Source organism: Ochotona princeps, chromosome Y (genome assembly GCF_030435755.1).
Source record: "Ochotona princeps isolate mOchPri1 chromosome Y, mOchPri1.hap1, whole genome shotgun sequence".
In the NCBI taxonomy this organism is placed as follows: Eukaryota; Metazoa; Chordata; class Mammalia; order Lagomorpha; family Ochotonidae; genus Ochotona; species Ochotona princeps.
Genome location: NC_080866.1, coordinates 1,187,910 through 1,394,611, shown reverse-complemented (window position 1 = coordinate 1,394,611; position 206,702 = coordinate 1,187,910). Strand labels below are relative to the sequence as shown.

The following is a 206,702-nucleotide window of genomic DNA, read 5'->3' as shown; positions in this document are numbered from 1 at the left end:
AGGCTTCAAATGTCGTCATAAATATAATATATTCGAGTCAAGGTACAATACTAAATTATGATAGTAGGATAACACTAAGTTTATATTGAACTACCCCAGATGAAAGCTAATGTGATTAGGTGGTTTCCATTATTTAGTAAATGTTTGCACAATCATTATCCTATACCTTCTTTTAATTCTCCTGCTAAAAGCAAGGTAATACAGTGTAAAACTAACTACAACACTACTTTTTTCCTAGTGCTCCTGAGTCATTTCCTTTGTCTTAGATTATAGAGATCTAAGAGGATTCACCAAATACATTTTCTCTGCTGATGTTCCTCAGAGCCTCAGACAGAAGAGTGGACAACATGTCCAGGTGTACATGGAGGACATGGCATTCCATCGGAACCTGTAGAGGACACCCAGTACCACAACAGAAGATGAAGGACAGACAAGTTGACCATATACCCCACCCCCATGTTGGCAGTGAAAATCTGGGCAAATGGAGACGCTAAGGTGGACTATGTCAGCCAGTGGATTCTGGAGAGATTTCATCGTGCTTGGAATGGCGAGATTGGCAGTAAATCAGAACAGCTGAACTCATAAAAACAATTGAATAGTGCCCTCAGAGCATGCCCCACATTAGCGACCCTGGGATGGTTGGGAGGCTGGGTGTGGCTTCTCCTCTGTCTCTCCCCTTCTCCATAGATACAGGAAGGAAAAGAAAAGAAAATGTGGAAACAATGGTCTTACCTACCTTCATGTAGCCTTTGACCCTTTCAGACACAATCAACTACGTAAATATCATCAAAAGAGAAAAATTTTAATTAAAAAGTAAAAAGACCCAATCAGAGATTAAAGGAGATGTTATAATTGATACTACAGAAATAGTAGAGCACCAGTAATTATTACAAGGAGCTATCTGCCAACATTGTGGAAACTATAAAAGAAATGGATACATTTCTGGACACCTGCAATCTACCTAAGTTGTGTCATGAGGACTAGAAAATCTATAAAGTCCAATATATGATGGAAATTATTTAAGTAATAAAGACCTGCGCCCATATGGGATCCCAGTTCATTCAAGGCAAGGACTTTAGCCACTAGGCCACTATGCTGTGCCCTTGGTATGTTTTATTGGAATGTTTTAAATATTAAAAAACTATTTAGGATATTGCTTGAGTTTAATTTTTCAACCTGAATTGAAATGCTGTTCAGGTTTAACTTATTGCTTTATTAAGTTGGATACTAATTCTCTCATCTAATTTTGACTAGTACTGCATTTTTTGCTTCAGAAGATGTCTAAAGCCTTTAATAAAAAGCCTAGGTATCGGGCCAGGCGGCGTGGCCTATCGGCTAAAGTCCTTGCCTTGAACACGCCAGGATCCCATATGGGCGCCGGTTCTAATCCCGGCAGCTCCACTTCCCATCCAGCTCCCTGCTTGTGGCCTGGGAAAGCAGTCGAGGACGGCCCAAAGCCTTGGGACCCTGCACCTGCACGGGAGACCCAGCAGAGTTCCTGGCTCCTGGCTTTGGATTAGCACAGCATCAGCCGGGAGTGAGTAATCGGACGGAAGATCTTCCTCTCTGTCTTTGCTCCTCTCTGTATATCTGAGTTTCTGCATAAATAAAGTAAATCTTTTTTTTAAAAAATGAAAAGCCTAGGTATGCATAAACATAATGTCCTTCTCTTCTGAATTTTTGAAAATGTTTCCTGAGGTCATATTTGTGATTTTGGTCATATTTGTGATTTTTTCGCTAGTATAGTTGTTCTTTTTCTTCTTTCACAATATATTGCCTTTGAAAAGTACCACAGAAAGCATTTAAAACTTAAGGAAAATTTTATGTGGTTGAGGACAATATGTGGAATATGTCCGGATGTTTATTTGTCTTGTTAATAAGGGTGCAGGATTTTTGGCAAGAGTAGTGTGGGTACAGGTACACTAGTAGTGTACAGATAATCAGAGAAGTTTCCTGAAGAATATTTGTTTTTCCACAAAGTCTTTTTTGAAACACTATACTTAGGAGATGGTAAGATAAATGAACACAGAGCTGCAACCAAGTCATTTAGAAGTTAGAAACCAGACCCTTTTTTTTTATTGATTACATTGCATTATGTGACACACTTACATATGCACTAGAATTCCTCCCCTCCCTAAACCCTCCTCCCTCGAAACCAGACTCTTAACACATTATTCGTAAGTAGGAAAGGTTTACTAAGCTCTTTTGTATATTTTGAACACTTCCCTAATACTTCCCACTATCTTGAAGGAATGAAAGCTTTTACTTGGGGAATTTTTGCCTCCTGGTGATGATTCCGCCACGCTGCTGCAGGGGACACCAATATCCGGTAATATTATCCTATCAAGTAACTAGCCTCTGACAGACGTGTCGCCAACCAACCAGCGGTCAGACTTAAGCAGGACCGGTTATTTACGATCTTGATGGGCCGGTCCTACGGAATTAGCAAGTTTAGCTGTGGTATGGCTGACGTAAATCAACAACAGTCACGTGACACGAATTTGTTGCTTCAATTGGCTAGAGCTATGGGGATGTTGGGGAGGCCGTAGTGGCTGTGTCTGTTTCGTCCAGTGACACAGTTACAGCGAGTTTTGTGATGGAGTCAGTGAAGTTTATTTGAAATTATCTCCGGCTGTCCAAGAACACACCAGTTTCGGTTTTTCCTGTACTGATGCTTTGCGGCACCATGTAAACAGATAATCAAGTTCCACAGTCATAGCTGTTGCTACTCCACCGGTGGTTTGGGGTTTTGTCCCTGGTGTTCGTAACGGAGATTTAATTGGTCAGGCTCGAGCGGCGATTGTATCACTTCAAGTGTTGGACTGGGTTGTCGACGTGGGAGCTGCAGATTTTTGCGGTTTTCATGAAATCCTGCGGAGTGTCGATTGCTACCCCTACTGGTGCTACGGATAATGACGCTGAGGCAAAGAAAATGGCGGCTGATGCAGCGACTGGGGAAAGTGAAGATAGCTCAGTTACTCTGACAGAGGAAGAAAGGGAGGCGCTCCGTGGTTTAGACAGGTATGCATTGGTACTACTCACGTACAGATCTGTCCCCACGCTTTAATTGTATCACTTGGAAGAACTAAGCGTGGCTTGCTTCAAGGCAACGGGGAATACCGCCTTTATGCTCACGGAATCGTTCTTCAGACTTCAGCATCGGGTTCTGGTTAGGAATTGTCGGGTAGCTTCCCCGGACATTAGCAAGCTGCCTGTTTCTGTCTTTTAGCTGTCTGTTCGGGTTCGTGAGCCTTCACGAAGATGGCGAGGGTGCCAAGACGAGGACCCTGCTAGACAAGGTAAGGCAACTGCGCGTTGGCCCTTTCTCCCTTGCTCCCTCATAATCCCTGGACCAGGATTCCGGGTTCAACCCAGCCCTCTTTGTGGAAGCCTACCGTGGCCGACGGTAACTCGAGAAACTGTGTATTGTCTTTGGTTTAATTTTTCTTTTGTATATCTTATTTGACATATCTAATTGCCTCGTATAACTAAATCAACCAGACTGCAAATTTAGGACGTGGGTCCATAGCGCTGCGTAATTCTACCTCTTTTGAGTTGAGTCTGACCGGCCTACAGATTTAATGCTGCACATGTATTTTCGCACTGGGCTGTCGTATTGGAGACGACAGTAGGCTTGCAATGTCTAATTGAAGCACACATCTTCGCCGCCTTATATATCTTTGGTCATTATAATTGGCAAGAGAATCTGCAGCAGATATTTGCCCTGTGTACTAATTGGTGTGTTTGAGCCGAACTGATACCATTGCCTTCAGCAGTCATGGATAATAATACCGCTAATATGTTTTCTTAAAATATAACTTATGCTGTTTTCCTGTTAGTTTATATTGGAGAGAATTCCCTGTTTGTGTAAAAAGTTGGCACTTTCTCTTACTTCGTGGCTGGTCACACAAGCCAAGATGGCGGGAAGAAATGGGAGGAGACATGAAGAAGGGATTAGGGAGGATCTGGAAATGGGAATATTGCAGGGATCTTCAATTTAGCTCTAACATATATAGCCAGTTCACTATTATTTAGAATAGAATATATTAAAATACATCTATTCTTGTATCTTACAAGATGAAAAACATTCTTAAGCTAGTTTATGCTTATTTATGTTTACATTTAGTTATCCTTGCCTAAACAAATATTTGAAAATCATAGAATGATTTGTCGGGGGGTGGGAGTTTGGGGGGAATCCCAACTAAAATTTTTTAATTGAAAAAAATTATAGAATAAATCTTTTTCATTACTTTAGGAAAAACTTAGGATGTTTGTATAGTGCCACTTGGTATATCGAAAAACAGGATTGTGCAACAAATTGTTCACCCTTTAGGTTCTTTCTGGTTAGTCAGTATTCAAAAATTAGGCAGTTTTTGAGAGAAAAGTATTAGTTTTGGATTTGAGAGGCAAGTATTAAATTTGCATTTGAGAGGAAAGTATTAATTTTATTGTGACAGTGAAATTGTGTTCACCATATAATTGAGTCACTAAATAATGTTTGTCATTTTATTGGCATTAAACATTAATTTTTGTAATTGTTCTCATGCAGTAATACAAATTACACCTCCAAGCGTGAAAATGTGAACACTAAAATACAATTAAAAATTTAAGTAAATTGTCTATTTTGATAAGCATTGTTTAAACTTAACATTGAAAATAGCCTTGGGCCAGGCACGGTTGCCTAGCAGCTGAAGTCCTTGTCTAGCATGTGCCAGGATCCCATATGGGTGCCGGTTCTGGTCCCGGCAGCTCCACTTCCCATCCAGCTCCCTGCTTGTGGCCTGGGAAAGCAGTCGAGGACGGCCCAAAGCTTTGGGACCCTGCACCCGCGTGGGAGACCCGTAAGAAGTTCCTAGTTCCTGGCTTCAGCTCAGCTCAGCTCCAGCTATTGTGGTCCGTTGAGGAGTGAATCATTGGATAGAAGATGTTGCTCTCTGTCTCTCCTCTCTGTATATATTTGATTTTGCAATAAAAATAAGTCGTTAAAGAGAAGAAAACAGCCTCTTGCCACCCAAAAATCACTGCCAAAAGACTTCATGAAAAACAAGTCACTGAAAATTGCTTTGTTATTCATCTTTGATGTTTAAACACACTGACGGAATGCCTTAAAAATTAAATTTGAAGGGATTTTATGTTGAATTGTTGGTTTAACCTGGGATTAGTACAGGTTCTTGTCTTGATAATGTTTCTGTTATGGGTAAATTTATGTATTACTTTAGTTATAGTTTAAAGAAATAATCTGATGTTTTATCTGAATATTCTGCGAAAACACTGCTTACTAATTTCAAATGTCCAAAGTGCTACAATTTAGAGCAATTTGCAATGGATTGATTATTAGTGGATTTAACTTTGAGATTAACATAACAGAACCTATGTAATATTAAGTTTAGGTTGTAAGAAATTATGCTAAATAAGGAATATGCGCTGTTATTTTCAACTTTCATTTCAGTGACATTTTAAAGATGGTAAAGTGAGTTTTTATTGGCTTGGGAAGAATTATAGCTCTGTTAAACACTGAATAATGTATATTGCTAAACTGAATTATTTTGAGATTAATTTCGCTTAATTTTTTTATTCCTTAGAAATTCATTACTAAGGTTAAATCTCATTTATATTTTCTTATTAATACTTTCATTGGAAAGGCACATTTACATATGGAGGGAGAGACTGAAAGGTCTTCCATGTGCTGGTTTATTCCTTAAGTGAGCACAATGAGTGGATCTCAGCTGATCTGAAACCAGGTGGGTGCAGGGTTGCAAGCTTTGGGTCATCCTTTTCAACGTCACAAGCAGGAAGCTGAATGGGAAGTGGGACAACTGGCACACGAATTGGTAGAACATTCTTGGAGGTGGAGGATTAGCGATTGAGCCATCACATTGCGCCGAAATCTCATTCATTTTAACATTAAATCACTTAATATAATTTTCTGTTACAATTATACTAGGTTAACTGTATGCTTATAACTTATGGATTCCTGCCCTGCCCTCAGTTTTATTGGTTGATATGTGATAAAGCTATATTTAATTTAAGCGCTTTTATTATATTTTACATTTGCTTGTTTGTTCCCTTAAAAATGTCAGTGTAGTACTTTTTTGTACCTTTTAACTCTGAGAATCTTCATCTTTGCTCTGTCTGATTTTTTTTTTATCACGTCAGTTTATATATTTAGAGTTTTATATGAATGACATTTTTCAATGTTCAATTTTGGGGTATATGACTTTTTTTTAACTTAACCTGTAGTGTATATAAATACTTTTTTCTTTTTGACTGCCACTCCTTGCTGTTAAACTACATAAGCACACTGCAGTGGGGGACAGTACTTTGATTGATGATACTTTAGAGACCCAAATATGGCAGACTGTCTCTAGGGTGTTACTTCAGTGTTTTGGTATTTTTAAGAGACTCTTAGTTTGTTGCTTCTGAGTTAAGAAAATCTTTCCAAGGTTTATTGGTTGACAAAGTCTCCCTTAGTGCATCCACACACACAGGAGCATGTTGCAAAGCTTGGCCAGGATAATTGTCTAACCTATTCTGCTTTCCATCCCCTGATGAAGCACTTGACATCCAATCATGAGCTGGTTGTCATGACCCCCGTGTGCAACTGGACATGCTGCCAACTGCACAGGCATCAAAAACTCAGGAGGCCTAGCTGTTGCATGCAATCCATGCTTGAACCACATATATTGTGGCTTTTTCCTGTGCCTGGGGTCTGAGAGCAGAGTTTTAGTTAGGGTTCCCACAAGATACCTTATCTGGGGTGACCTCAGACCTGACTCATGTGTGCGCCAGCCAGTACAGGTCAACTTTGGTTTGTCACCTATGCTACCCAACACACATACCAACGGACACAGCTTCATCAGTTCGACATGAGAACTGATAAGTGCCGTGGTTCAGCGAACCTGGCAGTCCACCATAGACCCAATCCTTACATATACCACTGAATGCTGTGGCCTTGTCAGGGCCACCCCGAAGAACCGTCACCAGGTCTATACCCAACCCCTGTTTTCTGCCAATTCCAGCCTCTGCTGCATCTTAGCTTAGCCCAGCCTGTATCCCATCTAGATCTCATGTACACCCAAAGGTGCTGAAGCTTAGCTCAGCAGAACTTACCCCAGATCGGGTCTTTCTGTATGCTAATAGGTACTGTTGTCTTGTCCAACCCGACCCACCCCCCAAGACCCTGGTACAGTATAGTTGGGGAGTGTTCACAGTTCCCCAACAGTCATGTTCCCACTCTAAGATCTTGTACCTGTCAGGGCATATTGTGTTTCAGCCTGGCATGACTTGTACCTAGTCCTGGCACTTCCTAGCTGATGCAGCAGCCTGCCCTGGGTGACCCTCACCCATTTTGACTCTTGTGCATGCCAGCAGGTGCAGCAGGCCCAGCTTGGCCTGCCCTCAGATTGGTTCACTACCCAGGATGGTGGAAGTAGCAATCTTCCAGGGAAGCAAGGGAGTCCCTGAAATTCTCCTGCCAAGTTCATTCCTAGCTCCAGGTTCTGTGTGTGCCAGAATGTGCAATTGTAAATCTGAGACAGCTCACCTCCAGTGTTGGCATTTACCAGCAGGTGTTACAGCTAGGCTCAACTCCCAGACCTGATACTCCTTTGACAAAATTGCTGCAGCCCAGCCCAGCCTGTCCTTCACCCATTCTAGTTCTCATTAGCACCACTTGTTCTTTAGCCTTGCTCAGTCTGACTGCCTCCAGTTGCAGGCCACAAGAGTAGTAATGGCTGCTGCAGCCTTGCTTAGCCTCATCCACCACATCCTTGCCTAGCCTTGTCCACACCCATAGCCATGATTCTTACATTCACCAGTGGGAGCTGTAGCCCAGTACGAGTTCCTAGTTACCCTAGCAGGCCTATCCCAGCCCCTGTATTTGCATGTCCTGGCAGGTGCTTTGACCCAGCCTGGCATGACCCATCTGCAGTCTCACTTCCTATGGGTAACTATTGCAGCCTAGCCCAGCTAGGCATGGGCCATACCCTGTCTTCCATTTCTTGTGTGCTAGCAGATGCTAAGGTGTGGCCCAGCCAGCCTGGCCCCACAACTGGCCCACAACTGGCCCACACAAATGCTGAGGAGCACTACAGCCTTGCTTGGCATGGCCAATTTCCAGCACTGACTGAAATGCTTCCCAAACTGAGCTGGGTGAACTAGTAGGAAAGTTCCCAAGTCTCCCAAGTTCCCCCACAGCCTATTCCCAGCCAAAGATCCCCTGAGAGTAGATGTGTATATTGGGCCTGCTTGGCATTATTTGCCCTCAACCCTGGCCTTTATAAGTGCCATGGGTCTTGAAGCCTTGCCTCGCCTTGCCTTATTACAGCCACAGCTACCAGGAGTGTCAGGTAATTTTCTCTCATAGATTTCTGTGGCTTAGACTAATTCAGCCTGTCACTCCCAGTTCTCCTTATAAATTGGTGGGTGCTGCAGACTTACAGAGGAAGGCAAAAAATCCTCTACAGAATCTGCCCCCAGATCTGATAGTCTCATATTCTAGTGGTTGCTGTGTCTCGGTGTGACATGTTTCACTCAATATTCTGACAGTTGTGACTGTGTGCTGTAGTCAAGCATTCCCCACACAGCATAATATTTGCTTGCATCAGGGGCTAGTAGGTGATGCTATTTAAACTCAGCTAGGTCTACCACGTGGGTGGGTGCCTTAGCCTGCCGCAGAATAACATCCACTTTACCTCCTTTAAAGCCCTCATCTCAACCTTTTCACCTACATATGAATCCAGGAGCTGGGGTCTGTGGAAGTCATTCATTTCATGTTAAATGTGTATAGCCACTGGCATTCATAATACATTCCCAGACCCCCTTCTTGGGGAAATCTGTAACAACCTGTCTTGGGAGGTTGGGGTGGCATGTCCCAGCTTGTAAATTCCTGCCTTCCTCACTTACCTTTAAAAAGAAAGTAAGAGGGCCCGGCGGCGTGGCCTAGCGGCTAAAAGTCCTCGCCTTGAATGCCCCGGGATCCCATATGGGCGCCGGTTCTGGTCCTGGCAGCTCCACTTCCCATCCAGCTCCCTGCTTGTGGCCTGGGAAAGCGGCAGAGGATGGTCCAAAGCCTTGGGACCCTGCACCCGTGTGGGAGACCCGGAAGAGGTTCCTGGCTCCCGGCATCGGATAGGCACAGCACCGGCCATTGCGGCTCACCTGGGGAGAGAATCATTGGACGGAAGATCTTCCTCTCTGTCTCTCCCCCTCTTTGTATATCCGGCTTTCCAATAATAATAATAATAAATCTTAAAAAAAAAAAGAAAGTAAGAAAAAAAGAAGGGGGGGGAATAAGCGACAGTGCTGGCACACTGGTATCATTATACACAAATTTGACATTAATCAGGCTCATAATGCCTGCCAGGTATTGGTTGCTTTTCTCCTAGCAGTGTAACACTTGCCTAGGCTCAGGGTGACCTAGGCAGTTGCTACAGCTGAGGGAAAATTTTTCTAAATGTTTTTTCTCTTGTTGTTTCCTACGTTTGATATTAATGGAGATGGATAGTTAGAGATGCTTTCAATACACATGGCTATCCTCTGAACTTTGTGGTGTTAGCATCAGTAGATTATTGCAATCTAGGGTTGTCTCCACTTTCTTACTAGAATGCTGATCATTGTTATCCATCAGCTCTCTGGACTTTCGGACTTTCTTCCTTCCTTCCTTCTTCTTCCCTTCCTTCTTCTCCCCTTCCTTCTTTCCTTCTTTTCTTTCCTCCTTCCTTCCTTTCTTTCTTTCAATTCTTTTTTTTCTTCAAATATGTATTTATTTTTATTGGAAAGGCAGATATATACTACAACTGCCGGTGCTGGGCCAATCCGAAGCCGGGAACCAGAAACTTTTCCAGGTCTCCCAAGTGGGTGCAGGGTCCCAAGGCTTTGGGCCGTGCTCGACTGCTTTCCCAGGCCACAAGCAGGGAGCTGGATGGGAAGCGGTGCTGCCGGGATTAGAACCGGCGACCATATGGGATCCTGGCACGTACATGGCGAGGACTTTAGCTGCACCAGGCTCTGGACTACTCTCTTTTTAAAAAAAACATTCATCCGTTTCTATTGGAAAGTCAGACACACAGAGGGTAGGAGAGACAGAGAGGAAGATCCTCCCTCTGCTGATTCATTCCCCAAGTGGCCACAATGGTCAGTGCTGAGCTGATCTAAAGCTAGGAGTCAGGAGCTTCTTCCAGGTCTCCCATGCGGATGCAGGGTTCCAACACTTCTGGACTGTACTGTGCTGCTTTTGCAGGCCACAAGGATGGAGGTAGATGGGAAGAGGGGCCGCCAGGATTAAAACTAGTGCTCAAACAGGATCCCAGAGGGTGCAAGGCAAGGACTTCAGCCACTGGACTACTGTGTTTGGGCCAAGCTCTCCAAACTTTTAAACAACTGTGTAATAGTGCAATAAATGGTATAATCTGCACCGATGGCTTTGCTGGTTCTGGATGTGTACCTATGTAATGAAAAAAGAGCTGTTTCTATTTTTTGGTGTTTTGTATCATGCACAACATTGTCCCATTACATACTGATAAAGTGTATTCTTGATGTTGAAGGAAGGACTCAAAAACATGTATGTAACAACAGAATTTGCCTCAGTTTCAATGTTAGCTGGAGCACAGTTGAAGACCATTGTGCATTTGAAGGTACTGATTTCTGGTTATTCCTCAGGGTATCACCAATCCCATCAGTGCCATAGGCATCCTAGAGCAGCAACAGATTTGGATGGATGGGTGATATAATGCATGTGCAGACAGCTTCATGCATTGCAGTTCTACCAATATTAATAAACTTACAGGTGACTTCTCCAGTCTGAAGCTAGCTTCGGTTCAGGCATTTTATAATATTCAAAACAGAATTGGGCAAAATGCTGCTGTGTCAGGGTTTAGCCAGTTTTCATGATGTAGATGCTAACTTCCTTTAACTTTTTCTCATTTATCGTAACTGTTGCCATTTAAGGCTGGCTTGCTGAATTCTAGTTTTTTTTTTTTTTTCTGAAAGATAATATTTACTGGAAAGGCAGATTTACAGAAAGAATGAGAGACAGAGAGAAAGATCTTCCATCTGCTGGTTCACTCCACAGATGACCGCAACAGCCAAAGCTGAGTCAATCTGAAGCCAGTAACCAGAAACTTCCTTTGGGTCTCCTTCATGGATGCAAGGTCCCAAGGCTTTGGGTTGTTTTTTACTACTTTCCCAACTAGAAGCAGGGAGCTGGATGGGAAGTGAAGCAACTTGGACAGGAATAGGTCCCAAATGAGATCCTGGTTCTTGCAGATGGAGGATTGTAGATTTAAGTTTAGTAAGATGTCTTGTTTTGTACTCAGTGTGTAACAGAGCATGAAAAGAGTCTGGGTTCAAACTAATCAACATCATAAGCATTATTAAGGACAATCACGGTCAGCCTGAAAAGTGTCTGTGCTCATTTTTATTTTGCTGTATAAATTTTATTTTTGATAATTTTCACAAATCTGAGTTGTACATATGTAATTAAGGTGCAGAGGGCCAAGGGCTAGAGGAAAGTGGGTGAGACCATTGCTTTCACATTCATTCTTTGCTTCCTGTATCTGGAGGGAGGGGAGAGATACGAGAAGCCACACCCAGCCTCCCAACCATCTCAGGGTCTCTGAAGTGCAGCATGCTCCGAGAGTCCTGCTCAAGTGGTTTAGATGGTTCAACAGTTCTGTATTGCTGCTGATCTTGCCACTCCAATCACGATGAAATGTCTGCTGACTCCACTGGCTGACATAGTCCACTGGCTGACATAGCCCATCTCACCCTGGCATTTGCCGGTGGGTACTGTAGCCTGGCCTGGCCTGGCCCGTCCCCAGTTCCAGCTCACGCTGGTGGGTACTACAGCCAACTCAACCAGCCGACCCCCCATTCTGGCCCTAGTGTGAACTGACTGGTATTGTAGCCTGACCTGTCATGACCCACACACCATTCTGGCTCTCAGATTTGCCAGTAGGTGATATGAACTTATCCAGTCTGGCTCGCCCCCGACCTGAGTCAGAGGTAAGCCTGTAGGTACTGTCACCTAGTCTGGTCAGGGCTGCTCCCTTTCTTGCTTCTTGTACTCACCTGCAGAGACTGTCCCAACAGAGGAGTTGCTAAGCTCCTCCATCAAAACTCTCCTGATGCCAGAACCCACACATACCAATGGGTCCATGGACTAGTGCTGCTTAGTCCACCTCCTAACCTAGCAGAAATAGTTAGCCTTTCCTGACTGGCCCTCAGCCTATTCCGGTTCTGTTCTGTTGGGTGCTACAGCCCAGCCAAGCCTATTCCATACCCAGACACAGGCTCACACATGCCTCATCAGGGTCAGAAACCTAGCCCACCCATCCTACACCATCCTGGTTCTTACAAGCTCCAGTTGGTGCTGGAGTCTAGACCAACCATGCATGTCCCAGACCCAGTCCACACTTGTGCTGAGGGAGACTGCAGTCACATCCAGAGCCCCCCACTCTGGTGCTCACCACTGGGACGCACAACCCAGCCAGGGCATCCCCTGAGTTCCCCTACGAGGCCTGATCCTGATCGCAGCCATAGATCATACACGTGCCAGGGATTGCTCTGACCCAGCTTGGCACAGCCCTTCCTCTGTCTTCTTGGCCTTTGCTTTTGGATGCTGCAGCCTGGCCTGGCCCGGCTGGCCCCCAGTCCCAACTCTTACTGGCGGATGCTGCAAACTGGCCCTGCCCAGTCTGCTTTCATCCCTGGCTCATGCAAACCAGTAGGTATGACAGCCTATCTGAGTATGGCCTACACTCCGTCCTGGATTCTGCTGTAGCCAGTGTGCAAGTTTGTTGCTCCTCCCCACCCAATTCGTCACCTTCCAAAACTGGTTTAGACTCTTGCCAACTTATGGGCCTACTCTGCCCTGCCTACCCAACAGCCATGCGTGTACTAAGTGGTTATCAACGGAGTGATGATCCACTCTGGATTTTTCCCTGGTTCCTCGTTCAGACCATTCCCAGATCCCGCTGTTACACCACTGTGTGCTTGGGCCTTACCCTACGTGGCCCGTCCTATATGTCCTGGCTTTTGTATGAGCTGGAGCAGCCCACGTTGCCCCACAGCCTATTATATTGTGCTCATGTAGGTGGTCCATCCTGGACTTGTCCCACTTGTTTCCAGCCTCAGGAGTGGTGAGCATCAGTGAGTCATATGCACCTCAGCTTAGCACCATCCCAACTCTAAGCTAACCAGCGGGATTTATAGTTTCATTGAGTGTGCCTACACATCCTCCATAGAATCTGTCCCCCAGACTTGGTTTTCTTACTTGCTGGTTGTGTCATTGCCCAGTCTAATGTGTCTTATTCCCTGATCTGCCACTCAGTCAAATACTGGGATTTTGCCTTGCCAGACAGATCCTCAGTTTGCTTTCACATGGACTGCCATGTGGTAGTCACCATTGTTCAGTGGTAACAAGTCCTACCCAGGACTCACATGTGGGTGATGTATGTCTGAACCATAAAGTCTTCTGGTCTCTTCCCTCCAAACCATTTTGTCTCAGTCCCCTCACTTACCTACAAATATAGTGTCTTTGTCTTTGGGTGTCCCTTAGGATTCATTCCTCACCTATACGTACAGTGATCTTATCCATAGTTGACCATGAACAGTAATTTTATATCCAGAAAAATAGCAAAATTAAAAAAAAATAGAACGAATTAGTTGACTATGTTGGTACACTGTTATGGTTAACACAGGTTTGACATTAACCCGACTCATGATGCCTACCAGTTATTAGCTGCTTTTTTGTCAGCTGTGTACCACTTGGCTCAGTACATGACACCCTAGGTTTGGTCCATTATTGTTTCATACAGTAATTTTTTATTCTAATCACCAAAACCTAATCATTTTATTTTATTTTATTGTATCTTATTTGGTAAGATGTTAATTTTTTCTTGTTCTTATAACACCTAGATTTCAGAGATTTGATCTATTAAGCATTTTTATTTTAAAAAATATTTCCTTATTTTTTTGAATTGTGAAGTTACAGAGAGGAGAGGTACAGAGTTTGCATCTGCTGGTTAACTCAGATGAGTACAGTTGTGACATGAAGTAGCAGAGGGCATGAGGATTTAGGGACAGACCAGGGTAACACTGGGCCACGCCAAAGGGAGGGAGTAGCCTCTCCAACTGGGTCTACCTCTGTGCATAGCAGCAGTGAGCTAGATTTGGAATATAGCTCTTGGGACAGGAATTTGCCCCATATGGTCCTGAGATTGCAAGGCCAGTACCGGAACTCTCAATTCAGGTGTGTATTTTTCTTATAAAAATTTGAGTCTGAAGTGACCAGTGTAGTAGTCTAGTGGATGAACTCGTTGTCTTGAATGAACTGAGCTCCTGTAAGGGCACCAGTTCGTGTTACAGCAGTCTTGCTTCCCACCCTGCTCCTTCTTTGTGGTCTGGGAAAGTAGTCTAAAACGGCCCAAAACCTTTGGATCTTGCAACCACATGGGAAACCCAGAAGAGGCTCTGGCTCCTGGCTTCAGATCAGCACAGTTCTGGTCATTGTGGCTGCTTGGGGAATGAGTAAGAGGATGTAATATCTTACTTTCTGTTTTTCTTCCTGTCTCTGACACTTAGAAATAGAATAAATCTTTTTTAAAAAATGTGCCTGTGTATTAGCATAGATAGTATAATGTGTTAAAGTATGGGAAGACTTAGAGTAAAGGATTAAGCATTTGGAAGACGTCAATTTAGTAGCTAATACAGTTTCTAGGAAGCAATAATTGATTATCACCAATCACAGGATTATTTTTACACAGTCAATTTTGTTTAGTGGAAATTTATTGTGAATTATAATTCATTTATATGATTTAAAATTTTATGGAAACCAATAAAGATATCTGGAATTGGTTGTTGTAATAGTATCTTTTTTTTTTAAGATTTATTTTATTTGTATTACAAAGTCAGATATACTGAGAGGAGGAGAGATAGAGAGGAAGTGGAGCTGCCGGGATTAGAACCAGCGGCCATATGGGATCAAGGCGAGAACCTTAGCCACTAGGCCACGCTGCCGAGCCCTGTAATAATATCTTGCTTAATACTATGATCAGATAATATTTGGATAACAATAAAATATATTTACAATTATTAACAAAAATTTTACACTGATTCTGAATGAAATCTTTGAGATCTGTTATATAATTTTACTGATACATATCTTGATTTGGGCATACCATAATTTCAGGTTTGCAGGTATAACTGTGGTTGTAATGATTCCATAATTTCATAAATTTCTTGTGATAATTTCTTAAAAGATTAGTTTTATTTATTTGTTTATTTATTTATTTATTTATTTATATGTACAGAGAATCTTCATTCACTACATTATTTCCCTTATGTCCTGGGCTGAGCCACATTGAAGCCAATAGCTCAGACCTTCTTATGTTGGAGCAGAGACCCAAGTGCTTTGGTTATTCTTTATTGCTTTCCCAGGTCATTAATATGGAATGGAATTGGATTGGAAATGGAGTCTATGGAATTCTCTTTTATTTCTTTTTTTTTTTTAAGATTTATATATATATTTTTAAAGATTTATTTATTTTTATTGGAAAGGCGGGATATACAGAGAGGAGGAGAGACAGAGAGGAAGATCTTCTGTCCGATGATTCACCCCCCAAGTGAGCGCAACAGCCAGTGCTGCGCCAATCTGAAGCCACGAGCCAGGAACCTCTTCCGGGTCTCCCATGCAGCCACAGGGTCCCAATGCATTGGGCCGTCCTCGACTGCTTTCCCAGGCCACAAGCAGGGAGCTGGATGGGAAGTGGAGCTGCCGGGATTAGAACTGGCGCCCATATGGGATCCCGGGGCTTTCAAGGCGAGGACTTCAGCCGCTAGGCCACGCCGCCGGGCCCAGATTTATTTATTTTTATTGGAAAGTGAGATATACAGAGAGGAGAGGAGACAGAGAGCAAGGTCTTCTGTCCATGAATTTACTCCCCAAGTGACCACAACAGCCTGAACGGAGCCGATCTGAAGACAGGACCCAGGAGCTTCTGGGTCTCCCATGCGAGTGCAAGGTCCAAAGGTTTTGGGCCGTCCTCAATTGCTTTCCGAGGCCACAAGTTGGGAGCTGGATGGGGTGGCCAGGATTAGAACCAGAGCATTGCTGTCATGTTGAAACACTAGCTACTGTTTTTTTTTTTTTTTCATCTTTTTGGATTTTATGGTACAATTTCGGAGAGAATGGAATTTCTCTCCCTCCCCTAAATCCCACCCCCTGACTGATTCTCCCCACATTGCTACAGTAGTATAATCCTTCATAAGGAGTCATAATTCCATCAGTCTGCTATTTAAGTTTGCCTTGACTTTGTTGAACCTGATTACTCTTGTGCTCATTTGAATGAATAACAATTTAGATTTGAAACTTTTTGTAAACAAGATTGTTTAGGAATTTCCTGAATTTTTTTATTGGAAAGAAATTATTCCATTTTTTAAGAATGGGAAATACTAGGGCCCGGCACTGTGGCCTAGCAGCTAAAGTCCTCACCCTTAATGTAACGGGATCTCTTTAGGGCACTGGTTCTAATCCCGGCGGCTCCAGTTCCCACCCAGCTCCCTGCTTGTGGCCTGGGAAAGCAGTCAAGGACAGTACAAAGCCTTGGGATCCTGCACCCGCGTGGGAGACCCTGAAGAGGTTCCTGGTTCCTGGCTTCGGATTGGCGCGCACCGGCCTGTTGCGGTCACTTGGGGAGTGAATCATCGGACATCGGACGGAAGATCTTCCTCTGTCTCTCCTCTTCTCTATTTATCTGACTTTGCAATAAAAATAAATAATAAATCTTTTATAAAATATGGGGAATACTGGATATTGACTCTTGGCTCCATTAATACATAGAGAAACTTTCCTCAGAATATCAATCAGTATTGAATCTTATTTGTAGCAAATGATTTATTGATTTGATTTCTTTAATAGATTATATGCATCCTGTCAGTAATGAAGTGTAATTTAGAGTTTTATCTTATCTCAATGTTTACTTATTTTTTTTCTATTTTCTAGGCTATACACTGCTATGAATCTTTAATTTTAAAAGCTGAAGGAAAAATAGAGTCTGATTTCTTTTGTCAGTTAGGCCACTTCAACCTTTTATTGGAAGACTATTCAAAAGGTAATTAAAAAATTTTAGTGCTTCATTGGTGTTTATATTTTATAATTGTAAGGATTTAAAATATTGCTACTATTTTTAAGATTTGTTATAGATTATAAATATACATAAGCAATGAGAAAGAGTAGATAGAAGTACAGAGGTGTTGTGCAGTGAGTGAAGTAAATGTTTAGTAAATTTGATCAGTTATTTATAAGACTATCAGTGACAGTCTGCTTATATTTTTTAGAAACCATGTTTTTTTAAATAAATGTTTTTAAATTTAAATTTTATTTTTAATAATCTTTACATAGTAGAAAAGTATGCATGCACATAGGGTTAAGGCATGCAGCAAGTAGGGTAGAACAGAGACCTCAACTTTTCTTCGGTTTGCATGGAGAGAAGTAGGGGGCCATTCCTTGCTATCTTACATCAAACCTGGGAATGGAAGATAGTCATTTGATGAAGCCTTAAAGAACCTGTTGTGAGATGGTGTTCTGACCTTGTTACTTGAGTGATTTTGGTAGTTCTGAGACGTCAGCCTTGATGTAGCAGGATTAAGTATTGGCTGATCAAATGCATGTTAGTGCATACACAGACCCAGGAACATGTTGCAAAACTTGTCCAGAATTGTTCAACGTGTTCTACTTTCCATCTTCTGTATACACAGTCAATGTCCCTGGTTGGCTAAAGATGAGCTGGCCTTTATGTGCCCCATGTGCATCTGCACATGCTGTCCACTGCACAAGAATCAGCAGCTGAGGAGGCCCAACCTATGTACATATACTCCAAGGTTGGACTACATACATGTCTTGTGAGTTTTCCTGGGGCTAGGGTTTGACTCCAGTGATCAAGTTGGGGAGTGCTCCAAGAATATATGTTCTTTTTTTTCTTCAAATATTTATTTATTTTTATTGGAAAGGCAGATACACAGAGAACAGGAGAGACAGAGAGGAGATCTTCTGTCTGATGGGTCACTACCCAAGTGGCCACAGCGGCTGGAGCTGATCCAATCCGAAGCCAGAAGCCAGGAGTTCTTCCAGCTCACCCGTCTCCCACACGGATGCAGGGTCCCAAGGCTTTGGGCCGTCCTCGACTGCTTTCCCAGGCCACAAGCAGGGAGCTGGATGGGAAGTGGAGCTGCCGGGATTAGAACCGGTGCCCATATGGGATCCCAGTATGTGGAAGGCGAGGACTTTAACCACTACGCTATCCCACTGGGCCCAGAGTACATGTTCTAATCACAACAGAAAGAAAGCAAATTTGATAATTTTTCTATACATACAAATATAGACAGGAAAATTAATTTTTTCCTAATGTTTTATTTACAATTTCATTTATTTCAAGTAAGTAGAGAGAGAGAGAGATAAATCACTTGACCTAAGAGATATGTGTTTTCATAGTACTGGTAAGCAACTGACTGTGGGCTTTACTTATTTAGAAAATAATGACTGCTTCAGTTGCTTTGTTATCACACATATATTTCTGTACTGAAGATTAGCTGTTTTGCAAACAATATTGTTTTCTAGTTCACTGAAGGAAGTAATCATCTTGACAGGTAGTAAATGTGTAAATTATTAAGATTGATTCCTTTTTAAGTGAAAGGTTGTGTTATTGATAGAGAACCCAGAAAGAAAGAGATCCTGTGTCCTCTGACTTAAACTCTCCAAAAGATGGCCATGGCCAGCGCTGGACTGATACGGAATTTGGAGCCAGGAACTCATTCTAGGTGCAGATGGTCCAAGACCAAACTCTGCTGCTTTCCCAGGCACATTAGCAAGGAAATGGATGGGAAATAGAGAAGCTGGAATCTGAACTGGTTGACATGCTGGCTTCTCAGGTGGAGATTAGTCTGCTATGACACAACACTGGCACCAGATGTTAAGATTTTTAGCAAAGGGAGTTAATCGAGCTATTCACTATTTTAAGATTAGAGTAAGAGCTTTGACATGTTACTTTGGTGCCATACCCGTAACATTTATTACTTCCTAATTCTATCAGTTTAAGCCAGTCTTTACTAACAAAATATAAGGTGTAACATTCTCTGCAGTGTTTTTTAGTAGCTTGTGCCTGGTGACCTGGTATTTAAAGCAGGTTTACGTTAGAAAATTTTTTAACCGTCTTGAATCTGTGCTCTTAATTTGTAAATTGGGAAATAGTATTTAGGAATTATGTGAATGCTAAGTGTAATTCTTATTGCTTACTAAAATGAATTTATAGCTTCATTATTTAAACTTTAATATTGCTTACATAGTTGAGAGGAATGCACTTCTATTTGAGCTTCTGATTAGAGTAGGGATGGTTGGGGTATGCAGAGAGGTGAGTGGGACAAATGGTTTAGACTGGTTTTTTTTGTCCTGTGCTCACAGGGGAGGAAAGAGAAGAGGGCTACCCCCTGCTGTCAAACTGCATCAGCACTCAGGGATGACAGTGCACTAATGACATGTTAGATACCCTGATGTAGGGAAGAGTGTTTCAAGTGTGTTGCTTGAGTGGAATTGGTAGTTGCTCCAGGGTTGAGAAAATCTTTCAGAGGTCTACTAGCTAAAGTAAAAGGAACTTATTTCTTTTTTTTAAATATGCATACATATAAATTTTGATTATATTTACATCCCTGACCAGTATGGGAAGGGTCGAGGACTAGGGAAAATTGAGTGAGACCATTGGTTCCAAGTTTTCTCTTCTTCCTGTGTCTGGAAGAAGGGGAGTTAGATGTGGAGGAGGCTGCACCTAGCCTCCTGATTGCATAATCAACTGGGAATGAGGACTGGCCACCTGATGAAATGGACTTTTTTTTAAACATTTGTTTGTTTTTATTGGAAAGTCAGATACACAGAGAAGAAGAAACACAGAGAAGAAGATCTTCTGCCCAAGTGGCTACAATGGCCAGAGCCAAGTCGATCTGAAGCCAGGAGCCAAGAGTCTCTTTGGGTCTCCCATGCAGGTCTCACGTCTTTTTTGTTGTTGTTGTTGCAGGAAAGCTTTTAAAAGTCTTCCTGTTATTTATTTCAAAGAAAGAATAAAAGGTACAGATAGATAAAGACATCAAGAGGTAGCTATCTATTTTTTGGTTCATTCTGTAAATGTCTACAATGGCTGAAGCTGAGCTCGGCCAGATTGAAGGCTGGTGGCAGAGTTTCAGGTATTTAAACCATCTTTTTTGTTTTGTTTTGTTTTTAAATAAATTTTATTTCTTAATAATGATTACATAGTTGATCATGGAGTTTGAAAGGATTAAAGTTTAGGTAAATTGGGTGAATTCATTGCTACTAAATTTGCTATTTCTTACTGTTCCTGGGGAAGGCGAGACACAAAGGGAGAAACCGCTCACAACTTTCGACTTGTCCCATTACCCAGGGATGAGCACCACCACCTCAATATAAACCCAGAGTCTCAATTCCAATGGCTCTGTTGAAGTGGATTGGATAGTTCTGAAATGCTGACAACTATCCCAAACAAATGATGACAACAAAAAATCTTGGTAAATGGAGCCAATGGACATTGGGAAGGTGACATCATCCTCAGCTCAGTGAAATAAATCGTTATTTTCTCTCTCCTAGGCGTGTTAGGAAAAAGGATTGGCAGTGGAGGCAGGAGTTATTCTAGGGTTTCTGTTGCACGTTGTGGATATACTGGGGATGGCTGACCTTGTTGTACCTGGTATTCACTTCTTGGTAAACACATATTCGCTTTTGATAGGTTAAATGTTATGCCAGAAGTGATTAATGATTCATGTTTACATTTCATGAAAGAGGAGGAGAGACAGAAAAATCTTTCATCTACTGGTTCACTCTCCAAGAGGCTACAATGGCCAGGGCTAGGCTAATCTGAAGCCAGGAGCCAGGAACTTCTGTGTCTCCCGTGTGGGTAGAGGCTCACAAGGCTTTGGGCCATGTTAAATGTGTATAGCCACTGGCATTCATAATACATTCCCAGACCCCCTTCTTGGGGAAATCTGTAACAACCTGTCTTGGGAGGTTGGGGTGGCATGTCCCAGCTTGTAAATTCCTGCCTTCCTCACTTACCTTTAAAAAGAAAGTAAGAGGGCCCGGCGGTGTGGCCTAGCGGCTAAAAGTCCTCGCCTTGAATGCCCCGGGATCCCATATGGGCGCCGGTTCTGGTCCCGGCAGCTCCACTTCCCATCCAGCTCCCTGCTTGTGGCCTGGGAAAGCAGTCGAGGACGGCTCAAAGCCTTGGGACCCTGCACCCGTGTGGGAGACCCGGAAGAGGTTCCTGGCTCCCGGCATCGGATAGGCACAGCACCGGCCATTGCGGCTCACCTGGGGGGTGAATCATCGGACGGAAGATCTTCCTCTCTGTCTCTCCCCCTCTTTGTATATCCGGCTTTCCAATAATAATAATAATAAATCTTTAAAAAAAAAAGAAAGTAAGAAAAAAAGAAGGGGGGGAATAAGCGACAGTGCTGGCACACTGGTATCATTATACACAAATTTGACATTAATCAGGCTCATAATGCCTGCCAGGTATTGGTTGCTTTTCTCCTAGCAGTGTAACACTTGCCTAGGCTCAGGGTGACCTAGGCAGTTGCTACAGCTGAGGGAAAATTTTTCTAAATGTTTTTTCTCTTGTTGTTTCCTACGTTTGATATTAATGGAGATGGATAGTTAGAGATGCTTTCAATACACATGGCTATCCTCTGAACTTTGTGGTGTTAGCATCAGTAGATTATTGCAATCTAGGGTTGTCTCCACTTTCTTACTAGAATGCTGATCATTGTTATCCATCAGCTCTCTGGACTTTCGGACTTTCTTCCTTCCTTCCTTCTTCTTCCCTTCCTTCTTCTCCCCTTCCTTCTTTCCTTCTTTTCTTTCCTCCTTCCTTCCTTTCTTTCTTTCAATTCTTTTTTTTCTTCAAATATGTATTTATTTTTATTGGAAAGGCAGATATATACTACAACTGCCGGTGCTGGGCCAATCCGAAGCCGGGAACCAGAAACTTTTCCAGGTCTCCCAAGTGGGTGCAGGGTCCCAAGGCTTTGGGCCGTGCTCGACTGCTTTCCCAGGCCACAAGCAGGGAGCTGGATGGGAAGCGGTGCTGCCGGGATTAGAACCGGCGACCATATGGGATCCTGGCACGTACATGGCGAGGACTTTAGCTGCACCAGGCTCTGGACTACTCTCTTTTTAAAAAAAACATTCATCCGTTTCTATTGGAAAGTCAGACACACAGAGGGTAGGAGAGACAGAGAGGAAGATCCTCCCTCTGCTGATTCATTCCCCAAGTGGCCACAATGGTCAGTGCTGAGCTGATCTAAAGCTAGGAGTCAGGAGCTTCTTCCAGGTCTCCCATGCGGATGCAGGGTTCCAACACTTCTGGACTGTACTGTGCTGCTTTTGCAGGCCACAAGGATGGAGGTAGATGGGAAGAGGGGCCGCCAGGATTAAAACTAGTGCTCAAACAGGATCCCAGAGGGTGCAAGGCAAGGACTTCAGCCACTGGACTACTGTGTTTGGGCCAAGCTCTCCAAACTTTTAAACAACTGTGTAATAGTGCAATAAATGGTATAATCTGCACCGATGGCTTTGCTGGTTCTGGATGTGTACCTATGTAATGAAAAAAGAGCTGTTTCTATTTTTTGGTGTTTTGTATCATGCACAACATTGTCCCATTACATACTGATAAAGTGTATTCTTGATGTTGAAGGAAGGACTCAAAAACATGTATGTAACAACAGAATTTGCCTCAGTTTCAATGTTAGCTGGAGCACAGTTGAAGACCATTGTGCATTTGAAGGTACTGATTTCTGGTTATTCCTCAGGGTATCACCAATCCCATCAGTGCCATAGGCATCCTAGAGCAGCAACAGATTTGGATGGATGGGTGATATAATGCATGTGCAGACAGCTTCATGCATTGCAGTTCTACCAATATTAATAAACTTACAGGTGACTTCTCCAGTCTGAAGCTAGCTTCGGTTCAGGCATTTTATAATATTCAAAACAGAATTGGGCAAAATGCTGCTGTGTCAGGGTTTAGCCAGTTTTCATGATGTAGATGCTAACTTCCTTTAACTTTTTCTCATTTATCGTAACTGTTGCCATTTAAGGCTGGCTTGCTGAATTCTAGTTTTTTTTTTTTTTTCTGAAAGATAATATTTACTGGAAAGGCAGATTTACAGAAAGAATGAGAGACAGAGAGAAAGATCTTCCATCTGCTGGTTCACTCCACAGATGACCGCAACAGCCAAAGCTGAGTCAATCTGAAGCCAGTAACCAGAAACTTCCTTTGGGTCTCCTTCATGGATGCAAGGTCCCAAGGCTTTGGGTTGTTTTTTACTACTTTCCCAACTAGAAGCAGGGAGCTGGATGGGAAGTGAAGCAACTTGGACAGGAATAGGTCCCAAATGAGATCCTGGTTCTTGCAGATGGAGGATTGTAGATTTAAGTTTAGTAAGATGTCTTGTTTTGTACTCAGTGTGTAACAGAGCATGAAAAGAGTCTGGGTTCAAACTAATCAACATCATAAGCATTATTAAGGACAATCACGGTCAGCCTGAAAAGTGTCTGTGCTCATTTTTATTTTGCTGTATAAATTTTATTTTTGATAATTTTCACAAATCTGAGTTGTACATATGTAATTAAGGTGCAGAGGGCCAAGGGCTAGAGGAAAGTGGGTGAGACCATTGCTTTCACATTCATTCTTTGCTTCCTGTATCTGGAGGGAGGGGAGAGATACGAGAAGCCACACCCAGCCTCCCAACCATCTCAGGGTCTCTGAAGTGCAGCATGCTCCGAGAGTCCTGCTCAAGTGGTTTAGATGGTTCAACAGTTCTGTATTGCTGCTGATCTTGCCACTCCAATCACGATGAAATGTCTGCTGACTCCACTGGCTGACATAGTCCACTGGCTGACATAGCCCATCTCACCCTGGCATTTGCCGGTGGGTACTGTAGCCTGGCCTGGCCTGGCCCGTCCCCAGTTCCAGCTCACGCTGGTGGGTACTACAGCCAACTCAACCAGCCGACCCCCCATTCTGGCCCTAGTGTGAACTGACTGGTATTGTAGCCTGACCTGTCATGACCCACACACCATTCTGGCTCTCAGATTTGCCAGTAGGTGATATGAACTTATCCAGTCTGGCTCGCCCCCGACCTGAGTCAGAGGTAAGCCTGTAGGTACTGTCACCTAGTCTGGTCAGGGCTGCTCCCTTTCTTGCTTCTTGTACTCACCTGCAGAGACTGTCCCAACAGAGGAGTTGCTAAGCTCCTCCATCAAAACTCTCCTGATGCCAGAACCCACACATACCAATGGGTCCATGGACTAGTGCTGCTTAGTCCACCTCCTAACCTAGCAGAAATAGTTAGCCTTTCCTGACTGGCCCTCAGCCTATTCCGGTTCTGTTCTGTTGGGTGCTACAGCCCAGCCAAGCCTATTCCATACCCAGACACAGGCTCACACATGCCTCATCAGGGTCAGAAACCTAGCCCACCCATCCTACACCATCCTGGTTCTTACAAGCTCCAGTTGGTGCTGGAGTCTAGACCAACCATGCATGTCCCAGACCCAGTCCACACTTGTGCTGAGGGAGACTGCAGTCACATCCAGAGCCCCCCACTCTGGTGCTCACCACTGGGACGCACAACCCAGCCAGGGCATCCCCTGAGTTCCCCTACGAGGCCTGATCCTGATCGCAGCCATAGATCATACACGTGCCAGGGATTGCTCTGACCCAGCTTGGCACAGCCCTTCCTCTGTCTTCTTGGCCTTTGCTTTTGGATGCTGCAGCCTGGCCTGGCCCGGCTGGCCCCCAGTCCCAACTCTTACTGGCGGATGCTGCAAACTGGCCCTGCCCAGTCTGCTTTCATCCCTGGCTCATGCAAACCAGTAGGTATGACAGCCTATCTGAGTATGGCCTACACTCCGTCCTGGATTCTGCTGTAGCCAGTGTGCAAGTTTGTTGCTCCTCCCCACCCAATTCGTCACCTTCCAAAACTGGTTTAGACTCTTGCCAACTTATGGGCCTACTCTGCCCTGCCTACCCAACAGCCATGCGTGTACTAAGTGGTTATCAACGGAGTGATGATCCACTCTGGATTTTTCCCTGGTTCCTCGTTCAGACCATTCCCAGATCCCGCTGTTACACCACTGTGTGCTTGGGCCTTACCCTACGTGGCCCGTCCTACATGTCCTGGCTTTTGTATGAGCTGGAGCAGCCCACGTTGCCCCACAGCCTATTATATTGTGCTCATGTAGGTGGTCCATCCTGGACTTGTCCCACTTGTTTCCAGCCTCAGGAGTGGTGAGCATCAGTGAGTCATATGCACCTCAGCTTAGCACCATCCCAACTCTAAGCTAACCAGCGGGATTTATAGTTTCATTGAGTGTGCCTACACATCCTCCATAGAATCTGTCCCCCAGACTTGGTTTTCTTACTTGCTGGTTGTGTCATTGCCCAGTCTAATGTGTCTTATTCCCTGATCTGCCACTCAGTCAAATACTGGGATTTTGCCTTGCCAGACAGATCCTCAGTTTGCTTTCACATGGACTGCCATGTGGTAGTCACCATTGTTCAGTGGTAACAAGTCCTACCCAGGACTCACATGTGGGTGATGTATGTCTGAACCATAAAGTCTTCTGGTCTCTTCCCTCCAAACCATTTTGTCTCAGTCCCCTCACTTACCTACAAATATAGTGTCTTTGTCTTTGGGTGTCCCTTAGGATTCATTCCTCACCTATACGTACAGTGATCTTATCCATAGTTGACCATGAACAGTAATTTTATATCCACAAGACCCCAGAATTCTCCAGTGTTGGCCAGTGGGTGAAGACTGTTTCATGTCAGTGGTTGAGAACCTGTGATACCCTGCAAGGAGACTGGCCGGCACAAGTTTACAACCACATGGCTGTGACTGGGATATTAGACACCTGGGCTGCTTCTCAGTTTACCTGGACTCAACCAAGAAACATCGACATTTTTTAAGTTTAGATTGAACTTATTAAAGTTTTTATTTGCAATTTCATCTGTTAGAAATGCATAGGGGGATTATGAATCATATAGATTACTGCTCTACTAGATAAATTTTTTTTAAGATTATTTTATTTTCATTACACAATCAGAGAGGAGGAGAGACAAAGAGAAAGATCTTCCATCTGTTGATTCACTCCCCAAGTGACCGCAACAGCTGGTGCTGTGCCAATCCAAAGTCAGGAGCCAGGAGCCTCTTCCAGGTCTCCCACACGGGTGTGGGGTGCCAAGGCTTTGGGCCGTCCTCCACTGCTTTCCCAGGCCACAAGCAGGGAGCTGGATGGGAAGTGGAGCTGCCGGGATTAGAACCCGCTCCCATATGGGATCCTGGTATGTGCAAGGTGAGGACCTTAATAGCTACGGTATTGTGCTTGGCCCTATAGGCATTATTCCAAAAGGGAATATAGTTTTTAGCTGGTTCATACGTAATTTCATTTTATGAGTATTTTTTCTTAAATGTGTGTTATTTTAGGGTGTCTGGGGCTTAGTCACTAAGTTACTGCTTGGAATACCTCCATCCTTATGTATTGTGTAATTTTGATGCAGTGTAGGAAAAAATTGTCAAAATCTCTATATCTCTCTGTTTGCCTTTGAAATATATAACAGCAATATTGTTATATGGGCAGTTGCTTGCTCTTCATGCAGATCTCTCAATAGTACCTGGATTTGAATGCTGATTCTGATTCCAGCTTTCTGCTTAGTTGCTCCCAAGGAGGCAGCAGATAGTGACTCAAATAATTGTGTCACTCCCTCATGTAGGACAATCAAACTGAGTTCCTGGCTTTTGGGTTTGACCAAACTAAACCTAGGCTATTGCTGTTATTTAGTGATTGAATCTGAATATCTGTTTATTTCTGTACATTTAAAATTAATGAGTAAGCATTTTAAGAAATGGTTGATAACTTTTCATAAGTAGTAAAAGAATCAACTGTGATCTTGCCTAAAAGAATGTAAGATTACATAGTAGAATGAACGAGGGTCAGTAAAAACTCAAGAAGCTCAGAGCAGGAATAATTGGATTTTAGTTTATTAAGCAAATAATTGGGCATTTGCAAATCACTATGAAACAGGCATGTGTATTATAAGGAAAGCTAATTATCCTTAGCCTCCACCTTCCGTATCTTGTAGTTATGACCTCAGACTTCACGTTGCAGTAATATTACAATAATAAAATATGGATAGCATATTGAACAAGATGATTTTGCCATAAACTGGAATGATCAAGATTAGTAACAACCATTTACTATTTTCCATCATAATTGAGAATAGAAGACTGTTTAGACTGATAGACTTTTGTTTTAAATTTTTAATTTACTTACTGATTTTCCTTGTTTTAAAAAATATTTATTTTATTGGAAAGTCATATATACAGAGAGGAGGAGAGACCATCTTCCAATGATTCACTCCCCAAGCAGTTGCAATGGCTGGAACTGAACTGATCTGAAGACAGGGGCCAGGAGCTTCTTCCAGGTCTCCCACGAGGGTGCAGGGTCCCAAGGCTCTGGGCCGTCCTCCACTGCTTTCCCAGGCCACAAGTAGGGAGGTGGATGGGAAGTGGGGCTGCTGGGGGTTAGAACCGGCATCCAGGGACTGGCTTGATAGCATAGCATTTAAAATCCTTGCCTTTAAGGCACTAGGCACCAGGGCTGTTTCCTTTTAGTGCTTCAGGTTCATGTTGATTGACTGATATCCTGTTTTTAGAATCAACCATTTCTTCAGGAAATCTGAAGATAATCCTTATAGTAGAGAATTATATAAAAGTGTCTATGATTTGGGTATGCTGTTTGTACCTGGGTCCCAACCTTTTAGGCTGGCGCCAGATAAAGGGGGAAAGATTTATATGAACAGCACCTATGTATATGTACATAGCCTATAAATACTAGTTGCATGTGCTTGTGTATGTGAATATATTGATATGTATATTATACTGATATTTTTATACATTAATCATCTTTGGTTAAATTGAATGTGAGTTATACTGTTGTCTCTATAATTTATTAACACATATATGTTTTTTTTTAATAGTTTTTCCTTTATTTTTGACAATCTTACATAGTTAATTAGGCACGAATGTTCAAGGGCTACAGGAAAGTGGGTAAGATTATTATTTCCATATTGTTTTTCCTGTATCTGGGGTAAAGAGGGGAGGCAAGAATTTAGCCACTAGGCTATTGCACTGGGCCTGTATTTTACTAATTTAAAATTTATTTTTACTATTTTTTTCACATATATGAGTTCATGTGTTTACTTTCGAAAGACTTTGTTATACAAATGATTTATGTTTTGTGTGATTTTCAAGTGGCTAATAGTAATCAATCATTTTGCCTAATTCTCAGTTTAGTTTCTGATTAATCAGATAATCTAGTATGTGAATTTTAAAGAGTTTGTCTTTTGTTCAGTCATCTTTTTTCGAATTACATTTTTTTCTTTCTCTTTGAAATATTTTTGGCCTTTTTTCAAATTTTTTAAAAAATTTCCTGTCTCAGCACTAAAGTAAAATTAGTGGTTCATGCTATGTAACAACCTTTGTGGCTTCCCAAGTCTTGATATTTGTTTTTTTGTGTTTATAGTTTTGGTTTTATGACCTTCATTTAAAAATTTATTCATGTGTATTGAACAGGAGACAAAGATACAGAGAATATAATATCTTCTGAGGTCCCACATAGTCTACCTTAGTGCATCAGTAGAAGGATAGACTGAAAATGGAGCTGCTGGAATTTCTACTGGCTTGTTTGAATGTTTAGAATATTAACTTTTGGGCCTCAATCTTAGTCTCACCACATACAAACACACACATAGGTTTTTACCCTTGCGACTAAGTTAATAATCCAAATTTTAAAGTGTACATTCCCCAGTGGCTACAATTACCAGATCTGAGTTGATCTGACTGTGCAGATTTTATGTTTAGACAGTTATAAAATTGGAGATCTTTTTATACTAAAGTTCAGAACAAGACCTGGTATATTATACAGAAAGTTATCTGAGATAAACTCTGAAGGACTCATCCTAACTAGCAGATGGGACAAAGAAGCATATAGTTAGATCAAGTGCACTGTACAAGCAGAATTAATTTTAATTTCTGAAGAACTTAAATGTCAGTAGGCTATATTTAGAAGAAGGAAAGAATTTTGGATATTTTTGTGGGATATTCATAGGCTGTGGTGATATTGATATTAGTGATGTAGGGCACAAAACCATACTCATTGGAAAACACACAAGAGACTTGACTGTCAGAGTGAAAGAGAGCAGCAGCCTGCTGATAGATGGTGAAAGTGATAGGAACTCAATTGAGAAAAGAGAGTGAGTCTTTTTAGTTTAGGTAAAGGGTTTTTATTAATCAGGCAAGAGAGGCTGATGGACTGCTCCTTGACAGCCCAAGACCATTTCCACATGGTAGGGTGATTGTGTGAGGGAGATGGCCACCCAGGGTATACAGCACTGGGCTTTTAGACATTTTTTTCTTTAGTTTTGACAATCTTTACATAGTTGATTAGAGCGCAAATGTTCAAGGGCTACAGGAAAGTGGGTAAGACTATCATTGTTTTTTTCCTGTATCTGGGGTAAAGGGGGAGGAAAAGGGAAAAGCCCCACCCAGTCTCCCCCCGATCCCAGGTCCATGATGTGGGGCATGCTCCAAGGGTCTTGCTCAAGTGGTTTTCATAGTTGAACTGGTATGAATCGCTGCCAATCTTGCTACTCGGAGCATGATCTGGTCTTCGAAGAATCCACTGATTGACATAGTCCATCTTGGACTCTCTGTTTACCCAGTATTTCACTGCCAACATAGGCTGGGGTAGTTGATTGATTTGTTCTGTCCTCTGTTGTGGTGCCAGGTGTCCTCTGCAGATTCTGATGGACTGCCATATCCTCCATGTGCAGCTGGATATGCTGTCCACTGCTCCGTCTGAGCTTCTTAGAAGGCTCAGGTGTGGCACTTGCACTCCATGGCAGACCATGGAATCAGCACTTCTATTCATGGTTAGGGTTCTGAGACCAGCAGATCCCCAAAGAAAGTCTGTCTGAGGTGTTCCCAGACCAGATTCTTGTATGTTCTAGCAAGCACAGGGCCCAGCACAGTCCATCGCCACGATCAGCTGGTGGTTACAATTGCTGGGTTAGTTCTGTTTTCAGCCCCGACTTCCACTGGAACCAATGGGTGTTGCAGTCCAGCCTGGTTCTGCCCAGCACACACTCGGCCCTCACATAAACCAGTGGGAGCTGCAGCCTAGTCAGAGCGACCCACAATAACCCCCACCAGGCCTGCCCCCTGCCCTGGTTTGCCAGTATGTGTAGCAGACTAGTCCAGTCTGTCCCACATCCCATTTGGCTCTCGTACATGTCAGTGGGTATTAAAGCTTAGTTCCATCTAACCAGCTCAACCATCCAGCCCTCACGGATGTTGTTGAGTGCCTCTCTATCTAGCCACCCCAGCCCCTGTCCTAGTTTTCGTGCCCTCCTGTGGGAGTGGTAACCCAAGAAGGAGGAGCCCACTGTTTCCCTCCCAGGCCTCTCCCACTCCTGGATTATGCACTCTCCAGGTGGTTCTGTGGTTTGATTTGACAGAATTAGCTCCCAGGGCCAGCTTCTGCCAGTTGATGCTGCAGTAAACCCAAACATCCCTCACCCACTCTAATTTTTGTTTGCACCAGTAGGAACAATCAACCCAGCCTGGCTTTTCCCTGATCTAGTCCACATGCAGCGCACAGGTGTTGCAGCCCTGCTTAGTCTGGTCTGTCCCCATCCCAGCCCATGCTCTCCAGTGGGAGTAGCTGTCCGGCGAGGGACCAGCCCCTTAATCCCCCTGCCGGCTCTGTCCCCTCCTTTCCTGGTTCTCACATGTGCTGGTTGGGCGCTGCAGTCACATGCGGTACAGGCAACCTCACCTTGGCATTCCATAATGTGCACTGGTTTTTGTCGCAACCAAACCCGGCTCGACCCACACTCTGTTCTGGTGCTTGGATTTGCCAGTGGATGACATGAACTGATTCAGCCTGGTCTGCCCCTGACCCGTGCCAAATATGTGCCCGTGGGAAACTTTCCATGGCCTATTCTGGGTGAGTGCATTGTTTTTAATTTTTTTCTTTGTATATCTGAGCAAAGAGGAGGAGAAGGAAAGAACCCGTACCCAGCATCTTAACTGGATCAGTCCGCAGCAGTGGACTGGCTGCCTGATGTCAATCTGGGGTCCTTGATATGAAGTTTCTTTCAAGGGTACTACTTTAGCTGTTTCAATAGTTCTTTTTTTTTTTTTTTTTTTAAGATTTATTTTTATTGAAAAGGCGGATATATAAAGAGGAGGAGAGACAGGAAGATTTTTCATCCGATGATTCACTCCCCAAGTGAGCTGCAGAGGCCGGTGCTGTGCCAATCCAAAGCCAGGAGCCAGGAACCTCTTCCAGGTCTCCCACGAGGGTACAGGGTCCCAAGGCTTTGGGCCGTCCTGGACTGCTTTCCCAGGCCACAAGCAGGGAGCTGGATGGGAAGTGGAGCTGCCGGGATTAGAACCGGCGCCCATATGGGATCCCAGTGTGTTCAAGGCGAGGACCTTAAGACTACAGTATCATGCCGGACCCCCTCTACTATTTTAAAGGGGACTGTACTTACAATTTTTTTTTCCAAGGCAGGATTATTTGTGTATTCTATTGCTATCGATTTGTGTTCATTTATTTTGTATCCTGCTACGCTGTTAAAGTCTTTTATGACTTCCAGTAGTCTCTTGACTGTGTTTCAATTCTCCTACATGGAGAATCATGTCATCTGCAAAGCAGAGCTTTGCAAGATGTTATTCTGGGCTAAAAGTATTTCCCTTTTAGAAACTGGAATATGTTACTTCATTCTCTCCTGGCCTGAGTTGTCCTCTGAGAGGTCACCTGTGAGTTTGATTGGGGTTCTTACGTAGTTCACTTGATTTTTCTCAAATGCACATGTAAGGATTTTTTCCTAGTATTCAACCGAGGACAGCTTGATTATCATGTGTCATCATGAAGCTCGCTTTTCATTAACTCTGGTGGAATTGTGTGATCTTCTTGTATATTGTTTCCAATTCTTTCTCCAGATTAGGGAGTTTTTATGTGTTATTTCATTGAATACAACTTGAATCTCAGTTTCTCTTTCTGCGCTTTAGGGACTCCCATAATTCTTATGTTGGATCTTATAATCATGTATTTTAATTCTTGAAAACTTTTTTTGACCCGCTGCAACTCTGGTTTCTGCTATTTGCTTGTTTCCCTGTGGTGACAGAAAATATCTTCCAATTCTGGGATTCATTCTTCTGCTTCATTCCTTCTGTTTTTGAGACTCTCCACTGTACTTCCAATTTACTCCAATGTATCCTTTACTTCTGAAATGTCAGCTTTCATTTGATTAATTTCCTGTGTGACATATTCCTTAAATTCATTGAACTGCTGTATTATGTGCTTCTCATTGTTCATCAGAAGCTTTAGAATGAATTTTCTGAATTCTGTGTCTCCCATTTTCTCAATGTCTTTCTCAGTTAACTCTGAGGGTGTTAGAGGCTTTTGTTGCTTTACCTTGGAGTCTACAGTAATATTCATTGTATGTGTCTCTTCTTTTAACTTTTGACATTGCAGTCCTCTTTGGCAGATTCGTCTCCTTGCTCAGGTTTCTAAGATGTATTAGCTACAGGTCTATAAGTTGATTTTTAAGTTCCAACTCTCCTGGATTAGGAAGATGTTAACTGTCCTAAATAACTGGTTTGTTGATGGGACTAATCCTGTCCAGACCCACAAGATGGTGACCTGCTTGGCACTGCTGGAGAGCCAGGCCTATTGGCCTTCAGATCTAGGGTTCACACAGATCCTGCAGAATGTGAACCTGATAGTGTCCTACCTGTGGGATCAGCAGTACATGACCAACTAGAAACACACCCACCTCAACATTCAACCCCTGTACTGTGAGCTCTGTCTTGCCATCCATCTGCCCCATGGGGTACGCCCATCCCTCTCTATTCATTGCTGGACCCAACAATTCGGCAGAATTGGCCAGTCCCAGCCTGTCTTCACCTGCCAAGAACCCTGTGTGTGTAAAATCTCCCACCTAGCTGCTGTAAGAACCGATCCATGACCACCACCGCTGGCTCCCTGGTTGCTGTATGAATCTGGATTGCTGCTCACTGGTGTTTGGTGTGTTTTCTGTTCCCTATAACACTGCTGTGCTGTCACCACATCTTCTCTGTATCCATGGGTTCTCCCTGTAACCTCCGGTTCATTGCAAGACCCCTATCTTTTTCTGTCAATTGCTCACTGTATTTCACCCTGTTAAATGATTCTCTGTCATCCAAAATGTGTCTGCATCGTATGCCACCAACTTTATTCTCTGTTTTAGCTTTCTGACAGCTGATAAGAAATAGAATTAGATTTTATTTTTTTAATTTCTTAACTTTTTAAATTTAATTATTTTATTTTGACAATCTTTATATAGTTGACTAGAGCACAAGGGCTACAGGAAAGTGGGTAAGACCATTGTTGCCACGTTATTATTGTTTTTTTCTTTTTTTCTGTAACTGGGTAAGGAAAGAAAGAGAATTCCCACCCAGCATTCCACACATCCCAGGTCCCTGACACGTGGCATGCTCTGGGGGCATTTCTCCAGTGGTTTGAGAGTTCAACAGCTCTGCATTGCTGCCAATCTTGCCATTCCAAGCACAATGAAATGTCTTCAGAATCCATTGGCTGACATAGTCCACCTTAGAGTCACAGTTTGCTCAAAATTTCACTGGCAACACATGGTTAGTTGTTTCATTTGCTCGGTTCACCCTACTCTGTTGTGGTACCAGGTGTTCTCTGCAGGTTTGGATGGACTGTCCTATATTCCATGTGCAGCTGAATATGCTGTACATTGCTGCATCTTTTTTCTTATTAATTATTTTGCATTATGTGACAGTTTCATAGCCTCTGGGAATCCCCCCACCCCACCCCCTCCCCTCCCCCCTGGTGGATTCCTCCACCTTGATGCAGTATTACAGTTCAAATTCAATCAAGATTCTTTCCTTGCAAACATATACCAAGCATAGAGTCCAGCTACTTATTGTCCAGATGGGTTGAACAGTTTCTTGGGGAGACCATTTCTGGTCCGAAGTTAGAGCTGGTATAATATCATCCCAGTCAATTAAGAGTCCCAATATAACATCAACAGCAATTTGCAACATTATGGAATTGACATGGTTGTGAGTAACCAGTATGTTAAAAAAAAAAAAAAAAAAAGCAAGTCCTAATCACAACCTCTGATTAGCTCATTGACATTTCAATTTTAGTTTATATACAGGACCGGACCGGCTGCTATATACCTTAAAATGGCTATAAGGTACCATTCAGCTTTCTCGTGTCTATTTCATTTTAGTATTTAGCCATTTGTTGTGTTGAAGTATAATTTTGCTGATCTTGGCAGATTTTAGGATAATCTAGACTGGCTTGTAACTCTAACAAGACATTTGTCAACAGTTAAGGTGCAGAACATTTTTTTGGGGGGGGGTGTGCAGGAAAATCCTCAACACCATGGTGAGGAGTGACTAATCTTTGTGTCCCACCCAGCGAAGCATGAGCCAATCCACGCCAGCTCTTTCCTGTCAGATTTCAAGCTCTACTTTCTGTTGTTTGTCTATTTATTTTAGGTTTTTTTAGTTTGTATGATTGCTTGTTTGCTGTGAGGGGTTTTCGAAGCGATCCTGATGGTCACTGCCAGGGAGGGCGGGGGTCCAGAGGTGGAGCCAGGCTCGGACCAGAGAAAGCTCTCCTCCCTGGTCCCGAAGGACATTTATTGTTCTTCTGTTTCTGCGGACCGCTCAGGGCTTCTGGTTGTCTTTCCGATGAAGTTGGTTTCTGCGCGGTAGTGTTTGAACTTCTTCCATCCCCTGCGGAAGCTCCGGTTGGGGTTGGGTGACCTCAGAGTACTCAGCCTCCGAGGGCATCCAATTCCCTGTGGCCTCCTTGGCAGTTGGGGTATAGTCCTTGTTGCTTGTATTAATAGTTTGTGGTGAAGGTCTGGGAGCATTGCTGCATCTTAGCCTCTGGGGAGGCTCAGCTCTGACACTTGCACAACATGATCAGACCATGGAACCTGTACTTCTCTTCATGGTTGCGATTCTGAGATCAGCAGTTCAGTTGGAAGGATCCCCAAAGAAACTTCATCTGAGGTGATCCCAGACCTGATTCTTATGTGTGCTTGCCAGTACAAGATCCTGCACAGTCCGTCGCCCCAATCAACTTATGCATATGCTGGTTGGTTGCAATTGCTGTGTCAGTTCTGTTTCCAGCCCTGTTTTCTATGTGAAACTATGGGTATGTGATCCAGCCCAACCATAACCATCACACACTCAGCCCTCAACACAAACCTGTGGTAGCTTCAACCTAGTCGGAGCAACCTGCAATAACCCCCACCAGGCCTGCTTCCTACCCTGGTTCCTGTGCTTGCCACTATGTACTTCAGACTGACCTGTGCCGCATCCCATTCAGCTATCATACGTGTCAACAAGCATTGAAGCCTAGTTCAACCTAACCAGCACCACTGTCCAGCCCACACACATACTGGTGGGTGACTTTCTGTCAAACCACCACTTCTCCAGTCCTGGTGTTCATGCTCTCCAGTGAGAATGGTAGCCCAAGAGGGAGGTGCCCACTATTTCCCTACTAGGCAACTCCCAGTTGTGGATTATGCACTGTCCAGGTGGTTCTGCAGTTTAACTTGACAGAATTAGCCCTCAGTTCCAGCATCTGCCAGCTGATGCTACCTCAAAGCCCAGCCATCCCTCACCCACTTTGGATTATGCTTGCACCAGTAGGAACAGTCAGCACAGTCTGGCTTCTCCCTGATCTAACTCAAATGGGGTCCACAGATGTAGCTCTGCCCAGTCTGGTTTACCCCCTTCCAAACTCACACACACTCTCCAGTGGGAGTGGTGATCCAGCAGGGGAACCCTAACATTCCTCTTACCTGCTTTCCCCCCTCTCTCCCTGGTTCTCATATGTGCTGCTTGGGTTCTGCAGCTCAGTCTGGCATGGCCACTCTGCCTTGGCATTTGCAGTGCATGCTGTAGCCTGGTCAGCCACAACCCATTCCCAATTCCTGCTTCCACAGGTGAGGGTTACAGTCTATCCCAGCCCAGCAGGCACCCAGTCCAAGCCATAATGTGTGCTGTTTTGTGTTACGACTAAACATGGCTCCACCCACATTCAGTTTTGGTGCTTGGATTTGCATAGTGGGTGATGTGAATTGGGTCAGCCTGGTCTGCCCCTGACCTATGCTAAATGTGTACTTCTGGCCTGTTCTCTCCTTGGCCTGGTCTGGGCTGCTCGCTATTGTGGTTCTTGTGCTCGCCTGCAGGGACTGTGTCCCAGTAGAGGAGTTTCCATAGCTCCTCCATCAGAACCATTCCCTGTGCCAGATCTTGCTCATACCAGTGGGTCCATGGGCCAGCCTTACTCAGTGCATCTCCTGCCCTGCAGGAATAGTGGCCTTCCCTGACTGGCCTTCAACCCATTCTGGTTCTTACTGTTGGATGTTTCAGCCCAACCAAGGCTTGTGTATAACCAGACACAGCTCACACATGGCTCAGTATGGTCAGAGACCTAGTACAGTCCATCATATTTCTACCCTTGTCCTCCAGAGCACCAGATGCTGGAGTCTAGCCCAGCTTGGTGCACCCAGTCACAGTTGACACTTGTACCAATGCAGACTCAGCCATATCCAGACCAGAACACAGTCCCCACTCTGGCCCCCACACTGAAACCTACTGGTTTACAGTGTGTACAGCAGACTTGTTCCCTGGGTTGGGATCCCCAACCCGGCAAGGGTGTCCTCTTAGCTCCTCAGTCCGGCCTGTTCCCAGCCATAGACTGCTTGTGCCAGTAGTTGCTATGACCCTGCATGTCATGGCCCCTCATTGACCATTGCCTCAGATGCTGTGGCCTAGCATCCCTGGCTTATGCTGACCAGCTGGTGCAAGAGCCTAGCTTGGCATGACCTGTGCTCTAGCCTGATTTCTGTTCTTGCTGGTGACTAAGGTTTGCTCAGTCCTGCCCAGTCCACCCTGTTCCATTACTGACCCCACATTAGCCAGCCATTGGAGCTCATTAGAACTCTTCCCAGCTTGTCCAACTACCAGGCCTAGACCATGTGTTTACCAGTGCGAGCTGTGACCTATTAGGGGAGTTTCCCAGGTTCTCCCACTTGACCCACTCCCAGACCCAGTTCTCATACATTCCAGTGGATGTTTGGCCATTGCCTAGCATAGTCTTGGCCTTGTATGAGCTGGTGAATGTTGCAGTCCAGCCCACCCCACCCTGCTTTAGGATGCACATTCAGGTGGTGCTGCCTTGACCTGCCAGAACTGTTGTCAGTTCCTTTACCCACGAGTGATAGCAGGGTCCATGAATCATCACCCCAACTCCCAAGCTAACCAGAGGGACCTTATTTCCACATTGTTGAGCCCATTGATCCACCCTGCCCCCCGAGAATCTACCCTCAAACCTGGTTCTCAAGCATGCTGGTTGGTGTCATACCATTCTTAATGTGAGACCTGTCCTCTGTTCTGATAATGTCAGGTCCTGAGATCTAGCCCTGCGAGAGATGCCCACAGCAATAGCTTTTGTGTGGGTTGGCATGTGCCAGTCAACATTGTTCAGTGGCAACAAGTCCTACCCAGGATTAATATGTAAGCTGGTATGTCTGACCCATACAGATCATATGGACTCTCCCCTCCAGACCACCAGGTCTCAGTTTCCATGCTTGCGAGCAAGTTCAGTGACCTCTTCGCTGGGAGTCACACAGGATTCATCCCTCACTTGGCAGCAATTACATACTCCAAACCCTAGATTTTCTGCCAAGCACCCATCAGGTGGAGCCTGGCACCACTTAGCATGCTGGCCTCCCAAAGCCCAGGATTCATTCACTGTGTGTTGATGATGTCTTTGGCCAGAGTCCCATGCATTGGATTTTTTTTTTTTTTTAGATTTATTTTTATTTTTATTACAAAGTCAGATATACTGAGAGGAGGAGAGACAGAGAGGAAGTGGAGCTGCCAGGATTCGAACCAGCGGCCCTATGGGATCAAGGCGAGGACCTTCGCCACTAGGCCACGCTGCCGAGCCCCCATGCATTGGATTTTACCTAGCCCAGGTTCCCTCTGCAACCACTACACTCTTGAAGGCTCTTTCACTGGGGCCCCACTGTCAAACACCAACTTTTTTATTTTGAAAGGGTTATATATATGTGGCCATTGTCAGCAACTTAATCTGGGTCTACCAATGGGAGGGCAGGAAGCTGTATTTGAAGTGGAGTAATCATGGGGCTCATACATGCTGCTAGTGTCCTAGGTAGTGATTTAACTTGCTATACCACATCCTGGCTCCCTTAAGTGAGCCTTTATTCTCATATGAGGGATCCTGGTTTATGCCAGACAGGGCTTTGTTTCTTTCTTCTTCTTTTTTTTAATCCTATTCATTTATTTGAAAATGGAAAGAGTTTTTAGCTTAATTCCACACTTGGATCGCCATTATCTATTTTGGCCACAACTCTTACACTGTGTCTCTTCAGGTTGAATCAGGTTTCTTTTCTTTCTTTTTTTTTTTTTTTTTATTATATTTTTGACAATCTTTACTACATAGTAAATTAGGGTAAAAAGGGTCAAGGGCGATAGGAAAGTGGGTAAGACTATTATATTATTTCCATATTGTTTCCTTCATGTTTAAAGGGGGATATTGAGGGAGAAAGCCCGCCCAGTTTCCCACCCACCCCAGGTCCCGGATGTGGGGCATGCTCTGAGATACTTGCTCAAGTTGTTTTGATAGTTCACCAGTTATGAATCGCTGCCGATCACTCCAAGCACAATGTGGTCTTTGAAGAATCCACTGATTGACATAGTCCATCATAGAGCCTCCATTTGCCCCATATTTCGCTGCCAACATATAGCTGAGGTGGTTGATTGACTTGTTCTGTCTTATGTCTTTTCTTGGTTAGGGTTCTGAGTCCAACAGTTCTATTGGGGAGATCTCCAAAGAAACTTTGAGGTATTCCTAGACCAGATTCTTGTATGTTCTAGCAAGCACAGGGCCCAGCACAGTCCATCCCCCAATCAGCTGGTGGTGGCAATTGCTGGGTTGGTTCTGTTTTCAGCCCCGACTTCCACTGGAACCAATGGGTGTTGCAGTCCAGCCTGGTTCTGCCCAGCACACACTCGGCCCTCACATAAACCAGTGGGAGCCGCAGCCTAGTTGGAGAGACCCACAATAACCCCCACCAGGCCCGCCCCCTACCCTGGTTTGCCAGTCTGTGTAGCAGTAGACCAGTCTGTCCCACATCCCATTTGACTCCTGTACATGTCAATGGGTATTAAAACCTTGTTCCATCTAACCAGCTCAACCATCCAGCCCTCACGGGTGTTGTTGAGTGCCTCTCTGTCTAGCCACCCCAGCCCCTGTCCTAGTTTTTGTGCCCTCTGTGGGAGTGGTAACCCAAGAGGGAGGAACCCACTGTTTCCCTCCCAGGCCTCTCCCACTCCTGGATTATGCACTCTCCAGGTGGTTCTGTGGTTTGATTTGACAGAATTAGCTCCCAGGGCCAGCTTCTGCCAGTTGATGCTGTGGATAAGCCCAAACATCCCTCACCCACTCTAATTTTTGTTTGCACCAGTAGGAACAATCAGCCCAGCCTGGCTTTTCCCTGATCTAGTCCACATGCAGCGCATAGGTGTTGTAGCCCTGCCTGGTCTGTTCTGCCCCCATCCCAGCTCATACTCTCCAGTGGGAGTAGCTGAGACAGGGTTTTCTTCTTTTAAATATTTATTTATCTTAGTTGGAAAGTCTGATTTAGAAAGAGGAAAGGCAGAGAGTGAAGCATTTTCCGTCTGCTGGTTCACCCCCACTAGATGGCTGCAGTAGCTGGTGCTGAGCTCATCTGAAGCCAGGAAATTCTTCCAGATCTCCTATTCAGGCATGTACATGGTATCTAGGCCATCCTCTATTGTTTTCTCAGTCCAAAAGGAGAAAGCTGGATGGGAAGTGTGTGTGCAACTGGTATTTGAAGCAACAGCATTTGCGATGTTGGATTTACAAGCCCACTGTCCACAGTAGCTCAACTTCTAACAGCTAGTAATGAGTCAACAATTTGAACTATTGCACCTGCCTTCCCAAGCCCCACCCCCTTTTTTTTTTTTAAATTCTGAAAGAAACTATGTGGTTTGAAACTGTTTTTTATATGGGTTATTGACTAAAGAAGTACTTTGGAATTAAATTGACAATGTGTATGATGTGAAAGGAAGCATTACAGAAAAGAGTTAACTCTTTTATTTGGCTTAGTTTTCATGTTTCAGTAAAGGGAATTTCATATTTAGCATAACTTATTTAGTAGTGAGAAGATGTATTGAGTTGATTCAAGTATTGGAATTTTTAAATCCCTTTGGCATTGCTGACAGATGTACAATATTGATTAATTATATTGAAATATTTAATATTTTTGTCTATTTTAAGTGGAATATAATGTATTTATATGTTTTCCTTTTCCAGCATTATCTGCATATCAGAAATATTACAATTTACAAAAGGACTATTGGAAGGTTAGTATGAATTTGGATGCAATTTTGTTTCATTTTATAATCTGATTTTATAAATAATAAGCTACTATAAAAAATTATAAGAAATTATAAGAACGAGATATGGAAAAGGTAATTTATGCTCGAGTATTTTGTTTCCAATGTCTTATCTTTTTAAGTGATTCATTTTATTTGTTTGAAACAGAGGTAAAAATAGAAATTTTTTTTTAAAGATTTATTTATTTTTATTGGACAGGCGGGATACGCAGAGAGGAGAGTCAGAGAGGAAGATCTCCCATCTGATGATTCACTCCCCAAGCAGCTGCAGTGGCTGGAGCTGAGCCAATCCGAAGCCAGGAACCAGGAGCCTCTTCTGGGTCTCCCACACGGGTGCAGGGTCCCAAAGCTTTGGGCCGTCCTCGACTGCTTTCCCAGGCCACAGGCAGGGAGCTGGATGGGAAGTGGAGCTGCCGGGCTTAGAACCGGCGCCCATATGGGATCCCGGGGCGTGCAAGGCAAGGACTTAGGCACTACACTATTGTGCCAGGCCCTAAAAATGGAAATTTTTTTTGCTGTTTACTCATTGCTAGCTGTTTGAAGTTGAGCTACTGTGGACTATGGGTATACTTATTTTCTACCCTGGTGGAAAGGGATCACTTCTCTTTTAATGAACTTAATGAACTGGTGGATGGTTCTCAATCACATATGCACTTAGGATAGGGTGTTAGCTTTCATCCAGGTGAAACAATTACATCCTGAGAAGATGTTCATATGAAACAAAGATAGATGTTAACTTTACAGGGTCAATAATTCCACTTCTTAGTACCATTCTGACTACCTACTCAAGCACACATCTGTGTTATTTTTAATAACTAGAATTATTGTATTATTGGAATTGAGAATCTAATATTTCATATGCGGACAAAATTACAGTTGCAATACACAACAACAAAATAAAGGCTCATTCATATTTCATTTCATAAAAATTTGTAGTGAGGGGCCTGGCACGATGGCGTAGTGGTTAGTCTTCGCCTTGCATGTGCCAGATCCCATATGGGCGCCGGTTCTAATCCTGGCAGCTCCACTTCCCATCCAGCTCCCTGCTTGTGGCCTGGGAAAGCAGTCGAGGACGGCCCAAAGCCTTGGGACCCTGCACCCGCGTGGGAGACCTGGAAGAGGTTCCTGGCTTCGGATTGGCTCAGCTCCTGCTGTTGCGGCCGCCTGGGGAGTGAATGATTGGATGAAAAATCTTCCTCCTTGTGTCTCCTCCTCTTTGTATATCTGCCTTTCCAATAAAAATAAATAAATCTTAAAAAAATTGTAGTGAGGTAAAATGAAAAATAATGTGGTAACCATGAGGATGAGAAGTCGAAGGCAGATGAATTCTTGTTGTAATTCTTTCATGATCAGATTCAAATGCTCCTGCACTCATATCGGGTCTAAGAAGACCCTGACTCCCAGATTTGGACAAGCTTATCTCTAGCTGATACAGAATTTTGTGTGCTATTAGTTTTTAATGATGGTGAATCATCATTTTGGGAGGTTGTGTGCCTGTTATTACTGAAACCATTATTTTATTAAGGAAACAGATTTTTTTAGATCAATTTAAGCTACAGAGAGTCATTGAGAGATCATTATCTACAGGTTCAGTTTCCTGATACTCAGTGTAGTGTCAGAGGCTATGACAAAGCTTGCAATCAGTACTTCACCCACTCTTCCTTGTGGATTGCAGGGATCGGCATACTTGAGTAACAATTTCCTGTTTCATCAGTAATCATTGGCCTGGCATTATCCACAAGCTAGTATAGCAAGCATTAATTAAATTAATTAATTAATTAACTCCATTATTTAGGGAAATGGTATGATCAGAGAGTTGGATTTTTTGGATTTATTTTCCACATATTTACATATTGATAACATGTAATAAGATTATGTAAAATAAATGGGGGTATTTTTTGTTTTTAATTATTATTATGTGTAACAACAGGCTTTTATACATAAACTTTATCTTATATGTTGATCTGTGATAAGTCAGGGTCAGATTTAGTTTGTCACCTTCCAGCTAGTACAATACTACATTCTGGTGGATACAGCTGCCTGAAGAGATCTACTCCCAGTCTTTTCTCTCATGTGAATCAACAGATGCTGCATCCTAGTGCAGCCCAGTGTGCCAGAGGCCTGATTCTTATGCATACCAATAGGTGTCAAGGCCTAGCTGGAACAACCATTAGTAACCCCCACCTGCCCTGGTATCTGTACGTGCTGACATATGCTAAATACAGACAGGCATGGCTCGCATTCCTTCTGGCTTTTATGCACACCAACAGGTGCTAGAGCTTTGCTCAGCATGACCATCCCCCAGTTCTGGCCAACATATATGCCTACAGGTGCCGTCACCTTGTCCAGCTTGGTCCACCCCCTGTCCTGTCTCCTGTGCTCACTAGTGGGAGCTTCAGCCTAGCAGGTGAGTTCCCACAATTGCCCTGTAAGGCCTGATCCCAGCTCTGGATTCTGTGTTTGCAGTGGGTACAGAAGACCAGTCATGGCATTTGCCTTTAGGTGCTACAGGTTAACCCTACTTGCCTGTGCTGATTCTGGCTCTCATTTACAACAGATGTGACAGCTTAGCAGCCTGGCTTGCTATCAGACTAAGTCCACATGCTGGGCAACAAGTGATACAGTTCCTTGGGCTACCCTTCCACCAGTCCCAGCTCTCACATTCACCAGTGGAAAGGGAGTCTTTGAATTTTGCCTACGAAACCTGTTCCCAGCTCTGAGTCTTGCATGTGCCAGGAGGTGTTGTAGCCCAGTGTGATGTTGGTTCCCCCTACTAGTCTAAGCATTTGCTGGGAGATATTTCAATTTGCCACAGCCTGGCCAGCCTCCCTGTCCCGGATCTTGCTGGTATGTACAGCAATCTAGCCTAACACAGCCCACCCCCTGACCTGGCTCTTTCATGAACCAGCAGGTGTTATGGCCTGTCCCAGCCAGTCCTATACCCACCACCAGTGAGTACGAGTGCCTAACCCAATCTGACTTGCTCCAGACTCAGATCATATGCATGTTGGTGGGTGCTATAGGCTTGCTCATGCCAGTCCCAGCTCTCAAGCTTATCATGGAAGCATTAGCTCTGCAACGGAGTCCCTTAAGTTGCCTACCAAAGCTTCCTCCCATCCCTGGATCTTGTATGTGTTGGTGGGTGCCTCCATGCATTCTGGCATGGCTAAATTCCATTCTCAGCTCTTGTTTCCTGTTGTAGCCTGGTGCAACCCAACATTCCATCATGTCTCTCACATGTCAGTGAGTGATACAGCCTGACCCAGACTTCCCCGACCCTAGATCCAGTTCCAAAAGGAGTCCAGTGCCTGGATCAGCCCATCAGCACTCTTAGCTCTCCCCACAAGCCATCAGATCCTGCAGTCCAACAGAGGGGAGCCCAAAAATTTCCTGCATTATCTGCCTTAAAACCCTGATTTCTGCCATTGTGGTGGGTGCTCTGGCCTAGCCTGATGTGGCTCCACTCCCTGCTCCAGTACTAGCAGGGATACTGCAGTCTAGCCTAGCCAGACATGCTCCCAGCCACATCTTCTGTGTGTGTGAGTGGGCAGTGGGTGATGCGTTAGGCCAGGCCAGGTCTCCCATGTAGAGGGTTCCCTAGTCTGACCCAGAATTGCCCTCTGATTTCCTCCTTCTAAACCATTTTCTCTCTGCTCCCTTGCCTACTTGAGAGTGCAGTGGCCCAGTCCATGGAAGCCCCCAGTAATCAGTTCTTACCTGTTAAACCTGCCCTCAGCAGCCACTATTCCAACAAGCCTTCAGGAGTCGTTCTCTGAGCATGAGCTTGTCTGGGGTCCTACGTGATATGTGCTGGCCTGGTGTTCCCTACTCTCCTCTTGCAGTAATTCTCAAAAGAGAGTGAGAGACAGAGAGAGAACCGAAACAGGCAGCTGTGCTGGCACACTGCTAATCACATATTTGGCATTAACAGGCCTAGAATGTCCACCAGTTATTGGCTACTTCAAGCAGGTAAAGCTTGCTTAGATCCAAGGTAACCTAGGCAGTGGCCTTAAGCTGGGGACTTTGTTACTTTGCTGGTCAAAAATCCTCACAAACAGTGATGACGTGTTTTCTAGCATTGATACCTGCTATTCCTTCACTAGTAATGTTTTTGGTTACAACTTCTGTTACAATAGAAATATTAAGTGCAAGCATCCTTCTATTTTTTTATTTAAGGGGAAAATATTAAGTTATGGGATTTTCGTATGCAGGGACCAATAAGCAGAACTCAATGGGCAGAGATAAGGTACTGTGGTTACCTTGTATGGGCCTGATGATTTTAAAATTAGTTTTTAACAGTTTGAAAAAGAACTCTTTATGTGACTTCTGTATTTTGGGAGGAACATATTTATTGATGTATAATTTCACATAACATAAAATTCAGTGAGTGTTCCAGTAAGTCTGTGTCAGTTTTATAAATTGATACTGAGTTTACCAAGTTGTATAAAAGTAGCTTCTTTTTTTTTTTTATAATCCCATAAAGGAGTAAAAGGTCTTAATTTTTTAAATCTTTTAAATTTTCTTTTAAATATTGTTTACATGACTGAGAAGGATGCACACCCATGTTGGCCTCCAGTTGGGTTGGGGAGGGTCAGGTATGAAGGAAGATGAGCGGGGCACATATTAGTCTTTTTTTTTCCTTTCCTTTCCTCCTGTGTCTCTAGGGAAGAAGGGAGAGGTGTGGTTTGCTGTCAGCATCAGACCTGGGGATGTGCATTAATTTTTGGTTGTTGCCTTAGCAACCCCAATGTAGGGAAGTGTTCCTGAAGGCGTTACTTTTGTGATTTTTATACTCCTGAGATTTTGTCAGCTTTGTTACTTCAGGGTTATCAAAAACGTTTGCAAGGTCTACTGGCTGACCACATCCACCTTAGTTCATTTACATACCCAGAAACATGCTGCAAAGCTTACGCAGAATTGTCCAATACTTCTGCTTTCTGTCCTCTGACAAGGCATTTATATCCTATGCTGGCCTAGATGAACTGTTTGTCATGTCCCCCATGTACAACTGGGCATGAGGTTCACTGCATAGACATCAGCAACTGAGAAGCCCAATGCTGATACTTAGAACTCACATATCCTGTGAATTTCCCTAGGACCAGGGTCTGATTGCAGGCCAGTCAAGAAGTCCCCTAAGAAACCTTATCTAGATAACTTCAGATTGACCCTTGTGTTTGCCAGTCAGTGCAGCTCATTTTGTCACCTGTACAAGCCAGTGGATGCAGCTGCCTGGTAGATACTCTTGCCTCAGCTCTATACAACTGACAGGTGTATAGTCTAATAAGATAGTTCCCTAAGTTCCCTTTCCAAGCTCACTCCCACAACTGGTTCACATGCTCACCAGTGGGAGCTGTGCCTAATAGGGTGGCTCTTTGAGTTCCCCAGCTAGGCCTGTTCTCATTCCCAGATCCTTACTGTGTTCACTGGATGCTACTATCATGACATGGCCATCCCACAGTACTGGCGCTTACCATAGAGAGGTTATTTTACTGTGGCATAGAGAGGTTATTTTACAGTCATTTTGGTTCTCACCAGTGAGTGCTACAGGCTAGCTCAGCTTTGTGCACTTCTAGACCCAGCTTTTATATGACCTGGTGGGTGCTATGCGGTAACCTGGCCTATTGCAACCATTCTGGCTCTTGTGATCACCAGTGGTGCTAGAGCCCATCCTAGTCTGTGTTGTGCCCAGACAACATCCTTAAAGGTGCTGCTGCCTAACATGGCCTGGTGTGCCCACAGCCCGAGCCATTGCATTCACCAATCGGACATGCAGTCCAAAGGGGAGTCTGCAAGTCTCCCTTAACAGGCCTGTTCCCTGCCCAGGTCTTCTGCCTGCTGGCAGGTGGTCTGTGGTATCATGGACCTTCTGAATTCTCACCTCTTGCTGAGTTCAGCTTGCTTAGCCAGGTTGGGTGTGGACCACATCTTGTCCTGGTTTCTTGTGTGAGCTTGCAGGTACTGGGCCTGGACTGGTCTGGCCTGCTGCAATACCTGGCCAGCACATCAACAAGCGCTACAGCCCCTAGACCACGCTGTCATGCATGCCACTAGGTGCTACAGTCTTGCCCAACCTGTTCTCCCACAGCCTCTGCTCTTGCATTCACCAGCAGGGGAGTCCCCAGTGTTTCCCCACCAGTCTCATTGCCAGGTCTGGGTCTTGCATGTGCTGGTGTGAGTTTCGCACCATCCTGACATGAACCACCCACAGTGTCAGTTCTTGATGATGGGTATTGTAGCTAAGTCCAGTGGGCGTGGACCTCACCCTGTCCTGGGTTTGTGTGTGCCAATGGGTGTTGAGGCCTGGTCAATCCTGTCCTATCCCCAGACCTGGCCCACACATCAACAAGTGCTGCAGTCTTACCTGTCCTGGCTCTTGTTCTTCCCAGCAGGAGCTGTGGACTAGCAGGGCAGTTCCCCAAGTTCGCCTACCATGCCTACTCCCAACTCTGGTTCTCATGTGTGCCAGTGGGTACAGCAGCCCTCTTTGGCATGGTCTGCCCTCAGTGCCAGTGTTTGCCCCATGCACCAATGCTTTTCTCAGCCTGGACTCCACTTTGTCTTCTGGCTTCAGCCCCCCATAACCACAAGTGTCAGGTGAGTTTGGTGGTCCAACCTGGTTCATCTTCTCACCGCCCATAATTCTCCTGGGAAAATGGTGGGTGCTACAGTCCCACAGAGGTGAGCTCACAATTGCCCTGCAGAATCTGCCAAAGATTCAGACCTCTCAAATTCTGGTAGGTGCTGTGGCCCAGCCTGATGTTGCCCTCTCCCTTGTCTGACTCTCATGGTCAGGTTCTGCAGCCTAGCCCAGCCAGCCGTGCCGCCCAGTCTCTAGGTTTGGCAAGTACCAGTGTGTGGTTGATAGGAACAGTCTGATTATAAGTGTTTACTTACTCCCATCTCCATCTACACTGCTCCATCAATACATACCTGAATGGGTATAGACAAAAATGAATCCATGGGAAATATGAGTAGTAATATTATCAATAATCTTATTTGTATTCTTAATATTACTACACTTTTATCTGAGATTGATGATCTAGAAATAGCTACAACAATAGACCTTTTATGTAAACTATGCTGTGACTTAATAAGGGATATAGTATGTATGTTGGAACTATTGAACAGAAGTGACTCCATCTTCCTAGACTACTGGTGAAATGGAGTCACCTCTCATATCACTCCTGTCAAGAAGCTCTTATGCAAGTAAACAGGTTAAAAAAACAAGTTCTGGTAAAAATTATAAAAGAAGAAAAATATGTTTTGACAAAAATGTAAAAAAACATGTTTTGCAGAATTAAGAAAAAGCCAAGAGTGTTATTGATAGATAAGTTATAACCAATTAAAAATAAGTAAACATGTTTGTGAAGTGAAAGTAACCAATGGAAATACGTTGTAAACAAGTAATAACCAACCAAAAACATTGTAAGCAACTAATGGCTTGACCCCCTGAATTGTATATAAATGCTTTGGTCCCAGTCACCTGAAGCCTGTAGGCTCCCACTAGATCGGAGCCAAACCCCCTTTGGCTTCCACCCAAAGCCAACAAGCTCCCACCAGACCAGAGCCAACCTGTTGGGCTTCACAGAAGCTAGCAGGCTCTCACCAGACCGGAGCCAACGCCCAGCGGGCTTCCATGACAGATAAGCTAAGAAGCGCTCTTGGTGGCTTCCCTCATCCTGTTGGTGTGTGCAGGCCTGAATAAAGCTCTGATCGCAAGCATACATTCTCTTGACTGGTCGCGTTGTTTGAGTGACTGGGCTCGGTGTTCGCGACAGTGGTGTTGATGTTATTTTAGCCCAGCACAGTTATCCCATGTGGACTAGCACATTAGCCTGACCCAGACATACTGTTGGCTTCCCCCTCTAAACCACCTCATCTCAGCTCTCTCACCTTCCTGCAAATGTAGTAGCCCACTCCATCGAAGATTCCAGAAGTCATTCCTCCCCTATCAAATATTCCCTTATCTGCTCCTCCCAGTATGTTCCCCGATCCCTCCACAAGCATCTGCAGCAACCCAACCCATGGCCTGTGTGGCATGTCTCAATCTAGTGTTCCTAGCTTCTCCACTTACCTTAAAAAAAAAAAAAAAGACAGCAAGTATACTTATATATTTGGCATTTACCAGACCCAGAATGCCCAGCAGCTGTTGGCTACTTTTATTTCAATGGTGTGACACTTGCTTACATTTAAGGCATCCTAGGCAGTTGCCTACATCTAGGAATTCAATGATTTTTATAATGCTTTAATGTTTTGTCATTGGGTTTAAGATTCAACATGCACATTTTGGAGTAACAACGAAGCATGTTCACAATAAAACATGTATGTGCAATTATTCTTACTTGTATTTTTATTAATTTCTTTTCAGCCTTTTGATTCAGTCTGATGATTATTTGCCTTGCTTTATAGAAATTTTTTTACATTTTTTTTCTTTTGGAGTAATCAATAAGAAACTGTAAGGACTGGCATTGTTTGTTATACTGGATTAGTTGCTTCCTGTGGCCCGATGTTTCACATTAGTGCTTGTGATTTTTCTTTTTTAGCTCCTGCTACTGTGCCTAGCAAAACACAGGAGCTTTTTACATGGGAGACATGTGGAATTCTTAACTGCAGTCTGAGCTAACCCTGGACATTGTGGTTATATGGATAGTGAACTAGTGGATGAAAAATTCTTTTTCTCTGTAGTGCTTCCTTTAAAATAAATGAGTAAATCCTAAAATACAGAAGCTTCTTACGTCCTGTCTTGTAAGTTTTTTTTCTACTGCATCTGCTTTTCATTTATTTGGTGGTTGGTAATTAGAGAATTTCTTAAAAGATTTATTTTGTTGATTTGAAGGTAGTCGAAAAGGACAGAATCTTACATTTGCTCGTTCACTTCTCCAGTCATTTCAGTGGTCTATGACCCTGACCTTTGTTCTTGCTGTTAATAATTAGTCCTTTTCAATTTGGGAACAGAAACAAGAGTGTATGAAGATGGGTCTGCAAGTTTGACCTTTATCTTCAACATCATAACATACATTTCACCACCATCCCACTTCTGTTTCACCAAAATTTGATGCTTGTTTTTCAATTTTAGTATAATGCATGTGGCTGTTAAGAAGTTCTTTTTAAAGTGAAATCTTTATTCCTGTTGTTTTTAAAATAATTTTTTAAAGATTTATTTTATTTTCACTGAAAAGACAGATATACAGAGAGGAGGAGAGACAGAGAGGAAGATCTTCCCTCCGATGTTTCACTCCCCAAGTGAGTCGCAATGGCCGGTGCGCGCCGATCCGATGCCGGGAACCTGGAACCTCTTCCGGGTCTCCCACGTGGGTGCAGGGTCCCAAAGCTTTGGGCCGTCCTCGACTGCTTTCCCAGGCCACAAGCAGGGAGCTGGATGGGAAGTGGAGCTGCCGGGATTAGAACCGGCGCCCATATGGGAGGTGGAGGATTAGCCAGTAGAACTAATGTACCAACCGCAGATTTTTTTTATTATTTTATTTTCTTCCATTTTTTAAAATTATTGTGAAAATATTTACATAGTTAATTAGGGTAAAAGGTTCAAGGGCTACAGGAAAATGGGTAAAACTATTAATTCCACATTGTTTGTTTCATGTATCTGAGGTAAAGGGGGATATTGAGGGAGAAGCCCCACCCGGTTTCCCGCCCACCCCAGGTCCCGGATGTGGGGCATGCTATGAGGTTCTTGCTCAAGTGGTCTGATATCTCACCACTCCAAGCACAATGTGGTCTTTGAAGAATCCACTGATTGACATAGTCCATCATAGAGCCTCCATTTGCCCCATATTTCGCTGCCAACATATAGCTGAGATGGTTGATTGACTTGTTCTGTCTTATGTCTTTTCTTGGTTAGGGTTCTGAGTCTAGCAGTTCGATTGGGGAGATCTCCAAAGAAACTTTGAGGTATTCCTAGACCAGATTCTTATATGTTCTAGCAAGCACAGGGCCCGGCACAGTCCATCGCCCCAATCAGCTGGTGGTTGCAATTGCTGGGTTGGTTCTGTTTTCAGTCCTGACTTCCACTGGAACCAATGGGTGTTGCAGTCCAGCCTGGTTCTGCCCAGCACACACTCGGCCCTCACATAAACCAGTGGGAACTGCAGCCTAGTTGGAGAGACCCACAATAACCCCCACCAGGCCCGCCCCCTACCCTGGTTTGCCAGTCTGTGTAGCAGTAGACCAGTCTGTCCCACATCCCATTCGGCTCTCGTACATGTCAATGGGTATTAAAACCTTGTTCCATCTAACCAGCTCCACTATCCAGCCTTCACGGATGTTGTTGAGTGTCTCTGTGTCTAGCCACCCCAGCCCCTGTCCCAGTTTTCATGCCCTCCTGTGGGAGTGGTAACCCAAGAGGGAGGATCCCACATTTTCCCTCCAGGCCTCTCCCACTCCCGGATTTTGCACTCTCCAGGTGGTTCTGTGGTTTGACTTGACAGAATTAGCTCCCAGGGCCAGCTTCTGCCAGTTGATGCTGTGGATAAGCCCAAACATCCCTCACCCACTCTAATTTATGCTTGCACCAGTAGGAACAATCAACCCAGCCTGGCTTTTCCCTGATCTAGTCCACATGCAGCGCATAGGTGTTGTAGCCCTGCTTAGTCTGGTCTGTCCCCATCCCAGCCCACGCTCTCCAGTGGGAGTAGCTGTCCGGCGAGGGACAAGCCCCTTAATCCCCCTGCCGGCTCTGTCCCTCCCTTCCTGGTTCTCACGTGTGCTGGTTGGGTGCTGCAGTCACATCCGGTACAGGCAACCTCACCCTGGCAATCCATAATGTGCACTGGTTTTTGTCGCGACCAAACCCAGCTCAACCCACACTCTGTTCTGGTGTTTGGATTTGCTGGTGGATGACGTGAACTGATTCAGCCTGGTCTTCCCCCGACCCATGCCAAATGTATGCCAGTGGGAAACTTTCCATGGCCTGTTCTGGGCTGTTCTGCGCTTAGCTGCAAGAACAGCTTCTGCCAGAGTAGCTCTCCATCTTTCAATGAGCAAAATAAAATGGCTAAGATACTTTACAAATTTTTGGTCTCCTTGTTAGCTATTTTACGTATTTGAGAATTCAAGATATCTATGTGATTGACTTATTGTATGTAATGATATTTAAAGTTTTTACTAAAAATCTTTTTTTCTTTTTTTGCTTTCTTCTTTTTAAAATAAAAACAGAATGCTGCATTTTTGTATGGACTTGGTCTGGTCTATTTCTACTACAATGCTTTTCATTGGTAAGTTGGTTTATGCCAGGTATTTCTACTAAGTTATATTTGTGGTGATTACACACAAACATGGATGTACATTATTTGTAATCTATCATAAGTTCATAGTTTCCCTTATAGGAATAATGGATAGTTTTTAGCATTGAGAGAGTAATTGTGGTGGTAAGCTGCAAGATGAGGCAGTGTGTATAGATACTTCATGATTCTGTGTATAGAGACTCCTGATATGTTCAAAGACATATAGAGGACAATTACACCTAGTTTTGTTACTGTTATGTATAAACTGTCCTGAATGTTTATTACCAAAATAAATTTGTAGTTATCATTATCTAAAGGTGAATTCTTAACTTGCATAGTTTTCCCTTGTGATTATTTCTTCCTCATCTGTTTTTGAGCTAATTTACTCAGTACAGAGTGAGTTTTATTAGTCTACAGATAGACATTTATAATATCTGCAGCTCTCCCATGCCATCAATTAAACATTGCTTTAAATAATCCTTAAGCATGTCACTAATTGTGTGGTGAATTGTGGGTAAAACTGGTAACAGAATGGGACTAATCTGCTTCTGTGTAAAGTTTTTGAAGAGTCAGAATATTCAGAAATTTGAATTTAGTAACCTAATTCTATTGATATAGAAAATAGGATTTTGTGTTTTTATTTATTGTATTTATATACTGATGCAAATAACTAATAATTTAATGCATAATGTTTACACAGAGAAAATAGTGGTTTTTTAGCATATAATTGTGAGTTGAAATCACAAGACCTTTCTGATCATTTACAGTTGGGAAGAGCCTCAGAGTTCTTAAGTTAATCATACAAGGTATATTTATGAATAAGACTTGATTTTCTTCACTGATGATCAAGTTCTGTTAGAAAGATAATACAGATAATGTAGGGGCCCAGTGCCGTGGCCTAGCAGCTAAAGTCCTTGTCTTGAATGCGCTGGGATCCCATATTGGATTTGGGACCCTGCACCTGTGTGGGAAACCCGGAAGAGGTTCCAGGTTACCAGCTTCAGATTGGCTGTTGCGCTCACTTGGGGAGTGAATCATCGGACGGAAGATCTTCCTCTCTGTCTCTCCTCTCTGTATATCTGACTTTGTGATAAAAATAAGTAAATCGTAAAAAAAAAAATATAGTGTAGAACTAAGATTAAAGGTAGGGACCCGATATGGTAGCCTATGGACAAAGTTCACACCTTACATATACCAGGATCCCATATGGGCACCAGTTCTAATCCCGGCAGCTCCACTTCCCATCCAGCTCCCTGCTTGTGGCCTGGGAAAGCAGTCGAGGACGGCCCAAAGCCTTGGGACACTGCACCCGTGTGGGAGACCTGGAAGAGGTTCCTGGTTCCCGGCTTTGGATCAACACATCTGTAGCCATTGTGGTCACTTGGGGAGTGAATCATCAGAGAAAAGATCTTCCTCTCTGTCTCTCCTCCTCTGTGTATATCTGACTTTCCAGTAAAAATAAAATAAATATTAAAAAAGATTAAAGGTAAATTGATAAGTCAGCTAAGATTGAATTAAATTCCACCTCTTAGAAACAGTATCAGTTGAGCTGGCGTCTTTGCTGTGGAATCATGAATGATCTTACTTTCACATGTTATACTAGAATTAGGAAATTCACAAAGAAACAAATATGAGATGACCCCTGTATGTGCCATATTTGCTTATAATGATTTCTAATCATGAAAAGCGAAAATAAAGCCTCTGTTGGTAGACTTTAGTAGAAAATAATGGAATCAGCACAACATCTTCACTTCAACTTCTCAGAAACCTTGTTACTGCTTGTTCTTTGAATTGTTTCAGGAAAATTTAAAGCAGTTATTTAGACTGAAGTCATTTTGAAACCTTAAGTATTGTCAAATAAGTGACAAAATTGAGAAGACATTGTACCAAACTTTCTTCCCTGGGTCTATTCCTTTTTGCTATTTATGTATATTTTGCTTTTTATTAGCAATTATATTAAAACACAGTAGTTACAGTGAAATAAATAAGTCAATCCCAAAAGGACAAATATAATGTTTTCCCTGATATGACGCAAAACTTCATGCGACACATAAAACAGTAGCTATATAGGTAATCCATGTAGTCGTCTAGAGGAGCTCTATAATAGAGATTGTCATATCCAGCTGTGAGGATACAACACAGTATGCTTCCTATACTTCCAAATCAAAGAGGGACCCCCAATGAAACTGTTAAATATCTTGACAATAGGATGCTGGACTCTGTCATTGTCCGTACCTACAATGTCAAGATATACTTAAATAGCAGATGATGAACTTATGAGTGTTCTGTTGTATAATATAGGAGCAATTAGTAGAACGAAGGATATTAGGGAGGAGAATAGTGAAAATGTTAGTGGAACTGTTTCATAAAATAAATTAAAACATGAGAAACAAGAACAAAAAAAGGTAGCCACGTTCTTTCTGTATTATCAAGCAAACTACATGTAATTATTAGAAACATAACAGTGTCCTTTGCTATGTTTTCTCAGGGCAATTAAAGCATTTCAAGATGTGCTTTATGTTGACCCCAGCTTTTGTCGAGCCAAGGAAATTCACTTACGACTTGGACTAATGTTTAAAGTGAACACAGACTATGAATCTAGTTTAAAGGTACGTGGATAACATTTTTCACAGGAGCATGCAAATATGCATGCATGTATGCTATTGTTATTGAAATTTAATTAGTCTCTAATTAGAAGATGTAAACACATGAGGTTGGTTTCATAGTGCAAAAGTGATGATGCTGACTGTTGTAGTACCTTGTATAAATATTAAGATATTTTCTTAAGTAATATTATTTAATTATTAACAAAATTTAAAATATTCAGGGCCATTGTTGGAGCTACTTTGCCCAGCTTGCCTGACCCCCAGGCCTGGCCCATGTGATCAGCAGTGAGAGTTGTAACTCATTAGGGGAGTTTCCCAAGTTCCTCCAGTTGACCCACTCCCAGACCCGTTCTCATACATGCCATTGGGTTTTACCAGTGCCCGGCCCAGTCTGGCCTTCCATTTGGCCTTGTACAAGCTGGTGAATGTTGCAGCCTGGCCCACCAAACACCCTATTCAGGATGCACATTCGGGTGCTGCTGCCTGACCAGTCCAGACTGTTGTGAGTTCCTTTACCTGTGATTAATGGCAGGCTCCTTGGTCACACCTAGCTTAGTCCAAAACCACCTCAACTCTTGAGCTAACCAGTGGGACTAGAATTTGCACAGGGTTTGGCCCACATGTCCCTCACAGGATCTACCCCCGGATATGGTTATTTCATGTGTTGGTTAATGTCATGGATCTTTCTTATCCATCATTCTGTCATGTACTAGGCTATCGTCCTGCTAGACCAGCCTCCAACCTTAGCTTTTGCATAGACTGGTGTTTGGTGGTCATTATTGTTCAGTGGTAACAAGTTCTACACAGGACTTGAAGGAGGCTGGTTTATCAGTCTGACCCATGAAGATCATATGTACCCTTTCCTCCAAACCACTAGGTCTCAGGACCCTCACTTACTTTCAAAGGAAAAGTTACTCTGTTGTTGAGAGTCTTCAGGATTGATTCGCAACCCATAAGCACAGTGGGCTGAACACGAAGGTACCTAGGCAGTAATTCATAGCCCCAAACCCCAGAGCTCCCAGCTGGGCGGCCAGTAGGTATAATCTGGCGCCAAATGGTGAACTGGCTGTCCAGGGAGAGTTCACCACGTGTACACAGTGGCTGGACTCAGTACTGCAAGCATGGAGATGGACCTATCCTGGAACCTGCTGGAAGTTTTAACCCTGAGAACCCAAGGTTGTTCCCTCCCAAACCAATCCCCTCCACCACACGATGTTGGCGGCAGGTGTTATTCATTTTTAATTCTTCTGGGCTGCTCCCTATTGTGGTTTTTTGAACTCACCTTCTGAGACCTTGTCCTGCCAGAGAAGTTTCCCAGGCCCCTCCATCAGAGACTCTCCCAGTGTCAGCTCTCGTCCACACAGCTGGGTCCCTGGCTCGGCCCTACTAAGTCCACCTCCTGACATAGTAGAAGCAATCGCCTTTTCTGAATAGGCTTCAATCCATTCTGCTTAATGATACAGATACAGCCCACACCTAGCTCAGCAAATGCAAAAACCTAACCTAACCCATCCTACACCTATCCTAATTCTGTCAAGCTCCAATGGTTGCTGGGGTGTAGCCCAGTCCGGTGTGCTCAACTCCAGGCCACACTTGTTCTTAGATATGCTGCAGCCATGTACAGACCAGAACACAGCTCCCATTCCAGCCCATATGCCTACAATGGCAACCACAACCTATCCAAGATGTCCCCTAAGCTCCCAACTAGGTCTGTTTCCAGTTGTAGATCTTGCATGTGGCAATGGTTGCTTTGACCAAGCTTGGCATCATCCCTTACCTGTCATGGCGTTTGCCTTTGGATGCTGTAGTATGTCATGACCTGGCCTGACTCAAGTTCCAACACTCACTGATTGGTGCTGCAACCTGGTCCTATTACCATCCCAGGTTCACACAAACTTGTAGGTGTGACAGCCTAGCCCAGCTTGACCTGAGCTCCACCCTGGCTTTTGCTCTTGTGTATGAGCCAAGTTTTGCTTGGCCTGACCTGGTCTACCTGCTCTCCCTCAAAAACCAGCCCACACATCAGCCATCAGTTGGAGTTACCCTGCCCAGGCTGCTCAACTCCTAGGCCTAGAACATGTGCTCACCATCAGGAACTATGATCCCAATCGGGGAGTTTCCCAAGTTCCCCCACTCAGCCCACTTCCTGACCCAGATCTCACATGCTCCAACAGATGCTAGGTCCTTGTCTGGCATAGCCTACCACTGTGTCTCAGCCTTTGTATGAGCTGGAGGTGTTGCAGTCCAGCTCTTACCCACTACCTGTGCTTCAGCCTGGACCTGCCTAGCCTGCTTCCAGCCCCAGCACCTGTAAACGTCAGCGGGTTCCATGATTACTCCTAGTTCAGATATCCACCACCCCAACTCTGAACCTAACCAATGGGACTTGTATTTCCACAGGGTTGGGCTCATTTATCACTCCCAAGAATCTACCCTGGACATGGTTCTCTTGCACGCTGGTTAGTGTCATGACCCAGCCTAACGTGACCCATCCCCTGTTCTGACACTCAATCAGGTACTGGCATCTAGCCCTGGCATACATGCCGCAGGCACTGTTTTTCTGTAAGCTGGCTTGTGGCAGTGATGTTGTGCACTAACAGCCCACATCAGGACTCCCATGAGGGCTGGTGAATCAGTCTGGCCCACACAGATCTTTTGGAATCTCCCCTGCAAACCACCAGGTCTGTCCCCTTGCTCACCTGCAAGTTTAGTGACCCCTTAGCTGGGAGTCACACTGGATTCATTCCTCACCTACATGCACAGTTACATACTCCAAAGACTCTAGAGCTCACCATCTATTGGACAGCTGGGCAAGCCAAGTGCCGCTCAGCACACTGGCCATCCAAAGCACAGAACTCACTCCCCGGGTGGCAGTGGTGGCTGTGGGTAGGGCCTCAATCATTGAGTCCTTCTTGGCTAAGGTACCCACAGTAGTCTCCATGTTGCTGGAGGCTCCCTCCACTCAAGCCCCATGGCCAAACTCCTCCTAGACACCTCTTGCTGCAAGATGGTGGCAGCAGGGCATAGCCAGGGATTTAGTCTAGTTCCCTAGATATTCCCTTGTGGCATACTTAGTATAAGGGGAGAAACATCTCAAGACTGGGCAAGCCCTGGACTTGCTCACCACTTGGCAGGTGAGCCCCTGCCCCAAACATTGAGTCTAACATGGCTCAGGCTCTGTTAGCAGCCACCACACTCCTGGAAGGTCCGTTCTGCCCATTTCTTAACTGGACTGTTTTTGTTGCTGCTGATAAGTTTTTGGAGTTTCTAGTAAATCCTAGGTATTAGCTCTTTTTCTGTTGTGCAGTTTGCAATATTTCTTTTTCAATATGTTGGCTGTCTCTTTCCAGTTATGTTGGTTGCAATACAGAAGCGGTTTAGCATGATGTAATCCATTTTATTTATTTTTGCTTTAATTGCCTATGGCATTTTCTAAGAAATCTTTACCAAAGTTGTTCCTTGTAGAGTGTCCAAGCATTTTCCTCAGGAAATTTGTTGTCAAGGTTATAGGTTTAGATCTTTATGCATTTAGATATGTTTATATAAGGCAGCTGCTAGCAGTTTTTCTTTTTCTTATTTTAATATTTAGTAATTCTCTCTTTTTTAAAAAGATTTATTTATTTTTATTGGAAAGGTGGATATACAGAGAAGAAGAGAGACAGGAACATCTTCTGTCTAATGGTTCTCTCCCCAAGTGATCGCAACGGCTGGAGCTGAGCCAATCCGAAGTCAGGAGCTCTTCCAGGTCTCCCACGCAGGTGCAGGGTTCCAAGGCATTGGGCCGTCCTCGACTGCTTTCCCAGGCCACAAGCAGGGAGCTGGATGGGAAGTGGAGCTGCCGGATTAGAACCGGCGCCCCTATGGGATCCCAGTGCACTAAGGCGAGAACTTTAACCACTGTGTTATTGCGCCAGGCCCAAGAGTTTGTTTTCTGTTTGTTTGTTTTTTTGTGTGTGTTTTTTTTTTATTTTTTTTTTTAAGTTAGATATACAGAGAGCAAAAGAAATAAAGAGGAAGATCTTCTGTGTGCTAAATCACTCCCCAAGTGGCCGTAACAGTTGAAGCTGAGCTGTTCTGGAGACAGGAGCCAGTAGCTTTTTCTGCATCTTCCATGTGGATGCAGGGTCCCAAGGTTTGGGGCTGTCCTCAAATGACTTCCCAGGGCACTTCCCAGGGAGCTGGATTGGAAGTGGAGTAACTTGGATACAAAATGGTTCCCAATATGGGATCCTGGTACAAGCAATGTGAGGACTTAGGCACTAGGTCACCACACTGGATCCTTGTTTCATTTATTGAAGACTGTCCTTTTTCCTTTGGGTGATTTCTGTTCCTTTTCATCAAAATTAATGGAGTATAAATATGTGAGTTCTTTTCTGGGAATTATGTTGTTGCTGTTTCATTGATCTTATTTGCTTTAGTGCCAGCACCAAGTTTTTTTTTTTTTTTTTAACCATATCCCCGAAGTTCATGTTGAAGTCTTGTATGTGATACTTGCGGCTTCCTGAAAATAATGTTGATGGCGTTTTGGTATATTTGGTTGACTTTTGGTAATATGCACTTTCTGATTTTATCAGTCCTAGTGGTTTAAGAAAATGGCACATTTTTATGTGTTTTTCTATTTTTCTATTGTATTTTTTTTATTTTTTTTAATGTTTTATAGTTTCTTCACTTAGATCCCTTACATTCTTGGTTTTATTTCAAGTTTTTTCCTCCTATGCTTGTGAGTGGTTCTGATCTTATAAGTTATCTCTCATAGAATTGATTGTGCATACTTAAATAGATTCATGTTGTATCTAAACTTTCTTGAAAGTTTCAGTTCTCTATGTAGAGCCATTGGTTCTTCTATATAGAGAATGATGCCATCTACAAGCAAGAATAATTTGAAGTCCTTTTTTTAAAATTATATTTCTGATGATCTTTACATAGTTAATTAGGGTAGAAAATGCAAGTTCTTTTTTCCCCATGTTTTAAATTATATTTTTGATCATCTTTACATAACTAATTAGGGCACAAAGGTTCAAGGGCACAGGAAAGTGGCTAAGACTATCATTTCCACACATATTTTATTTTTTGTATCTGGGGTAAAGCGGGAGGTAAAGGGAGAAGTCCCAGCAATCCTCCCATCCATTCCAGGTCCCCGATGTAGGGCATGCTCTGAAGGTCTTGCTCAAGTAGTTTTGATAGTTCAACAGTTATGAATTGCTGCCAATCTCACCAGAAAATGCAATTATATTTTATACACAACTGCCTGCTATACACCTTAAAACGGCTACAGGGTACTATTCAGCTGTCTCGTGTCTATTTTCATTTTAGTATTTAGCAGTTTATAGTGTTGAAACATAATTTTTACAGAACTTGGCAAATTTTAGGATAGACCAAACAAGCTTTTAACTCCAACAAGGCATATATCAACAACTGAGGAGCAGAAGAGTTTTAGGAGGGGTGTGCAGAGAAATCTTCAGTACCTTAGTGAGGAGTAACTAACCTTTGTGTCCTACCTAGTAAGGTATGTGTGAGTAAAAGCTGACCATTTCCTGTCTGGTTCTAAGATTTCCTTATTGGTCTCTCTATCTGATCTATTTTTTTTTGATGGGGCGTCCAGAGTGACTGCAATGGTCATTGCAAGAGAGGGTGGGGACCCAAAGTTGGAACCAGGCAAGGACCAGAGAAAGCTCCTCTCCCGTGTCCCGAAGGAAGTTTACTGTTCTTCTGTTTCTGCAGACCGCTCAGGGCTCCTGGCTATCATTCCTATGACCTTGGATCCCGGGAGGAAAGATTTGGGCTTCTTCCATCCCGTGTGGAAGATTCAAATGGGAGTGGGTGACCTCAGAGTTCTCGGCCTCCGAGGGCACTCCAATTCCCCGTGGTCTCCTTGGCAGTTGGGATGTAGTCCTTGGTGCCCGTGCTGATAGTCCTTGGTGAGGATCCGAGAGTCTCCAGGGTTGGGATACAAGCCTCCTCCTGTCCGCCTGCTCTGCTCTGGGGTCCCCTCCTCCTCTGTGCATATGACCTCCTGTTAAGAGGCTGTCAGGATCACTCTTGGATCTCAATGTATGTCTTCATGGTTTTTGCTAATGTTTAATGCAGATTCAGTCTGCTGTCTGTGAGTTACCTGTTATGTTCTTGATAGGTTATACTTTACATCTTGCTCACACATTCTAAAGAGATGGAAGATTTCTCTGCTCTCCCGACCCATTACAGAATAGCATACACCCTAGCATAATCTTGACTATCAGCACCTTGAAGAGCTAAACAGTGGTATGAGCAAATGTGACCTTTCCTGAATTCTTTCCCCATATTTGAGTAATGATCAGAGCACATACTACCAGTACATAGTACACTGTGTTGTTACATGTGGTGTTAAACAAGTGATACAATGTGGTGTTACACAAATAGCACGAATGATGAAGAGAACATAAAAGGAGCATATAGTAATTTTAATCTTTAAATTTGAAAACAAACACATTGAGAGACAGCTTAATAAAGAATTCTTTAAAAATTGCAAAGCTTTTTATAAATAGTGAAAATCAAAAGCAGAATCAAGAAGATTCATACAAGAAATTAAGAAACTTTTCTCACATGAGATAAGAACTAATTTAAAATGCAAAAACTCATTAATGAGGAATGATTCAATACCACAAATTAAAATACAATGAAACTCTTTAACAATGTCCAGGATGCTAGTCCCTCTTTGTAAATTATTACTTTGTTTACTTGAAGGTCCAGATGAATATTTTTCATGTAGTAAATTCATGTGCTTATTTCATAAAATTGATTCTTCCCTCCCATCAGTGTTTTCTTATGGGAGTTCACTAATAATATTTCAGTGTTCAAGAGTAAAACTATCATTTAGTTGTATAATATGTTTTATTTAATAGCAGGCCTAAAAGAAGCTAATATGGAAATATTTCTTACAGCTCTAAATGCTGTGCATTAATATGTTTTTTCTTTATTACAGCATTTTCAGTTAGCTTTGATTGATCGCAATCCTTGTACTTTGTCCAGCTCTGAAAGTAAGTGTTTTTTCTTCACATGTTTTTTAACTCATTAAATTTTTTTTTGTGAATTGCCATGAATGCACTTTTCACATGTGTTGTTTGTATCAGCTTATGCTGAAAGTCATTGTTTCCTGGTAGTGTGCCTCTTTTTAAATGGAAGGTTTAAAAAATATGTGTTTTGCACATTCTGTGCACTTTGACAATTCAAAATCTTTTCTGTGTGTTGTGATCAGCCATTTTCCAAACCTTAAACTAACCGCCCCAAAAACCAGGTAAATCCTTAAGAAAAAATATTATTATTACATGAGTAAGATACAAATATGAATGTATTTTTTTAGAGTCATGTTAGCTGGGAGAATAATATTCAAAGGAGGACAATAAGTTTTGGGAAAAAATGTTTGCATTGGTATTTACTTTTGGGTAGATTAAGTGTAAGATTTTTTATGGCATTTTTGTTGGTTTAAATCTGTAGGGGAAATTTTATTTTTAAGTATTTCTTAGTTTTATAATTATGCCCTGGAAGTGTGTTTAACTGAGGGGACCGGCACGATAGTGTAGTGGTTAAAGTCCTCGCCATATGGTGCCAGTTCAAATTCCTGTGGCTGCGTTTCGCATCCAGCTCCCTGCTTATGGCCTGGGAAATCAGTCGAAGAGGTTCCTGGCTTGGGATTGGCTCAGCTCTAGCTGTTGCGGCTCACTTGGGGCGTGAATCATTGGACGGAAGATCTTCCTCTCTGTCTCTCCTCCTCTATGTATATCTGACTTTGAAATAAAATAAATAAATCCTTTTTAAAAAGTGTGCTTAATTGAAATATGGAGACTTTTCTTAGTAGACACTGATTTTTATGGGTTGATAAGGTCAGAAATACAATACTTGAGACTGCATTTATAATTAATTGAACAGAACCAGGAATATAGGTATGTTTGCACTTTACTTCTTTACTCAATAATGTAGGATGATGTATTGTTAGGTAAAATGGACTGTCCATTTTTTTTTTGCTTAACTTATAAACAGACTTCTTGCAATCAGTGTGTTGAGTTTTTGTCAATTTGCTTAGTGCGATTTAAAAAAACCTAGGAAATCATAGTGAGGAAGATCTCTTAACTTGCAAAGGGCAAACAAATACAAACAATATATAAGTCTTTGCTTTTGTACAATACTAGGAGCCTGGTAAATATATGTAAGGGAGATGCTTTACACATATATGCTCACTGAATTACAAGATTTTCATTACTTGAATGCAGGAATTGGCAATTTTATCAAGCTTTTTAGGTACAATTTTATCTTTGTCAGGGATATGAGTCTTTAAAAAGCCAGATATAGAAATGTATGATCTGTTATTTTGGAAGATATTTAAAAGCAAAAATTAAGAATTTTAGAAAAAGAAAAAATGTAATTTAAATACTGAAGACTTTAGTCATCTTTGTTAGAGATGTTGAGGAATTCAAGCTATAGCAATGGAAATAGGAATAAAGGAGAGCTATGAAAGAAGCTGTAATATGCAGGCTATATTTAATATATTTCATATTTTTAAGCACTTGTGATATAATCTCACTTTTTAATGTTTGATTTTTCTCTTTCAACAGAAAAGTGATATAATCAAGGGACTGAAATAAAACTTATTTCTCCTATTTTTATTTGAACTATATACTTGTTATAATCCATAACAGTTTTTAGAACTACAAAGCAGCATATTGGATAAATGTATATCATTTTATTAAAAGCTCAATTTATCTACTTATTTGATTTTGCCATTTTAAGCACATTTATTTACTTAGTGTTTTTATGTCATTTCCACATTTGTTTTATTTTTTTAAATTGTGCTACATTGAAATTGATGATTTTCTATGGGTCCTTTTGCAGTTCAGTTTCACATTGCCCAGCTGTATGAAACTCAGGTAAGGAATAACAGCTAATAACGTCTTTACATATAACCAAAGTAAAGTAAAAATGTACTAATGTGGCAGTGCTGGTTTTTTGTCAGATTTTTACACTATCACCCTGAATGATTTTTATACATTAAGAATTTTGAGACTCAGTAAATAAATATTTAACAGGTTTTGTACTTGCCGTAAACTTTGTGATTTAGTTTCTTCCTTATGTATAATATTTAAAACTTAGTTTGACTTGCACTTACAAAATCTTTTACTATTTTATGTATAATGGCCTATTTTCTCAAAGTTCTGTGAATGCTTGTAATTACAAAGTGTCATAGAAGTGTATTTCTCTAACATAGATGGACACTTTGAAATGGACTATTTAAAGGTTATTTTTGAAGTAACTTCTATTTAACTTTAAGATTTATTTATTTTGATTTTTAAGTAAGATGTATAGAGAGGAGGAGAGACAGAGAGGAAGATCTTCGGCCAAATGATTCACTCTCCAAGTGATCACAATGGCCAGTGCTGCAATGATCTGAAGCCAGGAACCAGGAACCTCTTCAGGGTCTCCCACGCGGGTGCAGGATCCCAAGGCTTTGGGCCGTCCTCAACTGCTTTCCCAGGCCACAAGCAGGGGCTGGATGGGAAGCGAGCTGCCGGGATTGAACCATGTCCATATGGGATCCTGGTGCATTCAAGGTGGGAACTCTAGGGGCTAGGCCACTGTGCTGGTCCCATGGCTAAAAATTCTTAATGAGCCTTGCCTGGAGCAATGATTTAAAGATTAAATATTCCCCCTACATGGGCACCAGTGGGAGACCCAGAAAAAGCTCTTGGCTCCTGACAGGTTGGCTCAGCTGTGGTTGTTGCAGTCACTTGTGAAGTGAACCAGCAGAAAGAATATCTTTCTATTTCTTCTTCTTTCAGTAAATCTGCCTTCTCAATAAGCATAAAATAAATGTCTGAAAAATGATCAGCCAATTCCAATATTTCTTGTTGCTTAGAGCTTTACACTTTTTGGTTGTTAATCCTTTGAAATGCAGTATATGGGGGTGTTTCCTATAGTATGAAAATTTTTATTTTACTGTAATTTTTTTTTAGGAAAGAAAGATAATGTTATCATTTACTGATTGTTAGCATTACAGAATTTTTCCTGTGTCTTTCAAAAATAGACATAACTCATTTGTGATCAATTCCAAATGGCCTAATGGAGTATGAACTCTAAATTTAGGGAGACTTACAGAGGGAAAGGAGAGACAAAGAGCTCATGTGCTGGTTCACTCCCAAATGGTTACAATGGCTGGAGTTGGGCCAGTCCAAAGCCAGGAGCTTCCTGTGGGTCTCCCACGTGGGTGCAGTGTCCCAAGGCTTTGGGCCATCCTCGACTGCTTTCCCAGGCCACAAGCAGGGAGCTGGATGGGAAGTGGAGCTGCCGGGATTAGAACCGGCGCCCATATGGGATACAGCAGATGCAAGGCAAGGACTTTGCTCTGGTCCTGTTCTTAGCTTTTCCTTTCATGCTTATTGGTGATTTGTTTTTAGTTTCTGCAGGCCTTTGAGTATTTTTCCTTGTTTTTCTATTTTGTGAAAGGAGTACTAACTACTTGAATTAAATACCATATGTTACAATACTTCAGTCTATTTACCATTTTTCCTAGTCTTGTGTGCTCAGTATGTACTAAATTTGAAAGGAATTTCTTTAAGTAACATTAAGTAAAACTTTGTGTTCTATTTTGGTATCATCATTTTTTGTTCATGTTTTTAACTGTTCAGTCTTGGTTCTCATGAGACTTCATGCACTAACAGGGATGTCCAAGGCAAAGTATTGGTTTGGTTCGCACCCCTTCACAATATAGTTCAGCAGCATTTGAATGGAAGCTCCTTTGTAAGAAAATCAAAATCCACTATTCCAAATCACTTTTCTAGAAACTTTTAAACTTTTTTGTAAATACTTCTATTTACTAATTTACGCATAGATAATTCACAGTATCAGTTGCTGGTTTAATGACATGTTATATAGAATGTTAGTTTTAGTAACTTACGTCTAATAACAAATAGCACCTTTATTTTGGATTTTTTAAGAGTCATTTTATAGAAATTCTTTTACATTAGCTAGTTTTGGAAACAAGGCCACTTTGATAGAGAATAGTGATTGCTTTATTTACTTTTAGTTCTGCCTATCATTCAAAATGCTTGAGCAAGTATTGAGGATCAAGAGTGATTCTGTTTTATCATGTTTCTCTATTAATTTTTTTCTCCATATTCATCAGAAAAAGTATCACTCTGCTAAAGAAGCCTATGAACAACTTTTACAGAAAGAAAACCTTCCTGTACGAGTAAAAGCAACTGTGCTACAACAATTAGGTACATAAAAAAATAACTTTTATTATGCATTTCTTTCACTTTTTTTTTTTTCATTTGGGAAAACAGTGTTTTTCCTTTCAGTTGTAAGTCCACATTCATTTAGAAAAATGAGATATTTTGAGATTAATACTTTGATTAATTAACTTAGAGGAATATTTGTTGTATGTTATATGTATTCCTTTTTCTTCATTAAATAACTATTTTCATGTTTTTGAAAGGTACAGTAGTAAACAGGAAGAGAGAGTGGCAAGGGTCCCTTTTAGGTTAAATTAATGGGAAGCTGGATCAGAAACACAGTGGCTAGTACTTTAAAGGCAATGTGATATGGAACCTGGGAATCCCAACTGGGGACTTAACCTACTGCCAAGTTACCACTCTTGCCCCTTCTTTTCATTTATCTGGAATGAATATATTTATACTTTTTTCTTTTCAGTTTATTCACATAGCTAGTGATATAGGATACTTAGCATTTTTTACTAGTATGGTGAGTTGAAATATTTCATCTTAAAATTATAGATAAGCATCTGATTTTCAGTTTTTCTAGCAAGTTAACGATTGTATGATTAAGGAATCTAAAAAAAAATAGGTAACCATACTGTTGTACTTTGGATGATACCATACTTTCTAAAAAAACTGAGTTTTGTTGTCTTTTCATCTATACTATATCATTTGAAAATTTAGTTGGGTTTGGCTGATTTCCCGTTCAATATTTGTTTGCAATGATGAAATATGTACCAATATGAAATATTTGGGGGACTAGTGTTTGGATAGAGCAGGGAAACACACTACCTACAAAGTCTGGATTCTCTTGATTTTAGTCCTTGCAGCTGCTAAGATAATTTTATAAATTTGAATTTAATACAACTGTGAAGCAGTTATTCTGGCTTGATTGCATAGCACACAGAATCCTATAAATGTATTATACTTATTTAGTCATATTTTTCACGTAATACTTCCCATATATATGTAGCTGAAAATTTATGTTGGTTTTATTGTTTATTGTTTTTCATTAAGTAGTTAATTTGGCATGATATTGTAAGCAGGTGTTGGGAGTTTCTAATGTCCAAGAAAAATGTACTTGACAATTTATTTATATAACATTTTATCTAATTTACATAAGTGCATTTATATAAGTCTTATTCTTTGCAAATAAGCACCAGACTAATGGATTATAAGATTCTCATAGTGCATGGGTAAGTTTTTAAGGAAAAGCAAATATTTCATTTAATTACGGGATTGTTCTGAAATCAGAGGGAGCTGTATCATTTATTCTTTGGTAGTCCCCAAGTCGTTGGAATTTTTTTAGTTATCTGAAACAGCTTGACAACCTTGATTTAATATTTTGTGAAACAAGTTTTATTTTTGCCATATTTTGCAATTTTTCTTTTGGGAAATAAGCAATTTAAGGGTACATGAATTACTAGAAAACTCATTTGTTTGTTTCCTTCATGGTATTCTTGAAAGTATGAAAGAAATTGATACATACATTTTGTTTTTTCTTATAGGCTGGATGCATCATAACATGGATCTGGTAGAAGATAAAGCCACCAAGGAAAGTCATGCTATTCAGTATCTTCAGAAGTCATTGGAGGCAGATCCAAATTCTGGCCAATCCTGGTACTTCCTTGGAAGGTGAGATGAGACTCCTTTATATACTTAAGTATGTGTATGATGGTCCTGGCAAAGTAGTCTGCTGGCTAAAGTTGTCATCTTTCACATGCTGGAATCTGGTATGGACTCCAGTTTATTTCCAGCAGCTCCACTTCCCATCCAGCTCCCTGCTTGTGGCCTGGGAAAGCAGTGGAAGATGGCCCAAGGCCTTGGGACCCTGTACCCGCGTGGGAGACCTGGAGGAGGTTCCTGGCTCCTGGCTTTGAAATCAGCTCAGCTCCAGCTGTTGCAATAATTTGAGGAGTGAATCATCAGATAGAGGATCTTCCTCTCTGTCTCTCTTCTCTGTAATTCTGACTCCAGTGAAAATAACTTTTTTTTTTTTAAATCTAAAAAAGAAGGAAAGAAAATAAAAAATAAATAAATAAGGGTATTTGACCCTCAATATTATAAATTGAGCATCAAGTATTTAATAAAATACAGAGTAATCATTTACATAATGCTCACTGATAAGTGCTAGTTTATCAGTATATTATAGAAGATATCTGTCTACTCATGCATTTATAAAATCCATGTGTGTAAAAATGTGTATATTAGATTTTCTTTCTTGATTTATAGTGTATTTGATGTAACAAATTTCATTTATATGAATAGAATTACATATAAATATTTTTCACCTTTTAGGTGTTACTCAAGTATGGGAAAAGTTCAGGATGCCTTTATATCTTACAGACAATCTATTGATAAATCAGAAGCAAGTGCAGATACTTGGTGTTCAATAGGGTAAGGCTGACTGTGTTTATGTAAATGTTTTATTTGATACATAGAATAACTTCAATATACTTATACTTTTTTGTATTATTCATTAATTACATTGTATTAGTTTCATAGGTACTGGGATTTCCCCCACCCCTCCCCACACCCTGAATATACTTATACTTTGAAATATTTTCGTAAATACTGAGTAGTCAGCTTTGACAATTTTTTTTGTTTGTTTCTAGTGTGCTTTATCAACAGCAAAATCAACCTATGGATGCTTTACAGGCATATATTTGTGCTGTACAGTTGGACCATGGGCATGCAGCAGCTTGGATGGACCTAGGCACTCTGTATGAATCCTGCAATCAACCTCAAGACGCCATTAAATGCTACTTAAATGCAGCTAGAAGCAAAAGTTGTATTAATACCACTTCACTTGCAGCAAGAATTGAATTTTTGCAGGTAAAATGTTTGAAGTAGCATATCTTGAATGAATAACTGCCAGGATAAAAACGGCTCCATAGTTTGCATTTTTCTGTTTTTAAGTTTGACTTGTTTCCATATCTTCTCATATTTTGTGAAAATAGTTTACATTTCATTTTATGTAAGAGATTGTGCTTAAAATGTTCTTTACACATTTATTTTGTTGGTGCATACTAATTTGTAAGTGTTGCATGAATGTGCATGAACATTTTTGATTGAGATATCTGTTTTAAGTTGTTATCATATTTAAAAAGTAAAAAGATTTTCATTTTTGCTTGCAAGTTTATGAAAAGATTTCACTAAGTACCCAAACAAAGCTTTGCAGAGGCCCCGAAGCTTTAATTTATTGTATGAAATGTAGATTCCTATAACCTTGAGAAGGATTTAGTGGACTTGCTTTTACTCAAGTAGGTTTGTGTGAAATTTACTTTTTACATAATTTTTCCTAGGCTCAGTTGTGTAACCTTCCACAAGGTAGTCTACAGAATAAAACTAAATTACTTCCTAGTATTGAGGAGGCATGGAGCCTACCAATTCCCGCAGAGCTAACCTCCAGGCAGGGTGCCATGAACACAGCATTGCAGGTGAGAAGTTGGGTTATGTTCTGTAGATGCCCAGCTTTAAAGGTTCTTTCCATAGTTATCAAACTAATTACAGTAAATGTAGGATTACCTTTTAAACATATAAAACTCCTTTGAATTTAATTAAAGTTGCTGTATATTTAACTGCAAAAATATTTTAGAACAAAATAAAACTTCTGATAAGGGGAAAACCTGGGATATTGATTTTTAAATTAAAATTCATATAATTGAAAGAAACATCAAAACTTCTTAAGAGACTTTCGCAGTAGTTTATTAAATTCAAAATTCTACACAAGCTGTGTATTGCTATTGAAAATCATTTGATTTTGATTTTTGATAATTGCAGTCAGTGATGTCCACAAAGCTATGAGAGTGTACAGCTTAACAAATTATGTAATACAAAGGAATTAATTAGGTGAAATAGAAACTTACCTTTGTCTTAATTTTCTGATCATTTTGCTTGTAATTGTCATAATTCAAGCAGTGGACTTAGACCTCCTTCAAGCACCAATTACTTAGCAGTTTTGTCACTAAACATAACTTAATAGCAAAGTAGAATTTCTATCCAGTTCTGTAAAGAGGAATAAATATCTACTCTAACAAAACAAATTTTATATTTTAGAGAAAATATTCTAGCTGAGTAAACTAAATAAGTCTTCTAAAATCATTCCTATCTATATGAAATGCTGTGGACATCAATAGTTTAAGCAGTGTTGCAAGCCCATTAAGCACATCATTTTAAGTATAAAAGGTATAGATAGAATAGGATTTATGCTGTCAGACCATTTTGCTCTTATTTCTGCTTTCACTTCAGCACTGAAATTGAGTGATGCAAGTAGTAGGCAATCTTTCAAAAGGTTTGAGGCATATGTGAAATATTGCCCATTCCCAAACTTTTTTTCACTCAAATTTTGTAGGTGTTCATTGCAGTGTATTTTTTAGGTGTTATAAAAATTATTGGGGAGGTATAAACCCTATCCTGTAAACCTGTGTCATGGGAAATAAAGTAATTAAGAAACAAAAACAAACAAAATATTAATGTAAAAGCTTAAATCCTGCCATCTTCAAGTTTCCCAGTTACTAGTTATTTATCTGTCTCGTCTTATGTTGATGGTATGGTTTAACAACTGTTCCTAATTTTTCAAAACAAAATTTTCTCAGAATGGTTATGATAACTGGCATGGTGACCAGCCTATTTCACATTCAGGACAGCAACAAGTTCACTCTTGGCATTTGACACCACAGAAATTGCAGGTATGAAATATTCTTTTGACAAATTCTTGCTAAGTTTTTGGGTGTTGGGACAGCCTTTTAGCTTGGCACCTGCAACACCAATATTCCTTATGAATACTGTTTGTTGTAGTATTGGCTACCCTGCTTGCAATCTAGCTCTTTGCTGATGTACGTGGGTAAACAGAAGAAAAAGTCACAATTGCTTGGGTCTCTGCATGTACTTTTTTTTTTTTTAAGATTTATTTATTTTATTACAGTCAGATATACAGAGAGGAGGAGAGACAGAGAGGAAGATCTTCCGTCCGATGATTCAATCCCCAAGTGAGCCGCAACGGTCGGTGCGCACCAGTCCGAAGCCGGGACCAGGAACCTCTTCCGGGTCTCCCACACGGGTGCAGGGTCCCAAGGCCTTGGGCCGTCCTCGACTGCTTTCCCAGGCCACAAGCAGGGAGCTGGATGGGAAGTGGAGCTGCTGGGCCCTTGTACTCTTGACTTTAATCTGGTCCAGTGCCAGCCATTTTGTTCATTCGGGGCATAAAAGCAACAAACAATTGTTTTTCCTGTCTTTTCCTATATTCAAATAACTAGCATTTTCCAAGTCTTTTAGGGTATTAAATCTTTAAAATGGAATGGTGGTCAACTCTCTGTGTGTGTATACCTTTTTAGATTGAGATTTACTGAGAATGAGTGAAATATATGTCATCTTGTCATTTAGCTTTTCTCCACAAATTTTGTGGTGCTCAGTCTGATAGTTTACTTTTAAAATGTCTCTTAAATATGTCCCACTTAATAATGTCTGTTTATTATGTTCCTATGTCTATTATTGCTAATTATTTATTTACTATGTATTTCTTATATTTATTTATTATTATGTATAGGTGCTAATGGCACATTTATTATTTAATTTGACCTCTGTTGAGGTATTGAGGCCACTTGACTGTTAGAATCAGTGAAATTGTACACATGTTTGTACTAATACATATTAAATTAATATACCTCTTTTCCTGAAATTTAATTCCTTCATGGTATAGCTAACTCAAAAAATTATTTTTTTGAAATGGGTATTAAAAATTTTCATTTTGAGATTGATCACATAAACTTATTCTACATTTTGAGATTAAACTTGAATATATTCTTTTCGCTAGCACTTGGAACAACTGCGTGCAAATAAAGATCACCTGAATCAAGCACAGAAATTGATGCTGGAACAGTTGGAAAGTCAGTTTGCCTTAATACAGCAGCAAGTATGTGCAATGTTTTCTCCAAAGATTAACTGCTGTTGAATAGAGTCTCATTTGGATACAATATTTCTTGGATACGCTTCAGAGAATTGTTTGTGTTCATTTCTGGCCTTCTGCGCAATTAATGTGATTTTTATGTTTGAACTTTAAATATAAGTTATGAGCAGATTTTTAAAAAAGCATTCTAATTGTATTTGAGAGGCAGAGAGAAAGAACTCGGTTACTGATTTCTTCCCACATACCTACTAAAGCTTACATTTAGGAAAGGCTACATTAAGATTGTAGAATTTGACTGAATTCTCTCCTGAATTGGCCAGAAGTAGAAAACTGTAGTTATCAGTAGTTTTCAAAATGGAGTGGAAACAATTCAAACTGCTTGTTTTTACGGGATACAGGTGTTCCAGGAGAATCAGTTACTACTATGCCAAATGCCTGCTGTTGAGCTACTGTTCATGAAGGATAGCCATGATTAACTTTGAATAAAACACGACATTTTTAAAGTATCTTTGTAGGATGCTCAGTTTTATTTAAGTAAGTTTATTCTGAATTGACTTGGATGAATTGTAATAGTTTTGACTGGGAAGCTTTGATATAAAAGATATCAAAGATATAAAGGATATCTATCTAGTTTATGATACAGATTTGATAAATGGTAATTTTCAGCTTGTTTCTTTTGCATTTAATGAGACATTTGCAAATTATAAATCTTAATAAGGAATATCTTCACGTACTAATCATATCTATGAGTTAGATATGAATATATATTATCTATATTATGTATAGATTATATATTATGTATAGATATTATGTATATATATATACATATATAATATCTATAAGTTAGAACACTATTCTTTGCTTTCTAACCTGATGAAATCTAATGTTACAATAAATTTAGACGTGCATCAGTTACACATTTTTGCAATCACACAGAAAGGCTTTTTTTGTTTGTATTTGAAGATAAGACAGACAAGACTTGCTCAAGTACAAACTGCTGGAATTCCTAATGGACCAATAGCTGATTGATCACTGCCTACAAACTCTGTCTCTAGTCAGCAACCATATGCTGCTGCTCTGACCACAGTACCTACTGTCTCTCAGCATACAGTCCACCCTACTTTTCTTAAAAAGCATGTGTCCAATGCATCTTTTCCTACAGATTATTTCCATTTTCACACATCAGAAACTCTAGGGAGTACTGACACTAGTTTGATAGGCAATAATTCTATAACAGAAAGTGGAAGTAATGGAAATATGCCTTACCTACTGCAAAACATGTTAATCCTACCTCATAAGCACATAAATCTTACAACATGGAGAAAACTATCCAACTCTGCTAAGGTAAAAAATGATCAGCAACTTTGTGGGCCATGATGTAATAGTGACCTTTATTTGACTTAAGCTATTTTCAGCACAAGAAATTATTTTTAGAACTACTTTTGAATAATTACTGGAAATGGGATGGGATTACAATATAATAATAATCCATCCACTTATGTATGTTGACATGGCAATTATAAAGCTAGTGAATATGCAAGTAATTTTACTCTGGGAAATAAAAGGAAAAACAAATTGCTAAGTCTCAAAATTCTATTGCTCATTAAGTAAAGCTTTCTGGTCACGTAAAACTTTATTGCTTACTACAGACATTCTTTGACTTATGATGGTTAAATGTTAAATTTCCTGCTTTGTGATGATATAAAGGTGTTATTACATTCAGGGGATAATGTATGTTAGTTTAGTATTTGCTGTTTCTTCTAGATTAATGATTTGCAGTACCAGCCTCCCATAGTGGGCAGAAATGGCATTATTATAATGACAGGAAACGGCCTACTCCATTGTACTTGATTGACACAGCTTGGGAGAGTTTCAGATTTTGTGGAACTAACTGGTTTTCCTAATTGGTTTTCTGGTTTTCACTTTCAGTATTCTATGCAATAAGTTGTTGAGATATTGAACACTTTATTATAAACTAGGCTTAAGTTAGGTGATGTCTAATTTCATATTTAAGGTGATATAGATTATCTGTTTAATAGCATAGATGCACTGAATGCATTTTAACTTTCAATTTAAACTGTTGAATTTCTCTAAATTATTATGAAATGTTTTTTTCATTAACATCTTTAGTGTGGACTGATTGTCACATTTGCTGATGAAATGCATTTGTCTTTACAGTATCAAAGAAAATAATTTCTCTTTTCTAAAAATACCTTGTAGTTTATTTATCCATGATGAATGTGACAAAACTTCTGACACTATTTTATTTTCTGTTGCTTTTTTTGTAATGTTCAGCAGTTGGAAACTTGAGGTTTATATGTTTTTCGATAGACTTTTGCACTTTAAGATCTTCTCCATGTCATTCAGTGCTATAATATTCCAATGTATACATCTTCCAAAGTGATTTATTTATCTCTTTACCTACTGATGTTCTTCAAGGTTAATTCTGGAAATCAGAAGTTATACAGAAAACAAACAAATGTTCATGTGCATTTGTTTTAATAGGAATATTTTCAATTGATTTAACCCCTATTGTTCTACTGTGCTTTACATAGAAAAGCGTTGAAAGCTTAAATTGAGCAACAAATATATCACTGTCACAAACTTTAGGAAAACTATTAAACTATGTGCATAATTGAAAATTTGAGGGCCTGGCATGGTAGCATAGTGGTTTTAGTCCTCGCCCTGAAAGCCCCGGGATCCCATATGGGCGCCGGTTCTAATCCCGGCAGCTCCACTTCCCGTCCAGCTCCCTGCTTGTGGCCTGGGAAAGCAGTCGAGGACGGCCCAAAGCCTTGGGACCCTGCACCCGCGTGGGAGACCTGGAAGAGGTTCAGGGCTCCTGGCTTTGGATCAGCGTAACACTGGCAATTGTAGCCACTTAAGGAGAGAACCAGCAGGTGGAAAAAATCTTTCTTTCTGTCTCCCTTCTCATCTGTATGTCTGACCATCCAATAAAAATAAATTTAATCTTTAAAAAGAGTTGGCTTTAAAAGTTAGCACTTCAGAGACATTTAGACATTCAGGATGATGTGCAAATACCATTTCATTTTTAAAAAAAGGAAGAAATATTCTTACAGTGGTTAAGTTTATATATGCTTATGATTGATGGTTTTTTAACAAATTACTAGTTTTCTAAACTGGCTATACCATTTTGAGTATCATTCTGTAATGAGTGAGATTGATTTTTTTTCTACATTCTCACCAATACCTGATGTTGTCCATTTTTTGATCTTGAGCAAAGAAGTCTTATTCTATACAGTTTATTTTTATTTTTTTTAAAGATTTATTTAGTTTACCAGAAAAGTAAATTTTACAAACAGGAGACACAAAGAGAAAGATCTTCTGTCTCTTGATTCAGTTGGAGCCTAGCTAATCTGAAGCCAGAATGCAGCATTTTCTTTCTAACCTCCCATACATCCCCCAAGCGGGTGCAGGTTCCCAAGGCTTTGGGCCGTCCTCGACTGCTTTCCCAGGCCACAAGCAGGGAGCTGGATGGGAAGTGGAGCTGCCGGGATTAGAACCGGTGTCCACATGGTGTTGTGGTGCATGCAAGGTGAGAATCTTAACCATTACACTATCATGCTGGGCCCGTACTGTGCAAATTTCAAAACCAGATATGCTAAACATAAACTGCTTTAATGTTCATCTCAGTGATCGGATCACTTAAAGATAGCTAAAGGTGACAGATTTTGTAAATAAAAACACCACACAACTTCCTTCTTGTTGTAAGTATGTATCCTAAGGCCTGTTGTTGTGCATGACTGTTGAAGAGAGAATGTCCACACACTTGGGTACTTGCTGTATCAATTAGTCTGAAGAGTAGGCCAGTTATGTAAAACAGTAGCCAGGTTTTAAAAATTAGCTTCTTCTTCCCAATACAGTATTTAATAGAAGAGATAAGGAGTTCTGCCAGTAGGATCAAAAGATGAGCTGGAGAAAAAGACACATATGCCTCACAGAGGAACAGTGTAATATAGCAAAAACAAAAGCATTATGTATGTTTTTTGCCCCATAAAGATGTTATTTAAGGTATGTTGTTTGATCACAATAATCGGGCAGATTATGCTCGTGTGCATCTGGATATGTTCGTCTCCGTTACATTGGTGTCAGCATTGAGTGAAGGTTCTGATGCGTCTGAAGCCAACAGGATCCACTTAAAGAGTCCTGTACACAACCTAGCACATGTACACTGCAGGTGTACGGCCTAGGGAACCAAATCAATTTCCCACTTTGCATGGAACTTGTGCAGTGTTACTTAGTTGACCACATTAATGTAAGATTTAATATTTTGACATTGAATGACATTAGAGAAACAGAACTCTTGTATCACCTGATTCACTCTAGCAAAGGGGAAAAGCCAGTGTTGCACCAGAGTGAAGCCTTGAACTTAGTGTAGGTCTCACCTGGGTGGCAACGGCAGTAAACAGACACATAATCATAGAGCGAGATCAGAAACATAGCAACCAGACCTCCAACTGCTACTTCTATCAGTGTTGGTTCATTGCCTGTTTGCTGTATTGTCCTTACCTTTCCACCGGCTTCCAGTTTTCATGAGTAGTTTCTTGTTGCCTTTTTCTTTTTAATATAATATAGGTATTAAAATACATATTAAATGTGTTTGGACTCTTTAATGTACTGATTCAAGCTATAGTGTTAGTATTCACTGAACTTCTTCAATCTATAACATAAAAAGTTTCTTTGGAAAAATCAATGTTGGATTTATTCTGCCTTAATTTCTTTAAATGTTTTTTCACTAGGTGTGTCTATGTCTGTGGCTTTTGAGATCATTAAAGATTAGATTTGGTAATTCCTCACTGGTTTTAAAGTTATTTATTTTACTACTTTTCTCTAATATTGGCCCTTTTTTTCTTTTTCACATGATACTCCAACTAGAGAAGTTACGATAGTGTTAATATTTTACATTTCTGCTTATTTTCTAAAGAAATCACTTGCTGTCATAGTCATATCCTTTTTTTGAGTTCTAGAACAAGAATCTTAACTACTATTACATATTTTCTTTTTATCATTTGATAGCAAATTTCATTCATTGAATTATACTTTGTATGATTTTTCATGTTTGTAATTTGAAAATAGATAAAAAATACATGCTATTTTCAACTAGGAACATTACGGTAGGTTCATAGTGTTTTCAAATGTTTGAAAATAATTTCAGCAAACTTTAAAGGACTAGAAATTACAGCTAAATTATAAATTCAAATTTTATCAAAATATAACTTACTGTAGTCAAATTGTATTTTTCCCAAAATCAGACTTACCTTTACTATACCATAAATTACCTAATCATAAAAAGTAGTTAATTCTAGTATGTTTTCCAGTGTCCTAAAATTCCTCAAAAATGTCATGTTGAAAGTTAGGAATATAGTCATAGAATTATTTTACTTTTTTGTTTGTCTTTATTCCATATTTTGTATTTTCTTATTTTGAAGTATTTTAACTTTTCATATCAAAAAGTAAGTTAGTTGTTGGCTTAGTATTTACTTATTTTTGTAAATAATGCTAAGAAATTAGTTTATAAAGTTTTTATCAGTAAAATAAGATGACAATCTTCTTACAGCAGTTTGCAATACCAGGGACAAAGTAAAAAAATTACTTAGTTTTCCATATACTTTCATTCTTTAGCTCTAATAAATTACTGTCTTAATTCTTCAATATATTGTTTGTACATACATATAGAGTACCTATTTTCAAGATAGTTACCTTATATTTAGAGTACAGTTCTTCTATTATGAGACTTTTCTGTACAGAAACATTTCTGGCTCATTAGTAAGTAGAATTGTACCATGTAGCTTGTTTTAACTATTTCAGTTTGTTGATTCTGAGAACATTTTTTAGTAATTGTGGCATTTGGGTTCAATGACAAGTTTTTCGCCATACTTTTATTTACCATGTTAACACTCAGTATTTTCTGTATATTTATTCTGAGTTGCATTATGTTAAACTTAGATCAATGTTATGTCTTCGTTTTCTTTTTTGGAGGGGATTTGTAAAGGCCACAATTCAAATTTGGCAATACTTAATAATGATCAACCTCTGTTTTCTACTCAGCATGCCCAAGATGTGCAGGTGGCTAGCTCTGGCATTCAGACTCAGAATGGACATTACATTCTGCCCAGAAATTCAGTTCAACAGGGCAAAGCTCTCAAGCACCTTTCGTCTCATATTGCTACCTCAAGCGCACAGTCAGGCATTGCACTTACCAAAGAGAAAAAGTCTTCAACAAATATATTCTTGAGCCCTGAAGCAAGCAGGCATGTTGGAGTCACGTCTATTGGCTGTGCTGGTGTCAAGAGACTTTCTAATGATTTGCATCAGATGGCAGCAGTTGCTGTTTCCAATCCCACCCATGGAGATTCTGTAGCATCTAACTTACTCATTGAAGACAGTCCTCAGGCCTCTGCCCTGTTGATTAGGAAAGCAATTGGACATTTGAATATTGGGACTTGTGAGAAAGTCAACAGTACTCACCCTGCTTTTCATACAATGACGGATGATTCTGTTGCCTCTTCACCTTCTTCAGCTATTTCAACATCATCAACTCCAAAATCCACTCAACAGCCAAGCACACAAACTACTACCAACCTTAACAGCCCTCACAGTGGATCGCATACAGTTAGCGTAGAAGGACCAGAGAACATCCAGAGTTCTATGAAAGCTGATATTTCTCTAGATAGTCAAAAATCTGCTCAAAAAATACCATCAATGTCTGTATCCATATATTCCAGTTCAACTGACATTCTAAAGACATGCAGGTAAGTATGGGAAGCTGAATCAAAGAGTGAAATATTAATTACTGAACGTATTATAAAACATGAGATTTTCAATATTTTTAGTGAAAGGAAGGTTACAGTTATCCAAGATAGCAATTTCAAAAGTTGTTTTCATGCATTGTTTGCATATAACGACAATAATGTCTCAGATGTGAAAGCCTATTGTATAAACAGTTTTACCTCAGAGTTTACTACTTTTTCTGATGCTAATGAAGTTAATAGGTTGTTGACAAGGTTTTGTTTTGCAGGGGGGATTACCGTATTCTAGGATTGAAATTCCTAGATGCTCCTACTAATCTGTTTTCTTCTTTTTTCAGCAATATGAAGTGCTAGAAAAATAGTCCCCTGTTTCACTAAGATTATTATTTTTTTTGCTTAAATTTGACAAGACATTTTGTCATATTGTAGAACTGTGCACAAGAGAGTCAAATGCTGTGAACATTTAGGCATGTTATAAACTATTATACATTCTGATAAAGACAATCATATTCTGATAATTGAGTAATCTCATAGATTTAAAAATTGGTTTTGATCTCTTATCCCAAGATTCAGAGATTAAAAATACTTTTGTTTTTGGAAAACTTTTTTTATGCTATCATTCACTTGCCATATAATATATTTACTCAGTGTTTTTAATTCTTGGAATATTTCTTAAAGAATTAGAGCCTATTCCAGGTTTTTTTTTTTTCAGTTGAGAGCACAGACAATATATCTGGTTCATTGCCAATATGTGTGTAACAACCAGAACCAATTGAAGCATAACCTGGAGTTGTTAATATGATTAAGGTTTTGTATGAATGACCTGAGCTATTACAGCCAAATTCTGTTATACATTTATGAAATTCTGGAATCAGGAGTCATAATTAACAATCAAATCAACTCACTCTGTGACATATCTTAACTACACAGCCAAATGACCGCTTTACTCATTAGCATTGTAGCAGTTTTCTCACATAATAAATTAATACTGTACAGATTAAACACAAAAGAATTAAAATCTTCAATTCAATAAATAATCTGAGTCATAAATATTTCATATAGAAAAGCAAAAGTGAGTTGATCACAAAGCTTTCTATAACATTTAAAAATAAATAAAATGATACATAATTTAATTGAATTTTTGAAGATATTTTTCTGGATTTAAATTAAAACGTAAAAGCAAATAGTCTTCAGTCACACAGTCTAAAGATTATTCTTGACATATTTGTACCGTTCATTTAATAACTTTGGATTTCAACTTAGAAAGTTGACTACAAACTATAAAGTCTGTTACTGAGATTTCATGGTTATCTTTCTTGTTATTGCTGAAATTTTTGTACAAAATTTTACACAAGTGAAATTAGCAGCTTTCCTACTTCTTAATAGTTTAAGAGTTTTAATATTTGGTTTCATTTTGAGGTAATTTGAAATAAAGAAAGCATTTAGCCAGGTTTGGCAAGATAGTGTAGTGGTTAAGTTCCTCGCCTTGAAAGCCCCGGGATCCCATATGGGCGCCGGTTCTGGTCCCGGCAGCTCCACTTCCCATCCAGCTCCCTGCTTGTGGCCTGGGAAAGCAGTCGAGGGTGGCCTGGGAAAGCAGTCGAGGACGGCCCAAAGCCTTGGGACCCTGCACCCGCGTGGGAGACCACGAAGAGGCTCCTGGTTCCTGGCTTCAGACTGGCTCAGTTGCAGCCATTGCAACCACCTGGGAAGTAAACCAGCAGGTGGAAGATCTTTCCCTCTGTCTCTGCTAGCTATAACACTACTTTCTCACAGGAAGTTAATAAACACAAAATTTTAAGAAGATAGAAATATTTTGTAACTGCCTTTGTCCAAGATACTTGTTTTTTATCTGTTTAGAAGGCAAGGAGATACACACAGACATGTCTCCTGATTATTAGTTCACTCCGCAAACGCTCACAACAGATAGTAATGGCACAAAGTGAATACCCTGGAATACTTGGTTTTTCTCAGGCTGCATATTTGAAGAAACCTAGACTCAGAAATAAAGAAACTAGTTAGGCCTTGAGAAAGACCTGGCATGAAACTGAGCTTTCAAACAGCAGTTTATACTATCTTATAATAAAATATCCACAGAAGAACTATAAACAATTTACAACATATTAAGTAACATCTAAGGAAAATATTTAATACAGTTACTTATAAATAACAACTATGTACAGTGTAAGAAAGTATTACAATTGCACTTATGCCTATAAAGTGAATCACTTTACTTTGTGAAGTTTGCAATCTTGGGTAATGCAAATAAACTGTCCATTGTCTAAGATGTCATATAGAAGTCTTTGTTTTGAATATAAATTTACAGATGTTGTTTTTCTTCTGCCTTTTGAAAAAGAAATCTAGGTAAAAATGGCTTGTCTAATAATCACATTTTGTTGGATAAATGTCCACCTCCAAGACCACCAACTTCACCTTATCCTCCCTTGCCTAAAGAGAAGTTGAATCCACCCACACCTAGTATTTATGTGAGTCTCAACAAACTAGAAATAAATATGTGAACTTAGTCTTGTCGTAATTCATGAGACAGATACATTTTTAAATTAATGCAGATGCCCTTTAAAAAACATAAAATTTCCTTTCACAGGCAAATGTTTCAAAAAATAATGTTTATATTTACCATTAGAAATGATTATTATGTTAAAGTGGGACTTCACCAGTTTGTTTATATTTAACCAGATGTTGCAAGAGTACTTCAATGTGTATTCACATGGTGCATTTACAATTGCATTTACCTTCCTAAAGTAAAGTAATTGCAAAACACACAAAATAGCCCAACTAATCAAATGCATCTTATTTCTTGGCCTTTGAAAGCCTTTGTTATCAATATTTTCAAAAAATATTGTGTAGAACAATTTAACATGTTGTGAAGTAAATAGGACAAGGTGTTTGTTCTGACATTACTTTTAAAAAAACTTCAAGAAGATGAGTTTATTTCAGTAAAGCTCTATCAATTAGGGTCAAAATAACTATTTTGTGTGTCTTCATTAATTTTATTCGATTTCTTAAGTTTATTTTTTTAAATTTAATTTTTTGATTTTATAATATAATTTCATAGGCCAATATTAGCTTTTTGCAAAGAAGGTTGTAATTATACATGCTGCTACTTGTTGTTAATACCTTAAATTTCATTTAGTTTTCTGCCCCCATGAGAAAAGGTTGTGAATATCAAAATAATAGACTTATATGAGAAGAAGTTTAAAATCCACTTAACTAAATACTTTTAAATTGCAAATTGAAAATAAGCATTATTTTTACTTTTAGCAATGTGTTTTGATGAAAGACATGATACCTTGTTTTTCTCTTGAACAGTTTATGCCACCATTTTTTCCCTGCCTTCAAATATATATAACCTTAAAAACGAGAAAAAGCAAAAGAGGCAGTATTGTAATATGCTGTCATTTGGACAGGATTTGGAGATTTGACTTTGATGGGCAAGAAGTTTTATTAATACCTTAGTCATTTGTTTTAAAACATCTATAGTTAATATTTAGTCATTTTCCTGAGACCTAACGAAACATTTTAATTTTTCCAGCTAGAAAATAAGCGAGATGCTTTTTTCCCTCCGTTACATCAATTCTGTACCAACCCAAAAAATCCTGTTACAGTAATACGTGGCCTTGCTGGAGCTCTTAAGTTAGGTAAGGTTTTAAAAGCTTTCATTGTTTCCTTTACTGTATTTCTGTTTACTAAAGAATTGTGAGAGGATGCTAGTAGAATATTATGTTTGGTATTTTTATTCTGTCTTTGAAAAATATGTACATTTTCATTACAGGAATCTTACTTCGATATAGTATCAGACTTTCTCTCACTTTTTGTCTTATAAATCATATGACATACCGAGTGTGTTTGTAGGTGGTACAGTGTGCTGTTTGGATTTATGAGTGTTTTTTTTTTTTTTTGATAATATGAAATTGATAAGAATATCTTTTCAGACAATGAATACTTTTATATGGTAAAAGAATTTACAGCTTATTCTAGTTTTTATTAAAATACAATGTATTTTAAGTTCCACCATCTGTAAATTACAACATCCTGCTCCTGCTTAAATGCTGCCTGTTAACTTTTTGCATCACAAACATATTGCTATGCTCAGTCTGTGATAACTACCGTTCTCAAAATCTATCAAAACAATTGTTTGGCATTGTACATATGAATCACACAATGAGCAGGTAATTGTCTCTTCGTGCTTGTCTTGGTTCACTAAATGACTAATAGCCTCATCCATGTTGCTGGAAACCACAAGATTTCATCATTTTTGTAGTTGAGTGACATTTAGTTGTACACAAACACCTTTTGCTAGACTCTATGATTATTTGTGTATCTCCCTCTAAAAATTTTACTTTTAAACATATACACTATACATTTCTATCACGTCATATATCATGTCTAATTATATCACATTGCATATAATATGTCTTATATATTATGTAATATATTTAATGCATATATGTGTGATATGTAATATGTGATATATAATGTGATATTGTGCGTATTTTATATTAATGTTTAAAAGTTTTAACTATCTGTGGGACCTGGCACAATGGTAAAAGTCCTCGCCTTGAACGCCCCGGGATCCCATAGGGTCGCCGGTTCTAATCCCGGCAGCTCCACTTCCCATCCAGCTCCCTGCTTGTGGCCTGGGAAAGCAGTCGAGGACGGCCCAATGCATTGGGACTCTGCACCCACGTGGGAGACCTGGAAGAGGTTCCTGGCTCCTGGCTTTGGATCGGCTCAGCTCTGGCCTTTGCCATTTGGGGAGTGAATCAGAGGACAAAGAATTTTCTTCCTCTCTGACTCTATCTTTGCATATCTGACTTTCCAATAAAAATAAAAATTAAAAAAATATATCTGTGTAGTTCTGTTTCCTATTGTTTAGTAAATTACTTCTGGGTTTTTTGTTTTATTTTTGCTTCATTTGCCTTACTTTTGCTATTGAATTAATTGGATTCTATAAAATTCTGTTATTAATTAGTTCTAAGTTGTCTATAAGTTGTCTCTGAGTTGTGCTTAGTTCTCTTTCTGTTAAGCAGCATGCTTGAGTTAAATAATTAAAATTTGAACAGGAAAAATTTAGCTTTTTTTCTAAGTGCTACCACTCTTTTTTGTAATTTTTGTTTGTTTGTTTTTATTGGAAACTCACATATACAGAGATTAGGAGAAACAGAGAGAAAGATGTTCCATATGCTAATCCCCACCCCACCCCCCCCCCCCCCGCTAAGTGAGTGCAATGGCCAGAGTTGAGCTGATCTGATGTCAGGAACCTCTTCCGGGTCTCCCACACGGGTGCAGGGTCCTAAGGCCTTGGGCCGTCCTCGACTGCTTTCCCAGGCCACAGGCAGGGAGCTGGAAGGGAAGTGGAGCTGCCGGGATTAGAACCGGCGCCCACATGGGATTTCAGTGGGTGCAAGGTTAGGTCTTTAGCCTCTAGGCTACCAAGCATATGAACCAGATGTGGTGCTTAAAGTGGGAGGATTAGTCGATTGAGCAATTGCTCCAGACTCACTACAACTTTTTTTTCATTAATAGATAATGTATGAATTTCTTACCATAATTAGCTTTATTAAATTTAAGGAGTAGATAATAGTGCAAATATAGTACCAGCTGTCTTTGATCATATGTGTTTGTTTTTCTTTTGGAACACTAAATTTTAATTGTACCACATACAATTGTAATTCCTGAAATGACTTACTTTTTTTTTTTAAGATCTTGGCCTCTTTTCCACCAAAACTTTGGTAGAAGCTAACGATGAACATATGGTAGAAGTAAGAACACAGTTGCTGCAGCCAGCAGATGAAAACTGGGATCCCACTGGAACAAAAAAAATTTGGCGCTGTGAAAATAATAGATCTCAAACTACAATAGCTAAATACGCACAGTACCAAGCTTCTTCTTTTCAGGAATCACTGAGGGTAAGTTCTTAATATTTGTTTTTTCTTCCTTTTGGTGGTTTTAATTGTTCACACTACTTAACTGTATTTATTGCTTTCTGTTCTATTTCATAGATTATTATCAAGCTCTAAAAATTTAAGCAAACGTAGTTTATAGTGGACATAAACTTTTGTTTTGTTCATTTGAAAAGCTAAATGAAAATAAAACTGCCAAAGAAAGAAAAAAAATAAAAAATGATGGATAGATGAGTAGATAGATAAGATGATAGATAGATGCATCAATCTATTTTTACCTTTTAAAACTATTATCATTTTGTGATACAGTTCCATAGGCTCCTGGTATTTCCCTTATCCCCTCCCCAATTTTCCTCCACCCCCACCTAGTTCCCCTATATTATTACTATAGTATACTTCTTCATACAGTCCTGTGTCCATCATTGCGGGCATGGACACTGGCAGAGAGTCCAGCATCCTATTGTCAAGATATAGTGAACAGTTTCATTGTAAGTCCATCTTTGTCTGGAAGTAGAAATGCATACTGCATTGTATCCTCACATCTGGATGTTAGACCCCACTTCACAGCTACTGTACATCCCTCAAATGAAAAGTCATAATACAAAGTCAACAATAGAAAGAAAAATAGAAATTTACAATGCCATGAAGTTAAATAACATATTACTAGACATGACAGTCTCCATTACACAGCTACTATACATCCCCTTAAATGAAAAGCCACAAAACAAAATCAGCATCAGGAAGAAAAAAGAAAATAACAACACCATGAAGTTAAATAACATGCTACTGAATGTATCACTGAGCAAATGAAAAAGAAAACAAAGAATCTTTTTTTTCTTTTGGTTCAAATTTTTTTTTGTTTTTCTGAAATATTTAATGGAAAATGTTAGCAGTATGACCATTGTAACTCAGTCAAATCAACAATTACAGTCAATACAATTGATATTTATCAAAAACACAACTTGGCCTAAAATGCAAGCCAATATGTAAGTTTTTTTTTGGAAGGATCAATGTTAACACCCATCATATATATAACAACTGAGTACAAACTTAACATGAACGTTTCTGTGCAGTTACATCTTGTTTAGCATTAACAGTCATAAATTGATAAATTCTTTTCATGAGACAATTAAACCACAATTTTAACTTTGCAGCATATAGTGATTAAGCATGGTTTTACAGAACTTTGCATTTTAACAATTGAAGGATAGGAAAGTTTTAGGCAGGAGAGCAGGGAAATCCCAAACAACCCAGTGAGTGAGGAAGAATTTAACTCTACATCCTGCCTGGTAAAATCCAGGAGGAGCAAATAGGGAGCCTGACCAGTAAGTACAGGCTGAGCAATTATAGGTTAGTTGGCCTTTTCCCTGGCTGTTCCAGACTTTCTATATCAGTGTCTCTCTCTGTCTATCTGAACAGCCAAATGGGAAGCCTGGCCAGTAAGGTACAAGCTGAGTGATTATCAGCTAGCTGACCTTTGCTAGTCTCTGTCTATCTGAACTAATTTGGGGGCTCACAAGCAACCCTGATGGTCGGTGTAAGAGAGGGCTGGTAGCCAAGGCTGGAACTGGATAAGGACCTGAGAAAGCCCCTCTGCTAATGCAGAAGGAAATTTACAATCTTTCCTCTCTCTGGGTGCCACCTGGTTCTCCTGGCTGTAGTTCCAGTGTCACCAGACCATATGAGAGTGTTTGGGGCTGCTACCATCCCGTGTGGGAAATCCCATAGGAAATGACTGACCTCAGAGTTCTCAGCCTGCAAGGGCATTCATATTCCTTGTGATCTCCTAAGCAGCTGGGATGCGGTTCTCGGTGTCCATACTGACAATCCTCGATGGAGTATCCATTGCTTCTGTGGCAAAAGCACTTGGGAGGCCTCCGGGAGTCTCCGGGACTAGGATACAGACCTCCTCTTATCCTCCTGTTCCACCCTGAGATCCGCTCCTGCTCTGTGCAGGCAAGTTCCTTCTAAGAGGGTGCCAGGTTTGTTCTTGGATCCCACCACAAATGCCTATGGTTTTTCTAATGTCTAAGGCTCTTAAGAATTTGTTATCTATAAATAATAAGTTACACTTACAGTCTTCCTCAAACATTCTAAGAAGGTGGAGAATTTCTCTGTGCTCCTGACCTGTAGTGGAACAAGAGGAGTATTAAACAAATTTAGTTGCTCAGTTCTTAGAGGCAGTTCCACTGGGGTTCCATCTTCTCTAGGGGCAGCATTGTATTCAAAGGAGCTGCTGCACTTCTGAGGCCAGATGAACCACAGGGAAACCCAGAGTTTTGAGGATCCATCAGGAAATCCTAGGGGCAAGAGCATAGCCTTTCCCATGGATTATCGTGTTCCAGAATATCAATCATTCAGGTATTTTATCAAATACATACAAAAGTCTCTTGGGAAAGGAGCCTCCTACAGCATGACTACTGCATGGGATGCCCCTGCCAGACCAGACCCAATGCTGAAGACTTGGGAGTGGTTGTCAAGACCTAGGTGAGCTCTCAGGTGTTTAGAGTATATAATTGCTGCCGAGGTACATCCAGAGATAAGCCCAGTGTGAGTGTAGGTGAGGGATGAATTCTGTGTGATTCCTAGCAATGGGGCCACAGAACTTTCTGGCAAGCATGGGGACTGAGATCTGAGGGTTTGGAGGGGAGAGTCCATAAGATCTATTTGGGCCAGACTGATTCACCAGCCCACATGGGAATCCTGAGATGGGCTGTTAGTGTAGAGCATCACTGACTGCCTCACACCAGTCCACATGAAAGCTATGAATCAGGGCCTGTCTGGTAAGGCTAGGTACCAGTACCTGACTGAGTGGTGGAACAGTGACGGGTCACACTTGGCAGGGTCAAAACACTAACCAACATGCAAGAGAACCAGATCCGAGGGTAGATTCTGTGGGGGAAGTGTGGGCCCAACACTGTGGAGATACAAGTCCCGCTGGTTAGCTCGCAAGCTGGGGTGGCGATGGACTAAATTAGGAGTGACCATGGCACCTGCCATCACTTATGGGTAAAGAAAAAAAAAAACCAATGGCAATCTGGGCAGGTCAAGGCAGCAGCACCCAAAGGTGCATCCTAAAATAGGATGTGGGGTGGGCTGAGCTGTAACTGGAAGGGGGCGGTCTGAGCAAGGCCAAAAAACCTCAACTCACAGGGAAGAACAGAAATCAGGATGGAACACAGGTCATGCTGAGCTAGGCTCTTACCCTAACTGGTCTGCATGAGCCAGGGATACTACATCACTGCATCGAAGGCGAAGGCTGACAGGTGAGAGGCTAAACCAACTGGGTCAGAAGAACCAGTGGCACTCACATGACCTATAACTGGGAATAGACCCCATTCAGGAGTTGTGAAAGTGCACCCTAGCCGGGTTGGGGTTCACACTGAGGATCGCAGGGCCTGGAGTGGGGACTGTGTTCTGGTCTAAATATGGCTGCAGTATCCCTTGGTACAAGTGTGACATGGGTCTGGGTACACCTAGCTAAGGTAGGTACCAACACCGTCTGGTGTCCTGGAGGACCAAGGGTAGATGTGGGATAGACTAGGCAAGGTCTCAACCCCTACTGAGCCATGTGTGAGCCCTATGTGGGTATGGACGAGCCATGGCTGGGCTGAAACATCCAACAGCAAGGACCAGTTTGGGTTGAAGGCCAGTCAGGAAAAAGTCACTGTTCCTGCAAGGACAGGAGGTGAACTGACTAGGGCTGGCCCATGGACCCCGTGGTATGTGCAAAATCTGGCATTGGGAGGGGTTCTGATGGAGGAGCCTGGGCAGCTCCTCTGGCAGGACACAGACCCTGCAGGTAAGCGCAAGAAGCATGATAGGAAACAGCCCAGAATAGGCCATGGAAAGTTTCCCACTGGCACACATTCAGCATGGGTCAGGGGCAGACCAGGCTGAATCAGTTCACGTCATCCACTGGCAAATCCGAACACCAGAACAGAGTGTGGGATGAGCCGGTTTTGGTTGCGACACATACCAGCGCCTTACAGAATGCCAAAGCGATCAGGGCTGTACCAGATGTGACTGCAGCACATGTGAGAACCAAGGAAGAAGCGTCAAGGGCAAGGGAAATGTGTGAGTTTGGAAGGGGGTAAACCAGACTGGGCAGAGCTACATCTGTGGACCCCATTTGAGTTAGATCAGGGAGAAGCCAGACTGTGCTGACTGTTCCTACTGGTGCAAGCATAATCCAAAGTGGGTGAGGGATGGCTGGGCTTTGAGGTAGCATCAGCTGGCAGATGCTGGAACTGAGGGCTAATTCTGTCAAGTTAAACTGCAGAACCACCTGGACAGTGCATAATCCACAACTGGGAGTTGCCTAGTAGGGAAATAGTGGGCACCTCCCTCTTGGGCTACCATTCTCACTGGAGAGCATGAACACCAGGACTGGAGAAGTGGTGGTTTGACAGAAAGTCACCCACCAGTATGTGTGTGGGCTGGACAGTGGTGCTGGTTAGGTTGAACTAGGCTTCAATGCTTGTTGACACGTATGATAGCTGAATGGGATGCGGGACAGGTCAGTCTGAAGTACATAGTGGCAAGCACAGGAACCAGGGTAGGAAGCAGGCCTGGTGGGGGTTATTGCAGGTTGCTCCGACTAGGTTGAAGCTACCACAGGTTTGTGTTGAGGGCTGAGTGTGTGATGGTTATGGTTGGGCTGGATCACATACCCATAGTTTCACATAGAAAACAGGGCTGGAAACAGAACTGACACAGCAATTGCAACCAACCAGCATATGCATAAGTTGATTGGGGCGACGGACTGTGCAGGATCTTGTACTGGCAAGCACACACAAGAATCAGGTCTGGGATCACCTCAGATGAAATTTCTTTGGAGATCCCTCCAACTGAACTGCTGATCTCAGAACCCCAACCATGAAGAGACTGTGTCAGCCAGTGGATTCTGAATAGGTTTCATCGTGATTGGAACGGTGAGATTGGCAGCAGTTCAGACCTGTTGAACTACCAAAACTGCTTGAACAGGATCCTCGGAGCGTGTCCCACCTAGGGGACCGCGGATGGGTGGGTGGATGGGTGGGGCTTTTCCCTTTGTTTCTCCCCTGACCCCAGATAAGGGAAAAAATGATATTAGTGTGGAAACAATGGTTTTTACCCACTTTCTTGTAGCCCTTGACCCTTTGTACCATAATCAACTGTGTAACATTATCAAAATTAAAAAATATTTTTCTTTAATGTACAAATTTCACCAATTTTGAAGTCCAACTACTTTTTTTTTTTAATCTTAATATCTAAATAATCACTTGCGAATTACATATCCTATTTTTTTTATGGTTCCAGCACTTTGATATAACTCTGATCTGTTTTGGTCACATGTAGTCCAAAATAAAAGACCAGTTTCTTTCTTTCCCACTTCTAAAAGAAACTAGGTTTTTTGTTTTGTTTTTAAAATTTATGAACTTGAATGGCAGATTAAAGAGAGACACTTTTCATTCACTTGTTCAGCTCCTATCTACCCTTTCTAAGAGGCCAAGAACTTGATCCAAGTCTCCCAACGTGGGACTAGTGATGATCAACTACTGCTCCTTTGTATACTAAACATTTTGTTTTTTCATTATCTTATTTGAGTACAAATTAATTGTAATTAAGCTTTTAACTTTTCTAAAATATTTGTTGATATTCTGGTAAAAATGGCTTTTTTTTCAAAGATTTATTTATTTTATTACAAAGTCATATACACAGAGAGGAGGAGAGACAGAGAGGAAGATCTTCCATCCGATGATTCACTCCCCAAGTGAGCCACAAAGGGCCGGTGCTGTGCAAATCCGGAGCCAGGAACCAGGAACCTCTTCCGGGTCTCCCACACGGGTGCAGGGTCCCAATGCATTGGGCCATCCTTGACTGCTTTCCCAGGCCACAAGCAGGGAGCTGGATGGGAAGGGGAGCTGCCGGGATTAGAACCAGCGCCCATATGGGATCCCGGGGCGTTCAAGGCGAGGACTTTAGCCGCCAGGGGCCACCACACCGTGCCGGGCCCAAATATGGCTTTAATGTTTAGGTTTCTTTGCTAGTATTCATATCATACCTTCTTCCTCTTCCTCTTCTTCCTGCTTCTTTGCATCCTTTTCGTACTCCTCCTTCTCCCTTTCCCTCCTCACCTTCTTTTTCCTTTTCTCAGTGCTTAACTTCCCTTACCCACCTCAACCTAGAGAAATTTTTTGAAAGAGACAGATATATCTGCCAGTTCAGTCCCCAAATGTGTACAACAGTTGAAACTATACCTGTCCAAACCCATGAAGCACGAGCTTCTTCGATTCTCCCACATAAATGAACTTCTCTTGCTTTCCTTGGCACCTCGTATGGAATTTCCCAAATGCTGAAAGAATTTGCTTTTCCTACTATGCCACAGTACCAGCTCTGATGTTGTGCTCATCATAATAATTTTTGTGACTTCTAGAACAGGTGGAGGGCTGTGCCTTCGTCTTCACTGAAGCTACATTCTGTGAAATGTACCTACAGAAATTGATTTCTCAAACAAAACTATTCATATAAATAAATGCATATAAATAAAATAAAAAAGCAATGCATTATTCATCTTTATTATGAGAATTATAGTTCCATTAGATACTGAGAAAAACCGTTTCTGCTGATATTATAGGAAGAAAATGAGAAGAGAATACAGCATAAAGACGTTTCAGATACTGAATCATCATTTTCAAACAAGTAAGTAACTTTTAGCATCTACTCCATACTTTTGTGTTTAATACCTGGACTTAATAATTTCTCTTTCTTCAAGTTCTGGAAAAAGAAGGAAAGGACCTTTTAAAACCATTAAATTTGGGACCAAGATTGACCTCTCTGATAATAAAAAGTAAGTCCTCCTGTACCAATCCTGTATCCATGAACTGAAGCAATGATTCCTTTTCTTTTCCACGCTCCGTTTCTTCTCTCTCTTTTTTTTTTTTTTGCTTTCATTTCCTTTTTAATATAAAAGCTTTGAGTACAGTCTCTTGTCTCGGTGAAATTAATTTACAAGATTTTATAATTAAATTTTTATTACTGAATAAAATAATATTTTCTAAGTACGAAAAGTAAAAACACTTTGTTAAGGTTATTGTTTGTGGTTATATTCATGAGTTCATTTGAATTAAGTTTTTTGTTGGGAAGTGTTAAACAGAATGGTGTTTATTCTCTTTGAAGGTTGAAAAAACATTTAATTGCCTTTTTGTTTTGGTCAAATTATTGAGAAATATTAATTGCCAACAATGTTTACAGCTTACACAATGTAAAAAAATATTCACAGCTTTTTTAAAAGTTTTGACTTTTACTTTACTTTAGGTGGAAGATGCAGTTACATGAGCTAACTAAACTTCCTGCTTTTGTGCGTGTGGTGTCAGCGGGAAATCTTTTAAGCCATGTTGGTCATACCATACTGGGCATGAATACAGTTCAGCTATATATGAAAGTTCCAGGCAGTCGAACACCAGGTGATTTTTATGAACCAATATCTTCCATTGCTGGAAAACATAGTTAAAGCAAATATGTGATAAATATATAGAGTCAGTTTTTTCACATCTCAAAGTTAGTAATTAGTCAGAATTTGTAATTACTCAGAATTCAACTAAGAGTATTGCTTAATGTTACAAGAATATTGCTTCATGTTATTTTTCCTAGGATGTTTTAATGATTTTTGAATAAGTATGCTTTCAAAAGTTGGTGGAAAACTTAACGAAAATGTTTTGTTTTTCTGTAAAAGTTATGAAGTTCAAACATACAGGATCTTCACAAATTTTATGATGAGGCCAGAGTTGGAATAAATCAAGGGTTATGTACGTGTTGAATGCTGGCATCCAAAATCAGAATGGCTGCTTGAAGTCTGACTACTTTGCTCCAAATCTAGCTCCCTGCTGAAGGCAATACATAATTGTTGAAGTTTGTGCGTTGAGATATCCATGTAAAAAACTAATGTGGCTCATGCCTTCAACCTGGCCCATGACAGGCTGTTTCAGGACTCCAGCAAATGGAAAATCTCTCTCATGTTCACTGTGTATGTCTCGCTGTCAGTCAACTTTGAATAAATAATTGTTTTATTTTGTTTAGGATTTATTTGTTTCTCTTGGAATGGCAGATTTCCAGAGATTCAGAGAGACAAAGGTCTTCCATCCACTGGCTCACTCCCCAAGTGACTGTAACAGCCAGAGCTGAGTCAATCCCAAGCGAGGAGCCTCTTCAGGTCTCCCACATGTGTGCAGGGTACCAAGACTTTGTGTCACGCTCTCTGCTTTCCCTATCTCGGCATAACCTGTGCTCCATGCTGGTTTCTAGTTTTGCTTGTGGGCTAAGGTTTGCTCAGTGCTGCCCAGTACATCCCGTTCCATTACCAATTTACAATAGCCAACTGTTGGAGCTACTTTGCCCAGCTTGTTGGACCCCCAGGTCTGGACCACATGTTCACCAGCGGGAGCTATGACTCACCAGGGGAGTTTCCCAAGTTCCTCCACTTGATCCACTCCCAGACCCAGTTCTCATACATGCCAATGGGTTTTACCAGTGCCAGGCTCAGACTGGCCTCCCATTTGGCCTTGTATGAGCTGGTGAACGTTGCAGCCCAGGCCACCCCACACCCTATCCAGGTTGCACTTTCGGGTGCTGCTGCCTGACCAGTCCAGACTGTTGTAGGTTCTTTTACCTGTGATTGATGACAGGCTCCTTGGTCATACCTAGCTTAGTCCATCACCACCTCAACTCTTGAGCTAACCAGTGGGGCTAGAATTTCCACAGGGTGTGGCCCACACATCCCGCACAGAATCTACCCCCAGATATGGTTCTCGGGTGCTAGTTAATGTCAGCCCCCAGAGCCCAGGCAGGCCCAGGGACAGCTCGTCACGTGCACGCGGTGGCTGGAGTTGGGGCTAAGCAAGACACCCTGTCCTGAGACCCATCAGCAGCTGGCAGGCTGCAGGATGTTTAAACCCCCAGGCCCAAGGTCCTTGCACTAAAATTTGAATTATGCCACTGGAACTGTACATCTATCACCAAAGCAATTACATATTGCAATTATTGGAAGTGGCTGTTCAGTTTCTCAACTATTTTTCATAACAAGATACAGTGTCTAAGAGCTTGCTTTTAGTTATCATTCAAAAATTGTCCTTGCCTTTAAAATGATCCTACTATATTTTTAGTTTCACATCTAAGAAAATTTTGTTTGCTGTTTATTTGCTTCAGTTTATTGAAACTGTTTTAAATCCTGTACCGAAATTTCCATGACAAGTCATTATTTACTAAATGTGGTTCTCCTGATTTTTTATCACAGCTCAATTCTAAAAATAGCATTGTCAGAGTGTTGACATTGTTCTATTGATGAAGATACACTGCATTTTTTGCAAATGTTCATAAAACAAATGTACACAAAGTCTCTGAGAATAGCATGTTGCAATATTTTCTTGAGAACTTGCAAATGAATACTATACTAAATAATATGTATTTATAAGCAACTTAGGTTTTACACAATTTTTTGTCCTTAAAATGTACTGCTTTTCCATAATTTTAATTGTTAAAATACTGTGCCAGGGGCACTGCCATTCATGTATCTATGATGGAGGAATTACAAATATGTATTATGCAAAAACATCCAATTATATTGCTATATTAATTTTCCAGATTGCTGAGTATAAGAGGAAGTAGTAATAGTGTTAATTTCATGTATCTTTTCATGAATGTCATTTTGTTTTATGCATCTATTTTTAACTATTCATAAGTACATGTGCTATAACTTCCCTTTCCTTTTACTTACCAGGTCACCAAGAAAATAACAATTTCTGCTCTGTTAATATAAATATTGGTCCAGGTGATTGTGAATGGTTTGTTGTACCTGAAGATTACTGGGGTGTTCTAAATGAGTTTTGTGAAAAGTATGTATCTGAACTTCATTTAACACAGCTACAAAACAATTATGGCAAAGATTAAACCCAGAGAGTTGGATAATGTCATGGTCAGCTTTTATGCAACAGAATTTTTAGTTTCTGCAATTTGATTTCTTATTTCTCATGTTTTTTGGAGGTATAGTGGAAGATATGATGCCAGTAAGCAGCCGGTTAAGACATTGTCAGGAATCAACCTGACGTTTTTGCTTGCGAGATCAGACGAGATCAGGCGTGTTCAGAGTGGTACGGCCGTAGACACAACCTGATATTTGCAACAGTGAGAGCTGACCCGGGACAAGGAGGGTGGGGCCTGACAGGCTGGGCTGGGCTGCAGCAATTTTGTTGAAAAGGTTGATTTGTGGGGTTGAAGGCAAACAAATTTTACGTAGTAAAAGCTTCATTCAAAAGGAAGAATTGGACGTGGTGCAGTACCTAGGGGCTAAATTCCTCACATAACACCTGCCAGGATCCCCACATGGGCACCAGTTCTAATCCCAACAGCCCCCCAATTTCCATCTAAATCCCTGGTTGTGGACTGGAAAAGCACTAGAAGATGGCCCAAAACCTAAGGACCCTGCAGCCACAAGGGAGACCTAGAAGACACTTCTGGCTTTGGATCAGCTCTGCACTGGAAGATACAGCCACTTGCAGGGTGAACAAGCAGATGGAAGATCTTTCTTTCTCTTTTCATCACTGTACATTTGCCTTTCCATAAATATAAGTAAATCTTTACCAAAAAAAAAGAAAAAATAGGAGAGCCCGGCGGCGTGGCCTAGCGGCTAAAGTCCTCGCCTTGCAAGTGCCAGGATCCCATATGGGCGCCGGTTCTAATCCCGGCAGCTCCACTTCCCATCCAGCTCCCTGCTTGTGGCCTGGGAAAGCAGTCAAGGATGGCCCAGAGCACTGGGACCCTGCACCTGTGTGGGAGACCCAGAAGAGGCTCCTGGTTCCCGGCATCGGATGGGCGTGCATAGACCCGTTGCGGCTCACTTGGGGAGTGGATCATTGGACAGAAGATCTTTCTGACCTCTCTCTATGACTGACTTTGCAAAAAAAAAAAATAATAAATCTTTAAAAAACGAAAAATGGATCAAAGCATCCTTTATTGAAACTGAATCAATGATAAGTGTGTTTAGGCTTTAAATGACTTTTTGGTGAATCGACAATGCTCATTTGAAATTATTTTCAAAATTTCATCTTACATATTGAAACTTCTTTACGATGAAGTTTTCATTGAATTAACTGGGGAGATATCTATTTTTTAATATATATGCTTTTTATTTCTTTTATTGGAAAGGCAGATCTACAGAAAGAATGAGAGAAAAGAGGAAGAAAGATACTTTGTGCTGGCTCACTCCCTAAGCAGCCGCAAGGGCTGGTGCTGTGTTGATCTGAAGCCAAGAGCCAGGAGCTTCTTCCGGGTCTCCCATGCGGGTACAGGGTCCCAAAGCTTTGGGCCGTCCTCCACTGCTTTCCCAGGCCACAAGCAGGGAGCTGGATGGGAAGTGGAGCTGCCGGGATCAGAACCGGCGCCCATATGGGATCCTGGGGCATTTAAGGTGGGAACTCTAGTGGCTAGGCTATTCCAGGCTTCACTGGGAATATTTTAATAGACCAAGTACAGGGAATATTTTTTAGACATTTTGAATTATCTTTTCATCTCATGAGACAGACGAAATTGCATGAAAATATTATATTTCTTTTTTTATCTTTTGTTCAGGAATAATTTGAATTTTCTCATGAGTTCATGGTGGCCGAACCTTGAAGATCTTTATGAAGCAAACGTTCCTGTTTATAGATTTATTCAGAGGCCTGGAGATTTAGTATGGATTAACGCAGGCACTGTATACTGGGTTCAGGCTATTGGCTGGTGTAACAACATTTCTTGGAATGTTGGTCCTGTAACAGGTATTAATACCAATTTTATTCCTAAAGTATGATTCCTAGTGAGTTTATTTTTATCAGGAAATTGTTCTTTGAATGTGTCAAGAGAAACATTTCATCTGTTAGTACACTGATTAAATTCACATTTAAAAATATGATCTTGCAGAACAAAATTTAAACAAAAAAAACACATGATTTCTTTTAGTTTAGAAGATACATCTTTGTATTTTAGAGTTCAGTGTTTTGTTTTAAAGGTTTTTTATGGGGAACTGATGCATGTGATATGTGGCTCTGTTATATTAACCCTGTTACATTATGTGTAAAGAATATGTTCAGTGCAGCCAGAAAGTCATGACTTAAAAAATGGCTAAACATCATTACTGTTTGACTTGGATTAAAGTGTTTTATACTCTCAGCCCCTCAGTTTCTGCATTTGCAAAATGGGGTTTAGAAAAGCAAGAGAGCTTTGAGGAATGAAATTACAGAAGGAAAAAGAACCTCATACGACAATCTCATGTATTTATATCATGTTCCTGGTTTAATCGCATGTATTTATAGCATTTTCATGATTTTTTAATTGGAATTGTCATAGACCAATGTTGTGTTTTTCAGAACTGAAAACATATACCTCGTATGGTTATCATCATATCTTTGTGTTATTTTATAACTTTTTTTCCCAGCCTGCCAGTATAGATTGGCTGTGGAAAGGTATGAGTGGAACAAACTACAAAATGTGAAGTCAGTAGTACCCATGGTTCATCTCTCCTGGAACATAGCAAGGAATATCAAAGTCTCAGATCCAAAGCTTTTTGAAATGATTAAGTAAGTGTTGTTTAAAACTGCCATACTCTCTTTTTGATGAGGTGGGAAGGTAACTCTGTTATTGCATAATATAATTCTGTTGAAATTGACATGATAATGCAAGAGACTTACCAAATGTAACCACAAGGTACTAAAATGTCTTCCTTAACAGGCAGTCACCCATGATCTTTACGTTACAGGAAGGCATTGATGTTAAACCACTTGTTCACAAATTTGTTTTTGCCCTTACATTTTTCCAAGAGTCGTTTCCAATAACAGTTCATGTTGTCTTCCCTTGAAATTATTTTTAGTTGCGTAACTTTTCCCAACCCTCATAAGCACTGGTTATCATTAGAAGCTTACATATTTAAACTAGACGATTTGGCATCATGTCTCTATTATGTATCAAACACTCATCCAGACGATGGCAGTGATGTTTGTGTTTATGTGTCTTTGGCCCGGGATCCCATATGGGCGCCGGTTCTAATCCCGGCAGCTCCACTTCCCATCCAGCTCCCTGCTTGTGGCCTGGGAAAGCAGTCGAGGACGGCCCAAAGCCTTGGGACCCTGCACCCTCGTGGGAGACCTGGAGGAGGTTCCTGGTTCCCGGCTTTGGATCAGCTCAGCTTGTGGTTATTATGGTTATCTTAAAAAAAATTTATTTTTATCGGAAAGCAGGTTTACAGAGAGAAGGAGAGACAGAGAGGAAGATCTTCCATCAGGTCTTTCATTCTTCAAGGAGCTATAACAACTGGAGCTGCACCAATACGAAGCCTGGAACCTGGAACCTCTTCCAGGTCTCCCACACGGGTGCAGGGTCCCAAGGCTTTGGGCCGTCCTCGACTGCTTTCCCAGGCCACAAGCAGGGAGCTGGATGGGAAGTGGAGCTGCCGGGATTAGAACCAGCGATTCTATGGGATCCCGGGGCGTTCAAGCGGAGGATTTAGCCACTGAGCCATTGCACGGGAACCTATTTGCTCACAATATCCTATCTAGTTTAACATATTTAGTGTCTGAGTTTGTTTTTGTTACTTTCTTTTTTTATTTTCTTGATTTTATCTTGCTTCTGTTTCTGCTAGGGATTTCATTGTGGTTCCCATTCATAAAATATCTTGAACTTAATCTTTGCTGTTTGAGTATTGTGAAGCTAGTACACTCTTTCTTGATATTTTCATACTCACATTTTTCATCTTTTTAAGTTGTGCATTTTTTAAAAAAAATTTGTAATCTTTGTAATAATATTATAATGTGCACCATCATTAATTACAGTGAAACATAATGTATGTTCATATGCTTATATTCATGAGAGTAATTTATGCATTTGTTTTATGGTTGACTGAGCTTTCATTTCAATTTGATGACTCTTTAAGGAAAAAAATGAAAAAAGCTTTCTGCTTTTTATTAAGAATGGCTAGCGGTGATATTTGGAAGGGCAACTGCTTTCTTTTTGTTCTTATAAATATTAACAGAATAGATTTATTTCCTTGATGTAGTTCCTTATCCTGCCAACACTCTCCCGAAGTCTGTGTCCATTACCTACCTTCTTTTCATCAACTTTTATGTACTCTGTAATGACAGGCTTAATTCACCACAGCCATAATAATCACCACACCAGGAAGACCACAGAACCACAAAAGTATGAACAATAGGTAAAATGATAATTATTTCACAAGATATCTGTTTCATTCCTTTAGTTTTTCTGTATTCTAAATTAATTACTACGTATCAGGGAAAACATGATATTTATCTTTTTGAAAAAAAGGCAATGTTTCATTGTTTTTCACGGCTGAGTATTAGTCCATGAAGTATACATGGCATATTTTCATTTGTACTCACCACCTGTTGGAGAAACGGGATCATTTCCTATCTTGTCTCGTGTACATTGATTTTTGGACATTCATTTGAAAGCACAATTACATAGAGAAAGGGCAGGAAAGATCTTCTACCATCATTTTACCCTTCAAATGCCTGGAGCAGAGAGAATCTGAAGCATGAGTTAAAGGTTCAGAAGTTTGCTATGTGGGCACAGGACCCTAATAATGTGGTCCTCTTCACTGCTTTTCCAGGCACGTTAGCAGAAAGTTGGATTCCCACTGCAGCATCCCGAACTGGCACCTGTTTTACCTGTTTTGCCACAGTGGCAGTACCTGGTTTAATATTTGTTTTCAGTCTACACTAGAGTTCTTAGTCTCTTTTCCTTTTTTTTTTTTTTTTTTTTTTTTTTTTTTTTTTTCTATTGTTATCTATAACCTCTGTAAACTTGTACATTTATTTTTGCCCCCATTCTCCCAGCATGGGATTTTTTTTTCAGGATTTATGTCTTTTGGGGTCTGCCCTGGTACTTGGGGAGTGAATCAGCGGATGAAAGGTCTTCCTCTGCTCTTCCCAGTATATCTGACTTTCCCGCAAAAAGAAATAAAAAGTTTTACTTTTTTGTTTGTGTATTTTTGTTGGAAGGGCTGATTCACAGAGAGCAAGAGATACTGAGGGAAATATCATCTATCCACTGATTCACTTCCCAAGTGGCCAGAACTGAGCCAATCCGAAGCCAGGGAGCTGGATGGTAAGCGGGGCCACTGGGATACAAAATGGTGCCCATATGGGATTCTCATGGATGGAAGGTGAAGATTCTAATGTAGTAAATAATTTAGAATACTTCTACACATGCAGATCCAATTTTCCCAGCACAATTTATTGGAGATTATCCTTTATCTGGGTATTAATTTGAGCTTTGTTATCAAAGATTATTAGTTGGTTGCAAATGAATTGGCATATGGGATTTATAGCCTGTTCTATTGGTGTAGCAGTATCAGACAGACTGTGAATAAAAAGTGCCTTGTTGTGTATTTTGAAATCTTGATAGTGAGGTGCCACTCTCTTTTTTCTGTTCAAGATTCCTTTGCCCATTCAGTGTCTTTTATACTAATTTTTTCCAGATTTGAGCAAAATGTTCTTGATGTCTTGATTGTGATTACATTCATTCAGCAATCAGCTTTGTTTAGTTTGCACACTGTAATACTAGTTCTTCCCTTTTTTGTGTGTCTTCTATTTCTTTAATCTTTGTAATTTTGATTGTTTTTGTGTCTGTGGTGAACTGTAGTGATCTTACAAGTTACATCTCAGCCATGGAATTATTTGTGTGGACAGAAGTTGTTAACATTTGCAGCCTGAGTTTGTATCCTCTAACTTCACGAAGTTCTTGTGAATTCTAGCAGTTTGTTAGTGGAGCCTGTAGGTTTTCCTCTGTCTAAATCATAGCAGCTACAATAATAATTTGATTTCCTTATGTCCAAATTCATTACTTTTGTTTTTCATACCACATGGGTCAGTGTGAAATTCCCGCTACTGTGTTGTGCTTGTCCATTGTGAATCTTAGTTTCAATGCTTTCAACTTTTCCCCATTCCGTATAATGCCGACTGTGAGTTTATCACATACTGCCTTGTTTGTTGCTGTCCCTTCGATACCCAATTTCCTAAAGTGTTTTTTTTATCATGAAGTACTTGATGTGCTGTCTCAGCTTCAGTCAAGTCTTCCACATTGGTGCAGAAATACAAGCTGACACAGATTAGCAGGTATTGAATCAGAAGTGCACCAAGCTCAACATGAATTAATACCCACTCTGAATATCATTGTTGCAGGTGGGTGCTTTAAGCTGCTTCTCCACAGTGCTGACCTGTTTCTTTTTCTACACATAAAATGTCAGCTCAGTTTTTCAGAATGCTGGAATCATGAGGCGTCATCGTTCTTTGATCCTCCATGAAGCCAAAAGCAAAAAGATTTGACTGTCTCAAACTGTTTTTGCCCTTTAAAAAAATTATTTAATTAATTAAATTTATTCAATTATGTTTTAATTATTTTATTTTATTTTATTTTTAAAAATTATTATGGCTTGCTTTGAATGAACCTGTTCTACTTCACGTTAAGCATCGTTTGATTGCACTTTGTCTTCAGATTTTTTGGGTAAAGCATGTTTTTTTTTTTCTCTTGCTTTAATGTTTGTAAGAAAGCCTTCAGGTTCTTAATTTGACTCTTTTAGGTTGATCGATATGCAATACATATTGGACATTCAGCTTGAGTTTCTGGCTCCTGACCTCAGCCCGACCCAATGTGACAGTCCAAGACTTTTGGGCAGTCGACCAGCTGTCTCTTTCTGCCACTGTAACTTTCCAATGAATGAATGTTCCAGTCCACCTTCTAGGAAAATGAAAATAGTGGAAGAAAAAACAGGAAAAATCTTTATTTTTTGTAACATTTATTTATTTTTATTACTAAGTTAAATATAGACACAGAGGAGGAGAGACAGAGAGGAAGATCTTCCGTCCGATGATTCACTCCCCAAGTGACTGCAATGGCCAGTACTGCGCCAGTCTGAAGCCAGGAGCCAGGAACCTCTTCCAGGTCTCCCACACAGGTGCAGGGTGCCAAGGCTTTGGGCCGTCCTCCACTGCTTTCCCAGGCCACAAGCAGGGAGCTGGATGGGAAGTGGAGCTGCCGGGATTAGAACCAGTGCCCATATGGGATCCCGGGGCTCGTAGGCAGTGGTCCAACCAATTGACACTTTATGCTAATTCCAAGTTATTGCTCTCTGTTAAAAAAGAAAATAATGGCTGTTTATGTTAAGGATAGACTTAAAAAGAGGGACGAACAAACAAAGAGGTAATGCATTTACTTGTTCACTTTGTAAACGGTGACAATGGCCGAGGTTGAAGTCAGGACCTTGAACTTTATCACAGTTTCCTGACGTACTATGCAAGGATGCCAGGACACGAGCTGCTCTCCACTTCCTTTCAGGTGCCTGGATGGAAAGTGAGGCACCAATGGCTCAAGATTATATCGGGGAAACTGAGGCAGCAATTATATCGCATGTTCACCTTTCAGGCTGCAATTGAACTGTACTGAGAATATGGCCCTCAGTCGTCATTATATATATCTCATGTTTAGAATGTCTAATTATCAATGTCTAATTAATGTCGAGTTTAATTAGTTCTCCCACCTCTCCCCAACAGATACTGTCTGCTGAAAGTTTTAAAGCAATGTCAGGTGTTGAGAGAAGCTCTCACTGCAGCAGGAAAGGAGGTTAAATGGCAGGGCCGGATGGACGACGAACCCGCTCATTACTGCAGCACCTGTGAGGCAAGTAACTCTTAGTACTGAGAGGCAGTTAAAATGTTTAATTTTATTTTTGATTTTATGTTTAATTTTAGGTGAATAAAATTTTTCACGTATGCGCAAATGCCAGCATGCTTTATTTAGCTTATTGGAGGCCAGCTGGATCCGTATGTTAAATAGTTTAATTTCATAATGTGCTGTTGCGTGTATCTTCTCTGAATCTAGTATGTTTAAATCTAACTGAGCAGCTACATTGTGTCACAACTGGAGAACTCCACAGGATTATTAATTATTTTTTTTCAAAAATTTATTCATTTTATTACAAAGTCAGATATGCAGAGAGGAGGAGAGACAGAGAGGAAAATCTTCCGTCCGATGATTCACTCCCCAAGTGAGCGCAATGGCCAGTGCTGCACTGATCCGAAGCCAGGAGCCAGGAGCCTCTTCCAGGTCTCCCACACGGGTGCAGGGTCCCAAGGCCTCAGGCCGTCCTCGACTGCTTTCCCAGGCCACAAGCAGGGAGCTGGGTGGGAAGTGGAGCTGCCGGGATTAGAACCGGCGCCCATATGGGATCCCGGGGCTTTCAAGGCGAGGACTTTAGCCGCTAGGCCACGCCGCCGGGTCTAGGATTATTAATTATTAATTCCACTCCTAGATGGTAGTCAAAGCAACACTGGTTTAAATTGTTTAAAATGATAGGTCATTTACATAAAATAAACGTGAATCTCATGTGTAAATTTGGGTCTTTCCCCCAGCATTTCTCATTACATATATTTAAATATCTCCAAATTCTGAATGCTTAAAAACCAAAAACACTTATGGCTTTAAAGAAAGAGAAAGAGATTTATCTAAATTAGTGATGGGAGTGAAAAATTAGACTTAGATGTTACTCAAATAGTCTTCAAAGATTTTAATTAAACACTACACTAGCGAGTACTAATCAACTCCTTAGCCCACAACAGAAAACTCCTAATTGTTTTTTGTTCACTATAATATTATTGAAAACCTTATAAAGTCTGTAGTTCAATGACACTGTTCACAGATAACTTCAGATAGTTATATTGAAAAAAATAAAAACTTGCTAGATAATGTTAACTGAGAGATTAAATGCTAATCATAAATTGTGAAATTCACTGTTTTGATATTATATGAACTCAAGAGAATGGTTTACTATCAGATCAAATAGATTTTGATTAGGTTATGGTGCTATAAAGAAGTGTGTGTATATTTGAAAGTACCTAGGATATTCCACAATTGTGTCTACAATCCTGCATGAATTTTGCAATTCTTCAATCTCTCTGCTTATAGGAGGTGCCTACTGCTTGTCACTATGTTAATGTTCATAAATATATTTACATTTTTTTTTTTGTTCCTGAAATAGGACAGTTTCCTTATTTCATATCAGTTTCCAGATTTTTTTTTAAGCAGTCACACTACATTTATTCAAACTTTTCTTTCACGGTGGTGTGAAGTCAGCCATTTATGGTCACTGCTTTTTCTCTTGTAAAATAGGTGGAAGTGTTTAATCTGCTTTTTGTCACCGATGAGAACCATGCTCAAAAGACCCATGTTGTACATTGCCAAGATTGTGCACGAAAAATAAGTGGAAATCTGGAAAACTTTGTGGTGCTAGAACAGTACAAAATGGAGGACCTGATGCAAGTCTATGACCAGTTTACACTAGTAAGTCACATCTGTGAGCACAATATCGGTTAGAATCCCTACATTTTTAACATCACAGTTCACTTTTAAAATGTTGTCATAACATTTATGACGTTTGACCTCACCAATAAATTTTATAAAAGTGAACTTATTTTGATTCTGCAGTAATTACTGGGAGAAATAAATGTTTTTGTAACGTGTTGTTTCTAGAGCTGATTGTATTTGTTAAATGCAGTTTTGCCTCAAGTTAATCTCATGTAATGTTAACGTATACAATATTCATGCATGAAAATTCATGGACATTGGCATTTAGAGACACATTGTAATGCTTTCAACGAATCTCTATATTAGCACAGACAATGATTTTAATAGATGATGAATCACAAAAAAAATTAAGATAACATTAGGAATCTTAGGAAACTGGCTAAAGTTATTTAGTTTTGTGTTTCCTTTGAAATTAATGCATAAGTGTTTTGAGTCATGAACAACAAAAAGTTCTTTAGGATTTATATCATTAAAAAAATAATCTGCCCCTTTTTTTAGGTGCCTCCGTTATCATCCTCATCTTGATAGACTTCTACGAATATGGTGTGACATTTTTCTGCTTTTCAGGAAAAACCTGTGCCACTGATTTTGTCACTATTTCGTCAAAACTGTCGACTTAAAGCTATTCTATGCAACCTTCCAAGAACAGAGTGTCAAGCAACTGGAAAAACTGTATATTTCAGAAAAGAAAAAATATTGATCTTATGTTTATCCAGCAAATCGTCACTATTGCAGATGATTGACTTAAAGAGAAGTTTTCTTAATGCCTATTTCTAGACCTGTGGCTCAATTTGCTTCTATATTTTACATCTGCAGAATTTCCTTAAGGGGGAATGAATGACAACACTGTCCTTGTCTTTGTAGGGTAGTGACAAAGTATAAATGTTTGACCAACTTTTGTGTGTGGTTTTTGTTGCTGATGTGGTAAAATATTAAGTGTGAAAGTTTTTCCTTTTGTTGTGTTGCTGTATATTGATTTAAGGCCATAAGAATTACATTAGTTGTTCTGAAATAAAATTTTAAAAACTAATTACGAGGTTAACAAATTGATCACCAAATGAATCACCGATTTAGCAATCCATTAACAAAGTTACCAAAGTTAATAGATTGCATAAAAACTATAGAATAAGCTTCAGATTTATAAATTTATTTATTAATACGTATTTCTTACTTGAAAATATTGGTGAATGGATTGTTAATTTTTTCTGATTGTATTGCCCATAAGATTACTAAGGAGTTGTGTATTTTTAAATAGTACTCCTACATTTTCTGCATGTAAATAAAATCATTTATCCTTGTTTAGAAACTTCTATTAATTTTGAAGAGTTTTCCACTGGTTTTAGTCTTAAAAAGACTTCTTGTAAAGACCTGGTTTTTGTTCACTTTCCAGTTTTATATTATATATTAACACTCATGTATAGTATATACACATTTCAATATGTAATTATGTAACTGTAAAACAATTCTAATTTTTTACATTTGTGATAGTTTTTTGGGATGCCTATTGCAAAGCATTGCTTAATACAAAAGAGTGCTATTTTTTGAACTAATTGTCTTTTCGTCTGACTTATTGACATGAGTTATTGCACAAAAAGCCAAGCGATAAATATTAAAAATTACCACCGCAAATGCAGCCTAAGCCAGCCTGGCCTCCTCCTGGCTCCAGCGCCAGCAAGTGTCAGGTGAGCGCCTCTCCTTGAGTTCTGTGTTCCAGCCTGGCTGGGCCTGTCAGAGCGCTCCCAACTTTTTGCACAAACTGGCAGGTGCTGCAGTCTCACAGAGGTGAGCTCACAGTTCTGCTACAGAATTTGCCCCAGATCTGTTTCTCTCGTGTTCTGGTATGTATTGCAGTCCAGCCTGACATGGCCTGCCCCTGCTCCAACACTTGCAGGCAGGTGCTGTAGCCTAGCCCAGCTAGGCATGCCTCTCTACCCCAGCTTTTACGTGTGCCAGTGGGCAGCAGGAGATGCTATTCAACCTAGTTCAGGTCTCCTATGTGGGCAGGTGCCTTGGCGTGACCCAGACATGCCCTCCTGTTTCCCCCTCCAAATCACTCCATCTCAGCTCCCGTGTCTACCTGCAAGTGCAGTGGCCCAGCCTGTGGAAGTCACTAGAAGTCATTCCTCCTTGGTCAACATGCTCTCAGCCCCTCCCATTCCAACACATTCCCCAGACTCCCTTCCAAGTGCAATCTTCAGCCACCATGTGGAGGCCAGGTTGACGTGGCCTGGCCTAGCATTCCCCACCTTCCCCACATATCTTTTTTTTTTTTGAATTTACTTATTATTTTTAATTCATTAATTACATTGTATTATGTGACACAGTTTCATAGGTACTTGGGTTCTCCCCACCCCTCCCCAAACCCTCCCACCATGGTGGATTCCTCCACCTTGTTGCATAACCACAGCTCAAGTTCAGTTGAGATTCCCCCATTGCAAGCATATACCAAACATAGAGTCCAGCATCTTATTGTCCACATATCTTTTTTAAAAGAAAAATTGAACAGAATAGGCAACTATGCTGGCACATGGCAGCGTTAACACAAATTTGGTATTAACCAGGCCAGAAAATGCCCATCATCCTTGGCTGAGTTTCTCCCAGAAGTCTGACAATTGCCTAGAGATAAGTCAACCTTGGCAGTTGCCTATAGCTGGGGGACAGATTTCATCTAACATAACATTTTTTAGTATATCCATGCTAGTGACAATCACAGAATTTTGATCTTTATGCATGGATAATCTTTCATTATGTATATATGCCACTTTTCCTTTGTCCATTCATGGATATCTAGGTTGATGGACACCTAGGTTGATTCCGTATCTTGACTAGTATGAGCAGTACTGCAGTAAACATGCAAGACCTGGTGTGTTTGTAAACTGGACTGTTCCGTGTGGTGTGGCACCTCTCTTTCTATGAGCTGTGACAAGGAAAATATGAACTCCTGAAGAATCTCCACAAATCTTGGAGAAGGTATAGGATATCCCAAAAGACATAGAAGAAAGTTCAATTCAATCCTCCCCAAATATTAAAGGGCAGAATCATCTCAGATGGTTTTTACAGTTCAATATGTATAGAGTTCTCTTACTAATTCAATAAAGGAATAATATAGGTTCAATAGAAATATTTGTAAGGGGAATGAATAGAAAATTTCTCAAAACTGACATCCAAATAAATAGCCATAAGAAAAAATATGGCCCAGTACAATGGCTCAATGGCTCGATCCTCCCCTTGCAAGTGCCGGGATCACATATGGGCACTTGTTTGTGTTTCAGCTGCTCTATTTCCCATCCAGCTTCCTGCTTATGGCCTGGGAAAGCAGCAAAGGAAGGCCCGGGTCTTTGGGACCCTGTACCTGCCTGAAAGATCCAGAAGAAGCTCCTGGCTCCTGATTCCTCACTTTGGTTGTTGCAGCCATTTAGGGAGTGAACCAGTAAGGTGGAAGATCTTTGTCTCTATCTCCCCTTCTCTCTGTAAATCTGCCTTTCCAATAAATATCCTTTTTTAAAAAGAAGTTAAAGATGAAAAATTGTTTTGGAGAAAGGATTGAATTGAAACCATATAGGAGCCATTTGAGCTGTTAGTAATAATGAAACGCCAAGGAGGGAAGAGTGGAGAGGCTCCTATGAGAGAACATTCGGGCTTGAATGAAGTGCTCCTGAGTATGTTCTCTTTGGGCAACTGTGATCTTGCTGAATGTCTGAGCTCTGTGTTAAGAATATTCAAACTGTGACTTGAGGGAACATCAATGCTCTGAAACTGTGCAACATGGATCCCTTAAATCATTTCTATACCTCCCAATTAAATGGTGTGTGTGTGTGTGTGTGTGTGTGTGTGTGTGTGTACGCATGTGCTGGGGGTGGGGGAAGCCAAACCCTGACCTGGTTCCTAGGACACCATTCATCAGAATTAAGCTGATGGTCCAGATCTTGAGCATTGCAGTGGGCTGGTGATGTCTTATGATTTCTGCATGAAGTACTCTATTAGGCACAAGCCAATCTCTAAATTCCTGTCCAGTCCTACCTTCACTGAAGTCATATTTAGACCTTCAGACTAATCATCTGCTTTTTATGAGATTGTTTCATTTGAAGTTTGGGACTCTTAACTACTAACTCAAGTAACTTCGTTTTTACTCAATCTAGGATATCTTACTCCCCCGATAGTATAATTTTTATAATGTATGTCATATTTGATGCACTCTTAGATGACCACTCAATTGATTCAACACGTTTTTTACTCATCTTCCATGATGTGCAAGCACTGTGGAAGTGTGAGAGACAGCCAAGATGCGTGTGCTTGTAACATTCAAGTGTTGGTGGGGGCAATGAGAAATAATCAATACATAAATAAATAAGGGGCCTACAAGTAGAAAAGCATAATTAAACGGCAAGTTTCTTTTGGTGCAAAAATTTTAGAAATTCATTCATCATTTTTTCATAATATGTATTTTGGACTAACTCTTTGAAGGGATAAGAAGAAAGATTAAGAGGTTTAGGGTAAGAACTGATGGTGGAAAGCTACTACTTTAGAATAGCTGGTTAGGCAACGTTCCTGGCAAGGCACCTCAATATTAAGATAAATATCTGTGGATGAATATAATGTTTGTTAGTAAATTTTTACTGTTTAGGCTTTAGTGGTTTCTTTTGGTGTAATTTTAGTATTATCATGTGCATTTTATCTGTCTTTCCCACATAGATGCTCTATTATAAAAGTATATGTGATGCCCACTTTCCCTAAAAACCCCATTTTAATGATTTTCTAAGTTTTTTTTCTTATGTATTTTATTTTTTTGGATTACATTGCATTATGTGACACACTTTTATGGGCACTGTGATTCCACCCCCCAATGGTGGATTCCTCCACCTTGTTGCATTACCACAGTTCAAATTCAGTTGAGATTCTTTCAATGCAAGCATATACCAGGCAAAAAGTCCGGCATCTTATTGTCCAGATAAGTTCATCAGTTTCTTGGGTAGACCATCTCTGGTCTGAAGGTAGAGCCGGCAGGGTGGTTTTGATAGTTCCACAGAACTGTATTATTGCCACTCTCACCACTCCAAGCACGATGCGGTCATTGGAGAATCCACTGATTGACATAGTCCATCATAGAGTCTCCAGTTGCCCAGTCTTTTCATTGCCAACATATAGCTGAGGTGGTTGATTGACTTGTTCTGCCCTCTGTCTTTTGATGTTTAGCGTTCAGAGACCGAAAGCTCGATTGGGGGGATCCCAGAAGAAACTTTGTGTGAGGTGTTCCCAAACCAGATTCTTGTATGTACTAGTAAGCACAGGGCCCGGCACAGTCCATTGCCCCGATCAGCTGGTGGTTGCAGTTGCTGGGTTGGTTCTGTTTCCATCCCTGTTTTCCACTGGAACCAATGAGTGTTTGCATCCAGCCTGGTTCTGCCCAGCACATACTTGGCCCTCACATCAACCAGTGGGGGCTGCAGCCCAGCCTAGTCAGAGCGACCCACAATAACCCCAACCAGGCGTGCCCCCTACCCTGGTTTGCCAGTATGTGTAGCACACTGGTCCAGTCTGTCCCATATCCCCTTCTGCTCTCATACATGTCAATGGGTATTAAAACCTTGTCCCATTGGCATGGATCGGGGGCAGACCAGGCTGAACCAGTTCACGTCATCCACTGGCAAATCCGAACACCGGAACAGAGTGTGGGTCGAGCCAGGTTTGGTCGCAACAAAACCAGTGCACAATATGGAATGCCAAGGTGAGGTTGCCTGTGCCAGATGTGACTGCAGCACCCAACCAGCACACGTGAGAACCAGGAAGGGAGGGGGCAGAACCGGTAGGGGAAGAAGGGGTGGTTCCCTTGCTGGACAGCTACTCCCACTGGAGAGCCTGAGCTGGGATGGGGGCAGACCCTACCAGGCAGGGCTACAACACCTGTGGGCCTCATGTGGACCAGATCAGGGAAAAGCCAGGCTGGACTGATTGTTCCTACTGGTGCAATCTACAATTAGAGTGGGTGAGGGTTGTTGGGGCTTAGCCACAGCAGAAGCTGGCAGAAGCTGACACTGGAGGGCCAGTTCTGTCCAATTAAACCACAGAACCACCTGAAGAGTGCATAATCTGGGAGTGGAAGTGGCCTGGGAGGGAAATAGGGGACTCTTCCCTCTTGGGTTACCACCCCCACGGTAGGGTGTGATTTTCTAAGTTTTAAACCTTTCGAGACTCACCTTTCAAATAGTTCTATCGTATTCCTTAACTATTTTCACATTGTTAGATACTTAGATTATTTCTCATTTCTTGCTATGATGGTGAACTCTGATATTAAAAATGTTGGAAGTACTTCTTAGAAGACTTGAAGAAGTATGTTATACATACTTAAAAAGCTATTTAAAGATAAAAATTTAAAATATTTATACAATGAATCATTTTAAGGGAAAAGTATTTCCATACCCAAAAAATACTACCTGCTTATATACCATCGGTCTGTATGTATTCATAATATAATTGAGTATGCATAGATATTCTCACACACCTAATATGTTTATATACCAGCTGTCTTCCTTCTAGCATCTATCAATCACCTATCTTTTATCTGTCTATACCAACATATAATCCACTCTGACTCCTTAAAATAAGTGAACTTGTCTGTGCACCTTGGATATTTAAGCCTCAATGCTTTTAACATTCCCTAAATTCTTTAAAAGTTTGGGATTTTCAGCGCACATCTAGTCTTTTCTTGGCTTACATTTTATTTTTTTTTTTAAAGATTTATTTATTTTATTACAAAGTCAGATATACAGAGGAGGAGGAGACAGAGAGGAAGATCTTCCATCCGATGATTCACTCCCCAAGTGAGCCGCAACAGCTGATGCTGCGCCGATCCGAAGCCGGGAACCAGGAACCTCTTCCGGGTCTCCCACGCGGGTGCAGGGTCCCAATGCATTGGGCCGTCCTCCACTGCTTTCCCAGGCCACAAGCAGGGAGCTGGATGGGAAGTGGAGCTGCCGGGATTAGAACCGGCGCCCATATGGGATCCCGGGGCTTTCAAGGCGAGGACTTTAGCCGCTAGGCCACGCCACCGGGCCCTTGGCTTACATTTTATTAAAGAACAGTTTTTCCCAAAGTGGTACTCCTCGCTGCTGTTCCTAACATTGCCATGTTCAAGAAACACAGGTTGTAGAGGAATCTCTTCTCGGCAACAGTGCTTGCGGCTGAGAAGATTCCGCGCACTGAAGACAGAATAGCTGACCCACTGGACACATTGCCTGAAGCTGCCCTGGCGAGGGCTGGGCCGCCGGATGGCCACGGCCTGTCAGGCAGGATGCTGTCCACAATGAGGAGCTCACGTTTTCTTCAAGGAAAATCAGCGCCTCGATCGACTTGCGTGTTAGTATATCTCCTGCTGCCCTCAGCAAAGTCCGTACCAGGTTCACACTCAACAACAGTTTCCTATTTTAATGAAATTAGCCTGTGAAAGTGTATGCCATTTTTATATCCATTTAGTCATTTTTATTCCTGCATTATGAGTACAGCTTGATAATTTGCCAGCTTACAGAAAAGTTGCATCACCTTAATATGTTGGTTGATTTGCCACATTAGCTTCTCTGTGTGTAAGCATAAACACTCCCCCCGCCTCCCCATGCACATGTCTGCGGGCATGCATTTCCTTCTTGACCTGGGGATCCCCTATCTAAATGCTTCCTGGTATGTGACTACACATGGAAAGTTAGACCCAGACACACGACCTCTGTCCAGTATAGGTCCAGATTAGTTTCCACAGTGGTGGCTTTGAGGTATTTGCCGTCTGTTGCACCATTTGGGATCCAATCTAGGGTCATGCAGTGCATGCTGGTACCAACTCTCTTGTTTCCTTTTCAGCTAGAAAGTCTGCCCTTCTCATTTGTGTCTTTCACATCACTGGTATTTTGAAGAGTCCAGTCCCACTCATTTGCTGACTGCCTCTCAATTTTCACTCATTGTTTTCTCAAGAATATTGCATTATGCTAGGATTTTAACAGCAAGTCCTTGTCTGAATCTTATTGTACAAAGATACTTCAAAAGACTCATGAGAAAATGGAATTACAAGATGTTTATTGGGGTGCAAACAATTTGAAACACGGGTATACTTTGTGATAGTACACATTTTCTGCAGAATTTTTAAAGATTCCTCTTATGCACAGATTTCAAAAAGCTTAAAAGATAAACGTATCTCTTCATGGTGTTTTGCATGAACTATTGGAAGTGCCCTCACACAGCCTGACGAAGTAGGCGTGTCAGATGGCTCAGCGAGCAGAACCAGTTACACAACAGCCACAACAGATAGGCTTTCTGCCTGAGAAGTGGAGATTCCAAGCTATTACAGATATGCTAGAAAAAGCACCAGTTGGAATGCCAGGCGATCTCAGCCACTGAGCTGACTTGGACGGATTGAGACCTCAGAAGGTGGGCCTGGGGCATTGGGTGGGGGGCAGGCTCTGACCCAGAACTGTGCCTGTGGCAAGGAATGACCTGCTTCAAGTGGCCATTTTATTTTCTTACCTAACCTGGGCCAAGTTCATGAACTATCCAGAGACACATAACAATGCTCACAAGGCTGATTAGAAGTTGAGACAATTTTTCCTCTCTGGGTCATGCTGTGCCCACACACGTCTACATAATCACCAGCCATGTGGTTTAATGTCATCCTTATACTAAAGAGCCATGAATTCCTCTGTTAACTGTTGTTAAACATTCAGAAATATTTAGCTCCCACTCTCATATTCACTAGTGTCCATCAATATTGTAAATATAATAACAAGACTAAACGCTAATGAATTCCATCCCAGGTATGATGGTAACAGCCTGGACGTAGTTCCTGTAATGTTGGCATTTAAACTTGAATATAGAAAAAAAAAATCTCAGCTTGGAATTTAATTACAAGAAAATAGAGGCGATTTTGCTGCGATTAAAAGGCAAGCGTTTGCAGCTTCCGCAGCGTGTGCTTCAGTTAAACTGCTTCTATTCCGGTGTGTCTTGAGAACAAGTTTCCCACTCTCGGTGAAACACAGATTTCTTGTTCTTCAGCTCCTTCCCATTGGGGTAGTAAGGAAGCTGAGTGGTCTTCTTGGTTAACCCTGCAAGTGGAGAAGGCGGGCGATTGGCAGTGGCTCTCCTGACTTCAGCAGAGCCACCTCCTTCGGAACCCTGAAATTTCTATTCAGAACACAGATTCACAAGCAGTTGTCCAAAGTGAGAGCGAACTCTTCCAGGTTCTTTGTCAGCTTTGCTCAGGGGTAACTTCTTGCCAAAGTACAATGTAATTTCACAACCAGCACATCACCATAGATACATCCTTCCAGTCTTGTTCAGAATCCCGCAGTTTGCTTGTACACAACCCTTGGTGTGTGTGTGTGTCTGCTGTTCTATAAACTAATATCTTGACTGTATGAACATACTCTTATTTAAAAATATTTATTTCATTTTCATTGGAAAGGCAGATATACAGAGAGGAAGAGAGACAGAGAGGAAGATCTTCCATCCGATGATTCACTCCCCAAGTGAATGCAATGGCCGGAGCTGAGCCGATCCAAAGCCAGGAGCCACAAGCAGGGAGCTGGATGGGAGGTGGGGCTGCCGGGATTAGAATCTGCGCCCATATGGGATCCCGGTGTGTGCAAGGTGGGGACTTTACCCACTAGGCTACTGCATACTCTTGACTTACCATTTCCACACTTAGGAATCTCGTCTCCAAAACTGCGGATGTTCACAAAGCCATGGATCTAAAACATGGATCTCAGCACTTTGTGCTAGTGAAGTACATGGTCACACAGTGATTGCACCATTGTGGCAATAACCAGATACTTCAGACAGAAATGGAATGCTATGCAGCGATGAACAAAGAAAGAGCCAAGCTATGATACTGGAATGGTAAGCTCTCCCAGACAGAAACAGTGTAAAAGGCATAGGAAAAATATAGGTTGCTACAAAACATTTCCCAGAAACTAGGGGGCAATAAATGTGCAGACCCATGTGCATATTGTTGCGGGGTGTGAGCGAGATCACACCTGACAAGTCTAGGGTTTATTAAGGAGTCTTTATTAACCAAGCTTGGTGATAACAGGGCCCACTAGAAATTGCAAATCACAAGTCCCCATGGCAACACAGTCTGAATCAAAACCCTGAGAGGAATAAATGGTCATTACCCTGAAGTCCATCCATTAAGCTAAACACCTATGTCCCAGCTTCCCCAACAACATAAGTTATCCTAAGAGACATGCAGCGAGTAACCTGGGCATACTTACAAAGCTGCAGACACTCACCTTTCCCTGGCTTCTCTGCCCACATTCCATCACTGCCAGGCCTCACCCCTCCTGGAACTCCTGATAGCACACACATTAGAAACAAACATCTTAACGTTGCTATCTGCACTGTCCCGCCCAAGCAGAGAACTGAGGGTGAGGAATACAGACACACAGGGGCCATGCTCAGGGGACACCTGTCCGCAGAGTCTGTCCGTGGGAAGCCAGACAGCAAGCAGGTACTGGGGAGGCCAAGAGTCGGAGTGCCAGAGCGAGGGAAGCACACGACCAATAAGCCAGCCTCTCCTGAGCCTTTACAGGGCTTGTGAGGGGGCGTGGTTACACAGTAATGCAATACTCCCCCCTCTCAGGTTCCAGATGACCACAGGTGAGCACCACAGGTGGGCAGGAGGGAACGCCTAGGTGGTGGGAGAGTGGCTTCCAAGCTCGTGACCCTGAACTAGCTGCTTACCTCACCGCACACACAGGCATTTAAGACTCTTTCAATTGCTGACAGTGGTTACAAATGTTCCAAGACCCATAAATGGAAGATCTTTGGCATTAAAATAGATCTACGACCATTGCACAGCCAGAGTGTTCGAGTCTAACTCAGAGCCCTTCTCCAAGGCGGCCGTGGAAACAGGGTTTATCTGAAGACACAGATGCAGGGAGCTGTCAAGCAAGCTGACCCCCTTAATGAAACAAAACTATCCGTCTGAAAGAGTAACAGCGGAGAAAGAACAGGCTCCTTCCGCACCCCCACAACACCCAGCAAACCATGTTTCCAATTGCAAGGCTTCATTATCTACCCAGAAGTTAAAGCCAGTTATGTGGAGGGAGGCTGAGGTAGGACATTCAACGAAATCCTTGCAGGTAAAAGGAAGAAGACAGAAATATTTTTGCAAACGTGCGGTTTTGTAACATAAAGACACATTTTCCACTAAGGGACTCCCAGCAAAATTGAAACCACATGTGCAGATGGCCAGTGCGTGTTACCACACACGCAGTGCAGCCGGGCTGCTGCAAAACCAGCTTGCTTAGCTCCTGGGTGCTGGGCTTGTCTCAACAACAAGCAAGCCCCACGTAACAAACGGGATCTCGGCGGGGGGCGGGGGGCCACGTTGCCTCCCGCCAGAGAGCTGTTTGCTTCACCCCACGCGGCTCCCCCGGCTCGCCCAAAAGTTACAAAGTCTGAGTTTCCTTCCTGATAAACTCCAAGGCTTTCTCACTGATTGGCCTCGGTTTTGGAAAGGACGTGACATCAGCAACTTTGCAGACCTGGGGCTGGAGGGCTGTTGTGGCCTCTGGCTGGCATGCAGCCAGCGAGGTGGATCGTGTGTGGGCGTGCTTGCCTGTCTTCCTGACCACAGGTAGCCCTCCGCTTGTCATGTCCGGGAGTCAGAGCAGAACGCGTGCAACTTAGCTAGCCACAGAACTGCGCGTTCCCCGGAGTAGGGGGAACATGGAATTTAGACTTTACTGAGCAACCGGAGCGTGGACCTTGCTGGCCCAGGAAAACAGCATGGACGAGGAGCAAGCGGGCAGCCGCAGCAGCAAGCCTCTGGGGCAAGAAGACATTCCGGACCCTAGGCTTCTTTCAAACCCACTGATGGGGGGTGAGTTACTGGGGTCGGGAATGGGGGTGTGGGAGGTTTGGAGAGAAGAAAGAGCTGGGCCGCTTCAGTAGCTCAGGCCAAAATGTGTCTGCGGGGCCGTTACTGGACAGATGCGTGTGTCCGCTGCTCTGTGCCCTTGATACTGTTGTTCCGACGTGCTCTCTACCTCTCTCTGCAGAGTTTTGTAAGGACGCAGATGGCTTCGTTCGGAGCTTTTCTCCAGTAAACATTTAAACTCCACAGAATCATTCCCTGTGAGCCAAGGGGGTGATTTATTAAGTTGGAGGTTTACATTTACTTATAAATAGGAAAGTGTTAATATTCAATGGTTTCGTGTCGCATTAACAAGTCTTCAGGCATTTGGTATTTAGATGGAGCTGGCCTTAAAAATGATGGACAGACATTGATTTTATCACATTGGGCGGGGGAGACTTAAACCTTTGGAGAAGCGTCTTACAGGTATGGTTCTCACCTGCTAGATACCCTTGCTAATGTCTAGAACCCCACACCTAAAGGTGAGCACTTAGCAGGTGCCTGCTGGCTGGCTGCTCCAGGCGACAGGGGGAAGAGGTTAAACACCGTGGTAGACCGCCTACCACACTTGTTGATCAGAGGGATAATCAAAAAGAGAGGCCTTTTTAATCTCTTACTGTACATATACTTGAAAGCAAAAAACCGGAAGAAATAGACGTGTATTCCCTGTGGTGGAGGCCACGACCCGGGCCCTGTGTGCATTTCTCTCTATGACGTGAGCAGAGCACACATTGCGAAGCAGGCTTTGGAGCCACAGGGAAGAACTGCACTGACCAGCAGGTGTATCAGCACCAGGAAAGAGGGGCAGTGTCACAAAGTGTTTCTTAAAACAAATTTAATAAGTGTATTTTAAAATCAGCAAACCAATTATTATGAAAAGAATCGGTAGTTATGCTTGTTTTATTTTCCACATAGGAGAAAGTGCCAGTTTTTCACTGGATTTCCTTGTTTAAAAGAGTTGTTTTTTTAAACTAGTATCTGGCTCCCCAGCAATAAGAGAAATAAAAATAAAAACCACACTGAGGTCCAACCTAACCCAAATTAGAATAGTCAAAATACAGAAATCTAATAACACCTGCTGGCAAAAATGTGGAGAAAATGGTACCCTACTCCACTGCTGGTAGAATTGCAGACGTGTGCGGCCACTGTGGATGTCAGTATAGAGAGTGCTCAGAAAACTGACAATGGATCTATCGTATGACCCAGCAGTCCCACTCCTGGCAACATAGTCAAAGGAAGTGTCACCTACATGCAAGAAAACACCCTGCATCCCTATATTCGTAGCAGCACAGTCCACAACTGCAAAGACATGGAAACAACCTAGATGCCCATTGAAAGAGGCATGGATAAAGAAACTGTGGCACATCTAATCTGCTCAATGGAATATTACTCAGCCATTAAAATAATGACATTCTACCATTTGCAGCAAGATGGTCCCAGCTAGAGACCATTATGCTCAATGAAATAAGCCAATCCCCAAACAAGAAATATTATATGTTCTCTCTGATATAAAGCAACTTCCATGCAAAACACAAGACGAACCACAAAAATAGACAAGTGTACACTTATATTCTCAAAAACGAGTGTTGTAATGGAGACCTGAGCACCAGGAAGCAAAGAACTCCAGTCTCATATGCTAGCAGAATGCTAAAGGGGGAAGGAGAAGGGAGGGATGGGGGAAGCCGTATACCCACAAACCGTATCATGGAAAATAATGACAATAATACAGGTTTCTTTTTGACTTATTTGAAAAGCAGAGTGAGAGCAAGAGAATGTCCATCAACTGTTTACTTCCTAGATGACCACAGTGGAATGAGTTGAGCCAACCAAAGTCAGGGACCAGGAGCTTCTGCAGGTCTCCCACGTGGCTGCATGCACTCAAGGCCTTGGGTGATCCTTGGTTGCTTTCCCAGGCTACAAGCTGGAAGGAAGTGGGGTGGCAGGGACTACAATCGCTGTGTATATGGGTTGTTGGTGCTACAGGCCTTGTCTTAAGCTGCTACTCCACAGTGCCAGTCCCTTCACTGGGTTTTCTTTCCTTCTTTTCTTTTCTTTTCTTTTCTTTTCTTTTCTTTTCTTTCTTCAGAAACAGCTAAGATGGTAAACTTTATTATGTATGTGGGTTTTTTTTACCGTAATTTTTTAAATTAATAATCCTACTTAGTTGATTAGCGTACAAAAGGTCAAGGGCTACAGGAAAGTGGGTAATACGATTGTTTCCACACTAATATCATCATTTTTTCCCTGTATCTGGGGTCAGGGAAGAAACAAAGGGAAAAGCCTCACCCAGCCTCCCACCCATCCCAGGTCTCCGATGTGGGGCACGCTCCAAGGGTCCTGCTCAAGCAGTTTTGATAGTTCTTTCTTTGTTTAAAAAAATATTTTTGGGGGGCCCAGCGGCGTGGCCTAGCGGCTAAAGTCCTCGCCTTGAAAGCGCTGGGATCCCATATGGGCGCCGGTTCTAATCCCGGCAGCTCCACTTCCCATCCAGCTCCCTGCTTGTGGCCTGGGAAAGCAGTCGAGGACGGCCCAAAGCATTGGGACCCTGCACCCGCGTGGGAGACCCGGAAGAGGTTCCTGGTTCCCGGCTTCGGATTGGCACGCACCGGCCCGTTGCGGCTCACTTGGGAAGTGAATCATCGGACGGAAGATCTTCCTCTCTGTCTCTCCTCCTCTCTGTATATCCGGCTTTCCAATGTAATAAATCTTTAAAAAAAATATTTTTTTGTTTATCTTCAGGGCTGGTGTGATGGCTCAACTGCTGAATCCTTACCTTGCAAGCTGTGGGATCCCATATGGGCTCCAGTTTGTATCCCGACTGCTCTGTTTCCCATTCAGCTCCCTGTTTGTGGCCTGGGAAAACAGTGGCAGATGGCCCAAAGCCTTGGGACTGTGCCCCCACATGGGAGACTCGTAGGAAGCTCCTGGCTTTGGATCAGCTCAGCTCCAACTTCTTCCGGGTCTCCCAAGTGGGTGCAGGGTCCCAAAGACTTGGACCATCTTCTATTGCTTTCTCAGTGCCTTAGCAGGAAGCTTGGATGGAAAGAGGAGCAGCCAGGACATGAACAAGCGCCCACGTGGGATATTCATGCTGAGGAGAGCGAACAGTAACCAAGTCACAGTAAAGTGTTAAGCTGCAGTGCCAGCCACTTTAGTGGATTTTTTTTCTTTTGCTTTTGTGAGTTTTGAAATTCTTGTTTCCATTGTGCATTTTTGCAAGCATAGGACTTCCTCCCTTTCCTCCCCCCCCCCCGTTGTCCCCTGTATTTTAGAATGACACAGTCTTTCAGCTGTAGTTATGACTCCAACATTCTACTCTGCACATGGGTCATGGTACAAAATGGCCCAGAATCTAGTATCTTGTTGTCAGGGTATATTAACAGTTTTATGAGGGGGGTCTTGTTTTTTTCATACAAATTACGAAATAAACAAGTATTTGGACAAATTCACACATGTCTTTTTAGTATTCTCTTATTTTGATCTTTACATAGTTGATTAGGGCACATCTTTTGTTAGTTTTTAAAAGATTTATTTATTTATTATTTGGAAGGCAGATTTCTAGAGAGAAGGAGAGGGAGAATCTTCCGTTTGTTGCTTCACTCCCCTAATGGTCACAAAGGCCAGAGCTGGGCTTAACCTACTATGTCGGGGCCCTGCACCCTGCACTGTGTTTTCTGAGGGTCCCAAGCCAACCCTAATGGGGCTAGGCCTGGTGGGTGGAGTTGGGTGAGTGAGCGCACTGTTTCCGCCAGCATGTGGGGCCCTAGGGAGTGAGGACGTGGGCGGAGATCTGCGCATGGCTGGCTGGGGAAGCTGGACAGCTTCCAGGAGGCGGGGGCTGCTGCTTGGGGTACACTTGGTGATGGTGAGAGCTCTAAGTAAATCTGCTAGCCATGGGGTGCATGGCAGTGGGGTCCTAGGAGATTGTGGCACCCACTCCCTGGTTCTCAGGCTCCCACACGCCCAACCTTCCCCACCCGTGCCGCAGCCCCTGCAGGGTGTGCAGTGCTAATGGCACTGGGCACTGAGGATGCTGAATGCTGCTGCCGCAGGCAGTGATGGGAGTGGCCCTGCCCTGGCCCATGCTGAAATCCTTTTAAATCCTGCCCTGATTACGCTATGAGGCTTTGGTTTGGATTAAACTCTGCAGATAACACAGAATAGGTGAGAAGTTCTCAGGAAAGAAAAGTCAGACCGGGCCTTGATTAAAGGGTTAAAGGAGGGCAAGCAGCGCAAAGGATCATGTTTTCTAGCATCAGAGAGCACTCCATTGGCAGGAGGTGGCAGAGGGGAGCCTTGAGAGTGCAGAGAGGAAAGGAGAGTGTGGAGCTTCTGGTGGAACAGTGGAGCAGGTGAGTGCCTCGGGCCTGCTGGTACTTAGCACAAGGCTGTGACAGTCTGAAGCTTGGGAGCCGTGCAGGCTGGGCGTGGCAGACGTCACAATGATCTGCCCAGGAAGGGTGATGGAAGCTCAGGCAGGAAAAAGGGTTGGAAGTCCAGGAGCGCTGGGGCGGGCCTCCGGCCAGGACACCGGGGCAATGCGTTGCCCAGGGAAGCTGAAACAACTCTGATGTTGTGACACAGGGCCAAGGAAAGAGAAGCTCTGGAGGAGTGCGGAGGCGTGGCTACCTGGGGCTCTCTCAGCTCCTCCTTGCCTGCCTGGCAAATTCCCACTCAGTGGAAATGCTGTGTGACGACAAAGGCAGACGTGGTGTGGAGCGTCTGTGGGCCAAGGAACACCAAGAATTGCTGGCCACTGGCAGAGGCCAGCAGTGATGACCAAGGATTCCCTCTGGAGCCTTCTGGCCCTCTGGCAGCTTGACTGTGGACTTCCGTCAGACTTCCAGCCCAGCTTCGAAAACTGAGACAATCACTTTCCGTTGTTTGGAGCCACCCAGCTTGGTTATGGCATGCTTAGGAAGCCAGCTCATATCTACTGCAAGAAACTTTGGGGAAATTCACTGTGGGATCCAGTATCTGCGGGAACCGCAGCCCCGACGGAGCCGTCGTGGATGTGGCCAACGCCTCTGCTGTGGTTCTCACCTGCACGCTTGTACAAGATCGTCCTTTCCTCACAAAACTGACCGCACACTCAGAGCATCACATTTACACAAGGAGGCAGGCAAGAACATCACTGAAAAGAAACAATTTCGTCCTCTCGTGGTGAATTTTAGACATTAGGTCCCTCAGCAGGGCTGTTTTCTGGAGGGAAACTGCCTGTTTCGCTAGAATGGGTACTAATGAGATCCCTGTGGAGAGAGTCACCCTGCAGACAGAGCTGGGAGGGGCAAGGTGGGGAAGAGGAGGGGACAGGAGCGGCTGTTGATGGAATCCAAGAATTACCAGGGGCAGGATAAACTTGCCTGGAAGCTGCTTCAGTAGACCTTCCTGTTTGCCTCTTTCTGACCGTGAGCCCATCTCTCTCTCCTCCTTTTGTTTGTCCTGGAATTGAGGCAAAGTCTCCTTTGAGTGTAAACACAGCACCCAGATCCTTGGTAGTGTTGCTTCATGCCACTGTGTCTGTTCTTTATCATGTCCCAAAGAGTAGAAGCAAATCATCTAGTCCCCTCGGAGTCCCTCAGTGTGAATTCTGTCTTTTTGACTTTGCAAAATGTTGCCCAAGATGGATTTGTCTTGTTGCCCAGCATTCACTGGGACTCTCAGAGCTTTGTTAATAGCCTTTTTTTTTTTCAGAGTGAAGCAATTAGTGCATTTCAAATCTCTTCCGAAATAATGGACATTGGAAAAATAATTCCAGAAATTGCAGTAAAAATGAGATGGCAACCTTGCTGATGTACCACAGGTTGATAGAAACAAAATTTATTTTTTCTTTCTTTTTTTAAGATTTACTTATTTTTATTGGAAAGACAGATTTGCAGAGAGAAGGAGAGACAGGGAGAAAGATCTTCCTCTTCGGATCCACTCCCCAAGTGGCCACAACAGCTGGAGCTGAGCTGACCCAAAGCCAGAGGCTTTTTCCAGGTCTCCCACGCAGGTGCAGGGTCCCAAGGCTTCAGGCCATCCTCTATTGCTTTCCCAGGTCATAAGCAGGGAGCTAGAAGGGAAGTGGGGCCGTCGGGACCTGAACCAGCACCCTTATGGGATCCTGGTACGTGCAAGGTGAGGACTTTAGCCACTAGGCTACTGCTCCGGGTCCAGAGACACAGTTTCAAAGAAAGGCAAGCTTAATAGCACCAATTGGAGGATTTGTGGAGTGGTCTCACAAAAGGGACTCCCTGTCTTGTTTTAAATGAGAGCTACACTGTTGGATCCAAGGTATTTATTGCCAGGGATCTCATTTGGCATCCATTTTTTCCCTCTTTTTTGGCAACAAAATAAATAGACCATAGCTGAACAAGCAGTGAGAAAGAATCCTTAATACCTGTCAAGTGTCTTTGATTGTGTGTTGGTATCTAGAGATAATGACCCTTGAATTTCAAAGACTTTGCAATGGGAAAGAGTATTGTGTCCTTGAGCCTCTGCCTCATCCATCAGTCACGGCTGCTGAGAGTCATCCGTGTGGCCCCGGAGGCGCGCAGGTCCCGGTTCCTGTTGATTCTGCACTTTCTAGCTGCCAGGAGGTAGGAGAGGCGGTTGAAGTGACTTCTGCGTTTTAATAGGTACAGGCTGAGCTTGTACCTCAATGACTGGGCAGACCCGCCTTTGCACAAGGTTACGTCTCAGCTATCTCTTCAGGATTTTTCCAGAATTGAAGAGAGAGTGTGGACTAATCCTTGTCCCAAACTATGATGTTTGCTAAGTTGTACATATGGAGAGACTTCGAAAGGTTCATGCAAAATGCTCATTATTCTTCAGTTCCATTTTCTTCTAATATTTTGTGCTTTCTCTGTGTGTGTGTTAACTCAGTCTATTCCCTGAATATTAGGAAAAAGTTAATTTATTCGATATCACTATTTAAATTTTTTTGCGCAACCGTTACATTGCTCAGAGACCTGCTGAGGTTGAAATCTTTGTTGCCGTTTAACATGGAGGTAGCCTGAAAGATTCTGTATGTCTTCATCTAGGCTGCTTCATGCATTGTTGGTGGGAGTCTAAAGTGGTACAGCCACTTTGGAAAATAGTCTGAAAAGTTTATGCATTATATTTAATGCCCAGAATGTGTGCATCCAAACAGTAAGGAGATTGGTGGTTGTCAAGTGCTGGAGAGGGTGAACCTAAGGAGTGAATGCTAATCGGGATTTGAGGTGAAAGAATTATTTTAAAATTGATTGTGATGTTGGTTGTTCAACTCTGTGACTATATTGGAAACCATTGCATTACAGATTTTAAACGAGCCAGTTGCATGCATCTGAATATCTCAATGATGTGTTAGCATCACAGCGTCCTACTCCGCATACCACAGCAATGTTTGACTTCCATAAGAGGCTGGGGGTTTGTGCATTGCATGGGGATGCCAAGCCTCAGGCAGACTGTATTCTGTGGTTGGAAAATTTCATTTCTTGCCCTGAATAAAGGAAGTAATTGTTGCATAGTGAATGAGTAGAGAGTAAGCACCATTTTTTTCTGTACTTGATAATGTAATTGCATCTTTGCGTGTGTGTGTGAAATCTGAACAGAGCTACACTTTAAATAATCTAGGCAGCTAATTGGGGTCCTAAACTGTCAACTTCAATAATCTCAGGATGCTTAAAGAAAGGTTGGGGAATGTGGCAGCTGAATTTTTTAGACATTAAGCACTTGGAAGAAGAATTGGCTTAATCATCACACATATGGTGATCCATTAAGGTACATTTACACATTTATTTCACACTGGTTTTCGAAAGCTTTCTCCATTCGTGGCTCCTTCTTGTCACTACCGATTTGGTGTGAGTTGTATTTTGCATTATCAGTACCAACAGAGTGGAACTAGTTGTTCTTTCAATTCTGACTGGGAGGTGAACCTTGCCATATTTGTAGGCTGCATTATAAAGTGCATTCTCTGGGAGCAGCAGTATTTTACTTTGTTTCTGAGAGCAGTGGGAAGCGTGAGGACACTGAGGAGTATTGGACGTCAGGTTTGGCTAGTGGCCAAAAACCATGTTGCTCAAGGTGCCTTGCCTTGAGGCCTCAGCATGAAGTGTGCCATGTGTGCTGTGGGCGGGCTCATCCCACTTCGTGCTTTGTACTCAACGTTTCTGGAGTGCATCTGGAAGGATGTGCATTTATTCACTAGGACACTACTGCAGGGCACTGGTGGCTTAGGGTGGCAGGCAGGCATTAAACACACGGCCTTTTGGTGACAGTGGTAGTGGTCGCCCTGCTGCTCCAGGGCTGTCCAGCTTTTAGGAGTGCTCAGTGCTCTTGGCTGGCTTGGCTGGTTTCGGGTCAGGCTGCCTTGTTTGTACTTGTATGTTCTGTCTCTACCAAAGTGGTGGAGTGAGCGTTGAGGCGGGACCAGGCAAGCCTGCTCACACTCCGACTTCCGTATCTATCTGTATAGGAATTTAGACGGAGTGTGAGATAAGAAAAAAATCAAGTCTATGATGCGTTTGGTTACATCCACACCCAATGAGAGAGAGAGAGAGAGAGACAGAGCGCACGAGCTTAATGTGTGAAGATAGGGTTACAGGGCTCTTTGCTGAGAATTTGTATTCCTTCCATACGGCTGTAGCACAGCTTTACAATTTGAAATAGCAATGATTATGAACTCCATTCAAGACTAGTTGAATTAGAGCTGAATGATGGTAGTAGCTAGCTTGTATTGCGCCATGGGTAAGTATATCACTGTTCTCGTTATACAGAGGAGGTAAGTGAGAACCAGGGCTTTCTTAAAAGTCAGCTCAGTCTCCTAACCATATGGCATGCTGCCTTTGGGGGTAGATAATACCCTGCCTCAAGGTCAGAATGAACTCTGATTTGCACTTCATGTTAGGACAGGAAGTAATCTATAAATAGATATGGTTCTTTTATTATCTGTCTTTTTAAAAGACATATTAAATGCATTTATTTTATTGTTTTATAAATAGATATGGTTCTGTTTAGGGTTGATTCCAGACCTAATGATTTATGTAATTACATGATGACTACTTACTGGTGTACGGTACTGATTACTGAGAATGCCAAAGTGTGTTTCATTCAGGAAATCAGACTGGCAACCACAGCCAAATGCATTCATGCCAATAATTGGTGACACACTCAATTACATGGCTCATTTGCCTTTGAAACCAGCATGTACGTAGTTTAGTCATCTGTCGTACCATTCCACCTCTTTTGTCCTCAGTTCGGGGTTGTTGTTTCTTGAGTATCCATACACGGCTAGTGAAGTGCACGACAGTGTGGCAGAGGGGAGAGATGCTGGGGCTCTGATGGGGATTCTGGCTGATTGACTCCAGGTGTCCTGCTGGGACCCAGCAGGAGCTCAGGACGGGACAGGGGCTAGCTGCATTAGGATGTAACCATGCCTCCGCTTGCCTGCAGATGCGGTGTCTGACTGGTCTCCTATGCATGAAGCTGCTGTTCACGGACGTGTGCTCTCTCTGAGGAACCTCATCAGCCAGGTAGCTTTTTGTTTCCCTCTTTTCTTTCCCTTTTCTGTAACTCTGCCTTTTAAGTGAATAATTTAAAAAAAAAGTAGACTAGGATGATACTCTACCAGCTCTAACTTCGGACCAGAAATGGTCTCCCCAAGAAACTGTTCAACCCATCCGGACAATAAGTAGCTGGACTCCATGCTTAATATATGTTTGCAAGGAAAGAATCTTGATTGAATTTGAACTGTAATACTGCATCAAGGTGGAGGAATCCACCAGGGGGGAGGGGAGGGGGAGGGGTGGGGGGATTCCCAGAGCCTATGAAACTGTCACATAATGCAAAATATTAATAAAGATTAAAAAAAATAAGTAAGTCTCTAGAATGAACAGGTGAAGTAACAGAGTTGGAAATGAGAAAGAATTCAAGATTGGTGGAGAGAATCATGGTGTTTCCATTAAAGAGTCACTATATGAATAATTAAAATGGATAAAAAATTAAAAAAAAATACAGTGATTGCCACAGAACACGTTCTATACCAGTTGAATCAATGGCCTGTAAGTCAGTGCATTCATGTTGCCACTGTTTTATTCAACAGACTGTGTCTTTAAAAATAGCTGTGCGACAATGACTCTGCTGGCGTTTGCCAGATGTCTGCAGATGCGTTTGGTTGTTGCGCTGGGAGGTGCGTGGCAGTGGCTTGGCTTCTTGTGGGGAGAGCCTGGGGCCGTCGCAGCTGCAGCGCGTTGGACAGCTCCCCGCATTGAAAATATTTCAGTTCCAAATGTCAGCAGTGCTGAGTTTAAAAACCTCTCATGTAAAAGAAATACATGGAAATGTCTTTTTTAAAATTTAGTCATAATTTCAAAGCCATTTGTGGTCGTGCTGGGTCCCTAGTTGGCAGTAGCTCTGAACAGTTCCATTTTCATTTCGTTGCTCCTTGGGTATAAAAGCGCACATTGATTGGAGTTATGCTGGTTTTTAATTACTGGAGACCTGAACCAAGGTATTTTTAAGGGAACAGTTTAAATCACCAATCAAAATCCTAATAAAGTTTTTCGCCACGTAACTCTGCTCTCTGAAAAGACAGTGGTTTTTAAAGCCAGGGCCGTCTGGCCGTTTGTGTGTCAGAATCCCTTTACGGCTCTGGAGGTGCCCCTGAGCCTCTCCTAGAGTCAAGTTTTAATGTATAAAATACAATGTGGATGAAACCTATCCATCCACTATAACACATGTGTGGCATCATAATATGTGGACTTTAAAAGTAGTTCCTTAAGTAAGATCGTGTAGCAATGATTCTAGTATAACATGAGCAGTCTAACACCTCCGTGCTTCGCTTCACCTCCAAACTTGGGAGCCAGATCACCTCAAAACTCAGTGATGTGACATGCCATTATTGCTTGCTAATGAGTGTTTGGGTCAGTGGAGGGAGGCTGAACATTACTCCATGATGCATACACACCCTGTGTGGGATGCTGGCACCTAAGGAAGTTTCCCGTCCTGCACAAAGACTGAAATATAGCAGGGCAAGCCTAACCCTGCAAGAATGCTTTCACACTGTGCCTCGTTCACATCTGCTAATGACCCACTGATCAAAGCAAAGTTGTGATGAAATCCGGAGTCAAGGATCAAAGCCATGTATTTGGCCAACTCTTAGGTCATAGAATGTATTGCATTACTATAGGAGAGTAAGGAATTGTAACTGAAGTGACAACATCTGTAAATTACTTAGCTATTGTCATCATAAATGGCATTTAATGTTTTTCTAATTTATCTGGCATTTTCGATAATGAAAGAATACTGAGAAACACTTAGTAAATGAAATATGCACATTTTAGTAAGAGGAGAGAGATAAAATATCCAAATGTGATTAAGTCCAGAAAGGGAGAAGCTGGATTTAGAAGTATTCTTTTGGTTCACAGCCATGCTTTCAGGGATAAGTGCTAGTTCATTGCGGCTTTGATTTGTATTTTCCTAAAGGCTCCTAATAGCATGGTTTCAGGTATTTGGGGGGCATTAGTATTTTTTCTTTTGAGAACTTTCTGTTCAGGTCTTTTACCCTTTTCTCACCTGGATTGGCTGTGTGTGTGTGTGTGTGTGTGCGCGCGCGCACGCGCGCGTGTTTGTGCATTTCAGCACACCACACTTGCTTTGATTGAATTTTTGGAGTGATAATGTATTGTGCATATCAACCTTTGGTCAGAAAAGTCTGTCCCTCTGTTGGTTGCATATCATGACATAATGCTTTTTAAAAGTAACAATATTGGGACCTCCCAGATACCCTTGTTTGGCCAAGAAGGTCTCATGCATTGATATTTGAAAAGCTCCCTCGGAATCAGTGTGTTCAGTTTTAACAAAAGCCCATCTTAAACGTTCTGGGAGCTATTGGGGCATTGGATGCAAAAGGAATACTACAAGAAAAGGACTGAAAGGTTAAGTAAAATGAACTTGTTCAAGAAAAATATTTCAAAAAGTGGAAAAACAAGCCACAGACTAGGAGGAAAAAATTGCAATAATTGAATCCTATATATACGTATGTGTGGGTGTAGGACATTTTTTGCAGCAAAATAAACTTACCTTTCAAAATCTCTTTTCCACAAACTTTTTGAAGTAATTTCATATGAGACTCATACTCCTAGTCTACAGTTAGTACAGCCAACTCAACAGACAAATGAGCAAGATACTTAAACTAGCACTTTTTTAAAATTAAATTTATTCATTAATTACATTGTGTTGTAATTACATAGAATCTGGGATTCTCCCCCCCACCCTCCCACCATGGTGGGTTCCTCCACCTTGTTGCATAACCATAGTTCAAGTTCAGTTGAGATTCCCTCTCAGCAAGTATATGCCAAGCATAGAGTCCAACATCTTATAGTCCAGTCAAGTCCAACTACTTATTGGGTAGACCCTCTCTGGTCTGAGGGCAGAGACAGCAGAGTATCATCCCGGTCAAATAAAAGCACTAATATACCATCTGCAACAATTAACATCGTTTTGGAATTAATTGACATGGTATTGAGCAGTCAACATGTTAAAAATAAATGCGATTTCTTAACCACTTTCTGTGACCCCCCATTCACAGTTCAATTTTAGTTTATATACTACAAATGACATAATATCCATAACATAACATGTTATGCTTAACATCATATCATCTTAAATTAAGGCAAACATGTGGTATTTAACCTTTTGGGATTGGCTCATTTCCCTTAGCATTATGGTTTCCAGTTTGGCCCATTTGGCCACAAAGAACTGCATTTTGTTTTTTTTAATAGCTGAGTAGTATTCCATGGAGTAGATGAACCATAGCTTTCTTATCCAGTCCTCTGTTGATGGGCATTTTGGTTGCTTCCATGTTTTTGCAATTACTGATTGTGCTGCTATGATCATAGGAGTGCATGTTGGTTTCTCATAGAACAAGTGTTCTGGATATATTCCTAGGAGTGCTATTGCTGGATCATACGGTATGTTGAATTTGAGTTGTTTGAATATTCTCCATACTGATTTCCATAGAGGCTGTACCAGCCTGCAGCCCCACCAGCAGTGGAGTAGGGTTCCCTTTTCCCCGCAACCTCGCCAACAAGTGTTGTTGGTGCTTTTATTCATGTGGGCCAGTCTTACTGGCGTTAGGTGGTACCTCATTGATGTTTTAATTTGGATTTCCCTTATTGCCAGGGAACTTGAGCATTTTTTCATATGTTTATTTGCCATTTGGGTTTGTTCCTTTGTGAAGTGTCTGCCCATTTCCCGTGCCCATTTCTTGAGTGGCTTGTTTATTTTGGTGTTTTGGTTGTTTGTAATTCTTTGTATACTCTGGAGATTAGCCCTCTATCACCTACGTAAAAACTAGTACTTCTTAAGAGGGGAGATCGGGCCCAGTGCAGAAGCCTAGTGGCTAAAGTCTTCACCTTGCATGTGCTGGGATCCCATATGGGCACTGGTTTGTGTCCTGGTGGCCCTGCTTCCCTTCCAGCTCCCTGCCTAAGGTCTAGAAAAGCAGTGGAGAACAGCCCAAATCCTTGGGACCCTGCAGCCATGTGGGAGACCCAGAAGAAGCTCCTGGTTCCTGGCTTTGGATTGGCTCAGCTCCAGCTGTTGTAGCAGCTTGGTGAATGAACCAGCAGATGGAAGATCTTCCTCTCTGTCTCTCTTTCTCTCTGCATCTCTGACTTCCCAATAAAAAAAAATAAATCTTATAGGGGAGAGCCACATGTTCATTAACTGCCAAGATGTGCTTAGTAGTGATTGGGGCAATACAAGATACAAGTCTGAGCTATTGTAGCCCTTTGTGCTGCTGGCAAGGTTGTGTTTAGAAAGATTGCTTCTACACAAGTGTTAGTAAGGATGCAGTGCGACTGCAGTTCTCACGTTGGAAATTATGCAAATCAGTTTGAGAAATTCGTGTTTGAAAGGGTTTATTTATTTTACTTAAACAAAGTACAGAGAGAGAGGGAGAGAGGCCATAGTTGGGCTGTTGTGAAGCTGGGTGCCAGGAACTTCTTCCAGGTCACCCATGTGGGTACAGGGTCCCAGGGTCTTGGACCATCCTTTGCTGCCTTCCTAGGCCTTTAGGGGAGAGCTAGATTGGAGCAGCTGGGACTCAAACTAGCACCTATATAGGATGCTGGCACTGCAGGTGGAGGATTAGCTTGCTATGCCACTACACCAGTTCCTTGGGAAATTATTAAACTACATCTACTAAAGCTTAAAATGAAAACAAAAACAGAAACCATGGCTGGCCCAATGGCATAGTGGACTAAGCCTCTGTCTGCCATGTCAGCATCACAATGGACCTGATAAAAATAAATATATATTTTTAAAGATTTATTTTTATTGGAAAGTTAGATTTGCAGAGAGGAGAGGCGAGAGAGAAATACCTTCTGTCTGCATGTTCACTCCCCAAGTAGACGCAGTGCCCAGAGCTGAGTCGATCCAAAGCCAGGAGCCTCTTTCAGGTTTCCCATGCAGGTGCAGGGTCCCAAGGCTTCAGGCTGTCTTCAGCTGCTTTCTCAGACCACAAACAGGGAGCTGGATGGGAGATGGAGCAGTTGGGATACGAACCAGTACCCCTATGAGATCCTTGGAGCATGCATGGTAAGGACTTTAGCCATTAGGCCACTGCGCCAAGCCCCCAAATTACTATTTTTAAAAAGCTAACAAATACAAAAACATAACTCTAATTCAGTGATTTTGTTTCCAAGCTTATATACAATAGCTTTATGTACTTATGGTTTTTTTTTTTTAAGATTTCATTTTTGTTTGAAAGGTATATTTGCAGTGAAAAGGAGAAACAGAAAAGTTTTTCCACTGGTTCCCTCCCCAAATGGCGTAATAGCTGGAGTTGAACCAATCCGAAGCAGGAGACCAGAGGGCAGGAGCTTACCTGGGTGCAGGGCTCGAGCACTCGAACCATCGTCCACTGCTTTTCCAAGCCATTAACGGGGGATGCATCAGTTGTGACATGAATTGATGCCTGTATGGGATGTCAGCATTGCAGATAGAGGATTATTGTGTTACGCCACTGTGTCACCTTACACCTATGTACACATATTTTGATAAATGTATGGATACATATGTAATACAAATGATAGACCTGGGTACATACACAGTTGTAAGAAAATAACAGCAACACAAATGTCCACTGAAAGTAACATGGATAAGTACGTTATTTCATAAAAAAAAAACTATGCAGCAATGAAAATGGATGTATAGAAGTAGCCAAGCACAGACACAATAGCCTGTACGTTTTGCTTCAATTAACATAATGCTCAAAACCAGAGAAGATGAATATCTGGTGTTAGAAGTCAGTTAGTGGGGCCTGGCATGGTAGCCTCGCGGCTAAAGTCCTTGTCTTGAATGCGCCGGGAACCCATACAGGTGCCGGTTCTAATCCCAGCGGCTCCACTTCCCATCCAGCTCCCTGCTTGTGGCCTGGGAAAGCAGTGGAGGACGGCCCAATGCATTGGGACCTGCACCTGCGTGGGAGACCCGGAAGAAGCTCCTGGCTCTTGGATTCGAACCAGCACAGCTCTGGCTGTTGCGGCCACTTGGGAAGTGAGTCAGTGGACTGAAGATCTTTCTTCTCTGTCTCTCCTTGTTTCTGTATATCAGACTTTCCAATAAAAGTAAAATAAATCTTAAAAAAAGAAGAAGTTAGTGAACACCACTGGGAACCAGATGGGTCGTGATGGATGGAACACAACCCGTTCGCTTGGTAGCATTTTATTCTTTATCTGTAGAGTAATTTCACAGGTGCATTTCTTTGTGATACTGAGATGTCTCAGGTCAGCAGAAAGCCGGTGGGCCACCACCTGAGCACACTGCCATCTTAGCTTGGTGGGTCTCCTCAAGACTTGGAAGCCCGAGACGTCCTGTGCCTAAGTTCTGCCTCCTTTATTACATTGCATTTGCTCTGGGAAACAGCCTGGGTACCTGGACTTTAACAGTTCCCCAGGCAGTTCCAATGCATAGCCAAGACTAGGAAGTTTCTCAGTAAATTCTTCACGCTGAGTGAATTGTGAGAACTGTTTTTTTAGTAACTTGACGAAGAATCCTTGGGTGGAAGCCAGGAAAGATTCTAGGATTCTGACCTCTCAGGGTTTAAGAACATGGAAACCGAGAGAAGGCTAACTGAGGTAGAAGGAGCCAGAGGCAGAGCAAGGTGGGTGGGATTCGACAAGGAGGAGTTCACTGGTGATCTTTAAACACAGTTTGGCAGGCTTGTATGGGTGTATGAGGAGAGAGTGGGTGAAAGGAGACACCATGGGTTTAGGCAATTTCTTTTTTTGAGAAGAAAGGCCAATGAAAGGAAGAAAAGATAGTGAATTGTGCCTGAAGAGAAGTGTGGGGCACCAACACATGGGAGCATGGGTTACAGAAGAGCATGGGGAGGAGGAGAGACTGCGGGGAAGGGGGGCTGGGAAGGCTCATCCTCATGCATTTCTCCTTCAAAGTAATGAGAAAAAATAATGAGAACAGAAAAAGAAGATTGGGGAAAATATGAAGGGATTTTGCAGGTGAAGCTAAGGAAAACAGCAATGGGACATCAAACGGCTCGAATCTTGGTCAAGTGGAAAGAGTGGGACCGTCTGAAGAATGTGAGTGAGAAGCTGCCCAGAAACTTCCTCTCTAGTGAGAGTTCCAGAAGGAAGTAGCAGCTGTGGACTGGGAAAAGGGCAAAGCCTGATCTTGCTCGTGGTCAGCTGGTCCAGTCTGGGTGGTTGTGGAATCTTAGGTTGGGAAAGAAAGGGGCCGTGGAATGAGCACTATATTACCCATGGTGCTCCGATACTTCCCAGCCCCAGCGACCCATCCAAGAGAGTTGCTGGCCATTGGATGAGATTAGATAAGCTGTCAATCAACATTGCTTTTAACGGAGAACCCTCTGCGGACTGGATGCTGTGTGAAGCTATGGATTAAAGAGTACCTTATGATTATTTAGATTTGTCAATAATTTAGACAAATCACCAAAGTTCATTTAAAGTACAGCTATAAAAAAGTAGAGCTGTAGCTTGATGGGAACTATAAATAAGGCCCTGCATTTTTAGAAGGAGCTTGAAAAGAGCCTCATTGTAACGGGAATATGTAATGTGAGGTGAACATGATATCTGTTGTGAATAATTTCTTTATTGTGTTTCATTCATCTGCATTTATATATATATAAACATCTAAATGTTGGTTCACACATGGCGGCCATGACTGGAGGACACATCTCACAGTAGAATAACAACAAAAATTGCTCCTTAAAGGACATTTTCCTTTGTACAGAGAAAAAAATGCAGTTACCATTTCGTGTGTGAATTTTGTGTGTATTCTAGCAGTGAGGGGAAGAGATTGGATGAGCACAGAGCAGTGAGGGGGATGAAAAAGACTTGAGAACAAATCTTGCAGGGTCTGTCTCTGGTGAAACCATAAAATAATAGTGCCTAGAATAAAATAAGATAGCAGATGCCACATTGCGGATTCCATGGGTGTAGTGCTCGGGAAGGGATGAGTGCAGTCACCCAGGGGGCCAGGCAGCATTTGTCGACTGCTCATCAGGTATACATGGGATCTGGGGCAATGGAGGTGGAGAAGAGTCTCTTCCCTCCCTGTGGATAGCACTGGAATTTGCTTCACAAGCTGGATATGGCGAGGCTCCCAGAACCCTGGACAGGCTATGCATTGGAGCACCTATAGATTCAGGTGTGAGGGGCCAGAATGACTGGGTGTCTCAAACTGTGTGAACTTGCCAATCATGGCAAAAGCCAAAGGATGATTAGGGGTCTGAGTCATAAATGCTCACAAAAGTACAATAATGTGTGTCAGGGATAATGGTGCGTGAGGCAATGTATTGGAAGGGTTTTAGACAACTTTTAAATACTCTGGAGAGAAAAGGTGCGATATATTACTGAATTATTAATTAAACTAACCATGCAATTAAAGTTCCAGGGAAAAGTACTGTTATTGCACAAGTGTCCTGCAGCGAAGGAGAATGTGTTCCAAGGGCTTTCATGTGTTGCTGGGGTTGAGCTATGAGCTGTCCCCTGGAGAGCGCATTATCCTCAGAAGTTGATCCCAGGGTTAGGTGGGGGAGCAGTGGGGGGACTGTGAATTTAAGACGACAGGAATCACCTGGATCTCCCAGGTCAGAGACATGCAAGGCAGGCCATTGAAGCTCATTTTCTTCTCTCCCGCATCATCTATGTCACTATCAGACAAGGCCCAATGTTCGATGAGCTGGCTGGGCTGGGGAGAGCTGGGAGGAATCTTGGCAGAAATTGCCACCCTGAGATGGGTGGGGAAGCTGTGCACTTCTGGAGGTGATGTGCCCCTCCCCAGCTGTGGCTGCCACTCACTTGCTTTGCCTCACTGACCAATTGTGCATGTGGTTGTCTTTTGCCCAACATCCAAACCCAGACATGGCTCCCAACCACCTGTCTGATGCATTTACATAATTTTTAAAGGTTTATTTTATTTTGTTGGAAAGTTGGATATACAGAGGAGGAGAGACAGAGAGGAAGATATTCCATCCATTGATTCATTCTCCAAGCGGCTGCAATGACTAGAGCTGAACCAATCTGAAGCCAGGAGCCCAGAACCTCTTCCGGGTCTCCCACACGGGTGCAGCATCTCAAGGCTTTGGGCCGTCCTCGACTGCTTTCCCAGGCCACAAGCAGGGAGCTGGATGGGAAGTGGAGCTGCCGGGATTAGAACTGGCGCCCATATGGGATCCTGGCATGTTCAAGGCGATGACCTTAGCCACTATGCTACTGCACCAGGCCCTCCATGAATATCTTGTATAGAAAGGTGACTCAGAAAATTCATTCAATTGATATTTTACTAGAAAATTTTTTGAAATGCACACATTGTGATTTTTTTAAAGATTTATTTATTTTTATTGGGAAGGAAGATTTACAGATAGGAGACAGAGAGAAAGATCTTTTATATATACACAAAATTGCTTTGTTGCTTGGAAAAGAGAGAAAGATCTTACATCTGCTGGTTCACTCCACAGCTGAGCCAGTCGTAAACCAGAAGCCAAGAGCTCTTCCAGGTCTCCCACGCGGGTGCAGGGTCCCAAAGCCTTGGGCCGTCCTCGACTGCTTTCCCAGGCCACAATCAGGGAGCTGGATGGGAAGTGGAGCAGCTGGGACATGGAATTCTGCTTGGAAGTGCAGGATTAGCCATTTGAGCCATCATGCTGGACCCTAGGGTTTTTCGTATCACATATTTTCCATAAATGTTTTGAAGCTCTCTTACATTTTTAAAGTACTTATTGAATGCCTATACTGATGAGCCAGTTTTTCAGTTTGTAGGCATCCACATGGTCCTGTTGATGCATCCTTAATCCCAAATGCTGCCAAATTGGAGATGTTTTGAGTGCCAACACAATGCCCATCCATGGAAAGCTGCACCTTGGGAAACTTTGGTTCATGCACATAATTATAAAAACAATGCATAAAAGTACCTTCAGGCTATAGGAATAAGGCATGCATAAGCATAAATGAATTTCATGTTTAGACTTGCACCGCGTCCCCTAGGTAACTCACTATGTATACGCCAATATTCCAGAATCTGGTCCAAGCATTTTGAAAAGGGATCTACAATGTGTCCTGCCAAGCTGTGTGTCTGACAGGTCCTTTGTTTTTTTTCTTTCATTGCGCTCCCTGAGCCTACTGTCAGACTTGGAGCTAGGTTAGATGTGATTGTGACGGAAGAGCACGCAGTTGCAGGGCACTGTTGCTTCGCACCCCTCATTCTAGTCATTCCCCCTCTCAGGGCTGGCCTGTGAACCTCATCACCGCAGATCGCGTGTCGCCCCTCCACGAAGCCTGCCTGGGAGGCCATCTCCTGTGTGCAAACCTTTTATTGAAGCATGGAGCCCAGGTAAGTATCCCAGGGATAAGATGAAATACTGAGTTTTGAGCTAGAAAGAAATTTCTATTGGGCACTTACTACTAAATAGCTGGTAGACTTGTGCCTTCACTGTTATGACTGGAAAAGAATTAAAATACTGCGGAAAGCATGTGACACGTGGCTGGGATGCCTGGAATGTCTGGGAAAACAAAATCCTTGTGTGGTCTTTCATCTGTGAGTAGGCAGCCTAGGCTTGTTCACATGAAAGTTGAGATTGCAAGAGCAGCCAAAAGGGACGAGCGCTCTGCTTGCATCACATTTGTCACTGCTTGGCCACAGCAAGTCATGTGGGCATGCCCAGATTCGAGGATTGGCAGGCGATGGGAGGAGGCGCACAGTGTGCTGCTAAGGGATATGTTTCCTGGGGTAGAAGAACCACTGTCTAGGCTGAGGCTTAAAGAACCTGTTGAAGTTGGTGTGCTGAATGGTGGTTCCGGGGCAATTGTGGGCTGCCTGCCTACTGTGAACAGCAAATGAAAATACTTTGAAGTGCAAGTGAGCAAATTCCAACTCCTCCCTTATGGTAGGAGAGTAGAGTGGGTTAGATGGGTCAGAGCACCAGCGGCCTCATGCACACTGAGGAAACGGGCCTTGTTCTGAGGTCACAAGAGAGCCTTCATAGTGCCACCAAAGAATTAAAGACGTTAAAGAATACACCTTTATTCTGCTTTGCTGGTTAGGGTTTGACGATAGACCTAAGGCTGTGAGGCCAGATGTTGGCTTACAAGTGTTGAGGATTTCCAGCTTAGGAGAAATGGCCCCAAACATGGCTGTTTGGTCCTAGGATATTAACCATTCTGCATCTATGAAGGCACTTCAAGAAGTTCGTGGAGAAACAGATTTATTTGATAAGTTTACTTTTGGCTGAAGAAATGAAACCTAGTCACAGATTTTAATAAACACATTTCCATCGACTTCTTGAAAACGTCTCATATTTGAAAATGGACTTCAGTGCCTAGACATTTTACCAGCTCCTTCCATTAAAGGATGAGTTGAATAAAATCTTTCACAAGTATAAACTCCACAGCTGTATCTAAGCAATGTCTTTAAAAGTTACAATTGTTAGCAGTTTTGGATGATTCTGGCTGTGCTGACGATACTGCATTGATGTGGGATAGGTCTAGGATGGAAATTAGAAATAAAGACATTGGTTTATATGCTATTAAAATGATCCTAACTAATTTCAGAGTCTTGATCCCAGGAAGGATAAAGAAAAAACAGTATGTGGTGATGCTTTGGACACCTTGCAGTCTATATGTCATTTGGTTAAGGCCCAGAGATGCTACCTAATAGCTCCTAGGCGAGGGAACTGAGGGTTGAAGGCAGGACCCCTTGCAGCCTGTCTTCCTCCTGGAGCTTTTCTTTGCAGGTGAATGGCATCACCACGGACTGGCACACTCCCTTGTTTAATGCTTGTGTCAGTGGCAGTCTGGCTTGTGTGAATTTGCTGTTGCAACATGGAGCCAGCCCCCAGCCCAAGAGTGATCTGGCATCCCCGATCCACGAAGCTGCTAAGAGAGGTGAGTCTTGCCTTCCAGGGACACCTACCAGGGACAGGAGGGCTGGGAGACAGCACACGTATTTTAGAGAAGTCAGTGGACTACTTCAGTAGACCAGCAGTTTCAACACGACCTGGGTTGCAAATGCACACGTCTCGACCCCACTCAAGCTGCAGTGAGTCAGTCACCATGGCAGGTCACCTGGGTTGGATTTAGCAACCTCCAGGTGACTAGGACACACAGTATATTTGAGAATCTTCCTTTGAGAATACTGGTCCTGGGCCAAGCCATAACAGAGCAGACTGTCCACCAGTACTTGTGGAACATATTGAAGAACCTAGGAGTCCAGTAAAATCAAGTTGTTTTTTTCCAAAACAAATTATATTCTTCTGTTTTCAGGCCTTAAGTAGCATTGTTGAAGGGCCATGGTAAGTTTGCCAAGTGAAACAAACCTTCAGCTTTTGGAACCATTAGATATTGTGTACACTTTCAGATCATTCTTTTCATAAAGCCACCATTTTATATATATATATTCTTAGTTTGGAGATGAAAAACAAAATTGCAAATTTTGCGTTTCTCTGATGTTTAGCATCCTCCTTGTCCTCCCCATGCCTTGCCAGAGGGTTTTCACAGAAAGGTCTCCTCTCTCACTGGCCCAATGCAGGTGGTGACGAACTCCCACAGCATTGATAGCTATTGATTAGGAGCCATGCTAACTCCACTGATTCGCTGGGCACCTAGAAATGATGGAAGAATTCTAAAAGAACTCTGGAAGCAGTGATGGTCTGGATTAAAAAGAGTGAGTCAGCCTTTACTGAGCCTGACTGGGTAAACTGGGCTCTACTTGTGGTGGGCTTAGCAGGCCCTTCTAAGGCTGGCTTGTGTCCATTTCCCCAGGCCTGCCCTTGGTGTGGAGTCACCAGCCCCCTTGTCCCCCCAGGTCTTCAGCAAGTGTACCTTCAGGCCCTTTTCTTCCAGTCCTCTGCGACTCCCTCTTCCATTTCTGTACTTGGTACCAGTTGCAAAGCCCAACAACTGATAAAGGGCAGTGGTTGCTGGCTCTTTGCTGAGGCTAGCAAGCTCAAATGTACTCTGAAGTCATTCCCTGTTCTAAGTAAAGAAAATGGCCTTTGTCCCTGGAAAAGTTGCTAACAAATTTAAGCACACAAAACCTAGGGATGATGATTTGCTTTTCAAGAGAATTTGGATGGTGACTATTTTTCTCTTGTCTGGGGCTGCAGGTCATGTGGAGTGCATCGAGTCCCTCGTAGCTCATGGGGGCAACATTGACCACAACATCAGTCACTTGGGAACTCCTCTCTATTTGGCTTGTGAAAACCAGCAGCTAGCCTGTGCCAAGAAACTCCTGGAGTCAGGTAAAACACACACACACACACACACACACACCCCAAGGATAGCAAATAACTAAATTAAATATATTTGAAGTTTATTTGCATGGTAGTGGAGCAAAGAGAGGGGGGTGACAGAGTTGGGCAGAATTAGGGTTCACGTTCTTGTGTTCCCACGGGGCCCTGTTTTACACTGTTTGAACTTCTGTTCTCACATTTGAAACTAGATGATGGTGATGATGACTAGTTTCTTCATCCTGCTCTGTTTGTCTTTCACTGAGCACGCACAGTATTACGACCTGCATAACTTGTAGACTTGCTTGATTTGGGCTGAGTCTTCTGCTCTCGGGCCTGTTTTAGTTCTCTGATTTGGAAATTGAACTCATCCCATTTTTAGTGCATTGTAAATATTACATTTTCTTGGGAAAGATCTGTGTGCCACTATTCTTATTCCCTTCCTTGCTACTGTCCAGCTGCCTTCTCAACACCTGGGACACCACTGCATCACTGCTTTCATTATTTGAGTCCTGTCCGCTCTTAAGACTCAAGGCATTGCTCCTGCCACTGAATGCTGTTGTTGTCCTTATTCCGTCTACTCATTTAGAAGCCATTGCTATGAATTAGGAGATTCATTCCTCAAACACTCAGTCTCTCTCTCTCTCTCTCTCTCTCACACACACACACACAGCACTATCTAAACTCCTACCCAGGCAAGTTCAATGTTTGTCATCTTTCATGGAGTGGAGCGCTTGGAAGACTGATCCAGTTTATATTTATGTGCACACAGATTCTTATTTCCCTAGAGGGACAGTGTGCAAGGTGAAGAACACATACCTGCAGATGCCACGGAGAGCCAGGATGTGGGCTGGGAGGAGAATTTGTTGAGTGTGTTGGTACAGTTAGGTGGGGATGCTGATGAGCAGAAGCCCACTTGCTTTGTGACATTGGGATCAGCCGCCTACTATAGGAGCTGCCCCTTGAGTCGTTTGCTTTTCAGAGTGCAGAGCACAGAATCCCAAGTGCCAAGTTGTAAATGCTGTGGCAACTGCTCAGCGTGGGAACTTGGCTGCTCTCATAGATGAGTTTTACCATCAAGTCTCACTCTGGGTTCTGTCTCATTGTTGGTTCCATTAAATGTTCAGCTTTCATGTCACCACAACTTTGCTTGTATTTGTCATGTCTATGTATATAGTGCTCAAAGGTGCATTTAATAATATGGGGAAAATACCACTGGATTGGATGTGTAGCCTAAGCCCACATTATTAAATGGAATCAAGTTATCTCCATTTTTCTGCAGGGACCCCCTTGACTCAGGGACTTTGGGAAGGTACATGGTTAGACTCTGCTTCTCGCTGACTCATTTAATTCCTGTGCCTGTTTAGGAGCAAATGTGAACCAGGGCCGAGGTCTGGAGTCTCCTCTTCATGCAGCGTCCGTGGCATCCAGTGTGGAGCTAGTCAGATTGCTCCTGGACTTCGGGGCAAACCCCCAGGCCAAGAACGCTGAGGGCAAGCGACCTGCAGAGCTGGCGCCTCCGGGGAGTCCAGTGATGCAGCTCTTCTTGCAGAGAGAAGGTGCCTCTCCCTTGTCTGAACCTTAAGTCCCAACCCTAGATGCCTATGGACTTTAGTAGGAGGCAGGTACTTTTTGAGTTCTAACTTCCAGTTCTCTGTTAGCACCAAATATGGGGCAGTTGAGCTAATTGAGTAAAGAGATACAACACAAATGCAACAACAACAACAAAAAGAGATACAACACTAGTTATGTAGTAAATGACTGTCCTGATGTTTAGCCTGTTGGAGACAGGCTGTTTGGAATGATCTAATATTCCTACCTGGGGTAGATCAGTTTTCCAAGAATTGAGAAGCCTCTCGGGGGCTATGTGAAACCCCTGGATGTTAACAGATGGGCCAAACTTTTGGGCATTTGGTTTCTGAGATTAAAGTGCAGCCAATTAAGAGTGTAAGACATTTCTTTGAGGAATCACACCAATCCAAAGAAATGTATGATTCTTGCTTAACCAACAGTAACTCTTTCATCTGTAAAAAATGGCTGTTCTTCACAGAAGCCACTAGAAATTCTTTGGGTGTTGAGGGTTCAGCTCAGGTTGAAGAAAAATTCACTTGCTGTCTTAATTGCCCATAGAGGCGCATGAGCAGCCAGCTCCACACCTGCTTTCTTTCCAGCCTGTAGGCTGCACTAACTGGTAGGGCTGCTAGGATGCTTGGAGCAGGCTGCTCTATGGCAAGGATTCCACTGTCTTGTAATCTGCCTATTTTCTCCCTATTTGCTGAGAAGTGCAGCTGGCTGGAGGCAAAAACTGTCAGCTGGGCTTTTCTGTGATCCCCCACTGCCCCAGAGTGTTTGTGGGTGGCCATCTGCCTTGAAGCATTGCCAGGCAAGGCTTATGTTCCCCTGTGAGGCCATGGGAGAGTACAGGGAAGACTGGCCCGGACCCAACAAGCTGACCGGTTGGGTCCTTTTCTATCCAGCAGTGGAATAATCACTGGGCAATTGTACATTTTGATGATCTCCTGTTTTCAAAAACTGCTCTATGTATACAGGGTTGATTTCTCTTTCAGGCACAGATGGCACAGTGCCTTGGGGCTCACAAGAAATGTCTTCATTTCTTGTAAAATTGGAAGCAGAAAGTAACTAAAGCTCAACCTATATTATATCCATCTTTCTTCCAACACCACTGTAAAATACAATTTTCATTTTTTTTGAATTGGGAAAGGGATCTACAAAGGAAGAAGACCCCGAGGCCCCCTCAAATTGTCACACGGGCTGCCTCTTTTCCCTTCTTCAGCACACAGTCCTCCGATTTGCACGTTGTCTACACTGGCTTTTGCCTTGCATGTGAATTCCCAAGAGTTACTTTGCATTTCTTCAGGTTACACTGGCACAGGGTAGATAAGGATTCCTGATGTTTTATTAAGTGCCACTTCTGTTGCCTCCACGAGTGGCATTTCGAGTTTGGGTGTGGTTACCTCTCTACAGGCTGCACACCCACCCATGGAAATGGGCACAGGCAGGTGCACAAAGCCCAACTTGTGGATTTAACACAGCAATTTCTGCTGCTGAGTGCTCCTGGCAATTCACTTCATCTGTTTCTTTGTGCTCAAGGAAGGGACTTAAGATTAAATGACAGAACATTGGGTGAGACCCAACCACAGTGTGTGTTGGCTTTTGCATGGGCATTAGGAAGGGCAGGGTTTTTTCTGCTTTAGAGGAAAGGAGAAAGGATTTTAGTATTACCACCCCACCCTTCTTTATAAAATCTAAAGCAATGTTTTACATAATGAGGAGTGAAAAATGTCTTAGCCCAGCACAGCAGGATTGTCTTAAATACACTTTGACCTTCAGACACTGTGAGTGTGTAGGGGCCAAAAAGAAACTGAGACCCAGAGGAATATGTGAGTTTATAAATATGCAGTTCGATGATTTAATTATTGGTCCGAGCTGCCAAATGTTTGTGGGTGCCTGCAAAGCTGGGGTTTGCTTTGTGCTCGGGTTCCATGGCTGCTGTATGTCATCCTGATTGCAGTAAACAGTAGCTAGCCTGCCGGCCGGCCAGTGACAGTGGCCTCGCAAGGATGGCCTGCTTCCTGTCATGCTTGATCCCACTTGCTGTGAGGTCTTGCTCCCCACGTGTTTCATCAGCCCCTGCCTCTTCACATTTGCGCTTGGCTAGATGGAGCATCGGTGGTGAGTCACTCCTTTCAGTGTTCCTTAATGAGATCAGATGAAGTTCAGTCTCCCCATGGAGTACCTTAGGTCGGTAGGTTAGTACATGGCTTGAGTACATTGAGAAGCAGTCCACTACTACAGGCTTTGAGAACCCTGAACACCATCCGGAAGGGGTCCTAAACACTGACGAGGGCCCTTCTGCGCATACTATTATGGCCTGAAAGAAATTGTGCATTTCTGTCTTTGATTGTATTCCTTTGTATTTCCACCTTTCCTTATACCTCAGCCCCTTAAGAAATATGCAACTCAGTTTCACCTGTCACCTGCGGTGATGTTATAGAGAATCGAGGCCATGAGAGCTTTTCAGTTGTATCCTTGGCCCTGGCTGCACAATATGACAGACGGCACATGCCTTGCAAAAATTCAGGTTCTCAGGCGCCAGCCAGCAGTAATGGAAGCAGCATCCCTGGGGTGGGGACTGATACGGTGCCATCTAAGGGGACCCTTCCCCTGGTGGTTCTGAAGTATGACCTGACCAAGGGCTGCTGCCTTGTGGAATTTTTGAAGGATAGAATTTTGCTGCTGCTATTGTCTGAAATAATCCAAAGGGAACTTCTATTACAGTCCCATTCAGAGGGTGGTGGGAACAGGAACCTCCCCCCATCCTTTCACCCGAACACAGTGTTGCAGTCGGGCCACTCTCCGTGTTTGCAGCTGTTGGAGTCTGTTTTGCAGGTGCCCCTGATCTTTGCCGCTGCTCAGCAGATGCACCACCTCCTCAAAAGGGCCCCCAGGCAGGGCTGAATATCCCCTAGGGAGCAAAATACCCTGGCCTCCTTCCCTTCCCCGCCAGAGCCCCTTATTTAGAACAATGGTCTTCTGATGTGAACTCGTGGGTGTAGCCGCTTGCACAAAGCCTGTATGTGCTGGTTGCTTTTCACCAGAGAGTAGACACACGGTATAGCTCTGAATCCAGGATGGAAACTCTACTAGGATTCACTGAGAGCTCTTCGTGTTTCTTAAGATTGTTCTAATTATGAAGTCAAAAGATCAAAAAAGCTGCACCTAGAACTAGGCCCTTGGTTTTTTTTTTTTAAGAATAAATGCAAGAAATACCATTAAACATGAATTTTTTTCATTGTTGAAATTTTTGTTTGGCTGTGAAATTCCCAGGTTTACTTCCTTAGGCCTTTGTTAGGGCGGCCAGAGTTTACATGTCTTTCTCCTTGTTACAAATTAAAACACAACAGTTTCATTTCAACAAGTCCCAGAAAAGAGAACATGGCCTAAAAATTCCTCCAACTGACCAACTAACCAAAATATAGCAGAAGTTCTTAAGCAGTACCATATTATCTCCTGTTTAAAAAAAAAAAAAGAAAAAGATTATTTAGGGCCTAGTGCGATGCCGTAGTGGCTAAATCCTTGCCTTGCGTGCAGCAGGGTCCCATGTGGGCCTGGTTTGTGTCCCGGCTGCTCCACTTCCTGTCCAGCTCCCTGCTTGTGGTCTAGGAAGGCAGTGTATGATGACCCAAAGCCTTGGGACCTGTATCTGTGTGGGAGACCTGGGAGGGCTCCTGGATCTTGGCTTCAGATTGACTCAGCTTCAGCCATTGCTGCCACTTGGGGAGTAAACCAGTACATGGAAGATTATTCTCTCTGTATCTCCTTCTTTCTGGGGGTCTGTCTTTGCAATAAAAATAAATAAATTTTAAAAATTATTTATTTGAAAGGCAGTGTTAGAGAGAAGGAGAGACAAAGAAAGTGGGAGAGATCTTCCACCTGCTGGTTCACTTCCCGGATGGCCACAGTGTGCAGTGCTCGGCCAGATGTAAGCCAGGATTCAGGAGTTTCACGTGAGTTTCCCACTTGGCAGGGGATCAAGGACTTGGGCCATCCTCTGCTGCTTCTGCAGGGTGCATTAGCAGGGAGCTGGACTAGAAGTGGAGCAGCCGGGACATGAACTATTGCCCATGCAGGATGCTGGCACTGCAGGTGGTAGTTATACCACAACATGCACCATCCCTTCTTTCTGCCCACCCCCTCCCCCTGGTAAAACAAAATTCTGCCTTGTATGCTCCCCCCACCCCCCCAAAGGAAAAGCAAAGCAGCAGCAAAGCAGTGTGAGCGAGGCGAAAGCCAACTGTGACTTGCCTCCGGGTCTCCCTGCAGGGCCGCCCTCGCTGGTGCAGTTGTGCCGCCTGCGGATCCGCAGGTGCTTCCGCGCTGGGCAGCATCACGGCATCAGCACGCTCCTCTTGCCAGCGCATCTGAAACGGTTTCTCCTTCACCTCTGAGTGCATCAGAGCTGGGGAGAGTGATAGCCACTGCAGTTGAAAAATAAAGTTGAGTTGTACAAGCCTGGTTGTTTTTTTCAATGAGCTGTTAATTTTTAATAGACCCACGGTGGCTACTGTGGAATTACTGGGTAGAAGGCAGAAAGACTTTGCGTCTTGCACGGAAGAGAGTCCACAGTCACAACTCTTGTTTGGAACATGTGTGCATCCAGAACTGCATGAGGATTCTGTCCCTTTTCCACCATGTAGGCCCTACCCACTGTCCTCCAGACGTGACATGGGCATACAGGGAGATCAATATAGCCGATTATCCTGCGCAAAGACAGAAGCGTAGATTGGAATATTGACTTTCTGAGGCCCACCTGGGGAGTTTCCACTATGGGAGGCTCTGCTGTCACTGGCGTGGATCTATCTCTGCTGCACGAGAAGGAAAGATAAAGATGTCTCTTTGTTGTCTAGTTGCTTAGCCCCTCCTTGTGTCTCAGAAGCACCCCTGCTGTGGTGAAGGGGCAGGCTCTTTGCCTCCCACAGAAGGCTGCGTGCCTGAAGCAGCAGCTACTGGTGCACCACTTCCCAACCGGATGTGACTGTGGCCCCCAGGGGACACTTGACAATGGCTGTGGACACGTTGATTGTCATGACCTGGGAGGGCGTCTAGTGGCTGCTTGTGGGTAGAGGCCGGGATTGTATACAATGTTCTGCGGTGCACAGGGTGGCCTCCACACCTGAGAAGCCCTGCACTAGTGCATCGGGGCTGCTTAGGAAAATCTAAGTGCACTGAGATTAAGCCATTTTACCAAGCCTGTTCTGCTAGGTCAGTTGCCACATTTCCGGTGTTAAACAACCACATGTGGCTGGTGAGCACGAGCAGCAGAGATCATTGCAGAAAGTTGTGTCGGACAGTGCACTGTAGATGCTCAATGAAGGGCTCTGAACTGCTTTTTGGGTTTCACATTTACAGGAAGCTGATAGAATCTAGCATTGCTGGCTGCTGCTGGGGTTATCTACTGAGGGATGAATTTGCAGCACCATCCCGTCAATAGAAAGAGAATATTGTAACTACTTAAGGCAAATCTTTAACTGCAAAATGACATATGGCCTAGATGATCTTTGAAGATATTTCCAATGTCATTTTTCTGTGATTCTCAAGTTAATTTACTATAGAAAAAAAGACTTTGGGCCATTGCTCTAAAATGCTCAAGCTGTGCCCCAGCAGGTGGCACTGTTGCCACTTAGTCACATAAGCAGAAGTGTCGTTCCTCTAATAAATGACCTGTCACAAAATGGTTTACAATGGAGGCTCTGGAAATTTCCATTCAGGAATGAAAACTTGGGCGTGATAGATTTCACTGACATCGGCTCTCCTCACTCTTCCAGTGTACCCGATAACTCACAAAGGACTGCACCCAATCCCCCTCTTGTTCCTGTTGGATTTTTTTTTTTCCTTCTCTCTTGTAACCTGATCATTTTAAATGTACTGTGCAGAGCTTAGCCAGCTAGTGAACCCCAGCAGCCTGTTGTTGGTCCGCTTCACTCACCGAATTCACTTGTAACACTTGGTGCATGCCTGTGTCTGCGCATGGAGGGTTGGCAGACACCACTTCCCGCACCTTCTGCTCTGCACACAGAACCATTTGCTAAGAGCTCAAGAGCTGCAGGCATTTTCCTTTGGTTGTCTTTGCACAGCCACAAATTTAGCAAAAATAGACTGTTTTCTTACCTGTAAGATACCTTGCTTACAATCATCATCTGTCCTCCAGATCCAAGGGGTTTAACCCAAGATTACACTAGAGTTTATTAGAACTACAGTTTTATTCTTGAATATTCCAGGCAATTAACCAATTTGCCTGGAACATCATGTAATAGATGTTCAATCCACAAACGGGAAAAGTATCACCACAACCTCTCATTGCAAATGACAGAAATTTCAGATTACCTCCCTGAGCAAGTCTCAGAAAAAAAGTCTTTTAAATAGCTGTTTCAATGAGTTTAGGTGTGGTTATATTTGCAAACAGCAAAACTCCTTTGGCCGCTTTATCAGTGTGGTACAATCTTGTAAATACTACCATCAAAGTTGTTTAATGACAGCCTATGTTCATCTATGGCTTATGGATGTAAACTTAGCTTCATGAGACTATTTTTTTTTAAAGATTTTAAAATTTTTATTGGAAACACCAATTTACAGAGAAGGAGAGACAGAGAAAAAGCTGGGAACCAGGAGCCTCTTCGTGGTCTCCCATGCGGGTGCAGGGTCCCAAGGCTCTGGGCCGTCCTCGACTGCTTTCCCAGGCCACAAGCAGGGAGCTGGATGGGAAGGGGAGCTGCCGGGATCAGTGTGGGAAGCCTCTAAAATAAAAGTCCAGTTGCTGGTTGACAGCCAGCAATGAAAAGAGGACCTCAGTGCTATAGCCTCAAGGAACTGAGCAATTTGAACAAATCTGAAAACTAATGTTCCGCAGAGCTTACCTTTCGCATCGTAGAGCTATTTGTTTACATGCATGTTTGTTTGCAGTTCCTAGGCTGTAGTCATAGCTTATTCATCTGTATCCTTAGCACACATCGCACATAGTCAAGCAAATGTTTGTTCAATCAATGGATGTTAGCAGCAGTGATATTCCCCTGGCTTTCAGCGTCTTCAGGTGTTAGCTAAACTGAAAATGCATGAAGTACTTTATCCACCATGCGTACAAAGCTTTTAGAAATAGGAGAAACGCTGAGATGAGGTTTCAGTTTTGTAATTAGATTTATGGTAGACTAAAGGCATCATAAAATAGTTGTCTTAAACTCTCCTGAATAACTGTACCCCTGTAGAGATCAGGTAAAGGCACCATTATGTAAATTGGCACAAGGGGAGGATATCCTAGCATATAATGTTGCACGTTAGTTACTCACACTTGATCAGCTTCGTTATTACAAAATGGCAGTCCTTGAGAGTCTCCCTGCTACTGAAGAAAGGGAGTTCATTATATTTCCTAGCGCCACACTTACCCACACTCCTTACAGTTATTCTTTATCTCTCCCCTTCACATCATTCTTATTCGCATATCTTCCTAAAAAGGAAACAACAAAGCTACAACACGGAAAATGAAGTGGTGAAATTGTTAAATTTTTCTAAAAAGGCCAAACTTACAGGAGGAAGCAGTGACACATTCTTATTTAATAACACATTCTTATGGTTTGAAATTGACAAGATGGCTGGGATTGTTAGTTGCTACATCTGCAGCCTTCCTGGCATTGCCAATGTGCTAACTTATTAATTCATTTATCCAGATTTATCAGACATCAGGGGTAAAGCTTTGCTCTGGGCGTCATGGTTGATTTACAAGCGGCCTTAATAAACCAGAATTAGTTCTTGACACAATTTGTCTCTTGATGAACCAGTCTTGTTATTCAAAATTTTGCATTCTAACTTAGACAAAAAGGGCCAATCTCTCTATTGATTGCACACTTTTAAAAGGACCCAACCAACTTACAGGCAGATATTTAAATGTATGTGTTAAGGCTGCTTGGGAGTCAGCCAGGGCGACTTAGGTTGCTTCATTCTCAAAACAAAATGAAAACAAAAACAAAAAAAAACCCCTTTTTAAAAATTGTGATCTCAATTATTTCACTTCCTCAAAGGACTGTACCCAAGCAGAAACCCTATATATGACAGTAAAGCAATTTTGTGATTCTTAATCCTACATATTTCAATATATCCTGTTTATATTTCCACTCTGGAAAATGTTTCTTTTTTTTTTTTTTTCTTTCTTCAAGTAGAAACAAATACTGGTCTTTTCCACTCTTTAAATTTTTTTTAAGAATTTTTATTGGAAAAGCGGATTTACAGAGAGGAGAAACAGAAAAATCATCCATTCGATGACTCACTCCCCAAGTGGCCACAATGGCCAGAGCTGACCTGATCTGAAGCCAGGAGCCAGGAGCTTCTTCTGGATCTCCCTTGTGGATGCAGGGTCCCAAGGCTTTGGACCATCCTTGACTACTTTCCCAGGCCACAAGTAGGAAGCTGGATGGGAAGCAGGGCTGTCAGGATTAGAAGTGGCACCCATATGGGATCTCAACGGTTGCAAGGAACCATTGAGACATCATGCTGAGCCCTGAAAATATATTTAAGAATTCAGGAATAGGATGTCTTTTCATACATCTTTGCTATTTAATGTTTTGAGATTTATAAGTAGTGGCCTAATTGGAAACATTCAACATTAGTAAAAATAAGAGCAATTTAATTTCTTCTAGATGTTTTAACTTTATTTTTCACAGAAGTTGCCTCAAAACTTTCTTAAAGATCTGCATTAATTATTTATGGAAACCTCTTACTCTCTGTATTCTGGATTTTAAAATAAAACTAACTGATCCTTAAGCAGATGTCAAGAATATCTAAAGAATATTGGGAATTCTTTTGAATGTGTTTCCTTTCATTAATCTCTTTTATTCTCAGTTTCCTTTAAACTATCAGTGATTTCATTAGAAAGCTCATCTTAAATGTAGAAATCATATGTGTGCTAATAGTAAATAAATTCCATTCCCCCAAACTAAGGCCAGGTTTTATCATCTTACGATACGCCGCAGTCAGTGCCTGTGGGGCTGCATCAGTTCTACAAGTCTGCACTGAAGTGTATGACTACAGATGTTTCCAGAGGGCAGAAAATCAAGGTTGCCATGGGGCTCGGCATGGTAGCCTAGTGGGTAAAGTCCTCACTTAGCATGCTTCAAGTTCCCATATGGGCGCCGGTTCTAATCCCGGCAGCTCCACTTCCCATCCAGCTCCCTGCTTGTGGCCTGGGAAAGCAGTCGAGGACGGCCCAAAGCCTTGGGACCCTGCACCCGCGTGGGAGACCTGGAAGAGGTTCCTGGTTCCCGGCATCGGATCGGTGCAGCACCGGCCGTTGCGGCTCACTTGGGGAGTGAATCATCGGAGGGAAGATCTTCCTCTCTGTCTCTCCCCCCTCTGTATATCTGACTTTGTAATAAAATAAAAATAAATCTTAAGAAAAGGGAGAGGTGCGATGTTGAGATTTAGTGTGTGCAAGAGATCAGCTTTCTGTGAGTCTGTCAAGTTTATCTTGACCTTCACATGAGTTCCACATTGTACCAGGCCTGGTGACAAAGTAGGGTCTCACAATAATGCTTATCATGCAGTATCTCTTCATCTCACACCTGAGACAGAAAAAAACAAAGAATAAAACTCTTCTTTCACGTCTTTCCTGCTACTCCTGGAAAAACTCAGAATTCTTGTATATTTATTAGGTGCTGACAAACATAGCACTTGCAGCAACTTTCCCTTTTGCTCTTTCCAATAATGGCTGCTTGGGCTCCATCACTGACGGCTGCTGTTGGATGACCTTCAATCTGGAGCAATTGTAACCCGACAACTCTTCACCAACAGATAGGCCACTTAATAGCTCTGCAGTCATTTAATTTGCTTTGTAAGTGACCTAACCTTTCTGAACCTAGTCTTTTTATGTGAAATCAGAGCTGACAATGTTACTCGCTAGGTCACTGTAAGGTTGAGACAGGATAATATACAGTGGATCCTCACTCTTTGTGGTTCTGTATTTGTGAATTCATCTACTTGCTAAAATTTCTTTGTAACCCAAAACCAATACTTGTGACTCTTCCACAATTACTCACACAGATGAGCAGTCTGCAATGCGATTTTACTTACTGTGTTTGGTACACAACTGTTTGCTTTCAGCCACTTGTGCCACAACCTCCAGCGAGTTCCAGGTCTGGGTTCTTATGTCAGATTTCCACCGTGGTCTCCACAGCCCCAGCTCTTGGCTCACCACTCTCCACCTCCTGTGATACCGTGCTGAGGCTGCACCGTTGTCTCTGCAGCCTTTCTCCCACTTCCGGTTGGAGCAGGTCCCAGGATTAGAGAGACACCAGGTGTTCTATCTATATAGGTTGTTGGTGGCACTGATCTTGTCAGAACCTGTTGGACGTTAGGTCTGGGCGCCTCACAGACCTATTTTGACTGGTACGATGCCACAGTCAGTATTATTTTCCTGCGGGATCAGTGCAATCCAGTGAACTCAGCAAGTTCTCGCAAGCTCAGCACATGCGCAGTTCACTGTTGTCCCCTGCAGTCCCAAAGCTATTGCCACAGTGCCCTAAATGGTGCCTGCCGTACCACCACTACAGTTCTTGATTTGCTGGCCGTCAGATCCGAGGGCTACCCAGACCTGCCCTGGGTGGAACCCGTAGAATGGAACGTCGTTGCAGTTCACTGGGTCAGAAATGAGCTCACTCCCAGCTCAGCGCATGCTCCGTCCTCTCCCTTGTCCTTTCCTCTTTACACAAAATGGTACCCAGTTCGGCTCTAGGGGGCTGACTGGGCTGTGAAATCCACTCTGTTCTCACACTGCCCGTCTGAGATCTGCTGCTCCGTCTCTGCTCCTGGTCAAATCAAACGGACCAGCAGGACAGACAGTTCTGAGCTCCCAGTGAAAGTACCTTCCCATCTGGTTGCTGGTGGAGTTTCGGCTGCTGTGGAGTTCAGATCGCCGTGCTGGAGTATCAGTCACTGCAACACCACACCGTTGTGTCCATGGCTTTCCTGTGTCTGTCAGTCTCCAGGTACCCCTCTGCTGTTGTTCTGTCCTCTCCTACAACCTGAAATATGTCCTCTCTGCTTCATCCTGGTTAAATGTTTCTTTGTCCATTAGAAACAATAAAAAAGAATGTTCTGATGATTTACAAGGTGTCTGATATTCCTAATTGTTGATTGAGAATGATGTCAGCACAAGTAGAAAGTTTGTTTAAACTCTAAATTTCATGAAATGATTCTCACTTTTTGGTTCCAGTTATGAACTACATGCTTGAGTTTTCTAGAAAATGCATATATCCCATCATGTAAGACAAAAACCAATTCAAGACTCCATTGACTGATCTTGTTGACAGTTTTGAAGAACCATTTCATGAAAGGATGCTGCAAGGTTATGCTTGCTTCCACACTCATCAGTCCATCACCTTTTCCGTATGTACTTTTCCTGGAAGTGTTGCAGTCAGTGACCCAGCACACTTCTTCCTCTAGGCAGGGCTTCCCTATCACTCTTTGTTATTGAGGGGACTGTTTTGTGTGCATTGTTGTATGCTTATAGAGTTGTCCTCAACTCTATAAATACCAGCAGTATCTTCCCTATCCAGCTGTGGCAATTGGAAATTCTGCTGACATTGCCAGATGTGCAAAGAGAAAAAAAAAAAAAATGACTGTTGCAAACCTTGCATTACCAAGAGAAGATATGTTTTGCATTAAGTGGGGGTTTTCCAGTGCTTTCTGTCTCTCAGATACAAAGTGAACAAAATTACTAGGCCAGCAATGGAAGATCCTCAGTCCTGACACCAAAGAAGACACATGGCTGCTGTACAACAAATGCTCAGACCAATCTTTCAGGCTACCCCAAGTTGCCAGCATCTTAGGAATAACACTTGATCTTTGTCTTGCTTTTCTTGTGCACACCCACCCACACACACACACACAAACTGCATCACACATAAGCTCTTTTATTTTGCTTTTTTTTCTTCTGTTCCTAGATGACAAGCATAATCACTTCTGAAAGATAAGAACAACCTGAATGGGTGAATTTCACCCTTTTTCTGTTCTCCAGAGCCCTTTGATCTTAACAGTTGTGAAAGTCCCCTTTTTTAATTGTTCCTTTCTCAAAACCTTTGTACAATCCAGCTAATGAGCATACCATGGAGAGACAGGAGAGAATAGTGCTCGACAGTGTGGACCTTGTCCAAAGCCTAGCCCTGTTGCTCATCTTGTGTGATTTTCAATGACTCAGTTAACTTCTGGGTGCTTCTGCTTTTCTTCTTTACAAAATGCTGCTGCTAATACCACCATTCTCAGATCATTATGAGGAGTATTCAATGAAGAGTATTCACTGGTGGAAGGAAAAATTGCTATGTCCAGTAAAAAACTGTATATCTGCTTCAGATTTTATGGAAGTTATTTCCAACTCCAATTTGTAAATAATTGATAGTAACAAAATAATCTTGTCTACAGACATGACAATGTCCAGCAATTCATGTTGCAGTCATGTAGCTCCTTTTGTTTCAATGTTTCTCTGCACAAGATCAATGGGCAGCAGATATCTTTGCCTGTTCTTCCTCTCAGTATCTACCTAATAAATAACCTGCATTACAAAAGGATCATGTTTCTTTACTAGCTGAATCTGTCAGGCCTTAGCCTTACCTTGTGCTTCACAACTAGAGTTTGGTATTGGGTTTACCTGACTGTCAAAAGACCACCTGCTTGTTGTGGTATATTTTTATCTCTCTGGATATTATTTTTCTTAATAGCCTGCCATATTTACCCATACTTTTTTTTTGCAGGAGGATTTACGATTTCCTGTTAGTACCCATGTGAAACTGAGCTCCCAGACACTTGTGGGCTTCATTCCAGCCTGTATTAGATATCTATTGCCACACATAATATATTATCTCAAAACCCTACAACTTAAAACAATGCTCAGTTTATATGTATCATAAAACTATTAGACATAGCTTAGGAGTGTAGTTCTTCTAACCTGGAATTCTTTTTTTTTTTTAATTACATTGTATTATGTGACACAGTTTCATAGGTACTTGGGTTCTCCCCACCCCTCCCCAAACCCTCCCACCATGGTGGATTCCTCCACCTTGTTGCATAACCACAGTTCAAGTTCAGTTGTGGTTCCCTCATTGCAAGCATCTACCAAACATAGAGTCCAGCATCTTGTTGTCCAGTCAAGTTCAACGGCTTCTTAGGTATACACTCTCTGGTCTGAAGGCAGAGCTGACAGAGTATCATCCCAGTCAATTGAAAGCCCCGACATTACATCAGTAACAATTTATAATGTTATGGAATTAATTGACGTAGTATTGAGTAACCAACATGTTTAGAAAAAGAAAAATGCAAGTTCTTAATCACATCCTGTGACTTCTTCATTGACATTTCAATTTTAGTTTATACAATCGGTTTCTATACACCTTAAAATGGCTATAGATTGCTATTCAGCTGTCTTGTGTCTATTTTCATTGTAGTATTTAGCTTTTTATAGCGTTGGAGCATAATTTTGTTGAACCTGGCTTTTTTTTGGGAGGGGGAAGGCTAGACTGGCTTATAACTAACAAGACATATGTCAGCAGTTTAGGTGCAGAACAGTTTTAGGAGGAGTGTGCAGAGAAATCTTCAATACCCCAGTGAGGAGTAACTAATCTTTGTGTCCCACCTAGTGAAGTATAAGTGAGTCCATGTTGACCATTTCCTGTCTGATTCCAAGCTTTCCTTGTTGTTCTCTATCTATTCTAGATTTTTTGTTTGTTTGTTTGATTATTTGTTTTGAGGGGTTTCTGGAGCGATCTTGATGGTCATTACCAGAGAGGGTGGGGACCCAAAGTTGGAACCAAGCGAGAACCAGCGAGAGCTCCCCTCCCTAGTCCCAAAGGAAGTTTACTGTTCTGTTTCTGCGGACTGCTCAGGGCTCTTGGCTGTTGTTCTGATGCTCTTGGGTCCTGTGAGGGAGGATTTGGGCTTCTTCCATCCCATGTGGTAGATCCAAACGGGGCTGGGTGACCTCAGAGTTCTCGGCCTCCGAAGGTACTCCATCTCCCCGTGGTCTCCTTGGCAGTTGGGATGTAGTCCTTGGTGCCCGTGCTGATAGTCCTAGGTGAGGATCCGAGAGTCTCCAGGGTTGGGATACAAGCCTCCTCCTGTCCCCCTGCTCTGCTCTGGGCACCCCCCTGCTCTGTGCACATGACCTCCTGTTAAGAGGTTGTCAGGATCACTCCTGATTCCCCCTATATGACTCCTCCTGCCTGATTTCCCCATATTATCACAACAGTACATTCCTTCATAACTGCAGCCTCCTTCTTAGCAAGCTCCCAGGACTACCCAACTGCTGGGATTCCTCGACTCTGCCAGATTCCTGGGCCACTCAGCTCAAGCTTGATTCCTGATTAATAGGGTCAAACTACAGACACATACAAAACCATCACTTGTGGTCTGTTCTAGACCCTGAAACGTCATGCTACAATAAATAAGAAAATGGAAGGAGGCAGACAGCTTGGTGACCATGTTAATCTCTCCTTTTGCTTTTGCCATTTGAAAATGAGCACATGAGCAGTATTTGTGAACAGACTTTTTCTTAAGAATAATTGATGCAACGTGTGTAATCATTTGTTAAAGTGATGACATATTAAACTCTTGATAGAGTCATCATCATACCCATCACTCCTTCCTTGTCCCCTTGTTTAATGAGGCTGCTTGGACAGCTTGTGAACTTGTCTTTTCACTCTTGTCATTCTTAAAACCAAGACAAATAGACCCAAGAAACCTGCTCGTCTTTTCTGCTTTGTTGGATCACAGTGTCCCCCTCTTCTCAGATTTCTCCCAAAGCCCTTAGCAATAGTCCAGCAGCAGAGAGAAATGCATCAAATCAGCATAGATGAAAGTGCTTGGAATATTACATGGGGAGAGTTTTATGTGCCACGTATACACGTGGTCCACAGTTCTGCTCACTGTGTTCCATTGGCTAAAACACAGTGACATGACTACAACTAGCAACAAATGAGGCTGGGATAGGTAGGCTCATTAGGAAGGTACTTATGGGATCTGATACACAGCTCCTACAACAGGGCAACCGTCACACAATAATGGGCATTTGGTCTCAAAGACACATTTGGCTGAGTTACAGCACTGGGACTGACATGGTGATGTGGCCTTCTTCCAGGCCAGGCCTAAGCCAGTACTCCAGATGAGGGTTGGCCATTCATGGTAAATGCGGCTGAGCTTTTCATTCTGCTGTGCAGGTCCTGGTTTCTCTTTTTCCCTGCCTCTGTGTGTGTATGTGTGTGTTTGGGGGGGTGGGGGGAGGGGAACCAAGGGTGCAAGAGCCGGCCCAATCTCCAGTCTCCCACCCTCTCCCTCTACGTACTGGCGGGATCTGGGGCTCTCTCACATCACGAACATCCTTCGCTCCTTGCCATGTCTGTCAACTGTCATGGTGTGGGTGAACCTGCACCCGTGGTGGCAAGCGGTTAGGCGGGAGGCACATCTGATGTTGTTGCCTCTTGCCTCTTTGCTCCTGAAGCGGTGGTGTCACTCCTGTCCCCCAGCGTTCTTTCCAGGGTGTGCTGCTGCAACTGTCTGCAAGTGCTTGCTCTGTGGAAGTCTTTGAGGGTGAGGATGGGAATCGGGTGGAGGCAGATGGCTGGGGTCCTTAGGAGGTGTTACCACTCGCGTCCTCTGCCTTTTGGAGGGCATATCGGTGTGTGGGTTCTGTGGAGAACCAGATGCTGCTTTTTTTCCCTTCCTTCCCTGGCCTGCACTCCCTGCTTTAGGTCCTTGAGGCCTGCAACAAGGATGCCTGTATGCATGCACATGTGCCCTTGTGTGGGGGGGGTGGGCTGTTGCCCTCTTGGTGCCGGCTTTCGGTGCCACCCAGGTTCTTTGGCTGGGATGCTAAGTACACCTGCCTGCGTTGCCAGCATTTCTCCAAGGAAAACAACTTGGCAGTATAGTACAAAGAAGGAAGGACCGAGAAAAACTTGGAATGAGTCGCAGCCAGCTTTGTGGCTCAGTGGTTGGGACCAGCCAGCAAGCCACTCAACTGCCCATCCAGCTTCTCATGCAGTAAAATCGGTGGGTGGGAGTCATGCTTTTTTCTGTCTCTGAATGAATGAATGAATGAATAAGAACCGTAGTGTACACATGTACATGGCCAAATATCCTGTCCCCTGAAAACTGATTTTGCTGCGCAATGATGAACATAAAATTGCTGAGGTTCTTCAAGTATAACAATTTACCCAGAGGAATATAATATGCCGTTCTAGGAAAGCTTGGAGCATTTGATGTAGGGATGTTACTTATGAAAAATTAGGATTTCAGTCATCCTCACCATAAACAGGATGTTAATGCTATCAGTAAGTAATGAGCAGCAGGCATTGTCTTGACACCATTTTGTGATTGCTGGGCCAGGGTCCACAGATAAGCCACTGCTGTAGGCTCTGCTAGCTTACAGTGAACAAAACAACACAGGGCACCATGACATAAGAATAAATGCAGGCCAAAAACAATATCGTATGTTTTTCATTTTTGCCAGTTAGCCACAAGTGACCCAGGCTTGTTCCTTCATTGTGATGAGCAAAGTGTTAGCAATGGCTGAGAGGCTGTAAGAGGTTCCCTTCATAAGTAGTCTGAGTCAGAGCCCATAGAAGTGATGGTGGACAGGGTCCCACAGGGAGGAAGAAGGCAAGATGGTAGACAGCCTGGCTGGTGGTTTTCCTGGGTGGGTAGATGAGTCCGCAGAATCTGGATGTTCGACCGTCGTCCTGTGACCCTCACCTCCAATTTGTCTCAGAAACAGAGAGCTTAGGGGAAGAAAAGGATTTGGAAAGGCAGTTGGGCTGACGAACAGACAGAACAAAGAGCAGATTTGGATCAGAGGTAGGAGAAAGCCTAGACCTAGGGGACCTCTGCATCCTCTTGAATGTTGGCAGTAGTTATCCAGGTTCTGGAACACGTCTGGGTCCATAGAAGGATACTGAGATCAATTCACATTACATAAGTAGATGAGAGTGTTTCATTTTAGATAGGAAGCCAATTGGAAGGTGTTGAATTTGGCTAGCCCTGAACTCTCCTACTCCCTGGCCCCTGTGTTGTGAAGTGATGACTTCTGGCATGGATTACCCTACTTCAGGGTTTCAGCCCACCCCTAATGCAGCAACGTGACAGCGCCTTGTGTGGACCGCCTACTCTCCTGACAGATAGAAACTTGGGGACACCCTTGTTCCTCTACATGTCAGTTGTAACTGGACCTACTTAACTATGGGAGCTGCCACCTCATCCGCCCCTCTTGATACTCCCTCAGGCTGCCTCCTAGCCAACATTGGTCTAGAGGCTAGGGAATTTAGGGAAGAAACAGATCAAATTCGGTCACTTTCTGTCTGTACGACTTTGGGCAAGTTTTTCCAACTTCTATGAGCATCAGTTCACTCTATCTGTAAAACAGTAATAATAGCAATAGTACCAAATTGGTGGAGTTACTCAGATTTGCACGTGACATTGTGAGGAGTCAGATGGGCTAAAACACAGCTACGGCCTCTAGTCTCTGGTGAAGTTATTTTAAAATACAAAATCTTGATTTTTCCCATTGCTTATCCTTACAAGGGCACTTTCTCCCTAGCTTTGTAACCCAGCCCCTTGAGGGAGAACCAAGGAACAAAATCAGAATATCAATTCCATCACCTAAAGTTGTTGTCATGAAAAACACAAGGAGACATAACATATACCCACCGCCTCATCTCTGAGTTCCTATCAAAGAGATAGTGCCTGAGTTTTCAGCTTCTCCTAGGAACCGGAGGAGGAAGCCATCAGTCACACCCTTGTGATGTCCTTTTGTTCTAAACAAGGTGGTAGACATTGCCGCGCATTGTGAATGATTTTTGTTTTTTTCTTTCTGCCCTTTGAGTGCCTCATTTGTCCCCCTCCCTGAGATGGTGCATAAAAGACACCACTTCCACTATTTTCTTGGGGTTTTCTTCTCTTGAGCTCCCCCCCGCCCCGTCACTATGGCAGGGACCTCCTACTTTCTCTTAAGTATATCTTGCTTTGCATACTAATGTTGTCTGTTTGAAAATTCTTCTTTCGTGTGAAACAAAAATGAGATTGCTGCCGTCTTTCACATTGAATTCCCGCAGCAATATCAGTAATAATTGGTGAGCATATAACCAACATCCAATGAATGCTAAGCAGCATCACGTACATGGGCCATTATTCATTTGCACGGACGATTTTCTGTTTAGCACATTCCACATGCCAATGGAATTCTGCTAGGTACTGTAGTTGCAAAGTGTGACAAGGCCCCATACATATTCCCTCCCTCCCAAGAGGCCCATGAGCTCACAAAAGAGGTAGACAGGAAAAGCGGAGTCTCTAACTGGCCTAAGTGCTTGGCAGGCCTTCTCTTCTGAGAACCAAGCAGGGTGGGACCCAGCTGCCAGCGGAGTAAAGAGTCTGGCTAGGAGGCGTGCGGAGTGGGGAGGAGCATTTGCAGCACTATGAACATTTGGGATGGCTTTCTATATTGTTAATTTGGGTTTCAAAGGCTGTCCTATGTGTCTGTGGGAAGTTTCACATCAACTCTGATCCAAAGTGTCCATAGCTCAGCCCCAGTATGACAACCAAAAATGTCTTTTGGTGATAGGTATTTGCCCTAGAAGTTAAGATACCCATATCCTACATGCAAGTGCCTGGCTTCCATCCCCAGGGAGTGCAGCTTAAGAATTGGCACTGCCAACAAGCCCAAGATGACTCTGCTATGCAGACGCCAATGACAATGCCCGGAGAAGCCTTTTACCCAAAGGTTCTCAACAGTGAGTGGAGATGGGCTGGAGGGCAACAGTTGGCAAGTCCAGAGGTTTTTGCTTATGACAAATGGAGAAGGGAGTGCTGTTAACTGAGGAGAGGGATCCGGAGAACCACCTCGCAATTCTCAGTTTTTTTGGTTGAGGAGCCTTGAATTAACCCAGTAATTCTTAACTTTGAAATTATCCAGGGGGTGTCGAAAGTTCTTACATCTTAGATGTAAGGTTTGCTGAAGAGCTAAACAGATCCAGCTTTTATGATTTAACGTGCCTTGAACCTGAATTTACCAAGGGTGTTCAGGTAGCTAGAGATCATGACAACAAACCTGAAACAGACATGTGAAGGGCTCAAGGGTCATCTCAAGGGCTGTTCATGGAAAGAAAACATGGCTTCACAGCTACTAGTTTCACATCAGACTAACAAATCACTGAGCAACAAATATAAGGGAGAGAGTAAATGTGTTGGTTACCAGTTTTTAGTTAAAGGCAAGTTTTTGTTTTGTTTTGTTTTGTTTTAACTTTTTTTGATGTTAACATAGCTGATTAGGGTTGGAAGGGTTGAGGACCAGGGGAAGTGGGTGAGATTGTTTATACATTTTGTTTGTCTTTTTCCTGTATCTAGGGAAAGGTGGGAGATAAGGGGAGAAGCCACATCCAGCCTCTCAAACCATCTCAGTACCCAGGAACAGCCAGCCAATGTCATCCCAGGGTCCCTGATATGGAGCATGTTCTGAGGGTTCTGTTCAAATGGTTTTGATAGTTCTGAAATGCACAGATGATTCAAGCATGAGGAAATCCTTCCAAGGTCCATTTGCTGATATAGTCCATCTTAGAGTCTCTCTTCACCTAAATATTCGTTGTCAACGCTTGGCTGGGATAATTGACCAGTTTATTATGCCTTCCTCCTTCTGCTATCATACTAGATGTCCTCTGCAGGCTCCAATGGACTGCCATATCCTCCATGTGCATCTGTCTAAGTCACTGAGGAGGCCTAGCCGTGACACATGCACTCCACTGTCAGACCACAGATCCCATGATTCTCCCCATGGCTGGAGTTCTGAATCCAGCAGTTCAGTTGTAGGGAATCCCCAAAGAAACCTTGTTGAATTGATCCCAGATCAGACTCTTCTCTGTGCTTACCAGTACAAGGTCCAGCTCTGTCTGTCACCCACATCGGCCTACACACACACTGGTAGTTGCAATTTCTGGGTCAGTTCTGTTTCCAGCCCCATCTCTTATACAAACCAATGGATGTTGGAGCTCAGCCCAATCCTTATCAGCACACAACAGGCTCTCATGTACTTCAGCAGGAGCTGCTGTCTAGTTGGAGCAACCCCCAATAATCCCCACTAGGCTAATATTCAGCCTAGTTCCTGTGATTGCCAGTATGTTCAGGAGACTGGTCTAATCTGTCCCACATCCCATTCATCTTGCATATAATGTCCATGGGCAGTGAAGCCTAGCTCTACCCAACTAACCCCACTATGCCACTGGGTGCTACTACCTGTCTAGCCAGGTCCACCTACCACCCTGGTTCTCATGCTCACTTGTGGGAGTTGCAACTCTTCAGAGAAGTGTCCACAGTTTCTCTATTAGACCCACTGCCAGTCCCAGATCTTGTACTCTCCAGCTGGTTCTGCAGTCTAGCTTGACAGGATTTGCTGCCAGACACAGTACTTGCCAGCTGATGCTGTGGCAAAGCCCAATCAGCCTGCAGTTACTCTGGCTTCTGTATGCACCATTGGGTACAATCAGTTAGCCCAGTCTGGCTCGCTCCCTAACCTAGGTCACATGTAGGCAACAGATATTGCATCCCTGTCTGGCCTTTCCTGCCCCCAGTCCCAGCTCTCAAGCTTACCAGCAGGAGCAGTGGCCCAGCAAAGAGGCCACCCAAAGCCCCACTACCAGATTCTCACCGCTGCCCCCGGGTCTCAAGTATGTTGGTGGGTGCTGTGGTCCAGTCTGGCATGGCCCATGTCACCTTACCATTTGCCAGTGAGTGCTGTAACCTGGCCCCAGGCCAGTCGGCCCCAGTCCCACCTCATGCTTGCAGGTGCTGCAGCCTAGACAAGCCTCGCCATTACCCAGTCCTAGCTCTAATGTGAGCTAGGCCCAACTCAGCCTTTCCTGCACCCTTTCCTGGTTCTCGGATCTGCCAATGGATATTATGAACTGACCAGTCTGCCCTGCCTCCAGACCTGACCTGCTTGGCTTGGCTACTCCCAGCCTTGCTCTTTGTGCTCACCTGAAGAGATTGAGTCCTGACAAAGGAGTTCTTCAAGTTCCTCTATTAAGTCTCCTCCCAGTGGCAGATCTCATGTAGACCAGTAGGTCCTTGGCCCAACTGACTTAGTCTACCTCCTGTCCTGGCCGGAAGAGTGGCCTTGCCTAATCAACTCACACCCATTCCAGTTCTTACTGTTGGTTACTACAGCCCAGTCACACCTTGTGCATGCTCAGACACAGCTCTCACATGCTTCAGTAGGTGCTGAGACTAGACCAGCCTATCCAGCACCCACCCTGGCTCTCATGAGCACCAGTGGGTGCTGCACTCTAACCATCCTGGCACACTCCACTCCCAGTCCATACCCATGATGAGGGACACTACAGTCATGTTTAGTCCAGATTGTTGCCTCCATTCCAGCTCTTACACTCATCAGTGGGAACCACCACCCAGCCAGGGTGTTCCCTTAGCTCTCCAACCAAGCATGTTCCCAGCCACAGATCTTGCATGTTCCAGTTGTTGCTCTGACCTAGCTCAGCATAGCCCATCCCCGTCTGGGCCTTTGCCTTCCGATGCTCCAGTCTGGCCTGGCCCGGCCCACCCCCAGTCTTAACTCTCACTGGTGGGTCCTATAGCCTAGCCTTGCTTAGTCTGCTCCCATCCCTGGCTCGCGCAAACCAGTAGGTGTGAAAGCCTAGCCCAGCATGAACTGTACTCTAGCCTGGCTCCTGCATGTGCCAGTGGTCTAAGGTTGGCCCAGCCCTGCCTGGTCCAACCCCTCCAGAACCAGCCCAAACACTTGCTGATGGGTGGAGCTACCTTGTCTGCCCTGATTAACACCCAGGCCTGAATCACATTGTCACAAGTGGGAGCTATGGTCCAGTAGAGGAGTTCCTAAGTTCCCCCAGCAGGCCCACTCCCAGACCCAGATCTCACACATGCCGTGGGTTCTAGGCCCTCGTATAGTGTGCCCCCTCTGTCCCGGCCTTTGTATAAGCTGGTGGATGTTGTGTAGGTTTGTGATGACTGAGTGACTGAGTGAGATATTATGCAATCACATGTCAATGACCAAGAAAAATAGCTGAGAAGTTACAATTGAGGGGTTTTGCCATTCTTTAATCATCAGAACAAATTAACACAGATTAAGCAAGATGTTACTAGGGGCTGTGATCTTATGGAGCTACCACCACAAATGTGGCTCATCTTTGAACATTAGACATCATTGAGTCATTAGACAGTTCACTGTATGTAAAATGCTTAAAATGGTGTGTTGCATTTTGTGGGCATAAGATTCATTCTTGCTAACATATCACGCTAATTGGAATGCTTACTGTGGAAATAAGTCATAGAACCAGCATTTTAGTAAATCAGCAATATAAATGCATAACCTTCTTTATGAAGAATAACACAAAGCAGCAGCAGCAGGAGAGGGAAGATTGTTATTAAAATTGGTTTCTGTAAAGATTGCAAAGACCTCATTTACAAGAATGTTAGGAAGTATGTTGGGTTCAAGTCAATTGTTCACATTCAGAAATTAGCTCAGTTGCCTATGAGGCTGTTTACGAACAAACCACCAGTCAATCCAGCCAAAATAAAGAAAAGAGATCCATTGGCTGGAACCCATGGAAACTATGGAAATGCAAACAAGCAGCAATGGATAAATCACTTTCTAGTTTTGATCAGCAAGACTTCTTAGAGCCTCCATGAGGCTCCAACAACTTCATGCTCAAGAGAAGACTTTTAATTTAGTTCTGTTAGAGAGGGTTGTCAGAAGGGTCAGCAGAGAAGCTTCTGCTAAGAGGAACATCCCATGGGACAACTGAACCCAGACTGGACCCAGTCTACTGCACATACTGGCAATTATGGAAACCAGGGCAGCGGAGGGGCTTGGTGGGAGTTACTTCAGGTTGCTCCGACTAGGCTGCAGCTCCCACTGGTTTGCGTGAGGGCCATGTGTGGTGGTGGGCAGGATGGGGCTGGGCTACAACACCCTTGGTTTGTGTAGAAGACAGGGCTGGAGGTAGAACTGACCCAGCAATTGTAACTACCAGCATGTGCATACACTGATTGGGGTGACGGACTTTGCTGGACCCTGTATTGGCAAGCACACACAAGAATCAGGTCTGGGATTGCCTCAGATAAAGTTTCTCAGAGGATCTCCACCAACTGAATTTCTGGACTCAGAACCCCAACGAGGGAGAGAATTGTAGGTTCCATGGTCTGACCATGGAGTGCATGTGTCATAGCTGGGCCTCCTCAGTGGCTTAGACGGAGCAGTGGACAGCATATCCAGGTGCACATGGAGGATATGGCAGTACGCAAACAGAGACTTTAAGGTGGACTGTGTCAGCCAGTGGATTCTGGAGAGCTGCATATTTTCAAGAGACTAGAGCAGTTAACCATGAGAGCAGGTTCCTGAAAAGAAAGGCCACTCCTCAGTTTTCCTTCTTCAGCTCATTCTTGCTTGCCCTGCTTTCCATCATGCTTTGACACAGAACAAAAAGGTCATTCTAGACATAGTTGTCTAGATCACAAGTTCAACAAACTTCTTTATAAGTGACATAGTCTCAGGTATTCTAAGAATGGCCTCTAAGGCCAGGCCTGGTGTCCAAAAATCAGCTGCGGTGGCATCCCCTGGGAACCTTTCGAAATGTAGACTCCCAGTTCACATTTCAGATCAACTGACTCAAGAGAAACTGAGAAAGCACTGCCAGAAGACAAAGGAAAAGACACATTCTTTTTTATAAGTTTTGGACATTTAATTTATGTATTTGAGAGGCAGAGAAAGAAACTGTGTGCTTCCATCGCTGGCTCACTCCTCAAAGGCTAGTGATCATTGAGGCTGGACCAAAACCCAACTCAGGGGATAGCTAGGAATTCCATGTGAGTCTCCCATGTGGGTAGGGGAAACCCAAGTCCTTGAACCATCACCTGCTGCCTCCCAGGGTGTGTGTTACCCTAAAGCTGAGGCCAGGAGCAAGAACATTAAAAATGTGTATTAATTTTAAGCCATGAAACAGAAGGTTAATAGACACAATTAGCCAGAGATCAGTGCCAGAGTCATTGAAATTCAAAGTTGTAAGTGAAGAAGAAACTAGATGGGAATGAAGAACCCAGTAGAGTTTCTGTCTTTGTAGAAACATCAAGACGGACTTGCCTGCAGTGAATGAAAACTGGGTTTGTTTCCTGCAGGTAATGCCTTCCAGAAGCTTGGGCCCCAAGCTGTGTGCGAGTTGGCTGCAGTCCTGTTGAACGCTGAGTGGAGTAGCCACAGCTTTGCATTCCTGATGGGCATCTGTTTCAGTGAGCCTCAAACACATTTCACACGTTTAACCAATTCACAGAGTAACAGAAGACAAAAACTGATGCATACACAGATAAGAAGGGAGTCAGACATGTGCAATTGAGGCTTGACTACACTGCCAGTGCTGTGGGAATGGCCATAGAGCATAGAATTCAGACTTGCGAGTCCACAGAAAGGTTTGCAGGATTACGTGTGGTTTTTAATGACAATGTATACACTGTCACACACAACCAGTTTTACAAACAGATTTTAGAAAACAATACAAAGATGTGTGTTGGGTTTCAGCAGTGACTCTTCTATCCCTGGATGAAGCAACATGGCCATCATTCCTGAACTGTAGCACATACTGCTTGTGGACATGAAGGGAATACATTTGAATGAAGCAGACATGTGTTGTGGACCGTTCCCAGGGATTGTCTAAGAGGAAGGTCAGATTTCAGACTAATTTGACCCTCTTCATTACATCTGGTCCTCAACTGCTAGAATCAGCAAGGTCTGTTCCACTCCATGCACACAGGTTAGAAAATATGAAAGTCTTTCATGCATTCTCAATTTCCGTGTGCCTTGTAAAGCAAGAGATTCTTGCCGATGGTGACTCTAACTGTAAAGGTACACTATATGTATTTGTTGTATTGCATGACCCATCTGCCTTGCCAAAGTCACAAAGAGTATAGTTAAACACGTTATCTGCTGATAAAATCAAGACTTAGACTCATTGAGCTAGGGAGTTTTGTGCCCATGTCTTTTGTGGTACTTTATGAAGTTCTGGGTAGATTCTGACTATCCTGAAGTTTACTCTAAGAACTGACTTTAGAATATAACTACTCTGGGCCCAGTGTGGTGACCCGGTGGCTAAATCCTCGCCTTGCACGTGCCAGGATCCCAGTGGGCACCGGTTCTAATCCCGGCAGCTCCACTTCCCATCCAGCTCCCTGCTTGTGGCCTGGGAAAGCAGTCGAGGACGGCCCAAAGCCTTGGGACCCTGTACCCACGTGGGAGACCTGGAGGAGGTTCCTGGCTCCTGGCTTCGGATCGGCGCGCACTGGCCCGTTGCGGCTCACTTGGGGAGTGAATCATCGGACGGAAGATCTTCCTCTCTGTCTCTCCTCCTCTGTGTACATCTGACTTTGTAATAAAAATAAAATAAATCTTAAAAAAAATTAAGTTTGGCTAGACTGAATCATGCTATTCTTGCTGCCCTTATAATAACAAGCCTCTTACTGTCTATCTCTACAGGAAACAAGTAGCTAAAGTCAGAGTGGGAACATTGGAGAAGTAGTGAAACCACATTTTGGACATTTAGTGTATGACTGAGAAGAGTTACTTGGCATTTGACATAAGTTCCTCAACCACATCTGCATGTTAATGGGTAAAAGAAGTTCAAAGCAAATTTAACTAAAAATATCAAGTTCTATTGAACAAATCTACTAAAGTGAGGGCTTGGTGTAAAAGAAGATGTGTATTGGATTGAGAAAGACAAGTGATTCAATTCTAAAATTTAGCAAGGAAAATGGATAGGCATAGCATTATGGGTTTTCAGGACAGGCATAGTGTTATGGATTTTGTAGTCAGGAACATACTAAAAACACATGCATATCTGAGTTGCAAAACTTATTCAAGAAATTTTTAAAATGAAAATAAATCAGTGACATGTTTATGCACATACATATTTGAAAATATACAGGGAACTTACTGAAATAGAAGAATTCAAGGCACTGGAAATTGATTCAAATTGGATTGGACAGTGTAGATACTGGAAATCATTGTGTAAGTCTTTATAATTATAGGATATTTTCCTTTTAAAAACAGCCAACTTTAATCTTTTCATTTAGTTACCTCCACAGAGCATACTTATATATAAGACCATTACTTCACATTAACTAAGGTGAATAGATTATTCTGACAAAGAGAAATTTTAAAAACCCATTGTTTTCACTAGAGCTTCATTTAGAAAGGCACACAATTATCGGATGTGCCCCTTTCCTCTTGAATTTATTCATTGTGAGACTCTGAGGTGTTTTTATGACAGAATATGAAACATAGTGGGAGCATACTTCAACAACGTTGTTTGGTGAAAGTTTTATACTTTTGTGAATGGAAGCTATGAATCTAGAGAGAACCGACTAGGATAAGCATTGGTTGTGCCCATGTCTTGCACTTGTTGCCTTTGAGGTATGGAACATCCAAATTCACAGCTGTCGTAAGACTGGGAGAGGCTGGTTCAGCGTTCCAGGTCTCCATTTTTAGGAACTGAATTGAATGAGTTGGCAATTCCCACCCCATCTGTCTCTTGTATAATCGTTCTTGAATGTGGTGGTGCAGTTTATAAATACCATGGGGCATCACTCCCCTGGTTAGGTTGTGTTAGATGACGAGGGGTTTTGTAGACAGAATTGAAGTTCCCAATGAGAGATTGTCCTGGATGGGCCTGACCTCACTAAGGTGTGTCCTTCAAGGGAATAGGGCCCTTCCCGGGAGAGGAGACTTGCCAGAGAACAACCATGCTGTGAACTGCCTATGGTGGAAGCCCGTCTACCAGAGCCATGAACAGACTTCTTAAATGTTGATGTGGTGCACCTCAAAATACTACATCCAAAGTAAGCAATATCCTGGATGTCGAACATGTAAAGTCTGTTGCTTAGCAACCAAGCATCTAAAATGGCTATCCCGGCACCTCTCCTTCTCCTGTAGTACTTATCTTCGTTCTCTTTTCCTCTCATTCTGTCAGATGTCTACCTATTCAACAGGCTGACATAAACTCAGACAAGGCAGCTCTGTGTAATTAGAACCAACAAGCTTTGTATGTGGGAGACTAGCTCAACTTGGCTCTGAAATTGATTAATCTTCTGACCTTGGGAAAGAAAAAATACTTTTTGGGCTCTTGGCATCCGCATCTTATGTATTCCCAGCATGCTCAGGACAAAGGAGTATGGAAGAATTGCTCAAGTGTCAAGGGTAGACTGTGAAATGGGCATACGCCCTGGGCTTATGGGTTGGAATTGGAGGAGCTGCGACTTGAACTGTGCACTGAACCCTCACACCTGCCTGGGGAGGTAATTTTGATTCAACATAAGGACATCATCAGGAAGCAGAGGTGAAAGACCCAGTGGATGCCGACCTCCATAGATGCTTCCAATATGCTATCTCCCCTGATTCACAACCGATCCTGTGAAGCAGGGCTATAATGATTCCTTACGGAGGTAAGGGCTGTGAGAGGTTAACTTTCCCAAGTGGTAGAGAGGGGACTTGTTCCTAACCACCACTGTCTTGGCTGGCACAATTAGGAAGATTTACAATCTGTCCCTCTGAGCCAGGAAGAGAGAGAGGGGCCACCCTAAACTTCTGGGAGCTCCCATTTGGGTGTTGAAACTTGTCACTTGGTGGTGACATTTTAGGGAAGAAAGAGCTAAAGGAAATCAATGCATTCCTGGCTGGAGATCTGACCCATTGGAACTCACCTGCTACAAAGTTGAGTCCTTTGGGAAAGAAGGCCATACCTGTTCAGTCCCAAGCTGGTATATTGTTCTCTGGTAGGCTAATGTCCTGGCTTTAAAGCTCCATTTAAAAAAAAAAAAATTATTTACTTTAGAAGTTTTAATTTGTATTTGTGAGTTCTCCATTTTAAATGTTAATTGTTTAATATTTTAACTTATAGAATAGAGCAAATTTCCTGTATTTCACAACATAGCTTTCGAAGCAGAGTGACTGCGCATTCCACCTGTGATTGCAGAGTCAACGGATGCATCCCATTGTACATGTTAAAAGTAAACAAGTACATATGAAAGGGGTGTGGAAAATGTGGACAGGAGGGTAGGGTGGGAAGTATCACTGGACTCCATTTTATCAACCAGTTTGGCCTCTTTTCTCATCTCTGCTTCTCTTGAGTATAGAAGAGGCAGCAGTCCTGGTCTGTGTATTGTTACGGAGAAGTTGCAGCCATTTGGGAGGGAGGCGGATCAATTAGAGACCAGAGGTTTTTTTCCTGATGATATTTATTTCATAAATGTAATTATTTTTTCTAAAACATATTAAAATAGAAAAACATGTTCTTTTAATCAATTTGTACAAAGAAAATACCAATATAGTAATAAAATACTGAAAAGATATGAAAAGCACCAGAACATTAGAGAAATTACACTGGCAACAATTCTAGGAATATATTTTTTTGTAATTGTACAATAAAGTGCTAATAAATCCAGTCAAAATTAGTGGCAAGATATAAAAAGTTATGCTATTATGAAATCTGACGCCAGGTTTACCAGCAATTGCGTTTTTTAGACTACTTGTAGATCAAGCTAATGATAGTTCATTAATGTTTTCATGTAAAAATCTATCCATCTCCATTTCAAAGTGAAAACAAAGAACTAAAGTTCAAATGTCAGTCCTTGGTAATGTAGTTGTGAATATGATTAAAAGTAGAATATAGCAGTCCAAATAATCCTGCATAGATGATTAAATAAAACCAAATGAAGACAGAATAAAATCAAATGTAAATATGTGTGATTAATCAAGACAAGTACAAAAGCTCAGATGCCTTTGATCTGATAGTTAACTTTCGGTAATTCTGCTTTAGTCACATTTAATAGACACATGAACGTCAACAGGATATGTTATTAAATTCAAGTGACCAGACAGTAAGCAAAGGATGTTTCTGCAAGTCAACATACTTTGCAAAGGAAACATTAAAGGGACACCGTTAGGACAATACATCACCAATCTTGGCTAATTATATCCTCATTTATCTGCTGAGGAACACACACAAATACTTTGGGATTAGATTAGATTATGTTAAGGCCAGAGATGTGCTGTGTAAGGGGAGCCGCTGTGCACACACAGCCAGGGTGACACTGTGCACAGCCCTGCTCGAAGCTCTTACAATGGCTCGCCAGCGGTATTTTCATCCTTTCAATAAAAAACCGACACTGCTTTTGCTTTCTCTTGTTTCCCTACTGAAAAGGCTCCTTCTCCCGGCTGATACCAGCAAGGGGCATTCAGCATCTCAAACTCCTTTGTCACAGGGTTCAAGATAATGCCTTTTCTTTATTTACGCTGCTTAGCGTGTCAACCATCGCCTGCACTCGCAACAGGGCGGACATGGACAACGGAAGGCCAGGCCCTCGGAAGCCCGTGGCAGAGGCTCCGGGACCAGCTCTGGTGGACAGTAGAAAGGACTGCAACCTGACACCGCCTGAGGAGACTTTCCTGACAGAATCGGGAGACACTTGCACGCACTCAGTGCGAAGGCCGCCCTGACGGTGTTCCAGAGAAAGGCTGACGTGCCCGAAGAGGCCCGCTGGCCCGCACACTGCGAAATCGAGGCTAATGTGGTTTGGCATTAAATAGGTTTACATTCCAAAAGAATATTGACTATTATTGTCTGGAAGTAATTCTCAAAATTACAAAGTCAGGATTACATAAATTACTCTGTATGTCTTTTTCAATATACACGGTCTTCTATATACATAGTATAGAAAAGCTAGTACGTTGGTTCAGCTATAATAATTGTGTCATAAAAAAGCAGATTATATATTTTGGCTGCAACGAAGCATGTTACACTTTTCAGTTTAGCTAGTGTATTTACAGAAGACTTACGCTTTAAAAGTGTCCCAACCCAAAGGAAAAAAAAACAAAAACAATAAATTAGATTTAAACCATTAATTTACATAATGCATATGCCTTTACTTACTTTCCTAACTGTTACAGTCTCTGAGAATCTGCTTGTCCAGCCTCTTTATCTGACCAGTTCGTTTTCCCAACGTGTACGTGTTGCGTCCCTCTAGCTGCTGTGTATTTGCTTTGAGGAAGCCCAGATGTGCAAGACTTTGAGTAGCTTGGTGGTGAAGTTTTGGGTCTGTTACTTTTTCCCACAGAAGAAGGAGCCAAGTTTCCGACCAGGCACCACTTCCTTAACTTAGCAACGAATAGAATAAAGAGATGACAACAGCAAGCAAGAGCACTGTTACTGAAAGCAACAGCTGCTGGAGCCAGATACAACGCTGAACTCGGTCTTCAAGCTTCCGATTGCTTTCTAGTAAACGGCTGAGCTGAAGAGGCAAAAAAAAGCAATGAAAAATTTGTATCAATATAGCAGTCATTTATCAAGTAGGAATATCAGGACTCTGAAAGGCTGGGGCTACAGAGACAAGGCATGGGGCTTGTCTGGCAGCTGGATAGGTCTGGCTTCCTCATTTACTCACTCAGGTCAGAGTAAACTTGGCTACACCCCCAAATTCTTTGCTACTGATTTTTACCCAAACGTTTACAAGGTTAGTAGATGTGCCCACCTAAGGTTGATTTACATTTACCAGTAACGGACTGTCGCTAGGAAGAAAGCACACTTACTTGTAGGTAGATGTCTTCGCCGGTTTTATCCGACACGTTAAAAGCGTTGTCTTTTAACGTAGGCATGTTTGGTTTACTGCTCTCAACAGTATGGCATCTTAACCTGGGAACGAAATCCAAAGAAATGCACTCTTTCAGTTTCAATCAATCTCCTGACAGAGTTAGATACACAAGTCAGCCTGTGGAGGGAAGGGAGCCTCATGCCTCTCTCCTGCTCCGCCTGCGGGGCAGCTCCCAGGTGTTCGTCCTACACTGGTTGCTCTTTCGTGTAAAAAGGGACACAGGGAGTGAGGCTACTCAGTCCTCCAAGGGAGTCCCCAGTCAGCTTTCTTACGGGGAATTCAGCAGAAGCCACTCAAACATCTCAGGACTTGAAGGCCACCATCCTTCCAGATGGGAGACGCTGCTGTCCTTGGGGCCTTGGTATCTAGTTTCCAAGCTCCCCCGTGTTTTTGGAGAAAATACGGCAAACCCTGAATCACAGCCAGTGAGAAGCTACCACCAGGAGCTGGTGAGACGAAAACCACTGCACCTCACGGGCAACAAACCGGAAGAAAACCCTCATTCTCCGGGACCGTTTCAGAAGGACTGCAAGTGAAGCTCTAACACTTTTGACATCAGCGGCGGAAACCTCCACTGTATCCCCACTGCCGTGCCTTGCATCAGCAAAACACAGCCAGACGAACGACGACAAACCAGGCGCTCCCGTAAAGTGACTGGTGGAACGCATCGAGCCACATCTCCATCCGCATGGCCTCTGCCCTCCCACTAAGGCCGACCCTCTCTCCAGTTCTGCCCCAACTCAGTCTTGTCAGGAACAGGAACGCCAGGTGACCGCTCTGTCCACTGCAGCTCGTGGGTACCTGGAAGTGTTTTCTGTACGGCCATCGGTGGTGGCCTCACCATGCACCCCGTCCACACCGCATGCTCCTAGATCAGCATCTTTGGCAGCACTTGTCACGTTGTCTTTTGAAAAGCATCCTCTTGGCTGCGCTTGGACGGCAGTCGCTGCAGAGTTCGCTTGCTGGTCCTCCTAACTCTGCTTCAATGTCCTTTCTCCATTTGGCTGCAGACTGTTCCTCCAGGCGAGGTCTATCTTACCTCCTCTCTGGCCGGGAAAACTGAAATCACAGCTGTCTTCTAAGCACCTGGCACCATGCTACCCGCACCCGGTGCCACTCCGAGCTGACCCTTAGGTTCCTCCCACCGCCACGGGACGTCCAGAGCACCCAACCCTAGTTTTGACAACCGAAAGTGTTTCTAGACATCGAGAAATGTTCCTCTGGGGAGGAAATCCGGCACTGCATCAATAAACCACAATTCCAATGAGGGGAGAAAAACCACGAGAGCTCGAAACACCGGGTAAAAGGCAACACAACACAGCCTTCGCCGTGCTTTCTCTTCTCTGTGCCTTCTCCAGGCACATATATAGGGATGCCTATAGCTTTTCCACCTCTTTTGTCAGGCATATTTTTGTGTGATTAGAGGGTTTTTTTTTAAGGCAGATGTACAGAGAGGAAGATCTTCCGTCCACTAATTCACTCCCCAAGTGAGCCACAACGGGCCGGTGCTGTACTGATCTGAAACCAGGAGCCAGGAGCCTCTTCCCGGTCTCCCACACGGGTGCAGGGTCCCAATGCACTGGGCCGTCCTCGACTGCTTCCCCAGGCCACAAGCAGGGAGCTGGATGGGAAGTGGAGCTGCCGGGATTAGAACCGGCGCCCATATGGGATCCCGGGGCTTTCAAGGCGAGGACTTTTAGCCGCTAGACCACGCCGCCGGGCCCTGTTATTATTATTAATATTATTTTTAATATTCATTTATTCATTAATTACATGGTATTAGATGATATGATTATTATTTTTTAAAGATTTATTTGTTTTTATTTATTTGTTTGTTTTGTTTTTAAATATTTATTTTATTTTTCATTACAAAGTCATATATACAGAGAGGAGGAGAGACAGAGAGGAAGATCCTCTGTCTGTTGATTCACTCCCCAAGTGACCGCAATGGCCGGTGCTACGCCGATCCAAAGCCAGGAGCCAGGAGCCTCTTCCGGGTCTCCCACGCGGGTGCAGGGGCCCACCTCGACTGCTTTCCCAGGCCACAAGCAGGGAGCTGGATGGGAAGTGGAGCCGCCAGGATTAGAACCGGCGCCCACATGGGATCCCGGGAGGAAGGGATGCTGACTGGCTGTGGCGGCCTGCTTCTCCCTCCGGTAAAGCTTACCTGTGTTCCATCACTTTGTTTCGAGGGACTTGCTTCCAGAACTGCGTCAATTCGGTCTGCCCCGTGCCGCACGACTGCTCCATTTCCGCGGCCATTATCAGGAAGCGGTCTTGGGCAGAGACGGTGAGACCTGTGTTCCGAAAAGGATATAACTTAGCCACCTGACGTCGCTGAAGAAAAAAGAAGGAAATGAAACCACCTTAAGGAAAAACTAAGTTCTAACAATGCAAGTTTTTTTTGTTGTTTTTTTATTGTTAATTATTTTGCCTTAAGGAAAAACTAAGTTCTAACAATGCAAGTTTGTTGTTTTTTTATTGTTAATTATTTTGCCTTAAAGAAAAACTAAGTTCGTTTTTTTTGTTGTTTTTTTATTGTTAATTATTTTGCCTTAAGGAAAAACTAAGTTCTAACAATGCAAGTTTTTTTTGTTGTTTTTTTATTGTTAATTATTTTGCCTTAAAGAAAAACTAAGTTCTAACAATGCAAGTTTTTTTTTTGTCTTAAAGAAAAACTAAGTTCTAACAATGCAAGTTTTTTTTTTGTCTTAAAGAAAAACTAAGTTCTAACAATGCAAGTTTTTTTTTTGTTTTTTTATTGTTAATTATTTTGCCTTAAGGAAAAACTAAGTTCTAACAATGCAAGTTTTTTTGTTGTTTTTTTATTGTTAATTATTTTGCCTTAAAGAAAAACTAAGTTCTAACAATGCAAGTTTTTTTTTTGTCTTAAAGAAAAACTAAGTTCTAACAATGCAAGTTTTTTTTTTTGTTTTTTTATTGTTAATTATTTTGCCTTAAAGAAAAACTAAGTTCTAACAATGCAAGTTTTTTTTGTTGTTTTTTTATTGTTAATTATTTTGCCTTAAAGAAAAACTAAGTTCTAACAATGCAAGTTTTTTTTTTGTCTTAAAGAAAAACTAAGTTCTAACAATGCAAGTTTTTTTTGTTGTTTTTTTATTGTTAATTATTTTGCCTTAAGGAAAAACTAAGTTCTAACAATGCAAGTTTTTTTTGTTGTTTTTTTATTGTTAATTATTTTGCCTTAAAGAAAAACTAAGTTCTAACAATGCAAGTTTTTTTTTTGTCTTAAAGAAAAACTAAGTTCTAACAATGCAAGTTTTTTTTTTGTCTTAAAGAAAAACTAAGTTCTAACAATGCAAGTTTTTTTTTTGTTTTTTTATTGTTAATTATTTTGCCTTAAGGAAAAACTAAGTTCTAACAATGCAAGTTTTTTTTTTTTGTTTTTTTATTGTTAATTATTTTGCCTTAAAGAAAAACTAAGTTCTAACAATGCAAGTTTTTTTTTTTTAATTTATTGTTAATTATTTTGCATTATGTGACAGTAACGAGCCCCGCCCCACCGCACCCGCTGAGGTCACCATGTTAACAACTCACCCCCGTGGGGAGACACGATTATATCCACAGACGCCCCGGGGTCACAGCTGCTGTTGCTTGGCTTGACCCGGTATTTTTCTGGAGCAGTTGTTCTCACCTGTTTTACAAACACAGAGTTCACAGCATAACCTCCATGTTTCCGGCTTAACAACGACTTGGAAACAAACCAAATCCAGAAACGGATAATGAATGATCCGAGAGTTTACGAAGCAGCTTTGCGGCTTATGCACAGAATGGATTTTTTTTTTTTCCCCTCCCAAGGGGACAGAAGCATCTCAACCTATAGAAAAAGGTGTTCCTAAGTTACTTCGCCTTCCTGTTGAGGAAAAATCTTCATTCATTCGAGAAATATTGCTGTGCCCATTTGATGATGTAGATTCACGCACATATACGCAAATCACGCGAGGCTGGTGTAACGGCTCAGTCGGTGAATCCTTCTCCTTCAACCGCTGGCATCCCGAATGGGCAATGGTTCTTGTCCCGGCTGCTCCACTTTCAGTCCTGCCTGTGGTCTCGGAAAGCACTCAACAACGTCTCAAAGCCTTGGGACGATGAACCCGCGTGGGAGACCCTGAAGAGGCTCCTGGCTCCTGGCTTCAGATCGGCTCAGCTCTGGCCACTGAGGCCATTTGGGAAGTACGAGCTTTGCTGCAAATTGAGCTTTGCAACATTCAATTTTGTGCTACTTCCTGCTCAGGATCAGGTCAGATCCAATATTAATTACACTCCGGAATATTCTGCCAAGAACGATTCTTCTTGGGGGTTTGATTTTAAGCAGATCCTAAATCCCGGGGGTTGTTCGGACCCGAGCCCATTATTATTATTATTACACTTTTAAGACTGAGGCAGACAGGGCAGGCAGTGGCTAAGATGCTGCTTGGGATGCCTGCGTCCCACGACGTGACGTACGGCACGTGACGCAAGTACGTGAGCGACTGCCGGCCCCGGGGGAGACCCAGCTGCGTTTCTGGCTCCTGTGTCGGGATTGTGGAGCCTTGGCTGTCGTGAGCATGTGGCGTGCGAGCAAGCCGAGGGAGGCTCTGTGTCTGTGCGTCTCTCTGCCTTGCAAATACGGAAAATAAAATAAAATAATAAAATAAAATAAAATAAAATAAAATAAAATAAAAAGTAAATATAGAATTTGAAGATGTTCAGATGGAGCCTTGCTATTTCTCTCCCTTTCCACCTGTAAGTCTTTCAAATAAATACATCTTTCCTAGAGAGAGGAGACAGTGTAACAGGCCCAAGAGTAGAAATCAAAACACCACGCACATTTAACAGTCGTCCATCTTTCAGTTAGACTGTGTCTAGAACAGTTACCACGTTACATTTTTACAAATAACTTGCTTATTTTGTCTTGCAGATACTTACCTTAAAGGCCACTATATTCTTCGTTACATTTGTCAGCACTATTAGGGTTTTCTTCTCTCCAGACTCCATACTTCCAAAATGCAGCTCTTCAGCCGGGCTACGCGATCACAAAAACACAGAGACTCCGTATGACGCACAGTCAACGACAACGTCCTTGTAACCTCCGACAAAAATGCCCGGCTGATATTGTGTGCTCATTTGGGTAAAGAGATTTTTACCGGGAGGACGACACAAAACGACAACAACAACGATAAAATGGGATTTTACATTTGGGTGCTATGGATTCAGTGTCTGCCATTGAACAAGTCCTATGGTTTTCATGAATGCCCCGGGATCCCATATGGGCGCCGGTTCTAGTCCCGGCAGCTCCACTTCCCATCCAGCTCCCTGCTTGTGGCCTGGGAAAGCAGTCGAGGACGGCCCAAAGCCTTGGGACCCTGCACCTGTGTGGGAGACCCGGAAGAGGCTCCTGGCTCCTGGCTTCAGATCGGCGCGCATCGGCCGTTGCGGCTCACTTGGGGAGTGAATCATCGGACGGAAGATCTTCCTCTCTGTCTCTCCTCCTCTCTGTATATCTGACTTTGTAATAAAAAATTGTAATAAAAATAAACCACTTTCCAATAAAAATAAAAATAAATCTTAAAAACAACCCAGTAACTCAACAATAGCTTACTTAAATTTAATGTTGCTAATCAGGAAATCTCAGAATAGATGTTTTTAATGTTTGGTTGTACGAGGGGGTCTTTGAAAAAGTCCACCAAAAATACATATTAAAAAAAAAAAAAAAAACTACACCTGGGTTTCAAAAAAAATTTTCTTTGCGCTGACATTCAATGCGTGATTTGATTCAATTTTCTACAAACTTTCGGCGGCGGGAAAGACGTCTTTCCATAATGATGTTTTAAAACGTCCAACGCGGGGCGTCGACGAGCGACCGCAATTTCCGCAGCCTGGATTCAGGCTTTACTCCGAAACTTATTTTTTTTTCGGGGTCACATTCACCTTTTAGGAGGTGAAACCGACACACGCCCACTTCGGTGGCGTTTTTGTGACATTCTTGAGGTTGTGCGGCAGGAAGATGCGGAAATGATGCAATTATGCAGATTTGTGGGAATACACGAGTGCATTTTTTTTATGAATATACGAGGTTTCTGTGACCAGTCTAGAGTTTTCTAAACTTGCAGCTCCCTCGAGAGGATCGAGAAAAGCCACAAATGTCCGGCCCGGGATTACCTGATATGCAGCAAAGGCCCTTTGAAGACACTCGAGGGTTTCTTGAAAGATTTCACCTTCGCGTCGCCTTTCTCGTTTTCTTCTGCTTTGGGAGGAGGTTCCGACGGCTTAGCCTAAGTCGCGGGAAAGGAAGAGGGGAGGGATACGGAAATGTTGCTTTTGTTTATAAAAATGACTTTGTATCCGTCCGTCTGTCCTTGTTTATAAAAATGACTTTGTATCCGTCCCTCTGTCCTTGTTTATAAAAATGACTTTGTATCCGTCCCTCTGTCCTTATTTATGAAAATAATTGTATCCGTCCCTCTGTCCTTATTTATGAAAATGAGTTTGTATCCGTCCCTCTGTCCTTATTTATAAACATAATTGTATCCGTCCGTCTGTCCTTGTTTATAAAAATAATTGTATCCGTCCGTCTGTCCTTGTTTATAAAAATAATTGTATCCGTCCGTCTGTCCTTGTTTATAAAAATGACTTTGTATCCGTCCCTCTGTCCTTGTTTATAAAAATAATTGTATCTGTCCCTCTGTCCTTGTTTATAAAAATAACTTTGTATCCGTCCGTCTGTCCAAAGTTACCTTCTTCGGAAGGGTTGTTTGTTCTTCGTGAACAGTGGTTTCCGGGGTGTCTTTGCCGTCGCTCTCCGTGTCGTCTCTACTGGAAGTCTCGTCCTCGCTGGTGACGGGCCCGTTCTCGCACAACGGGGTCTGGAAGTCATCGTCCACCAGCGGGGGATAGCTGTACCTGAAAGGATCCTACAGGAGAGACGGGCCGTGAGGGCGCGGCGAGCCGTCCGTCCGGCGAAGAAAACGTAGATGTCATTAATGAAGTAACAATAATGAATAATTTCAGAAAGAAAAATATTTTCAAAAAAATGTAATAATAAATAATTTCAGGAAAAAAAGAATCTCAGAAAAAAAATAGAAATATTTTCAAAAAAGATGTAATTAATGAAGTAAAATAATCTCAGAAAAAAAAATATTTTCAAAAAAAATGTAATAATAATTTCAGAAAAAAAGAAAAATATTTTCCAAAAAAATGTAATAATAATTTCAGAAAAAAAAAGAAAAATATTTTCAAAAAAATGTAATAATAATTTCAGAAAAAAAAAGAAAAATATTTTCAAAAAAAATGTAATTAATGAAGTAAAAATAATAAATAATCTCAGAAAAAAAAAGAAAAATATTTTCAAAAAAAATGTAATTAATGAAAAATAAATAATTTCAGAAAAAAAAGAAAAATATTTTCAAAAAAATGTCATTAATGAAGTAAAAATAATAATTTCAGAAAAAAAAAATATTTTCAAAAAAAATGTAATAAATAATTTCAGAAAAAAAAAGAAAAATATTTTCAAAAAAATGTAATAATAAATAATCTCAGAAAAAAAAGAAAAATATTTTCAAAAAAAATGTAATTAATGAAGTAAAAATAATAAATAATCTCAGAAAAAAAAGAAAAATATTTTCAAACAAAATGTAATAATAATTTCAGAAAAAAAAAAGAAAAATATTTTCCAAAAAAATGTAATTAATGAAGTAAAAATAATAAATAATTTCAGAAAAAAAAGAAAAATATTTTCAAAAAAATGTAATAAATAATTTCAGAAAAAAAAAAGAAAAATATTTTCAAAAAAGTGTAATTAATGAAGTAAAAATAATAAATAATTTCAGAAAGAAAAGAAAAATATTTTCAAAAAAAATGTAATTAATGAAGTAAAAATAATAAATAATTTCAGAAAAAAAAAAGAATATTTTCAAAAAGCAGTCGGAAGCAGGACAAAGTTGCATCGAACGAATTCAAGAGCTTCCGATCCACGTCTAGACCTTGGAATACTACGCAGCCACAAACAGGCGAGTTTGCCATACACGGGCTCGGAATGATTTCCAAGAGAAAGGATCCCGGAATGCACGAGGTTGTAGAAACACACAAGCTGTTTTCCGGTGGTAAGCGGAAGGAAGAATTATATTATTGTATTTATATTATTATATTATTATAGATTATATATTACATATTATATTATATATTATTATGTATCATTATATTATTATATATAATATATTATTATATATTATATAATATATATTATATATCATCATATATTATATTTCATATATATTATTATTATGTGTTATTATATTATTATGTATAATAAATGTTATTATATATTATATAATGTATTATTATGTTATATATTATTATATATCATATATATCATTATATATTATTATATATTATATAATATATATTATATATAATATATCATTATATATTATATTTTATATATATTATGTATTATTATTATGTATTATTATTATATATTATTATATATAATAAATATTATTATATATCATATCATGTATTATCATATTATATATTATTATATGTTATATATATTATATGTTATATAATATATATTATATATAATATATCATTATATATTATATATTATGTATTACATATTATATTATACATTATATATTATTATTATGTATTGTTATTACATATTATTATATATAATAAAAATTATTATATATTATATAATGTATATTATATATTATTATATATCATATATATTATTATACATATTATTATATATTATATAATATATTTATATTATTATATTATATATTATATGATATATATTATATATCATTATATATTATTATATATTATATATTATAATTCTTATATATTACATACTATATATATTATATTTATATTATTATGTTATTATATATTATATACTATGTATTATATAGTATAATCATTATATATAATATAATATATAATATATATTATATTATTTATTATATATTACATAATACATAGATTATATTTATATTATTATGTTATTATATATTATATACTATATACTACATATTATAATTATTATATATAATATAATATATAGTATATTATATATATTATATTTATATGTTACATAATACATAGATATTTATATTATTATATATTATATAATATATATCATATAATATATCATTATACACTATTCTATATTATAATTATATATTACATAATATATATTATATTTATATGTTACATAATACATATATTATATTTTTATTATCATGTTACTATATTTCTATTATTATATTATCTGCTTATCTTTACAATCCACGTCTCCGGAAAGTCACGAAGGAAACTCCGATGACGGGAGGCGCAGGGGCAGGGCAAGGCGTGGGCGACATTTTCCCGAAGCCTCGTTTCCGCACGCCCCGCCCGGAAGCGTCCGTTTTCCGCGGGACGTGAGCGCGGCCTCGTCCGCCCCCGCCCAGCCCGGTTTTCAAAGCAGCCTTCGATTCACGGCCTCTACTTACGGTCCCGCCCATGTGAGGAGGCAGGTACTCGACGCCGACGTAGTCCTGGACCTCGCTTTTGCTCGTGAACTTCAACAGACTCACAGCCTCCGGACCGAGCCAAGTTTTCACGATCCTGAAAGCGGCTGAGGAGAAAAAACGAAACAGGACAAAAATCCCATGGGGCCGCCGGTTCGAATCCCGGCGGCTCCACTTCCTCTCTGTCTTTGTCATCAAAATAAATAAATCTTTAAAAAAAAATAATAGCATGTAATACCATGTAATTAATGAATAAATGAATATTAATATTAAAAATCAATGAATATTAAAATAATAATAATAATAATAATAGGGCCCGGCGGCGTGGCCTAGTGGCTCGCCTTGATCCCATATGGCCGCTGGTTCGAATCCCGGCGGCTCCACTTCCTCTCTGTCTCTCCACCTGTCGGTGTGTCTGACTTTGTCATAAAAATAAAATAAATCTTTAAAAAATTAATAATAATACCATGTAATACCATGCAATTAATGAATAAATGAATATTAAAATACTAATAATAATAATAATAATAATAATAACAATAGGGCTCGGCAGCACTTGATACCATAGGGCTGCTGGTTCGAATCCCGGCAGCTCCACTTCCTCTCTGCCTCTCCTCCTCTCGGTGGATCTGACTTTGTAATGAAAATAAATAAATCTTTTTTTTCTTTAATTTATTTATTATTTTTAATTCATTAATTACATTGTATTACGTGACACAGCCAAATAAATATCTTTGAAAAATAATAATAATAGCATGTAATACAATGTAATTAATGAATAAATGAATAATAATAATAATAATAATAACAGGGCCCGGCGGCGTGGCCTAGTGGCTCGCCTTGATCCCACAGGGCCGCCGGTTCGAATCCCGGCTGCTCCGCTTCCCGTACAACTCGCTGCCTGTGGCCCGGGGGAGCAGTCGGGGATGGACCAAGTCCTTGGGACCCTGCGCCCGCGTGGGGGACCCAGAAGAGGCTCCTGGCTCCTGGCTTCGGATCGGCTCCGCCGCAGCCGTAGCGGCCGTTTGCGGGGCGAATCAGCGGTCGAAAGGTCTTCCTCTCTGTCCCTCCTTCTCTAAGTCTGCCTTTCTCATGAAAATCGACACATCTTGAAAAATAGACTGAGAAATACGGTTTCACGGGCAAAGGAAAAGAAACGAAGTGCGACGTTTTGTTCTAAGACGTTTTTGGGAAGCGCACGGGAACGTACTCACCGTTCATTATCCAAGGCATGTCGAAGATGACGATTTTCGCTGCGGGGTGAAAAGAGAAAAGTCGCGGAATGCGGTTTAGGTGAAACGGCACCGTCAACAACCTCGAAATCTGCATTTCAGGACCGACCCGGAGGGCCCGATCAATTCAAGAGACTGACGCGTCGGTGCCTGCAAAGTCACATGACGCAGCCGGACGCACATATTATCTTTAGCTGAACGATTGTCCGGATATAAATATATATATATATAAGTATATATATATACACAAATATATAAATATAAATGTATAAATATAAATGTATATAAAAATATAAATATATAAACATAAACATATAAATATATAAATATAAATATATATAAATATGAATATATAAATATATAAATATATAAATATAAATATATAAATATGAATACATATAAATATTTATAAATATACAAGTATATGAATATATAAATATAAATGAACATATAAATACATAAATATAAATATGTGAATATATAAATATATATAAATATATATGAATATATAAATATAAATATATAAATATATAAATGTAGATATATGAATATATAAATATTCAAATATATAAATATGTGAATATAAAAATATATGAATGTATAAATATTTAAATATAAATATATGAATATATGGATATATATAAATATAAAGACATAAAAATATATATGAATATATAAATATGAATATATAAATATATATGAATATATGAAGATAAATATATGAATATAAATATATAAATGTAGATATATGAATGTAAATATATAAATATGTATGAATATATAAATATAAATGCATAAATATATATGAATATATGAATATAAATATATAAATGTGTATGAACATATAAATGTAAACATATGTGAATATTTAAATATAAGAATATAAATATATGAATATGTAAGTATATGTGAATATATAAATGTAAAAGTATAAATAGATAAATATATATGAATATATAAATATAAATATATAAATGTAGATATATGAATGTAAAAATATAAATATATAAATATAAATATTTAAAAACATATATATATATGTAAATATCTAGATTTTTGTCAATAATAACTGTTCAACAACGGTCTAGTTTACGCACCAAGGTCGCGTCCAGGCAGGAAGCCCCGTGATGAAAAAAATATTATTTGTGACGAACGCCCAAAATATTAGGAGAAATAAGACAAGCTTGGGAATAAATGGGTTTTTAGGGATGTGTGTGTGTGTATTTTACACGAGGTCACAAATATTAAACAGTTGAGAATTTAAACTCGTTTCCTATAAATTAGGGCGATCGTTACTTGTGAGAAACAAAGTCTCGGGCACAGAGACTTATTTACAGGATCGTGCTTCACAATTCTCACGCGTTGTCTACGATTTGCATGCGATCTGCATACAATTTGCATACAATCTGCATACAATTTGCATGCGATTTGCATACGTGATATTTTGAAGCACTGAGTTACTTACACAGGTATCTGGGGTAATAAACCTTAAAGCAGTTGACGATGAAACGCACGAAGTCCATGTCCTGAAAGGGAAGACAGGATGTTTGAGACGGGCCGGGTTCGATAGCCCGGACGCCGGTGTAGACGGGTGTGCAGTTTCGCGTGGCCCGGCGGCTGAGGGCCTCGCCTCGATCCCACGGGGCCGCCGGTTCGAATCCCGGCTCCTCCTCTCAGTAGATCTGACTTTGTCATCAAAATAAATAAATCTTAAAAAATAATAATATCATGTAATACCATGTAATTAATGAATAAATGAATATTAATCTTAAAAATAAATGAATATTAAAATAATAATAATAATAGGGCCCAGCAGTGTGGCCTAGTGGCTGAGGTCCTCGCCTCGATCCCATGTGGCCGCCGGTTCGAATCCCGGCAGCTCCACTTCCTCTCTGTCTCTCCTCCTCTCAGTAGATCTGACTTTGTAATAAAAATAAAGAAATCTTAAAAAAATAATAATAATATCATGTAATGAATAAATGAATATTAATCTTAAAAATCAATGAATATTAAAATAATAATAATAATAATAGGGCCTGGCGGCGTGGCCTAGTGGCTCGCCTTGATCCCATAGGGCCGCCGGTTCGAATCCCGGAGGCTCCAGTTCCTCTCTGTCTCTCCTCCTCTCGGTGTGTCTGACTTTGTCATCAAAATAAATAATAAATCTTTAAAAAATAATAATAACAGCATGTAGTACCATGGAACTAACGAATAAATGAATATTAAAATAAAAATAAATTTTTAAAATTAATTTATTATTTTTAATTCATTCATTACATTGTATTATGTGACACAGCCAAATAAATAAATCTTTAAAAAATAATAATATCATCTAATACCATGTAATTAATGAATAAATGAATATTAAAATAATAATAATAATAATAATAGGGCTCGGCAGCGCCTTGATCCCATGTGGCCGCCGGTTCGAATCCCGGCAGCTCCACTTCCTCTCTGTCTCTCCTCCTCTCGGTGTGTCTCACTTTGTAATAAAAATAAAATAAATCTTTTTTTTTAAATTTATTATTTTTAATTCCTTAATCACATCGTATGATGTGACACAGCCAGATAAATAAATCTTTATAAAAAAGATGATATGACGTTATGCATAACAACAACGGAAAAACAAAAACCATACATGGCCGTCCTTAGTTATTTTAAGTGTTAATTATAACCTCCAGTCCACAATAAAATATCTTTGTTCCGCATTCTCGGAGAACTTTCCGGAGCTTCTTGTAGAACACGTCTTCCCGAAGAGGAGCTCCGAACGACTTTTCCTTCCAGTCCGTCCTTAGTGATATCTACGCTCTCAGGCACAGCATTTCGGATAAAGTGGATTTTGATTATAAGAATTTGATGATAAAATTTTTAAACATTTATATATTATATATATATATATTTTTTTTCTAATTTTCCATTATATTAGAGTCATTTTCAGTCGTAAGCAAAGAAATAGCATTTTAATTAATGCGTGCTTGAATGTAACTTCCCTATGTTCAATGGCACTAAATATGCATATTAAATATTAAATCCTATTTTGAGAAAAATTAAAAAAGAAAAAGAATGTGAATACAAGACTAGGTTTTTTAAGATGCTTCGGCAAACAGACTTTCGAGAACGTGGCTCTGCGAATCTCATTAGCTGACGGTAATTAATTAGCTGACGGTAATTAATTAGCTGACGGTAATTAATTAGCTGACGGTAATTAGCTGACGGTAATTAGCTGACGGTAATTAGCATTAACGTGACAAAGACCCAGGAACCCAAATTTAAAGGCGAGTAGGTTTTACCTAATTTTTTTTTTTTAATTAGTCCGCGTCTGACGTCACGCAACCCAAGAGGGCAAGAAAATGTTCATTAAAAATAAATTAATCTCCAACAACGTCGTGAGGTTTTAGTCCGCGTCTGACGTCACTCAACCCGAGAGGGAAAGAAAATCTTCATTAAAATTAATTAAAAATTCTCAAAAGAAAAGCACTCACTATGCTGTTCAGTCCAGTGTCCGAGAGGTCGAACATCACCGTCACGGGCTTCCCGTTCTCGCGCCTGGCGTAACGTTCCAACCAGAACGCGATGAGCTTCTTCTTGTCCAGGATGGTTTTCTGGTCTTTCACGTGGTATTTCACTCGGATCCAGACTGAGGGCGGAGAGATCGAGAATGAGAGTCAGGTCCGCGGCATTACAATATTATTCATCAGTATGTGTATATATATATATAATTTTCCTAATTATTCATATACTATATATATATATATAATTTTCCTAATTATTCATATACTATATATATATAATTTTCCTAATTATTCATATACTTTATATATATATATAATTTTCCTATTTGAGTATGTGTATATATATATATAATTTTCCTAATTATTCATATACTTTATATATATATATAATTTTCCTATTTGAGTATGTGTGTATATATATAATTTTCCTAATTATTCATATACTATATATATATAATTTTCCTAATTATTCATATACTTTATATATATATATAATTTTCCTATTTGAGTATGTGTGTATATATATAATTTTCCTAATTATTCATATACTATATATATATATATATAATTTTCCTATTTGAGTATGTGTATATATATATATATATAATTTCCCTAATTATTCATATACTATATATATATATAATTTTCCTATTTGAGTATGTGTATATATATATAATTTTCCTAATTATTCATATACTATATATATATATAATTTTCCTATTTGAGTATGTGTGTATATATATATATATAATTTTCCTAATTATTCATATACTATATATAAATATATAATTTTCCTATTTGAGTATGTGTATATATATATAATTTTCCTAATTATTCATATACTATATATATATAATTTTCCTAATTATTCATATACTATATATATATAATTTCCCTAATTATTCATATACTATATATATATATATAATTTTCCTATTTGAGTATGTGTATATATATATAATTTTCCTAATTATTCATATACTATATATATATATAATTTTCCTATTTGAGTATGTGTGTATATATATATATATAATTTTCCTAATTATTCATATACTATATATAAATATATAATTTTCCTATTTGAGTATGTGTATATATATATAATTTTCCTAATTATTCATATACTATATATATATATAATTTTCCTATTTGAGTATGTGTATATATATATAATTTTCCTAATTATTCATATACTATATATATATATAATTTTCCTATTTGAGTATGTGTGTATATATATATATATAATTTTCCTAATTATTCATATACTATATATAAATATATAATTTTCCTATTTGAGTATGTGTATATATATATAATTTTCCTAATTATTCATATACTATATATATATAATTTTCCTAATTATTCATCTACTATATATATATAATTTTCCTAATTATTCATATACTTTATATATATATATAATTTTCCTATTTGAGTATGTGTGTATATATATAATTTTCCTAATTATTCATATACTATATATATATATATATAATTTTCCTATTTGAGTATGTGTATATATATATATAATTTTCCTTGCCTTGATCCCATGTGGCCGCTGGTTCGAATCCCGGCAGCTCCACTTCCTCTCTGTCTCTGTTCCTCTCAGTATATCTGACTTTGTCATCAAAATAAAATAAATCTTTAAAAGAAAAAAAAGAATACTTGGGTTGTAAGTTAAGGGGAACAAGAAAATGCAGAATCAAGAATACTTGATAAAAGTCATCGTGCCGTTGTCTGTGACCTGGGAAGGTTCCCGGGGTGACGGGGCAGAGGTTAAACGTCCCTTACCGGGAAGGCACGGGACCGCAGATGCTCCCGATTCTGGATTTGTTTTAGATTTGGGAATATCGCCAGACACACCGAGAGGAGGAGAGACAGAGAGGAAGTGGAGCTGCCGGGATTCGAACCAGCGGCCACATGGGATCGAGGCGAGGACCTTAGCTGCCAGGCCACGCCGCCGAGCCCTATTATTGTTATTAATATTAATATTCGTTTATTCATTAATTACATTGTATTCCATGATATTATTATAATTTTTTAAACATTTATTTATTTTGATGACAAAGTCAGACATACTGAGAGGAGGAGCCGGGATTCGAACCGGCGGCCCTATGGGATCAAGGCGAGGACTTTCGCCACCAGGCCATGCCGCCAGGCCCTATTATTATTATTATTATTATTTTAATATTCATTTATTTTTAATATTAATCTTCATTTATTCATTACATGGTATTACATGATATTATTATTATTTTTTAAAGATTTATTTTGATGACAAAGTCAGATCCACCGAGAGGAGGAGAGACAGAGAGGAAGTGGAGCTGCCGGGATTCGAACCAGCGGCCCTATGGGATCGAGGCGCTGCCGAGCCCTATTATTATTATTATTATTATTATTATTTTAATATTCATTTATTTTTAATATTAATCTTCATTTATTCATTACATGGTATGACATGGTATTATTATTATTTTTTTAAGATTTATTTATCTTTACGACAAAGGTTCACCGAGTGACTGTCGGTGAGTGTCCAGAGACACGTACGTGTCCGCTCGGCGATCGACTTACACAGCTTGTTGCCCTCTCTGTCGTAACCGTGGAGATAAATTCCGCCCATTTCCAGTAGCCATCGAGGGATGGACGACTCGGTAAGATCTAGAAAAGGATCAGCTTTCGTCAGTGACGGCCGTTCGGGTCCTGGAAGATCAAACTCACAGGGTGAGAGTCAACGTTGCGGAGGAGTGACTTGTTGGAAAGAAATTAGAGGAACATTTGCAACTGGCGTTAGAAATGCAAATTTCCAACCAGTATCGGACTCAGAAATGGAAAGAAATTAAAGTAGCCGCCTTCAGGGTTAAGTTGAGCCACTTACCGTGGACGCACATCTCCTTGCGCCACTGGAAACTCTCGTCGAGCATCTTGAGCGTCTCCTCCACGACGTTGTGTCTCCACAGCAGGTAGCTTTCAACCCAGGGGTCATCTTGCTGCAGTCGTTCGATGTCGCGGGCGTCATATTTATCTGATTTTTCTAGGTTGGGGGTGAAGAATAAACAGTAACAGATCTCAAGGTGCAGCGAAAGAAATGAGTTGTAACTGAAAAACACTTGTTTCGGCCCGGCGGCTGAAGTCCTCGCCTTGAACGCCCCGGGATCCCATGTGGGCGCCGGTTCGAATCCCGGCTCCTCCTCTCGGTAGATCTGACTTTGTGACAAAAATAAACTTTTAAAATGTATTTAATATCTTTAATTGATTCATGACATGCTATTACGTGACACAGCCAAATAAATAAATCTTTAAAAAATAATTATATCATGTAATACAACGTAATTAATGAATAAATGAATATTATTAATAATAATAGGGCTCATGAATAATAATAAAAATAATAATAATAGGGCCCGGCGGCGTGGCCCGGTGGCTGAGGTCCTCGCCTCGATCCCATGTGGCCGCCGGTTCGAATCCCGGCAGCTCCACTTCCTCTCTGTCTCTCCTCCTCTCGGTGTGTCCGACTTTGTCATAAAAATAAAATAAATCTTTTTTTTCTTTAATTTATTTATTGTTTTTAATTCATTAATTACATTGTATTACGTAACACAGCCAAATAAATATGTTTAAAAAATAATAGTAATAGCATGTAATATCATGTAATTAATGCATAAATGAATATTAAAATAATATTCATAATAATAATAGGGCTCGGCAGCGCCTTGATCCCATGTGGCCGCTGGTTCGAATCCCGGCAGCTCCACTTCCTCTCTGTCTCTCCTCCTCTCAGTATATCTGACTTTGTCATAAAAATAAAATAAATCTTTAAAAAAAAATAATATCATCTAATACCATGTAATTAATGCATAAATGAATATTAAAATAATAATAATAATAATAACAGGGCTCGGCAGCACCTTGATCCCATGTGGCCGCTGGTTCGAATCCCGGCAGCTCCACTTCCTCTCTGTCTCTCCTCCTCTCGGTGGATCTGACTTTGTCATAAAAATAAAATAAATCTTAAAAAAATAATAATAATGTCATGTAATACCATGTACTGAATAAATGAATATTAATATTAAAAATAAATGAATATTAAAATAATATTCATAATAATAATAGGGCTCGGCAGTGCCTTGATCCCATGTGGCCGCTGGTTCGAATCCCGGCAGCTCCACTTCCTCTCTGTCTCTCCTCCTCTCGGTGCGTCTGACTTTGTAATAAAATGAATAAATCTTTAAAAATCTTCACCAGACGGGGTGGGCGGAGCTGGCTGACCCCGTGGCTCCCTGTCTGTCTTGCCTGGAACAGCGTGAAGTTGTGAGAAACGAGATCTCTAGGCTAAGAGTGAATCCGGCGCTTTTGCAACTCTGAGGCCAAGTCTGGGGTGTGGAGAAAACTGGCAACGACTTCCTGCCCAGGCCGTGTGGCACAGAGCTGCCTATTTGTTCCGGGTCACCCACGGATGTCTCAATCCGGGACAGTTGAAAATCACACGGGGCCTCTGCCAAGCCTCGAACTCGTGACGCGCAAGTTGAACCAACATGACGGCCGAGGCGAAGCGTGGGGAGACGCTTGGGGTGGAAGCACCCGTTTGCAGGTCCCTAAGCTCAGTACTTGTGCAGTTCGTAGGTCCCCACCGGACCGCGGCCCAAAAACCCACCTGTCACGTACTCGGCCTCGAACCTCCTCCGGGTCTCGGAGATGAGCTGGGCTTTCAGCTGCGCCTGATGCTGCACGGGGAGAACGACGGGGGCGTCAAGCCAGGACTCGAACCCGCGACCCCCGGCTCACCCGCCTTCCCCTCAGCCCAGCCCCGCGCGCCTCACCTCCGCCATGGCCGCCGCGCTCCTGCCTGTCGCTGCCTCCGCTCCCGCCGTCGCCGCCGCCGCCCCGGCGTCTCATCACCCGCCCGGAAGGAGACGCAGCACGGCGGCCGGAAGTGCCGCGGCGACGCCCAATCCGATGCGGCCGCTCGGCTCTGGCGGGCGGGACCGAGCGCTCGGCGGGAGTCCCTATTGGCTCCTCGCTGGGGACACGCCCGTCCCGCCTCCAGCACTGCGGCCCCGCCCCCTGCCGGCCCCCGGCGCACGCGCGGCCCACGCCCCCAGGACACGCCCCCCGCCTCCGCACTGCGGCCCCGCCCCTATCGGCCGCCGGCGCGCACGCGCGGCCCACGATCCCAGGACACGCCCCCTCTAGTACTGCGGCCCCGCCCCCGCCAGCCGAAGGCGCACGCGCGCCGCGCCCCTAGGACACGTCCCCTCCCGCACTGCGGTCCCGCCCCCGCCGGCGCGCACGCGCGGCCCACGCCCCCAGGACACGCCCCCTCTAGTACTGCGGCCCCGCCCCCGCCAGCCGAAGGCGCACGCGCGCCGCGCCCACGGCCCCAGGACACGCCCCCTGCTGCACTGCGGCCCCGCCCCCGCCGCCCGCCGGCGCGCACGCGCGCTGCGCTCCGCCCTGGGCCTTCCAGCAGCCTCCGCCCGAGGCCCGCCTCCTCCGCCTCCGGGGCCGCCGGGGCTGCCGGTTCGCTCCCCGGCCCCGCCCCGCTCCGCGCACGCTCAGACCCGGCGTCGCTGCCCGTCGTGCGCCGGCGGGGGCTTGGGAGGCGCGGCGTCCGAGCTGGCGTGCGGCCCGGAGAGGTAAGATCGCCCCTCCGACGAGCTGCGCGGAAACACCGTCGCCGACCGCTGGTGGTTGTGGAACAGAGGATTAAACCACGGCCGCCCGCGTCAGCCAGCCACAGGTTCAAGCCCGGAGCGCCCCACTTCGCACCCGCGAATGCCCCTGGGGAAGCAGCGGAGGACGGACCCGGTCCCCGGGCTCCGACACCCACGGGGGAAGAGCGGGGAGAAGCTCTGCCTTGCACTGCGTGACTGCCCCTCCATAAATACATACAATCTTTGTTTTTTTAAGATTTATTTTGTTTTTGATGACAAAGTCAGACCCACCGAGAGGAGGAGAGACAGAGAGGAAGTGGAGCTGCCGGGATTCGAACCGGCGGCCACATGGGATCAAGGCGCTGCCGAGCCCTATTATTAATATTATTATTTTTTTAATATTCATTTATTCATTAATTACATGGTATTAGATGATATTATTATTATTTTTGATATTCATTTATTCATTAATTACATGGTATTATTATAATTTTTAAATAATATTTAAAATTAATATTAATATTCATGAGCCCTATTATTTTTAATATTCATTGTTCAGTAATTACATGGTATTAGATATTATTATTATTTTCTAAAGATTTATTTATTTGGCTCTGTCACGCAATACGATGTAATGAATGAGTTAAAAATAATAAATAAATTAAAAAAGAGAGATTTATTTTATTTTGATGACAAAGTCAGATACACCGAGAGGAGGAGAGACAGAGAGGAAGTGGAGCCTCCGGGATTCGAACCGGCGGCCACATGGGATCAAGGCGAGGACCTCAGCCACTAGGCCACGCCGCCGGGCCCCACATGTCTCTTAATGAAAAAAAATTTGAATACTATATAAACATAGTATTTTATTATTATATTTATATTATATTTATTATATTTATTATATTATATTATTATTATATCTGCATGTCTCTTAATGAAACAAATTTGAATACTATATATATTGTATTGTATGATTATATTTATATTATATTTATTATATTATAGTATTATTATAATTATCATATTTATTATATTATATCCGCATGTCTCTTAATGAAAAAAAATTTGAATACTATATATATATAGTATTGCATTATTATATTTATTATATTTATATTAGATTATATTTATTATATTTATTATATTATTATTATATTATGTCCGCATGTCTCTTTTTTTTTTAAGATTTATTTATTTTGATGACAAAGTCAGATCTACTGAGAGGAGGAGCCGGGATTCGAACCAGCGGCCGTGTGGGATCGAGGCGAGGCCCTCAGCCGCCGGGCCCCATGAGTCTGTTTTTATTAGGAAAGAATAAAACAAGTTGGGCTTTGATTTCGATCACCTCGTCTGCACTTTTCTCCAGAATATTAACATATTAACGCCGGAATTAACAATTAAAATAACTGAATACAACGAGGCGAAATTTGCATAGAACAAAGTCCATAAAATAAAGAAAGCACGGATTGTTTAAGAACATACCTTTTTGTTTCTTTATTTTTATTTACTTATGCATTTATTTTTATTATTCGTTCCGGAACTTTTTACAGTGACTTCCTTCATCTAAAAAAAAATGTGATTTGCATAAACTTGCATTTATTTTTATTATTCGTTCAGGAACCTTTTCAAGCTTTATTGTAGCTTCTCGTGATTTCTTGTTTTTTTCCTCATTTTCCTCATTTCTTGTTTTTTCCTCATTTTCCTCATTTTTTGTTTTTTTCCTCATTTTCCTCATTTCCGGTTTTTCCCTCATTTCTGGTTTTTTCCTCATTTTCCTCATTTCTTGTTTTTTCCTCATTTTCCTCATTTCTTGTTTTTTTCCTCATTTCTGGTTTTTTTCCTCATTTTCCTCATTTCCGGTTTTTCCCTCATTTCTGGTTTTTTCCTCATTTTCCTCATTTCTGGTTTTAGGTTTCGTCGCGCCGAGCGGAGCCGCTTTGCGTTTTCCCACCGGACCCGCACCCGGACCGGAAACTGCGCCATGAGCCGCAAACGGGCGCCGTCCTGCGCCCACGAAGAAACGCTCGTGTGTCACCAGGGCGAGGTCCTCGCCTTCCGGTTGCGCCCGGCACACCCTGCGGCCGACGCGCCCGCGGCGCTGCACGTGCGCAGGATGGCGTTCGACGCCGGCTCGGGAACCTTCGTGCCGAGATCCGCGGCGACCTTCCGCTTCCGGGAAGAAGAAAACATGTCCGCCTTGCAGGTGGCGCGTTGCGGCCGCGTGTCGGACTTCCGGGTCGGCCTCGAGCTCCCGTACGCGATGATGCGAACACGTGGCGACGGCAGCGCCGCCCTCCGCTTCCTGCTGCTGCTCCTGCACGCCGACGACACGTTCGAGACGCGCTTGAGCTTCACGCTCGACCGCGAGTTCGAGGACAGCGTCCGGGTCCTGGGCGGCCCGTCCGTGTTGTGGCGGCGCGGCGACGCGCTCTGCCTCCTGTCGTCCGCCAGCGCGCGCGTCGTCGGCGTCCCCGACGTCACCGCGCGCGTCCTGTGGGCGGGGGAGGTGGCGGACGTGGGCGCGGTGCTGCTGGGGCGCAGGGGCGACGGCGACTTGTGCTTCTACGCCCTGGACAGGCGGGAGACGCTGCGCGGCGCGTGCGCCGTCCCCGCCGCCTACCGCGACGTGACGCACGCGCGCGTCTGCGCGGCCGAGGTGCTCGGCGATCGGCTGCGCGTGTCTCTGCTCGCCCTCACGGCGAGCGGCCGGCTGGTCTGGCTCCGCGACGGGGCCCCGACCAGGGTGTGCCGGCTTCCGCCCGGCCGCGCCCGCGCCGTGCAGCCCCTGGACGCCGGCGACGGAAAGCGCTTCTTCGTCGTGTCGCTGGACGCCGGCCAGGCGTGCGCCGTGTGCGGGAGCAGCTTCCAGGTCAGTGACGTCGGGGGGTGACGTCGGGGGGTGACGTCGGTGAGTGACGTCAGTCGGTGATGTTGGTGACGTTGGTCGGTGACGTCGGTGAGTGACGTTGGTGAGTGACGTTGGTGAGTGACGTTGGTGACGTCGGTGAGTGACGTTGGTGAGTGACGTTGGTGACGTTGGTGAGTGACGTTGGTCGGTGACGTCGGTCGGTGACGTTGGTCGGTGACGTCGGTGAGTGACGTCGGTGAGTGACGTCGGTGAGTGACGTCGGTCGGTGACGTTGGTCGGTGACGTCGGTGAGTGACGTCAGTGACTGACGTTGGTCGGTGACGTTGGTCGGTGACGTCGGGGAGTGATGTTGGTGAGTGACGTCAGTGAGTGACGTCGGTGAGTGACGTCAGTGAGTGACGTTGGTCGGTGACGTTGGTCGGTGACGTTGGTGACGTCGGTGAGTGACGTTGGTCGGTGAGTGACGTCGGTGAGTGACATCGGTGACGTCGGTCGGTGACGTTGGTGAGTGACGTCGGTCGGTGACGTTGGTGAGTGACGTCGGTGAGTGACGTTGCAGTCAGGAGCCTGAAAATATGAAGAATAACGAAACACATCTATTTTCATGCATCTTTAATGACCAGCGATACAAGTTTGTTGTTGTTTTTTCTTTATTTTATTTCTAATTCATTAATTACGTTGTATTATGTGACACCGTTTCATAGCTACTGGGATTCTCCCCACCCCATATATATATGTATTTATTTTATTTATTCTATTTTATTTTTACTTCATTTTATTTTATTTATTTTATTTTATTTTATTTATTTTATTTATTTATTTTATTTTATTTTATTTATTTATTTTATTTTATTTATTTATTTTTTTTATTTTTTCATTTTATTTATTTATTTATTTTATTTATTTATTTTATTTATTTTTTCATTTTATTTATTTATTTATTTTATTTCTGTTATTTTATTTTATTTTTTTTATTCTATTTTATTTATTTTATTTTACTTATTTTATTTGATTTTATTTATTCTGTTTTATTTATTTTATTTATTTTATTTTATTTTATTTATTTTATTTTTTTTAATTTATTTTATTTTATTTTATTCTATTTTATTTTATTTTATTATTTTTTTTTTATTTTATTTTTACTTCATTAATCACATTGTACTTATAAAAGTACCATAAAAGTACTTTATAAAAGTACCTAAACTCGCACCCTTTAAGGCCCACGGGGCGACGGTTCCCGGATGAGCCCGGGAGCGACTCTCGCACAACCTCACTCGTACGTCATGGCGGCACGTCCGCACGGTGCAGTCATGAATATGAATATATTTGCTAATATTTGCATATTATCCCGACAACATGTCAACGTCCAGGTCAGGGCTGTGAGTCAATCAAGAGTCGATCGAAACACCTTGTTGTTCAGGCAGGGGTCGCAACTGCAGTTGTAGAATATTGTTAGTTGATAGAATATTTTTATTTACGTATTTACTTTTATTTTTAGTTTATACAATATTTTTATTTACGTATTTCTACAATATTTTTAGTTTATGGAATATTTTTATATTTTTAGTTTATAGAATATTTTTATTTCTCATACGTATTTACTTTATACAATATTTTTACTTTATACAATATTTTTATTTACGTATTTACTTTTATTTTTAGTTTATAGAATACTTTTAGTTTATACAATATTTTTAGTTGATAGAATATTTTTACTTTATACAATATTTTTTAGTTTATAGAATATTTTTATATTTTTAGTTTATACAATATTTTTATTTCTCATACGTATTTATACAATATTTTTACTTTATACAATATTTTTAGTTGATAGAATATTTTTAGTTTATAGAATATTTTTAGTTGATAGAATATTTTTAGTTTCTACAATATTTCTAGTTTATACAATATTTTTATTTCTCGTACGTATTTACACAGTATTTTCGGTTTCTACGATCGCTCAGGTCGCCGCGGCGTGGGGAGACGTCCACGCGGTGCTGGTCGACGACTTTGTGGGGCGCGGCACGGAGCAGGTGCTGCTGCTTCTCCGCAACGGCTCGAACTCAGACCGCCTGGCGTCGTTCGTGCTGACGGACCTCGGCGACATCCACTACTCGGTGAGTTCTCGTTTCACCGCCGGGGCCGCGGGTTCGAATCCCGGCAGCTCCACTTCCTCTCTGTCTTTGTCATCAAAATAAATAAATCTTTAAATAATAATGATAGCATGTAATTAATGAATAAATGAATATTGATATTAAAAAGTAATAATAGGGCCCATGAATATTAATAATAATAATAGGGCCCGGCAGCATGGCTAATATCCATATTATAGCGGCTGTGATCCTTACGCTGGGCCTTGCCCAGAGCTTCACGGCAGTTTGTTGATCGCACCAAGCTCGGCCTTGCCCAGAGAGAGTTTCACGGTAGTTTGTTGATCGCTGGCAGTTTGTTGATCGCACCGCAGTTTGTTGATCGCTGGCAGTTTGTTGATCGCACCGCAGTTTGTTGATCGCACCGCAGTTTGTTGATCGCACCGCAGTTTGTTGATCGCACCGCAGTTTGTTGATCGCACCGCAGTTTGTTGATCGCACCAAGTGTTGCCGTTCAAGTGTGTTTCTCTTTCTTTTCCATGTCCTAGAGCGAAGCACCGGGCCTCGGGGAAGAGGACGGCGCGCGGGACAGTCGCCGCCTGCTGATCCCGCCTCTGCGGGCAGCGCTCCAAGTTAGTGCCCGTCCGCCCGTCGGGTGAGGCTGTGCAGGAAGCTTCGGGAGGGAAAATGGCCAAAGCCCGTTCCCGGGCCCGTAGAGTCGTGGCAGCGCGGCAGGCGTCTTAGCGCCAGAGAGCGCGGCACATCGTGACTCGGTCGGCGTGCGAACAGGCTGTGCACGCACAGCGCCCGGAAGCTTCCTTCCCCTGCATAGATAATGTAGATCATATGCATATATGCAAAATAGGATAGATGATATATACATCTAATACATATTATAATATATTACAATATATTTACATGTATAATATATTATAATATAGACTATTATGTGATATATATATATTCCTTCCCCTATATATATATAATATACATAATATATGATATTTAGTATGTATATCTAATATATATTTAACATATTACAATATATTTACATAGATAATATATTCTAATATATATTATTATATAATATATATATACTCCTTCCCATATATATATATATCTATAATATGTATATTATATATGTAATATATATGATCTATTATATATATTTAATATAGATTATAATATATTTAATAAAGATTATATGTAATATATATGATATATGATATAATGTATATAATATATATCTTCCTTCTCAATATATATAATATATATATCATATGTATATCATTTATGATATATATAATATATGCTCTATAATATGTATATTTAATATAGATATTTGATATATTACAATCTATTTTTATATATATCATATGTAATATATATATGATAGATAATATAATATATAGATTATATAAAATAGATTCCTTCCCCAATATATGATATATAATATGTATATTTAATATATTTAATATATGTTATATTTTTATATATATTATATGTAATATATATGACAGATAATATATATATATTATATAAAATATATTCCTTGCCCTATATATATATTATATGTATATTTAACATATATTATAACATATTTTTATATGTATTATATGTAATATATATGATATATAATATATAATATATATTCCTTCCCCATTATATATAATATATATAATATGTATATAATATATAATATATGACATATGAGATGTATATTTAACGTATATATTTAACATATTACAATCTATTTACATATATAATATATAACATGCCATCGTACATATTATATTTAATGTATCTCTATCGTCACCTCCCTCCGAGTTTATTTCACACGAAAGCAATGTTTTAAAAAAGAACGTCCGCGGGAAAACAGGTCGCATGAATCCCGTGCCGCGAACGGCCGTCGTCCGAAAACTGCCACGTTTTCGGCGCGGGGTTTGGACCCCGGTCTCTCTCACCGAGAAACTCCTTCGGCGCCAACTCGTCTTCCCGCTCGCAGGTCGGCGCGGCCGCGGTCGGGGGGCTGAGGCGGCAGCTCGCGCTCAAGGACAAGGTGCTCGCGAGGTCCTTCGCGGCGTTGCTGAGCCTCGTGCACGGCAAGGACGGCCGCGCGCCGCGGACGCAGCAGGTGAAGCTCATGGTTTCTACGTTGAAGGTTTATTTTAATATTCATTATCATATATCAATATTATCAGCAATTATTGTCTATCCATATTCATATTCATGAGCCCTGTTATTTTTTTAATATTCATTATTCAGTGATTACATGGTATTAGGTGATATTATTATTTTTTAAAGATTTATTTATTTTGATGACAGAGAGGAAGTGGAGCTGCCGGGATTCGAACCGGCGGCCCCGTGGGACCGAGGCGAGGCCCTCATTCTTCATGTCTTGCAGGAGGCTGGGCTCGTGCCGCTCTGGGGCGAAGACGAGCACCGTGTCCCGTCCTCGGAGCCGCGGGACCCGCCGGGCGGTTGCCGGGGCTGCACACGGCCCGTGGAGAAGACGTGGTACCGCGTCCTGGACGACAAGCTGGTGGTCGGCGTGCAGACCGCGCCGGCCTGGGAGGCGTGAGTACATCCTGACGTCGCGGCGCTGCCGGAAGCTTCCGGAACCGCGCCGCGCAAAGCACGCGGTCTGACGGTGCCGTGAAAATACATCAGCGCGTTTTTAAACGTATTTGTGATTTGTAATTCGCTAATTGCGTCGTCGTACGCGGCAGAGCCAGATGAGGAAAATAATAATAATAATATGTAATACCATGGAATTACTGAGTGATGAATATTACAAATAATAATCGGGCTCATGAATATTAATATTGACATATGATGATTGCTAATAATTTTGATATATAATAATGAATTTTAAAAATAACAACAGGGCTCATGAATATCAATATCAATATATTAATATTGATACATGATAATTGATAATAATATTGGTATATAAGAATGAATATTACAAATAATAGGGCTCATGAATATTAATCTTAACATTTAATAATTGATAATGATATTGAAATATAATAATGAACACTAAAAATGATAGCAGGGCTCATGAATATTAATATCAATATATTAATATTGATATACGATGACTGATAATAATATTGATATCTAATGATGAATATTAAAAATAATGATAGGGCTCATGAACATTAATATTGATATATTAATATCGATACATAATTGACAATAATATTGATACATAATAAGAAATGTTAAAATAATAGGGCTCATGAATATTAATATCGATATATTAATATTGATACATGATAATTGATAGTAATATTGACATATAAAAATGAATATTAGAATAATAGGGCTCATGAATATTAATATTAATATTGATATATAATAATGGATGATAATATTGATATGATGAATATCAAAAATGATAATAGGGCTCATGAATATTAATATTAATAAATAATGATTGATAGTAGTATTGGTATAATGAATGTCAAAAATGATAATAGGGCTCATGAATATTAATATATGAATATTGATGCATGATAATTGATAATAGTAAAACCTCCGGAAAACTCCGCGAAATGATGAATTCTTTCCTTCCTTTCCCCCGCAGGTCCGGCCGCGCCCTGACTTTATCCCTGCTCGTGGATCGAACCCACGGCGCCGGCTCCCGGCCCGTCCGCTGCCGCACCCGGCTGATCCGGCTCAGCGCACGCTCCGGCCCGGCCGCACACGGGATGCCGCCCCGCGCGGGAGGCGACGCCAACGCGGCCACGTGGGCTTGTCCCGCTGAGCCGCAACAGACGTCGGACGGTCGGAGAGCGCCGGGGAGACGCAGCGCACGGCTGGTGACGGCGCTCACGTCACTTCCGCCGCTGCTGGCGCTGCGCCGGTGCCGCTGCACGCTGCTGCTGCACGTGGGCGAGGGCGGGCCCGACGACCGCGCCCGGGACCGGTACGTGCTGTGCGGCCGGCTGGGCCTGGACCTGGAAGACGTCGCGCACGGGACGCACGTGATGACGTTCCCAGAGAAGACGCGTTTAGGTAAATTGTTGCGGTTCATTGTTATTTTAATATTCATGTATTACATGGTATTATTATTATTTTTTTTAAGATTTATTCATTTTGATGACAGAGAGGAAGTGGAGCTGCCGGGATTCGAACCGGCGGCCACATGGGATCGAGGCGATGCCGAGCCCTATTATTATTATTAATATTGATATTGATACTAATATTAATATTCATGAACCCTATTATTATTCTAAAGTATTCAGTTATTCATTAATTACATTGTATCACATGCTATAATTATTATTTTTTAAAGATTGATGTATTTGGTTGTGTTACATCATAGAATGTCACGAATGAATTAAAGATAGTAAACAAATAAATTAATTAATCAATAAAATAAAAATAAAAATAATTAATTATTTAATTAATCAAATAAAAAAATAAACAAAAAATAAACAAAAAATAAAAAATGAATAATTAATAAATAATTTAAAAATTAAAAAACATATAAATAAATAATAAAAATAACATAAAATAAAAAATAATAAAGAATTAATTAATTATTTAATTAAAAAATAATAAAAAATAAATAAAATGGAAATAATAAATAAATAAAATTTAATAAAAAATAAAATAATAAATAATTTAAAAAATAAAAAAAATAAAATAAATATATAAATAAATTTAAAAAATAATAAATAAATAAACAAATAAAATGAATTTAAAAATAAATAAATAAAATAAAAAATAAAAATAAAAAAATAAAAAAATAAATAAATGAAAATAAATTAATTATTAATTTAATCAAATAAAAATAAAAAATAAATGAAAATAAAATAACTAAAATAATAAAAAAGTAAATGAATAAATGAAATAAGAAATAAAAAAATAAATAAAAAAAATAAAATAAGTAATAAAAAATAAATAAATAAATAAATAATTGAATAACTTAATTATAAAATAAATAAATAAATAAACTAAAAAAGATAAATAAATAATAAAAAGATAACAAAAAAATTAAAAATAAGAATAGAAATAAATAAATGCAACGGGCCGTCTCCCGGCCGGGCTCTGACGTCTCTCTCTCGCGCAGACGGCGTGGAGGACCTGGGCGCGCTGCTCGCGGCGACGCGCCGATCCTGTTTCCGCGTCACGTCGCCCGACTACGTCCTGAACGTGGTGCACGAGTGGCTGTCGGACCGCATGCAGTGTGACGTCGTCCCCGACTCTCCCGACCTGCGCTTCTGCCGGAGGCCCGGAAGCTTCTACGGGACCGTGTTCCGCTGGAGGCAAACGTCGCCGTTCCAGGGGCTGCTGACCGTCCACTCCAGGTAACGCACGTCCCGGGGCCGGGGTTTGTTGACTGACACTTCCACGCCGTCGTGGGGGCGCGTCAGAGCTGCGCTTGGCCCGCTAGGCCGCGGACTCGCAGCCGCAGCGTAAGACGGGTTTCTGAAGTCCTCGCCTGGAACGCCCCGCGATCCCATACGGGCGCCGGTTCGAATCCCGGCGGCTCCACTTCCCATCGACTGCTTTCCCAGGCCACAAGCAGGGAGCTTTTTTTTTATCTCTTTTTTTTATTATTCTTTTTCCAGAGAATATTTATTTATTTCAATATAAATCCTACCGATCAACCTTATCTTTTTTTTTTATTATTTTCAATCAACCTTATCTTAATTTTTTTTTCAGAGAATATTTATTTATTTAAATATTTATTTACTTTTTTTTTCAGAGAATATTTATTTAAATATTTATCTACTTTTTTTTTTATCTCTTTTTTTATTATTTTTTTTCCAGAGAATATTCTTTTTTATTTATTTATTTAAATATTTATTTACATTTTTTTTTCCAGAGAACATGTATTGATTTCAATATAAATCCTACCGATCCCGTCTTTATTGTTTGTTTTCTTGCAAACTTTGGTGTTTTTTCCGTTCCAGGAACCGCACGGTGCTGCTCCAGTGCCTCCACGACCTCGTCCGGCGCCTCCCCGTGCGCACTTTCCTCGGGCGCGTCGACTCGGAGCGCGACGATGAGCTCGTCATCAACCGCCTGGCCTGGACCGTCGAGCAGGAGCTGCGCGCGCTCGACGCGCTCCCGCCCGTCCTGGCCCGGCTGGAAGGCGACTTCCTGCGGAGCTGCGAGGACCCAGAGCGCGACGTGTATCTCTGCCGGAGAGAACTCCGGAGAACACCCGGAACGTTCCGGAACGCGGACGGGGGCCCTTGGTTCAGAAACATGCTCCTCCAGGCGGCGCGGTGGCAGCTGCAGTCGGACCTCGCGGCGCAGAAACTGACGCACGCGTAACCCGTGCGGGAGACCGGGAAGAGGCTCCTGGCTCCCGGCTGTGCGTCGGCGCAGCTCCGGCCATCGCGGCCTCCCTGTCTCTGCTCCTGTCTGAATATCTGACTTTGTAATAAAAATAAAATCAATCTTTAAGAAATTAATAATCATACCATGGGATTCATGAATAAATGAATGTGAAAATAACAATAATTTCTTTTGAATTTATTGTTTTTCATGCATTCGTGACATTGTATGATCTAACACAGCCAAATAATGTTTACAAAATGATAATATCATGCGATACAGTGTAATTAATGAATAACTGAATATTTAAAAATAATGATAATAGGGCTCATGAATATAAATTAATAGGGCTCATGAATATTAATATTAATGTTAATGTCAATATTAATATTAATAATAGGGCACGGCAGCGCCTTGATCCCATGTGGCCGCCGGTTCGAATCCCGGCAGCTCCACTTCCTCTCTGTCTCTCCTCCTCTCGGTGCGTCTGACTTTGTCGTAAAAATAAAATAAATGTTTACAAAATGAAAGGTAAGCGCAGAGGCACCAAGCTCCGGCTCGCGGCGCCCTGCAGACACGTGCGGGGCATTCTGGGAGACGAGCAGCGAGCCCCGCGGACGCTGACCAGGCGGGCGGGGCGGAAGGCCGCGATGGCGGAGAACCCGGTCACGTGGGTGGAAGGACGCGCGGTTCGCGGCGCACAAAGAGCCACGACCCTCCCTGGGACCGTCCCTCACGCCCCGCCGGCCCGACTTCCGCCCCGCCGGCCCGAATTCAGCCCCGCCAGCCCGACTTCCGCCCCGCAGGCCCGTCTTCCGCCCCGCCAGCCCGCACTTCCGCCCCGCCGGCCAGAGTTCCGCCCTTCGCAGCCCGCGACGGGCTGGCGTCTGCGGCTAGGGCGGGACTTCCTGCTGGTCGCGGCTGCGTGGCGTGTGTGCCCCACACCGGAAGCGCGCTCTCCGTCGTCCGGGCAACCGTCGCTCCGCCTGGCGTCCGGCCGTGTCCGCGCCGAGCCATGGAGGCCCCGCCGTGCGGGACCCGCGCCCCGGAGGTGAGGCCGGGAGGCTGGGGAGGGGAGGCTGGGGAGGAGGAGGAAGAGGAGGAGGAGGAGGAGGAGGAGGAAGAGGAGGAGGAGGAAGAGGAGGAGGAGGAGGAGGAGGAGGAGGAAGAGGAGGAGGAGGAGGAGGAGGAGGAGGAAGAGGAGGAGGAGGAGGAGGAAGAGGAGGAGGAGGAAGAGGAGGAGGAGGAGGAGGAGGAGGAGGAGGAGGAAGAGGAGGAGGAGGAGGAGGAAGAGGAGGAGGAGGAAGAGGAGGAGGAGGAGGAGGAGGAGGAGGAAGAGGAGGAGGAGGAGGAGGAGGAGGAGGAAGAGGAGGAGGAGGAGGAGGAAGAGGAGGAGGAGGAAGAGGAGGAGGAGGAGGAGGAAGAGGAGGAAGAGGAGGGGGAGGAGGAGGAGGAGGAGGAAAAGGGGGTGTTTTTTTAGTTATATATATATTTTTAAATTATTTTTATTATTATTTTCAATAATAGGGCTCATGAATAATAATAGGGCTCATGAATAATAATCAACTTTACTTTTTTATTTCTAATTATTTTTATTTTTTAGAGATTTTTTTAAATATTTAAATTTTAAAAATGTTTTTAATATTAACTATATATATATATCTCCTAATTATTTTTTAAAGATTTAAAAATGTTATTAGCGTTTCTAGTTCCATCTGTACTTTTATTAATTTGTCTTTAAAATATTTTCTAAACATTTAAAGACTTTTTAGTGTGTTTAGCTGTCTATATTGTAATTATTTTTTAAGTACTTAAAAATAGTTTGAATGTTTTAAGTATAGGTTTTTTTTTATTATTTTTAAAATATTTTTTGAAGATTTAAAAATGTTTGTAACATTTTTAATTATATATATATTTTATTTATTTCTCAAAAACATTTTTCAAATATTTAAAAGTATTTTTAATATTTCTCATTACATCTATCTTTATTTTTAAAATGTTTTTTAAATATTTAAAAAGATGTTTAATATTTGTCAATATTTTTTAGATATTGAAAAATATTTTAATATTTTAATTATAGATATATTTTTAATTACTTGTTTTTAAATACTTCTTAAACATTTAAAAATATTTTTAATCTTTCTAATTATATCTATTTATTTTTCTAAAATATTTAAAAATATTTTTAATATTTTAATTGTAGATATATTTTTAATTACTTATTTTTTAAAATATTTTTTAAACATTTAGAAACATTGTTAATATTGATAATTACGTATATATATTTTTATTAATAATTTTGCATTTTGTGACGGTTTCATAGGCTCCAGAGTGTTAAAAAAAAAACAAGTTCTTAACCACAGCCTCTGATTGGCTCATTGACGTTTCAATTTTAATTTTATGACAAAGTCAGACGCACCGAGAGCAGGAGCTGCCGGGATTCGAACCGGCGCCGGGCCCTGTTATTATTATCATCATCATTATTATTCATGAGCCCTATTATCGATATTCGTGAGCCCTATCATTAATATTCATGAGCCCTACTGTTGTTCACGAGCCCTTTTATCGATATTCATGGGCCCTATCATTATTCACGAGCCCTATCATTAATATTCATGAGCCCGTTTATCAATATTCATGGGCCCTATCATTATTCACGAGCCATATTATTAATATTCATGAGCCCTATCACCAATATTCATGAGCCCTATCACCAATATTCATGAGTCCTATTATCGATATTCATGAGCCCTTTTATCAATATTCATGGGCCCCATTATTATTCGTGAGCCCTGTTATTATTCATGAGCCCTATTATCAATATTCATGGGCCCTATCATTATTCACGAGCCCTATCATTAATATTCATGAGCCCTGCCATTGTTCACGAGCCCTTTTATCAATATTCATGGGCCCCATTATTATTCGTGAGCCCTATTATTATTCACGAGCCCTATTATTAATATTCATGAGCCCTATCACCGATATTCATGAGCCCTATCGTTAATATTCACGAGCCCTTTTATCAATATTCACGAGCCCTATTATTGTTACTCGTTTATCCATTAACCACATGATATTATTATTATTTTTTAAAGATTTATTTTATTTTTTTACAACGTCGTGGCGCCGCCGGGATTCGAACCAGCGGCCCCTGTGGGATCGAGGCGAGGACCTCAGCCACCGGGCCCTATTATTATTATTACTATTAATATTCATGAGTTCTATTATTATTATTATTAATATTCATGTATTCACGAATCACATGATATTATTTCTTAAAGATTTACTTTTTTACGACGTCGTGGCGCCGCCGGGATTCGAACCCTTAAACAGGCCCTTACCCTGTTTCCTCCGCCCCCCCCCGCGTCCCGCAGGCCTCGGCACCGGAAGCCCCGCGCGCGTGGTGTTCGCACCCGGCCTACGCGAGCTACTGGCGCCACCACCGCGCGGCGCTGGCGTGGCTGCGGCTGCACCGGCGCGCCTACCGGAAGGCGGTGCGCGCGTGCCTCGGTTTCCCCTGGCCGTCCGCTCCCGGGGAGGCCGGCTTCCCTGAGCTCCGCGCCCGTCCCATGAGGGCCGCGCGACGAGGACGAGGAGGAGGAGGAGGAGGAAGCGTCGGACGGGGAGGTCGAGTGCGACGTGAGCAACATGGAGATCACGGACGAGCTGCGCCAGTTCTTCGCCACCACCGAGAGGCACCGGGCCGAGCGGCGTGAGTCTCTGTGCCTGACCCTGACCCCCGACCCCTGACCCTGACCTCTGACCCTGACCCCGACCTCTGACCCTGACCCCAACCCAGACCCCGACCCCGACCTCTGACCCTGACCCCTGACCCTGACCCTGACCCTGACCCTGACCCCGACCCCAACCCAGACCCCGACCCCGACCTCTGACCCCGATCCCAGTCCCTGACCCAGACCCCGACCCTGACCCCGACCCCAACCCCTGACCCCGATGCCAGTCCCTGACCCCGACCCCGACCCAGACCCCTGACCCTGACCCCGACCCCAACTCCTGACCCCGACCCCAACCCAGACCCCGACCCCGACCCCGACCGGCCTCCCGTCGTCCCCAGGGCGGCAGCGGCAGCTGGACGCAGCCCGTCTGGACGACTACATCGCCGCCGACCACGACCTGCTCCCCCGGCACCGGTCGGCGGAGCCTCCGTCCGAGAGGCCCGGCGCGCGGCGCGAGGCCGAGATGCAGGCGCTGTACGGGGAGGCCGCCGCCGGGATCCGGGCCCTGGAGGCCGCCGCGCAGCTGAGCTTCGACCGGCTCTGCGACCGCGCGAGGCCCAAGTACTGGCCCGTCATCCCGCTCAGGTTCTGAGCCGTCCTGGTTGTTGAGCAATAATAATAACCACAGACGCGAGTTCTGACTCGGGCCTCTATCTTTACAACAATCGCTGCGATCGAGACGTAGTCACCGTCGTCGTGTGTTCAATCAACAAACAAAAAGCACACGTCAGAGTGAATCGCGGCCTTGACGAAAAATAAAAAATAAAAGAAATAAAAAATACATATCCCAGTGCCTGTGAGACTGTGTCACGTGATACAATGTCAGGAATGAATAAAAAATAAAATAAAGTGAATCTTGGTTCCAAAAATATAATGTGAAGAATGAATAACAAAAATAAGATGATTCTTAGTTCCTAAATATTTATATACGATGCAATTAACGAATAAAATAAACACACGCAAAAATAAATAAATAAAGCGCACGGCTTTCCCAAAAAATAACAATAATAACAATAATAATAATAATAACAATAAAGACAGGCTGCCTTTCACGTAAGTTCTCGCGGGGCCGAAGCCCCCGACCCACGTTTCCCTCCTGTCGGTTCACCCCGTTACCCAGAAGCCCTCAGTGAGGTCCGTTGCTTCCGTTACGCAGAGAACCTCCTC

At 42.0% G+C, this 206,702-nt stretch overlaps 5 protein-coding genes across 6 annotated transcripts; 4 read left to right on the top strand and 1 right to left on the bottom strand.

The window, feature by feature from the left end:
• The first annotated feature begins 2,740 nt into the window (after positions 1-2,740).
• LOC131478773 (lysine-specific demethylase 6A-like) lies at positions 2,741-96,950 on the top strand. The gene is given in 26 exon segments (XM_058659345.1): positions 2,741-3,021; positions 3,230-3,299; positions 17,003-17,111; positions 40,589-40,638; positions 51,841-51,899; positions 54,397-54,517; positions 61,473-61,527; positions 63,377-63,411; positions 65,664-65,757; positions 67,263-67,389; positions 68,053-68,151; positions 68,370-68,589; positions 69,060-69,194; positions 70,353-70,445; positions 71,570-71,668; positions 72,626-73,006; positions 77,663-78,435; positions 80,789-80,918; positions 81,986-82,091; positions 84,157-84,362; positions 90,976-91,040; positions 91,114-91,188; positions 91,656-91,804; positions 94,114-94,228; positions 95,961-96,148; positions 96,805-96,950. Coding segments are annotated over 26 exon segments (3,858 nt in total). The 5' UTR covers positions 2,741-2,863.
• An 18,159-nt stretch (positions 96,951-115,109) lies between these two features.
• LOC131478790 (ankyrin repeat and SOCS box protein 9-like) lies at positions 115,110-144,398 on the top strand. Of its 2 annotated transcripts, none has more exons than XM_058659368.1 (7): positions 115,110-115,602; positions 125,053-125,132; positions 135,367-135,474; positions 136,874-137,024; positions 138,245-138,379; positions 139,735-139,926; positions 144,212-144,398. In XM_058659368.1, the coding sequence occupies exons 1-7, from the start codon at positions 115,509-115,511 to the stop codon at positions 144,334-144,336; spliced, it is 885 nt and encodes a 294-aa protein (XP_058515351.1). In that variant the 5' UTR covers positions 115,110-115,508; the 3' UTR covers positions 144,337-144,398. The 2 variants fall into 2 exon arrangements, with proteins under 2 accessions (XP_058515351.1, XP_058515352.1); XM_058659369.1 differs by having other exon boundaries at positions 139,735-139,992.
• Positions 144,399-169,438: 25,040 nt separating this feature from the next.
• LOC131478761 (motile sperm domain-containing protein 2-like) lies at positions 169,439-187,821 on the bottom strand. Its single transcript, XM_058659323.1, has 13 exons — positions 187,761-187,821; positions 187,457-187,543; positions 184,850-185,004; positions 182,833-182,893; positions 181,350-181,388; positions 180,118-180,242; positions 177,358-177,534; positions 176,783-176,895; positions 175,550-175,646; positions 174,179-174,275; positions 172,788-172,917; positions 170,559-170,661; positions 169,439-170,260 (listed from the first exon to the last, which is right to left on the bottom strand). Exons 1-13 carry the CDS (start codon positions 187,804-187,806, stop codon positions 170,123-170,125), a joined length of 1,368 nt encoding a protein of 455 aa, XP_058515306.1. The 5' UTR covers positions 187,807-187,821; the 3' UTR covers positions 169,439-170,122.
• A 4,696-nt stretch (positions 187,822-192,517) lies between these two features.
• On the top strand, positions 192,518-201,792 carry LOC131478687 (Fanconi anemia group B protein-like). The gene is made up of 8 exons (XM_058659274.1): positions 192,518-193,405; positions 195,370-195,522; positions 196,044-196,127; positions 197,501-197,656; positions 197,900-198,072; positions 199,088-199,518; positions 200,579-200,816; positions 201,426-201,792. Exons 1-8 carry the CDS (start codon positions 192,518-192,520, stop codon positions 201,790-201,792), a joined length of 2,490 nt encoding a protein of 829 aa, XP_058515257.1.
• Positions 201,793-202,319: 527 nt separating this feature from the next.
• LOC131478686 (gem-associated protein 8-like) lies at positions 202,320-206,127 on the top strand. The gene is given in 5 exon segments (XM_058659273.1): positions 202,320-202,846; positions 205,080-205,131; positions 205,173-205,378; positions 205,380-205,510; positions 205,874-206,127. Coding segments are annotated over 5 exon segments (1,170 nt in total).
• The last annotated feature ends 575 nt before the right edge of the window (positions 206,128-206,702 follow it).

Coding starts and splice junctions, on each gene's coding strand:
- LOC131478790 (XM_058659368.1), top strand. CDS start 115,509: ATGGACGAGGAGCAAGCGGGCAGCCGCAGCAGCAAGCCTCTGGGGCAA. Junction 137,025..138,244: donor CCACGAAGCTGCTAAGAGAG/GTGAGTCTTGCC, acceptor CTGGGGCTGCAG/GTCATGTGGAGTGCATCGAG. Junction 138,380..139,734: donor CAAGAAACTCCTGGAGTCAG/GTAAAACACACA, acceptor GTGCCTGTTTAG/GAGCAAATGTGAACCAGGGC.
- LOC131478761 (XM_058659323.1), bottom strand. CDS start 187,806: ATGCTCGACGAGAGTTTCCAGTGGCGCAAGGAGATGTGCGTCCACG. Junction 185,005..187,456: donor CAGAGAGGGCAACAAGCTGT/GTAAGTCGATCG, acceptor CTCCGCCCTCAG/TCTGGATCCGAGTGAAATAC. Junction 175,647..176,782: donor GGGCCTTTGCTGCATATCAG/GTAATCCCGGGC, acceptor GTGATCGCGTAG/CCCGGCTGAAGAGCTGCATT.
- LOC131478687 (XM_058659274.1), top strand. CDS start 192,518: ATGAGCCGCAAACGGGCGCCGTCCTGCGCCCACGAAGAAACGCTCGTG. Junction 195,523..196,043: donor TCGGCGACATCCACTACTCG/GTGAGTTCTCGT, acceptor TCCATGTCCTAG/AGCGAAGCACCGGGCCTCGG. Junction 199,519..200,578: donor CCCAGAGAAGACGCGTTTAG/GTAAATTGTTGC, acceptor TCTCTCGCGCAG/ACGGCGTGGAGGACCTGGGC.